Here is a 271,361-nt window from a genome sequence, read left to right on the forward strand (position 1 = left end):
AGCACTCTATTCTTGAAACATTTTGGATAGCTATTTAAACTGTCTGTACAAAGGTATATGTATTTCAAAAACTACAAATATGCCCATTACTGTTAATTTTCAAATCAGTCAGGATTTTGACTGCATGAATTAATGCCTATACAGTTCAAAGTTCCTGATCTTTGGAAATTAATACATTTTCAGCTACTTTCCAAATATGCAATTTTAAGTAAATGACTTCTAATTCTGAAGTCAGACCAGAGTAAATCATTATCTATCAACATTCTCCCCCAAAGAACATCCACATGATGAAAGCTTTTGTAGTAAGGGAATTTGCAAGCTGACAGCAAGAGATCCTGGAGACCAACATTCCACACAGAACTCTCAAAAGAGCTGGGGAATTAAACACACAGGAAGTTGCTGGACACAGTTTGTGGACCCTGGAGGAGGGAGAGGCTGCTTTTCTTCAGCAGTCAGGAGAGCTCAGAGAGAGTATCTGTCTGATATTTCTGGAGTGGACCCAGAGAGCCAGTGGATCCCTCTTCTTTGGCTTACTTGACATTTCTGCCTGTTCCTACTGCTACTACAGAGAAGTGGATTTCAGCTGTTGTTGGTGACATCTTTCTGGAATTGCTGTTTGACTCAAAGAGGACTCCTGGTATTGTGAGATTCTTTGGGCCCTTTTGTCCCTGCCCCTTACCAATCCCTCCATAACTTTAATTAATACTTAAATTAATTAGTTTAGAATAATTATAGAAAGTTTTAGGGTTTTAAATATCTGCTGTGGGTTAGAAGCAAATTATTTCCTGTTCCCCTTCCCTTCTCCCTTTAGCTAATTAAACTTTTTAATTTTATATATATATATATATATATATATATAAAAGAAGGGATTCAAACTACCTACATATATATATAAATAAAATAAAATTAATATATATATATAAAATAAAAAAAATATATATATAGGTAGTTTGAATCCCTTCTTTTAACCCATATATAACACTTTACACACTAAAATGAATGACTTTTGTTTATTCAGGCTATCCTCTCAGTCATCTGGACCACACATTTAATAGCTTCAGTGGGATTTTTTTAGACTAGTTCAAAAACACACAATTTGTATGGAGGTCTATTATAGAAACTTTAATTTATGTACATAGCTTTTATTCTTTGACTGAAATGTATTAATGTCTTTCCATAGTTAAACTGCAGAATCCTTTCCATTCAATGTCCTTGTGGGATATAATAAAGAGACAACTTATATACCAATAGTGTATTTAAGACAAGTTTTCTGTGAATTGAAAAATGCCTCCTTGTATTTAATGTTTCTCAAATGAGGTGGGTCAAAACAGATATCAATTTCGTGTAATTGTTTATTGAATGTTATGCATAGTTTGAGAGTAGGAAAATGCAGAATGTTACACTTAAAGATATTGGTGGTTTGTAATGAATGTTTTTACATTGTATAGATGTGCAAAGAAGAAGACGGAAAGGAAGAAGAGGAAGAAACTGAAGAAAGAGGAGATATAATTAGGTTTTTACCTTTCTAATGTCTCTTGATATCAGAATTTTCAAAAAGGAACATGCTTCTCAGAGTCAATAAGACATATCAAATAAAATAGGCCATGTTGGTACTCACAGTGAGTGACTAACAGTAACAAAGTTAATGGACACGTTCTTCCTTTTTGTTAAAAATATAACATTACCAAAGTGGAAGGTGACAAATACTATCTGAGTGGTTTTACTTGACTGTTTTGTGGGAATGTGCTTTGAAGGCAGATTTATTTAAAGAGGTTTTTTTGGAAGTGTTTGTTATGTCAAAACAAAATATTTCAATACATTTTTTAAAAAAGAAGGAACATGTCATTTTATTTCCTCAGGTCTAAGAGAATTGGGTTGTCACAGATTTAATAATTTCTAAGTCACTTGGTTAGTGACATCTAAAGTACATATAATTCTCGGCTAAGAGTAAGAATTTATCTACATAGCATCAAATGAAGTGTAGCTTGATCAAAAGCAACAATCAAAGAGGTAAATCAGCTTCTGAAGTAATTTTTTTTGTCCTGAATTACCTGCTTTGGCTATCTTCATCAACCACATAACAACCACATTACTTTAACTGATTTTGTGTTTTCAAAATTCCACTATTGTATGTGTGAGAGAGGGGGTGGGGAGAGAGACAGAGTCAGAGACAGGGAAAGAAAATGTATCATATAATTATTCTGGCTATACATACATTATGGGAACAGCATAGTTCCTATATTTATATAACTAATAAACTTAGTTTTCTTTAGTGCTGTTTCTTTGTCTCATTGTAAATTAAGGTCCTGTAGTGAAAATTTGTTGGTTTTCCTCCCCATTTTTATTGTCATGAAAAATACACTTTCATGTTGGGCATTGTAAGATCAAACTCACACATAACCCAAACTCTAAAATAAAACCATAAATACACTGATGTGAAAGATGACTCCAACAGTTCTTTCTCTGGAGGTGGATAGCATTCCCCATCAATAGTCTTTCAGGATTGTCCCAGATCATTGCATTGCTGAGAGTAGCCAGGTTTTGACAGATAATCATCAACCAATACTGCTGTTACTGTGTACAATGTCCTCCCAGTTCTGCGTATTTCACTTTGCATCAGTTCCTACAGATATTTCCAGCTTTTTCTGAAGTCATTTTGCTTATCATTTCTTATAGCAACATGTCCCACATTTTGTTCAGTCATTCCTCAATTGATGGACATCCCCTCAATTTTCAAATCTTTGCCACCACAAAAAGAGTAGCTATTAATATTTTTATACAAGTCCTTTCCCCTTCTTTATTACTGGAGTGAAAACTAGGAAGCAGCCTTCTATCTTCTGGGCATTAGGCGCTGGAGTACCATTTAGCAAGTGTTTGCTTCAGTGCCTGTCCCAAATGATACCCAGTCAATGTATTGCTTCCTTATGGCCAGTCTTATGAACTAGGATACTTTACATGAGATTTTTTCTATTTAGCTTAGAATTGAAATATATGTTATGGCTGAATATTGGGAACTGAACTCTCCCTATAATCACTAACTTAGGGTATATGAATTTTTAATATGTTGATAACTCTTTCAATATAATTAGTTTCCTTTGTAATATTACCTGCTTTGTTTCATGTATTTAAAAATATTCTGGGAATGGATTTATGATCTTTACCACAATTCCAAAGAGGTCCACAATGCAAAATAGATTAAGAATGCTTGCCCTGGATGAATAAGAACTGTTATAATTGCAAAGACTATTTTACTGCATTTACAGCAATGTCTTATTTTGGATAATAAATGTGTTTCAGAAAAGTTGAAGTTTTAGATATTACAAAAATAAATTTAACCTTATTTTATCTGTAGTACAAGAGTTCATTATTGAAAAGAATGTTATTAGGAATCCTTTTTATATGTGGGAAAGTTTTTTTGTAGCTCTCAAAATAATCTAATTTATCTGTAATAGAAATTTGTAATTTTATCATGTTATACATAAAAAAAACCCCTTATCTTCTGCTTTAGAATTGATGCTGGGTATTGGTTCCAAGGCAGAAAAGCAGCAAGGGCTAGGCAATTGGGGTTAAGTGACTTGCCCAGGGTCACACGGCTAGAAAGTGTCCATCCTGTTGCTTTGATACTATATATTTTTAAAGCAGACATACTTTCCTCATATGTCCTGCTACAGGTCACTTGGTATAATGAATTCTGAAATTTTTCTTTTGGTTGTTAAAATCAAATCTTCCTATATTCAATGGCATCAACATTCTCTTAGTCAAAGATGTTTGAATTTTGGAGTCTGTTTTGATTCCTCCTCCTACCTTATCCCACAATTCAATAATTTGTGGCATCCTATCCATCTTTTCCTTACTCTTCCCATTTCCATTATCCTGGTTAAGGCTTTATTAATTCTTAGTTGGTTTATTGCAATGGCTTCCTGACTCATCTCCCCTCTCAGTGTTAAATGGTCCTGGGCCTCTGACACTTATTAACTAGGCAACCATGGACAAAGTAGTTAACTTCTCTGAATCTCAGTTTCCTTATCTATAAATCAAAAGGGAGGCAGGTCAAATAGATGACCTCTAAGGTCTCTTCCAACTCAAATTCCTATAATCTTTTGATCTATTCTAGGCATCACTCGAAATGAATTTTCCTGGTGTAAAGTATAAAAAGCATTGTCTGGATTGAATCCCACCTTTGACACTAGTTATATGACTGTGGTTATGCCACCTATCGCAAAGGGCTGCAGTGAGGATAAACACTAGAAACCTTACTAATAGTATTATTGTTAAATATAATGTTAAATATTATTGTTAAATTCAAACTAAAGTTCTCCCTTACCTAAGCTTGACATAGAGGTGACCCCTGGACTTTCTTAAAGTGCATGTCAGTGGAATATAAACTGTAGTAGGTTTTATCATGCCGAAAAGGCATCAAGTATAGATGTAATGTGTAATAAATGGTAAAATTGGAGAAGATTTGTAATAAGGGGAAAAGGGTGATAAAGGGAATGGTGTCTCTGCCCCCCCCTCCCCCCAAGGTTGCCTTCAGCTTTTACTGTTGTGTTCTATGAAGGATCCTATTGAAGAAGTTTACAGTGGTAGGTTCTCTTCTTTTGGGGGAGAGATAGTCACTTCTCCCCTTTCCTCTCAAGTTTCCCTCTAGTAATATTGGACTCAGTTCTTGAGTCTTTCTTTAACTAAATTTTATTGGAGGGAAACAGGAAGGTACAGGGCAGATAGAGGGTAAAGATCTAGTGTTCAGGAAGGAAGGAGGGAGAAGGGGTCCCTAACTAGCTAATATCCTTCCCCTAAAATCAAGGTAGATCAGGTTTGGTTCACCTGACCCTTTGGAGTCAGAATAAGGAGGACTCTGGTTCTTGGCTGCACTGTAAGTGTTCCAAGTTCAGATTCAAAGAAGGTAGATGGAAAATCTTCTTTATTGGACAGCTTATTTTTCAAAGTCCTGTCCAGTAGGTTTATCTTCTGGTGGGATCAGGGTCAGGAAATTACAGAGAGAAGATCAGTGGATCAAGGAGTCAGGTGGAGCTACCTATCTGGTCTATGGTGCCAGACAGAAGTCAGGTTTCCAACTGTAGCTGAATCAGCTCAGCTCTCCTCCTCCAAAGTTCTGGATTCCTTTTTTTCTGCCCATCCCCTACTGCTGTAGCATTCTGTAGCTCTTGCCTTGTTCATTTCTCTCCAAGATGTCAAACCTTCTCTTACAAATTATACACTGCATTCCTGTTTGTTGAAGATTAGTTTATCTAAATTTATTCATCACTAGCTTGGTCAAGAGGATGATGACTTTTTTTTTTTTGGTGGTGGGTGGGGAGTGGAGTGGGTGGAGCAAAACAACTCTCAAGGCTTATCTATTAGATTGTAGAAGTATTATGATCTTCTTTGGTGAGGGCTTTCAGACATTAACAAAATCATCTATCTTTCCAGTATTGATTGCTACAGCAACACATATCTTGTATTATTCCCCACTGCTAAAATGAAGACTCCCCATTTTTCTTCAAATAAAACCCCTACTCTTTTGCTTGTCATTCAAAGTCTTCTATAATTTGCATCCAATTTATCCTGTCTAGCTTCATATTATAATATTCTCATGTACTTACTCTAAGGTCCAACTAAGTGTGTTTTCCTCCTGAATGACTTCTAACATACATCTTAAATGTAGTTAGTTGTATCAGTGGTTAATCATCCCAATGTTTTTTGAATCATACACATATATTTGAATAATATAAGTTAATTGCTTAAGAAGGAGAAACTACCAGTTTAATTACTGGTAGATATAAAAAAATTAAGCCTTATATAATGCAATTTGTATATAGTGTTGGCATTTAAAGACACAACTAACACCTACTTCATAGACTACAATATATCTCTTAATTATTGACAGTTCATTAAAAGACACACTAAAAATTGGTACATTGGTTAACTGAAAAATTAATTAAACAATTACTTGATTTCTTTCTGTAATTCACTGTAAAGTGTAAGGGGAGGGAGTACAAAGAATCAGTATAGTCCTGTGGGATTGGGAGCCCAGGGGCATCTCTAGGAATTTCATACTGTGTGTGATCTCAATAGGCCAACACTTATATTAGTGAAATTAGGTTAAAAGAAATGTAAAAGAAAGAAATTGGATGAGTAAGACTGTGGGAAGCAGAATAGTACTAAACTCTTGTTGTTTTTATAATAAAGGGAAAGGGATTTACAAATTGATTGCATGTGTAAGATCCTCAGATTTCATTAGGGTCATTTGGAAATCAGTCTGTCTTCATTTTTCCTCACACTGCATTCTTGAATGTTTTCTTAGTACCACCAGCTGAGTGTGAAGGATAGAGTTAGGAGGTATAAATGAGAACAGGGAACAACCCAGAGGAATCAGTTTGATTGGCTGGACCCCAGGTACAGTGATTCAGAGGAATATAAAATAAGTCCATTCTCTGAGGGCATATATAGTCTAGGAAAATAGATTAAAGCTGGAAGGATCTTTAAAGATTACTAAATATAATCTAATTATTGTATAGATGAGGAAACTAAGGTACAAAAGGTCACGTGATTTTTATCAGTCACAAGTCTAGCAATATCTAAGGAGAGATTTTAATTCATCTTCTTGAATGCAAGTCCAATGTCCCATCTTTTACTCAGAGGTTCTTAATCTGGGATCAATGATTAAAAATTTTTCTTTTTATTGAAGGTGTCTCAATAGAATTTGCTTTCTTCATAATCATATAGATTTTGTTTTCTGCATTTGTGAACATTATTTTGAAAAAGGCTTTATGGACCTCACTAGACTGACAGTTGGACCCCAGATACCAAAAAGGGTCAAAAAAATCTCTGATCTAGAAGATGTGTTATTGCTTTTCAGGACATGTGATTTAACTCAGATTAAAAACCAATGAAATAACAGACCATACTGGAAAGGAATTTAATGATAAGTCTTCTGACATTATCCTGAAAGATAGGTATAAATTTTTCCACTTTGATCTCTACTACATTTTATTTACTTTAGATTTACTAACAAGATTCTTTAGTTCCTGATGCTTAAATTTATTCTTGACAATGAGAAGTCTTTGAATACATTTGTCTTAGAGCTAAGAGTTAGCTCCCAAACCTTCCAATCTTGGATTTTAACATGATATTCTCCCCTTCCTTTTCACTAAAACATTTTCCTGTAAAGGAGCAGGTAGAGTAGATAATGATTATTAAAATTATTATTATTTAATGTGGATTCATTTCAAAGTACATTTTATTTGAAGGAAGGTCATCTATATCCAAATATAACTTTGGGTTATGTTTTACTTTTTGGAGGGTTGTTTATTATTCCTAAGTTGTGAAACTGTATCTGAGGACTTGGGATATATAACTTGTTATATGATATGAGCTGAAAAACAGTGAATCAATTGTAATGGTTCTGGCACCAAAGGAAACAGAGGGGCCTTAAAAAATATTTCCAGAAGACAAAAAGCTAAATTTGGGTATAGTTTACAATACATGTTTCCACAGTTTGGAATATTGAAAAATACTTTAAAACCCCTCCCATTTCTCCAAGTCAATGATACTCATGAAAAATTCACCTATCCTACCCCTAGTTCTCATACACATAAATAAGACCACAAACAATAGCACAAAACATGAAACCTCAACCCATGTATTACTTGTCAGATGTGATGGATATAATTCAGGTTTTTAAAATATTACCTTTTTGTTCCCTTTCCTAAGGGATATCTTTTGTTTCTACATACCTTTAGCAAAACTATTGATATATACCCCACTCCGAATGATTATGCCAAGGGTTTTTTGTGCAGAAATTCAGATTTCATTCACTACACAGCTCTGGGAGTAAAATCTGGCTTCCTCCCCTAAGAAGTTGAGCCTTTGATGAAAAGGGAGGCAACATCTAGTGACCCCATCCCAGCAATTACATAGAAAGGTTGGAGAGCTCAGCCATTATAAGGAGCTCTAATAAAATTTATTGAACCTGGATCTTCTAACTCATATGTGCTATCCTTCCTCAGGAGGGCTTGGGGTAGGAAACTTCCCTTCTTTTTTTTTTCTTCTTTTGCTGAACAAACCAAGTTCCTCAAAGCTCTCCAACTTTTCTGCAGGGCAGATATTTACTACTGACACCTAGTAGTGAATATTCATTGCCTTTCCAGAGTTCCTCTCTTTTTACAATTTGGTTCTTGAAGGGATCTGGGGCAGCTTGGAGAGACCTGCCAGGTTCAGAGAGTTCTACCTCTGGTCTTTGGGTTTTCCTAGGTTCCAGTCAGAGCTTGGGAAGAATAAAAGAAAAAAGGAATGTAAAGAAGAGAGAAGATATTGGGCAGTTCAAGCTTTCCAGGTTACACTCCCATATGCCAGTGATTTTTAAGATCAGGAAGCCAATATTATATATATATATATATATATATATATAGTAAAACATGCAAATGAGACATTATAAAATGCAGAATGAACTTAGCTTTGACAGGCAAAACAGAAATTTTTATTGAGAGCCTACTCATATCCACACAAAACACATTTTATCTTTCAAGTATCCAAAAAAAGTGTAATTTAAAGCTCCACCAGTCATAATGAAAAATGCTTCACAAAGACAATTTTGACTAATGGAACAATGGACACCCCCATACTGTATTGTATCAGGTAATTATGAACTTCCACGGAATTGGAAAGTGCGTGGCCCAGGAATAATCCTTGGAAGCTTTTAGTGTGCATCATAATTTAGCACCTCCAATGTGTTAGGTAACTTCTATGGAACCATTCATTCCTTTTAACAGAGTGAGAGGGGAAAGAGAGACAGAGACAGTCAGAGAAAGAGACAGAGGAGAGAGACAGAGAGACAGAGATGGAGAAACAGAGGCGGAGGTAGGGAGGTAGGGAGGGAGAGAGACAGAGAGTTGGAGAGAGAGAGGAATCTAGGAGAAGGCAGGGAGGGCGGGGCAGGGTAGAGTGTGGCGGGGTGGGACTCTGGCGGGTGTGGCTGTGAGCTCTGGCTACTCCGGAGTTCTGAGAAAGCCGTTTTCTCCTGGGCATCCTAGGGAGCTTTGGACATCATCCGGTGGCCTCTACTCTGAGAAGGCACAAGTGCAAACTAGTTGGCTCGGAACCTGGGAAACCCGGGAGACACTCAGGGGGTGGAGTGAGTGAGCGGTGGAATTAACTTTTTGTTAGGCACTGAGGGGACGGAAGCTGTTGCCCTTTAAAATAAAAGAAAAAGGGGCGGGGGCTAAGGGGAAGAGATGCTCCATTTCCTAATGGGGTCGACAGAGACTGCGACCTAGAAATGCAAGCTTTCTTTGGAGGCAAGCTGAAAGCCTAGTGCTAGGAGGCGGGGAGAGAAGGCGTCTCCAGCGGGATACGGGAAGAAAAGGGATCGAGGACTTTTTTGAGGGGCGTCATGATGAGGGTTCCCGCTGAGGATCACAAAAGCACTGCCACAGGCCGCCGGCGGCGGACACTGATTGCCCTCCAGGACCTCAAGTCTTTCGAACCCCAGGACCATCAGCTCTAGCGAGTTGCTAGTTGAACCTTCCCGAAGCAGCTGCCAGAGCTCTGGTGGAATCGGCGGACGGGGATTCCTCTCTTAACTAGCCCATTTCCCCTACCTCTCTTCGCCCCCTCCTCGGTCACCCCCGCCCAATTTCCAACAGCAGCCTCTAGGACTGAAGCCTCCAGTGAGATCTTGGGGGATTCTAATCCCTACCCTAATAAATATAAAATACATATTTAGTTACACACATTGCAAACGCGCAGCTATGGGGAAGAAAGGCACTGAGCATGGTGAGGAGGGGGAAGGATGGGGTGCAGAAGGGAAACAAGGAGAAGGAGGAGGAAGAGGAGGAGGAGGAGGCGGGAGCGAGGTGAGCCGCCTCCTGCCAGTCCCTGCAGAGGATGAATAGCCAAGTCTAAGAAGCCCCCGCAGCCGGAGCCAGAGCGGAGCGGAGCAGCATCCGCGTCTTCGGTGACGGCGGAAGCCCCGCCCGCTCCCTGAGCCGGGGGGCTGTCCTAGCGCCCCCACCTTTTTTTTTCTTCTTCCGAATCCCCCCACACCCCCCACACCCCATTCCCTTTCCCTTCTCTCCCTCCCTCCTTCCCTACCCCGCCCCCCTTCACTGAAGGCACTGGGCTCTCTGGCTGGCGCGCTCTTCTGCCAGGCACACACTAGAGACACACTCACATACGCACACGCACACGCGCGCACACACACACACACACACACACACACATCTACACGCGCGCGCGCGCACGGGCGCGCGCGCACACACGCGAAGAACCCACATCCACGCACATAGAGCAGCTCGCTCTCGCTCTCAGTCTCCCTCTCTGCCCCCTGTCCTCCTTCTCCCATGCAGACAGACAGAGAGACGGAACATGGCTGACGACTCCACAGGGCATCGAGGATGCAGCCCGGTGGTGGCGGCTGCAGCGGCGGCAGCAGCAGCAACAGTGGCGGCCAGGGCGGCAGCAGCAGCAGCAGCAGCAGCAACAGCAGCAGCAGCAACAGCGGTGGCGGTGGCAGCAGCAGCAGCGGCAACAGCAGCAGCGCCAGCAGCAGCAGCAGCAGCAGCAGCAGCTACAGCAACAGCAGCAGCAGCAGCAGAGGCGGCGGCGGCTCCGGCGGCTGCATCATCGGCATCCCCCAGACTACCAGAGCTCCCTTTCCCTCTGACAGTCACTGACGTCTATTGCCGCTAGAAGAGTTCTCGCTCCCCTAGCTCCAGATCCCCCTTCCCTACCTCCGGCACCTCTCTGCCTTTTCCTTCTCCTCCTTCCCTTCCTCCTCCTCCTCTTCTTCCTTCTCCGCCACCGGCAGCACCGGCGGCCGCCGCGGCCGAGGCACCCAGTCAGGCGGCGGCGGCGGGAGCAGCCATTTCATCACCCCAGAAACCAGACACAAAAACATGGCAGAAATGGAGAAAGAAGGGAGACCTCCCGAAAATAAAAGGAGCAGGAAACCGGCTCACCCTGTGAAAAGGGAGATCAATGAGGAAATGAAGGTATTTATAAACCCCACTGTCTGGGTAAAGCTTTCTTTTTTCTTTTGCCCCCCCCTCCCGCCCCCCTTTTTGCAGTTGCATGGATTTTTTTTTTTTTAAGGGATCGCTTGTCAATTTCTGTAGGATGCACTGAATGTCTCAGCTCCGCCTCCCGGGTGGAAAATAGGGGCTAACTCCTAGCCTTCAATCCTGCAAATCAACTCCTTTGACTGACATAGAGAGGGAGAGGAAGAGAGAGAAAGAGAGAGGGAAAAAGAGAGAGAGTGAGAGCGAGAGGAAAGAGAAGAGCTCTCACACAATACTTAGTCTAATAAAACCCGGGGAGTTACGGACACATCCAGGAAAGGAGGAGGGGAATAAGGAACGGGTGGGGCATAAAGAAAGCTTGACTAATCGCTTGTGCAGTTCCTTCTGATAAAACCTTTCTCCTTGTGAACCCTCCAAAGTTAGGGAGCTGCCTTGATGGGACAGGCACCTCTGGAAAAGCGCTGTCTTTCACCTTCCTCTTTTGCTCCCTTCCTCTCCCACCCCCCTTTTAAAATAGCCAGCTGCAATGGTATAATTAAATTGTCAAAGTGAAATGTTATGGATTGAACCGCACATAATTTTTGCGCTACACGAAGGGAGTCCCCCTTTCCCTGTTCTCTAACCTCCCCCCCGCCCCTTTTCTTTCACTCCTTTTCTACCCCACCTCCTTTTTTTGCTTCTTCTCCGTTACATGCTTCACTTCACAGTTAATCAAACCGGAGTAAGTTCTGTTGAAAGAAAGCTGTCTGAAGGGGCCGTTTTTTGACAGCAGCGTATTTATTGTTCAGAGGGGGCTAGCCCGGGTGTCCTATCTGATATAAAGACCTGCCAGTCCAGCTGTGTTCCAGAGGTTATGCAGGAGGTTGGCACTCCAGATGTTCAGATTTTAGCGGTTGCACAAGAACACAGCTCAGGACCCTTTTTTTTCTTTCTTTCTTTCTTTTTTCTTTTTTCCATGAGGTTGCAGCTTTTGGCTAGATGAGAGTTTTTTTTTTTTTCTGTGTTGACTTTACACGTCTGTTCTGGTGTTGCTTCCTCCCCCTTTCCTTTGGTCTGTTTTTTTTTTTTTTTAAACTTCTTCTTCTTCTGAGACACAAACAGGTAATAGGTATTAGGGAATTTAGTTTCCATCCTTTTGAATATGCTAGGAAACTGCTTGCATGGAATACATTAAAATGACCCATTTGGTCACTTTTTGAAATCCTTTAATTCACTTTGTTGAACGAAAGGTTTATATTTGAAAGACCCAGTTCAAAGAAACTAGTACTCTATTATGACAAGCTTAGCATATTTAATTTTTTTATCAGAAAATATTTTATCACATTTTCCTTGATGCTCAAGCATAGGAAACACCTGGTTGCTCGTAGGTGTATAATAAATATTACATATACCTGTGCTCATTGTTTGTATGATGTCTTCCTCCCCTTTCTTTCTTGTCTGAAATGTCAGTGCCCATCTGGATTTTGATGCTAGGATTTTCTTCATCTGTAAGTGAGGGACTTAGTGTCTAGAAAGGTGAGGAATGGATGTATAAATGGAATAAGGATGTGGTTCAATCTTAATAAGGGGGAAATGCCTTGGAAATTGATAGCTTTTTATGGAAATCACAAATGATTCTAAGAATGGACAGTTGTTTCTTTGAAAGAACTGAAGTTGGTGCTTTTCGATGGGGCTTTCAGGAGCCAGATATCCCATAGTAACTAAGACTGCCATTCTAATTCCTTCTCCATTTCCTCTCACCCTAATATCCAGATTTCTTTTTCCATTTCATATTATATTGAGAGGAACCGAGAGAGATGTGAAGAGCCCTGCCGAAATAGATCACATCATGCCCTGCCCCTTTAAAACATTTCTCAATGTGATCTATATGGATTGCAGCTTTTAAGTTTCATAGGTTCTAGAATTACAAATTAGCTAATTTTAATCAAAACATGTGAAATGTTATCCTGGCTGGATATAAAGGCTGACTGTGCTGGATCCTCTGGGTTTGTTTTGTTTACTTTGGCTGCAGGCACACTCAGCGGTTTGGGAGATAGTTGTTCTTCTACAGTATAACAGATGTTTGTCTGAACTAGTGAGGAAGAAACAAAAACAACATTGTGTGAAGGGGGAAAATTACACAATTTTAAACTAATGCTTTAGGACTAAGCATTGGACTTAACCTTGGTGCACAGAATTTCCTTTTCATTATTTATTTATTTTATAATTGCTGGCTGAATCTATAAACCTCAAGATTTCAATTTGGAGTAGTAAGAGGATAGAAAGTCATCAGTTGTAATAACCTGATTGCCTGCAAGATTTGTATTTTTCTCTTTGATCTGGAATAATCTGTGTGCCCTAGGTGAATCTTTTATGCCCTCTCTGTGTCAATTATTTCAGTTAGCCTTGAAATCTCATTTCTAATGAGATTGTTGAATACTTACCCCTCCAATATAGTAAGTTAACCTTACAGAGGGTAGAAGTATTATTTGTCCTCTCTGATATTATACTGCTCTTAATAAAAACCCATGGGGAGGCTTTTTTTTAGAACCCGCATAAACCTAAAGAAGACTGGAGTAACATAACAAATTGGTTATACTGTATAAATATGTGCAACAAAATGTCACAGAGAACACAATGTGCCCTTGTGGAGTTTCATATCTGTAATGCTCAAGCTGCCTGACTGTGTTTGCCTTCATCTGAACTGCTTTCATCTGGACCAGTGTAAAATAAGCTCTGGTAAGTAATCACGGCAGAGCAGAAAGAAAGGAATGTATACAGCAGTAGACAGCCTAAGCTGTAAAAACTGTAACCCGAGCACCCACAGTGGATCAGATATCAAGGCTTTAAGGTAGGGGAAATGAAAGAGGGAAAGACGAGAGAGGGAATGGAAAAGTCAGCTTGGAAAGTGAAGGATCAGGAGGAGGGCCCCCTTAGGGAAATTTGGCTCAGGGATTAGGGAATTTTATCGTGGTATACAGTGACCTACTCAGGTTTCAGCCCTTGCTGGATTGAGTTGCTTCCCTTTGCGGGCAGAAAGAAAAAGGACTGGTGTGTATGTGATTTTTTTTCCCTCCCTTCGGGTAATAAAAAGGCCATTGGTACAAGTGTCTATTTTAAGTACAGCAAATGCAAGGCACTGTGAATGAGCAATGAAATTACCTCATCACAGAGACTTCCTTCAAGATCTTCTGTTTGATATAGTCATATTTTTGCTTGAGGATGGCTAGAGAAGACAAACAGAATCTGAGGTTTTCACATGACACCAGCAATGTCACTAACAGACCGGTTTTGAATATGGCTGGAAGCTAATGGTGGTCGCTGTTTCATTAGATTGGATATTGTTACATTTTCCTTATCACTACACTAATGTACATGACAGTTGTAACAAATTTAAATTTGATACAATACAATTTTGTGTTCAAAAAGCACATGACTAAGGCTTCTTTCTACTTGTACTTGGATGGAAATATCTTCAAACAGAAATTTTTATTTCACTGTGACCTTTGCAATGTTTCTTTCTTTATCTTTGGTTTATTTTCTTTCTTCTTCTTTTCATCCTACTTTTCTTATATTTGTATGCTCATTATTTAAAAAAAATGAATTCAAGTTCCTTTTTTGCCTGTGATTGGTATGCTTTATTTAAAAGACAAGAGGAAAATTTATTAAAAGGGTGACAATGTGATTATACCTCATATTTACTTATATAGTAAGTTTGTCAAGTGCATCTTCTGATTTGAATTTCACAATGGCTTGGAAGGTAGGTGTTCATTAAAAAAATGAAGAAACTGAGGCTCAGAACTGGCCTATGGTCACCTAGCTAGAAAATGGAAAGGTAGGTATTCCAACCTACCTGGGGTTTTCTGATTCCAGGTCTGGTGCTCTGAGTCCACTGAGTCCATATTGCCTTTTGCTGCATCCCAATTGGCTACTTCTTCTGGTTCCTAAATATTGGAATCACATCAAACATTGCTTCTTGTTAACATGTTTATAAACTATCTCATGTGATGCAAAATTGGGATATTATTTGTAGGGAAATTGGACACATTTAAAGACTAATTAGATTTTAGTAGCTTACTCATTATAGTATATGTAGTAAAAACTAATTTCTTAAAGAGATCTGTCCATGCACATACATATTTATTATATATGTACATATATACATATGCATATGGATGTATATATGTCTGTATATACACAGGGTGTCCCAAAAGTCTTAGCAAACTACACTAAGGCTTTTGGGACACCCCAAATGTGCATATCACAGGTAAAGAATTCCATTGGCTGTGCATAGAATTCACCAAACACTGAACTGTGAATCACAACTGTTACACACTGATATTCCTCAAACTATCCAAAAGATGATTAGATTGATTGGATCAGATTTTCATCCAGTGTAACTATTTGGAAAAAAAGAAACTTTAAATGATTAGATCAAACATCTTGCCCTGGAAACTCTCCTAATCAAAATCCAATTAATGCATTTGCAATGTTTGACTTCTTTTATCAATTGCAAAACTCCAGATTAATCTGTATTAAAATTTCTGAGGGCTGCCTCTTGTGCCCAAAGAGTTTGCTGCCTATAAATATTCTCAGTAAGTAATTTGTATCTAAAATTGGGCTTCGTTCCTGTTGCCTACAGCTTAAGACAGGTCCATCTGTTAGGGTTTAGTTGTAAACTCATCAGAAGGTCCTCCAGTTTGGGTTCTAACATTCCCAATTTGGTATTTAAAGAAGGATCTGTGTCAAGATGTAAAAGCCCTGATATAGACACCATAATTTGTGTCTAGAGCTGAGCGCCTTTGGTTGCTTTGTGTCTTTTAAAAGGGGAAAAGGGGATAGAGTGCAGGAAGTTAGAATGGTTATATGGTTAAAAGCTACTTATTCATAAAAATAAAATGAGCCATGGAAACCATGTCCTGGTAGCAGACCCAGTTGGTCAGTGATGCCTGGGAAATGTAATGAATTCTGAGATGGCTTAGTCTAAATTTCAACTGTGGCAGACATCATTTGTCAGTCTTTTTCAAAAGAGCGGTAACCATGAATTTTTTTTTTATCATATGATATATATATATGAAGTCAAAGTGAAGTAATCTTTCAGGCCTTGTGACCTGGTTGTGGTACATGGCTGTCAAATCATGGATTGTCATTTATAAGTCTCCATAAAATCATTGATAAATTGTAGCCATCCCACATGAAGATTTGGTTCAGTCCTATTCACAAGCATTTATCTAGCATTGACTCTGAGCTAGACATTGTGCTTCTGAAGGTAGGGGAAGTGGGGTGGGGGGAGGGAGGTGTACAGAGACAAAAATGAAATAGTTCTTGCATCCAAGGTGCTTGAATTCTACTGGATGTGGATGAGTTAAAGGTGGCAATACTGGAAAGATACAGGATGCTAGAATTTTAGAGTTGGAAGTGATGTGGTGAGGCGTATAGATATATTTGGCTTCATTCATATTGGGGATCCTCAGAGAAGTTTCCATTTCTGTCTAAGGGTGTTGGTGGGCACATTCTGAGGTGTGGTGTGGATGTCTAAGCCTCATCCAACTCATGGGTCCCAGAGACAAGGAAATGGAAAGGAACCACTCTACTTCCTCCAGAATCTGAAATAAACATTTGAACTAGAAGAAAATGAGTCTGACAGACTCGTTCCTTTCTGCATTTCCTGCCTTGGAGTTTGCCAAGCATTGCTCTGAGGAGCCAAGGCCTGTTCCCCTTGTGTGAAAGGCTCATAGAAAAGAGGAGGTAACATAGATTTTTTTCCCTCTTCTGCAAAAAGGAGGGAGAGAGAGAAAAACAAGCCTTGGAAAAGGACACACATGTCAGTGAGCACCAGAGAGTTTTTAAATGGAAGGGGGCACAGGGGAAAATCCTACTCAATTAGAAAGGTCATACTTCTCCTTTGCTCTAATGAAATGTATCCTTTACTGAGAGCTTTTGTCATTTGATGGAAATATTTTTCTTTAACTGTCTAATATCAGCAGTTGTATTAATACATGAAGGTAGATTATAAAAATACAAAGTCTAAACATTTCCACTGCAGAACGTCACACTAGTTACACATGCAGTTTCAATCTAGGGAGTCCTGAAGTTCATTTGCTGAAAGAAATGAGATATTGTAAGGCAAAATGGGAAAAAATAAATCTTGCTCATTTGAAATGCTAAATAAACAACATTTAGGAAAACAGAGATAAAGAAGAAGGAAGCTGGCCCAAAGGAGGTCAGAAAGATATCCTGAACATATATTTCAGGATCTTAAGACTGATGGGTATTAATATCTCTTACATAACCAGAGGTCTGTGGAATTCGGCACCACTTTAAGTCCAAGGGTTTTGGCAAGGACAAGAGAATAATGTAGCAAATCTTTGTGAATTTGAGTACAGTCCAGCAGCTGTGTGTGATATAGCTCACAGCTGCACACAGCTGCACACCTGCCATGCTGGCTACAGAATTACCAAGAGGCCCTGCTTTCAGTTCCACAGAATTATTTGACCCTTTCAGGGCACTTGGATGCACAGACAGCAGATCAAAGCTTAGGAAAGATGACTGTCTGCTCCATGCCACAACACAATTTTTGGAGATGTAGTAAACCACTGATTCATTCATTCATCGGGCATTTATTAAGCACCCAGTTTGTATTGCATCTTTGAGTAAAGAATTTCATCTTTCTGGATATTAGTTTCCTCATCTGTAAAGTGAGGATGTTGTGCTAGATGGCCTTGAAGTTGGAAAATCCTTTCCAAATTCTTACCAATGAACCGAAGACCAAAGATAAAGGAGACCTTATTCTCGGTAAGCATGGATTTTATATGCATGACTGCATAATTAGGGTTTCAGAGTACCAATATCAAAGTCACTCAAACCAGGTACCAGAGGGAGCAAGAGAACATGCCCTCCTTTTCACTCTCAGTTCAGACTGTGGCTGTGTAGGGCACGATGCTTTATCAGCATGACAATGTATGGACTTTTATCACCAGCAACCCAGTTCCATTTTTTTTCCACTGTTAAATTATTAGTTATATCAATGATCTCAATAAAGACAAACAAGCTACTATGGTCGTATTAGGAAAGATTCTGACCGTCAAAGGGCTTCTCACTGAAAAGCCACACTCAAGATAAAAGCAACAAGGTTTGTGTCCAAAGTTAACATCTCTATGGAGAAAGTACCCCTTTCTGGATTTGTTTTTTCCATGGCACAGGCTCTGGTCAAGTTTATTAGAAATTTCACTGTCCAGTAAGTGAAAACTGAAAACATAAAACAAAATGAAGACCCAACTGATTTATTTTTTACTGTTTAAGTGTTTCCAATGCCATATTCTCATCTTGGGCAATGGTATTATCAAATATAAGTAAACCACTGAGCCAGATTTTAGAGGGGTAGCATAGATTCAGGACCAGGCCTATGTCTGGGAATGGAGTCAGAAACTCTATTCTAATCTAGTTCAATTACTAATTCACTCTGAAACTTTAGACAAGCTTCTTAATCCCTTCTGCATATTCAGTTACTTCACCTCTAATGGTAGGTCAAATGGTACCTGACAGAAAACTGTCATCAATGTCAGTCCTTAGAAATAGAGGTTGAGGAGGAGATATAAAATTTTCAAAAAGGATTTTAAAATGGATAATAGACTCTGGATTTGAAAATGAAGAGGCATGGATTTGGAACCCACTTTAGATATTTACTAGTAGACACACAATCTCTGTGTTTACTAGCTGTATGATGATGGATGTGGCATAAACTCTCAGGTCTTCCCTCAGTTTTTTCATCTTTAACATAGGAATAATTATACTTTCTTTAGATATTCTGCAGGGTTGTTATAGACGAAGCACTTCACAAACATTAAAGTATTATATAATTGGATTAACATTATTTAAAAAAACCATTTCATTCATTTTCTGCTAAGATTTCTTAATTGTACTCAGTTCTGTCTTTATTAAGACATGATATTTTTGCTAATTTTATTTCTTTAATTCCTTCAATGTGATCCATTTTGTTGTATCTTGAGAAAACTGTAGTTTTGATTCTGGTGCTTCTGTTGGCATAGTTTGAGTTTTCTTTTGGCATTCTTGTCTCTGCTTTTTATAATTCATCATATTGCTTCATTTCTTAATTTATAATTTTTCTTTTGCTTGCTCATTTCCTTCAATTTTCCCCTAAAACAATTGTTTTTAGAGTTTTTTCTGGCTTTTTTTTTTACTTCTTCTTGATATTCCATTTGTGGTTCTTGAAAACAATATTAAAAAGCTAGGCTCTCTTGTGATGTCAAATTTGATCAACTTCCAGGAAGTTGTCCATTATCATATTATAGATACAACTTTAATTAGAAAGCACAGCTGCATTCTCCCTGCCCCTTAAATTGTACAGGACTGTGAGTTTCTTTTCTTTTTAAAACAATTACAATTTGTGCTCTATATGCTTATATGACTCGTCCCAGTAGATGTTTTGAAATTATATTTAATAATCAATAGCTCTTTATCCATATTGATACTGTGTATATTTCTGATCTTCATATGATTGCGTTTACCCCTAATCTAAATTCCAAAGGATCTTGCTTTTCTGAATTTTGTTAGAAATTACGTTTCATTGTTCCTTGAGAAATCATTTAAATTTTTTGCCAAGTTTTATTTGTCCCAATAGAATGCAAGCTCCTTGATAATAGTGACTATCTCTCTATCTCCAGCACCTCTCACATTCTAGACTCTTAATAAACACTCACTGATTGACTGGAAGTACTATGTTGGACATTATGGGGAATAAAAAGAATTTCAATGTATCCGTCATCAAGTAGTCTGGCTGCTGGGAAGACTGAAATTACACTTGAACTGAGTTGAATAGGGAAGAGGAGATAATTTTAAAATTCATTATGCTTCTGTTCCTCATTAGGATGAATATCAGAGACATGACTTTATAAAAGTTTGAAATTTCTCTGTTCTATTTTATAGGTTATAATATTGAAAAATATTAATGCCAAGGAACAGATACATTAGACATGATTGGAAAAGACAACTTACTTTTTATTGTTTCAGTGCTGTCTGCCATTATGTTCTTACAACAATTCAATGCTTACAAAATGAATAATTAAATCGAACAGCCATTCATTAGTTATGATGCAGAAGTACAAGCACTGGGATTTATTTCGATTCAAAGTATCTGAGTTTGAATTCTGGCTCTGCGAGATTTTGTATGATTTTGGACAATTTCTCCCATTTCTGGGCCTAAAATGAAATTACCAAAAGACCATTTCAAGCTCTAAGTCTGTGATTATTTCATGCTAAGCTCCTATAAAATGTGTCTGTTTGGGGCACTCTGCTAGCTTCTGGGGAAGGTATAGGCAGCTAGGTAGAAATGGACCAGGTGAAAGAGCTGGTGTCAGGAAGACATGTGTTCAGATGCGGGTTCAAATGTGACTTCAGACACCATCTGGGTAACCCTGGATGAGGCACTTAATCTCTATCTGCCTCAGTTTCCTCATCTGTATAATTGGAGTGATAGTGGCACCTGCCTCCTAGGTTGGTGTGAGGATCAAATGAGGTAATGTTCCTAAAGCACACTGTAAACTTTACTTAAAGCCCTACATACATGCTGTCTGTTATTATTATCCAAAAATTAGATCAGACATCTCAGAGATTCTTCACATTATTTGCAAACTTCACAAATGAGATATTTCACGTCACTCCTATTGCTAAAATAGGAATTTTCCCATTTCATGCTATTTCTTGTTATGCACTCTACATTGGAGCCATGCTAGAATTTTAACTATTCATCAGACATCTACAATTTGTTGCCTACGTATCATTGTGTAGACTGTTTCTCATGACTTATGTCCAGCGTGTACTTCCCCTCTCCCCTCTTTTCTAAACCCTTACCTTCTGACTTAGAATGGATATTAAGTACCCATTCCAAGGCAGAAGAGCAGCAAGGAGTAGGCAATTAGGGTTAAGTGACTTTTCCAGGGTCACACAGCTAGGAAGTGACAGGTCAGGTTTGAATCCAGGACCTCCTGTCTCCAAGCCTGGCTTTCTATCTCATTGAGTCATCTAGCTGGCACTCCCCTCACTATTATTTGTTGAAATACTTTTCTTCCTTTAAGGGTCAGCTCAGATGCTACATGGTCCATGAATTCTTACTTGATTCCTCCAGCTGAAACTTCCCCTTTCCTTCACATGCATACCTAGAGCACATTGTATATGCCTCTCTGCCCCTTAATAATCTACCTTGAGCCATTTTTTACTTTTTTTTTTTGCATAATGTTGTGCATCATCTCTGACCTCCCTCCTGATTAGATTGTAAACTCCTTGAGGACAGAAAGCATCATGTTATATCTTCAAATCTCCAATGCCCAGCACAGTACCTTGTACATATTAGGCGCTTAACAAATGTATGTTGTTGAATTACAGGGGTATATGCCATCTATAACTCATGCATATGTATATGAGAAATGTGGGAAGTGCTATGCAAGTCCCCTGTGGGGTGCCAGAAAACTAGATGGAGATGACAAAGGAAGACATCCTGGAGGGGGTGTTGGCAAGAAATGATCTGTGAATTAAATTTGACCAATTATGTATCAGGTACTTTGCTACATAACAGGGATATAAAGACAAAAATAGGGGAAATTGGGTGGCTCGGTGGATAAGTGTCATGCCTCGAGATGGGAGATCCTCAGTTCAAATCTAGTCTCAGATACTACCTATGTGACCCTGGGCAAGTCACTTAACCCCATTTGCCGGTCCCTTTCTATATTTCTGCTTTGGAACTGATATTTCGAATTGATTCTAAGACAAAAGGTAAGGATTTAAAAAAAAAAGACAAAAATAAAATGTGTGGGGAACTTCCTGTATATTTATTCAAATACATGAAAATAGAAACTAGAATGTTGAATTCAGGAAATAATTAATGGTTTGGTTGGGTTGAAACATGGAATTCTCAAGGGAGGTAGTATTAAGGTTGGAAAGTTAAGTAGGAGCCAGGTTATGGAAGGCCTTAAATGCTGAACTCAGGATTTGTATTTTATCTCAGAGGCAATGAGGAGTCTCTGAAGGTTTTGAGCATGGGAATGATTTGGCCAGATACATGCCTTAAGAAAAGATGATTTGGCAGTTAAGTAGATGATATATTGGTGAGTACAGAGATCGAAAGTGAGGACCTCAATTAGGAGGCAATCTTAAAGATTTTGTATGGGTGTTGCAAAAGTGTTTTGAGATTAATAATAACTATTTTCAATGTGCTCTAAATTCTCAACTATCACTATAGAAAGAAATGGCAGGATGGATAATATAAAAATAATTTATGCTGTGCTTTTGAAAATATTTAGTATGGGGATAGGTAGGTGGCTTAGAGGATAGAACATCAGGCCCAGAGACTAGAGGTCCTGGGTTCAAATCTAATCTCAGACATGTCTTAGATGGGTGACCTTAGGCAAGTTATTTAAACTTGTCCAGCCCTTCCTGTTCTTCTGCCTTTGAACCAATACATAGTATTGATTCTAAGATGGAAGGAAGGTTTTTTTTTAAAGTATATAGTATGTGCATTTGTTCATGTGATATTCAACATCCTGGGAATTAACTTAAAAAAAAAAGAAACAAAAAAGTTGTGAAAACCCAGTAAAGGAAGAGCTGGAAAGCTGTACTTTTAGGTTGTTTCTGTTAGTTTTTTCCCCTTTCCTATAGCAGCAGTGTACTAGTATATATTTAACAACCAGATCTTTAACAACAAAAAAGACACTTAAAGTTGAACCAGCATCATTAACATTTTGTCCTTTACTTCATTAAGTCTAGGCAATGAACAAAACACTAAATTGAGCCCAAATTTGAAGCATTTGCCAATTTCTGAAGTTTAAGCACTCATATGAAAAATTTAACCAGACTTATGCTTGGTTTCTCCTGTCTTAGAGGTTACCTGGAGCTGGGGGGAGGAGATAGGAGTCTGAATATAGTGTGCTGACTATGTATATTGACTTTCAAAGTAAACAGACTGAATATTGATATCAACAAAGTCACAATTAAGAAGATGAGGTACCGTATATAAGAAGAATCCAATATCATCATTAAAGCAAGTACTTAATAGAATGGGTACTAACTGTGAATTAAGCTGAAAATAAAATAATTCCAGTGATGGATATTCCCTAATTTAAGAGTTAACTTCATGTTAATAATAAGAACTTTCTAGTGATATCCATCCTTTGTAACACCTAAGCTTTTTTATCTTTTGGCTATTGATCAATGAGATAGCATATCTAATAAAATAATATGAGCAAAGTATTTTGCATATCTTAAAGCTCAATATAAATGTGGATGACTATATAAACTATTGTTAGACTTACATATGTTAAACATACATTTGAACCATGTTGGTATGTTATTGATGTTCAATCATGCCTGACTCTTGGACCAGAGCCATCTAGCCATGGGGTTTTCTCGGCAAGGATATTGGAGTGCTTTGCCATTTCCTTCTCCAGTAGTACTGGTAGATCCTTCGTGTTAGGCAATGAGAGCTTAATTGACTTGCCCAGAGTCACATAGTTAGGAGGTGACTGAGGCTGGATTTGAGCTCAGGTCTTCCTGAGTCCAACTTTTTATTCACTGAGTCACTTAGCTACCTTCTTTGCCACAGTAGGATGCAATAGTGGCAATTGTGATAGAAGTTAAGAGACTTGGATTTTAGGCATGCTTTTGCCACTAACTTGTTATGTAACCTTTCATGCAAATTGTCCAAGTTTTCTGAACCGGAGGTTTTTTTTTTGTTGTTGTTGTTGTTTTTTAACCTGAGGAAGCAGATAATTCTATTTGCTCTGCCTACCCCAGTGAGTAGCTATGTGGCATGATGAATAGAGTGCCAAGCCTGGAGTCAAGAAAATTCATCTTCCTCTGTCCAAATATGTCCTCAGACACATACTAGTTGTGTGACCCTAGGCAAGTCATTTAACCCTGTTTGCCTCAGATTCCTTTTCTATTATATGGGCTAAAGAAGGAAATGGTAAACCACTTTAATATCTTAGACAAAAAAACCCAAATGTAATCATGAAATGTTAGACATGACTAAATAGCAATAAAGATAGCAATCTCCTACCTCAAAAGTTATTGTTAGGATCAAATGTGATCATACATAAGAATATACATTTTTAATAGTTAAAAGGAAAGCAGGAAGGAAGGAAGACAGAAGAACAGGAAGGAAAGAAGGAAAGAAAGAAACAAGTCTTTATTTACTATGGGTCAGGTTGGTGCTAAGAGCATTAGAGGAGGGAAGGAACAAACATTTAGATGATACCCACTATGTGCCAGGCACTGCATTAATCTCATTTGCTATACAGATATAAAGTAGGAGTATAATAACTATGTATTATATATAATAACTATATATGTGTTATAAAAATAAGTATTTCATTTTTCACACTGATACTTCAAAAAGTCTGCGCTCTCACCAATGTGGATGGATCCTTCCACTAATGCTGCTAATTGTAATACATTTGAATCTTTTCATCCAGTGTGACTCTTGGTTTCCTCCTATAAATCCCCATGCAATATGCTGACAGCCTTCCAGTGGATTACTTGACACTACTAAAGCACTTGTAGCCTGTCTAGTTATCCTGCCCTTGAGCTTTGTGGTAGGTACTCCTTCCTTCTGTTTATGTATTTCTTTGGCAAGGTCCTTTTATACCATTTTCCTAGGAAGTTCTTTGGTGGTTGTATGTTGCAACCAACCCATAACTCCTATGTTCCTCTTCTTCACTCTTTTGATGTCCTGCAACTTTGATTGTTGTTGTTATTGTTTTTTTTTACTGTAATATTCCATTGCTTATAGCTATAGAACATCATTGGTAGGATACCGACGTTAAAAAGGTGGGACTTTATTTCAGGAAGATGCTCAGGGGTCATTAAAAGCAGTGTATAATTTCCCAAAGGTAATCTCACCTGGTCACCTACTTCTATTAAATTCTGCATCCAGTTCATTGTCTGCCTTCAGTGCCAGGTGTGTGTGTGTGTGTGTGTGTGTGTGTGTGTGTGTGTGTGTGTGCATCTGATTCTGTCACAGCATCATCATGGATCATGGGTATATATTGCTAGATAAACTCTATAGGCTGTCTATCTGTCCATTACATTCTGAACAGTAGCTATTCTTCACCCCTGTGTGTCACTTTCCCTGCATACATAGTTAGGTCAAACACTTTGAAGTGATTTAGATTGCAATATGCTGGGGCTTGATGGAATGTGAACAATGCCATCCACAAACAGGAGCATAGGGTGGATGTTACACTCTTTAGGGAATCCCATTTTAATTTGGATTCCATGCTTTAGTTTAAAAATATTTTTATTGATTTCTTTTGTTTTTGCATTACCCATCTCTTCCCACTATATCTCTCTTGCCACTGCCTCTCCCAGAGACCTATCCTTTAAGATAGAGTTATGTGTAATGTTCCATGACCATGGTCCCTCACTTCTATAAAGAAGTGAGATGAGCTATATTGCTTATATTTTCATTGAGACCAAGCTTGGTCATTATAATTTTTCAGGATTTAATTTCAATTTTTTATTATTCTTTTGATTTATTTTGGTGTCTTGATTATATATGCTGTTCTCCTGATTCTGTTTGTTTCACTTTGTTCATATAAGTGTTTCCATATGTCTCTGTATTCTTCAAAGTAATTATTTCTTGAATGACAGTGATATTCCATTCCTACCAGTCAGTGGCTATCTACCCTATTAACAATTCTTCACTACCACAAAAAATGGCTGCTATAAATATTTTGGTGTGCATAGGATTTATCCGTTTGCATTAGCCTCCTTCTTGATAGTAGCAAACAGTTGTGGATAGTATCTTTATCTGTTTTTATTCTTTATATGATATTAAGAATCAGTTTGTCAGACAAAGTTATTTTTATTGTTATATTCTTCCAGGAATCTTGCATGATTTTAACATATACTTGTAAGAGGAGACCTTCAAGGCAACATTTAGTTCTAATGAATCTAATGCTTTTATGTAGTCAACAAAAAAATAAATACAGTGGGATCTTGTATTTTCTGGACCTTTTAGTCAATTATGTAACTGTGAAGGTTTGATTTCCTATAGAATATTGTCGAGAGATGACTGTTCTCTTTCTATTACTTCATCACAAATTCTCATCTTTCCATATTATCCCAATCTGTTTTGGGGATTTAGAGCCATTTGGAAAAGAGTCGAAAACTCTAAAAATTCTAAAACCAATAGGTCTTTCTTTTGTTTGATTTTGATCTCACAGAAGGGCAACATTGTGGATTGAGGGGACATCTAGAGATGGGAACATAAAGGAGAAGTCAGAAGCAACAAGGGAAGGCTGAAACCATAGTGGCCATTGGACATTTATGAGCCATAGTAAGAGAAGGAAGGGAGTTCTATCTACAATAGTCCTTGGAGAGGCTACTTCTTTGTCCAAGTGCTCTCAGTTTCAGTTCTCTGATCCTTTCCCTTCTCTCTTGTTCTGAGAGATGGCTAGGGTCTCATCTCTTCCTTCAGGGCAGCAACATCTCAAACATTAGGACTACAAGCTGAGGCAACATAATGTAGTGGATAAAGGAAGGGACTTGAAATCAGGAAGACATGGACTCGCATATTATCCAAGAGGCTAGTTAATGCGATCCTATACCAATCATTTAGGATCTCGCTACCTCAGTATCCTCTTCTGAAAATGAGGGGGTTGGATTCGATGGCTTCTAATTCTCTAAAGCTATGTTTTGATGAGCCTTGTGAAAGGGGTGATCTTTCCTGGGGCATTCTAGGTGAACTCACTTCCTAAAACAGTAATCAAAGAGGTCAGGGCTAGGCATTTTAGAGGGAGGGCTAAGATACAACAATGGTTTACCCCTTCTCATGTTACATGGAGGGAGGTATCAATTAATGAGATTCAACAGGGCACAGAATTTTCTAATGTGAAAGATTTTCAGGTATAGAACATTACAGAGAAGTGAAAGAACCCAGGCAGGGGAAGGGGCCATGTCTAGATAAGAGTTAGTCAATGGCAAGAAAGGCACCATTCTTCAAATGAGAAAATTTTAAGAGACTACTGGGAGATTTTTATAGAGACAGAAAAGTAGATGTATGAATCAACAATTACCAATATTTTCTGAATCCTTTTTTTTTCAGTGAAAATAAAGATTTTTCTCCTAAGCATGTGTTACCCATCTATATTTCTGATATTCTGAGAAATAATATATTGGTGCCTTTAGAATCGTGGTTTCTTTGGTCTAATTTAGATGACCTTCTCATTTTAATTTTTCTTACTGCCATTTCCAAATCCCCATTCTGTATACTGGGGACTACAATATGGTTAAATTTCTAAGTATAAGTAGACATTTCTTAATGAGTTTATTAGCAAAGCTTCTGATCCTAAGGAGCTATGACATCTTTTAATTTTATAGAATTTTAGAGCTGGAAAGGACTCCTAGAAGTCATTTAATCCTGCCCTAGATCATGTCAGTGCCCCACTAAAAGAAAATTAAAATGCGACAACCTGCCACTCAAAGACCTGCACAGCCTAGCACTATCTTCCCTTTACACACATATTTCTCTCCACTTTCTTTCTTGTGGGGATACTCCAGCTGAATTAGATTATTCTGTTTCAGTGATATTTTTGTCACTGAATTTTACCCCCTTGTCCTAGAGGCCCTTCCCCCAATTTTTACCTGTTGAAACCTACCCATCATTTGGGGTCAAACCAAAAAGCCATCTTCTCTGTAAAGCCTTTGTTCATTCACTGCAAGTGGGGTTGAACATTCCTGTGAACCTTTATTGTGTTTTCTGCCTTTCATAACATCACATTCTGCCTTATATTATAGTCATTTATATGCTTGTTTTCCCCCTACTACTCATTGAAGGAAGACACTATCTCTTATTCATCCATGTATCTTTCATAGTACTCAGCACAGACTTCTGTACTTAGTTTGCCCTCAGACATTATTTGTTGAGTTAAAATGAGCTGAATGTAAGCCATATAAAGTAGAAAGTTGAATGGGTTGTAAGGAAGCAAATTCTACAATGTCTTTTGGCATAACTTTTGTTTTTATTATTATTTGTGGTGATTCCTTCTGTTGGGGATTTAGATTATTCCAAATGAGATGATTTTTTAAAGGCTACTAGGAGATGTAGAGATAAAAAGCAGGTATATGGATCAATAATTATCAATATTAATTGGGTAATTTTTTTTCAGTGACAATAAAATCCAATGAAATCATGTTAGAGAATCAATTCATCTGTGCCTTTGGAATTGTGTTTTCTTTGGTCTAATCCAAGTGATTTTCCCATTTTAATTTTTCTTAACTGATCTTTCTACTTCTTCATGTAACATAATGGGGACTGTGGGGTCTGTAATCTAAGCCCAGGTTTTTCCACATAGAAACCCTAGAATATATCTTATACCCAGTGATAGATAATTCCTAAAATTACCTCACAGCATTGTAAGAAAAATACTTTGGACCATATAAAATGGTATATAAATGTGAGCTATTATTATTATTATTATTTTGCTTGCTGAGTTTCAACATTGAGAACTAACAAATTACAAATATGTGCTTTATTGCTTTGGTTCATCTTTGTATCAGGTCATTCAGAATCAAGAATAAAATTCTACTAGGAAAATGTAGAAGATATGGGCTTGTGTCTTCCAGAATTGTTACTTTCTTTCTTCATTATGTGCAGTAAATCAGAATATGATTATAACCTAGTTTCTATGCCATGTACCTACTTCACACTGTTTTTATCAAGCCTACTTTTTTACTTTCAAATTTATAGTTTCCCTGTGAAATATTTAGAGATTCGTATTTGTGTTTTATGATATGAAGGAATGTTCAATCATAAATACATAAATACAAAGCTTTAAACATTGTTAGAATTCCATCATCATGGACTGCAGTGGTCCCATTACCTGTGACATAGCTTTGCCCAAGAGAATAGGAAAGGGCTCAAAAGGTGTTGGTCAAGGATGAACTTATCACTGATCCTGTGATAGGTTATCACTGGCTTGCCATTTGATATAAGAGAATATGGGGTGTGTGTAGGAAGGCCTAGAACCTCTGGTGTGAGGGTTAACAGTCTTTTCCAGGGCTGTTCATCTACCTTTGGTATCTACCTGGTACCCAACTCTCACCTGTGGCTCCAAGAAACTGTAGCATGCACAGTGGTCACAACCCAGCAAAACTGTTCCAGCAGATGGGCTAGACCAAGTTGAGGGTAACTCACAAGCTTCAAACCTGTCAGTGACTTAGGGAGATGTCTACCCTGAGCATGTGAAGACTTCCTTGGCACAATTTGTTCCAGTGACTATAAAAGTAACTGAAGCAGGTAGTGTGGGGTGCTTAGAGCCCTGTCAAACATTGAAGATGCCAAGATGATTCACTGCATCCCAGACCATCACTAGTCATTGACTTTTGACTTGATATTTGACAATGATTTTTGTCTTGCTATCAATCTTTGATGATTTTGAAAGAAAGAGTGGGGTTGATGACTTTGTGCAAGTCATAGACAAATCAAGATATTGATATTATTGGTTCTCTTTGAATATGAAGGACAAACAACATAAAACATATTATTCCCTCATCAGCTCTGCCTTCTAGAATTCCTCTTCTCCTTCAAGTCATCGTGAGCACCACCTTCTATGTGAAATCTTTCCCCCTCCAACCAAACTGTTTTGTAATGAACAACTTTTTATTTATGCTTGTTTTGTTTGTTAAATATATTTCTATATCCCCTTTCTTTACAATGTAAAATCTCTTCCATTATAACATAAGCTCCCTGTAATAGATTGGATAATTCATTGTATTTGTATCCTTAGTGCCTAGTTCAGTGTGCTTAACACTTGTTGATAACTCAAGTAGTTGGCAGTTCAACCCAAATCCAAGAATTGCTTTTTAAAAAATTAGTTTTTTGGTTACATTAAAATTCCCAGCTTATCTTCCTACCTTTCTCCCATTCCCACACTATTAGAGAAGGCATCATTTGACAAAAAAAAAACCAACTATATGTATATATAAACTATGTCTCTTGTGTTTCTGTTTATCAGTTCTTTTTCTGTACCTGGACATTTACAAGTTATTCTTCAAACATTAATTTGTAGCAAAATATAATGTTTTCTTGGTTCTGATAATTTTATTCTTCATAATTTCATGTAGGTCTTTTCAATTTTGTTTTTGCTTTTTGAAACCAACCTGCTCATCAGTTCTTATGGTGAAGTAGTATTCTATCATAATCATATGTTATTGCTTGTTTAGCCATACCCCAATTTATGGGCATCCCTTCAATGTCCAGTTCTTTATCACAAAAGAGAACTGCTATAAATATTTTAGAACATACAGGTTCATTTCCTTTTTCTTGATCATCTTGGGAAATAGACCCAGCACTGGTATTTTTGGGTCTATGGGTATATAGTTTTATAACTCTGGGCATAATTTGAGATTGCTCTCCAAAATGGCTGGATCAATTCACATTTCCTCCAACAAATCCTAGAATTTCTTCAGTAACAAAGGGTGTAAGAAGACACAAAGATAGAGATAGGCGCTAAGAAAAATCACCCACATATCTAGGGTCCCTACAGTGGTGCTGTTTTGCTAGGAGATCTCTCTTGCTTGTCATCCTTGCAATGTATGGTTCTATTACAGAAGTGCAATGGGCCAACTGAATTCTAAATCAGGGTTATCCTTTTATCTATTTTCTAAAGGCAGTCTCAGAACAGAAGAGAGACTAATATACCTTTGTTTTGGTTAATGGTTGCAGCTGCTGCCCTACTGCTTCACAGATCAATTATCTTGCTTTTCTTATTATAGTAACAATGTTCTTCCTGCAAGATCTGTATTTCTTCTTTCTTCTTTCTGGAGGAAGAAGGGTACCCCTATGTCATCATATATCCCTTCTAGAGGATCATCTAAAGGCTACAAAGGTCTTGACAATTATGTTGGTGTTAGTCCACTGCCTTCTCCTGAATTAGGGGGGTTTACCTATGTGATTGGTCACAGTGCATTCTAACTTAGAATTATCTTTTTCTTTGTTTGTTTGTTTCTTCCTTCTTTCCCTCCTGCCCTCCCTTGTCTCTCTCTTTCCTTCCTTCCTTCCTTCCTTCCTTCCTTCCTTCCTTCCTTCCTTCCTTCCTTCCTTCCTTCCTTCCTTCCTTCCTTCCTTCCTTCCTTCCTTCCTTCCTTCCTTCCTTCCTTCCTTCCTTCCTTCTCTCCCTCCCTCCCTTCCCTTTCCCTCCCTCTCTCTCTTTCTTAAATATTATTAATGTTTTTTGTTTGTACATTACAAACATTTATAGATTGCTTCCATTTAGAAGAGGCCTCTTGCAACAAAGTAAAACAGTTAAGTAAAAGTAATAATACAATGACCTCATTGAATGCATGTAACATTTCACATCTGTAACAACTTGCTACCTCTTTATTTAAAAAGAAAGAAAAGAAACTGTTCTTCCTGTTACCATTTTACTGGGGAAATTTTTTTTTGGTAAAAAATATGGATAGTCAAGCAAAACAAATTTCCACAGTAGCTATAATCAGAAATATGAGTATTTTTCATTCTACATTCTAATTGGTTAACAAATATTTATTAAGCTTCTCTTAGTCCTGTGCTAAGTTCTTAGGATACAAAGAAAGGCAAAAACCAGACCCTGCTCCTGAGGAGCTTACATTCTAGTAGGGAAGATAACAGGAAAACTACTTGGAAAACATACTATATACAGGATAATTTGGAGATAATCAACTGAGGGAAGACACTGGAATTAAAGGATATGTGCATCTTCTTGTAGATGATAGAAATTTAGCTGAAACAGAAAAGGAAGCCAAGAGACAGATGAGAAAGGGGAGCATTCTAGGTGTGAAAGATGGTCAGTGAAAATGCTCCGATTCAGGAGGTGGGGTATTGTATGAAGAATAGCAAGGAGGCCAGTGTCACTGGATTGCAGAATATATGGTAGGGTGAAAGGTATAAGAATACTGGAAAGATGTATGGAGCAGATTATAAAGGACTTTGAATGCCAGCCAGAGGATTTTATAGCTGATCCTAGGAGAGATAAAGTGCTTTTGGAATGTATTGAGAATGGGGATGACATGGTTGGACTTCACTTTTGACAGCTCAGTTTGGTCTCATGGATGCTACCAAAGAATAGATTGGAATGGGAAGAGATTTGAAGCAGGTAGACCAATCAATAGGCTTTTCAAGTAATTTACATGTGAAGTAAAGAGGGCCTGTATCAAGGTGGTGACAGTTTCAGAGGAGAGAACAGGTCATATATTAGAGATGTTACTAAGGAAAAATTAACTGGACTGCCATATTTGTGGTATGGTGATGGACCTGCTGTACCAATTAAGTCCACAAGATTATAAGGTACAAGAAGACTTTCTGAGCAAGTCCTTGTTTAGGCCCTTTCTAAATATCCTCACCAATACTGCCTCCTCCCAGCCCCAAATATTTTCAGTTTGTTGAATTTACTTTTATAAGCTATCAAAGAGTATCTATCCCGTCTGAATTGGTGGTAGCCCAAATGACCAAAAAATTCTCTCTCAGAGTGTTGATAACCTTCTACTGAGGGCTTCTTTCTACCCTCAGAGTGACTGTTTAATCTAGATTATTCCTTTCTCTTTTTTCTGCCCTCTTGCCACTTCTGGTCCAATCAATCTACACTTGATAGGCCTGTTCAGAAGGTCCATGTCTGGGTCTTAAGGACCAGACCACACTAATGTAAGAAGGCCAGTGTTTTTTCTTGTTGCTTTTGGAGTATTTTTTTTAATGGCAGACTTAGAAGTAGTAATGCTGTTGAACTGAAAACTTTAGAGGAAACATTTAATAAATCAATAAGCATTTTAAAAGTGTTTGATAAGTGCCAGGTACTATGCTAAGCACTTGAGATACAAATATTAAAAATGAAACAATCTCTTTAAAAGAACAATTCTGTGAGGTTGAACTGCAATGCATTCCAGACATAGAAGGAATCAGGTACAAAGTCACAGAGATGGGAAATGGAGTGTCGTGTGAAGAACTGAAAGAAGGTCCATATGTATCAGTAAGCTGGAAAGATAAGTTGGGATCAAGTTGGGAAGGTCTTTGAAAGCTAACTAGAGGGGGAATCTGGGTGGTTTGCTGGTTAGAGATCCAGGCCTAGAGATGGAAGGTCCAGGGTTCAAATTGGGCCTCAGACACTTCCTAGCTGTGTGACCACGGGCAAATCACTTAACTCTAATTGCCTCACCCTTGCCATTCTTTTGCCATAGAACTAATACACTGTATTGATTCCAAGAAGAAAGTAAGGGTTTTTTTTTTCTTTAAAAAGCTAATCAGAAGGGTTTATTCCCCTCTTCCCCTCTCCCCCCCACCCCCAGGCAACTGGCTGCCACTGGAGTTTATTGGGTAGGAGAGTGACATTATCAGGGCTTTACTTAAGGAAAATCACATTGAGAGCAATGTGAGGATGGTTGGGGTGGGGAGAGAGTTGAGAATGAGAGACCAATTAGCAGGCTGTTACAAATAATCTAGGTAAGAGGTGAGGAGGGCCTGAACTTAAGTGGTGATTATATGAGTAGAGAGATAAGGTAGAATGGAAGAGATGCTGTACAGCTAGAAACAATATAGTCTAGCAAGAGATTAGATATGTGGAGTGAAGGTCACAAACTTGGGAGCCTGAAATAATGGTATTACCTTCCACAGAAATAGAGAAATTTGAAAGAGGGGAAAGGTAATAAGGCCACCTTTGTATATATTGAGTTTAAGGTGTCACCAGGACATCTAATTTGAAATGTCCAATAGGCAATTGGTAATGGGGGACTGAAACGTCCATGAGATCATGGGGTTGAAAATATGGATCTGAGAGAATACTGCATAGAGTTAACACTTATATCCATGAAAGCTAAAAAAGTCACCAATAGATTATGTGTCTTGAGAGGAGAAGAGAGGGCCCAGGACAGAACCTTAGAGAATATCTGTACTTAGCAGGCATAATATATATGATGAACCAGTGAAGGAAATTGAGAAGGAACTGTTAGATAAATAGGAAGAGAACCAGGAAAGAGGAACAAGCATAGTTATCATTCTCATCTACCTATTACTTCCATCTTGCCATTGAGGTTTTGAAGCAGTAGAGTTAAGAAGAGAGGGGAGGTACAGATAAGCAGCACAGTGGATAGAGCACAAGTCCTGGAATCAGGAAGTCTTGGGTTCAAATTTAACCTCAGACCCTTCCTAACTGTCATCTTGGGCAATTCACTTAACCCCAACTGCCCTTGTCTCTTCTGCTGTAGAATCAAAACTAAGACAGAAGGTTAAAAACAAAATAGGTCACTATTAAGAGTGAAGGAGAGGGGGGCATCTGGGTAGCTCAGTGGATTGAGAGCCGGGCCTAGAGAAGGGAGGTCCTAGGTTCAAATCTGGCCTCAGACACTTCCCAGCTGTGTGACCCTGGGCAAGTCACTTGACCCCCATTACCTAGCCCTTACCACTCTTCTGCCTTGGCACCAATACAGTATTGATGCCAAGACAGAAGGTAAGGGTTTAAAAAAAAAAGAGTGAAGGAGAGTAAGGACGTGCCTTGTCTTGGTACTATGATCTCTGTCTGCCAGGACTTATAAATCCCCAACTCAAACAGGCCCAGGAAAACCAAGGAAGGGTTCAGAAGATGGTATCAAGGATTTAATAGTCACTAACCTTGTGACAAAGAGTCATCACTACATAGCCCTCTAGCATGTCTGTAGCCTAAAGCAGTTGGTAGTGCACTCGATGAACAAGGCTATTCCCTAGGGACACACAGAACATAAAGGAATACAAATGCCAATATACAGGGAAACTACAAAGATAACTGGAGTCCCAGAAATGAGGTATTGTGCCATGGAAACAGCTCACCTGGTTCCCTTGCAGACTTCCCTTCCAAAAAGCCCAGCTCAGTTATTACAGAATATCAGGCCAGCTTGCCATTAACGCAGAAACCCAGATTTTCTTGTGTTCTTCTGTTGCCCACATGCAGCTTCAGTGAGAGAGAAGCTGGCATAACTTCATTAACATTATTGGCAATTATTGGCAACAGCTGCAGACTTTCTGCCCCAGAGATCCATTTCATTTTCTTCCTGATTAGGGTAAAATTTTTTTATAGTTAATTGAAAATTATGAAAAAAATATAAATTCACATTAAGTACTATATGAAGAAGTTTGGTTTGCTAACTGTAGTATTTAAGGACTATAATTAAACTAACTGAATGATATAAATTTGGGATAAAAAATACAGATTAGGTCCCATGCATCACAAAAATCCTGAATTATATTTTGCAAAATATGGATCTAGAAAAACTTAGTGGATTTGCATGTTGTTCTACTCAAAGAAATGGATATAGATAGATCTATAAATTATATCACTATATCTGCTACAGAAGTTAGATAGAGCTATGGCCTGGTAAAGTTCATTTGTTCATTCATTCAACCATTAGGAAGAACCCATAATTCAAAGTGCACCTTAATTGAATTGGATTCAACTATCAATCATTAAATGTGAGCTACATTCAAGGCATCGTACTTGGCATAGGAGAATACACAAAGGTAGAGATTACAGTCTAGCTGGAGTGATAAGATGTGTAGAAAAATTAATAAAATGCAAAGCAGAATATGAGAAATGCTTGAGAAAAATATAATTAAGAGGTGCTATTGGGTAGAGATGAAGAGAAAATGACCACTGACTGGTTGGGTTGGGTCTGAGGAGGGAGGAAGCTCAGCTCAGGCATCCAGATATAATGACAGAAATGAAAAGTCTCAGAGTTAGAAGGAAACTCAGAGGCCATTTAGTCCAATCCATATCTGAAACAGAATTCCTTCTACCACATGATTGACAAATGGTCATTGAGTCTTTGTCTGAAGACTGTGAGGAGAAAATGACTAAAACCTCCTAAGGCAGCCTCATTCCTTTTTCAGTTCACCATACTGGACATTTTCCAAAAAAGTCTGGACCTAATGTTTTCACCTTACTTTATTAGAGTAGACAAAGAGCAACTTGATGACTTCATTTACTTAAAAAAACCCAAAACACCTTACCTTTTGTCTTAGAATCAACACAGAGTATTGGTTTTAAGGCAAAAGAGCAGAAAAGGGTAGGTAATTAAGCTCAAGTGGCTTGCTCAGGATCATAGAGGTAGGAAGTATCTGAGGCTAGATTCGAACCTAGGACCTCCCATCTCCAGGCTTGGTTCTCTATCCACTGAACCATCCAGCTGCTCCTATGAGAATCATTAAAAACCATAGGAAGGCAAGATTCCAATTTCATGTTATGTCTTAGCTATGTAGGTTTTGGCACCCTGGCTGATGGGGGAGGTTCTTGAACAATGTAAGCTTAGGGCAGTAACATTACTTATTATTCTTGAGTCAGATGCTATGTTAAGTGAAAGAAGTGAGATAATAAGGAAGAATAGCATCTCATTAAAGAATGATTTAATAGAGCAACATTTAGCACAAGTTTCCTCAGTAGTGATATTCTTGAAGTTACTAGGCTCATTCTTCTTACTGTTCATAACTTATTTATGTATTCATTAATAGAGTGTAGAAATGAACAGCCATCAAAGAAAGTAAACTTACAGGAGCAATGAAGGCTGGCTGGCGTGTGTGTGTGTGTGTGTGTGTGTGTGTGTGTGTGTGTGTGTGTGTGTGTGTTTTAAATTGCTGGCATACCATTGTATCATAGTTTGACTCAGTTAGAGCTCTGTGCTAAAGAAAGGGTTTAACATCCTGTGGGTGGTTTGAAATGCCAGGTTTGTTTTTTGCAGAATCAGTATTGAAGTAGCTTTTCATTTATATGCAATCCCAGTTGAAATCTAAAGACTTATAATTTGAGAAAACTTGAGATACTCATGTTGTCTTAGCACCTTAGAGGTAGAATCAGTGATGTGCTGGAGCCAGGCAGTACTGGCTGGTAGAAATCAACTGTTAAAGTTTTTGTGTAAGCATTTATATCAGAAATCAGTAAATTCTACAAATCGAGACTTGACTTAGTGTTCATTGTTGTTGTTTGTCTGGACTTAAGAAAGTGATGGGAAAAATGTTAATAATGCAGATTAAACTTAAAAGTGTGTCAAGCACATATCTGCCCTCTTCCTCAACCTGGTTGTTAAACATTTACTAGCACTTCCTTGGTTATAACCCTGGTACATTTTTTCAGGGGTTTAAATTGCAAGTTAAAATGCAATTCTGAAATTCAAATTTTCACCTTGCTTAATTCAAAAGCATTTAAACTAAAATGAAAGTTTAAAATAATAGTTTGTGGCAATTGAGCCAGGTATCTTATTTATGGCAGTACACAGTTATCCATCATATCACAAAAGAATATTGAAACGTACAGTTTTACATCTTCTTTTGAAATTTACAGTTGGTAAAACTGTAAAATTTTAGATTTGCTGGACTGATGGCATAAGTTTGAAAAATCAATTCCATAATGGTTATAAAATCTGTTGGCAGTTAACTTTAAGGATATCTACGTTTTATAAGGGCTCCTAGCACAATGTTGGGTATACGGGAAGAGCTTTATAAGTGTTTGTTGAATTGAACTGAATCTGGGGGAAATAGGAGATAATCAGACTGACCTTAGGTTTCACACAGTAAGGAAATATAGTCAGTGAAGTGAAATTAATATTTTTAAATATTTTAATTTACATGTAAACCAAAAAGGAGTATGGGGTTTAAAAAACTATTCCCTGCTTAATGAAAAACAAAGAAGAAAGCCTGTATTATGGCTTGTTCTATTTTACATATTGACAATGAAGAAATTATTTCTTTATTGAGATTCAAGTTGATCCAAGGCATTCATGTTCAGAATCCACATCTGAGTTAGATAGCTATTCCAATTTAAATTAAGCTGTAGCACTGAAAAGGTTGATTAATTGTTTTCATAAGGAAGTCTTTTGTACTCATCTAGTTTTGTGTTTTACTTTTCAATATTTTTATAGAAGCATGTTACATAAATTTTGCTGATGAATATAGGTTAAAAATATGACCTCTCTATAAGCAAAAATGATAAATTCCTCCTTTTCTTGAAATTAGAAATGTCTGAAGGTATACATAATTGCACATGGCATCTTGGGATTTAAATGTATTGTATATTTTATACATGACTTGAAAAAAGAACATGAGTCTGGAGGGGTGGGACAATGCCAGCAGTTCTTGGTATGGTGCAAATAGATTTCGATTTATGTATTCTTTCCAAAATGATTATTGATTACCTAAATAAGCAGGCAATTCTTCTCTTTCAGAACTTTGCTGAAAACACCATGAATGAACTTCTTGGCTGGTATGGTTATGATAAGGTTGAATTGAAAGATGGCGAGGATATTGAATTCAGGAACTACCCTACAGATGGGGAGAGCCGGCAGCACATTTCTGTTCTCAAAGGTAATGACATTTAATGTTCCTTTGTTCACGCAAAGAAGGATGAACTATCTCAACCTGCCAGAACAGAGTTGCAATGGGACTTATGCTTTGTAGCCTATTCCAATGGCTGATTTAAATGTACATCTCCATGAGGGCTTTTCCATAAGCAGGGTCCAATAGAATATGAACGTGCAATCTAAAACAAATAGGAACTTACTATTATCTCACCACCAACAGTAATATTGTGGCAGAACCAGACAAAGCTTATATAATCAAGGTTTCAGGGTCCTGCCAAAAAAAAAGGAGAAAAGGAGAAAATATTGCTTACTACTTTTGGACTCGTGAGCTCTTTTACTATTTAAAAAAAAATCCGGTTACTAAGACTTTCTGCTAAGCAAAATGTCAGAGTCAGATCATCAGAATCCAAGTAGGAATCCAGATTACTATGAAATGATGTTATTTTTTTCCTTCTCCCTCCCTCCCTTCTCCCTTTGGGAATACTAGTAAGGAGAAACATTAGAAGTATGGGTTGTTGGGCTGGATTCCAGTCGTGAACAACATTCCTAGATTTTGTATTGTGCATTAAAATGATTCCTGATCCTAAACAATGGGGATTTAGTGCTTTCCAGATTGCTGTCTTTGGATTCTCCAGCTAGACTCGCTAGATAGGGAATTTTTAGCCAGGGTTTGAAGAAGAGGAATGCTACAGGTTCAGAGTGTAACAAATGTCTGGAACTTAACTTGTCCAACAAGCATACTCTCAGAGCTGAGGTAAAGACGAAAAATCACGGCAACTTTGCACAGAACAATGGCCTGTCGTGTGGTTTATATGAATGGTCAGCTGTGCTTGCAGCCTTATTAAAGAAGCCTTCAACTGTACAGTACCGGGTATTGTTATGGGGACTCACAAACCCCAGATTCAGGAAGATTCTAGGTAGAGAAGAAAAAGATATATATGAAAAAATCCCCCCTCAAAACAAACGACCAATAATAATCCAGTTTAGTCTTTAGAGACATTCACAAAACATTTATGAAACTAATTGTATGTTGTTATTGATAATTTGATCAGTATTTGTTTTCCATTGAAAATCCTGTCAGTATAAACTACCTTTTCAAATATTTTATTCCCAGTCTCCAAGGTAATACATTTCCTTCTTATATGACAACAAATAGGATGTAAATGAGGTGTCCTGCAGGCATGTGGAATGGAACGGACGTGACAAATTTTATATTCAGCTTGCTATGAAATTGTGTACATCATGTTATCTAGACGGCATCATCAATTTCTCTGTGAATAGAAAGATGCAAGTCATGGGTTTATATTCTCTAAACTAATAGTTCATGTAATACCTGGCCTTGGTATTAATCATTTCCTCTGAGAGAAGCAAGGGCTGAGTACCTGGATTTGCTATTGCAAATTTTTTTTTTTAATGGATGAGGAGCTTACTTCCTTTATTTGGTGTTTTGGGGGATTTCCTTATTTCAGAACTCAGGTTCTGGCTTAGGTAAAGGTTACTAAATTTATATCCCTAAAATGCCATTAAACTAATAAAATAAATATTCTCTATGACTTTTTTCATAATCTTGCCTCGTAGCTATGAACACATTTCTGTGAATATGTGCAAGGTAGAACAGAAAGATGGGGTAGCTAGGTGCCACAGTAGAGTGCCTGGCCTGAAGTCAGGAAGTCTCATATTTATGAGTTTAAATCTGGCCTCAGACACTAACTGTGTGACCTTGGGCAAGTCACTTAACCTTGTTTATCTCAGTTCCTCATTGATAAAATGAGCTGGAGAAAAAAATGTCAAACCACTCTAGTATCTCTGCTAAGAAAACTCCAAATGGGGTTACAAAGAGTTAGATATAAGTGATAATAAAAGATCTAAGAATGAAAAGAGGACCAGATTTGGAGTTGGAGGATTTGGATTTGAATTCTGGCTTTGTCACTTACAATTTTCTGTGTGACTTTGAGCAAGTCACTTGACTGTTCTGGCTCTAGTTTTTTTATTTATAAAATAAAAGGGCTATAGTAGATGACTTCTGAATCTATGATCCTATGCACCACCCCCCAGACATCTACTTCTTCCTCAGTTAGGAAAAAAATCAGAGAAACACAGAAGAAAAATATATGATCCATTACATGGCTTGTTGAGGATATGATTAGGGTTTTGATGCTAAAAGGTCACTATGAATAACATGGAAATAGGTTTTGAACAATGATACACGTATAACCCAGTGGAACTGCTTGTCAGCTCCGGCAGGGGTAGGGAAGAGGGGTGGGAAAAATCATGAATCATGGAACCATGGAAAAATATTCTAAATAAAAAAATGTCAGGCCATTAACACAGTGATGCTTTTTAAAACTAACATAATGAGTATTCTCTATTTATAATTTTTATTTTATTCTTTTCAGTTAACAAAATTTGATTTATTTTCCACTTATTGGGATTTTAACAAATGTAGAGTCAAGAAGACAAATTTTTACCTTGGCCATAGTCCAAAAAGTGTATGTTTCATCAGCACCTGGAGTCCATCATCCCTCTGTCAAGAGATTTGGTAGTATATCCATCCACCATTTATCATTGAGCTTCTGGAATTGTGATAACCCAGTATTTGAAAAAAGTAAAACCTTGCTTAAATAGACTAGTATCATGTGAGAGATGTGCTACAAACACCATTCAGAGAGAATGATTCGACCTTCAATAAATCCAAATTTGGGGTGTTCCAAGGAGATTTTTGCAATATTAAATTCATCACTTTTGATGTCAGAATAAAATGGCCAGCATGAAACCAATTATAAAGGAGCCAGATGGAAATTTGTAGTGATGTGAGTAAAATTGTTCCCTAGAGTTTTGATAACGTTTTATTTTTCAAAGTCTGGTAGAAAATACTAATTTTCATCATATACTCTGCTGAATTAAGAAAAACAATCAGAGAAAATTTTTAATCTAATTAATAGGTGCTTTTTTTTGCCATATTGTATATATGTAAAGTTGCATACATATTTTTTTTTCTCTTACAGAAAATTCTTTGCCAAAGCCAAAATTATCCGAGGACAGTGTTATATCACCATACAATATGAACACAGGCTATCCAGGGCTTGCCACGGGAAATGGACTTACTGACTCACCAGCAGGGTCAAAGGATCATGGGAATGTACCCATTATTGTACCATTAATTCCACCACCTTTCATAAAGCCACCAGCAGGTAAATCCTTACAAGTGTTTAAAAATGACAGCAATTCCTAGAAAGCTCTCCTAACTGCCATCTTATGAGTACATTTTAAAATAGTCTAATAAGTTATGGGAAGGGCTGTAGTATTAATTGTGATGAATGTTGCACAAGGAAGGTCTGTGCAAAGCTTTTTTTTAAGCAGTAGAGTTACATTGGGCCAAATTTGGCATAGACTACAACATGCATTGCATGGGCTTTCAACTCACAGAGCATTTCTAAAATTATTGGCTGCAAATAATGGGTTTCCTTTTGTTAATGTGATGCTTAACAAAAGAAATGAAATTATTTTGAAACAAGATGCACAAAATATTCAGTTATGAGAAAGAACCAAATAGAGTTGAACTGGCCACAGGGTAAGGAAATAATTACCCACTGAGGGTCATTTGGGAATGCTCTGAGTTTTTCTCTGTATAAAGGAACATATAGAATCTGTTGATCTTGGACCAGGACGACTCTTTCCTTTACATCTACCCAAGGCCAGATCATTACACCGAGATCCTTAATAGTGATCTACTTAATTCTTACAAAGCACTTTCTGGACAAGTTACTCTCTGGGTTGTTTTCATTGTTTTTTCATAAAGTCCTGAATCCTAGCTCCTCTCATATTCTCAAATCTCTTCCATTTCCAGAAAATCCTCACACTAAAAGTAAGCATTGGCATAAGAGACTTAGCAGAATTATGCAGTCCTGCAAATTAGGTAATAGACATGTTTTATGAAGAGAAATACTGTGTAGAGGGTTCTTTACCTTTTTTGTTTTACAGCCTTTGGCAGCCTGGAGAAATCTATGGATTCCTTCTCAGAATAATGTTTTTTAAATAAAATACATAAATCCCATATGAAACCAATTATATTTAAGTAAAGAAGTATTTCCCTCCCATCAAGGTTCATAGACCCTCTGAAATCTATAAACAGACCCCCCCTCCAGGTCCATGGACTATCGGTTAACGACCCCCACTTTATGTGATAATGGACGGGGCATATTCCAAGTGTTAGGATTAAGTTGAACTGTATTATTGCTATCCTGGCTAGATTAGTTTCTATCAAACACCAATAAATATTGAGTTCATGTGATAGGAGTTCTTTTCCTATATCCCTAACAGTGATTATTATACTTTTGCTAGAGAATTAGAGAATGCAGTGAATTGTTTGAATGAATTTCCCTAAACTACCGACAGATTTTTACAGCCAAAATTTCAAGTATAGGCTACCGGTATATTCCAATGTGTATTTTCTTTTCATTGCTGACACCACTGCCTCTGATAGATGCAGACAATAGATATTTCAGCTGTTTGAATACTATTTCGTGCTAGGATTAAGAGGGCTTTAGTTATTGAGGGCCTTTTAAAATATGTACAATTGAACTTCATTTACCTGTCAAACTTTTAAAAAAGCATGCTTGTGTGATCATGAATAAGTGGCAAAACCTTTCAGTGGTCTGAACAACTCTTTAAGGCTACAAGTTTCATGGCTTTAGACACTTCCTAGCTGTGTGACCCTGGACAACCTCATTTGCCTAGCACTTGCCCTTCTGTCTTAAAGTTATTAATAAGAGAGAAAGTAAGAGTTTTTCTTAAGACTATAAGTTACAGATGAGTTGCTAATTTGCCTGAATGGGGAGAGTATACACATCAGGAGTTCATATTACTGATGAAATTATAATAATACAATTTGATATTTTATGTAGTACAAAAACACTTTCCATACATATGCCCCGATGAGGCAGGTACTCTTAGTATGTCCATTTTACAGATGAAGAAACTTACCCAGGATCACACAGCAAGGCAGTGTTGGAGGCAGATTTAGACCCCCGGTCTTTCTGATGCCAAAGGCTACCTCTCTATTTGTTATGCCACATAGTCCCTTTATCAAATCAGAAGTCTGAATTTATTAGGAGTATTCATTAATATTATATAGGAATAATAATAAGGAGTTCAATAATTAATAATAATAAAGCTAATAATACTAATGAGAAAATCTGCTAATAAAGAGATTTGCACTTAAGATAATGTTTAATCTTCTGTCCCCATTTTCTCTTTTGGCTTCTTGTGCAGGGATAAAGTGGGACCTAAATTTCCTACCTAAGAAACCAAAAATCTTCTGTGAATAGACCAACGTGGGGTAAGGGAGGGAGGAGGAAGAAATGGTTAATTTTCTAAAATTGCAACTTGTTTTTGCACATGTGTACAGTGACTTAGGTGAATTGCTTCAATAATAACAATTAAAAAAATCTTTTCCCTGTCTTTGCTTATTCCTAACCCTCTCCTCATCTTTAACAACAGATATCCCATACATAGGCTGTGCATAAAGAAAGTTGTACAACAAAATGCAAATTGATTGGTTTGCAGTGTCTCATGGGAGCAAAAGAGAACTTAAAAATGAACCATATTGAGGCTACCTTGGGTGCAGTATGCCAGAAAATTTGCTCTGGTGTTTCTTGCCTCCTGGAATGCAGGCACACAGCACATTGAAAATGCAAAGGAATTGAGGCCAGTAATGGAGTCCAGGGGTTCTGAGTGTCTGGGAGGAAATAGAATATCCCAATACAAGTTGTTTGTTTTTTTAAAGCACTATTCTATGGAGCTCTACATTTCCAATTTTTATAGTTCCTTAAAAGAAAAAGTCTGGTCATTATGACTCTCTTTAAATATTCCCTTGCACCATCACTATTAGACCCTAACCTGGCTGGAATGCTAAGGTATGAAAAATGATGAAGATATTTTCCTTGATCTTGAAGAGTTTGAGAACCAGTTAGTTGATCCTTCAGCAGAAAACTTACCAGACCTGAAATGATGGGATTTGTATTTTAATTTGACTCAATCAGGGCCCTAGTAGGAAAATTCTCATGATACCAGCCAATGAATTGAATTCCCAGGAGAAAAATTCCTAGGGTTTGATGGGTATATTCTGTCAGGATCCTTTGACAGAGTCCTATTTTGAGTCATGGATGCATCTAGCAGTCTAGTGAAGCCTATGGATCTCTTCTTGAATAACATTTTTAAATGCATAAAATATAATACTTAGAATTACAAAGGAGACCAATTATATTGAAATATAGTTAGCAAAAATACTTTTTAAAACCCACAAGTTTAAGGAGTCCATGTTGAGAATCTCTTTTTGATGTGATGTTAGAGTGTAGATTATAGCATTGGGCTAAGTAGGAAGTGAAATTTGGTGATTAATTATAAGAAGAATTATAAGAATTTGATAATAAGATTAATTATGACAAGTGTCATGTATAGGTTATTCTGGGTCTCTATGAACAAATGTGAAGAGATCTTCTTGGCCAGTTCTGCCTTGCTTGGATTTGTCACTAGTTTCCTTATATACGAAGTCTATTCTTTGATACATAAAATCCATAAATTATCAGAAACCCTTTTCTAGTCCATTCTTAGAGGGCCATGGTATAATAAGATGTTTTAACTGATTAGGGATGAGATGACCAAAAATGACTTATCATTGACATTTTTCTTTAAAGAACAGCACTATGTTTGGAGCCAAGAGACTTGAGTTTATAGTCTTTCTAATCCATTGTGTGACCTTGGTCAAGTTATTTCATCTCTTTGAGTCTCAACCTACCTATCAGTAAAATGGGGATAATACTTGGCTTACCTATTTTGCAGGGTTATTTTAAGAGAAGCACTTAGCAGAACTTAAAATACTTTAGAAATATGGTCTCTGCTTGTCATTTTAATATAGTTATAGTTAATATAATTATATCATAAAAGATAATTATATTATATATAACAAAAAGTGACATTACAATAATATGATAATTATTACATTTATTAGAGTTAGTGAAGTCTAGTGAATAGAAAGCCAGCCTAGGAGTCAAAGAGCCCTGGATTCAAATCCTATCTCTGATATGTTGGTTATGTAATCCTGGGCAAATCACTTACCTTCTCAGTGCTCTAGACAACAACTCTCTAATGCTCTAAGTTGCAGAGAAGTTGCCCTCATGCATTGTGATTTCCTTATCTGGGAGCTTCCTGTACCAATGAGATTACAGGTATAATCTCTCTCCCTCTCTCTATCACTATTGTTCTCTTTCAAGGTGAGGAAAATCATATAGGGTGAATGTTTTGTCTGCTAGGAATATAATTATTGCTCTGGAGTTTAATTCTTTTCTTTTCTCCACCAAAATTAGACCATGTGATGAAATTAAAAGTTCATAACGTCTTTATGTGAAATTTCCACATAAAGTATGGGTATAACAATTCCTGTTGCAATATTTCTATTTATACACTCCGATGACTATGTCTAGGTTTACACACACACAAACACACACACACATACATATACATATGTCCACATATATGTACATCTGAAAGGTCTTTTTAAATTTTTTATTTAATTTTAAGTTTTTGGTTACAATACTCACTTTAGTTCCCTCCCTCCCCTCCTCTCACCCTTCCCCCATGAAAGGTCTTTTTAAAAAAGCTCTGATGAACCAACAGGGAGGCAAATGTATTATAAGGGGTGTGCTGCTCTCGTGAGATACAGGGGTGCCAGTGGGATTTATATGGACAAGAACTCGGTCCCTAGAATGTACTTTTTTGTTCTGGATCAAATCCACTGCCTTTGGCAGACCATTGGCCCAGTGGAGTAGTCATGATTGGGAACACACAGATATTATGTTCTCTCTGATTTCTACTCTCCTTCATGCACAGCTGCATGCAGAAGGGTTGGAGAGCTGTCATTTTTGTGGCTGCAGAAAAGATCCTCAGGCTAAATCCCTCCCTTCCCCCCCCCCCACAACTGCCTGGGCCATGTGGGGGAACTCCCTGCCCTTTTGTGGTTCTCACAAGTATTGACCCTATTTTAACCACATATGTTTATATCTTTCTTATGCTAACCTTTTTTTCCTCTGCTCAGAGCCAGAATTTGGCCACTGGTGCTGAATTTGTGACATCACAGTTATTACTATGGTAACAGACTTGTTATAAACACCAGATAATAGCCCTAATTTTGCAACCTTTCTTGAATTAGTTGATGTCAGTAGCAGTTTTGCTGAAATAAAGATCACAAGCCTTTTCATCAGGATTTAGTAAATGGGTAAATGGAATCATCCCAAACAAATTTTTTGAATCAGACTAATGTTCAAGACACAAATAGCAAAGCCCTGGCCAAATATTTATTTTTATGCCAAATGTGTCATCCCCTTCCACCTCACCTCAAGTTTGAAGTCACTGAACATACTGTTGTCTGATAGAGTCAAAGATAAAAGAATGGCACTAGAAAAGAACAAAAGTTTCTGAGGGCAACTCCAGTTTGAATAACCAAACTTCACGGACTGCCTTAGAATTTCACTAGAACATTCTTTCCCAGGAAGTAGAATTTACTGGATAATTGGTCCTTTTGGACCTCATACAAATTGGTTGCTTTAAATTAGCCTCTGAAGCTTTGGGGAAGTAGTGTAAAATAGTGGGAAGAGCACAGGATTTGGTGTCAGAGAATCTGAGTTCAAATCTTGCCTCTGTTACCTATTATCTCTCTGACCTTGGATAAGATGCTTGACCTCTCTCAGCTTCAGTTTCCTCATTTATAAAATGAGGGGGGGGGGGTAGACTAACTGGTCTCTGAGGTCCCTTATAACTCTAAATTTATGATCCTGGAAGCAATTGTATGGATCTCAAGTTTTACATGAGAGCCTAAAAATTATTTCTGGAAAACAAAATTCTGAGTTAAGAAAAGTTGCAGATATGTTGAAAGTATAGTTGTAAAAAAAAAAAAAACCCCAAACCCATTTGTATCATACTTTATAGCTTTTCAAAGAAATTTCACTTATATTTTTATTCTGTGTGTGATGGAATATTTTAAAGACATTAAATCTTAAATCTGAGCTTAAACTTTTGGGAGACCCTGTATATAGATTCTTTTCACAATTGTATGGTAAATTTGGGTATTTTGTGGAGGAGGAGGAATTAGCTATTATCCCCATTTTTCAGAAAAGAAAACTGAAGATCAGAAAGCCCACACAGTTAGTGAGTGGCAGGGGGAAAACCAGAACCCACTTCATCTGACCAAGTCTAGCATTCCTGACCCCCACCCCCCAATCTACCACATCGTCTCTTTGTAAAATTAAAAAGCAACACAAAAGATAAAGAAAGCAATTATTGTTTTTGTTTTTCTGTGTGAGAAAGGGATTATAAAAATGATTTTCCCCACTGAAAGTTTCACTGAACCCTGTTGAGGGAGAACTTTGTGTTTAGAAAAATGTATTTTCAAATATCTAAGTCTTTTGACAGGTTTCACCAGAATACCCAGAGGCTTACAGCCTGACTATTCTGAATTGAGCTTCACTATAAATCTTTGACTGCCTTATAACAAAATGAAATAGGAGAGTGAAAGAGAACATTGCTGAGGTCCTGGAAAGTCATGAATAAACTGCCTCCATCCCCTTGGAATGATAGCTGACTCAATTTCCGTTCCCAGTCTTGCAACCATGTGTCACTTGAGAAGGAGAGCCCATTCACCTAGAGCACAGCTCTAGGTTCCTATTAGAGGGGTGGAGAATATTGTCCACCTAGTTCAGCTTAGTTACCTGCAATCTTGGCACTTCTTTTGAAAAACAATGGACATTTTCCATCACCAGTGGTGGTTTGGTTTCATTGAGCTGTGCAAATTAGTTTCTTAGCTCATAGGCATGGAAACCTGATACATTTTTTTTTTCAGGCAAATCTTAGAATTCTATGTGTGTGTAAGAGTGGCCTCACGGGGCTCTGAGGAACCATTAGCTTAACAGAGAAGATGGAAACAGTCACGTGACCTACAAGGTTATGTGTACGTAGTTGAGCAACCCACAGCTAATATGCATGTTGCTTTTTTGGCTTCTATAATTCTTATATGGAATTGCATAAGCAGGAAAGCAGGAATCAAAATGTGGTTTTCATTAGGATCATCATTTATTTCTTCTGTTATTCAATATTCTCATGGCTTGCCCACGAATGATGGGTTCCAAAGAGCCATTGAGAAAATATGGGATTTACTTAGATCCATAGTTTGTCATTTATTTAAAGGTTCAAACTTTAAAGTATAATTATTAAATAAAATTATATAAATGTAAGAGGATTTGGATGACTTAATTTCAATGTACCAGATATATATATATATATATATATATATATATATATATATTTAAAAGTATAGTACGTTATTCCTTCACTGCATAAGCAGGAGAGGACAGGGAGGCAATGGTAGATAGCAGGACTGGTGGTGGTTTGGAGTAACCAAAATGGTATATCAATTAGCCATTTAATAAATAAATCACCAAATATTTATTCACCACCTACTTTCTTCCTAGCACTGTTTTAAATGATGAATAGAATTAGAGTGTGAGAAGGAGCCAAAGAGTAAAACATGGTCCTACAGTTTAAAATTTAGCAGGCGTATAATCCAAAAGTTATTCCAATTTAGCTTTACATACCAACATCTGATTTTTAGCTAATCTCAAGATCCTTAAGGCACTTTAGGAAAGTCAGGATGTCTGGAGGTCAGCCTATTCTTGAATATTTGATGTTAGTAAAGCCATTCCTCCAAAGATGAATGAGAACTGTGTATACTTAGAGGAAAGCAGGATGCATGGTGCTGGGGAAAGAGAGCTCTATTAGGTATCAGAAGATTTTGTATTGAATCTGGAACTTGATACTTTCTGATGGTTTGACTAACTTTAGGGAAGTTATTTGAGCATTCTGGAGCCATAGTTCCTCATTCTGTAACATGAAGTGGGAATGTGGTGGGTAGACTGAATGAAGGCTTCCAACTAGAACATCCTGCAATTTTATGAATTATTAATACTGAAACATATAAGGGGAAAAAGGTGGTTGAAATTCAGAATTACAAAAGTGACTCAAACTAGGAAAGAATACAAACCTTTAGTTGCTATAACAGTGGTTTCAGCTGTACTCCAGTTAATGGTATAGATGTGTTCCTGAAAAGTTGTTGTAAATTATAACTGAACTTGAAGTTTAGAAGAGACTTAGATCCCAGACACCAAAGGAATACCCAATGTAACATGTGGTCTTCTAGTCTTGGTCTGAAGGAAGAGGAATCCACCACTTATCAAGGCAGTTCTTTTGAGCTCCATTGAGCGGTTCTAAGTTTTAGAAAAAAAACAAACGTTCTTATCTCTAGCTCAGATTGGTTCCTTTTCAGCTCCAACCCTAGGGCTACTAGGTGGCAGCGCAATGGATAGAGTGCCAGCCCTGGAGTCAAGAAGACCTTAGTTCAAATCAGTCTCAGACACTTAGTAGCTGTGTCTAAGCAAGTCATTTAACCCTGTTTGCCCCAGGTTCCTCATCTGTAAAATGAACTAGAAAAGGAAATGGCAAACCACTCCAGTATCTTTGCTAAGAAACCTCCAAATAAGATCATGAAGAGTCAAACACGACGAAAATGACTGAATAACAACTTCTTTAAATTCTGTTCCTTGGAGTCAAATAGAATGATCCTAACCCCCGCCCCCCTTCATGGTAGCTTTTCAAATCTTAGAAGATGACTTTAAGTATATTAAATCTTTTTAAATCCACCAGAAGTATTTTCTCTCTAAAGGGCAAGGTGATCTACTAAAAGAAGCCTTGCACTGATTATCAGGAGACTTTGATTCTAATCTCAACTCTGCCATTAACTGACTGAGCATTTGTGAGTAAATTACTTAACCTCTTGAGACTTCCATCTCCTCATCTGTAAAATTTTGGGATTGGTTGGCTGGGTCTGCTGCTCTTCTGAGTAAAATATTCTAATTTTATCAATGAAGCTTGATTTTAACAAATGAAAAAAAATGAACAAACAAAAATTGGGGAGTTGGACAAGATGGCCTCTGAAATGTCTTCCAGCTCTACCTCTATGGTACTATGAAAAAAATCTTCTAATTTTTGCTTTTTGTAAATTCTAGATTTTTCCCACTTAGCTTTGAGAGCAATGATCCTTATAAACTGTCATTCATTCATTAAACAAAAACTTACTAAGGATCCACTAGGTACTCTGAGGGGTTCAGAAGGAATCATTGTGCAAAACAAGTAATCATTCAGTATTTGTTGATTGATTCACTGAATATCTCAGATAGAAGGGAAATTTATATCCAAGTGTATGGTTATATCTGCATAGTTAATACTTCTTCTTTGCTTTATTATTATCAGCACAAATATTTATGGATTTTTTTTTTCCCTGACACTGAATCTAAATTTGCTCTCTTTGCAACTTATGTTGTCCCTAGTTTTGTCCTCTGGAGTAAGCCTCCAGATGATAATCCTCCAAAGACTTGAAGACAATTTCAATTCTTTCTGAAACTTTTTTTCTATTTTGCAAACATTTATCAGGCACGAGTTTCTTAAATCTAATTCTCCTATGACCTGAAGTTCTGATTGTTTTCCTCTAAATATTCTCAACATCCTTTGTGATGACCAGGGCTGAGGATGATATTCCATATGATCAGGAGAAAATTCAGATTCACCAGCAATTTTCTAGTTTTGAAATATTAAGCCTCTTTATGTAGTATAAGATAGCATTAACTTTCTTGGCTGCCATATCATCTTGTCCCAGGTGAGGTTTGAACCAGGACAATCCTAATTTCTAGCCCAATATTCTAAAGTACACTACTTGTCTAATGAGATTTTAAACATGCTTACTCACTGTTAAATCCCAGTAACTTTCAATAATTGACATCAGACTAGAATTAGTGTGTGACAAGTATAGAGAGCTTAAGTAGAGAAAAAAAAAAACCCCTATATAAAGCATATGCTGTTGGGTCCAGACATGCTGACCTAATAAAGTTGTTAAAAATATTCCTTAACTTCAAAATCAGAAGCTATGGTAGACAGCAAGCAAGACAGTAATGAAAAAATCACTAGACTTAGAATCAGAAGATCTGAGTTCAAATCTTGCCTCAGTCAGTTATTGACTAACACTTGGTAAGTCGTTTCTCCTCTCTGTGACTCAATTTCTTTATCTGCTAAATGCAGAGATTGGGTTTGATGGCCTCTAAAATTCTGTTTGCTCTAAATCTCTCATCCTGTGGTCTTGCCACACACATGACCTTTGGCAAATCATTTAAATTCTTGGAGCCTCAGTTTCTTCCTCTGAAACTTCAATTCATAACAACTACATAGTCATAGGATTTGGAACAGAAGAGACCTTTGATATCATTTTGTGCAGTCCCCTCATTTTATAATGTCTCATGGATTAAGTGAGAACACACATATGAAAGTAATTTATAAACTAAGAGGTACTATACCGCATGAAGCATTATTTAAGCCACCAGGCTTAGGAACTTGATGAAGATTAACATTTCCTCTCACAACTAGTTTATTCATAGTCTCTTCAAGTAGTGGAAAAAAGGTAAAGGTTTGTTGATCCCTCTTCCAGTGCCTTTTCCCCAACTAAAAAAAAAAGGTACTTTATATTATGAGCTGTTCATGAAATTTAACTTTTATGATGAGGAACTATAAAAACTGGACTTGCTTTCTAAAACTAACTTGAGTGGTCGGTCCCTGGGGAGAGGAGAGGTACAGCTCAGGAAAGTTTATAAAAACCTCATAGCAGTAGCATTGTTTTTGCAATTAGTTCAGAGCAGAGAAAGATTGAAGGAGAAAATATCATTTCAACTTGTGTATTCTTTGAACAAAAGTGGTTTTATGAGTAAAGAAAGGTTTTATGAGTTTTGTGAGTAATTTTCTGGTTAGTTCATCTGTCTTTCCTCTTTGGAATTGTGTGGATAGAATTTTGCTCCCCAGGGACTCTCTCTCCCAGCATCCTCAGTTACATATCTACGTAACATACTAACATAGGGAAGATATAAGTTTTGTGTAGCTCTTCCCTTGTTCTTTTTTTTTCCTGGGAACATGGCTGTGGAGTTTGGGTGAGAGCCAGGCAGGAGAATTTTATCCATGTGGGTAACTCATATATTCCCTATGTTAGAATATTACGTAGATACATAACTGGGGATGCTGGGAAAGAGAGTCCTTGGGGAGCAAAATTCTATCCACACTGAATACTCGTTAAATCTCAAATAGACTTCTCTTCCAAATACAATTCCACTTTACCTAAAGTTCTTTACCCAAAGGCACTCAGGTAAATGACACAAAAGTTGGGCTGGCCTTCTGAGATAGAGTTGGCAGTTATTTATTCTTCCCTCTCTTTTTCCACCTCCCCAAATTTCTAACTGATCTAGTATCTGTGAGGCAGTGTACCATAATGAATACATTTATATGTAATACAATATGTATAATAAGGAAGTTTTTCAATTTGATGAACATTAATTGCTTACTAAAGAGATAAAGACAATAACAAAACAGACTTACTCTCAAGGATCTTATGTTCTATAGGGAGATATAATAGGTTCACAGCTAAGTAAATACAAAGGAAATATATATAAAATTAGTTATACAAATAATTTCAAGAGGGAGAGGGCCCTAAAACTTGGTGGTAATTGTGGAGGATTAGGATAAGCCTAGGTAGAATTTAGTAGCTAAATTGTGTTTTGAAGGAAGCTAGGCAGCTAGGTGACACAGGATATATAGGATGTTGGGGTTGAAGTTAGTAAGAACCACCTTCCTTAGTTCAAATCTAGCCTCAGACACATACTAGCTATGTGAGCCAAAGCAAATCATTTAGTTTTTGCTTTAGTTTTCTCATATGTAAAATGAGCTGGAAGAGGAAATGGCAAACCATCCCAGTATCTTTGCAAGAAAACCCCAAATGGGGTAGAGTCAGACACAACCGAAAATGAACAGGAAAGGAGATGCTAAGAGGTTGAGGTAAGGTGAGAGTGCGTTCCATAACCAATGGACCACCTAGACCAAGGCATGGAGGCAGTTGATGGAATGGTTATATATAAGGAACAACTAGCTGGGTAATTTGACTGGAACAGAAGGCATTGAAAAGGGAATAATATGAAACATGACTGGAAAGGTAAGTGGGGAGGCCATGTTTTTGAATGTTAGACTGAGTAGTTTATATATTTTTCCTAGATCAATAGGGAGATATTGAGGACATTGTAATATGGGTATGCTATAATCAAATCTTTGTTTTAGAAATATTATTTTGGTAGTTGTGTGGAAATTGTTGGAGAGGGAAGAGCTTAGAGGAAGGCAGGCAGGCAGGAGACTTGGATAAGGTCCACAAAAAGAGAATAAAGACTTCAACTAAAATGTTAGCTATGTAAGTAGAGGCAAGAGGATGATGGTGAGAAGTATGGTGGTAGAATCAATGAGATTTGGAAACTAACTGGATATGATGGTTAAGGGAGACAAAAGAATCAAAGATGTCTTCAAGGTTATAAACTTAGATGATTAGAAGGATGGTGGTGCCCTCAACAGAAATAGTGATATTTGAGGAAAGATGATTTTATGGGAAACTATAATGAATTCTGTTTCATTTTGAGGTCATTGGAGCAAAGATTTAGATCTTGCAAGCCATCTAGCCCAGCCTCCTCATTTTATAGGAAAATGAGGTTCAGAGAGCTTAAATTTTTGTCAATAGCTAGTTGATATCAGAGACAGAATTTGAACCTCAAACTTTCTGACTATAAATCTGGTGCTCTACCCACTGAGCAAAACTACCACTATAGAGGGGACATCAAGATGATCATACCCCCAAAGTTATTAAAGTGGTACAGGAGTATAGAAGAGAAATAGGGCTGAATATATAGGTTTATTAATCATCTGTACAGATATGATAATTTAACACTCTTTGGTTGGCGAAATCACCTAGAAAAGAGTATAGTAAAAGAACAGAGCAAAATAAAAAATGTATGTTAGGTGTTTGGGGATTCTTAAAACTCTATAAACAATATTATTATTATTATTGCTCAGTGGTTGCCTCCAAACTTAAAACAAAAATAGTCCGTTCTCCAACTTATGAAAAGATTATAACTTAAAATTTCATTTGTATATAAATCGGTTGTTTGGAATTTGGAATGAATTTCTCCATAGAAATAATGTTATAACTGGTGCTTAGTTTCCCAGGCCAGTTCTATGACATTCATTTTATGATATAGCTGAAATTTAGTTCTAATAATCTTAGACTAAATTATTAGTCCTGGGAACAGGAGGTTGCATATTGAAAGAGGAAGGAAGAGAAAATAAAAATTAAATATTCTCTTTTTCTGGGTATATTATTAACTCCAGGCAAAAATTTTATATAGGTGAAATTTATTTTTAGAACTGCATTTTTATGTTCTTTATCTACCACAAAATTTTCATTCTTTAAGACTCTAGGTCTCTTAGCAGTATTAACCCTGCAGCATTTCATCCTGGTTTATTTTGCTACCCTAAAGTGCCCTCCCACTAGATTGTGAGCTCCTGGAGGGCAGGAACTGTTTGCCTTTCTTTGTTTCTCTGGAGATTAGTATGGTGTCTGTCATATGGAATGGCCTTAATAAATGCTTATCGACTGACTGACTCCTCCACAAAAATCACTGACATTTCTGTATTTCTTTTCTTTTATCTCTCCATGGAGCTTTACCACAACCCTCTGAGGGAGCTGATAAAGTTATCTCCTTTTTGCAAAAGAAGAACTAGAAGTTCAGAAAAATTAAGTGAATTATCTCTGATTACATAGGTCCATAAGCATCAGGGGCTGGATTCAAACACAGAACTTTCTGACCACATGTCCAACATTTTTCCTCCCATCATTTCCTTCCCTCAAAGTGTTCTGTGCTCCTATCTCACTTTCTTGCAATTAAATTCCTATTCCCTGGGTGTGGATTATCTCAGCTAGGAGGAATAGAATCTGATTGCACTAATTTACAGTAAAGTGTGAATGACATAGTTTTTGACATTTCTAAAGTCATTTGCATTTTAAAAAGAGTACTCTTAAATACTCAAATGAATTTTTAACTAGTGGAATTTCAGGCAATGTAAGTTATTCCTGTTTTTCATAACTTTCCTTTTCTCTAAGTGAACCTGGAAATGGTTTGAAAGCTCTAATTTTTTATTTTATCTTTCTCAAAACAAATCTCAAAGAGATAGCTTGGTATCTCAGTAGTTTAAGAGCCAGGTCTAGAGATAGGAGGTCCTGGATTCAAATGTGACCTCAGATTCTTCCTAGTGATGTGATCCTGGACAAATCACTTAATCCCAATTGTCTAGCCCTTACTGCTTTTCTGCTTTGAAACCAATACACAGTATTGATTCTAAGATAGAAGGTAAGTGTTAAAAAAAAAGTCTCAAAAGCAATGCCTCCAGATTTGGAAAGAGAAAGGAGGGCAGGAATAGTAGTTTCTGTTTGCAGGTTTGGGCCATTTGTATAGACAGGTGTTTTAGAGTTATGGACTGTCTGGATTGAAGGAAGGAAAAGGAAGTAATACTTCCTAGCCACATTTTCTTTTTCTTTTTTAAATTACATTTTCTTTTCATTGTGATGCAAAATTCACTTTCATATATTGGTCCTTGTAAGAGCACATTCCTTATAACCAAACCCTCAAAATAAAACCAAAGATACACTGATGTGAAAGAGGACTCCAAGAGTTCTTTCTGTGGAGGTGGATCGCATTCCCTGTCATAAGTCTTTCAGGATTGTCCCAGATCATTGCATTGCTGGGAGTAGCCAAGCTTTCCCATATAATCATCGTCCAGTGTTGCTGTTATGGTGTACAGTGTTCTCCCAGTTCTGCTTATTTCACTCTGCATCAGTTACTGCAATTTTTTTCAGCTTTTTCTGAAATAATTTTGCTTATCATTTCTTATTGCACAATAGTATTCCATCACCAACATATACTGCAATTTGTTTAGCCATTCCCCAATTGATGGACATTGACTCAATTTCCATTTCTTTGCCACTATAAAAAGAGTTTCCTAGCCGCATTTTCATATTCCATTTACTTTGGTTATGGATTTAAAAGTCATAGAAATTTAAAGTTCAAAACAACTCCAATGCCAATCTGATTATTTCATTTTGCAAACAAAAAAGTGAGACACAAGAAGTTTTAGTGACACTGAAAATTATGTAGATGATAAATTATAAAATGGAGATTAGAACTCCAGTTTTAATTCTTGCTATTTTGTCTACCAGCCACATGATTCTAAATACACACACACACACACACACACACACACATATATTTTTTGCGGCTGGTATCCTAATCTGACTATCACCTGCCCATCCCATTCCATGTAGTGACCAAAATGACCTTGAACTTGTTCTATGCTGCTTATTGGCAGAACACAGAAAAGATAGGCTCTTCAGGACATTCTGAAAGATTACCAAGGGGTTAAGGTGGCAATGCACAAAACATTACACAAAGTTATTAGTCAGCAAATGTTGATTGAATAAATATTTAAATGGATGCAGGGGAATAGAAAGGACAGGAGTGTTCCTTGCTTTTGTGAGAATTTCCGTCCCTGGAATTAATCCAGACTCTCCAGAAATTAAATGCCGCATTAAGAAATTAATAAATCATTGGTCCAAAGCAGATGGGAATAGGTAAATTGGGAACTACTATTGATTCTGAATGTAGTCCTTGTCTCTTCTACCTAATTGCTGACTTTATTAGAAATTTGGAGAAGTAGAATACAGGCATGTAGAGGGTGAGTAAAGAGGAAGAAACCAGGGTTTCCCTTTTCTTCCTTCTGGGCTTCCCAGCATAATGCTCGTTAGGGCATTATAATAAAATATATAGGACTGCAAAGGAAATCAATTGTATTAAAACAGAATTATCAACATTAAAAAAAAAGTTCATAGACCCCAAATTAAAGACCCTGACATTAGAGAAAGGTCCTCAATGTGAAATCTTGTGAGGGTCCTGCCAGTGCAGGTGCTGAAGGCAATTGATTGTTTATCAAAGGTTATATTATTTATTTATTTACATTTTATTTAAACATTTTTCCCATGGTTACATGATTCTTGTTATCTCCCCTCTTTCCTTCGACTCCTGGAATAAAGGTTATTGAATTTAAAGAGAGAAGTTATGCCATAACTTCCTTCTTATGATGACAATTCACCTGGATTTGGTGCCAAGAGCTTAGTTATCAAAGTTCCCTAAAAGAAGAAGTAATGGAACTGCATTTGATATTGAGTAAATTGTTCTCTTACCTCTGAGACCTTGTAGACAATTAAGCTGGAGTACAAGCAGTGGATAGAGAGGGCCTTGCCTAGAATCAGAAGACTCCTTTCCCTGAGTTCAATCTGGCCTCAGATACTTGCTAGCTCTGTGACCCTGAGCAAGTCACTTAAGTCTGTTTGTCTCAGTTTCCTGATCTGTAAAATGAATTAACAAAAGAACTGGCAAACCATTCTAGTGTCTTTACCAAGAGAACCCCAAATAGGGTTACAAAGAGTGAAATGATTGAAATGACTAAGCAAGAAGTCTAACTTCATAAGGCATTCATTCATTCAGTAACATTAAATACTTATTCTGCATAAAGCAATGTTCTAGAGGAAATACAAAGTTTAGATTAGACATAGTCTGTACTTTCCCTGGTTTCTCCATTTCCTTTTGTTTATAGCTGTAATTTTTTTCAGAAAGAAATGTATAAATACATCCTCTTCTGTTCCCTTATCATGGACTCTGGGGGTATGTTTTTACATTTCTTTAATTTCTTCTATCTTTTATATAAGTCAGAGAAAAATATTTCTGAACAAGGCGTAGAACTTGGTAGGACTGGTAGGACTTGGAAACTGGCTGATGGAGCAAACTCAAAAGAGGATAACAGTTGGGTGGTCAGAGTTAAATAGGGGAGGTTCTTCAACCAAAAAGACATAGAATTAAGGCATACTGGGGCAGTGCATATTAGTAACAGACATGAAGTTTTCATCCTTTATCTCCAGGAAGACAATGACCACAAGGAAGGGATGGAGGTGAACAGAGATGGACTTTGATTATTCCTTCAGAAACTCCCTTGGATCTGAACTAAGATCCTAAATAATTAACCCCAAACCCTAAGGACCATGAACTAGAATGGATTTTCTTTCAATTCCTGATTGAGAACAATGAATAATATCTGTTCTTATATTTTATCTTAGTTGTTATCTTGCCTTTTAGGTTTCTAGATAATTCTAGATAATCTGTTCTTTCCATGACTAGAAATAATTTTGGGCACTCAATGTAATTGATGGGTTCCAGGGAGGGAGAAATGGTTCATCCTGTTAAAGTAGAATGAGTAGAATGAGCCTTGGACATAAAAATTTTAAATTTGAAGTCTGCATATGACACTTACTGGGTTTCTGATTCTTGGCAATTGAGGTCCAGAGATGTGTAACAATTTACTGAAGGTCATACAGATAGAAATGAGCAGATTTGGGAGTCTAGCCCAGGTCACCTGACTCCTAATTCAGTGTATTTGTCTTAATATCAATGCTACCTAGCCATGAGAGGCTCTGCTTGAACCATTACTTAAAAAAAAATTCTTGGGCATATTCAGGGTAAGGGTGTTGCTGCTGGTGGTGGTAAAGTACAGTTTTGTATTAACAACTTTCACATTGACTCTTTCCAAACTATATTCCCACAGACTTCATTTAGCTACTTCCCATTTTTCATGCAGCTTTTTCTGTATCTTTGGGTGTGAACTGATTGTACAAATCAGGTTGAAAGTAGGAGGAATGAAAAGAGCCATCCTGGGAAAAAGGGTTCCCCAGGGTTTCATCCTATCTGGTGCCACCCTGGAAATGATCAAAGCAGATAGCAAGTGGTTCTTTTATGATTATCTTATATGATGATTCACTGAAAATCTTTAATATAGGGCTCCTTAAATTATGTTGTTCTGCCAAGTTTCCTAGAAGGTTTAAAAGCTGATTCTTTTTCTGTTTCTGTTTCTTCATCTTTAAAATGAGTGGGGTGGACTAGATCAGGAGTTCTTGTCTCTAGGCCTGGCTCTTAATCTATTAAGCCATCTAGCTGCCCCATCTCAGAATAATGTTTTTAAAGGCAATAGAACAAAATGAAGAGATTACAAAGGAAACTGATTAAATTGTGATGCAGTTATTAACAATTTTTAAATAAAAAAGTTTACAGTCCTAGATTAAAAACTCCTGGCCTAAAGCTCTAAGATTCTTTTGAGTTCTAAGTTCTATAATAAAATGAACTAGTTTGCTACGTTCCTTGCCTTTGACTTAAAAACATATACCCCAAATTTATTATTTAGTTATTTTTAACATTTGAAAAAATTGAATTCCAATTCTCTCTCTCCTATTCCTCATCTACTAAGAAGGCAAGCAATAGAGTTATCAATTATATATATATGAAATTATGCAAACTATAATTCCATATAAGCAATATATGAAAAAAGAAACCCCCAGAAAAATAAAGTGAGAAAATTATACTTCCAGAGTTTATCACTGCTCTCTGGAGGTGGATAACATTTTTCATCATGAGTCTTTTGGAATTGTGTTGGATCATTGTATTGATCAAAGTAGCCAAGTCTTTCATAGTTTATCATCATTACAATATTGCCATTATTGTGTACAATGATCTCCTGGTTCTACTCACTTCACTTTGCATCAGTTCATATAGGTTTTTCTACTTTATGAACTTAAAAAAAAAGTTAATTCATTAAAAAAAGGCCCAACTGTTTTTATATCACTTTCATTTCTCTAACATTTCCCCAGTTAATTGTTACTGAAGGTGATCACATATTTAAAATAATATATTTTTGCTACTTACATGCATAAAATATATTTATATTTATGCTTTATATTAACTTCCTGATTATATCTCTTCTTCCTTATCCAGAAAAATGATCCCCTGTAACAAAATGTAAAAAAGAAAGAGAAGGAAAAAGAGACAACGCAACTAAACTAACCAATATATATTCAAATTGAGTTTGAAAGTGTAATACAGTGTTTTATAGCTGTAGCTTCTCACTTCTGTCAGCAAAGAAGCACCTTCCTATGGACTTCCAAGAGTCCTTGATTCCCATAAATTCTGTAGAGTAATTGAGCCATGAGAACAATTCCTATTTTTTTCCTTGTGACCTAGATTTTGTATTTCAGTATCTCTTAGAAACTCTTCGAAAGAGAAGGGTGAGACTTGGCCAGTCATGGATTTCTGGGGTCACTATTACTCTTGGCAGACCAAGCAAATTCAGAGGATGAAATGAGTATTCCAGGTAAAGAGCAGGATACATGAATGTAACCTATGTTGTCTCAAATTTATATAGCATCTTGCTGTCACTGTGATTATTAGTAATTTAATTCATGAAAAAACTTATTAAGCCTCCACTATGTACCAAGTGTACAATGTCCAGAGAATATAATGATCAAACCAACTATAAAGCCCAGAGAACATAATGATCTCAAGGAGCCTATGTGATTCTATGGAAAACAACATATATAGAGATAAATAAAAATGGAACATATACAAAAGAAATACAAAGTCATTTTGGGGTTGGGAGAATATAAACAACTGGGAGTTTCAGGAAAGACTTCTTGTAGAATTTGGAACTCAAAAAAAAAAAAGATGTTAAAAATAAATAAATAATAAGTTTGGGGTTTTTTAAAGTCCCTAAAGGGAACATAACAAACTGGACTTAAAATTCAAGAGAATCTTAATGCTAAACTTTGAAGGGAATTAAGGTTTTTAATAGATAGAGATGATGAGGGAAAGCATTCCAGACATGGGGGACATCCAGTGCAAGGACAAAGGGATGGAAGATAAAATGTTTGGATGAGGAATAACAGACAATCCAGGTTGTCTGTAATGTGGAAGGTGTGAAAAGGGGTAATGTGAAATATTTTTGGAATAGTAGATTGGAGCTAGATTGTAAAGGGCTTAACATGCCAAATAGAGGAGTTTGCATTTTATCCTTGAGGCAATAAAGAGTCACAGAAACTTCTTGAACAGAGGAATAATGTGCTCAGTGATTTCAGATGCTCAGTTTGGTAGTTCTGCGAAGGATGGATGGGAGAGGTGAGATAGTGGATGTAGGGAGATCAGCCAGGAGGCTATAATCCTAGTTTTTTAAGGGGAGAGGAGGAAGTGATAAGGTCCTGACCTAGGATTGTAGGTAGGTGAGTATAAAGAAAGGGACATGTGAAAGATATTATAAATTATTTCTATTATAGATTTCTCCATTTTTTAATAAATTATTTTCTTTCTGATAGTAGGGATGGGTTTGGATTCATGCATTTACATTCTTTTGCCTGATTCTTGTTATGACATTGCCCACGTTAACAAGACATAGAGAAATGGAGCTCTGCCTTTGATAGTGGAATGGAAATAAGCTAATTGACCTATTCTGAGGTCAAAGCCATAATTAATTTAGAGACAATATGGTATAATGGAAAGTATATTAATCTTGGCATCAGAACAGCCTAAGTCTGAATTCTGGCTTTACCACTCACTTTTGGACAACTCTCTTCATTTTTTCAGATCCTGTCTTTCCTCATCATTGAAATGGGAATGAATTATAATACTTGCACAGCCTACCTTACAGGATAATTATGAAGAAGGCACTTTGTACACTTTAAAGGTCTTGGCTGCTGATAGAAAAGCTTGCCTCTTTGTTTCATGGAGGTGCTCATCAATTCGACTTAAAACAAAACAAAACAAAACAAAACAAAGCACCCTTTGTGTGATTGCTTTGTCTTGAGCTAGTCACTATGCGATTCTCATTTCCCAGAGTTCCACAGTTGTATTAGAACACCTAACATGCAGCTTTGTACAGGGTAGTTGCTAAGCAAATATTTGCCGGTCAAGTGGATTTAACTGGCACTTTTGCTGCTGTAGGCCCTTGTCCCATGGTTTCTTCCTATTTAGCTTGCATTTGACCTCAGCTCACTAAAACTATTCACCAGAGACAGAATTGTGAGGTGGAAGATATTCAGTCTTTCCCCCTATCTGACATTTTACTCTTTGTAACCTCTTTCTGTCATCCAGGCATTTGATTTCTTGACATTCTGACCACCTTTCTAGCTCTGAAAAGACTCTGTGGAGAAAACAAATCTGATAAACTAATTTATATTAAAAGATAAACGATCATCCATGAACATTTATTAGATCCTTTTTATGGCTCAAAAGTCCATTTTATGATCATTCATTCTTTGGATAGTGGGAAGAGAGCCTTTTTCTTTTAACAAGAGATAAGAAACTTTAACATAAAAGAAGTAATTTTGAATTGTGGAATTGGACCAGAGGATACAAGTTCAAAGCTTGGACATACCCTAAGTGACGTTGGAAAAAGTCACTTTCAATACTGACCTCAGTTTCCTCATCTGTAAAATGAGAGCAGTTGATATCCAAGGGTCATTCTAGCTTTAAAATCTATATTTCATGGAGATATTGATAGAGATATTTTTTTATATCCATGAGATGCAACCCTACAGGTGAAAGGCTAACTCCCTATTCATCTGTGTTCTGTTGTCTTCCATCTTCCACACAGTGGAGTAGAGCCATAGCTATCATTCTGACGGTGCTGGTGTGAAGGGCCATCATTTGGTTTCCATAGCTAAGCTACTGAACCTTATACAGTAGTATATAAATAATACTAGTAGTAAACTTAATGACAGTAGCTAACAATTATATGCAGCTTATAGTTGCAAAGCATTTTACATACTTTGTCGCATTTGAGCTCAAGTGTTTGATGTTTTATAAATGGATGACCAAATGAACTAGTGTTTGGATGGTGATTCTGATTTGTTACTTCATGTCAACTATGGCTCATAGATTATGCTAATGCAAGCCAGATATGGTTAATTCAGCAGGTCCCATTTCCTTAGACTTAGAGCCATTAAAGGCACACTTTGTAGGTTCTACATATATTTTTTTCCTCCTAATCAATAATTTAGGAAATATTTTTTAAAAAATCTCATATTATCATATATTCAAAGGCATGTTGACATTTAAAATTTGAACTTCTTCTTGATTCATTCCCTTATTCATTTATTTCTTATTTGAGGTAGCATTTATTAAGCTCACCTTGCTTCTGCAGGAGCCATAAAATCTACAAAAGTCAGTCTTGGCCACAGTAGTCAGAATCTTGGTCTTCATTCGTATTCTAAATTTTAAATTAAAATTAAAAATTAAAAAAATACAAACAGATAAAAGGAATATATAGTAATATATGATACATTTTATAAGTTTCTAAAGGAAAAAAGTATGCCAATTATCTGCCTTATGGATGAAGTCATCATTCTTCTGATTCATCAGACAAAATGCCCCTTCCATGGCTATTACTGCCTTGTATGTATTGGCAGTCTCTGGTTCTTTGGAGTCCTGAATCCCTATTTCATAGCATTGTGCCTGGTGCAAAGTAAGGACTTAATAAATGCTTTTTTTACTCATTCATTAGTTCATTCATTCATTCATTCAACAAATCACTGTGTGTGTCTTCAAGGGGAAGAATGTTACTTGGGGAAAGCAGAGGTGAAGGAATCCAGGAAAGCTTTATAGAAGTGGTGGTCTTTGAATTGGGCTTTAATGTTTGTGTAGGAATTTAACTGGTGAAAAGATGGAGGTAGGGATATTGTATGCACAGCACAAAAGAGGCCACTATTTGAAGCATGGAAATACAAGAGTGCAGAGTATATTAGCGAGAGAAAATTGTTAAGTTTGGCTGGAGTATAGAGTGCTGGAAGGGGTATATTATGAAATCGAACTGGAAAGGTAAGGGGGTCCTAGTTTGTAAGGTGACTTGAATGCTAGGAGAGGAACAGAGTAGGTACCAAGAGACCACTGAAGTATGTTTTGTTTTGTTTTTTTAACTGAAGAGCGAGAGGACTAGAATTCTATGTTATCTTTATTCTAGTTGTGGAGAAAAATGGCAGCTAGGTGGCACAGTGGATAGAACACTGAGCCCAGAGTCAGGGAGACCTGAGTTCAAATATGACCTCAGGCACTTCTTAGCTATATGACCCTGAGTAAGTCACTTAATTCTATTTGACTCAGTTTTCTCATCTGTAAAATGAGCAGAAGAAGGAAATGACAAAACACTCTAGTATCTTTGCCAAAAAAAAAATCATGAAGAGTCAGACACAACTGAAAAACAACAAGAAAAATATATAAAAGGTTCAGGAGGTGAGGCCAAGAAGAGATGTTAGGAGGCTATTTTAATGGTTCCGGAGAGTGGTCAAGCTTTTCTGTCAGAGTGCCATTTGATGATATGCTACACAGATCATGAAATCTGTAACCATCTTGAGTTTTTTGCAGATGAAAAAAGTTCTTATCTTGTTAGCAGCTTTGTTTTCCTTGGTGCAGATTACATGGGATCTCAGTCTTCTCTTGCCTTACTATTCCTAATTAGAATTGAAGAAATGGGATTTGAAAAAAGTGATGCACTGGATGGATATCTGGGCCTGAAGTCAGGAAGTCCTGAGTTCAAATGTGGCCTCAAACACTATCCAGTGTGAATCTGAGCAAATCACTTAACTGCTATCTGCCTCAGTTTTTTTGACTGAAAAAATCAGGGATAATAGCTCCTAGTACCCAGAGTTTTTATAAAGATCAAATAAGATAATATTTGTAGGATGCTTAGCACAGTGCCTGGTACATACTAGGCAATTATCAATGCTAGTTATTATTATTATTATTATAAATTGCTATGCTAAATATAGAAAAATTGGTTCAGGATCCCTATCAAGTATTCCTAGGTTATATTTCTAGACCATTGTAAATCATGCAGAAGCTCCTAGAAGGCCACCACAAGGGCTTCTTTCAGGAATTTGTTGTCTTTTGAATTAAATAATTTCCAGACGGACTCAAAAGAAAATTTAACATCAAATCCTAAGCTACATCTGTGTGTGCCTCCAAGCATGGCTACAGAAATCTAGATTGAATACAACCTTATTTCACTACACTGGGAATGATCAGGAATACAACCCATAGCCGGCTTGTAAATTGTTTTAAAAGATCATTTGGTTTTCAAAAATGTTATTCAAATTAATTTATCCTACATGTCACTTGAGAAGATAAGCATCTGCCTATATCATGCTTTTTTTGAGTATTCCCACTGACACAGATTCCCATGGAAATTCAAAAGGAAGAGGAAAGAGAAGCAGGGTATTTTCATTTTCCTTTTCATAGTAAAAATCTCACTGCCTGCTTTCTACTATGACCAATGGTCACTTTTAGTATCTGTTGAGACATAGACCAGAGTTTCTATTTTTATGCCTTCCCCCATTCTAAAAAGATATCTCCTTGTCCATGTTCTTCTTTAGAAAACCTAGTTAAGGAGATTTCATAAGCAATGTTAATGTTTTAGACACAGTTGAGATAATTTTATCAGGCCTTTATGAAAATGAAATTTCTTGTAACACCATAAAATCTTAGTGCCAGAAGAGATGAAAAAACAAAAACAAAAACAAAAAACAACCTTACCTTCCATCTTAGAATCAATTCTGTGTATTGGTTCCAAAGCAGAAGAGCAATCAGAGTTAGGCAATGAGAGTTAAGTAACTTGCCCAAGGTCACAGAGCTAGGAAGAATCTAAGACGAGATTTAAGTTGTTTCAGAAGCAGAAGCCCTTCCTCCTGGAAGGAAGCAACAATACTGACAAGTGGCTACCCAGCCTTCACCACTTACCAACGCAAATTCAGATAGCTCTAGTTGTTAGGAAATGACTTCTTACAGTTCAGAAGTCTACCTAGAGCTATGTAAACTGATATTTGAAGATGGCAATCATTCTCTGCCTAGATCTCCTCTTTTCTAGAACCGATCCAGAATAAAATATTGGTCAGAAATGTCGGTCATAACTTAGCTAATATCTCCTTTTTGAGACTTAAACTGGGAAAAAATTCCTTAATACTTTAAACATGAGACTGAAAAAAAAAGGAGAAACAACCTTAAGCATTCTGCCTAATTAAGACCTAGAGAGGTGGTGCAAATTTTGGATGATTACTTGAAGCATCCTTTAGACTAATGCATATTTAGTTATTATAATGTGATAATTTTTTCTTGTTACACAAACTGTTCCCTTTGGGAACATGACTTAATGTTGTAAACATTCTACATTTGTTGCTTTTTTTTATTATGAGAAATATACACCCTAAAGACCATAAGGGATGGAAGATCATAAGTCCAGTTCCTGAAGTAGTCTTTGGAAACCGTCCTCCCAACCTGTAATGACATAACCTTTAAATACAAGCATAGTTAAGAGATGCTCAATTTCCCTTTACCAGAATAAAAATATAAATTAAAGGAAGATTAATGAAAACTGGCCCCTGAGCTGAAAGCTACAAAATTTAAGATGATCAAGGAGTTTACTTATCTGAGTATCTGTGTTCATTCCATGTTTGAGCTAATAGTTTAATGGGGGCCTCTTGGAAAACTGTTGGCTTTACAGTAGTTATGATTTATGTGCATGGGGTGGAGGTGGATTATAGCTTATTTAAGACAGGAGAAATAGCTCAGGGATTGATTGCTAAAATTAATCTGGAAATAAGTCACAGCGACTTTCTTTGTTTACTAACTGTAATGTTAATTTAAGGAACTTTGCAGAAGACCAAAAAAAAAAATGAGACTTCTGAAAAATGTTTGCTTGAATTTTGGAGATAAACCTTTTATGGAATTTTTTTTGGGCATTGATAATGATTGGCAACAATTTTATGACTGAAAAGAAACAAGCTGATGACTATTTTCCAAGGTGGTGCCTCTCTAAAATTGAATTCAATGGGAAACTTAGGGGAATGCCAACTTATTTAATGAGACAAATGCTAACCACCATTCTTAGAGTTTTCCAACTGCTGAATAAAGAAATAGAAATCACACAATTTCTTTGGCTGCATTTTACCATATTGTTGGCCTGCAATGGGACTCGTTTGCAAAACAGTCTTTTTATGACACCTTCCTTGTTCAGTCACTAGGCTTATTGTCAGAAAGTGTCCCCTTAAGTAGAATGACAGTTTGAACAAGCAATTATTATATTTGATGGTGATGGGACAAGGGACATGGGGAAAGAAACCAAACTAAATTCTTGGATTGGAGCAATCCTTCATATGTTCTTGTTTCTGTAAGCCCTAGTACTTAGTCTTCCTGCCGTTTTACCCACTATACTTCTTCTCAGTTCAATTTTGTACTGCTAAGTAAATAACAGTGATCCAGGATGCTGTGCTTGGCTTCAGAATATAGACTCCTCAAAGAGGGAAGCAAAGAATGGAACCTAATTAATGGAGATATTCTCAAAGAGTGCTTTCCTCACTGAACTGTGATGCCAACTGATTTCCCCAGTTCGATTTTTCCTTTTAGGTTTCATCAGCAATGAGATTATTGCCACTTGATCATTTATGAAACATTTTTCTGGGCCATCTTCTTTTTTCAGGAATCCAAGATTTGAAATGTATTTAATTAATGGGAAAAATTAAAAAATAAAGCAACGGATTGATGTTAGTCAGTTATGTTCTTTTGGGAACGAAGACTGGCTATTTAAAAATATAATTACTAAAACTAATTAAAAAAATTCCACCTACTCTATGGCAAATCAGTGTATTTTGGGAATTTTTATGCCATGGATATTGTATTTAATATGTATATGTGTGATATATCAAAATATACATATATATATATATATATAACTTTGAACGAGTAGATTATAAAATGCAATAAGTATGGAGCATTAAATTTAAGATTATATTTGGTTCCAATTAAAGAAAGATATAAGTTATAAAGGAAGTCTGATTAAAAAGGAAAGGTCAGCTTTTTGTCTGTGTGCATTTGATTTGTAACTATAAATTGCACCATATAATTTGTGGAATAAAAACCCATTAAACTGACAATATTTATTCCATTAAGGTGAATAAAATGTAGCATGTAATTCTGAGTTATGATACTCAAGGCAAAAAAAAAGCCATATCGCTGCACTACAAATTAGTTTGCTTCTAATTTTGCTGGCTGCTGACAGCAATGCCTCAAAACAAATCTCTCAGAAGGAAATGAGATGATTGTATGACAGACTCCCTGAACCATGAATGTGTCAACAACTCATGGACCAAGGACTGCTTTAGCAATTAGTCTTTGGGGGATTTTGCTCAGAAATCAGACAACAGAGAATGCCAGAGATAGCTGGGGATCCTGTGATTGCAGTTCAAACCCATATTCAGGCTCTGATTTAGCCCTTAAAAATGATTCTATACAAGAAGGCGAGAGTTAGCTAATAATAACAACATACCATCTTGTTTACCATCCATTGGGAATCAGAGAAGAAACTCAAAATGGAGTAGAACTTTTCTTGATATAGAAGTGCCTCATTTAGCAAAGGCAGAAAAGCTTTAACTGGACTCAGCATTCAAGTTTTCTTTTTAACTTGATTTCTATAGATAAAGAAACATATACATCAAAAAGACAGCCAGGAAATGAAGTTAGAGAAGGATTCTGTAAGGCCAAGTGACCTCAGTCCTTTTGAACTATCTGATCACTCCCCCTCTACTAATAGAAAGAAAAATGATCAAATTAATAGGTGATTATTAAATGAAATCTAACTTGCATATGTAGAGATCAATGCCAAAAAATGTATACTTTTCATAGCCTATTCAGAGAGCCATGTCCATATCATCTTAATTATTAGGGAATTTTTGGACATCCAGGTAAGGACCACTCAGATTGCCCCATCCATTACTAAATGTAGAGATTTGTCAAAACTCTTCCATAGTAATTGGGAATATTGCATGTTTGGGAATGAATATCCCAGATTGGAAAGAGAATGTCCCCTTGGTTCCTAACAGCTCAAAGATGCACATGAAGTTAATATTACGCAAAGGTTATGTTGTGTTGTGCCTTTTGCATTTGGTGAGATTTAGGCAATGCCCTATTAGGAATGAGATTACTTTGGAAGCTTCATTAATTCTGAGGTTAGTTTTGAGGAACAGAGGGAGGTATCTTAAACCAGGATAAGCACCCCCTCCCCCAGGACCTTCCCCAGCATTTTTGTCATGCTCTGTTTTGTATGCAAGCCATTTCTTCCAGCAACCTAGGAACGTGAAAATTTCCTCAGCCTATCCAGCCAGGAGCTGTCCTGCACCATTAGAAAGTAGTGAGCCCAGTGAAACCGAAGCATCATATCCCCCATTCACTTCTCTTAGGTTCAGGTTGTATATGTGTAAGTCTCATGGGTTGTTTGCTTCTGATGTCAACATTTTTCTTATACTTTTGTTATAGAAGATGATGTGTCAAATGTACAAATAATGTGTGCCTGGTGCCAGAAAGTGGGAATCAAGCGATATTCCCTGAGTATGGGAAGTGAGGTGAAAAGCTTCTGCAGTGAGAAGTGCTTTGCAGCTTGCCGAAGAGCATACTTCAAGAGGAACAAGGTAAGAGAACCATAGAGAGAACCATAGCTTTGTCAAAGACCAGGTCTAAATCACGAACCAGTTAGTGTGCTAGGCTCTGTTAGTTTCTGAAAATATTGTGCACTTTTTTTGGGTGTCTGCTCTTGCTCTCTCTCTCTCTCTCTCTCTCTCTCTCTCTCTCTCTCTCTCTCTCTCTCTCTCTCTCTCTCTCTCTCTCTCTCCTGCTTCCCCTTTTTGCTCTCACTTTCCCTCTTGTTCTTGCTCTCTCTCATTTTTAACTTTATTGGGTAAGCAATCTTTACTAACCTGCTCCTCACTTACTGCCTTGTTGTTTGAGTCATGTGAGGGTGGATGAACTTAATGAGGACACAATAAATAGGCAGCATAAACTAAACCATAATATTAGTTTGACTGTAGTAGGTACAGGCAAGGTATCCTGTACACAAAAAGATAGTCTATGAAGAGTTCTCATGCAGAATAAGGCATTAGATTCCTAACCTGTGCAATGATGCCTTTGTCTATTTACTATAATGCATCCCTCTTTGGGAAAATTTTGCTTCTTCTGACCAAATTCTGACTTGCTAATTTCATACCTGAGGTTTGATGGACATGCCTCATGCTTCCCATCATAGTAGGAGCCATTCTAATCATTGCTAAACATTATGAATATTGTTACAGCACAAAATATTCACATGATATATGCATTTGGATTTCAAAAGCAAAGTAGCCATAAATTAAAAAAAAGAAAGCTATCCTAGGATGGAAAAATGCACTGTTTGACTATTTCAAACTACTGTCTATATGAAACTGAATGCATGGTATTTCTGTTAACACACACATATTCACACATACACAAATACACATACACATGCAAACAACTTAATCTGTGAATCTTTGAAGAGTCATGGCATTTTGCCATTAATTACTGAAAGATATTGCGAGCTCTTGACTATTTTCTATTGATCTATAAAGCCTTCTTAATTTATAAAATCTTCCACATTTTGCTAAGCATTGTCATTTCCATAATTCAGGATCAAATTCTGGCCTTTAAAAAATTTAAAGAAACCTCCTATTTGCAATTTTGAATTTCTAATTATGGGATCACTCCCACTTCAGGAATTTCACTGCAGTAAAATATCACTCTCCTCAGCCAATTTGGGTCACATCATTCTGCCCCAAAACCAAATACCTAAAGAATTAGATTGTTACATCCATGGAGTAGAATTTTAGAAGGCATATTTGAGAATCAAGTTCAGGATCTTCACTGGATTAGGGAGGTCAGGAAGGAAATCCATTGGAATCCCCTTTCAAAACTCAACAGATTGAACTTTTCTGTTCTCTTTGGCAGAAGTCAGTGAGGTGGAGAGGGATGAAGGGAGAGAAATGCTCCTTGACATTCAATTTTAGCATGGAGAAAAGTGTTGTCCTGTATATAGATAACAAACCAGTAAGTAATTATTAAGTGCATACCATGTGCCAGGCATTGGGCCAAGTGCTGGGGATATGAAGAAAAAGACATACAGTCTGGGCCCTCAAGGAGCTCACAATTTAATGGGGAGACAAGATGCTAATACCCATGTATATACAAGATAAAGAGGGCACACTGGAGGCAATGTAGACTAAAATAAATACTCTGGAGAAATCAAGGTTCTTATTAGTCATTGTCAAGAACATTATGGTGAAAATAGCAGGAATCACTCCATTTCTTTTTCTCTGTGTGGCCCAACTCACCACAGGGAAACACTATTTGTGCCATTCAAAGAGATCACCGCAGAACTTTGTTTTCCCTTTTCTGTAAATCCAAGGGATCCTGGGCAGTATTCTGAATCTTGGTGTGATGCTTGAGATATATTGCATGGATGAGGAGAGGCAGGTAAAATGAGATTAGGAAAATGCTAGAAACTCATAGGGAAGTCTTCACCAACAGTTTTCCCTCAGCTTTTTGAGTTCTTTGGAAGAAAAGCATTACCTATTATTTGGTAGAAAGCCACAAGGCATTATCATTTGCAATGATAACATTTAGATTAAGATTTGGCGTAGACCTTAATTCCTAGTTCCTATCTTGCATGCTTGATTTATGGTGAACTGTGAACAAACATAAGTAATGCTATTTAGCATATTTGTAGAAATGTTGAGGAATTAGGGCAAATACTAATCGGGATAGGCAGGCCCTGATATCTCATTTCTGGCAAGAAGTGATTAGTGTAGGTCTTCAAAATCATAGCAAAAGCTAGGAGCTGCCTTCTTTTTATTCTAACCCAGTGACCTCCAAATGGATTCTCCAAGTTCAGCAGCATATAATACCTGTCTTCTCTATGATCCTAATGCTTATTTATGTATTTCAAAAGTATTACCACTCTACAGCTTCTCATTTTGCAAACTGGGGAGTAAGCTGGTCACGTGCCATATGCAGGATTCATTTTTTTTAAAACAGCGTTATCTCTGCAACAATATAGCATTGTGTTACAGTAAATATGTACAGCTGCTGCATTTCTGTTAAATGAGAGGGCTCTGTGGTCATTTGATTTAAGGCTTGGGTTTCCTAATGGATTGTATTAGACACTGTTCCCTGTTCTGTCATTTCTAAGAAGTGCTGTAATAAGCTCTAGGGCTTCCCTCTATTGAAACAGTAACAGAGCACTTAGATCTTGTAACATTTTCAATAGTTGAAGAGAAGTCCCCATTATGATTACAGATTTTCTCAATTTTAAAACTAGAGGGGGAGAGGCAAAATTCTCCCCCCCTCCCCATTGCTAGAAAGGAATATTTTTCTCCACTGATAGATTACCAAAGTTATACATGGAAGGAGAAACAGGGGGGGGAAAAAACCTTGCACATAGAACAAGATTTTGCCTTAGGTGTGATCTAGATAAAAAACATGTGAAATTAAACATGTTATAAATTATGATTCACAAAGATGGACAGTTTCCTGCTTGGTAGCATGGTAGGATAAAAAAAGGTCTCCAATTTGAACCTAAATTATATACAGAACTCCACTTAGAAAAAAAGCACTAGAAAAGGTAGCTAATTAAGAGCCAGATTTTTCAGCTGACCTCTGTTTTGTGTATGAACAACACCTGCATGGGTGAATGTAAATTGGACAGCTGTTCCTGCAGCTACCCACCATGCTTTTCATAAATGCTTAGTTGTATGGGCAAAAGCTGATTTTCTGAGCTCATAAATTCATTTAAAACAAAGGACAGCTGAACGTTTTTAATAATTTTAAATATTTTTCACTTGTGTCTGAAACTTTCTTACTTCCTTGGGTTTTTGTTTCTGATCAGGTAACTTAGAGAATATTTATATGTATACAAATTTAATATCATATTGCATATATATGGTATATATGCATATTTGGGTGTATACACACATAAAGACTACTCTCTCACAAGCCAAAGCAGCGTGGTAACAAAGTTAATTCTTTATTGCAATGGCGTTTGAAGGTTATAGTGTTACCCAACTCCACACCTTCCTTTTGTTGCCATATTATTGAGTTGAATTAAGCTTTGGAGTTGTTTGGCTTATCACAAATGTTCAGGCTGGTATTTTAAATACTTTGCTAATATGGACCCAAGAATCACAGCTGCATAGTTAGGAGTTTAATTACTAGCTCACATGTTTCAGTATATTATAGGATCTAAAAAAAAGATTGTATTGATTCATAATTTCATTATATAGAATCTGAATCCCTAAACGGTTCAGTTGATGACTTAGTTTTGGAGAGTATGATTCAACAAAATAATTAAACCTTTGTGAATGCTACATTTGTTGGGTGAGGAAGAGTCAGCATTAAGTAAACATGGGTGTCAATTTCAATATGCCTGTATTTTGGATGTATACTGGAGATAGAATTGCTTAAAAAATTAACTACATGTAGAAAAGAACCTTAGAGAAACTTCAAAAGCCTAAATGTTCTTGTTGGAATTTATTTCAATTTGTCAAAATTTAAATGTGAAATATTGAAGCTATTGTTCAGTGCTATTTGGTAGGTGCATCACACCACCTGCTTCCTTCCCAGCCCCATTCTTAAGTTGTACATCACTAAACACTAAGTAGTTTTATCTTTGAGAGTTATCTGTCAGAAGGCCTTGTCCCCGTTGAGAAGAAAAGAGGCATAAAAGACTTGGAGGGACAGAGGTTGTGGCAATTTTCAAACATCTTGTACTCAATCCTCTTACTGGTTTGTATGACTACATAATTAGGAAAATTGATGAGAGAGAACAATTTATATTTTCCTTGTTGATCTAAACCAGTTTTCACAAACACAAACCCCAAGTCATAAACTCAAAGCAAATAGTTGTTTGAGTCATGAAGGATGATTGTTTTCTCTTTTTTTCTAAAGTGACTGGTGTAATAGTCTTTCTGAATTAATAATTTGATAGCTTCCCTATCCATTTTAGAAATCACTACATGGTTTCTGTCCCTTTCTAAGTTTCTCTTACCTTCTGGAGGCAGATTAGATTGCTACCTCTTCAATAAGTGGACCATCATGTCTGTGAAGCTGAATCTTATCTTTTAGTTTTTAAGAAGTCAATTCAATTCAATTCAGTTCAGTTCACTGTTGGTAAAAGTGAATTCAACTCATTCATTTTTAGCTTTCTTTTCCCAGCAGGCCATCATGGTAGGAAAAACAGGTGGCTATTAAAAAGCTGGATTGAAGCAAGTTTGCATATTAAAAAATTTTTCTTTTGTATGTTTCCAGAGAGCCAACAGCATTTGCATGCCATAAGATGTCATAAAAATATGGCTACAATTGTATTAGTTATATTAGCATAAGTTAACTAACTACATACCAATATGTTAAATAACTCCTTTCACTTTCAAGTGGCATGTAAAAAAGAAATAAAAACCAGTTCCTGAATATGAAGTAGAATAATGAATCTCAAGGAGTCATCTCTGGAAGAACACATTTCTAACTAATATATGTCATCATATTGCTTATTTGGAGATACATTGTGGCTAGATGTAGAATATTGCTCTTTGGTATTAAAACTGAAAACTCAATGGGCAAAGTTTTCTTCATTTCAGGCTTAATTATACAACCTAGCAGTGCAGAAGAAATGTTTAACAATCTCCCGATTAAGCCAATGAGTAATGACAAAAATCTGTCTGCTGCCTTTTTTACTCCAACACCTGCAAAATTTAATTTGCAAAGTGACTATCATTCATATAAGTTTGGAAAACGACTTCAAAAGATTAGACACAATGTCCCCTGACATTCAAAAGCTCAAGTTACCAGCCCCATTTCGGCCTCTTGCTTTATAGGAAGCTTTGCCACATTTGTAAATGCTTCTAGGGAGTCAATATTTTCCCTTTTGATATACCTTGTTTTAATTAGATGCCTGTTGAGGATGCAAGGAATGCTGGTGGTCAGCCTCACTGTCCTGTTAGAATAGGATTACTTTGGCTTTGTAGATGCTTTGAGGACTTTCATTAACGCCAGTGGGTTGCCTTGCTTTTTGGTAGGGTGGTTGCTGTATGGGGCCTTAGTCCTATAAAGTAAGCCAGTATCTCAACTCCCTGTTGGTTGTAGCAAACAAAGGATGCTCCAGTGGGGGGGAAATAACAAAACCCACCTGCTCTTTCATTCTCTGGTATGTTGAAATATTTAATGGAATATTGATGAGTTCCTGCAAATGGGCAACTAGAATAAGCAATAGCAGAAGTGTGAGATGGAACTATGACTTTGTAAGCACATTGCTGATGGGAAGATAAAGATTTCCATCCAGTTTTGAGGCTCAGGAGGCCCTAAGGATACCTGGAAGTTCTGGAGGAAAGATATGCAGAATGTTGAGAAGTGTTCCCACCTGTATCAGAGGTGAGATAAAGATAGAGGAAGTGCTAAGGTTGTGCAAAAAGATAGATAATGACTTTTTCATGAGGTTCATCTTTTCTTTTTCTTTCAATATATAGCATATCCTTTTTAAAATTACTTTTTAAATGGTCAAGCTCTAATATTTTCTCTGTTTCATTTCCCCTACCTACTCTCATGGAGGGATGAAGGCAGAGAACCGCACTTTTAATAAATAAGCAATCAAAGAAAACATTCTCATATTGGCCATATCCAAAAATGTGCATCTCATTCTGGATATTAGTACATCGCCTCTCTGTTAGGAGGTGAGTAGCATTCTTTATCACTATTCCTCTGGAATCATGATTATACCAATGAATTGATCAGTCCTTAAATATTTCAAAATTTTTTAAAATGTTGATGTTCTAATATGAATGGATATATCTTTTATTAAAAAAGGAAATAAGACCAGATATTATACAGATCCTATTGCTCCCTAGAATAGATTTAAATACCAAATGTGATTTTGAAGGTTTAAGTTAAAGAAGAGAGAATGATTGAAAAGCCAAATCAACTCTAGTACCAATCTGTGTTAAAGATTCATTTATGGTTGGTTATGTTGGAGTAGGAATATGGTAATGGCAGTAGGCTCTGAAACCTGAATGGGGTCACCATGGGATGCCTAGTGGCTGTTGGCACATGTACAGGCTCATTAGTTTTTAGGCACAGTAGGTATCTTACCAACCATCTGTGGCTATTTAGTGCCATAAATTGAAATTGTTTTTTTTCCCCTTTCTTCCAATTGGCCAGTGATTATCCAGTCCATCTAAAAGGCAGGCTTCCCTTTGCCCTTAACTGCAGTGTCAGGTTACATTAGCCACATTGTACACTGGTTAGTATTGTATAGGTTGATAAATGTGCTTGTTTAGGGTTTATGGCCTGACTAACTACCAAACTGACTGTTTGGGTAGTGGGAATTTCAGTCAAAGAAATTACCAGGAAGAAATCTAATTATCTGATGTGCCTGCCTTCTTCTTCCAGACACCTGCACTGCCACATCTCTCACCTTGCCAGTAACAGGGTTTTCATTTGCATACCAACTGTGCAACAAAGGAATTATATAATCATTCCTTTCAATATTCTTTTCACATCAGAAGATGGGTTGAGTTAATCCAAAAGAGACCTGTTCCATCTGATTTAAAAAGGAAGGTGTGATCACACCTTGGTAATGAACACTAGAGAAAGGAGAAGGCACAGTTTATATGTATGGGGTGAGCTTTGCAGAGTGACCAAAGAAGAAATAACATCCTGTTTTATTGGGAATATCTTCCCTTGGTTATTCTCTATTTGCTCAGACAGGTCTATAAAAAATGTTGAATGCTTAGTGTACACTTGGGAGGGGCAGGTGGTGTACATTTAGTTTTATAAGGGATTTTGGTGTAATAAACTTGGAGATTTGCATCCAAGATGTGTGTTCCATCAGTTTCTGAGATTCAGAATCACAATGACCATAAGTCTCAAAAAATCCTTTCAAAAAATTAATCTATAACTCACATCCATGTCCTCTGTATAATTTGTCTTATCATATTGCCTCTGGACTGACAGTGTAGACAAACAAGCAGTATATAAATTGTTCCTTGGTCCTGTGCCCCTTTGTTCTCAGTTCATATAATTTTGGATTAATATCCAATAAATAATAGGATGCTACAGTTTTTTACCGTGTCCATTTTATCAGTGGAAACTCATGAGGGGAAAATTACCCTTTCTTGTAATCCACACCCAGGCTGAACCTGCAAACAGTGCAATCAAATATCTACCAATTGCCTTTGAGGGTTATGTGTCAGTTTTTTGTATCTTCAGTAAATGTAAGTGAGAGACTTGTAGTCCTATAAGCATTAGAAGAGAGATCAATTGTTCAGTGAATCCAGAAAAGATGTTTGCAACCCTTGCTGCATCACACCAAGAGCTCTTGTTAAATGGCCCTCTTAAACAAAGACAATACCAGAGGATGGAGAAAGTCAGTGTTCGAAAATTATAGCCTGTCTGAATTGGGGTTCTGTCTTTATCACTAAGGAATAGTTGGCCACATTTGTCCTTTAGAGGCTTGGGAGCTTTGTCATCCCAACAGGTATTTGAGAGAATTTGCCTTATGGAAGATAAAATTCTGAAAGTGTTGCTTTAGTGGGAGTTATTGAAAAACAATTAAAAAAGGAGAACATTTGTTTAAAGTAATAAGACTTTTCTCAAAAAATTAAGATGCTTAAGCTGACAAGTAGTATCATTGTGAGTCTATCTGCAAATGAAAAATTAAAAGGGAAAAAAAAAGATGTTTGTGGTTAAATCCTCAAAATGTTGAATCTCTTAGTACTAGAGAGCCCTTATTAATCTTTCCATGGTAGAATGTAGCTCATTAGGCCACTCTAGTTAAGGGTTCACAACAGGGCAGTTCCCATAATAAATTCAGACACTAATGAATTTTCTGTTTAATTCATTTTTTGACTAGAACAAAACATAAGGTTAGTGAATATGCGATCTTCACCATATCCCCATGTGCTTTATTAGACTGCTTTAAAAGAAAAAATTTGATAGGCATATTGGACATTTGCTGCTATAAATACATTAAATTTTATTTTTTTAACTACATGGTTGCATTTGATTGGAGAAAAGGGACATTTTAAACTAAAAATGATGGATTTTTAAAAATAGAAGCATCTGAAATGATGATACTAGCTGAGGATTGGCTTTCTTTTTCATTAGTGCATTGTTCTTTCAGGCTTTAACAAATCCCTGGTGCTAGTTAACCTTTCTAGATAGCTTACTTTTTTCCTTGCAAAATTGGATTAGGACTGCTGAATCTTTCCTTTGTAAGAATAATAAGTTTAAGTCAATATAATAATAATAATAATGATAATTACTAACACAGCTTTAGAGTTTGCAAAACATTATATATATGCATGTATGTATATATATTACCCTAATTGAGCCTGTTATGGAGTCATTGTTACTAGATTCCTTTCATGTAAGATGAGACAGAGAATTTATGTGACTTGCCCTTCATCAAGCAGGTAGTGAATGTTGGAGGTAGGATTCAAACACGTCATTCAAACTCCAGCCCATTGCTCTCACCATTTTACCACACTGCCTTTCTTAGAACCCTGAGCTCTGTAGATAAAATGATTCTTGTCAATATTTAAATTTAATATTACAAGGTAATCTAATAGGCATTTATTGTGTCTTCTATGTGAAAGAAACTATAGTTTCTTATGGTGCTTATATGGTGCTGGAGATATAAAGACAAAATATTAAGTAATCCATTGTCACAAATCGCTTACACACATTAAATGGGGAGATATAACATGCTCACCTGTGAGTACATGCATACATGTATACATAAACATATATACATACGGAATGGTTTGAGCATGGAGAAAGCATTAAGAAAAGGCAGAGAAAAGTTTTCCCATTGAATTACAGAATTTTAAAATTCGAAGTGACTTTAGGGGGTATCTTGAACAATCCATGGAGGTAATGGGAGGGAAGGAGAAGGAAATAATTTATATAGCACCTCCTATATGTCAGCCACCACAAGGAAAGAGAACAAGCACTTATTAAATGCCAGCAATGAGTCAGGCATTGTGCTAAAAGCTTTTGCAAATATTTCATGTAATCTTTACAACTCTGAGAAGCAGGTGCTATTGTTATCCCCATTTTACATTCGAGGAAACTGAAGCATACAGAGGTTAAATGCTCACCCAGGGTTACACAGTAAGTATTTGAGGTCAGATTTGAACTCAGGTTTTCCTGATTCCAGGCCCAGGTTTCTATCCATTGAGCTGCCTGGCTGCCTGGCTGCCATGGTATTTCACATATTAATTTACTCTGCTGTCAGTTTACTTACTATTTTGTGATAAGTGCAACATTTGTTCAGTTCTATAGAACTCCTATGGTAGCCATAAATCAACTTGCCACCTTCTTCTAAACTATTGTGATGGAATTATTTACTATTATTTAAAGTAATGAGCAAATTTATTGAAAAGTCTAGGACAGGACTCCAAAAACTGTTTTCCAAGATGACCAATTTTTAGCTGTAATCACTTCTTAAGATATTTGTGGGAAAATGAAGATGCTAATGCCAATACTTTTTGGGTGCAGAAATTAATTGAATGATCAGAGTAAGGGGATTTTCTTACTTGAAAGCAGGTGTTTATATTATATAATCCTTAATTCTCATTTTCTTGGTATTTAGAAACTAAAAATTTTGTAGGTATGTATTCAAATAACATAAAAATACCTATCATTAGTTCTAGCCAAGATAAAGTTAGAGAGTTAGAATTTCAAAGGGCATTACATTAACTCATCTGAACAGGAATACCTTCTAGAATCTATCCAATAAGTGGTTCTGCATTTTTTTTTCTTGAAGACCTAGGTGGGGGAAAGGGATAGAACCATTGTCTCCAGAGTCCAGCCATTCCATTTTTAGTTAACTCAACTGTTGGGAAGCATTTCCTTTTATAGTAGTAATTAAAATTCACACAATTTTAGATTTGCAAAGTACTTTACAGATATTATTTCATTTGATCCTTATGACAATTCTGGGAGGTAGGTGCTATTATTATCCTCATTTAAAAGTTGAAGAAACTGAAGCAGACAAGTTAAATGACTTACTCAAGGTCACCTCATTAGTCAGTATTTTTGGCCAGTGTGCCACCTAGCTCCTTCATTATCAGCTCCTTCAACTATTCTCATATGGCATGATCTCTGGGCCCTTTGCCATCCTACATACCCTACTGTGAAGGCTCTCTAGCTTAACATGGCCTAATTAAAATGAGATCCTCATTTATATAGGATTCCAAATGTAGCTAAGATTAATGAGTTAGAAAAGACAGCAGCAGCAGCAGCTAGGTCAAAGTGGAATCAGCCCCATCATAGAAAACTGGAGATTGTTTATTTGTTGTGCATCTTACTCAATACACACTTATTGTCAATTATGAAAAATTGCCCAATACCAGAACCAGTTTGTGTATATGGTGTTAGAGAGGAGGAAATGAGGATAAAATGTTGTCACTTGTTTTATTTCCAGCATAGACCTAGACTTAAGTTTGACAACACTAACAACTTTGATCTGAGCCTACCAATGATATTAGTATCTGAGACTACAAGCCACTGGCAGATCCTAAATTGGGCACTGGAGACTCATGAGTTCATTGGGAGATTTACAATGTACATAAGGTTTGATGAAGACCTAAGGGACAGATGTTAAACGCTTTGCAAAACCCCAAACCTGGCATGAACATAAGTTACTAATTCTGTATGTGGCAAGATGAGAGAAAGCAGCTCCATTTAGATGGGATGCCTACTCAGGAATCCTAAGATCATATCTGTAGGGCTGCAAGGGGTTCCAGAGGTCATCCAACCCTACTCACTCCTTTTATAGATGAAGAATCTTAAGCTGAGGGGAGCTAAGTGACTTTCCTAATGTCTCCTAGGAAGTAAGATTTGGAGGAGGGATAGAAATGCAGGTCCTCTAATTCCACAGCTAGTGGATTTTGATTTGACTTAATTGCAAGATTTCATTTGCTAGGAGTTGTGATAGTTTGATGATGAAAATTAGTGATTTATACTGATTAGAAGAGAGGTAAGAGTCACAAGATAATAGATTTAGAGCTGGGAAGGACTTCAAATATCACCCTGCCCAACACCCTTATTTGACAAATGGAGAAACTGAGGCCAAGAAAGGGTAAGTGACTTTCTTAAAAATTTACATGAAGTAGCTCAGTAATGCCCCAGAATTCACCAAAGGGTAAACCTGGCTATTCCCATCTTCCTCATGGGTAAGTGACTTTGGCGACTGAGTAGGGACTTTAAGATAGAAGATAAGCTTGTTATTCTGTCACAGGCTTTCCCCAAGAGCTATATTTCCCATATGAAGTAACAACTATCCCTAATGCTTATTATTAAGAAGATGGTGTAGTGTGTATTATTTAGACTGCAGGACCACTTAGGAAGAAGGGCAACCCTAGGGCAAAGGTGTGCGTTTCAGTCCATTCTTTTTCCATTCTGGTCAGATCCTATCAAACATGCAAAGCTGGGTAGGGCCAAGAGAAAGTAATTACAGTTAGCTCAATTATTCTCCTTCATGAAGAGGAGCAATGGTACATTTAATTAAAAATAGAAAATAATACGCAATATAACTTCATTAAGCTTCAGTGGCAGCTTTGGCACTGGTCCAAGACTGTCCTATCTGTGGGGAGGCAGATGATTCTGGGACAGTCTGGGTAATCATTTGAAGTGGTAGTATTATTCAGAAAAGGTGCTTCTGAAGTTGTCCTGCTTACAAAGAATCTGTTATGAAGCTAATCCTTTTGTGGATATTTGGGAATTTGATCTATTGGGCTGTATACAGCAAGCTTTCTGCAGAAAAACTCCAGCAAGGAAAAGGAATCTTTTGAAGAGAATTGAGATTTTGATGAGCTGGAAATCTAAAGTGTAGGTCCTCATGAACAGGACTGCAAAGCCTTGCAAGTAGGAACTGGAAAATCTAGTCCTGGTTCTGTCATTGCCCTGGGCTAGAAACCTCATTGATTCCATCCTTCAGTCATTAAATGAGTTTATGAATTTAAAACTGTTAGCAGGGAGCAAACAATGCCCTGTAGTCATCTCAAATTCAGCATGTTCCAAACAGAATTTATTACCGATCCCATTTCCTATCTTCTTTATTTCTTTGAAGGGTGTCATTATCCTAGGGCAATGGTGCAAGGGATAGAGTGCTGGACCTGGAGTCAGGAAGACCCAAGTTCATATCTGGTCTCAGATACTTACTAGCTGTGTGACGACTCATGGCAAGTCACTTAATCCTGTTTGCTTCAGTTCCCTCATCTGTAAAATGAGTTGGAGAAGGAAATGACAAATGACTCAAGTACCTTTGCCAGAAAACCCCAAATGGGGTCATAAAGAGTCAGAGGTGATTGAAAGGACTCAACAAAAACAATAACAAAATCCTTCTGGTCACCCTGATTGCCAGTCTCAGTTATACTCAATTCTTCACTTTCCCTCACGAACTTATCCAATCAGTTGCCAAATCTGATACATGCTACCTCAACAGCTTCCCTTGGGTCTGTCCCCTTCTTTCCACTCATCTGGCCCCTGATGGGGGTTCAGGATCTGAGTGCTTCTCACCTTGACTACTTTAATACCTTCTAGTTAGTGTCCCTGACTTCTTTGCCTTTACTGCCTCCCCTCTCCAATCCATCCTTTACATTGGGGCTAAATTAATATTCTTTAAGCACAGGTCTAACCACTATCATTGCCTTTCTTGAGAAATTCCCAGTAGCTTCCAATTGACTTTAGGATACTTGACAAATTATGTCATTTATCATTGAAAGTCCATTATGATCTCTTTCTGCCCTACTACACATTACTCCCTTTTAAAGAGATTCTTTTTATGGATTTTTAGTGTCTTTATTTTATTTTAGTAACAAATTTCCATGTACATTTTCCAAAGTTATACGATTCATGTTGTCTCCCTCCTTTTTTCCCTCCCCTCTCTCAGAGGTGACAAACAGTTCAATCTGGGTTATACATGTATTATCATGCAAAACATATTTCCCTAGTATTCATTTTTGTAAGTGAATAATCTTAAAGAACACAATACTTCTAATCACACATTCTGCTTTCTAGCTAAATGTGTCTATACTTCATACTCTGTCTCTCATCTCTGAGTCTTGGCATAGGTCCCTGATGGCAAACCTATGGTGTATGTGCAGAGACCTCTCTGTGGGTATGGGTGCCTATGCCTGCCAGAGTTAGTTACTAGAAAGGCAGAGGGTTTGGGCTGGAGCTGTCCCCTTCTCCTACACTGTGCCTCCCCACCCGTCTGCCCAGCAGCCCAATGGAAGCTGTTACTCCCTCCCCTGAGGGGCGGGTCTGGGCCACTCCCTCCCTTTCTCCCACCCCTGTCTGGGATAAGGGGGCAGGGGCCGGGCACTCAGTCTGGGAGGGGAGTGGGGCACAGCACACAGAATCTAAAAGGTTCTAAAAAGTTCACCAACACTGGCAAAGGTCTTTGCCCATAGTTGGCATGTAAATTCTCCTCTAACCTACTTTGTGCTTCCTTTGTTCTCGATTTTGAAGTTCCTTAATATGTGTTTGTATTGTTCTCCCCCAGTAAAAGTGGAGCTCCTTGAGGGAAGACACTGTCTCTCTGTCTGACCAACTCCTGGCTGGCACACCGGAGACATTTAGTAAACGCTTGTTGAATGAGGGAATTAATTCAAGGCATCGCCATAAAGTTGTAAGGGAGAAGGTATATACGAAATAGTTTTTGCCCTCTAGGAGTTTACATTTGGTATCATTGACTCTACAGTTGCAACAGTAAAACTGACTCACTTCATGGAGTGTTTTGACAATTCATTAACTCATGAAGGTAATGAATGCATTTTGTAAATAAATTTTAAAATGCTGTTTTTAATGATCAAATGCCTGCATAAAATAAGCTGCAATGACAACAAAGAAAAGGGGAAAGCTAAAAGCTTTGCTTTGGAAAAGGAGAGTGGTATAATTAGTGTCTGATAAATGTGGCTGGGTGATTGAAAATAAATGGGATAAGTGGCTTCTTGGTGAAGAGAGCCACAGAAAGGGTAGATTAACACCCTGGGTGAGGGAGGAAGAGACAGCTGCAGTATACATGTAGGGGACCATAAAGCTATATCAAAATTTAATTCAAGGGTGGAGCTGAACATTGGATGATCACAAATTCTAGAACAGAGAAACACAACATAATTATCACTCAGGTGCCCAGAACAGAATAAAGAGGTAAAATTGATAGCAAAATCTACTGGCAAAATAGGACCGGCTGATAACGTGATACAATGGTATGTAGAGGGGGAAGAGTTCTCCTCCCTTTCTTTGGATTCTTTGTTCTAGCCTGGTGTCTCATTTTAGTGCATGATATTATGTAGACAAGCTTCTTAGATATAGGGGGATCGACAATTGGGCAGGTAAATAACTGCAGATTTTAGGCTTCCCCTGTGTTAACTGGTTGATGGACATGGTTTTGCTAAATGAGATTTTTCCCCAAAAGATGTTCAGGATGTCATATCCCCACAGGAGAGGAATGATGATCCCCTATTATGTTCAGCCTGAGCACACTCTGAGCAAAGGACTGTGGTATCTTGGTGTATAGTGGCCATAGTGCAATTAAGTTGGAAATCATGATAGGTTTGCTTTCTTCTCAATAGCCCTGAGAACCACACATGGTGACAATCACCTCCAAAAGAGGCTGATTTTAAAACTGTGATGAAAATGGCTAACAGCAGGCTGAAGGTTAAAGTAAAAAACTTTAAAACCATAAAATCTGCCTGGAGGCTATTTAAGAAAACTGTTTTAGAGGCACAGATGGTTTATATACCTCTGAGCCAAAAACAAAAAGGAAAAAGGGGACAGTAAAGCTGGCATGATTAAACAGACAAGTATGGAAGTTTATTAGGATTAAAAAGGCATCTTTTAGAAACATGAAAATCTGTCTCAAGAAACTAGCAAGATGGGTTAAAAGCAAATTGGAAAATTGAGGGGGCAAAGAGATGAAATAAAAAAAAAAATTCCACCAGGTATGATAGTGACCTTGGAGTCAGAAATACCTTGGTTAGAATCCTGCCTTAGCTGTGTGACCCTGGGCAAGTCACTTACTCTCTTTGTACATTGGAAATAAAATTAGCATCTACATTAGCACTTGGCTATGGGAAGGATCAAATAAGATAATTTATTGAAAGTGCTTCATAGAAGCAAAAGCATTCTACCCATATGAGTTGTTATTTGCAGGTTCCTTTTAATTGTAAAATTCACTATATGTGTATATATAATTATTGACTAGCCATGGGATTTCTTTGGTGTGGGGAACTCCGGTTACAGAAGCTACCTCTCTCAATATAGAGCTACCACAGTTCTGCAATTTATGGATTAGTGGGTTACCTGCTTACTATGACCACCATGCAGTTAAATGTAGCAACTACACCTGAGAAGAGAGAAGCTATTGGTGTAAGATTATATCTAGCTTTCTACAATTAAACAATCTTCAGAATTTTAGAAAGGGAAGCATCAATTCAATGGTATGAAATCTGTATATAAGGAATAGTAGAATAATATAGAGTTGATATAAGACTAATCTGAGAGGGTTAGACCTTCCAATCTCCTTAAAGGAGAAAAAAATCATGCTTCTGTCATTAGTTAACATTCAATATAAAAATAAATAAAAAATTCAAACTATAGACCTGCAAAATGTGTGGTAATTTATTTAGAGCTTTATAAATCCAAGTAATTCACTTAGTATTTGGCCAGCTCTTTCAGAAAGCACCCTTGAGGAAAATAAATAAGGAGAGGCAAGGCGAAAAGTCTTGCTGAAGATGAAGAACCTGGATTAGTAGTGAATGGGTGTTCCTTAGAGGGTAAGTCTTTAATGTTAACTCTCTAGGATTATTAGGATTGGTCACTTAATTTGTTGATTGCTTGTTGCAAAGAAAATGATATAACCTGGGGGAAGATTTTAACCAACTTAGGTTGGTTAAAAACCAGAGGGCTATGATCATAATGTTATTATTATATTTGTCATACAAATATAATAATACCAATATGATTTAGCATATTAATATAATAATAATATGTTAATAAACCACCTAAGAAACTTAGATATGAGGTAACCTGATTTCGGCTATCATTCCATCTAGTCAGCTTTCAGACAGTACACACAAACAAAAAATATTCATATTTCTTAGGCAGTCAGTGGACAAGTATTAAGCTCTTATGATGTGTCAGGCACTATGCTCAGCTGTGAGGATGCAAGAAGAGAGAATGAAATTATTCCTCTTTAGAATTTATTTTCTAATGAGAACAAGACTCAAAAATAGTGTGGCTATGTGGAGTGAGTGGGAGTGAAGAGTCGAAGATCATATTCTTATATGCCCCATATACATTGAATTTGCAGATTCTTTAGAGAGAGAAAAACAGAGCTTGTAAGGTGAATCCATGGCATTGACTGTTTAGGGCACAGAAACTGTGACTGAATGACTGACAGGATCAAAAAATAGACCCAAATTGCCTCAAATGATTATGATATTATCCAAACAGTGGCACATCCTCATTGGAAGCACTGACTCTATTTTATGTTACTTGGATTTTTTTGGCTAAATTGATTTTTAAAAATTTAAATTAAAAATTTAGATTGAAATTTAAAAAAATTTAAAGATTGAAATTAAAAATAAAATTGAGAGGTGGCACAGAAGTTGGTTAGGAATTAGGAGTGACTTATACAAATATGGATTAAATGAACTTAGAAAGATAGCCTGCCTAGGAAGTGAATCAGTCTTAACTTTTTACTGTCACTGAAAGGGAATGAAGGAGGAGGAAAGATAAACAGGCTTTCTGAATGCTTTCAATTCAAGTGACATATAAGGGACCTCTGGAATTGCCTATTGCTGAGAGTGCCTGGATGAAATGTAGTGACAGAGAATTTTAGAAATCATAGATAACTTAGCCTAGTTTTTAATGGTTTCCCTCTGCCTCCATGTTCTCTCATTCTCTAGTTCATCCTTCGTATAACTGTCAGAAAGATCATTCTAAAACTTTTAGCTCTTTGTACTTCTAGACCCATATCACCAGTTGCCTATTGGCTATTTCTAATTGACTGTCACATAGGCATCTCAAACCATAATGCCCAAAATGGAAGCCATTATTCCCTCTCACCCTCAATCCACCCTGTTTCTTAACATCCCTATTTCTCTTGAAGACACCACCATCTTGTGTTGGACTAGTTGGACTAGATGGTGCCAAATGCTGGAATTTATTCTGACCAATGAACACAGCTAACTCAAGGGAGTATAATCTCTTGCAAAGTAATAGAACAAATCCAAAATACTTAAAACAAACTGCAGTCACTAGGCTTTAGGTAAAAGAACCAACTTCTTGTGTAATAACAAAGCAAAGTGGCAGGAACTATTTTTCATGTAGTTGTATAGATTGTATATTACATCTGAACTTTAATGTAGTTTACTGGTATTGCTTTTTTTAACCAAAATTGGATCTTTTTTTTTAAATTAGTAAATTGGGAGAGATACTGGTTTGGATAACATTCTGAACAATACAAAGATGAAATTATATTGTTTGATCTAAATAAATTATTTTTGTTTGAAATATGAAAAAACAGGGGTTCTTTATAATTTCTGTGTCATAGACCCCTTTGGTACTTTGGTGAAGCCAAATATATAAGTCTATATACCTTCTCAGAATAATGTGCTGTGTGATGAAGAATGAACGGTTGTTACCCACATTCATAATTAAAGAATAAAAATTGCCCAATAATTTATTGATAGGTACTGCTGTGAAAAATACTTTTCAACATGCAGAAACATTTTAGTCACTGGTTTATTATGTGCTCAGCATATTCCCACATTACATGAAAACTGAGACCCAGCAGCCTTTTCAGCAACTCTATGTAGGTCTTAGTTATATCAAGCATAATGAACAAAGTGGAATATCACAAAGGACAGAAAGGGAAGGTAAAGATTTATGCATCAGGAGCAGCTAGGTGGCTCAGTGGATAGAGAGCCAGGCCTGGAGACAAGAGGACCTGGGTTCAAATATGACCTCAGAAACTTCCTAGCTATGTGACCCTGGGCAAGTCACTTAACCCTGATAACCTGCTTTTCTACCTTGGAACTAATACTTAGTATAAATCCTAAGACAGAAGGTAAAAAGTTTAAAAGGAAAGATGTATACATCTAAGAATAGATAGTAGAAAGGGAAAATCTGCACTAAGTAAAATTATAAATTAGTCAGTAAACACTAGGTATAGCTAGAATTTACAGATTAACGAGAACCATCAATCTTTAGTTATTTGACATCATCATCTGAAGTGAAGAGAGGTAAAAAAGCTGAGTGCAAAATTTTTTTGTAACCAGCTAATTACCTGAACTAAAGCCTGGCATCTCAGCTAAATACTATAAGCTCTAACTAGGAACAAGAAATGAAAGCAATACAGCCAAAGTAAAAATTCTCCTATAACACAAGAAATACTAAATTTCAATTAATGGTCAATGAAAAAAAGGATATTAACTCCCACCCTCCCCCCATCCATGCTCAAAGATTGCTTGAAATCTGCCCACAGACCCCTTGAGGGTAAGGACTCCAGGACTAGATGGCTAATTAAATTCTTTGATTCTGTGATTTCTTCCAATCATTCTGGTTTGAAATCTCAGCATCATCATCAATTCTTCCTTTGCCATGTCAAACAGATACAAGCCTTGGCAATTCTATCTCTTTAACATCCCACCCATGTTTATCCCTTTCTCCTTACTCAGTCAAAATCCAAGTTCAGATGCTCATCACCTCTTATGTGGACTATTACACTGACTTCTTAATGAGTCAATCTATACTTACTCCACTTTCCAATCCATTCTCCACATAACTCCAAAATGAATATACTTAAAACACAGTTTTGACCATGTCATCCCCCTTTCTAAAATATAAACTCTGCTTCGGATTTGAAGCCCTTCAGAATCTGGGTCTGACCTCCTCTTATAAGTTGATCATATATTACTTCCCTTTATGTATTCTCCTTCACTTTATTGTTGAGTTGTTTTCAGTCATGTCCAACTCTTTCTGACCCTATTTGGGGTTTTATTGACAAAGATCCTGAAATGGTTTATTATTTTTTTCTCCAGCCCATTTTACAGATGAGGAAACAGAGGCAAAAAGGGTTAAATTGCTTGTCTAGGCTCATATAGCTAATAAGTATCTGAGGCCAGAATTGGACCTTTGAACTTGGGCAGATGAATCTTGACTATCGGCCTGGCATTTTATCGTCTGTGTCACCTAGCTGCCTCAATTCTCCTTCATACAAATGGGCGTATTTGCTATTTCTTGCACAGAAAATTTCATCATTTCCCACCTCTTTGTCTTTATTTAGACTGTCTGCCGTTCTTAGAATACACCTTCCTTTTCATTTTTTTCAAAGTTCAGGTTAAGTGTAACTTTTTTTCTGAAGCCTTTTCTTATCCATTGTCCGACTACTTATGACGTTCCAAGTTCTAGTACCTTGTATATCTTTTATATTTACTGAAAAATGTATGTGTTATTTCCCTCAATATAATATGATCCCCTTACTGACAAAGGCTGCTTTGGTTTTTGTCCTCATGTCTCCAATCCTCATAGCACAGAGACAGACACACTTAGTGGTGTGGTGGATAGATCCTGGGGCTTGGAGTCAGAATGACCTGAGTTCAGATCAGGCTTCAGAGACTAGCTGTGTAAATCTAAGCAAGACGCTTAACTCTGTTTGCCTCTGTTCCTCAGCTTTGGAGAAGTAACCGTAAAACCATTGTAATATTTTTGCCAAGAAAACCCCTAGTGGTGTCCTGGAGAGTCAGACATGACTGAAATGACTGAACTTTTTTGAAGGTGCTTAGTAAATGCTAATTGAATGAATAAATGAATACATTAGGTTTAGGTCTTGTTAAAAATAATTACAATGGCTTCAATTGCTTATATTAGAAAATGCAGACTGTTTCCCTGGCATTTAGCACTCTCTACAATATAGTGCAAAGAAGCACTTACCATCCTGATTCACATTGCTTCACTGAGAATACAGCCAGGTGGTACACTGGCTAGAAGAAGGCTGGGCATGGAGTCAGGAAGAAGTTCAAATCCAACTGCAGGGTTCCTCAACTGTAAAGTGATGAAAATAATAGCCCCTACCTCCCAGGGCTATTGTGAGGACCAAATAGATATCTGTAAAGTGCTTAGGACAGTGCCTGGCATACAGCGGGCATTGAATAAACACATGTTTCCTTCTTCCTTTACAAACTCTATATTCTAGTCAACTTGTGCTACTTCCTTGATCTTTTCTTAGGATCTCTTGAGTATTCTTATAGGCTGTCCCCTATGCTGGTAATGTACCCCTTCCACATCTCCACCTATTAGAATCCTTCAAAGCCTAGCTCACAGGATATTTCTTCCATGAAATATCCCTGAAATGGAAGTAATCTCTTCTGCCTTGATTTTTTTACAGCTTTTTGAATCTCTCCTTTGTCTCCATCACGTTTTCCTTTGCATCATACTTATTTTTGTCTATGCCTTATCTTCATCCTCATCTCTTTCTCTTACCCTTTCCACATACCTTTATTAGATTCTAAGTTCCTAGAGGCTAGAGACTTTGTAATTCTTTGCTATGTTGTTACTGTTTTTGCTTGGTCATTCAGTTGTGTTGGACAACATCATTTGGGATTTATTTTTTTTTTGTGTGTGTGTGTGTGGCAAAAATACTGGAGTGTTTTGCCATTTCCTTCTCCAAATAATTTTACAGATGAGGAAACTGAGGCAAACAGGGCTAAGAGACTTGCCCACTCATGCTAGAAAGTATCTGAGGTTGGATTTGAATTCTTTAGGCTCAGGACTCTATGCTAGCTGTCCCATCGTTATATCATTAGTACCTTTCCATTTAAGAATCATTTAACAAATGCTTGTTGAATTGATTTGACTGGTGAATAATATCATCTGTTGCTCTTCTATTAATAAGGTAATCAGATCTCATTCTTCAGCTCTGAAATTGATGAGTTCCTGTGCTGGAGAAACAATATTGCTCTCTTTTTAAAAAAATACTAAATACTGGTCAGGCATACTTCAAGAAAGTAAAAAAAAAATAGTTTACTTTCAAGTGACAGGAAAACAATTAAAGTATTTGAATATCTGTTAAACACCCAGTAGGCACTGGGGACACTCAGATGGGGAAAAAATAGCACAGTTTATACCCTTAAGGAGTTTATAATCTAGCTAACAGAGAAGCTATAAAATATACCAATCACCAGAAGTGTGATTTAGTTTCTCTTTAATGGCAATGATCACATAGGAATTAGAGAATTTATGAATGAAATGCATTATCATTGGAAATGACCTGCAGGATTCCATTGACTTGGATCCAGTGGAACAACAGATTGCCACAATGGGATTTAACAAAATCAAGAATTACATATTTTATAGCCTGAATGGCTCCAGAGACATCCTTGTACCAGTCATGCCACTATCTCCCTCCCTCACCCCTTTTATTTCTTCATGTGTGTGTAATAGACAGCAAAGGATAATGATCCCTCAAATCCCGTAACACTCAAAACTGTATTTAAGGAAAAAATGAAAATAGGCAGAACTCAGGGAATTCATTGTAAAAGAGGACAGACCCCATCATATCATGGAAGGAATGAGGGGAAATTGTTTGTGTTTTTGAAGCTTAAACCAAGACACACTGGAATTTATTGTCATTTCAGAAAGTTGGAACAAAGCCTCAGGCTCCTGATGGGATAGGATTTGAAGGCTTTATTTCCAAATGTATTGAATTTAAAAAGCCATGATACAACAGTGTGGAGGGAGTGTTTGCGTTTAACTGTTTCCTGCTGTTTAGGTAGGGTTCACCTCCATCTGTTTCACCCAAGTTGCCCATTCAGATCCCATTCCAGTTTTACTTTAGTCAAATTACATTGAGTTTTCTTAGTGATATATGGCCTTGGAAACAAGTAGGCTTTCCAACTCTGGTTATCTCAAAAAATTTCATTGTTAAATGTTTAGTCAGCAGCCTGGTAAAGGTGATATTAGTTTTATTTTCCCTTTTTTGGGGTGAGGGGGAGGTGAATGTAATATGTTTATATATTTTACTGATAATTGGCACAAAGGGAGAGTTAGTCCATGGTATAGTGGAGAGTGAGAGAGTTGTCCTCCACGCTAGGTAAATTTGGGTTCAAGTACTACCTCTGATCTACTGACAAGTCACTTAATTTCTCAGTGATCTAAGTCAAAGAGTTCAGCAAGACTCTTGCATGTGATATGGACCAGACTGACATTTAATTGGAAAATGTTTAACAAAATAAATAAAAGCATAATACAACCATGATAATGTTTATATTGGTTTTCCAAATCAATATGTGAGCAACTGGATGGCACAGTGGATAGAACTCTAAGCCTGGAGTTGGGAAGACCTGAATTCAAATCTGAGTTCAGACACTTATAAGCTTTGTGACCCTAGGCAAGTCACTTAACCCTGTATGCTGCAATTTCTTTATGTGTAAAATGAGGTGGAGAAGAAAATGGCAAATCATTCCAATATCTTTGCCTAGAAATCCCCAAATGGGGTAAAAAAGAGTTGGACACAACTTCAATGATTCATCAACAACAACATTTGAAGAAGTGATGAGCTCTAGGACAGGAGTAAGAAGGAATATTGTATTATTGCTTTATTTACATAGCTATTTAATTTCTTTGTTCTGAACTGAGTATGCTATTGGATTGGTAAAAGCAAAATACTTAGGTGCAAGATTGGATAAGATTCTAACTTGTAAAATTCCCACAACATGGAGATGCTGTCTGCTAGACAGCTCAGAGGACTGCCACCAGATCCTTAAATTGGAAAGATACTACCCTCAGTGTATAAGAAGAAAGTTTACTTTGAATAAAAGGAAAATCAGGGTACCTAGAGGCTCAGTGGATTGAGAGTCAAGCCTAGAAGCTGGAGGTTCTGGGTTCAAATATGACATCAGATGCTTCCTAGCTGTGTGACTCTGGGCAAATCACTTAACACCCATTGCCTAGCCCTTACTGCTGTCTTGCCTTGGAACCAATATACAGTATTGATTCTAAGATGGAAGATAAGATTAAAAAATTAAAAAGAATAAAAGAAAAATAAGCAAATAGTATATATTCAGCAATGGGCAAATCAGAGTGCCCTAAAATCCCTTAGAAGCCCACTGCATCTCAATGTCTGCGTGAGGGCTCTTTTCCCATCTGATTCCATGCACTGCCATCAGTTTGCTGTATCATCCTCTGTTGGCAAAGACCGACTCTGCATGTGATTCTAGAGGGGATTGATGGCTTCTCCATCATGGCTCAATACATTGTCTGTTGTGACTTTACTTAGAACAACAATGAATGAGCATTTACTTGGCACCTACCATGTGCCAGGTACTGTGCTAAGAACTGGGATTACAAAGAAAGAGAAAAATACAGTTCATATATGTGGGGATAATACTTAAGAACTGTACTTAATGGGGTGACGGCATGCAAACAACTATGTACAAAGAAGATTCATGCAGGATAAACTGGAGATAATCCATAGAAGGAAGGCATTAGCATTTAGGGGGAAGCCAGGAGGTGGAGATGAGTGGGCACACACACTGTCAGGAGATGGAGTGTCTTCTGCAAGTATTTCTCCCTCTCCTTTCTTCAGATATCCATGGGGATGCTCCCAAGGAATACAGCACAAGGAACTCTTATTAGTAAATGTACAATCTTTACTCCCCAACAGATCATTTCCCCTCCCTCCTTTCCTCTTCTGGTTCATAAATCTCTCTCACTTTGGGCCTCCTAGTTAGTTCCCCCAGATTGTAGGTGTTTTGTGGATTTGAATCCTCTCCAAATCCACACTGATAGGTTTTACTTTTATCAATCAGCTCAATGACCTATTCAGTTCCTAACAAAGGCACTTAATTAAATAGCAATATAAATGAAGCAGCAATATAGTATCTCCTCCCAGCCCTTCACCCCTTTCCTTGAGCTTATCACTCTCCCTCAAATACATAAGTAGTAGAAAGAGCCGAACTTTTTTGTTTTTCCAACCCATACCCTCTGTCTTAGAATCAATACGTCTATGGCAGAAAAGCAGTAAGGGCTAGGCAATGGGAGTTAAGTGACTTGCCCAGGGTCACACAGCTAGGAAGTATCTGAGGCCACATTTGAATCTAGGACTTCCTGCCTCTAGGCCTGGCTCTCAATCCACTGAGCCACCCTGCTTTATTTTATTTTTATTTTTTATTTTATTTTACATGTCAAAACAATTTTTAATGATCATTTTCTGATATTTTGTGATCCATGTATTCCCCCTCCCTTCCAGGCAATATGATATATGATGTACACATGTTATCACACAACATATATTTCCATGCTCATTATGTTGTGAAAGAAGACATCCCTTACTCGTGGAGGAAATAAAGTAAAGGATGATATGGTTCAGTTTGTATTCAGACTCTCTCTGCTCTTTTTATGGCAGTGGATGGCCTTTTTCTGTCATAAATCTCTTGAAGCTGTCTTGGATCCTTGCATTACTGATAATAGTTAAGTCAGTTACAGTGGATCATCATTCTTTATTGCTATTGCTGTGTACAGTGTTCTCTTGATTCTGATATAATCACAGGAGTCAAATAAAGAAATTAATTCATGAGGATTTATTGTTGTTCAGTTGTTTTAGTTGTATCTGATAGGTTATAACCCCCATTTGGAATGTTCTTGGCAAAGACACTGGAGTGGTTTTCCATTTCCTTCTCCAGCTCATTTAACAGATGAGGAAACTGAGGCAGTCAGGGTTCAGTAACTTGCCCAGGGTCATGCAGCTAACAAGTGTCTGAGGCCAAATTTGAACTCAGGTCTTCCCGACTCCAGGAAGGTGCTCTATTGACTGAACCTAGCTGTCCCATCCATAATTTACATTCATCTAGTTATACAATCATAAAAGTGTGGTTAAGTGACTTGTACAAACACAGTTTCAGCTCGGAAGTAGCAATGCGACAATTTGAACTAAGGTCTCCTCACTCTAAGTGCACCATTCTTTCTGGGGCAGTAAACTACTGCCTCTCCAACCCTAGTGGCCTTCCTTGCTGTGCTTCCACAAAAGGACTGGTCATCTCTCACCCTCCACCCTCTTTGTCTGAGGGTTGCTAAAGCACCTGGATTGTCTCCCAAATGACTCTCATTAGGCACTGTGCCCAGAATAGTCACCATCACCTAGGGCTCTTGGTGACAAGTACTGAGAGCTGTGGCTTCTCGTCCCAGGGGAAGCTCAATAGCTCCTAAATGTTTCAGCTCCGAATCCTTGTTCGGTAGCAAAAGGCAGCTATACCTCAGGGATGTGGAATACTAAGGGAATCTTATGCTCTAGATTAAAAAAAGAATAAGAAAGGAAGACTGTGATTATTTAGTTTAACATTTACATGACAACTGAGGAAATTGAGACCCAGAGGGATAAAATGATTTGATCAAGTTCATACAGCTAATTAATAGAAGAGTTCAGCCTAGGAGTCAGGTTTCATGACTTCTGCTTTAGTGATCTTGCCACTCATTTCAATTAAAATCAGCAATTATTTCTAAAGCTCCTGCCATGTGCCAGCTAGCTGGTGCAGTGGCTGGAACTCTGGATCTAGAATCAGGAAGATGTTGTTCAGTCATTTCAGTTCTGTCTAACTGTGACTCCATTTGGGGTTGTCTTGGCAAAGATACTGGAGTGGTTTTCCATTTCCTTCTCCAGCTCATTTTACAGATGAGAAACTGAGGCAAACAGAGTGACTAGCAACTTGAGTTTAATTATAGCCTCAGATTCTTCCTGGCTATGTGATCCTGGGAAAATCACTGAACCCTGTTTGCCTTAGTTTCCCCATCTATAAAATGACCTGGAGAAGGAATGGCAGACCACTTCAATATCTTTGCCAAAAACCCCAAATGGGGTAACAAAAAGCATCAGACATGACTTCAATGACTTAACAATACATAACCCTGGGCAAGTCACTTAACCTCTGTCTGTCTCAGTTTCCTCAACTGTAAATTGGGATAATAATAGCATCCAACTCCCACCAGGGTAGTTGTGAAGATCAAAGAAATAGGTTGTAAAGCACTTTGCACAGTGCCTGGCACACAGCAGGTACTTAATAAATGTTTGTTCCCTTTCCCCATGGGAATTCCAAGTTAAAACAATCCCAGCCCTCAAAGACCTTATATTCGAATAGGGTTAACAACCTATACACATGTAAGTAAAAGTCGCAGATAAATAAACTCATTCAAGTTAATTGTTGTGAATGTGTGGGGAGGCATCCCTTTAATATCTCTCAAGTGGAGAGATGGTCTCCTGAGGGAGGTGGCATGTGAACTGAGTCTTGAATGGAAGTGAGGATTCTGAGAGCCAGAGAGAATTCCAGGGATGAAGGATAGGCTGAGGAAGGGCATGAAGATGGAGGAGAGGATGTCATGTGTGAGGGACAGCAGGTAGGTGAATTTGACTAGAATATGGAGGACTTGAAGGAAATTAGTGTGAATCATCTGAAAAGATAGTTTAGGGCCAGATAGTGAAAGGCTTTACATGAGAAACCAGAGTTTGTATCTTGTCTTAGAGGCAGGTCACAGGAAGTCTGGGAAGCTTCTTGACTGAGCTGGACAGTGAAATGATCAGAACTGTGCTTAGGGTATAACAATTTGACACCTGTGTGAAGGATACATTGAAGGATGGAAGCAGGGAAACCAATTAGGAGTGTCTGTATATACCTGTGTGTACACACATACATGGGCAGCTAAGTGGCACAATGGATAGAGTACCTGACCTGGAGTCAGCAACACCTGAGTTCAAATCTGGCTTTAGCTACTTACTAGCTGTGTGACCCTGGGCAAACTGTTTGCCATGGTTTCCTCATCTATAAAATGAGCTAGAGGAAGAAAAGGCAAACCACTCCATTATCTTTGCCAAGAAAACCCCGAGTGGGGCCATAAAGAGTCAGACACAAATGAAAATGATTAAACAGCACCACAAAAATTTAGGTGGCTATTTTCCAGGGGAAAGGGACAGGAATGTCAGAAAGTGCTTCCTCTCCCAAAGTATTACTGTCCGTTGAAGACTTTGGGCTTTTAATGTAATACATGCATTGGACTTACAGCAGAACAAAGCACCTCATGAAAAATATCTCCCTTACATTTAGCTAGTTTGTATTTATTTTTTATATTGAAGTTGTTTATCTTCACAAATAAAACTTTAGCAAGTAGGAATTGATTCATTCATTGTATTTGTATCCCCAGTGCCTAGCACAAGTGCCTGGCACATCTTAAGTGCTTAAAAATGTTTATTGATTGACAGACAGAGAACAGAATTTCCTGGCACAAAAAAAAAGCTCACTTAGAAAAAGCAGCATTAAAGGCATTCCTCAGGGGGGCAGGTAGGTGACTCAGTGCATAAGAGAGCCAGGCCTGGAGCTAGGAGGTTCTGGGTTTAAATTTGGTTTCCTATGGGAAAAAAATCACTTAACCTCAATTGCCTAGCCCTTGCCACTCTTCTGCCTTGCATCCCCAATACTTGTTTCGATTCTAAGACAGAAGGTATGGGTTAAAAAAAAAGACATCCCTTATTTCTTGCTGTGTCTCTTGCCTCAGGCAGCTGCTTCCCTTTCCTACCTCTAGCCCTGGCTCTGTCACCAAGTAGTTTTGTGTCCCTATGCAGACTTTTAAAAGAACTTTGTTCAAAACTGAACTTTGCAAAATTAGTGAGGGAATAATTCTACCTCCCTGTTGGAGACAGCATCCTCCTCCGCCAGGCTTCTGGGACTTGTAGATTTAGTGACAGTTTCAAAGCTGTATGGTAAAACACCTGGAACAGGCAGACACCTCTGGAAATGGGTGTCATTAGACTCACAAAACTTGCAGTATTATGGACTCAAATTCTTCTATTTGCATTACAGGCACATAATGGATGTGGGCAAGGTCTCAGTCTTTCTTTTATAGTGAGGTGTTGTATTAAATAACATGTGGCTGCCTGGACTTGCTGTCAGATACCATTTTGAGATTTAGGAGAATCCCCTGTCTGCTCTTAAAGAAACGGAACTGGTCAGTCCATTAAATGTTCATTTCTAATGTGAATTTTTAGATGAAACCAATTTAGTTTGATTCACGGAAGCACTTCTTCATTCTGAAAAACAAGCCTGAATTTTTTTGTTTTTAGCTGGGACCCTACAGTCAGCTTTAGGACTCCACTTTTTTTTTTAAGTAAAAAGCAAAAAGTCCCCCTGACCACCACCACTGCTAACCTTTACCTTCTGTCTTAGAAATAATGCTTGGTTTATTTTTATTTTTATTTTAAAATATTTTTCCATGTTTCCATGATTCATTTTCTTCCCCTCCTCGCTCCCCCCCGCCCCCAGTTGACAAGCAATTCCACTGAGTTGTACAAATGTGTAGTTTCCAAGACAGAAGATCATTTAGGGTGAGGCAATTGGGGTTAAGTGACTTGTTCAGGGTCATGCAGCTAGGAAGTATCTGAGGCCAGATTTAAACCCACAACCTCCAGTCTGCAGTTGTGACTATCTATCCACTGAGCCACCTACCTGCCCCTAAACTTCTCTTTACTAATAAAATGCAGGATTCCAGGGCTGACTTGGTACAAAAGGTTCATTTCTATGGGTCACTTTTTTGTTTGCCAAGGAAGAACAATGTGACACATTCATTTGAACAACCCCCTACCATATATGGAAGAAATATTATTCTGGATACTCTTACACAAGGCATGGAATCAGTCCGGAGAAAGCAATTTCTCTTGTTATTTCTATAAAGATTTAGGCATCAGTTGGCCATTACCAAGGGTGTTGGGGAGACATTTGTTCCTAAAGACATTACCTGAGAAATACAAGTAGAAAAGCTCACTAATGTATAGCAGTATCTCTGATTGGAAGTTAATGGTTTTGCCTTTTTTTTTTTTTTAAATACACCCCTTGTGTAGGGAAATCTGTGATTACATTTTATTTTTCTCTGCACAGGTGCTAGAATGTATTGCACAAACACAAACATATCCCACTTCATGAGAGAATTTGGAAGTCATTTGCCTTCCATCTGTTTGCAGTAGACTGTGCTCTAAAACTGGCCAACCACCCACTCATTCTCCCACGCACCCACTCAGTGACAGGGAGAAATGAGACTGCAAGAGAATGGGGGGGGGGGAATCATAAACCCCGAAGGCATTTAAAGGAATGACTTGTTAGTATCATTTGGACAGCAATGAATAACACACGACAACTTCTGGGGGTTCGTATTTTTCACAGAAGAGTCCCCACCATTCCATTCCTCACTTTCATAGAGCTATGCCTTTCTGGTAGTCTCCTCTCTAAGTCTGACACAGAAATGTGTGTACATGTGTATACATGTATGCATCTTCCTATGTCCACTGGGGATACACGCCTGGAGTCTGTAGGTAAACAGCACATCTTTTCAGAAAATCAGATGGAAAAGTCTATTTCAAGAGAGACAGAGAGGACAGTACAGCTGTAAAGATTCTGCAGTGAGATAATCAAAGCCCCAGCAGGACCACCTTCCAAGCACAGCTGTACAATTCCCTTCGCTCTCTAGAAGGCACTGCACCCTACGTGCGGTTTCCAAGCTACATTTAACACAATTGCCCATCAGCACTTAGGAAGCAGTTACCACAGAAACCCAGCAGAGACCAATTAGTCACATGATTAAATTAATTAAAATAACCCAGGGCATCTGCCATCTTGCTTCTTTCTGCTACAGATAGCACATGACCCAGACAGAACTGTAATTGGTTAGCAATATTGTTGTGTTGTCCAGTTCTAGAATTATGTTCATCCCGTGATGAAAGAGGTGCTCTTCATTTTCTTTTCCCCTTCACTAAAGCCTCCTTTCAGTTGTTTCAGAAAAGAGAATGTGGCATTTCCCCTCCCCCTACCAATAGACCCCATAAGCCATGGACTATCAAATTTCCAAAACACTGGATTTAAGAAACAGTGGGATTTGTTATGTTGAGGGTAAGAGGATTGGGAAACACTTTCAGTCGCAGAGTTAAAGACTTTTGGAGGTCTTTTAATGACAGCTTTAACAATACTTGCCAGAAGGGGCTTTGTTATATGTATTAACACAAGACCTGAGGATTCTGAGGCGAGGTGGAAAGACCTCTTCTGAGACTCTCCTGGTGGAAGCAATAGGAATGCTGCAACCGGGCATGTTGAAGTGTTCCAAACTGCCTGCATTATAATATGTTACCAGAGTAAATTGTGTCAGTGTAACGATGTAGCTCCGCAATCTGTCATTTTTAAAAGGAAGAACTGTACAATCGCAAGTTAAATCAGTAAATCAACTCTTTGTCCTTGATTCACTGAATGGTCTATTAATGGCCTTTCCAAAGATTTCCATGTAGTCAGAAGTTTTCCATTAAACTGGTGTCATAATTCTTCCGTGTACACACAAATCAGCTTACCTGCCACACCATGAAACAGAGAAGAGTGTGATTTCCATCACCTCAGATGTTGGCAGGAGAACACGCTGACCCATTGCACCACATGTGAGCTGCAGAACATGATTTCTTGGAGGGAGGACAAGGGAGCATTGGGGTTTTCTCAGGCTATTTCTATGAGAACAGGCTTGACAAAATGGCATGGATAAATTATATGGTTCTGGTGCATTAATTTGTGCCTAACAAAGCAAATGGCAGCAACACTGTTGATAAGCCATGGCAGCCCAGACAGGAGAAATACAGTTATGCATGAATAAAGGTTTACATGTAAGTAATCACTGTTTTAGACCTTGTGGCTACTCAAGGAGTAGGGTGAGTCTGAGTCTAATTTCAAAAATATTACAACAGCCTCGATTAGTATGGAACTGAATCTGGTCAGCTGTTGGAACAGATGTACACACCTGGCAATGCCCATATTCAGTGGAGTGAGGGAAGAACAAAAGTTCACAGTTAATAATGTCATATTATAATATAACATATTATATAATATGTTATATAATATATTATGTTTATTTAATTATATATTTAATTTATTTAATTATATAATATAATATAATATAACATATAATAATAACATAACAAAATTGTAGACTCTAGCACAATGTAAGTCACAGAAAAGAAGACCAGACTCTCTATTCAAACATCTAACATAGGGCCAGGGCAAAAGGAGGAATCAGACAAAGAGACCACACAATTCTGTGAGAATTGAGAATCTAGCACTACAAAAATTTACCGGCGATCTGTTTAGAGCCCAACTGTGGAAGCAATATGAATTTTTAGTGAATTAAAGAGATGTACAATTAATTATGTGAAAAGCAGAGTAATGGAATATGGATTATACATACATCTTCCAGTTTTTTAACTCTTTTTTTGAAACTTAAAATTGGTAGGAAGAGACAACAGAAGAAATTAAAACATGAGGTGCTGTCTCAGATAAATGATTCATAAATATTTCAGCTGAAGAAAGGAGAAAAAAGCCAGTTTTGTTACACAGAACCATGTAGACCTTGCCCAGCACCATTACATATTGCTGCGATCTCTAAAAAATTCATTGGGAGCTATTTGAAATTACAGGGCACGTGCCTTGTATTTACTGACATTTTCTTTAGAGGAGATGAATGAGCCACAATTTTAAACTTGAAGTGCTGTGTTGATATCTTTTAGCCATGTACTGAATTTGCACAAAATCAGTCAAGTACTTTTTTTTAATGATCACAGAATCATCAGGCAGACAAATACAAAATGCCAAGCACTTGAGGTGAAACAAAACCTTTATTTGGCCAAGAAAACCCAATGACATTATGAGTAAACCGACAACTCCTGATTATCTGTGACTGGAGCAGTCACAGCGGCAGCTCGAGGCTGTCTGTCTTTTTTTATTTTGTTAAGTTTGAAGCCATTGAAAATAACCCTAAAGCAGAAAGGGACAGGATTAATTATGGAACTGGATATGTGTATTTGCATGTGTGTGTGTGTGATTATATTTGACTACATTTATTTGTTCAAGAGTAAATAATTATTTTTCTATTGTTATGCTTTAATGCTTCTGAATTCACCTTGTATATATTTTTTTGTATTTGTGTATATTTTTTGTACCTTTTCCCATGTGATATTTACATCAGTATGTATGTAGAATAGGAAATAAAATTACAGAAATGTTTGGCCATAGTTTATTTGCTACACATACTATAATCATTATAGTTCACTTCTTTGTACGTTATATACTATAATTAGAAAATGAATTATGAAATTTAAGAGCTAAGAGGCTGATTCAATGAGTTGAATGGTATTGACATGCTGTGTGTTCCCAAAGGGGGGAAAATTTAAGGTAGACTGAACCAGTTATGTAATTGGTATAGGGAACGCCCAGTGAGGAAGCTCTCCACCAAAACAGATATGTATCTCCTTTATGACATAACTAAATTTGACTAGGAGTACTGAGAGGTTAAATACCAAGGTGAAACTTGAATATAGCTCATCCTGACTTCTAGGCTTGCTCTCTAGTCACATGTTTTCCCTAAGAAAAATACTATAAACAATTCCACATTTCATCTGATGATATAAAGACTATTCCTTATGTTTCCTATTTAATACTTATTTAAAAAATTTTCATCATCAGATTCTCAGTTGGTGAGATTTTGGGGTATAGCAATTCTTTTTTTTTCTTTTTTAAGTTCATGCCTTCTGTCTTAGAATTAATACTGTTGGTTCCAAGGTAGAAGAACAGTGAGGGCTAGGCAATGGGGGTTAAGTGACTTGCCCAGGGTCACACAGTTAGGAAGTGTGTGAAGTCAGATTGAACCAGGAGCTCTTGTCTCCAGGCCTGGCTCTCAATCCACTGAGCTACCTATCTGTACCCCCTGCCCATGCCAATTCTTGAAGACCATTTATTAAGTTGTAGATAGATTAATAAAGTTACAGATTGATATTTAAGAGAGAGTATGTTGTTGTGGCTTTTGATCACTAGTTTCAGTGATCAGATTAACAGAGGATTTCTTTTTTTTTTTTTTAAACCCTTACCTTCCGTCTTGCAGTCAATACTGTGTATTAGCTCCAAGGCAGAAGAGTGGTAAGGGCTAGGCAATGGGGGTTAAGTGACTTGCCCAGGGTCACACAGCTGGGAAGTGTCTGAGGCTAGGTTTGAACCTAGGACCTCCCATCTCTAGGCCTGGCTCTCAATCCAGTGAGCCACCCAGCTGCCCCCTAACAGAGGATTTCTAATGTGACTTCTCTTATGCTAATCTTGATACTATTGTATGTACCACTGAAATAATGTCGAAAGTATTGAAATCTTTTAGGTTGCTTTCTTGCAAGCTGTAGTTCTGAAATTTCCTTAGGCACCTAAATTGGCCAAGAAATGAGTTACAAACAAAATTAAGCAAGATATTTTGGATACTAATTTATGTTACATTTATTCTCATAAAAATCTTATCATGTAATATGAAAGAGGCAGAGCCACAAGCCTAAAATTATATGGAATTTAACATGTATTTAAGAAAACATTTGCTCATTCATAGGCTATTGTTTTTTGTTGTTTATGAGAATTTTAAGGGAATAGTTCTTTAAAAAGAATATTTCTAGTGATATGAAAAATTGACCCTTTGTTATTTTGAAAGTCTTGGTTATTTTAACTAAGGAGACTTGAAAGGTGATTCCATACTGAATGAATGAATGAAAGAGAATTTATTAAGAAACTCTAATTTGAAAATTAGAAAGAGCTGGTGTGTGAGCTCATAGTTTTGATGCTGGGCTTTGATGAGCCATTCTTTCCCAGCTCCACTACTTACTGACTTTGTGCTTCAATATCTCACTGTAAGATACAGAGAATCTTGCTTTGCCACTCATCTTCCTAACTAATGCATGGTAAAGATTTAGAAGTTGATTTTTATAGGGATTGGGTAGATTCTTTTGAAGCTGGCACAGGCTGTGTGCAAAGAAGAGACAGGGTTACTGCACAAAATGAAGGACAATCTAGTTGATTATTACTATTATTCTCATCTCAGCATGCAAATAATATAGCATAAACAGGGCTGGAGATGAATTGAATTAAGGTGGAATTATTTTAACCAGCTGCAACACTGGAAACCAACATTTAAAAAGGGGAGAATTAAAAAAAAACACCTTTCCTTTCATCTTAGAATCAATACTAGGATTAGTTCCAAAGCAGAAGAGTGGTAAGGACTGGGTAATGGGGGTTGTGACTTGCCCAGGGTCACCCAGATAGGAAGTGTCTGAGGTCAAATTTGAACCCAGGACCTCCTGGCTCCAGGTCTGGCTCTCAATCCACTGATCCATCTAGCTGGCCCTGGGGGGGGGAATATTAAAATTTTGTTAACCCTTACCTTCTATCTTAAAATTGATACTAGGTATGGGTTCCAAAAGCAGAAGAACAGTAAACAGTTGGGGTTAAATGACTTGCCCAGAGTCATAGAGGTAGGAAGTGTCTGAGGCCAGATTTGCACCTTGGTCCTCCTAACACCAAGCCCAGTATTCTGCCCACTGGGCCACCTAGCTGCCCCTAAAAAAGGAAGGAATATTGAGAGTTAAAATAAAAACTGCAATTTGTGAAAAGCATTGTGGAGAAGTGGATGGATCTCTGTTGTAAGCAGCTTGAACTTAATGCCTTATTAGGAGCCTGTGAAAGCATCTGATGTCATTTACACCTTAAGGCAGCTAATTCCTCCTCTGTTTTGGGGCAATCTTGCTTATTTGGTAGCCTTCATCTTTCTGAGGGAGCAGTGTTTTGACAAAAAGAGGTACCCGACTGACAATCTCCACTTCTATCAAAGGCAACACTGGTCTCTAGAAAATACACACGGACATTTTCCCTACCTGCTGGGCATGTATTCCAACTCTGCTCATGGATTCCTTCTTGTGCAGTCTCTAAAAGCTCTTTTCTTTCTTTTCTTCCTTCCCAACTGATAGCATCCTTAAAAAACCAAAACCAAAACATTGTATTATACTTCTGCTTTTTAAAAACTTTACTATTTGCAATAACCTGCCCCTTCCCAATGAAACCCTCACTTATAATAGAAAAGCATGGAATACAATTAAGCAAAACAAACCAGGATGATGGTCATGCCTGATGAAACATGATTCATTTTGCACTTGTAGTCTATCACCTCTACAGAGAAGAGGGAAGTAGGTTTCATCATTGGTTCTCTGGTGTTAAGACTAATCATAACACTATATAAATTATGACAATCTTAATATGTCTTTCTTTATATGACTATCAGCATTGCATATATTTTTCTCTTGGTTCTGCTTACTTCACTCTGCCTATGTTCAGACAGGTCTTCCCACATTTCTCTGAATTCTTCATTTTCACTTCACAATAATGTACTGTTTGTTTAGCTACTTGCCGATCATATAGTTAGATGCTACTAACCTAAAATGTATTCAAAACAAAGCTAGCCTAGACCACTCAATAGAAAGGAACCTAGCTATCAGCAGGATCCAAGTTGGGAAGAGGGTGATTTTTAAGACTTTTATTGAGCACGGAATGTCCTGATAAATAACACACAAATGAAACTAGATGAATTATTCATTCTCTTCTTGGGAACATTCCAGCTCTATTGGATGAGATGATGGAGGGCAAAGACAGGGGTGTACATTTTAGGGTACTAATACTTTTATTGCTGTAAAAAACACAAACCTAAATCTAGCAACTACAAATGAGATATTTAAGTTCAGTTTCATTTCAACAAATATTTAGCACCTGTTATGGTGGCGGGTTGTTCTGGTAGCAAAACAACAACAATTAAAAAGAAAAGAACTTAAACAGTTCCTGATCTCAGGAAGCATACATTCTACTTCACATTCTTAACAATTTCCTGACCAGGAAATAATAAAGTATTTGCCAGATTGAAGATGAATGAGAAAAGGAGAGTTTGGGGGTAGAGATGTTTTTAATGAGGTCACCAATTCCGATGACCAACCCATTTTCTGGAAATTTCCTTTCTCCATCACTTTTCTTCACTCTGGCTGTTCAAAGGTTGCATAGTCATCATTTAGAACATACACCATGTAGACAATCAACCCATCAACACCACAAATTTTTGTTGAGTTCCAACTCTGTACCAAATATCATGTTAGCACAAATCTAAAGACTGAAACAATTCCTACTCTCATGGAGCCTATATTCTAGATAAGTTAGTGCTAACATCTTGAGCAGTAAGACTTTTCTTTAATACATTCCTGCGAAGCTGCCTAGCAGCATCCATAAACCTTAGAATATTAACATCATTGGGATTGACTAAATGCAAGAAAGGAGCTTGACTGGTCAAATTACTTGTCAGGTTAAGAAGCCCTTTGTTTCTGTTTAGCTTTCTGAAACAAGACAGATTATGATATTTTCTGTTAATTTCTTTCCTTAATGAGTTTCATTAAAATCAAAGCTTCCGGAAGACTGAATCTTGACAGCTGTCTAAGGGCTGTTTCATTTACTTGGGGCTGTTTAGACTGAATAATTATTACGGCTTGGGTATTTTTTTTAAGTATCAGAAAGAAATGAATCCCTTGAAAAGTGTAGCATACATTTTTAGCCCTTCCTAGCTGTGATTCTATGGCCTTCAAAAGAGACCATTAAAATCATATATTCTTTGAAGCAAAACCATACTAAATCATCACATGGTTGTCTCTTAATGACCCCCTGGTTCTTAAATGCTGAAACTCACCTAATGAGGGTGGATTAAAAGAAAGGCTTTTAGAGGTTAATAAAAAACAAATTATCTTTTTTGAAAGATTATCTTACTTGGACCTGGCAGGTCATCTAGCATATGGTATAAAACCACTGTTAAGTTATTTTGATAAGAAAGGAAACATTTTATAACTTCCTGGTAAGTATAAGTACAAATGTATACTTATCAGTAAGTATACAGTAAGTATATATACACATATAGCTAAGTCCTTCTTCATATACATTATGTCTGTTGTATAGTTATTTTCTTTTGTCTCCCATCCCCTTTACATTTCTTAGGACCAAAAGGGTCATTTGATACTTTTTAAATGAAAATCAATGCTGACATTTAAGCTTTGGGAGCTGGTGGGAGAAGGTGAAAGGTAAGGGGGACCCGAGGAGGGAGAAATTAAATTTCAGAGCCATTGGCCACAGGTTAAAGATTTATTCTGGACATTTGCCACCTGTTTTCATAGGCTGCTGGAGCTGATAACAATTTGGAACTGGAGAAGGCAGTTTAGGCTAAGAGAGCTTCAATTTATAGCCAGAGTTTAAGATTTCAAGATATGAATGGAAGATTTCTTGCTATGGGAGAAAACCCTTCTCCTCCCCCACAATGACTCAGAGAGCAGTTATTATATTGCTTTTGAAACTAGTTTTTGTTTTTGTAGGGCCGTATAAAATATTTGAAGGTGATTTAAATGAGAGCAAAACCTTTAAAAGCTCAAAAGCAAAAGAAAACAGTATATAGAGGATGGCAAATGGCAATATAAGGCCACAATGAGATTGAGTGGATAGCTGGGAATCTGCTAGTTGAAAATCATTTTAGATAGAAAACTGTCTAGGAAAAGCTGATCTTTTCTGGATTAAGAAGAATGATGGAGGGGAGATAGGGAGGAGATGGGGAGACTGAGAATCTAGGAAGGTAGGTGTTGCAGTTGATAGAATGCTGGACTTAGAATCAGGAAGACCTGAATTCAAATCCAGCCTCAGGTACTTACTAACTCTGGGCAAAAATTTAACCCTTATTTGCCCCAGTTTCCTCACTTATAAAATAGGGATAACAATAGCACCTACCTCTCAAAATTGTTGTAAGAATCAGATGAGATAATATTTGTAAAGTGCTTAGCACAGTGCCTGGCACATAACCACTCTACAAATGTTCGCTGTCTTTTTCTACCTTTATTCCACAGACATTCAAACTCTGGGTTTTATAATAGAGAATATATTTAAATTTTATGAAATCAAAGTGAGAGAAAGATGCTAAATCTCTAGATAGATAATTAGGAGCACAGTGAAATCCCAAGTTGGAGAAGCCATCTATTAAAATGAATATCATGGCACTTATATGAAGGAGAGGAAATTAAAATGTTAATAGTAAGTAATCCACCTCCTGGTGTTCTCTGCAATTGTAAAACCATATTGGAGTATCCAATTCAAATCAATTCAACAAATACTTATTAAGCAAAATATTTCCTTGTACTCTGTTCTGGATATCACATTCTAGGAGGACATTGGCACACTCAACCTTGTTCAGAATTATGTGATCAGGATGTTGAGGAGAATAGAGACCATAGTATATGGAGACCAGTTAGAGGAAAAAAGAAACAATGTCTGAAAAACATATAAACTGATTAAAAAACATGAAGTGGCTGTCTTCACTGTCTTTGAAGACCTTTTGGATGGAAAAGGCTAGGTCTTGGTCCACTTGGCCCCACAAGGCAGACCAACGAGTAGAAGTGACAGAAAGACCAAGTTCAATTCAGGAAATACTAACGATTTCAAGCTCTCCAAACAGAGTGGGCTGACTCAGAGACTGCTAGTTTCCTCTCACTGCAGGATGAATGAATCCAAGTCAGGGATGTTGTACAAAGTATTCCTGCTCATGTCTGGGATGGACTGAATAACTCTGTTGGTCTCTTACAACTTGGAAATTCCCTGATTCTATGATCAGAAAAAGAAAAAGCCAATATTTTAATTACTGTGATTTAACTATGCCCTTTCAAGTAAAATTTGTGATAAGTAACCCTTCCACATAACTTTTCTCATATATTCTTGCTTCTTGCTAACATTTTTATAGCATTTTAATGTTCCAAAGCATATTGCAAATGTTATATCATTTAGTTCCTGCAACAACTCTGGGAGGTAGGTACTATTATCATTTCCATTTCACAGATGAGGAAACTGAGGCAGATAGACATTAAGTGATTTCCTAAGATCACATACCTATTAAGTGCTGAGATTGTATTGGAACTCCAGTCTTCCTGACTCCACTACCCATTGTTTTATCTAATTTCCTAGAAAAGAGAAGGGCATTCCTGTGAAGTATTGTTTAGGAGACAAAGTTTTTAAGACAAAATTCTTTGGCATAAAAACAGAATTAGGGAGGAAAGAGATTCTGGATAACTAATGATGGATAGTAATTAACTTATTCTAGCCATCACGTTAGCCCTTGATAATATGAATACCTCAGTGGAGTCCTTTAGCTTTTCTTTGAGTACTTGGGACTACTGTGAGTTTACTATCATATGAGGAAGCTTGATTTATTTTTGGAGGCTGGAGAAGATGAAGTCTATGATCTTTCTCTTAAAAAAAATTTATCTTGAAAAAAGAGGGGGCAAATGGGCGGTTCAGTGGATTGAGAGCCAGGTCTAGATATGGGAGGTACTGGGTTCAAATCTGGTCTCAGACACTTCCTAGCTGTGTGACCCTAGACAAGTCACTTAACCCCCATTGCCTAGCCCTTACCACTCTTCTGCCTTAGAACCAATAAACACTATTGATTCCAAAGAAGAAGGTTAGGGTTTTTAAAAAATTACTTTATTTTATTCTGTTACTTTTTAAGTTCCAAGCTGTTTCCTTCACTCCCTAACTTGCATTATAGATCATCATTTCATATATACACACACACACACATATATGTACATAAAAACATATAATATATAGTTCCATTTATCGGTTCTTTCTCTGGGGGTAGCTATCACCTTCCTTTGTAGTTGATTTGATTATTCATATTACTCATAATTACTTATAACTTAGTCATTCATAGTTCTTCAAACAATATTGTTACTGTATACAACATTCTCTTGATTCTGCTTATTTCGCTCTTCATTATTTCATGCAAGTTTTTCTTTGTTTTTTCTAAAATCAACCTGTTTATCATTTTTATAGCACATGATTTCTTGCAACTCTACAATTTTGTAATTCTGTGAAATGATTATAAAATAAGAATTCAAGCATGTAGAATTTAGATAGGAAAAAAGTATGTAAACAGATACAAATAGATGAGGGATCTGTGGTTTCATGCATGTGGGGAACTCCTGGTATGGGAACTACTCACCCCAACTTTAATTAGTGCAGTTTGTAATCCTTCCAAGACTTGGTGAGTCCTAAGGGGTTGCTTGAGGCATATAGGGGTTCAGTGACTTAACCAGGGTCACACAGCTAATAAGTGATAAAGGGAAGTTTTGAACTCTAGTCTTTCTGATGTCAAGTCCAGCCTTCTTCCCACTGTTTCACTGTATCATATGTATATATGAACACAACTGTACACAGGTGGATAAATCCTTCCAGAAAGGAGCACATAGTTAGAACTGCAGGCTGGCTGCCCACCAAGTAGCAAATGGAGTGTAATCTGGTCCTGCTTATTTTTTTAAGCTCTTAATATGAAGGAACCTGGTCTCTCTCAGGATCTCCTCATTAAACTTTAAAAGGCACTCCTGTAGAGTAGATGCTAGAAAAGAGCTCCCCCTCCACAAAGTATTTTGCTATCTTGTGGAAATCTCTCCCTCAGGAGGTAGCTGAACCCAGAGCTACAGCTGGTTTTTAATAAGGGCTGGATAATTTTATGACCAGCAACATTTGTAGTTACACATGCTACAAGGAGGTTAATCATATTTCAGTCTTCAGGGCATAATCTGGATTCCCGTAGGACTTTTCCTCAGGAATTTTATATTTTCCTAGTGGTAGTGGCTTTCCTTCTCACACATCAGAGGTGGACCATTGCTCCAGCATCCTAGACTTGGGACACGTCATCTTCCTCACACCTGTGTCTGTGTTGGAGCTATTGGCTCAGCACTGTCATGTGGCCTTGTTTCTGGAGACCAATTCTCAACACCTTATGCTGTCATTACCAGGATTTATCTTCCAATTTGAAGTTTTTGGTGGGACTTAAGTATTCAACCCAAATAGGCAATTGACCTTGAGAAGGCATTTTTTAATTTCATCTTATTTTTATTCTGATCTTCTAAATGTTCAGTTAATTTTTATTCTGACCACTAAGTATAATGAACACTGATATTTATTTAATATTTTATATTGAACTGAATCCCCATTATACAGAACTTACTTTTCTTTTGAAATATATGAATAAGTTCAACATGTAACTTTCAAAACTGTCTTGCTTATCTATTCCTTTTGTCTTCTTCTTCTTCTTCTTCTTCTTCCTCTTCTCCTTCTTCTTCTTCTTCTTCTTCTCCTTCTTCTTCTTCAGATGGAATGCTATCCCTGCCCTTCTCTTTCTCCTACCTACAAATAAATAAAAAGAAAACCTTATAACAAATATTTCTGATCAAACAAAACAATTTCTCACATTATCTGTGTCCGATAATGTATATCTTATTCTGTCTTGCCTCTATTGCTTTTCTGTTAAGTGATATGGGTAGTATGTTTCTTTATTGGTCCTTTAGGGGTCATAGTTGGTCATTTCACTGAACACAATTCTAAAGTCTTTCAAAATTTATTTTCTTGACAATTCTGTTGTTTTATATAATCTGTTGAGAAGCCAACAGTTAGTAATAGTTAATTGAGATAGGGATAGGGACTTGAGATACTAAGTATTTTCCACTGTTTCTCAGTTTCTTAGGAAACACATTGATTCTTCCAAACCTCTGACTTGGTAGAATGTTGAAGTGTTTCTTTAATCAGAAACAACCTCATCTCCTATCTGTAAAAAAAACAACATTGCTGCCTGAAGGACACTGGCGCAGGCCTAGGGCCAGATCCATAACTGAAAGTTTAGACCAAGGCAGGCTCGGGGGACCCATATTTGTCTGCAGGATTCCTGGAAGACATTAGGAAAAGGTACTTGAATCTGTATATTAGCCCTAGCATGTAATAAACTAGACTTTCTATAGTTCTAGCTATGGAATGACTTGAATATAACTCAACTCACTCTAATTTCTGGCTAGATTCAGACCAACTTCTGATGATAAATTGATGATGGTAAAGGAAGTAGCATTTGTGGGATTTGCCCCTGTGATATTTGCCTAGATTCTTTATTTCTTTCTGGAAGAGAAGGTGATTTCAAATCAATTCACACAGGATACAAAGACAAAACCAAATAGTCCCTGTCTTCAAGGTGCTTATTTTGTCTTGGGGAGAAAAAATGTGGAAACAGATGAGTATAAAAAATATACTGTGATTTTTCTCATCTGAGGAAAATATCTATTCAGATGCAGATTGGCAACTCGTATGTGATTTATAATTTAAAAGAGTTGACTGGGACACTGAGACATCAAGTGACTTTCTTTGAGTCACATAGCTGGTATGTGTCAGAAGCAGGATTCAAATCCAGGTCTTCCTTATTATAGGGCTAATTCTATTCATTATACCTAGCTGAGTTTCTATATGCTTCTAACCTGTCAGATTAAAAAAAAAACTGAATCCATAAATTGTTTTAGTGCCCACATTCAGTAACCAGATTCAATTAAACAAGGAATATAATCCAGGACTTTGGGCAAGATGGAAATTAAAGATGGAAAAGGCAATTACTGTATTTGGTTGGTTCATCCCACTTTCCCAGGTATAGGAGAAATAATCAAAACCTTGTTTCCATTGGCTTCAAGGATAATTTTGAACTTTCCCCTCACGCCCACTTGTTTTTAGTTTATTTAAGTATACAAAATTCCCCCCCAATTGTCCCTTGCTAAAGAATCTTTGATTATAAATGATAGGTTCCCTGAAGGGTAAAGGACTCACCAACTGAGTTCTCATTAACATTAGAATATGGCAGATTTCACCATTAGACAGACAGACAACAAAGTCTAACCCACAGACTTAGTGGGAGTCTAGCTAAAAGAACAAAACAATCCATCTCATTTTGGTCAGTCGATACACGATATGACTTCTTCATGAAAAAAAGCACTGCTTTTTGCATCATGAACCCCTTTCTCTGGCTTTAATGCAATGATCAATGTCTGTCATGGCAAGGGGAAAACTAAACATTGTTTTCATAATGTTTCTGATGTTTTTACAAAAAACATCGCAACAACTGGTTCTTAATTTCTCCCTACATCTTCCTGAGGAATCTGAATATTAGTTCATCAGTGAAATGAATGGTTTACATCATGCCACACCCTTTGCTCAAACATCTTTAATATGTGGGAAAATGGAGACACTAACATGCTGTTGGTGGAACTGTGTGCTGCTCCAACCATTTTGGAGAATAATCTGAATTATGTTCAAAGTCACAAAACTGTAGATAACTTTGGACCCAACAATTACCACTATTAGGTTTATTTCCTAGGGTGATCAGGGGAAAAGGAAAAGGACCTAGGTTGTCTAAAATATTTATAGCAGCTCCCTTTGCGGTGGCAAAAAACTGGAAAATGAGGGGATGCTCATCCACTGGGGAATGGCTAAACAAGTTGCAGCATATGATTGTGATAAAATACTATTGTGTCTTAAGAAACGACAAGGAGGTTAGTTTAAAAAAACATGGAAAGATCTACATAAAATTATGAAGAGTGAAATAAGCACAACCAAGAGAACATTATATAGAGCAAAAGAAATATTGTTTGAAGAATGACTTGTATACATTCACCTCCAGAAAAAGAACTGATAAATAGAAACAACCCATGGATGCATATATAGTAGGTTCTTGAAAAGAGGAGAGGGAGTTGGTATCATCTCTTTTCTTTAAAAAGTCAGGAAAGACAACATCCCCAATAATTCTATTGTTTACTCAACAGTGGGACTAGGTATTGAGGAGGGAGAACAATGAACAGGAGAATAGGTACTGAGCCAGGCTGGATAGTAGAGAATTAGATCAATGATGGTGGCAAAGGAGGGAAAGGAAAGTCATGATTACACTCTGTTAAAGAGGAGCTTTTGTTAGCAAAACCAATGGGGGCAACTGGTGGATAGAGCACTGAACCCGTGAAGTCAGGAAGCCCTGAGTTCAAATCCAGCCTCAGATACTACTGTGCAACTACTGTGAAGAAAATCACTTAGCTTCTGTCTCTCTCAGTTTCTTTATCTTTAAAATGGGATAATAATAGCACTGCTTCCCAGGGTTGGTGTGAGGATCAAATGAGATATTTGTAAAGTAGTTTGTAAACCTTAAAAACATTATATAAGTACTACATATTATTATTGTTGTTATTATTAATAAATCACTTCCAGCTCTGAAGCTCCCATCTGGAATCTAATGTTAACAATTTTACATTTTTCATCCACCTCGTTAAATGTTAGATTAGAACAAATTCCACAAGAAAGGGCAAGGTCCTTGAGTATTAAATAAGATTTGATAACTATAGCCTTCTTTCTGAAGCAAACTATTATGGCTCCAAACCTAATGATTGGTAGAAAAGCTAAATAGAAAAATGAAGTCCATATGTTAGAAATGTTATGCACTAGTTGTGCATAAACAGCTAGTTGTTAGGATTTGGGGTTCTCAGGAAGGGTAGTTTCCCTTTCCTTACTCATTTTCTAGCAATGTAACCGAACCAAGGTATATAGAATTGGTCTAACCAGAAAGTGATCTCTCTTCCCTCTGAATTGCTATAGAATTTATTGTCTCTATTCCTCATTTATCATTCATGCACTACTTTGTAATGTGATGTTTTGAAGTTAAATTTTTCAATGAATAAATATTTATTTTCTTTCATTATCTTCCCCGTATTGAAAAGAAGAAAAACAAAGCTCTTATGACAAATATGAATAGTCAAATAAAATAAATTCCTGCATTGACTATATCCAAAAATATCTAATTTTGCACCCTGGGTACATCACCTCTCAGTGAGTAGGTTTGCCATCAGTCTTCTGGAATTATGGCTAGTCATTGCTTTGATCAAAGTCCTTACATCTTGAAGATGTTTGCCTTTACAGTGCTGTTATTATTGTATAAATAGTTCTCTGGGTTTCACTTACTTCACTTTGCACCGGTTTATACAAGTCATTCTCTAAAATGATTCCTTTAATCATTTCTCACAGCACAATAGCAATCTATGGCATTCATATATCAAAATCTGTTTAGCCACACCCTAGTTGATGGGCACCCCCTTAGTTTCCAGGTCTTTGCTACTACAAAAAGAATTGCTATAAATATTATTGTACATATGACTCTCTAGAGTAGAGACCCTAATGGAGGCAGCTAGGTGGTACTGGGGTTAGAATCAGGAAGTCAGACTTGTTTTCCTTAGTTCAAATCTGGCCTCAGGGATTATCTATGTGACCCATGACAAGTCACTTAACCCTCTTTGCCTCAGTTTCCTCATCTATAAAATGAACAGGAAAAGGAAAACTATTCCAGTATCTTTGCCAAAAAAACACCAAATGGAGTCAGAGAGAGTTGGACATGACTGAAAAATGCCTGCACTACCATATAGACCTAATAATGATATCACTGTGTCAGAGGGTACGCACAGTTTAATAACTTTTTGGTTACAGTTCCAAATTGCCTTCTAGAATCTCTCATACTTCTTGGCATAGAAGTTATGCCTCAACTTTCAGCTGCAATTTGCACATGATGCAGAGTTGGTTGGATGAATCTAAACTGTGATGGCTGGTGGTGGGCAGCCCTCCATAGTCCATCTAAGCATAAAAAAAGGAAAGAAAAAAAGAGTGGAGAAGAGAATGGAAGCGTCCATATGAGAATATTAAGAGAAAGAAAAGTGGAGTCATTTTCTCATTTGATCTTTTAAGGCTCCTTAGAGCATGTGTGGAAAGAAATGCTTGAGATTAAATCCAGCTTGCCACTTTACCTTATTAAAGGATGAGTCCTAGATAATTTGGCCATCCCCAGAAGATAACTGCTGTCTGTCATTTAAATCATATGCTGCCCAAAGCTCTCAGTTGAGAATTACAGATAACATAGCAATAATTTTCAAAAATCAGAGCTTCTGCTAACAAAAGAAATTAGAGACTGAGTTTCATCCCCACCTACCTACGTATCAGAGACCAAGAGAGGCAGGAACCTCAGAGCTCAGCTAGTCTAACTCCCTCATTTTCTAGGTGAAGAAACTGATGAGCAGGGAAGCTAATGACCTGCCTAAGATCATACTAGTATATGTATCAAAGGCAAGATTCAAATCCAGGTCCTCTGACTTTAAAGCCACACTCTTTCCACTCTCACAAGTGACTCTCTATTTCATTCCTTGGATTGTATGAGAGGACATTATATACAGCCATTAGAAATATTGTTTGAGGGGGCAGCTGGGTAGCTCAGTGGATTGAGAGCCAGGCCTAGAGACGGGAGGTCCTAGGTTCAAATCTGGCCTCAGACACTTCCTAGCTGTGTGACCCTGGGCAAGTCACTTGACCCCCATTGCCTAGCCCTTACCACTCTTCTGCCTTGGAGCCAATACACAGTATTGACTCCAAGACGGAAGGTAAGGGTTTAAAAAAAAAAAGAAAGAAATATTGTTTGAAGAATGACTTGTGTATATCTGCCTCCAGAGAGAGTGGATAAATAGAAATAAACTATATATACATATACATATGTATTTATGTATATATTTAGCCAGATGATGCCTTCTTTAATGGGGGAGGGAATTGAGTGAGAGAGTTATGTGGGTATTTAAAAAAAATCCTTACCTTCCATCTTAGAATCAATACCATATATTGGTTTTAAGGCAGAAAAGCAGTAAAGGCTAGGTAGTGGTGGGTAAGTGACTTGCCCAGGCTCACACAGCTAAGAATCATCAGCCACTGAGCCACTTAACTGCCCCCTACATGGATATTTTAATGTAACAAACATATAACAAAATAAATTACTTTTTAAAAATAATTAAATTAAATTAAATTTAAAAACAGTCATAATGCATGAACACATACAAAATCCATATTCTTTTATTCATGTATGAACCTACATCTAAATGAATACATATGTATAAATGTGCACACAAGATTATCTCCAGTTTATCCTGCACATAGCATGTCTGTTCAGTGTTTGCATTTTGTCTCCCTGTACTTGACATCAGGGGACCACCCTTTCTCAAAAGACAGAACTCAGGGGCAGCTAGGTGACTCAGTGGATTGAGAGCCAGGCCTAGAGATGGGAGGTCCTGTGTTCAAATCTGTCCTCAGACCTGTCCAAGCTGTGTGACCCTGGGCAAGTCACTTAACCCTCATTTCCTTCAAAAGAAAAAAAAAAGAACTCATTGGAAAAGACCCCAATGTTGGGAAGGGTTGAAGGGAAAAGGAGAAGACAACAGCAAAGGATGTGATGAGTAGATAGGGTCATGGAAATAGCAAATATGAACTGGGAAGGACTTTGGGAGGCAGCAGAGGATAGAAGAGCTTGGCATGCTATGGTCCATGGGGTCATGAAGAGTCAGAAACCATTGAACAACACCATGATGGATCCCCAGCACTTAATACAATGAAAGGCACGTAGTAGGTGCTTATTAAATATATGTTGACATAACTTGACATAATCCCCAGAAACTATACAGCTACCAGATCCTTTGAAATATGTATTTTATTGTTCCTAGCAAATCAACAAACTGAAACCATATTGAAAATGAACAGCTGACTCAAATGAGCCAAAGCATGCCTGAGGCAACACAAAGCTTTCTACAAGTTTGGGGTTAACTTCCATCACTCCGTCACATTTGTGAAAGGCTAGGTTTCTAAATAATCTCCTAACTCAATTCTGAATTCGGAGAGTGGAATAAATTAGGTTAGTGGCAGCACATGCTTCCTACTTATTTAAGAATGCTACTGTACCTTTACGGCTCTGCCAGACAAAAGAGGTGAGCTGATAAGAGATGGTATCCTTATCACCTAACAGAAGGGGTTGCCTGGCTGATAGGTGAGATGCTATTGTGAAAATTCATAATGACCTCACCCTTGCTCTCTTTGCCTTTTGCACTCTGCTGCAAAATAGGCTCATTGTCAAGAATTCCAAACTCTATTTTGTACAAAGTGACTTCTGTCAAATCGCTAACTGCATCTGTTTCTTTACCCGGGAAGTCAAAAGATTAATCCTTGCTATACTCAGGTTAATAAAGCACTCTGTTAATGAGGCAAAGTGGTGCAGTAGAAAGATTGTTCGTTTAGGAGTCTGAGGAACTGGGTACACATCCTGGCTCCACCGCTTATTATCTTGGGCAAGTCCCTTCACCTGTTTGGGCTTCAGTTACCTCATTTGCAAAATGAGGAGATTGGACAAGATGGCTTATAAAGTCCTTTTTGGGTCTATCCCTTTCTGTGATCCATTAATTGCCCTTAAAAAATTTAACTTTCCTAAAAATCAGTCAATTTTCAAACTTTTTGATCCCTTCAATTTTGTCCTACCTACTTGGATACAGGGGCTGCCAAGTGGCACAGTGAGTGAATAGAGTGCTCACCCTGGAGTCAAGAAGATTCAACTTCAGGAGTTCAACTCTGACTTTGGACTGCATGACCCTGAACTAGTCACTTAACCCCCTTTGCCTCAATTTCTTCATCTGTAAAATGAGCTGGAAAAGGAAATGGCAAATCATTTCAGTATTTTTGCTGAGAAAACACCAAATGGGGCCACAAAGAGTCAGATATGATTGAACACAACTTGCAAGCAACCATAGTAGAAAGGGGGGAAAGGTGTGGTTTTCACAGAAGAAAAAGGCAACTATCACCTATCTATATGAAATTATGGAGTGTTTTCCCCATTTTTTCCCCTCTTATGTACTATTGGATGAGGGAGGTCAGGAGATTGAGAAAAAAGGAGGAAGAGAATTGGGTCCTGTGACTTCTGTAATGTTTCATACTTAACAAAGAGTTCTGAATCCTGCTTTAGACTCAGATTTTACTTTCAGAAACTCCTAGTTAATTATCAGTGATTCTGTGGGTGCCCAAAAAGCAGGTGGTGAGGGTCAGCTCAATAGCACATGAAAAACGTCAGTGTTCTTTATTGGTCTTTAACAAAGAAAATCCATAAAATTACCTTCAAATTTTATTGTATCTGTTCTTTGTTGTTGTTTGGTCATATGAGTCAGGTCTGAATCTTCATGACCCTAGTCTGGGGTTTTCTTGGCAGAGATACGGGAATGCTTTGCCATTTTCTTCTCCAGCTCCTTTTACAGATGAGGAAACTGAAACAGCCCTCAGGGCTCAGTGACTTACCCAGGATTACATGTCTAGCAAGTTCCTGAAACCAGATTTGAACTCAGGAAGAAGAGTCTTTTTGACTCCAGGGCTACACCACTTCAGTGCCCCTGTATTTGTTTACTTGCTCATCAAATGGACAGAGAAGCAAACCTCCTTGCTTTGTGATGAGCCTTATACTCAATTTTAGCAGTAAACAAAGGTATGGGGGCGGTAGGGTCTTCCAAAGGGTACTGTTGGTAAAAGGAGGACCTCCGAAGTTATGACAGCCACCACAGAGTGAGGCCAGCCCGAGTTAAAGATCATTCCTAGTTCCCAACTCATCTTTGTCACAGCAAGTGTGTTCCACTTGAGCCTTAAGTCTGAAACCTTGTGGCTGTTTCTGGCTTGTGTTACATCTTCCAAGTCATAGTCTAGCTTCTCCCATCCATGTTTTTTACTGCACAGAAGGTTTCACGTCTTGTCAGCTTTTGCAGAACAGCTGTGCCCAGAGAGAAAACAGAATGTGTGTGTGGTACAGGATGCATTCAACTGATGCACAAGATTCTTCCTACCATATGTGGAAAGCTGTGTGCTTTTCACTCAGAAAGTTCACTGCCAAAGCTTCCAGAAGCAAATAAAGAAGGGGTGTAAGGCAGAGATACAGCATGTGAGGTCTGAAGCTGGACCTTGAGAGGAAGGGGGAGGGAATAAGCATTTCCATGCACCTATTATGAGCTGGGCATGTGCTAAGTGCCTTTAAAAAATATCTCATTGATCCTCATACAATGAGAAGTGTGTTATTATGATCCCCATGACAGCCTTTAGAGGGAAGTGCTATTATTATTCCCATTTTATAGTTGAGGAAACTGAGGCAGATTTGTGATTTGTCCAACAGGGTCACCCAGCTACTAAGTGTAGATTTGAACATCCTACTGGAATGGTTTGCCATTTTCTTCTCCAACTCATTCTGTGGATGAAAAACTAAAGTAAACAGGGTTAAGGGACCTGCCCAAAGTCACCCAGCTAGTAAGTGCCTGAGGTCTGATTTGAACTCTGGTCTCCTCGATCCAGGCTACCTAGCAATATGGAAAGCAATATTTGAAGGAAGGTACTAGCTGTGCTCGAATGAACGGTCTAAGGAAATGGGAAAGGGACCAGAAAAGGCCTCTTACAATACAAGGTTGGGATTTGAGCCGAGGCTTGAAGAAATCTAAGGAAACCAAGAGGAAGAGGAAGTAAAGAGGAAGAATATTCCAGGAATGAGAGATAGTCGAAAACACAGTTTTAGGAGGTGAAATGTTATGTGAGACAAAGAGCAAGATGATTGGTGTAGCCATGTTATAAAGCATGTGGAGGGGAGTCAAGTGTAAGACCAGAAGGATAGGAAGGGGCCAGGTTGTGAAGTGCTTCAAAAACCAGAGAAGGTTTTATACCTGATCCTGGCAGCAGTGAGGAGCCCCAGAGAGTATTGATTAGGGAGATGACATTTTTAGATCTGAGCTTTAGGAAAACCACTTTGGGAAGCTGAGTGGAAGATGGATTGGAGTGGGGAGAGATTTGAGTGATTGGACCAGAATGGAAGGTTGTTATAATATTCTAGGCATTAGGTAATGAAAGCCTGGATCAGAGTGGTAGCTATGTGAGTAGAGAGAAGATGGAATATCAGAGAGATGCTGAGAAAGTAGAAAGGATGAGACATGGCACCATTTTGGATATGTGGAGGAAATGGAAGTAAGAAGTTGATGATGACAAGACTTAGGGAAAGAGAGAATGGTGGGACCATCAGTAGTAATCAGCAGGGGTGTGTTAGGAAATGTTTGACAAACAGCTTTGCAGAAAAAGAAAAAGCATGACACACTTTTAAGTGTTATCTGTTTAATTTTTAAACAGCTGGGTAGAGAGTAAAATATGGAGGTGGTGGTCACCATTAGTGGAGGGAGACAGGAGGATGGGGCACACCTGTGTGAGGATGTGAATGAATAGTTGCCTTGATCATCAGATAGCTAGATATAAAAGGCAATCCATGGTGTTCTGGACAATCCATAGGCATGTCACAGGCTGAAAAGAATTAGAAATATTTAAAAAATAAAGCACATAGAGATAATGCCTTTCTCTTACAACTTCATTGAAAAATCATTGTGGGCTCAGCAGAGTATCCTCACAGCTAAGACTTTTACTTAGAGTATATTCTTTGCTTGACATGACTTCATTTTTGACTGGTGACATCCACCCAGAGCTCAATTCCCATTCATTTTGTAATAGGGGATTTTAACACAAACTGTGACTAAGGAAAATGATTACACACCTGTCAGTTCTATAAAGGGAAAGAGAGCTGTTGGCACAGAGGAACAGGCCACATCTCTACCCAGGTCTCTATGGAGTCTTCTCCGTCAGAGATGTCATTTCTCATTTTTGCTCTGAAACAAGGGAGACCTTATAGTTTCTGTCTTGCCAACAGCATCTATAGGAATTGCTGCCACAAATGCTAATCTAAGCCAATAAAATTCCATTTTTGATTGTATCTTTGTACACATTATATCCTAAGGCCCAGGAGGGTAGGATGGGGCATAAATTAGGGAACGAATAAGCATAAATGTGACATGATGACTGAAATGCAGTTTCCTGTCATGAGGCCAGAGGCAGAGAGGGGGAGGAATGAAAATGATTCATGCAAGGGAGAAACATGTATCTTAAGGTGAAATAAAGTGGAATGAAATATTAGAAATGAAAGGAAAGCTATGCTAGATGGCCTTGGTGACCAAGGCAAGGGGACTTTTACTGATGGAGAAGACATTCTGAGATAAGGAGGAATACTCTCTATGAAGTGAAAGAAAGAAAAAGCTATCTTAGAGACAAATATGAATATATGTTAAAAAGCCTATTGACAACAATTTTGATTTGAATTTTGAAATAATTAAGGACCAAGTCAGTGCTACTTCAAAAAAAAGATCAGTCTGACTTGAAAAAGAAAAAAAAATTACCCATTTTTCTATATCAACTGAATTTTAAGTCAAATATAAAATTGAACCAGATTTTCTCTTTCTCTGTAGTTCCTTCCCTTTCCCCCCTGAGCCCTGATTTACATCAGGTTGGGTAACTCAATTTGGAAAGCCTGTTCTGCAGTTACATTTGGCTCTACCCTGGCCTCAGTGGACAACTTAGGACAAAGATAAAAGGATCATCTGTTCTAGCCAGAAACATGCTGTATGTTACATAAAGTAGAGGGCTTAAAAAATTCATTATTTAGAACTAAAAATTAGTAGAAAGAGAAATGAGAAGATGGACAGGAGGTTTCAGTAGAGGTGAAATAAGGTGCATGGTAGCAATGCAGTAGTGACAGATGTCTCCCTAAGATGAGCAGGGTGACAAGAGCTGTTGTTAAGATGTGGAAGAGGAAAGAGTTAAATTGGGGAGTTGGATGCTAAAAGAGAGAAACAGGAGATAGAGTTGTGTTTGAGTATATATTTTTATCTTGTTTTTTTTATGTAGGTATTTTTAGAACATCTATAATTCTAGACAATTCTACAAAGTGCTTCTATGTACAATGTGCTGTGCTAGGTGTCAAGGAGATACCAACTTAAAATAAGGCATTGTCCCTGCCTTCAAGGAGCTTATAGTCAGTTTATAGCCTCTCTCTTTCTCCTTTTCCTCTTTTTCTTCTTCCGCCTCCTCTTTCTCCCCCTCCTCCTGCTGTCTAGTAGAGTTATTCTCTACTGGCATCGAGGTTAAGAATGTGAAACATTTTTCTCCTTACTACATCATTTTAATTTAGGCAAGACCTTTAAAATAAGAAAATGTACTCTTACCTCTTACACTAGCTGGATAAATTCTCTTCTAAGAAGGCATCAGGTCTTCTAAAAATGTCAAGTAGTCATCAGCTCAGATATCTTTTGAAATACCCTTAACCTTGTATTTTGTCTATTTCCTTTTTTTTTTTACTAACTACATGTGTTTTCCTCTTCCCAAGAGGATATTTATAGGATTTTACTTCTTTTTCAGCTTGGAATAAAATTTATTCAGCTTCTTGGAGGATAGGGTGAGGGTAGGAATAATATATATTTAAAATCTAGTCTGACACTGAAATAAATACATGTAATATCCATGAAAATTAGCACCTCAAAGTAACATAGTCCTTGACAAGGGCCTATTTTCAAGGAAACCTTCCTGATGATAAATTTAAAATTTACAGTTACACATGGTTAGTATGAAATTCTTATTAATTGTGCAATTGCTTACCACATTACAGGGCTGAGGTGCAGATTGTACACATGCTTTTGCTGTGATGGTATGTTAATTTGAGCCAGCAAAACACTCATGCCACATATAGCAATTTAGGGATCTAAAATTTATGGAGATAGATGAAGCCATCTCACAGTCCGAAGTCATAGGTTTGTAACTCTCCAAAACAAGCACAAAGAACAAAACCTCTGCTACTCATGGAACTAGCAAAGTGTGGATAGTCAGTGCACATGCTTATTAATAATGAGAAACCCATATTGATACACAATACACAAGAAAAGGCTTATCCAGATTCCCTTTAAACAATGATGTATGCCAGGACATGATAGTTGTTTATTCTTTGATTGGATAAATGGTGCAAGAAATAACCTCAGCACCCAGGGCTTAACTCCATGGAAAGCTTGGTCTCCAAAAATATGCTTTAATTACTCATACAAAATATTTTGGGAAAGATCCTTTTATACATTTTACCAGCCATAGGTTGTTACTTTTGGAACTGAACCTATGAAGACTCCAAGTAAAATAGAGAGGGAAAAAGAGGGCTTTAATAATGTCTGTTCTGCTTCAATGAACTCTTAACCAACAGAAGGATAGAAGACAGGCACCTTTACACCTTTACAGTGAATGCTCCTTTCTCCAAGGAGGTGTACATTTCCATGATCTAACATTTGTATTCCCCACAACACTGTACCACTTTCTTTTTGTATTTTCTATTTTTTTTCTTTTCCCATCCACCATCCATTTCTATCCTTGCCCCTACCCACTCTTACTTCAAGAGCAGAGTATCTAGAGATCGTACCTCATTACATCTCCATGTGTTTAGGTTTTAGCCTCCTCTTCACTGTCCTTTGGAATTTCTTCTTCTTCAGCGATAGATTTAATTGATAAGATCAGAGTATAATGCTGGATTGTTTTCTCTCCTACTCTCTCCATTTAAAGTATGTTGATGATAAGGTCTCTACCATCAAGATTTTCCCCCTTGAGAAAGTAGACTCCTTCTTCTGTTAAAGAGAAACAGGAACACCCACCCACCCGTGTGTGTGTGTGTGTGTGTGTGTGTGTGTGTGTGTGTGTGTGTGTGTGTGTGTGTGTGTGTCTGGGGTGGGGGTCATTGTCTCTTGAAGTGGCTGCTTTGCCACTGTGGACCTAGATATGTTGGTATCATTATGAATCCAGTTTAATTTTGTTGAGTAGGCTATGAATCAAAGTAATCTCTAATCTCATGCCCTTAATTTCTTTCTAAGGAGCTCTTTGGATGAAGAGAAGGGGGGGGGGTCGGGGGAGAGGACACTTTTTAGAGGTGATCTCCCATCTTTATGCCTTTGCACAGGCTTTGTGTTATGCCTGGGGTGCAGTCCTTATTCATTCATACTCCTTTAGATTCCTGACTTCCTTAAGCATCTCAAGAGCCACCTCTTAACACAAGGCCTTTCTTGACCCAGTCAGTAAGTACCTGGTGTACCTCCAGAAGTTGCTTTGTATTTACTTTGTTCTATTATGACATGTTCATTTCATTCTCTCTGAAAGAATATAAGATCCCTGAGGGCAAAGATAGCTTTGTTCTTATCTTGGTATACCAGCATCCTAACATAGCACCTGGAATTCAGCTTGGTGATTAATTGATTGGTATTCATAGCAATGAATTCTTGGCAACTTACCCTTCTCTGGAAAGCTCTTGTGTACTCAATAATTTCAAGTGCATTTAGGTTCTTGTGATTTTTAGTCGTGTTTGACTCTTTGTGATCTAATTTGGGGTTTTCTTGGCAAAGATCATAGTCACTTTCTAAATTTGACTAAATATTAAATGTGCTTTTAATAGTACAGCGAATAGCAACAATACCAAAGATCCCATTGTATTGTGAATGATTTGGAATTTTGGTAACCTAATCAGGTAGGGACAGTGAGAAGATATAGACCAAACAAAGATAAGGAATCATAGCTGAGTTACTAGAGGGAGTATAGCAGATGATTTAAAAAAAATAGTTTATTATTTTTCTTTTACAAGTAACAAGTTTATAAAACCAATCTGTCCCTCCCACTCTTCTTCCATTGAGCAAAATTTTCTTTTAAAATGAGCAAACCTGAAAAAAAAATCCTTCAATGTATTTATCTAAAGTTTGGCAAAACAAATTCCCACATTAATAATGTTCAAAGAATGTATATTTCTGCATCTTAAGCTTCTCACCTGGCTTTCAGGAGATGAGAGGTATGTTTAATCTTCATTCTTTTGGGTTCATAGTTTATCATTGTTTTGATCAGAATTTTAAAGGCTTTCAGAGTTGTTCTTCCTCTATGATGCTGTCATCATTATATAAATTGTTCTAGTCCTGCTCACTTCTCTCTACACGAGGTCACAAAGGTCCTCTTAATTTGCTCTGAAACAATCCATTTCATCATTTCTCATGGTATAATAACATTCTATTACTTTCATATATCATAATTGGCTTAGCCATTCCCCAATAGGAAGACATCTTAGTTTCCAATTTTCAACTACAACAAAAAGAGCTCATAGAAGTATTTTTGTACATAGAGCCTTTTTTTCTTTCTTTGATTTCTTTGGGGAATAGGCCAAGTAGTGGGATAGCTGGGTCAAAGAGTATACATAGTTTCTAGATAACTTCATAGATAACTTTCTGGGCATAGTTCCAAATTGCCTTTAAGAATGACTAGACCAATTCACAGCCCCACCAACAGTGCACTAACGTGATTCTTTTCTAGTGGTGATTCTTAAACATAAATAATATACACAGGAGTTTTTCAGTGAAGGGAATTATAGGAATAAGAACTCTTTCCATTAATGCTGATCACATCTTTGTCCCTGATTTAATAAATAAGTTTTAGGGAATTGTCAAGGCCATGTAAAGGTTAATTGACTTGTCCAAGGTTACATAATTAGAGTCAGAGGAGGATTTCATTCTTAGTTTTCCTAACTCCATTATAACAATTTCTCTACCATACTTTTGACCTCTTACCTATAACTAACCAGAAAATGAAAAGAAAGTGGGAAACATAGGACATTTTGTACTTTTGTTCAGAAAAATATTATTAATATAAAATATAGTATTACTCGTTATTATATAAAATTACTATATAATGTATCTTATTCAATAAATAATGATAATTCAATAGCTATTGTTTAGCATCTACTGTGTACAAGGCACTATACCTGGTACTTGCACAGAAAAAGAAAAAAGAGAAAATAAGAAAGAAAAAAATAAAATGGTCAATGAAGCATTTTAAAAAAGTGCACAGAAGAGAACAGAAGAAAGGACAGAAAGAATCATGGCAACCAGGGCAGTTTTGAAAGTTACGTGTTGAACTTATTACATATTTTACCACAAATATGAATTGTTAGGATCAAATCAGATGATGTAAAATGCTTTACATACTTTAAAATATCATGCAAATCCTAGTTATCATTATTTCATAAAAGATATTTGTGTTTTAAGTATAATCTTTTTCTATCCTACTATGGATGTAGAAGCAGTAGTTTTATTTATGAAGATCAGAATTGTAAAAAGAATTAAAACACAAGGGGCAGCTGGGTGGCTCAGTGGATTGAGAGCCAGGTCCACAGATGGGAGGTCCTGGGTTCAGATTTGACCTCAGACACTGCCTACCTATGTGATCTTGGGCAAGTCACTTAACCCCCATTGCCTAGCCCTTACCACTCTTCTGCCTTAGAACCAATACACAGTATTGATTCCAAGACAGAAGGTAAGGGTTTAAAAAAAAATTAAAAAACAACACCATACCTCTTGGGTTCAAAAGAAAAAGGAAAAAAAATGCAGGGTAACACTGTTAACTATGCCACCAAAAAATTAATGTGGTTAGTGAGTGTACTCTTGACCTTATCCTGACATTAATTTGTCAACTCAGCATGAGTTCCCCGCAACTCCAACCAGTTTCCATTTAAAAACTAATCACAAACTACTTCTGGGCAGCAAAGAAGTACAATGGATAGGGCCTCCAAGTCTGCAGTCATGAGAACTGGGGTTCAAATCTGACCTCAGACAGTTCCTTCCTATGTGACCCCGAGCAGGTCACTTAACCCCCATTTGCCCAACCCTTGCTCTTTTGCTTTGGATTGATCCTAGGATAGAAGGGGAGGGCTTAAAAACAAGAACAAACAAAAAATCTATGCCATTGTTCTCCATGTTATCATTACCAGACAGCATCTTTAGCTAATCTGGGTCTAGAAATCAACATGAAAGATGATGCCATGTATATGGAGGAGGTTCTCTATCTGCCTCCTTGTCTTTTCTTTTGCATCTTAACGAAGCTGGTTGTCCCTCTTTGGTGATGGAGTGATGCCTCTCCCTTCTTAAAAACACTGCAGTGCCTCCATTAGTAGGTCAAGTGGTACATCACCCATAACTGAAGTCTCATCAGGAAAGCTATCCTGTTCAGGGTAAAATTATGTTTTAATACTTGGGAAGACACATGGAAAAAACACACAGAGATTGACACACAGTGCTGCTTTGCCTTTTTCCCTGGCTCATGTTCATGCAGCATTAATCATAGCTTCACTGAATATTATTAAGGACTTGACTATAGAAATAGGTGACTATAGGAATACTTCCACTAACCAGGTCTATATCTTTTTTTCTCTTCTTGCTCAGTTTTATTTTAGGTCTACCTAAGTTATATAGACTTATTCTTCCAGCATTCCCCATGGAAACCCAACGCTCAAGACAAATCATGATCTCCAATAAGGCACTTGATCTACCTTAATTGGATATTGACTTTTGTGAAACTTAATACCATAGACTAAATGGAATCAAGAGAAAATAAAATTTATTGTAATAGTGCCTTGATCATGTCACATCTATAACAGTTGGAATAAAATTTCATTAGATCATCCAGAGTCACTTAAAAAATTATTTATTCTAAACTTCACAAAAACCCTGTACAAAAAAAGGGGAACATTTCTAAATCCAAAGCAATATAGAAAAAAGGGTTCTATGAATACACTATTATGTGCAATTAAAAAAAAGTTGGGGAGAGGGGTGGCTTACTGGATTGAGAGTCAGTCCTAGAAACAGGAGGTACTGAATTCAAATTTGGCCTCAAGATACTTCCTAGCCATGTGACCCTAGGGAAGTCACTTAACCTCCAGTGCCTAGCCCTTACCATTCTTCTTTCTTAGAACCAATATACTGTATTGATTTTAAGATAGAAGGTAAGGTTTAAAAAAACACAAAAAGCATATCATAAATTCAACGTGCTACTTTAAATATTTTATTATCTTTTATTTCAATGTCAACAGAATTTCTCCGACTATCCCTCCCTTTTCTTTCTCCCAGAGAGCTTTCTCATATGACAAATAATATTTTTAAAGGAAAAAAGAGAGGAAGAAGAGAAAAAAACCAGCAAAATCAACCAGTACATCAAAAAAAAAATCTAAGAATATATGCAATGTTTCACACCCATAGACCTCCCACCTCATCAAAGGACTTGGGGTGAAGATTCCTTCTCCTATCTTTTTTTTTGGGGCCATGCTTGTTCTTTGTAATTTTCCAACATTCACTTGACTATTTTGTGAATTATCCTTTCCATTTCAGTTGTCATAGGAACACGAAAAAATTTCCATGCTTTTCTTTACTCATCATATTATTCTTTCTTACAGCATAGTAATATCACTTTACAGTCATGTGCCATGATTTATTTACTCATTCCCCTAGTTCATGGGCATTTACTTTGTTTCCAATTCTTTTTTACTACAAAAAGTACTACTATAAGTATTTTGGTGTATATGGGGAGTCTTTTCTTATCAATAATCTCCTTGGAATATGTTAATTTTCAAATTGTCTTGCTTGTCTTTGACTCTTTAGAACTTCTTTCTCTTCTTTTATGGTCATTTAAAAAAAAGCTGCAGTAACTGAGTGACTCTAAACAAAAAAGTCAATGATTTTGAGTGATCTTAACTGTGATCTGACCATCATCATCAATATTCATAATTAGGCTTAACCCTTTTTTCTTTAGTTCCGCAATCAGTTTGAAAGCACTTTCAAGGGCAATATTTAGTTTAGTTCATGATTTATACTACCCATACATTCAATAATCAATATTTATTAAGCACTTAATATCATAGGATCTTAGATATTGAACTGGAAGAGAACTTATAGATCATCTAATCTAGACCCCTCATTTTATGAATAGAGAAATTTGGAACTAGAGAGATAGAATGACTTGCCTAGAGTCACATGCAGGTAGGAAGTGGAAGAACCAGCATTTGTGAAAGCCAGAGCCATCAACTCCCAAGATAGTACTTATTCTGCTACCAGTCAGATGCCCCTGTGATATGGAAGTGATGGAGTTTCTCTGGGCGAGGCTAATGAAGCATAAACTTTGGTTGGTCCCTCAGAACTAGAAAGACTTTGCGTATAGATCTAACAATAGACTTTGTGTATCTGTTGTCTGAGGAGTAACCTAGATAAATGTGGAGAGGCTCATCACTAGGAGGCTGGTTACCAACTCTTTGGCCACAGCAACTCATGGAGAATTCATGTTAGGGGCTGATGGAGAGAACATTCATACCAGAGAGATCTTGGTTCTTTTCAAGCATTGTAGTCATGTGTTAAGCACTGTGCTAGAGGAGAAACAAATGATATCCAGCCCTTCCTCTTGGGGAGCTTATAGTCTAGTAGTAATGGATAGATTTGTGCTGGTTGATTGATGCCCTTTTACATGGCTTCTCTTGGGGGAAACACTTTTGTCAGATGTCAGACCAGAAATAAAGGTGCCCTTTGTGCCTTGGCTTTGAGATGGCATGAGGCTTATGTTCATAACTATTACCTAGACCTCATTTGTAGCAGTTTGTAAGTAAAAGACCTAGCTTATTATTAGCACATTATTTTGGTTAATGCTCAATGATTCATGACAATTCAGGGTATATTAATACTGAATGAGAGAGTAAAGTGAAAACACAAAGGGTAAATAGGATCATGGTTTTAGAACTAGAAAGGATCTTCATTTATTTCCTTCTTTTTGTAAATGAAAAAAACTTAGGCTTTAGAGTTCAAGGAATTGTTCAACATCATAAAGCTTGTAAGGATCCAAGAGGGGATTTGAACCCAGGTCCTCTGATTCTAGATCCAGTAAGATTTCTACTATGATTTAGGTTCCAGGCTTATTTCTTAGCATTGCAGGCCCATAAACTCAGCTTCATTAACTCACATAGCATGACCAGACTTTGATGAACACTAACCAAAATAGCACAAGACATTTATAAATCAGATAAATGCAAATTAATTTACGTTGGGGAACAGAATTGCCAGAGTTGCCAGATATATCAGTTGATCAGAACACTCTCTACTCAGTATTGAATAATCTGGGAAACCCAATCACTAAATCACAGGATTTCTTAGTTAACAGAGAATTAGGGTAAAGGAAGTTGAATGATCATAAGAGACCTTTTCATCAGGGCTTGGTAATGACTCACCCTTTTCCATTATTTGGATAAACTTGCCAAGTCTACTGAATATTTATATTTGCTGGCCAGGCATCATTCTTGGTCGGGGCTAAAGACACTCTGGCAAACTCTTACTCACTGCCTCTCTTGTTACTAGGCTGTAGGCAGACCACCCCTCTTCTGTTTGCATTTGCTGTCACAATACCCCCTTTCCCTTAATTCAATAAATTTCTCCAACATTTATAATTTTGAAGTTTACAGTTAATTTTTATATTGATTACATTTTAGGTTGGCTGCTCCCTGATGATATCTTAAGATGTGCTTTAATCATATTAGTAATGGCTTTCCAAATCACATTTTAGATTGGATTATTTTGGAAAGATTTTTAGTAGTTAGTTAATCTAATCTTTAGTATCAGGAGTCTTATGAGCCTTGCTGTTGGATTGTCCCAAAATTCTCTTTGCCTGTTTCACATTTTCCCTGATTTCTAATGGTCTCAGGTCCTCCTGACTTTTGGGTCTTTATAGCTCTTCCCACTGACAGCTGAGGATGATAATAATAAGAGCTGGCATTTATATAACAATTCAAAGCTTGCAAAGTGCTTTATACACATTAATTCATTTGAACCTCACCACAATTGTTGTGAGGCTGTTACTAGAGTTGTGATAAATTATCCTGATTTTATAGGTTCATAAGGGTGAAGTACACAGGTGTACAAGGACCATAAAGACTGTACATATACATAACCTCAGACACTAGCTATGTAATCCTGGGCATTTCACTTAATCTCTTTTTGCCTTAGTTTACTCTAATGTTATTATTATTATCTATTATTACTCAGTTTAAAGTGAGATATAATAATAGCATCTGACTCCCAGTATTGTTGTGGAACTCAAATGAGATTATATTTGTAAATTGCTTGTAGTATCTGGCACATGGTAGGTACTTAGTACATGATTATTCCCTTCACACATCCCTTTCTTTTCTCCTACCCTTTTATCTACCTCAATGCCACCGACTGGATCTCTATATTTTTCTGTCCCAGAAACTCCTAGAAGGTAGGCTTTGTCCAGCCAATAATAGCCATAGCCCAGATATATTAATGGCCATGTGGTTTCAGAGACAAAATTCAAACCTTTTTTTTCTGATTCCAGTACCACTACTCTGTTCACCAAACTAACACAACTGACTGAAATCCTCATCTGAATCAAATGCCTAAAGGTAGTCAGCTATTTAAACTGTTTATTGAGACTCACCAATCTTCCAGATTGGTGGCATATTCCTACTGGTGGATTGCTTGAGGTTTGGGATTCTGAATGGCAAGGAATAAAACTGAGTGGATGCCTGAAATAAGTTTGGTAATAAATATGGTAAACTGCTCAGACTTGTCTGGGAATGGGGGGACTGAATGGGAGGCCTCCAGGCCACTTAAATAGGGCAAAAGAGCCCAGGTCAGAAGTGAGAATAATTTAAAACTTCTGTTCTGAACAGCAGTAGGATCAAATTTGTGATTAGCCACAACATTTTCAGGCTGGGCCAGATAGAGACTCCCCGCCTTCCCCCCGCCCCCCCCCAGACACCAATCTGTACTCATGAAATTCCAGATCAAAAACAAGGAATTGAAATGGCTAGGACTCATCAAGTAACAACATTTGTTACACCTCATTTTCTTTTCCTTACCCTTTCACCAAAAGAAGAGTAGTGTGTCTGAAAAGGCAATCATTAGGAAAAATTAAGGCATATTTTTAAATACTAAACTTCTATCAAAAGTTAAAGAGCTTAAATAACAGCTTCCATTTTTATAGTTCTTAAATTTTCTACCTCTTCCAAATCACCTACATACATTGTTTTTTTTTTGAGATTCCCCCAAAATCTGTGGGGTGGGTACTGAGGAAAACTAAGGCTTAGAGACATTTAGTTACTTCCCAGAGTTACACAACCAGCAAGTATATCAGGAAGAATTTGAATTCAGGTGTTCCCAATAGTAGCTACAGGGCTCAATCCATTGCCCTTATATTGCCACATATCTGATAGTCATGAATTTCAGTACATGGGCTATGGAAATTTGTGATATTATGTTCTTGTAGATAAAAGGAAATTTACAGATAATTTTTAAAATATAAATTTTGCTTATGCATGTCAGATAATTTTAGGGTTGTGACTTTAAATCTAGATTTAAATGGTTGCCAAATAAAATTCCCAAGACAGTCTGGAAATTTATGGTAATTTAATTAATATAGAGGGAAGGAATTTAAGGAGAAGGAGGAAAGAGGATATAGGATTTCTCCTACCTGGCCTATGCCAGGGGGAGTTTTAAACTCCCTGCCTCTATGCCTCTGAAGAAAATTAGAGGCTTCTGGGAGGAAAGGGTTGGAAAGTAAAGGAGGAAGATTCAATCAGAAAGTCACCACTGAACCAGACAATAGCTTGTAGCCATGCTAAGATGTCAAAAGGCTCAGCATGCAGCTCCCAGCTAACTCTTCACTGCCAATCAGGGAAAGAGTGAGAGAGTGTTTGAGGGATGAAAAATCTCAAATATATAGACCTTTCATCCTTATGTCTCCTCCTCTAAATTTCATATCTACCAATCACATTAAAGGCTTTTCCCCCAGGACTGCCCATACTTTTAGTTCTCACCTTCTTTGATTTGATTATATCTTTAGAGTTACTTAACACTTCTTTGTTAAGTTCACTTTTTGTGAGTCATTTGACCTTTTTGTGATTAATTTAACCTTTATAGTTACTTAACACCTTTTTGTATTTGATCTAAAAATAGACTTGGCTTAAAGTTCTAGCTTCACTATCAGTTGAGAACTAAGTACCTTCATTGTACAATCAGGAGATTATAACTTTATCTTCCCCTAAAGTATGGTCTAAGTAGGGTGGAGTAGTTTTTTAAAGTTCACATTCAGTGTATATAGCGTATTTAATATATTTGTAAGCTAAACAAAACTTGCCTCTTACATGTTTATGCTAATTTCAGAAGACATCAAATCTTGAATTCACAAAGAACTCTCTAAAATAATTTTATTTAAGGAAAATCTTGCATGCTTGAGGCACCAACTCTCCCTTGGTGTTGCCAACTTAAATGTTTAGTGTGCTACTCACTGTTCTTTATGGCAAAGAATACAGATCTATGAGAGGGAAAAAAAAAGTTTGAGACCAATACTCCATTGTCGTATCATCTCTCATTAAATGGATCCACAAAGGGGATCATCAGCAACTGAGAGTCAGGCTTTAGGATTGACTTGTGATGGCTGTCTGGCCTCATTGTAGAGTGAATGGGAAGCATTCATCTCTCCCTTCAGCTTTTGCCAGCTTTCCAGCCCCTATCTGTCCCATAGAGCCCTCTCTCTTAATATATTTGACTGAACAAAAGCACTCAAGTTACCTAACAAAGAATAGCACAAAATAAATAAAAAAGGGTCATCTGTCTCATTAAAGAAAATAGATAAATATTTTTTAAAAAGCCAAACAGAGAGATTTTCAGGACCACAAACAAGGATGGGTTAGTTGAGACACAGCTGGAAATTGCAGGAAAGAACTTAGTATGTTTTCATGTATGGAGTAGCTGTATTTCAGGCTAATATTGAATCTTTTCCCATAACTGTCATGCAAGCCATTTCCGTCCCTGAGTAAGGACAGTCATTATTCAGACAAGAGATCTGCCCCATTGACTCATTTCTTTGCAAGCTTTATGTGGCTATGATTTGACACCTCAATGAAGGAGGTATTCACAGATATGATAAACTGCATTCATTTCACATTATCTTCATATTGCATATTTGTTACCATTATTCTTTTAAGATTCAAAATTGAATATTAAAATTTTATTCTAGCTGTAAAGGTTTACACCAAGTGAGAAAGAGGGAGAGAGAGACAGAGAGAAAGGTAATAAAAAGAGACAGAGGTATAGAGAGAAGAAACAGAGAGAAGAGAGAGATGGAGAGGACAAAGAGACAGAGAAAGAGAGGAAGTACAGGAGAGAGACAGAGACAGAGAGATGCTACAAATTAAGTCCTTTTCATCTATCAGTGTTGTATGACCTATCACAGAAGGAAGTATAGAAGCAATCTGTCTGGTCACCAGCTAAGCAAGGGCACAGCATTAACAGGAAAATTTGCTGGGAAAATAGCTTTTTCCTCTGTTTATTGTGTCAAGTGGGAACAGATTAATTTTGTTAATAAGCACAACATCAGGACTTCCCCATATCAATTTCCTAATCCTTTGCTTTCTCTAAACCTCTTCAGTTCTATTGAACATGCTCACCTACTCTTAGCTTTGTAGCCTCAGAACCATGTTAGACCAGAGAGTCTTAGCCTTTTTTGTGCCGTTGGTCCTCTGGGCAGTCTGGTGAAGCTGGCACAATTTTACCAAGAATAATGTTCTTAAATGCATAAAATGAAATTCACAGGATGGCAGGCATTAAGCAAAATATAAAAAGAAAATAAGTTCCCTAAATTAAGGACTCCTGTCTCTTTCACCTCCTCCACCAAATCAAAGTGTAGTCAAGTCTTGTTGATTAATCTCTTGTCTTCCATTCCCATAGCTACTCCCCTAGTTTGGGCCCTTACACTTTTCATTTGGATTATAACCATTTAATTGAGGTCCCTCTCCCTAGCCTTCCTCCTCACCAATCCATTCTCCATGTAGCTACTAAAAATAATCTTTCAAAGTCATCTGGCTATACTATTCTATTCTTCAAAAACCTCAGCGGTTCGCCATGCCATAGGGAATAAAACACAGGCTCCTTGCCCTGGCTTTTAAATCCCTCCAAATCAAGCCCCCAACTACCTTTCCCACTTTATTTCATCCTACCCCACCTCTATGAACTTCATGCTCCAGTAAAACTGGACTGCATCTCTTCTAACCAACATTCCACTCTTCTGCCTTCATGCATATGAATTCACCATTATGGAGGGATTCTTTCCTCTGTTCTGTTTCTAGAAATCCTTGTCAACCTTCAAGACTGAGATCAGGGGCCTTCTTCTCTATGAATCCTTCCCTGGTTGTCCCCCTCCACTTTTTAGGTGTCTCTTCCTTTTCAGTGCTTAACTAGTGTACATGTGTCCCATTAGCATGCAAGCTTTTCCATGTCAAGTACTATTGGATTTTTGTCTTCTAATATAGTATTTTGTACAAAGAAGCTAGGTGGCCAAGTAGATGGAGGGTTTGGCTTGGAGTCAGGAAGATCTGAGTTCAAATTTGGCTTCAGATACTAGCTGTGTGAACATGAGAAGTTGCTTAACCTCTATCTGCCTCAGTTACCCTTCTATAAAATGGGGTTAGTAATAGCACCTACCTTTGAGAATAACATATGCAAAATACTTTGTTTTTAAAAAAAACCTTGAAAGTGCTATTACCCTTATTATATGTATAGGAAGTGTTTAATAAATGTTTGTTGAATTGGATTGAATTGAATTCTGGGAACAGCAAGTATAGTAGGAGACCAGTAGCCACTCTTAGCTGATCAGCAGTAAAAGGAAAGGTGTGAATTTATGAGCCCCTGCTCATAATGACTGCTTCTGAATGGTGGAGGGTTTAACAGGTATTCAACTGATAGCAGAGTGATAGGGGTGATTTTATTGTCCTCAAGAGACTTAGATTTCTCCTTCCCTTGAGTGAGATAGAGAAACCATTCTTTATTATAGTGAGATGCACCTTCCTATCTGCTGGAGAGAAGCCTGACAACTTAAATGCCTTCAAAACTACAACTGATCTTTAGGGACTGGTAATTCTGGTACTTACTTCAGTTTACCAGAGTGCAGAGTTCATTCATTATGTTGCTATGGAGAAGACAGTGGGAAAACACCAAAATGAATTAAGACCTGGCCCTACTTTGTAAGAATTTATAAGTTAGGGTAGAATATTCCATGGATTTGCAAAAGTGAGAAAGGTTAGTAAAGAGAATCCAAGAAAAATGAGTAAGGTTGGTTTAGATCAAGGAGCTGAATGTGGGAGCAAATCTGGGGTGAGTTCTTCTAAGGATAGCCCTGTGAGGATGAATCTGACAGTAAATCTGAAATTGTAAATTGGACTATGGGAAAACAGCAAATGGGAGATAAGCATCAGTGGCCAAAGACTCTAATCAAGCCTCATATGAGTGAGATGTGTAAACTGTTGCTTTATAGTAGGCAAGTAATTTAACCCTTCCAAGCCCCAGTTTCTTCATCTTTAAAATCAAAGTAGATTCAGCTCAATAAAATTTCATTTGTGAAAATGAGGATAGCAGTATTTTCTGCTTATACCTCCCTACTTCGCAGGAATCAAGTGAGATAGCATCTGAAAGTTGCTTAGCCAATACTTGTAAAGTTCTGTGATTTTGCCAGTGGGTTCCCTATTTCCATCAGCAGAGATGGAGAATGGTCTAGGACTTAATATCTGTGTCTGAAAAATTCAGCATCCTTCTGCCTTCTGGTGATGAGGATTTTTAAACTTAGCCAATCTGGTCATAGGAAAGCAGGTATACAATCTATCATGAGACCTGTGCTGGAAGTCTTTCTAAACGGAATGGGATCTGCTAGGATTTACCCACTGATAGTATGTATAGACCTTGAGAATTCAGATTCACCTCCATGCCTTCTGATGAGGCATCCGAAGAGATATTGAAAGTGCTTCTTTAATGGAAGTATTCTAAAACATAAATCTATATGTCAATTATTGTGATTATTACTCAAATATCTGATTCTCCAGCATGTGCCCATTGACACATTTTTCACCTAGAGTCAGTGGAGGCTCATTAGTCACCCACCTGGGAGAAAACCCGAGTATAAACTCAGGAGGGGTTCTGGAAGTCACTGACACTCGGGTTGTCATGATGTAGCCAGAAGAGTCAAGGAACCAGAGAGGAAGTCCTGGTGCTGATGCTTACTAGCTGTGTGTGACCATTACCCAGTCCCTTGAATTCGTTAAACCTCAGTTTCCTCATCTATGAAATAGGACTAATAATAGTACATAAAATACCTGCCTCAGGATTGTACAACAAAGAAGTAATCTATGTACTGTTATGCTTAAGGAGCAAACCTGTGATTTTATTGGAATAAATATATCAATTTATACCAATAAAGGCCAGCACCTTTGCAATTCACAGTCCTAGTTGCCTTGAGTACTATGATGATAGCCAATACATCAGAGGTAGGACTTGAATGCAGCTCTGTCCTTATTTGGAGGCCAGTTCTATCCACCACTACCTTTCATATAAACTGCTATCTTTTTCATAAAGGGAATTTAATAATTGTTGCCCTCCCTACATCATATATTAGCTTAGTTGCCTAGTTAAAGTAAACGTAACAATGTTACTTTTTCCATTTAATCTTTTATTGATGATCAGGGGTGAGAAGTATCCAGCTGAGAATAGTTGTTATTCCTTTGACCAAGTCACTTAATGTCTCTGGACCTCAGAGATAACATGAAGAGGAAGGACTGGAGGTTCTCTAAGACCCTGTCAAGTTCTTACATTGATTCTGTGATTCTAGGCTTTGAAAGGGGTTGGCCTAATGGATAGAGGTCTGGTTTGGAATGCCTGGGTTCATGTTTTGCTTCTGACACATATTTTCTATGGGAGCCTGGGCCAATCCCTTAATGGCTCAGTACTTTAGACAGCTCACTAAAATGATAAGATAGTCAGAAGGTACAGATTTGCATTGGTAGAGGGGAATTTCTTCACCCAAGAATGTCTTATAGCAATGAAACCACAGGCCCAGAAGAAAAAATGCAGATTTTGAACATCAAATAGATAATAAAATCTCTGCTCTAAGGTATGAGACAGAGCTTTTACTGTACGATACAAAATAAAAGCCTAGATTTAGTGGTGATATTTGCAGAAACATAAAAAATGAGATATTATATTTGTGTAGGCTAGAGGGGTAAAGGTATAAGGCAGCTAGGTGACCCAGTGGATAAATCACTAGTCAGAGTCAGAGACCCTAGCCGTGTGACCGCCTGGGTTTCCTTATCTATAAAATGGGGAAAATAATAGCACTTTCCTCCCAGGGTTGTTGTGAGCTTAAACTGAGATGGGAATTTGGAATTCCAAAATTGGAAATCACTTTGCAAAACTCAAAGTGATATTTAAATGCTAGCTTTTGTTCCATGGGGCGATACTTTAAGCTTTCTTCTCCTCTACTATTTATTGAATATTCCTTCATCTATTTTAATGCCCCAAACACCTGTTATTTCCATTAAAAACTGTATATATGACAGGCAGCTAAATGGCAAAGCCCTTTCCTACTATAATGCAACTCAGGGATTTTTATTTGATTTCTTTTTTATGTCCAGAAATGAAAGCAACTCATAATAATAATAATAGGTAAAAAACATTCCTTTGATCTGACAGTAACATTTCTTATGAAAACACTAGGATCACCTCCTCCTTTTGCTATATTTAAAGCAAGTACACAATGCCTTAGCAAGGGTAGAGTTTCTTATGAAGAAGTACAGAAGGAAAACAATTCTCAAGTGCCTCGTGATTTCAGTTATATTTTGGTCCCAAATAGGTTTCATATCTCACCCTGCCAGCAATAAGTACCATAAGTGTTTTCCTTGTCCCTGGACTTCAACATTGATATGGGGTTCTGCTATATCCAGGTGTAGGTATGGCAGCAAATAGTGACCACAACCAGAGGTTCAGGAATCTCCCTGAAGGAGTTCTGTAGTTTGGGAGAGGAAGTTCCCAGGGCTTTTTGTCTACCACTCTAGTGAAGTGGCACGATCCATTCAAAGGGAATTGAGCTCCATCTGTACCACCAGTAAAGAACAGAGAACTTCTCTTTTATTCCCTACAGAGGCCCTTAGGATTATGCTACCAGAGCTAGTCCTGCCTCTCCTTCTATCCTGAATCAAGCATCTACCCTTAGTTCCACCTCTCCGTCAGAAAGATTTCTTTAGCTTTCTTGGGCCAAAGATGAGCCACCATGCATGACTGCTCTCGTTTGGGATTCTTTGCTGTGGTTGCTGCTATGACGAGAGAGGGATGTTTAGTCAAGTCCAAGAGTGGTCTGAGTAATATTGTAGGCCTGCTGACTAGAGCCATGAAAGTCTAATGTTTAAGTGAAAAAGTCAGCAGGGGCAATTCATTGCTGATACAGTTATTGGAGTTTTGAAAACAACTTGCAGAAAAGGAGAACAGACTTTGCCATAGTATTAATATCTACCTTCAAGATTCATTCTGCCATCTAACCAGAGTCTAGAGTAGAACCTGGTTTTAAAGGTCTATACCAGTGAGCTATGGGCAGATTTTAACCATAGGCATGGTGCTGAATTACATATGAAGCCTGGTCTTCCTAAGTTTGGGGGAGTTCAGCAGCAGAAGTTTGGCTATCAGGTGACAACATTTCTTAGCAGTGCATTAAGAGCATCTGCTAAGGAGGAAAGGGGTCAGAGAGAGGCAGCACAGTACACTTGGTGAGATCACTGGCTCTGGATACAGAGGACCTGGGTTCAAATCCCACTTCTTATTCTTGCTACCTGAGTGACCTTGAACAGAGTCACTGAACATACCTACGCCTTTCTTTCCTCTTTAAAGCAGTGGGATTGGACTTTTCTGAGTCCAATTTCTGAGCTTCCTTCTAGCTCCATATCTTTGATTTATATAAAACTGTAGTTTGATGAAGTTATGAATCAAATATAGTAGCAATGATGTAGACATCAATTTAGCTCTTAGGAAGGAGCAGGGTACTATGAAAAGAAAAGTGACACTAGAATAATTCTTATAAAAGAAAGACCTAAATATTTTTTGTAGGAAAGAACGAATATGCATTTGTATGTATGTTGTCTTGGATAAGTCATTTAATTTCCATGGGTCCATCCTCATCTATAAAAGGAGGAAACTGGACGATTTGGTCTGTGAGGTCCCTTCAAACTCTAGAACTATGTCCTATGATTCTTAGGTATTCTCAGACATGATTATTCATAAATGACCTATGGGAAGCAAATATGAACGGAATCCCCCAAACTTTTTTGAAGGCTACCTCTCTATAATCAGCAGTTAAACTAGAAAAATAGTGCATCATGTAATACTCCAAGTCAAGTCAAGTCAAGTCAACAAGCGCCTACTCTAGCCAGGCACTGTGCTAAGCTGTTCCTAGAATAACATCTCTCAAGAGAGACACATCCCTCCCTTATCCTGGTACACAGCAAACCACTCAAAAGATTTTACTGTATCTTTCTAGATCAAACAGCTTTCAAGAGAACTGTACCTGTTTCCAGGAGAGAAGGAACAGGGCATTTTTTGATGACTTTTCTAAGTCCTTAGTGAAGTTTAAAACTTTAGATCATTTAGAAATCCAGAATGCTGTGAGGATTATTTTTGGTGGTGGTGGTGGTGATGGGGTGTGTATGTGTGTGTGACGGTGTGCATGTGGGTGGTGGTGTTGGGTTTCCTTTCACTATGTGTGCTTTCCATTTCCGTGGTTGTGTGATGGATACCAAGCAAATGGTTGTAGGGTGGAATTTCTTTAACTATGTAGTCAGATTAATTGTCAGAAGTTCAGGAACTTTTCAGTGACAGGGGAGTGTGATACAGAGGGGAAAAAATGGAAGATCTAGTAAGAAAAGCTGTAAAAACAAGATAGTTTAAGTTGGAAGAGGCTCTATGATAGTATGTGGGTGGGTGTATAGCACTGTGAGTCTAGAGACCATAACCGTTTGATCCCAGGGCCCTCATCTCACCTGACTGAGTCTCAGTTTTCTCATCTTTAATGTGAGGGTATTAGATTAGATGATCTCTAAAGTCCCTTTGGGGATGTGGCATTTTGTAAAGTTCTTTATTTTTTGTACCCCAATCCACACACTTGCCTCCTAGGAAAGTTTCTAGAACACTGAACATTAGTGGGTGATACTCCAGTATTTTATTTAACCTCATGAATTATGAACTATAAAGACTTAGCTAGTTATTGTGGATAGACAAATTTAAGATCTCTGTAAAAAACCAATTTTGGGGTTCTTTAGAAAAATAACTCATAAGAAACTTACATGTAAAGGGAATAAATTTATTTTTATTTTTAATCAGCAATGTTGACAATATCACCAGGCATCTGGTGTGTATATATGTGTATGCATAGTACATGTATAATAAACACATTCCAGCTTATGAATATTTATGCATAAGATACATATATACCGTGAACATAGACATACAAATGAAAATACACTGGCCCCTGTGTAACTATATGCAAAGTGTGTTTTCAGGCATATGTAACACAACACACTTAAAATGTAAAAGAATTTGCCGAAGTCCTTGAGCCTAATCTAACGTCATTTTTGAGAGGATTGCCCACATAGTAGGTTTGAGGTTCAACACACTTCAGAGTTCATTCATTTAGCAGCAAAGATTCATTGAGCTGTGCCTGTTATGTATTAGGCATTGTGGGGAAACAAAGATAAATGAGACATGGTTCCTACCTTCTAGGAAGCTATAATGTAGAGAGGTGTTTACAGTCTATTTATATGAGCCAAGCATTGCAACAGTTTCATGTATCACTATCCATTGCTTGCTCTAGACAGGCATCAAAAATCCTTCTTTTGTTGCATCCTTTCATTTTTATTTCTAAGCAATTGGATGACCCCAATTGAATCCAATTCAGTTTACGATGCATTTACTAAGTACCTACTATGTGCAACACACTGTGCTAGGTCCTGGGAATACAAAGACAAAAATGAAAAATAGTCTCTACTCTCAAGAAGCTTATATTAGACGTGGAGTCAGGACAGGTTTGCCAATCAGCATATACTTGATATTTTGGGGAGGACGGAGTGAGCACTAACAGCTAAGGGAATCTGGAAAGATTTCCCATAGGAGAGGCAAGTCATGACGGATTTGTAAGCGGCCCAACTTAAGGACACATTTCCTTAAATAGGTCATCCTGATATAGTACATAGTATGTGTAACCCTGTATCATGTGTTATCAGGTCACCCTGACATAGAGTAGGATGAATACTCTGAGTATCAGTTTTACTTGGAACAAAACTTTGGCCAGTTTAAGTTGGTATCTATTGAATCCAGATTTTTAAACACTGAGGAAGAGAGAGTTTTTACACAGCTTGGCCCCTCACACTGTATTTTATTTTATTTCTTTATTTTGTTCTCCTCTACAGTCAACTGTATTGGGCATCAGTAAAGGGCTCAATAAAAGAGGCATCAAATCCAAAATGGGTGGGGGGCACTCATAATTCTTAAAACAAACCAATCTTAAAATAACACCCGAATCCTTCTGTGACCCAAATACTAAGTGGCCTTGTCATTCCCTCTTTCCAATGATTCCATCCTAACTTCCATACATCCCTACAGTGGGAAGCAAAAGCCTTTTTGAGGATGAGCTACGCATAGCAGGGCTTGCAAAATGTGGATTTGTTTCTGAAATGGCAACACAAAAAAACAATGCTCCCAGAGTTCCCAGCGACACCCACCAACATCAGACTAATTTCACTCCATCCAGGAGAAACAATGCATAAAGGTTGTCAGGGCTTGCTAGATGTCTCCTCATCTTCTTTCTCCCCCTTCGTCCATATATCACAACAGGTAGTTCTCAGCTCTCTTTGTGTCAGACATACATTTTATCTGAAAAGACAAGCAGACAGAGCTACCTGCTGCTTACTGTATGGCTTTCCTGTGTTTCTCTTCTTTTTCTTAGTTCACTGGGGCTTATTTAAATAAGCTGGCTTGGGGCCAAGAGCTCATCATTTTAATGCAGTGTAAAATGGAATATGCATAATTATATGCAAGCCATATGTGAGGGAGACAGCTCAGCTGTGAATTTCAGGAGGCTGGGAGAGTGAACAGCTAGGGATTAGATGAGATGAGAGCGGAACAGAGTGCAAGTGTCGCCTAAATGAATGGCTTAATGAGTGTGCTGCTGACACTCCTCCTTTCACCTACTTCTCCCTTTGCTTTAACTCCAAACCCGAAAATGATGTAGATTAGAAGGAAAATACTGTATGCAAACGGTATTGCTAATGGGTTCTGTTAATGTCTCCATTTAAACTTCAGCTTTCTTAATTAACAGCGTAGATCAAAATAACCAGTAACTTTTAATGCAGCTTCTTAATTAAATATTTTTTACTGCATTTGATTGAATACTTCATTGTTCTTGCTAGACCGTCGCTCCTTTCGGATCTTTATTTAAAAATAGAGGGGAAATCAGTTTATCGCTAACCGTGTTATGATGCCAATTATAAGTATGCAAATCTCTTTTCTTATGGCCTTGCTATTAAAACAACAAAAAAGTACATTATCTAGAGAATGCTTGAGCATGTCAAAAAGTTTACACAAGTATGTATGTAATGGAATCCTGAAAATGCTTAATAAAGTCATATGAAACTCCTAAAGTGGCTATGACTTTCAGCTTAATAATTGGATTTTGGTTTGTTTCTGATTGTTTTAAGTTAATTAGAACACAATGAATTTGCATGTTCAGTCTAAGCTATTTAAAGGAAAAAAATCCCAAATTTTGATATCTAAAAGGCGTACTGCGTATTTAAAGAAACTTCTTAATAATGTTGTTATTTCTGGATTCCCGTTTGTTTAATGATCTGAGCTGTTATGCTTTTAGCTTTTTTTTTCTTCCATTATTTGTAAGTCCCTAAATAGGCCATTATATTTCCCTTCAGGCTAGAGATGAAGATGGACATGCTGAAAATTTCCCCCAGCAGCACTATGCTAAGGAAACTCCAAGGCTTGCCTTCAAGAATAACTGCGAACTACTTGTAAGAATAACATACTTACAACAAGTCTAGAATGTTACTTTAGCACAGTGAAAAAAGTTTTTGATAGGATTTGTACATTATTACATGAGTTATGAAATATTAGAGTTTTATCTGTATAGAAGTTCTAAATGCTGATATCGCTTAATAATTATAATATCTCAAATTGTTTGCAAATCTTTTATATCTGATTATAGAGCTTGAATGGCCCAGTTTCATTAGTCTGTTTTGTATGGTAGCTTACAGGCAATCCTTCCCTGAGTAGAAAAGTTAGAAAAATATAGAGACAATAAGTATACAAATATAGATATATATATAGATATATACACACTATATATATATGTGTGTGTGTGTGTGTGTGTGTGTATGTGTGTATGTGTGTGTAGCTTAAAAAAGATCCAGCCCCACTCTCACCTGATAGCGGTATACTATTTTTAGACAAAAGTGTAAAATTTTATTCTGCTAGAGAAAAAAAAAAAGGGTAGCAGAGTTGACACGCAGTACTCCCTTTAGAATTCAACTATTTCTCTACTTTCTTGCCAAATGCAATCAGGCTCTTTCCGTCCTGTTTTTCTGCATAGAAGGAGTCAAAACGAGTAAGCAAAAGCACTGACGAGAAGAATTGAGGATGTTTACAAGTCGTAAGAGAGAGGATATCAGCGGTGAAAAGGACTGTATTCCAAAGGAGGGTTAATTTGCTGTTCATTTGAGCATTTACAGCTAGACAAGATGAAAAGCAAGCAAGAAGGCCTATTATATTTCTATTAAATGAATCTGTTGGGACCTAATGTTCTTGATTAGCTTTTCAAAATGAGTACTCCACAATGAATTTTCTGTTTACCTAAAGTAAACAGGGAATGAATTGTCATTTATTTAAAGAGATTTCAAACACTGCTTTTGAAAATGAAGCTGTTTGATGAATTCAGTTATGTCTTCCCCTAAATTTTCCTTTCTTTTCAACTGCATTTTAAGCACAACATTTGCTCCCAGTGAATGAGAGGGAGAATGCTTAGTTATTATATCCCGAGGTAGTCTAATTTCTGTTTCATTTTTGGCCTAATCCAGTAAAAGCCTGTCTGCCAAATCTCTGCATTAAGAAATCCCACATGCAACGGTCTTTGGACTTCTCTCTGACACCAACTGTTCCATAAAAACAAAGTATCCAAAGAGCAGGAGAAGCACCAAAAAAATACAGTTCTTGCCCATTCTAGCCACAGTGACTATGTTGAAAGAGAGAAACACTTTTTTTTTCTTTTTGGCTCTATGGTCCTATTCAGTTACAACAGCACTACTCATCTGCTGTGTGCTATACTTTGGCTGGTCTGAGGGAAGATTTAATGCTTATAAATGAAATTCTTCTAAAGCCTTATATTTCCTTGAATTTTATCAATGGGACACCGAGTCCTTCCATTCTGCTCTTGTTAATGTATACTCTTTCAAGGAGCAGCTTTTCCCATTCAGCCAAGGTATTTAAAAAGTTTCCCCCATACTTTCTTCTGTACTTGGAGCCATTTGTGCTGGTACTCAAGCGTCAGGGTGATTTTTGGCCAGTTTGGCTCTGATTTAAGGAGGCAACAAAAGCATTTTGACAACTCCCTTTTCTCCCCTACCCCTTTGCTATTGGGAAGATGAGTTGGCCAAGGCCCAGTCTGTGGTCAGTTTGTGTTGGAAGAGGGGGAAAATGAACAGCTTTTTCAGGTATCATTAGCAAAAAGATATGTATAGTGAGGATCATGCTTAAACACTACATCATGTTGTAGTTTATAAAGATTTGGGACTAGTACAATCCTTGACTTTCTGGTTGTTGTTTGATATGCTTTATTTTTGATAGCATATTCCAAGCCTCCTTTTACCCCCATCCCCATAAAAAGGAGGGAAGGCCAAAGAGAAAAACCAGAGAGAGTATTTCTCCAAGGAGTTTTAACTTGTTTTTCATCTGTCACAGGTATGGTGATTCGAGGGCTAGTTATGAAGCCCAGAAAGGTTAATATCTGAAACAAAAAAGACTCATTAGTTCTTAGGATAAATGGGGAGTCCTCAGAGCTTGTTGAATAGGTCTTAGAAGCAAGTCTAATAAGGACTTGGTTGGAGAAGGTTGAGCTCATGGACTCCAGAAGGCTTTCTTTCTAGCACAGTAAGTGTAACTTCTGGTTTAGACAATGCATGAAGGGTTGTCAGGATGGGTCTAGCAGAGAGAGGACTCCATGATTTTTAATTCATCTTGGGCTCCCAGAAGATTCAGAACAGGGGCTTAAGTGGTCAGTATATTGAGCCACAGGCCTTTATTTGAAGTCCTTGGCCCTTAGGTAGATACTACTATATACTACCTTGAAAGGTTGTAGAGTGCTTGGATTTCCCTCATCTAGCTCAATGAAATAATCTATTTTTTTTACCTCTGAGTTTCTTGAAAAAGTAAGAGATTTTAAGTAAGCAGAATGAAAGCAGAAAGAAATCAATGCCCGGATTATACAAGTGTGTATAATCAGAAGGCTCTGACAGCAAAAGCATTGGCTGATATGAAGTCTGCTCTACAGCTGTAGATTTCTTGTAGGGTATTGATTTTTCCATCTAAATCCTAAACTGTGATATGTGCCATCACACTTAATGTACAACACAGATGACTAGATATTTAACTTGGTGGCCAAGATTCTTTAGTCAAGGAGGGTGCAACAGTTTCCTTATGCTTTTAATAATTTTGAATATGAAAGGCTGTCAAGATGAGTGACATTCAATAAAACTTGTGTACTACATCATAGACCACAACCTGATTTGATCCCATTGTCTCCTTTCCCTCACCATCACTGCTGTTAAGTTGTTTTTCAGTTGTGGCCAACTTTTTGTGACCCCACTTGGGGTTTTCTTGGCAAAGATGCTGGAGTGTCATTTCCTTCTCCAGTTCATTTTAAGATAAGGAAACTGAGGCAAACAAGGTTATGTGATTTGCTCGAAGTCAAACAGCTAATAAGTATCCAAGGCTAGATTTGAACTTAGGTCTTCCTGACTTTAGTCCCAACACTGGGTCACTGTCCACTGGGTCATTTAGCTGCCCCTCACTATCATTTGGTGGTATACAAAGATTTATAGAACTAAATCCCCCCAAAACATTAGAGGACAGAAAAAATGTAGATAACTAGAATGGTGACCAGGACTTAGGGTCCTAACATCTCTCAAAGGGACAGTGCTCCCCATTTTCTCAATATTGAAATCTTGTACTATCATCACCAATAGGAGAGTACATGCATATGGCCAGGTAAAAAAGCCTTGATAAAAAGGTATTTTCAGTGTCAGCATCTAGAGGAAGTTCAGAAGGAAGAACATTCAGGGTCAGCCTTATGCGGAGGAAGGGTGATTTGAAAGGGTCCCTATCCCTAAGGATTATTAAATCAAAGAATGTTAGAGCTGGTAGAGACCCTAGATATCCTTGAATCCAATTCCATCACTTCTGTCTGCCACTTAACCATTATAACCTCCTTCCTTTTGGCCTTGAAGACTTTTTAACTTTGTGAGTTCCCTAAAAAAAAAAATGCCCACAATTCTGAGAGGGTTTGTACCTTAAACTTGTTATCACTTAATAGCTTAAGTTGATTAATACATTAGTTGTCAGTGAAAGTAAGACCCTATATAGGTATTTATTTATATACAAGACCTAATTTAGGTATTTATTTATATATAGAGTACACAGAGGATATGGAGAAATATTAGAAAGGAATGTAGGAGGGTACCAAGGTCAATTATGATGACTTCCAAATCTTGGATTTTGAGGACGGGATCATATTGAGGAAAGAGGTGCAAATATGGCAATAATAAATTACCACCTGATATTATGATATTTGAAGTAGAAAAGGAAACAGATCTGAAAAATCTAAATAGGTATTTGTTGAATGAATGTAGGAAGAAAAGCAAGGTAACTCATATAAAAAAAAAAAAGAGCTTTTTTGTTTTCCTTAGTCCTAGATTTCTGAGTCATCATCATCTTAACAAATTAAGAGCCTCATTGATTTCTTTCCAGATTAGCTTGGGTGAGAGGAAGCCTATGGTTGAGTAGAAAATATATAATATATATATGGATATATATTCTATATATGTGTGTGCATATGTGTGACAGGATAGCATAATGGATTCAGAATTGGTCGCAAAGCCAAGTAATACCAGAGTTCAAATTTCTCCTCTGACACATGTTAACTTTTTCACCCTGGGCAAGTCATTTAATTTCTCTCTAAGCAACCCTCTAAGGCTACAAATTGCAGAGAAGGTCTTGATTACCTGCACTGGCAGAGATGCCTCACTTGAGAATTCTTCATACCAAAGAAATCATAGGTTCAGTTTTTATCTATCAATTGATTTGTCCTTCTATCTTCTTATGTACTTCTTCAGGATGTGGAGGCAAAGAGAGAGATGAATCAAAATCTGTTTGGAGGAAGGATGGTTATACAAGTATTGAGGTTTACTATAGCATCTCCCTATTTCTCCTCAAACTGCTTCCTAGTTTCCTCTTTGCCTCAATACCAACATGAGGTACACAAGCATTTATATAAATGAGTTCCAAAAATGCTTGGACAGAAAAAAGTCTCTTCTCTCTCTCTGTCTCTCTCTCGCTGTCTTTCTCTCTCTCTCTCTCTCTCTCTCTCTCTCTCTCTCTCTCTCTCTCTCTCTCTCTCTCTCTCTCTGTCTCTGTCTCTGTCTCTCTGTCTCTCTCTCTCTCTCTGTCTCTCTCTCTCCCTCCCTCCCTCTTTCATTCTCTCTCTCTTCTCTCTCTCTTCCTTCCTCCCTCCCTCTCATTCTCTCTCTCTTCTTCTTCTATTCTCTCTCTCTCCCTCCCTCCCCTTCCCCACCCCCATGTAACAATTGTACTAGACAAAATATTCTTTAGATTCATTCATAACATCAAGGCAATAATTTTAAGTATGTGGCCTTGTGTATCATGGGAAAAAGCAGAAGTGCTAGGCAGTTGATTCATGGAACACTTTTTCTACTCCATTTATTTGTGGAGATAAACAGGAGAATTATTATAGCTAGATTTGGTCAGGAGAATTATTATAAATACAAGATTCTTGACTAGCAGAACAAAAAGCTGAATTCCTAGGAAATTCCTAGAGCTTCTATAGGCTAGCTTAAAAGTCTGCACATCCCATTTCTTCATAAAGGAAATTGATGTTGATTAAATAAGGGAATAATAACTTTGAGATAGTGTATAAGGAGGAGTTATTTGTAAAAAAATTAAATGTCTGTCTATACAATCCTTCTACCATTAGCTCAGCTTTTATAAGTCATGGCAGTTGAGATAACTTAAAAAGAAACCCTGACTTTCAATGGAAATTAATTTACTATTCTAGTGAAGTCTTACCTCTTCCACACTCTCAAGACCCCCAGATCAAGAGATAATTGTCAGGGCAGCTAGGTGGCTCAGTGGATTGAGAGCCAGGTCTAGAGATGGGAGGTGCTAGATTCAAATTTCGCCTCAACCTCTTCCTGGCTCTAGGACCTTAGGCAAGTCACTTAACCCCCATTGCCTAGCCCTTGCTGCTTTCTGACTTGGAGCTAATGCACAGTATTGATTCTAAGATGGAAGGTAAGGGTTAAAAAAAGAGAGAGTGAATTGTAAGACACTTTCTAGTTGTGTAACCTTGGCAAGTCACTTAACTCCAGTAGCTTAGCCCTTACCACTCTTCTGCCTTAGAATCGATATCAATTTTAAGGAAGAAGGTAAGGCTTTTTTTTTTTAATGAAAATGTGCATTGTACTTATTTTTAAAAATAAGATCCAACTGTTTGTTCCCTTTCTACCCCATCGTCTTTGTCCTCTTGTAGCCCAGCAACAGGTCATATCACAATGCTTCCAGGGAAAATTGAAAGTTATAACAATAGACATTGACATCTAGATATTGCTATCAGATTTTCAAAGCTGATGCATTTTCACATGCATCATCTTACTTGATCCTCACAGAAATCTTATTAAGATTGTGCTCTTGACCTATGCCAAGAAAAAGAAATTGTTTTCATCAGTAGGACAGTTACAGTGAGGAAAATCCTTCTACTGATACAGACTAATCTTAGAGTTGTCTAGGCCACTGAGGTTAAGTGGTTTATCCCCCTGGACAGTGACTGTTTGTCTGACAGACACTATATGTTGGAAGCAGGACTTGAACTCTGGGACCTTCCAGGTTGCGAGGCTGACTCTATATCCTCTAGCTGCACTGCTCTTCATAATATTATTATCTCCCTATTTCAGATGAGTAACCTGATACTGTGGTAGATTGAATGACTTGCCTGTTTTTACATAGCTATTAAGTACAGGAGGCAGCATTTGAACCCAGTTTTTTTTCTAACAGTAAAGCCAGTACTCTATTCATGGCAAGGCTTTCTCTTCCTTGCTATGGCACACATGTAAAGAATCATTACAATTTCACTACTGAATTGGGAATTATTGGAAACCAAGTAATTATCTGAAATGCTGAGTGTAGGACCAAAGAATTTCATCTTTAGGTTTGATATATTCTTGAAAGTAAATGTTGCTGGGGCAGCTAGGGAGCACAACAAATAGAGCACCAGGCCTTTAATTGGTAGAACCTGGGTCCAAATTTGGCCTTAGACACTTCCTAGCTGAGTGACCCTGGCCAAGTCACTCAACCCCAATTGCTTAGCCCTTGATGTTCTTCTGTCTTAGAATTGATGATGACAGAATGTAAGTATTAAAAAAAGTAAATGTTGTCATATCTCTTTAATACCGTGATTCTTTAATACTATTGGGCCAATTGGATGACTACTCAACTTTACTTCAAACTATATTAATTTGGTTTTATAGTTCATACTCACCCATCACCCTCCCTCTACTACCCCAAAATGTATCATTCAGCTATAAGTGGAGGTTTTACTAAATTGTATATTGCTCATCAGCTTTCTAAAATAATAATCTTAAGGCCTAGAAGAGGTATACTTGACACAGAAAACCTCAGGGCCCTGTTGCCCTATAAGGACATAAAATATTATATATTTCTTAGCCCGTTGGGGGTTGTCTGAGTACTTTAGCTCTAGACGTCTTTCACTATCATAACTGATTGAGACTTATTTTAGCCCATCACATTAAAACTGTCCCCATGCTCCCACTGTTTGCAGAAATGGATTATTCTGACAAATGGAATCTTTAAGCAAAGACATATGAAACAAAATGATTCCTCATTTTTAACCAAGCCAAAAAAAAAAAAAAAGAATGAATAACTGGTTCCTTGCCAAAAAAAAAAAAATCACTGAGAGTGGCACATTGTCATATTGTAGTGTGCCATGATTTTCATTCATCTATCAATCAAACATTTATTAAGTGCCTGTTGTATGCTAGATGCCATGGTTGGCACTAGAGAAATAAAGACAAAAATAAAATAGTATCTGCCCCCAAGAAAGTTACATCTGATTGGGGAAAACAACTTGTAATTAGCTAATTCCAAATAAATTTTCAATGTAAAAAAGAATAATGTGAGGGTGGGGGCAGAGGGATCAAAATAATGCTTGTATAGCATTGGTACCTGAACTGAGCTTTGAAGAAAGATAAGGGCAATCTCAAAGGAAGAAGACTTTTGCTGAAGGCAGAGGACAGATCTTTTTAGCCACAGTTTCATTCTTACATTTCTCCTTTTGTCTCTCTTGGAATCATTTCAAATTATTACATACCTGCATCTTTTCCCTTTTTCTTTTCTTCACAATCTATTCATCCTTTTGCTCTTTCTCTATTCCCACTCTGCCCACATTTCTTTGATCAGGTTCTCCTTCTCCAGCATCTATTAGTCACCTATGAGAATCATCTCCCTCCACCCCATTTCTGACTTAAATTTTTTTCTTCCCTCTTTTGGATGTAGGCTGGAAGGTGGGAACAAGAGTTTCTCTTTAGCTCAGCCTTCTTGTGTCTTTCCTTGGTTCCTGCCATGGGTCAAAGTCATTTACTCTCAGTGGTTATCTGGGCTAAAACATGGCTTTGCAAGAAGGAGACCTTTTCTGTTTCTCTAGCATCCTATGCCATGTGATAATTGATGTCAATCAGAAAAGGTATATACCAAGAGCTGTGATTGGAACACTTGAGCCCTATCCCTTGAATCCCAGCAGTTATATTAGCCACAAATTGGAATTTGAGATCACATGTATCCAAGCTGAAGATGAGGGCTATATGGCATATGTCTAACAAAACTCCAGAAGAAAAACTCAGGCACAGAAGTTTAGGATATTTGGGCATCTTCCCCAGTTAGATAGCCTTGTCCATTTGAGTGAATTATCACATTTTAGTTTAGGGTAAATCTCTCAGGAACAGTTTTTCAAATAGCCAATTGCCTGGATGTCCAGGGAGAGTAAAGGTGTTTGTTGGCTTTGTGGCTAATGGGAATGTGGACTTGGCTATTTTAACTGGTGCTTTGGGATCAGTCTGTTTCCTGGAAAAAGAATAGATGAGTTAAACAAAACAAAAACACAAGCTGGAAAATGGAGTATATCAATTTTTAAGGCTGTTCTAGAGCATAGTAGGGAGGATGACTTTTCCCAGGTTATAGACGTCCCACTACTAAAAATAATTGAAGGTAATGCCTTCAAGGTTGCAAATGTATTATATGTAGCATTGCATTTGAGTCTTATGACAACCCTGCAAGGTTGGTAGGTGATAGTTATTGTGGTCCCCATTTACAGATGAAGAAACAGGCCACAAGAGGGGAAGTAACTAGACCAACATCCCTTTACCGAGGTAGTAAGTAGTAGCACTCGACCCCAAAGTCATTCTTCTCTAGAATTTTCAGTGCTAGGGATGAGTAATCTTAGAAGCCAACCACGAAGATACTAAATGTACAAAATGAAAATGTAATTCACACAGAAGAGTTCTTTCCACTGCAAACTGATGGATACAATTAGTTCAAGAAGCATTGTTTGAGGCTTCTTTGTCCCTATCATTCTATCCAAGGATTCTAAATTAAGCCAGAAAGAGCAGCTGTAAGGGAGCGTGAGGAAATTCAAGTTCTTCTGAAAGGGGTTGCTGTTTGTTTCTGCAAAGGACTACCAAGGCAGAAGGGATTGTAGGAAAAGCATCCAAATGATGGTTTCCTTTTAATATTAGACGATGAAATGGCAGATGTAGCACTTCAGAAAAATAGGGCTGTGGTGTGCTTGTAAAATATTCTTTCATTGGAATTTAAGCTTTGGTGGGAGTGCGGGTGAGGAGTAGGAGAACATGATTTTCTATCTGAGAGAACCAGAGCATACGTGTGGTAGCTGGCAGTGCTCTCCTCAAGACTTTGATCTGATCAAAGAGACTGAACTTTTCTTTATTTTAAAACCCTTATCGTCCATCTTTGAATCAATACAGTGCCTTGGTTCCAAGGCAGAAGAGGTATAAGGGCTAGGCAATGGGTGTTAAGGGACTTGCCCAGTGCACACACTCAGGAAGTGTTTGAGGTAACATTTGAACCCAGGACATCCTAACTCCAGGCCTGACTCTATCCACTGAGACACCTTGCTGCCCCTGAGACCTAACTTTTCAAACAAAGGCTTTCTTATTGAGGATCACTCAGAGTGAATTGGATTTCTTCTTTCCCTTAATTGTTATTCAGGGAAGCTAGACTAAAGAAATCTTGTCAAGTCATCAATAAGAATTTATTAAGCACTAAATTTGTGTCTTTCTGTGGGCTAGATTCTGGTAGATAGGGTTCCCCACCTACCTTATACCTTCCAGTCTCTAGACAATTTTTTTTTGTTCACATTCAGTCTTTTCAGTAGTATACAACTCGTTGTGACCCCTATTTGGAGTTTTCTTGGCAAAGGTACTAGAATGCTTTGCCATTTCCTTCTCTGGATAAAGAAACTGAGGCAAACAGGGATAAGTGACTTGTCCAAGGTTACAGAGCTAGTGTTTGAAGCCAGAGTTGAACTCAAGAGGATGAGTCTTCCTCTGTCTACTGTGTCACCTAGTTATCCCCCTCCAGAGACAAAAAATATATATATATATATATATAAAATAACAAGGAGAATATGCTTCCTAGAGTTTCCAAGAGAATCATGGAATTTTAGGAGTTGGAAGGAATCTTGGCATCCATCTAGCTTAACCTATACCTGAAAAAAAGTTTTCATTAGTGCATACCAGATACTCATTCAGCTTCTGCTTGAAGATTTCTAAGAAAGGAAGAAAGGAGGGAAGGAATCATTTATATAATGTCTACTACATGCCAGGCATACTGTGCTAAACTCTTTACACATATTACCTCATTTGATCCTTACCTGGGAGGTGAGTGCTGTTATTATTGCCTTTTTACAGTTTAGGAAACTGAGGTAGTCAGGGGTTAATTGGCTTGCTTAGGTTCAGACAGCCAGTAAAGGTCTGAGGCCAAATTTGAACTCAGGACTTCCTGACTCAAGCCCCAACCTTCTACCTACCAGGGGAGAGAAGTATAAAAGGGAATCCATTATTCATTCCCAAAGTGCTATTCCACTTTTGAATAGCTCTGATTGGAAGGAAGGTCTATCTTCCTTGTACTGGACCTAAATGTACATCATTGTTATGTTCATCTTTGCTCCTACTTCTACTCTGTGGAACCCAATAGAACAAGTCAAATTCTTCTTCCACTTGATAGTTCTTTCAAATATTTGAATAACTATTATATTCCCCAAAAGTCTTCTCTTCTTCAGGCTAACCATCCCCAGTACCTTCAACTCAAGGGGTCATATGCCAATTAAAAAAGAAAATCTAGAAGAGCTATGAATTTTCAGCATAAATATGTATGAGTAACCAGCCAGAACTAAACACTATATGCTGTCACACATTTCATTTATAGCTAGAAAAAGAAGTTAAGGAAAATATGTTGACAGGAAAAGGGTAAGAAAAGGGAAAAAACCCCACATTTTGAAGGGAGTGGAATGACATTGGTAAATCAAAAGAAGGGCAAAAGAAAATGGGAGGTGGGAGGAAGAGAGAATTTAAAAAAAGAAGCCCACAAGGGGCAGCTAGGTGGCTCAGGGATAAAAGAGGCATTCTGAAGATGGGAAGTCATAGGTTCAAATCTGGCCTCAGATATTTCCTAGCTATGTGATGCTGAGCAAGTCACTTAACCATTTAACCCACACAACTGTTATCATTCTTCTTCCTTGGAGCCAATATTTGATATTGATTCTAAGACAGAAGGTAAAGGTTTTTAAAAAAATGAAGCCAACAATATAGAGAATCAAGGTTATACTATATGGAAATATCCTTGATGGGTCTAGTAAATCAATTTCATGAATTTCAAGGATCTTAAAACTGCATTTTTAATCTGTTTCTTTAGCTTGAAGCTTCTTTGATAGTTCAGAAATTGAGATCTTTCCATTGGAGCTGCTTCCTTTATCTGTGTATTAGAATTCCCCTCTAGGGTTGGCTTCCCAGTTCTTTCATTTCCTCCTCTTCCTCCTCCTATCTCCCTCTATTGTTCTAGGTACAGCAATCAGGCCTTGTTAGAAGAAAATCACAGGTAAAAAATACTCAGCTATGTTTATGTTTTTGGATTACTCTTCTACCTTAGTGAACCCTGATCATCTCAGTAGATTTAGCACATTTTATCAATAGTTCATTTCTCTCTGGTATTTGTGACAGTCTATGCCTCCAGAGCAAAGTGGAGAATTTGAAGCAACTATCTAGATAGTCTAGTTCTAAAAACCTAGAACCACCTTTGCTAGAACTATCTGGAAATTATCTATAACTTAGGGTCAGCTAGGTGGCTCAGTGGATTGAGAGTCAGGTCTAGAGACTAGAGGTCCTGGGTTCAAATCTTTTTTCAGACATTTCCTAGTTACGTGATCCTGGGCAAGTCATTTAACCCCTATTACCTAGCCCTTACCACTCTTATACCTTGGATTTCAATACACAGTATAAATTCTAAGACAGAATGTAAGGGTTAAAAAAATTTCCTATATCTCTCTAATTCATATCAAATTTCCATGATCATTTTTCTTCAAATCACAAAATCAAAATGGTAGAACATTATTGATATTCTTCTTACTAAAGTGGTAGCTAGATGTCTCAGTGGATAGAATGCTAGACCTTGAGTCAGGAAGACCTGGGTTCAAAGAAAGCCTAAAACACTTATTAGCTGTATGATCTTGAGCAAGTCACTTAATCTCTGTTTGCCTTTATGCACTAGAGAAGGAAATGGCAAACTACTCCAGATTCTTTGCCAAGAAAATTCCACGGGCAGTGTTGGTGTGCTATAGTCTATAGCATAATGAAGAGTCAGGCATGACTGAAGAACAATTTACTAAAGTAGCGACACTGTGGTGGAGTAGACCTAAAGTCAGAGGACTTGTGTTCAAATCCTGATCCTGCTACTTAATCCTTAATCTTCACTATGTCATCTGTAAAATGGGAGGGCTAGGCAACAAGGCAAATCAATGTAATTTCTAGCATGAAATCTATGATTTTGAAATTATGAATCTTTATGAGCATTATGGGAAACCATTATTATCAACTCATACAGGACTGCAATGTATGCTAAGGAACATAAACAATAAATATAATAAGTCCCTCTACTTATGGGACTTCAAAGCCATGTTTGGAGTACTAATTAGTATATAGTACAAGTTATGAAGTGCCCCTTTGAGTGTGGAACTAAATATTCTGTTGTACAGTCTTAATGTACAATCTAATCATACAATCTTAATGTGTTTCCTTTTAAATGGGAAATTTGGATAAAATTCTGTAGGAGTGCACTGAAGTCTTGTGGAGCTCATGCTCCATTGTATAAGACCTCATTTCTCTGAGTCTAAGATTTTGGAAGGTTAAGGAAGTTACAGACAGATTTTCATTTGAAAATTATCCCAATAACTCAGGGCCTACCTAATATACATTCACCTCAGTTTTTTTTGGGTAATTTGATGGATGTGGGTTGCTTGGCTTTTTTTGTGTCTGTTTGTTTGATTCTGTGAGCTCTTAAGAAGATCACAATTTAAACTTTTCTGATCTGATTTATCCAGATGATCCAGATTAATGGGCCCTGCCATGAAGAATTGAAAAAAAAAATCTTGTACCTAAGTTATCAGGAAAAAAAACAAAACCCTCTCATAATGTTTATTGGAGATGGGATTTTGTCTTTGCAATTTTATAAATGTAGCATATTCCTATTTGATTATTTTCATTGTTTATTCTTTGTGAGACTAGATGGCCATTTATTAGTTTCTCCCTTTTTTTGTTTCTTTTTGTGTATATATATCATCCACATATATGTATGTGAAGGCACAAGTCACAAGTATGTAAGTTTATAAAATACATATGAGAACACAATATATATCACATGCATTTATGGACACGGTTACCTTAGTTTCCTCATCTGTAAACTAAGCTAGAGATGGCAATGGCAAACTACTCCGGTATCTTTGCTGAGAAACCTTAAATGGGTTCTTGAAGTTGGACATGACTGAAACAACTGAACAATATTAGATATATAGAGAAAAATTAATTTTAAGATAATATATTGTTACATTTTGGGGATTACCCCCCCTCCTGGCTAAAATTAAGCCATATTGAAGATTTTTATGGTGTTTTAAAAATACTAGTCTCACATGTATAAAAATAAATGAGAACATTAAAATTACCTTAAGAATTTAAGTTCCAATTTTTCTAACTTTGCACTTAGAAACTTTACATTCTGGATGTCACCCAATAAATAAAGTAAAAACTGAGTTGTATCAATGTAGACAGCTTGGGTAAATAATTCAGGCCCAAAAGGTCTCTTTCTTCTCAATTAAAGCCCATTTCCCTTTTCCCTCCCACTTCATCTTTTCTGGGTAGTTACTTCAACCTTTCCTCTCACATCTATTTATTTATATTGCATGTGTAGACACTGACAATGACTTCAATTTGGGGGTTGAGGAGATGTTGAAATATTCTGATGGAAAGTAAAAAATTCAGTCACACATTTTGAAGTTTGTACTGCCAGCCATCTGGATGCTTGGAAGCATCTGGGTGTTTTGGCATTCAGTTAAATTCACATGCAAGTAATAAGTACCTACTATGAGCAAGGTCCTGAGCTCAGTGCCAGTGACACACAGATGAAAACAGATAGTCACAGACATGGCTCCTCCAGGAGTGGATAGTCTAAGGGGGGGGGGGAGAATTAGAACTCTATACAAATAATTGTAAAATAAAATAGAGTTACAAGTAGAAAAGACAGAGTAAAACCCAAGGGCTATGACAATGGTAAGGAGGAGAGCCTTCATTTCAGAGGTCAAGGAAGGCTTCCTGGAAATGGTGTTACTTTATTTAGACCTTGAAGGAGGGGAGGGATAGCATCTAGTGGAAATGGAGAGAGAGAGAGTCCATTCTAGGCATGGGAAATGGTGTGAGCAGAGCTACAAATATGAAGAAAGGCAAAAAGAGAATGGGGGCCTAGAGAGTACTCAGTTTGGTTTTTACATAGATTATGTGAGTTGGAAGAGTATGAGATATGGCTAGAAGATTATTATGGAGGGCCTTGAATGACAAACTTCTTTTAGAAGGAAATGAGATTTTGAGTTAAGAAGTAATTTGTTTTGAAAAGTACTGTAGAAAGGCTACATGAACAGTGTCATGAAGGACAATAATAATAATAGCTAATATTTATATGACATTTTAAGATTTGTAAAACTTCCTATGCATGTTATCTCATTCAATTTGAACAGCAATTCTATGTGGTGGGTGGTATCATTCCTTTTTTTACAGATGAGGAAACTGAGGCTTACAGGGATTAGTTAAGTAACTTGTCCAAGTTCACAGAGCTAGTAAATTTCTGAGGCAGGATTCTAACTCAGGTCTTCTTGATTCCAAGTCCAACACTTTATCTACAGTTATTTGTCTTTCATTTTCAAAGGAGACCAATGACATCATGGGGTAATGCCTTGACTTGTTGGATTTAAGTTGGATTTTTTTTAATCCCTTACCTTCTATCTTAGAATCAATATTCTGTATTGGTTCTAAGGCAGAAGAGCAGTAAGGGTTAGGCAATGGGGGTTGTGTGACTTGCCCAGAGTCACAGAGCTAGGACGTGCCTGAGGTCAGATCTGAACCCAGGACCTCCCATCTCTAGGCCTGGATCTCAATCCACTGAGCCACCCAGCTGCTCCCCCTTTTCATTTTGAATAAAGTGTTCATAGAATTCTAATGAAATAATTTTAAGCAAAAGAGGCAGAGTTACACAAAGTCATCAGCCTCATTTTTTCTTCCAGAGTCATAGAAGTTCAATGGCAAGACAGAAGTTAGGATAAATGGTGATGATAAGGGATAGCCTTATCTACAATAGTAAAGTTGTAAAGATAATTAATTTGTAGAGTCTAGAAGCAATTGTTATAACTTTCCATTTTCCCTGGGAGCATTGTGATACGAGCTGTTGCTGGGCTACAAGAGGACAAAGATGATGGGGCAGAAAGTGAACAGTTGGATCTTATTTTAAAAAAAAAAATACAATGCACACGGCATTACAGCGTAGTCAAAAAATATTAAGAGTGTAAAGTAAGTCATTGGCTGGATAGAACTTCTGTCTGTGAACATGAGAGTTTATGGTTATGATACAGTAAACTTATGCATGAAGTGCTGTAGCTATTGAATCAATCAGTTGCTACTTATCAAACATTTACTGTATCCAGAACCCAAAGAACATGGTTGTCAAAGCAAAATACAACAATAAAAGATTATAAAACATAGTCCCTGCCCTCAGGGAACATAAGGGTCTACATGGCCAGGTGAGATGTACACTTTCAAAATAACTAATGAGGGAGTCTAAAATACAAAGTACTATAGTACAAATTGAGGAGAGAACAGTATGAAGTAACTTGCTAATTATACAATCTAGGCAATATGTAGCAGGTGATTCAATTCAATGTGTATTTTCATTCAATTCCTACCATGTACAAGGCATTATTGGGGATGTTGCTAAGTCATTTTTCAGTCACATGTGAGCTTTTGTTTTCTTGACAAAGCCATTGGAATGGTTTGCCATTTCCTTCTCCAGCACATTTTATAGATAAGGAAACCGAGGGGGGAAAGGTTAAGTGTCATACCCAGGATCCCACAACTAGGAAGTATGGGAGTGAGATTTGAACTGAGGAAGAGGAGTTTTCCTGACACCAGGCCTGGCACTCTACCTCTTCTGCCACCTTCCTGCCCTCAAAGTATTAGGGATACAATGAAGAAAACAAATTTAGATAATAGGGATTTATGATGTCAGTGAAGGTGGGCTGTGTACATACTGGGACTTCAGTCATTAGCAGAAATTTTCCATGGAAGAGATAGGACATAAGCAAGACCCTGATGAACAGAAATGAATAGATGGAAAGGAGTGGGAGGTAGGGTGGGAAGGAGTTTTTCAAGGAGGGGAGATAGCATTCAAAAAGCCATTGAGGGGAGAGAATATAAGGAGGGAAGGGGAAGAGTGCTCTAAGGAGACTGGCTTGACTGAAGCAGAGGATGCCCCATTTTATGGTAAACTGTGGCAAAGAAATTTGTATTCATGTACCAAATGGGGTCAGATTATGGAGGGTATTGAAATGGAAGCTAGTCTCAGACTCAATCTGATAGGCAATAACAATTCCCTTTAGGTTTTGGAGCAAGGAAATGACATGTGAAAGATTAATTTCATATTAATGTTTGGGTTAGACTGGAGCATGGAGTAGAAAGATTAAAGAGAGAAGGACCAGTTCAGCTAGGTTGTTATTATTTGTTGTTTAGTGGTTTTTAGTCATGTCCTTGCCTTCATGACTCCATTTGAAATTTTCTTAAAGATACTGGAGGAGTTTGCCATTTCCTTCTCTAGCTTATTTTAAAGATGAGGAAACAGGGCTCAGTGTCTTGTCCAGGGTCACACAACTAGTAAGTGTCTGAGGCCAGATTTAAATTCAGGAAGATGAATCTTCCTGATTCCAGGCCTGGTATTCTATCCACTGTGTCACCTACCTAGGAGGTAAATGCAGGTAGCCAGGTATGAGGTAATGAAAGTATGGACTTACTGTAAGGGCAGTAGTAGAAATGGAAAGGAAGAAATTCCTCAGCTTTGTGGGCTCATGGTATCATAGGATTTATTCCTAAGAATCAATCTAGTTTGGCCTTCTCATTTTACAAATGAATTTGGATCCCAGAGTTTTGTCTACCAAGAGAAAATCAAAAGATAATGGGCACCAGGATCTGACGAATATGTTAATACAAATATCTGACAAGGATATTAATTCTCAGGTCAAATTAATATGAAAATCCACACTTTGGTTAATTAATAAAATGAAAAGTAATTCAGAATGTATATTACAGAAATAAAGGATCAAAATAATTTTGGTGTAATGTGACTTAGGCATAAACATGACATTTTTAAAATTTATTTAATAAAATATGTTACTTGTAAAAAATTTTTATTGATCATTAAAAAAAAATTTCAGTTCCAAAATCTCTCCCTCTTTCTTACTCTTATCTCTTCAGGAAGGCAAGCAATTTGATATTGATTATACATGCAAAGTCATGGAAAATGTATTTCCATATTAACTATTAAACATGACTTTAAGTGTAAGAGTAGGGACAAGTCCAATAGGATGTGAGCTTGTTGATAAAAGGAGCTACCTTTTGTCTTTCTTTGTATCCCCAGGTTTAGCATAGTGCCTACCGCATAAATGATAACACATAATAAATACTGTATTCTACATGTCAGTATATAATATAATATTATGTTAACCTGAAAAAGCACAGAACCACCAAAGCAGTTACAAAAGATCACATCTTTAATCAGGACAAGGGAAACAATACTTTTATGACCACCACATAAACACATATACACACACACTGCACTGTCAGACTCTGGGACTCTGGGAACACCGTTTCTGGGAAAAACACCAAGAATAGGAATTTCTTTTGAGCTAAGGAACTTGGGGTTTTATATGTACTTTAGGAAGTATAGGAAAGGAAGGACAACTGATAGGCTTACATTAGGCTAGGGAAAGAGGAATCTTACCAGAGGTTAGAATACCTGGGAGTGGGCTGAGATACAATAAGAAAAACTAAGAAGACAAAAAAGTACTAAAGATTTGATTATATCTCCTAATTTATTTAGGGTGGTCAATGGGTACTTAAAGGTTTATTATTCAGTCTAGGTCAAACCTATTAATCCTATCCAGGGTACTTGAGGGTTTCATAAAACAAGGTGGCCAATTAATAATACTTGATAAATTGTAATATATGATATTATATATAATAAATAATAAATGTTTATTGACTGACTTAGTATAAATGTTCCTAGATCCACCTCTTAAAAGAAGATACAGCAAAGTCTCCATCAAATGGAATCTCCAAGCCCCTAACACTCAATTAAATATTTCTTCCTTCAAATTTTTTGAAGGAGGCAAATAATAAAATGAATGAGTGAAAAAGCATTTACCTCTCTGTGCCAATCATTGTTCTAAATGCCTAGGATATAAATACAAAAGCAAAGATAGTTTTTGCTCTTAAGGGGTGTACATAGTAATAGAGGGAAATGACATATAAAGGCAAGTGAGGAGGTCATAGGGGAGCAGATGGACAGACACCTTCCTGGAAAAACTATAAAGGAAGGTGAGAGTATTCATGATGGCAAGAATGCTGGTAGTTGTGTTAAGGGGTTACAGAGTGAAAGGGAACATTCGAAGACTTCCCTAGGGTGAAGCAGCCCCAAATCAAGATGTTGGAAAGAGGAAGGGAATGAGAACCAGACTTGAAGCTCTTGAGATAAAAGAGTTAAAACTTCCAGGTCATGGTAGACTTCTAGCAAGGTTATGCATGAAGTGATAAGAGACTAGACCTCAAGTAGCTACAGCAACAGTACTTCTAGTCAGTCTCTGCTCTGAAGGGAATATTGAATTAAGTGGAAGGAGGAGGAGAAGTAAAAAGAGGAGGAGGAAGAAGATAGGATGTATGCCTTTTAGTATTTTAAAATACAGTTGAGAAGTAATAACTGCCGCAGTCAGGGCCCAGCCTCACTCATGACTGCAGGGTTCCCAACTGGTGGCGAATGATCAGTCAAAATAAATAACAAACGGAAGATAGCTTAATCATTATGGCCATGGGACTGCTTTGCATCTTGACAGCTGCTCCACCATTCCCAGGCTTGATTTTTATTTTTATACCCATTTTCTTGGCATGCAGATTGCATTACCTAACACACATGTTTAAAGAGAGATAATTGGAAAAGTGATCCATTAACTTTTAACAAATCACTTGATTAACATTCTATATTCTGTATTGTGATTACAGACAGTATAGAAGATAAATGATTTTGTCACAGGTGGCTTAATTTCCTCATTACCCTGTGAGAAGTTTTGAGCTTACAAACAATCAAGGAAAATTACTTATTGCTTTTAATAAAATGGAATTATTAATCAACAGTTCTTAAGACAATTCAACAATCATATCATTGAGATTGAGGGGTACAGGGAACACAATTCAAATTTAGTATTAGACTGGTCATTTCTCAGGGTTCTTACTAGGGAGTTTCCCACTGGCAAGTTACTGATTTGTGAAATAGAGACGCTGAGGCATATTGAAGCTTGATGTACTTGTACTTATTGTATGAGCCTCTATGATTGATTTGTGTGCTGGCTTAATGAGAATAGGCTTCTGTGAGTGGGAAAGTCTGGGGCTTGACCTGTAGCTGAGGTTTCATTGGGAATTATGTACCTAAATAAAAGTTAACCCATGATAGTATTTTGGGATTGGGTTTAAGGGTCTGATCTTTTGGTGATGTTTTGGAGAATTAGGGCACAGGTGTTTTGCTCTTGTATTATTTCTTTTGAGACTAGGGGGAATAATTATGTCAGTTCATATGTAAGGGGCATTGATGAAAAGAGGTCATGTAAAGGGGGATTGTGTGGGCAATCACATCTCACCAAGGATCACTCTGTGGTCTCCTCAGCTACCACGCGTGACTCTGTCAAGGCATCATGGTCTGATGGCTCCCAGCAAATAACTTGCAAAACACTTCTATATGAGTGATTTCATTTAAAAATGAAAACAAAAACACTTTTGAGGGTTATCTTTGTAGCAATATAGAAATCAACAGATCTGTACAGTAGGAATAAGTGTTCAGAGTGATACCACTGAAGAAGGGAGGCAGAAAAAATAAATTCATAGTCTCTTAAGATTTTCAGCAATAAGGGTTAAAATAAGAAGGACTTTCTGGCTAATAATCAATTATCTAGTCAATGAAATTAGCCAGAATTTCTCATCCCATAACTATTTCAGTTATGTGAGAATTTTAAAAATTATGTTTCGGTCTCAATACATGTTTGATTTTTGGATGGGCTTTCTTCTTTGTTCTTAAACTGATTATCTTAGGAATATAATCTGATTCTGTAGATTCTGTATTTTAATTTGTTTTGTCTTAGCTTTTAGAAAATTCAAAATAATTCAATTTGACAAACCTTTATGGAATATCTACCTGTTTCATTTAAACCAATATGCTGGGAACATAGGTTGAGATAGTTTTTCTCCTTAAGAAACTTACTATTTAGTAAAAGTATAATCATTGGTGCTATGTAATCATCAGTTATTATAATCATTAGTAAAATAGGACCCCCCCTCCCCCCGCTAGAATTAGATACCATTTTCCCTGATTCTAATTCCCTTTGAACTGGGTGGCTCTTCCCCTATACAAATTAAAAAAGTGATTTTGAAGAAAATTATCTAGGAAAGGAAGATGATGACTGCCAAGAAATATTTAAGTAAGAAATTCCATCCAGTTGAATGTCCTCAAGTCTTTGCTTTCTTAGTTCCTCATTTTTTTATCTACCTGGTCAAATGTAATTTTAGCACTTAAGTATGATTTCCAAAATGATAATATGTTCATCTTTGTGTATATGAATTACAATGTATTTTGAATGGCATTTCTCTCTTTCAGTAAGATTGTTGTAGTAAAATCATCATTTAGTATTTTAATTACTCACAGTAGCCTGAATCTCACTTAGCAGAAGTTTTAGCTCTAGGAAACAATAAAATCACAATTATTTTTAGATTGTGAAATTAACCATGTAGTTATTTTAAGATTATGTAATATAACTTAAAAACATGTGCTGATATCAGCCTTTGGTGAAAAAAGGTGACCAGAATTAGTGGGTTTACATTTTAGGTTTTCTATGAAAAGAAAGAAATTATGGGATCATTGAAGATCATAAAAATTAGAACACAATCCTGGAATTGAGGACTCCTAGTTCCAGTTGTTGGTTTATCTTGCTACTGATTTTCTGAGCAATTATGACCAAGTGACTTACTTTCCTTGATGGTCAGATCCCATAGACTTAAAGAGAAATCATAATATATTAGAGTCTTACACTATCTACAGGGTTATCATTCTTAAATTCATTCATTCGTTCATTCAACAAATTGGAGACAGCTCTGAGGCATAGTAGACTTGGTACTGGGCACTGGTGACACTTCTTTATGACAAAGTACTTTTGGTAAGTCAATAACTATACCTTTTGGTACTTGGTCCAAAACAGAGTCAGTAATGGCTCTCACTTAGGAGATATATAACCTTATTTTGAGATTTATAAAATGCTTTCCTTATAAAAATGTGAGGTAGGCAATATTATCCCTGTTTTACAGATGAAGAAACTAAGGTTGAAAGAAATTAAATGAGTTGCCCAGGGTCACAAAGTTATCAAAGCTTGGACTTGGATTGAGATCATCTGGGTGCTCTAAGACAAGTGTTCATTCCACTATATCTCTATAGCAAAAGTCTTACAGTAAGGTTTTTGTTTATTCACTACCAATGTTAAACTCTGTATATTTGAGATGACTGCCTGACTTCCATTTTCCCCATACTATGTTTATCTGTTGTTCTTGTATAAAATGGCTTAAGATGTAAAGTATTGCTGAAAAAAAAGTAAGTATCTTCAAAAATACTAATGGACTACTTTGATGTCTTACCTATATGTCAAAAGTTGTCCATTTATCCTCTTCTAAGATAACAGGCAAGGCTTCCAGGAAATGCCAGATCAGTTGGGCTGGTGATTTTCCCAGAAGAAAACTAATAGGTCAGAGAAATAGAGGATACTGCCATATGGAACCCAATTTTCCCTAAATTGAACCTATGGAATTAGCGTACATCTTTTGGAAATGGAAATATGTGAAGCCCTGAATTTTATTATAGAAGTTAATACCAATAATTACTTAAAATTTAATGAATTTCACTACTGGCTTAATTGCTTTTGAGTAGTTCACTTAACTTATTAAAGAGAAGCAAGGACATATTCATTTAATGAGCAGCAGAAGCCTTGGCCTTGCATCTGCCTACATTCTCTTTTCAATTAATCAATTATAGTCCGATGGTATGTAATTACACATTAAGAAAGTTATTGGATATCTCAGCAGGCCTATCCCAGGGGGCTCATGAATACACTAATATAACACACCTGTAATGACCTGCTCTCAGATCAGCAAATTACACTCATTTCTCTCTCTGTCTCTAGCTCTCTCCCTCTTTGCTAAATGAAAATGAGAGCAATTACCATTAACTTTTGGAGTCATATCTTATCAATGTGAGAGAAAGAGAGAGAGGAAGAAAAAAAAGGAAAAGGGAGGGAAAGAAGAAAGGAAGGAAAGAAGGGTGGAAGGGAAAGAAGAAGGAAGAAAAGAAGGAAAAAAGCTAAGAAAGGAAGAAAGAAGTTTGTTGTTCGGTCATTTCGGTTATGTCTGACTCCTGGTGGCTCCATTTCTTTGTGGTTCAGAAAAACTGTGAAATTACATCTGAGCGGTGTCTACCAAGTCATATGAATTGCTGGAGGAAATCCTGGTGTCTCCATTTGGGATTTTCTTGGCAGAGATTCTGGGGTGGTTTGCCATTTCCTTTTTGAGCTCATTTTACAGATGAGGAAATTGAGGCAAACAGGGTTAAGTGACTTGGCCAGTTAGTGTCATCTGAGGCCAGATTTGAACTCTGGAAGATGAGTCTTCCTGACTTCAGTCCCAGTACTTGATATCCATTGTACCAAAATAGTAGAGAGGAAAAACACATTGGATTTTGAGATGAAGGACCAGGATTCAAATACCACTCCCTACCTGTGGGGCAAGTTCTTTAATTTCTGTGGGTCTCAGTTTCCACATCTGTAAAATGAAGGGAAGGCACTATTTTTGTCTTGGTATCCTTAGCACTTAGCTTAGTCTCTGGTACATAGTATGCACTTAATAAATGTTTGTTAAATGAATACATATCAATAAATGAATGAATGAATGAATGACTAATTCGTTTCTCAGGCCCTTTCTAGCTTTAAATATAAGATCTGAAGGAAGGAAAAGGATGTATTCAGTCTTCCCAAATCTGCCTTTTGATATTAGCCCTTGTAACTGTATTGGGTCTCCAGTAGACATTTTTGTGGTTCAGCAAAACCGTGAACTCATATCTGAGCAGTGTCTACTGAGTTATATGAATTGCTAAAGGAAATCAGACCAGTGTCATTTGAACTCACAAATTGATGTGCTTCTCTCCTTTCCTCAGTCTCCAGATGAGAGAAACAGGCAAACAGGAAAACCCTGTCAAATCACATACAGGCTTCATTTACTTGGCTTGGTTCACATCAAACCAAACTCTGGAACTGATCCCCTTGGAGTCGCTCTTAGCTTCTGCATAGCAACTAAGCTATGTCTGAGGAGGGGTAGGGGTGGGGGGCAGAGAGAAGGGAGGGAGAAGGAGAGGGAGAGAAAGGGAGAGGGATAGGAAAGGAGGGAGAGAAGGAGGGAGAGGAGGAAGGACAGGGGTAGGGGGAGAGAGATAAAGAGAAACACCAAGACAGAGAGACAGAGACAGATAGAGGGAGACACAGAGAAAGAAAAACAGAGGCATAGACAAAGACAGAGAGAGAGACACAGAGTCAGACAGAGACTAAGAGAGAAAGAGACAGAGAGGCAGAGACAGAATGACAGAGGCCGAGGCAGAAAGACAGAGAAAGAAAGACAGAGATAGAAATAGAGGAAGAGACTGACAGAAGAAAAAAGAAATAAAGAAAAAGAAAGAAAAAAGGAATCAGAGAGGGGAAGAAGGGAAAGGGGAAAGAAAAATGAGAGAAAAAGAAAAGGAAGAAAAAAGGAAAGGAAGAAAAAAGAAAGAAAAGGAAAGAAAGGAAAGGAAAGAAAAAGAAGAAAAGCGATAGAGGAAAGCCACCAAAACTATAACATGAACATATATGGAAGAAAGGGCAAATTTTGCTCTGTTCATGGTACAGAGGATATGGTTGTCTAAAGGGAGGGCCATATTCAAGCATGCCCTTCTGATTTATGCAAAATCAGTCAAATGAAAAAGAACCGCTTAACCCAAATTATGTAGTCAGCCTACGATTCTGTGACAGATTCTAAATTCCTGAACCAACTGAGGGAGCTTAAGAAAAATGTTCTGTTAAAAATAAGCGTTTGATGTCTGTACAAGTCAAAGGCAAGAAGCAATCTGTTGACATTTTTTGGTAAATGCTGTCTTAGTGTGAGACTGAGGTGTCAATGAGTTCTTCAGAGCCCAGTAATCCTTGTTTTCCCAAATAAACTCCCTCTGTTATCAATTCAGCAAGGTGCTGAAAAGATAAAATCCATTGAGATTAATAGATGTCCATCAATAAAGAATACATGGTGAAATTTATATGAGCCACTCACAGAACAACTTGCCCTGCATTTTCAGAGGGGTAGGCTTTGCTTTGTTGTTTTGAAATTCAGAATTGATTTTTCTGTGTTTTTTTTTTTAATGCGGCTTCCTCTCCCCTTCCCCCTCCTCTCAAGCAAAACCTTCCTCTCAATGTGCCTTCTGTGCCCCACCTGGCATCTGCCGTCAATGAAATGTGTGTGCCTGTGGAGGTACTGCAGAGTATAGCATTGGACTACTGCATCCATGGGCATCTTGACCTATCATGACTAATGTCTTTGCCTGAGGGATCGTGTTCCTGTGTGGGCTGTGCTGGTGGCATTTGATGAGCCTCCGGAGACGGAAATGTAAACAAGGGCTACCACATAAAACCCTCCATCTGTGCCCATGTGGGTAGCGCAATGGGGAAAAAAATATTTTTCCAGGAAAATGAATTGATATTTACAGACACGGCACAATGGAGTCCATTCTCATACACATGGGATCAGATAATCCCAAAGGGCCAATGGGCATTTGGCCCATGGAATAAGCAGTACTTCAAAAAAATACTGCTATGACGGGATAGAGGGGAGAAAAGGAGTGTAGCTGTAGGTTCTGTCCATATGAGGTCTGGCTTTCAGATGGGCATTGTGGGATGCTCTGGGAACTCCATAAGGTTGTAGACTTTATGTACTTGGTGCAGGGTAGTGGACCTCAGATGGACTACTATATCACATTTCAGTGTCCTAAAGATCTCCAAGGGAGGCTAGGGAGTTTTCTTTTTCATACTAAGAATAATACAACTTGTAGATACATTGAAGAAGGTTCCTTATATTTCCTGGTGTGTCTGCACTCTGGCTGGGAAAGCCCAGTGTCTATGATGAGGATTTGGTTGTGCTACTTCCAAGTCAGTTCAATCAGACTTCACTTTCTAGGAGAAAAGTGAGCAGTGTGGTAGAGTGGAAACTCTGGGTTCTACTCCCCTTTCTTCCACTAACTTACTTTGAGCAAATCACTTCATCTCTCTAGGCTGCAGATTTTTCACCTTTAAAATAAGGGAAGGAGGAGAGATGAAGTTGGACAAGATAACCTCCAACATCTTGTCTTGTTCTAATATCTGATAAGCAAGCAATTTTGAGCCTTTTTGGACTTAGGGAAACCCAGCCTGAGTGTGAACCAATTTGAAAGTTTACCCTCCAAGAAAAGACATCTGTCAGCCAAACAACAAATATTTGATGAATTTTCAAAGATGATAAAAGGGAAAAAGATAAATATGAGACATGATCTAGATACTTAGACTCCCATTCACCAGTACATATGACAGGAACTGACATATAGTCATATAGACATCATCTGAATAACAGCTCACTTTATCCTAGCACTTCATAGTTTGTGGTATGCGTTTCTCATCATATCTTTGGGAGGTATTTTTTTTTATCCCATCTTCACAGATGGGTTAGCTGAGCAGCTTCAGAAAGGTTAAATAACTTGGGAAATAGGGAATGTAAGCATTGATATCCCAGTTTTATAGATGGAGTAACTGAGCTTCTTTAGGTGGTGCAGTGGATAGGGAATACAGGGCTTGGAATCAGGAAGACACCTTAATGAGTTCAAATCTGATCTGGGCATGACCTTTAAATCTGTTTGCCACCATTTATCATCTATAAAATGAGCTGGAGAAGGAAATGGCAAACTACAACTGGATCTTTGCCATGAAAATCCCAAATAGGGTCACAAAGAATTGGACACAATTGAAACAACTGAACAAAAACTGAGCTTCAGAGAGACTGTGACTTAGGAAACAAGGAATATAAGTAATGATATTCCAGTTTTACAATTAGGTTAAAAGCTTCATAGAGGTTAAATTATGACTTGGGAACTAGGGAATACAAATATTGCTAGCTAGCCCAGTTTTACAGATGGAGAAACTGAGTTTTAGAGAAATTAAGTGACAAAAAAAATAAGAACAACCATGCCTTCTGTCAATACTAATTCTAAGACAGAAGAATGGCAAGGGCAAGGACGTTGGGGTTCAGTGATTTGCCCAGGGTCCCATGACTAGGAAGTATCTGAGGCCAGATTTGGACCCAAGTTTCCCTACTCTAGAACTGGTGCTCTATCCACTTTGCTAACTAACAGTCCTGGTTAAGTCATTTATTGGAGGTCATACAGCTGGTAAAAATTGACAACTGTTTCCCCTTGCCTGTGAAAACACAGGTCCAGTCCTAATCTTATAAGAGGTAATAGCTCAGTGAGAAATAATGGGCTGATTGAGTGTATGGATGGACAGAAGAGATGATGAATGGGCAAAACAGAGACTAGAAAATATGTAAATTGAGAGGATACAATTCTTTGGAAAACCTTAGACACAGGATTTGCTATCTACATACCTGAGATCAGTCTCCTACTTAGAACAGAATGTCAGGTCCTCTCCAAATCCCCACCTCAATTAATTACTGAACTGTTCCACTTGGATTCAGAAATGTTGGTTCCATTGTTTGGTCATTGGAAGAAAAAGAACAGTGGTGCATCCCTAAATTGCAGAGCATCTCAGCATTCAGCTAGCCTTAGGGGAAATAGACCAGGTCCAGGGCAGGGGCAGGACCAAAAGGACAGCAGGTCCTCAGGGCTGTCCTCATCCTTTGGGCTCTACAGAGTGAAGGCTATGGAGCAGGGAGGCAGAAATGTCATATCCCTACCCTGGTGTCTACTCCACTTATGCCAGATGGGAATGGGTGGTGGGAGATGAGAAGGAAGAGGAGGACGAACTGGGTTGGTATGGGGAGAGGAGGTTGTCAGCTGCTATATTGTCCATTTTAACCTGGCTGGCCACTGGTGCTGCTGTTGCTGCTTTCTGTTGGCTGGAGACAGAGAAACCTGTCCCTTCTGTCTCCTCAGCCTAGCTCCCATCCTTCCTGGCTACAGGCAGATTAAAGGTTTGCTCTGGAAAGGACAGCTTGAGGCAATCCAGGACTTACACCTCTTGAAGTCTTTGAAGAGCTGCACTTTTATGTGTGTGAGCTGTGATCTTGGAAGCTATGTATCCTACCCTGTATGGTGCTCTTTATCTACAATCTTTTGCATACCTGCTTGTGTATAAGTGTGTAGACACATACATTCACACGCCACTGATGGGCCAACTGAACACAAGAGACAAGGCACACACAAAGAACACATGAAGGCAAAAATGTGTATTTCTCTATGTTAGTCTACACAGGGTTGTGCTTGTACTAAGCAAGGAGACTGGTTAGCAAGAGTTTTTGTGCTGTTCGCTTGTTTGACTTTTGGTGACTCCATGTTGAATTTTCTTGGCAAAGTTACTGGAGTGGTTTGTCATTTTCTTCACCAACTCATTTTTAGATGAAGAAACGGGAGGCAAACAGGGTGAAGTGACTTGCCTAGGGTCATACAGCTAGAAAGTGTCAAAAGTCAGAATTGATGGAAGATGAGTGTTTCTGACTCCAGGCCCAGGTACTTTACCCACTCTGCCACCTAGCTGTGTAGGGATCAGTTAAGTTCAGCTCTGATCTCGATCTCTCTCTCTCTCTCTTTTTTTAGATTTAAAGCTTTCTTTTTCTTTTTCTTTTCTTTTTTTCTTTGTAGAGTATAATTTTATTGCATTATGTTCTTTTTTTTAACATTATTTTATTTGGTCATTTCCAAACATTATTCATTGGAAACAAAGATCATTTTCTTTTCCTCTCCCACCCCTCTACCTCTCCCGTAGCCAAAGTGCGATTCCACTGGGTATCACTAGATATCTCTAAGGTAAGGATGTTTATGATTTTTGAGTCATGGATCTTTTTGGCAATTTTCTGAAGCCTCTGAATCTTAGGGAGGCAAGCAAACAGTATTTATTTAAGTTCCTACTATGTTGTAGGCCCTGGGGGAAATAAATCTAACCCACTCCCTCAAAAAAAGGTGATACTTACCTACAAAGAACTTACATTTGAATGAAAGAAGAATAACACACAAAAGGGAACTTCTGGAGTTTGGATAGGAAAGAAGGTCCTGAAGAACAAATGTGTAAGGGATATAATTAAAATTACTTCAGTCTGGAAAGCTCACTTCTAGATGAAAGAATCAAGACTTTCTGGAGGAGGTGGCATTGCCCTGGAATGATGGGAAAAATTCAGCAGGTAGAAAAAACAGGGGAGAGAGGAAGGACAATTCTTTCCTTGAGGTAACCCCAAGGAAAGGAAATGAATGTTATGAATGAGAGGGTAGAGGGGAAGGAGAATTCACAGCAATAATGAAGTAGGTAATGTTTTAAGAAAATTTGTTTTTCAGAATTTTGAATTTAGCAGGCATGCACTAATTCATTTTATAGTCCCTTTCATCTCCAAACCCAGGGTTTTATATAGACTTAGAGTCTTGCATTTTGAGGCATTTTCAGTTTGGGTTCTATAGTCCTGAGGTGTAGACTAAATATTCAGAAGAAAGGAATTATGGGACCTGTTATGTGGAGTTAGGATGTCTCTAGGAGAAACCACTGTATTTTGGCAAAGGATGAATGTGGGAAATGCTGTGTTATAGCAAGAAAATAGCCTTGATTCAAGAAAATTTCTGAAAGGGTTATAGAAGAACTGGCATTATTAAAACAGTCAGCATGCCCCTGGACTTTCAACTTTCTTAACTGATTCCTGGTCCAAAATTTCCAACTTAGTCTATTGGAGATTATTTCCATGGAAACATCTCTCCAATTTTACAGTGTAAGTTAATGTCTAAATGGGATTCTCTTAGCAAAAATCACTTAGAAATTTGCTAGAGCCTTTCCTATAAAACGGGAAATGTCTGTTCAGGAGCTGTTCAATCGTTTTTAAGTCACATCTGACTCTTTGTTACTCCATTTGGAGTTTTCTTGGCAAAGATACTGGAGTGGATTGCTATTTCCTTCTCCATCTCCATCATTTTATAGATGAAAAAAAGAGGCAAGCAGGTCGAAATGACTTGCCCAAGGTCATGTAGCTAGTAATGCCTGGGGTCAGACTTGAACTCAGGAAGATGAGTCTTACTGACTTCTGGCTCAGGCACCCTATCCACTCTGCCACCTAGATACCCTGGGAATTTCTATACTATACATATATTATGGGGGGTGGGGTGGAATAGAGCCTCTTGGGCCATATTCAGGGCTAGTTAGAATAACTAGGGTGTCAGACTATTTGATATTTTCATCTGAGCCAGAAAAAAGCCTCCTAAGATAATAGTTTAGCAGAAAATCTGATGCTTTACCCTGAGACATCAGACACATTATAGCCACCTTCCTGGAATGGTATCCAGAGAGGGGAAAGTGGGTAAGGGATTGTTTGTGTAGGGAAGAAACAAACAGTAGCCAGAAGAAAGTCTCTCTATGTGTCCAGGCACCAAGTACAGGATGTGGAATTTGGCAGGAGTGGGAACTGGGTTACCTTTATAGCTGTCATTAGACCCTTAAGGATGGACAACGCAGCTGTGGATTTTGCAATTAAGCCTTTATAGAGTCTCTTTCCTTCTGTATTTGGTGCAACATCAGACAAATTGGTCTGCAGAGGAGCTGCTAAAGGTTTTTGCAGCAAAGAGCAAAATGCAATTAGAATGACCCCGACAGGAGAGAAAGTGTATTAGAATTTTCGCCTATTAGTCACAAGCCTCATTAAACACAACTACTGAGATGTGGCCAGATATATGGTACCATTTGGCTAGAGGCTGGGTTTGGAGTGCATTCAGATTCTCCTTCCCAAGGTAGTGTGGCACACTGGAAAGAACCATGGGCTTGAATCAGAGGAGCGGGCTTCTACCTCTGATATTTATTCTCTGTGTGACCTTGGGCAATTGCCCAAGTGCTCTGGGCCTCAGTTCCTCAACAATAAAATAAAGGGGTTAAACTAGGTGGCCTATGAAATCTCTTCCAGCTCTAAATCTGTAATCCTTTGATTCAATGACTTGACTGCCTTGGGAAAGATATATTACCTTTCTGGGTCTCAGTTTCCTCCCTTCCAACAATAAATCTGTGATTCCATGATTCAGTGAACAATAATGTGACTGGCTTGGGGAAAAGGTATTGCCCCATTGGATCCTAGTTTAATTAGTACTGACCTCTGTTAAGAGATATCTTGTTTGGGTCTCTTGCCCCTTGCCCTGTATTTGACTCTTCAACAGCATGTGGCATCTAGTAGATATTATAGAATTATGATTTATATAATTATGTGACATGCATCATATGATTATGTATAATAATATGTTAGAGAATTCTAAAACTGAATAAAATATAAACTTCTACCTGGCATTCAATATCCTCCCAAAATTTTATTCCAACTTGGCTATTTGACTTTATCTGTAGAGATCATCAAGCTTATCCAGCCCCACTTCCTAATTTTATATACAAAGAGACTTGTAACTTGCCTAAGTTGCCAGTGACAGTCAGGACCTAAAGCCATATCTTTGGGCTTCCAGTCTAGGATTCTTTCCACTACTCCCATATCTTATCTCATAGCCTAAAGAGTATTGTAAGCTTTAGAATCAGAAAAGATCTCAGAGACCATTTAGTTGAAAACTCTCAATCTTCTTAGGAAATTAAGGTCTAGAGAACTGAAGTGACCTATGATCCCAGCCCCAAGTTCTAAAATTCCAGGGTCTAGCACAGTGTTTGGAGCATTTGTTGTCATTGTTCAGTTATGTCCAACTCTTGGTGACCCCATTTGAGATTTTCTTGGGAAAGATACTGAAACAGTTTGCCATTTCCTTCTCCAGCTCATTTTATAGATAAGGAAACTGAGGCCAACAGAGTTAAGTGACTGACCCAGGAAGTGGCTGAGGTCAGATTTCAACTTATGAAGATGAGTCTTTCTGATTCAAAGCCACCGTGCTACCTAGCTGCCTAGTTTGGAACATAATAGGGACTTAATAAATGCTTTTTGATTGACAACCCAAATCCTCTCATTCCAGCTCCACTATCCTTTCCCATTGTACCATGACATTTCCCTTGAGGGCCATCTCTGAAAATATTTAGAGCAAAGCATCAATGTCCTTTGGTTACTATATGTAGGGAGGAAAAAAAGGAACTGGACATTTGCATAGTAATTCTGAAGGAAACTGTATTGTCATCTGTAGTTATCATTTGTATGTTACCAATTAATGCATAGAAAATTAAATGTTTCCCTTCTTTGAAAGAATGTTGTTTGGTCAGTCCATTTGGAAGAGTGTTGCTTCTTGGTTCAAAAGACAGAAATATGAATTTAATCAATTTGGGGGTTTAGAGAGTCGACAAAATTATCTTTTAAGCTCTTAATGATCTCTTAAGATTAACCTCTTTAAACCCCGGTTTTCTTCTTGTCTCCTGAACCTTCTCTGACTGTGACACTCACTTCCCACCCTTGTTAGCTGACATGAGTAGTTGACCCAATTAACTATGGTCACTTTAATTCCGAAATCCAAATGAGAAGCCTTTTGAAGTGAACCTTGTGATCCCTTCTCTGAAAACTTCCCAAAGACTCAAGTCTCTGATAATAACTGAGAACTTACAGTGGGTCTTTGTGGGACTGTCTGAGCTAGCTCTATTTGTCATCATCATTCTGAACACAGTTTAATCTAGGGGAAGAGGGCTCCTGGTGGGTAAGGGAGAGGGAGAACATTAATGTGTAGAGAAGAAAGAAAAAGGAAAAAAAAGTCCAGCCATCACCACCAATAAGCACACTAAGAAAAACTTCCTGCTGATGTGGACACTGAAGGAATTCAGAGATAGTGAGCCTATTTTTAGCAGGAGTAAAAGTGCAAACAGTGATAGACGCCACAGGCTGCTGTCACTAAAATTTGGCTATAAGCAACATATTCATATTTAAACGTGGCAGCCCTGGAAATGGAAAAGAATAAACACTCTGACTGCTTATTGGGTTAAAATTATTGCCTCCCCTCCTTCTCCCTTGGGCTCAGTGGGGGCCCTGACGCCTCATGATGGATCAGGCAGCCATTGAGTTTATTTGTATGACCATGAGTGTTTACATTTCAGGCATTGTGATTATGTTAATGTTGTACAACAGTGGGAACCCAACTGTATTCTTCCCAGGTGAGAAATACCATGCAATATGACCTCTGGAGGGAAAAGACCTGGGCACTTTGCTCACTTAAGCATGGCCATGTGGAAATCGAACACTCAGAGACTCAGGGATAAAACTGTGTTTAAAAAAGGAAGATAAGGAATCTCATCAAATAACCCCACTGAATTTGGGGCAAACCTTGAAATGTCAAAAGAGAGAATCGTAGTCACTCTAAGTTTAGAGGATTGCTTATCAGATTCTCTTCCTCCTCAAAGACAAGATAGGCACAAGCTTCTGGATGTGTAGGAAAATATATGCATTGGGCACCATTCTGAGTTCCCTTAGAAATAATTGACTATGGACTGAGTTGGTTTTAGCACTTTGTGCTTGGCTTCTGAAGATGGAGACTAGAATAATTGCTCACAATTATATAGAGTTACATTATCTTATGCAATTCTTTAAAAATTATTTATTTGTTTGTAACATTAAAAATGTTAAGATACTCAGAGTAAAAAATATTAAGTATAAAGTGAATATCGTGTGTATATATATATGCTATATAGATATATACTCTATAAATATAGAGTAAAAATATTAAGGTACTCAGTAAAAATATTAGGTATTGAGTAAATATAGAGTATTTATAGATATATACTCTATAAATATAGTGTAAAATATTAAATATAGGGTTCATATAGAGTACATATCTATATATGCTGTATAGATATATGCTCAATAAATACAAAAATATAAAAGGGAAATAAGACCTACCCTCAAGGAGCTTTTCTCTTCCCCTCCCAACTCTTCTTCCATCTTCCCTCACTCCACAATAGCAAAGGGTCTAATATATTTTAGGTGAATAGATTAGTGCAATAGAAAAAGGTGGTACAGTCAGAAGACTTGGCTTTGAGTTTCAGTTGTGGTTCCATCACTATCTTAGTGATGTTTTGGAAAAGGATACCAGACTTGCTGGTTTGTCAAACAAAGAAGAAGATTGTTTTCTAGTCATTTTTTGGTTGTGTATGATTCTTTGTGACTCCTTTTGGGGAATTTCTTGGCACAGATACTTGGAGTGGTTTGCCATTTCCTTCTCCAGCACATTTTACAGAGTTGGAAACTAATGCAAAGAGGTTTAGGTGACTGGGACAAGGTCACACAACAATTAAGTGTCTGAGGCCAGATAGAATTCAGGGAGATGAGTCTTCCACAAGGGAAAATGAATAACCCCCTTCCTATCTGTTTTTTTCCCCTTTGGCTAAATGAAATTGGATTTTCTAGAGAGGATTAAACGTTTCAGTATGTGAACCAAAGGACATCTGATTTCAGAGCTTCACATTTGTATTAGCTCTGTGACCATGGATTAATTCTGAACCTCAATTCCCTCTCCTACAGATGGGATAGACTGGACCTGGGATTTTATATAGGGAACTCCCTCTGCCAATGCAGAGGGGCACTTCCTTCTCTGCAACACAAAGTCTTAGGGATGAGTCCTAGGCACTGAGAGTTGAAGTGACATACACAGAATCAGAGGTGGGACCTGAACACAGATGCTTCCTGACATTGAGACCTGCGTTTTATTCTCTCTGCTACATTGCATCTCATCACTTACTACACAGAGTTGATTTGGGGAAACCTCAATGTGCCAAAGAAAATCCCATTAATAGGTATTGCTAGTTATTATTAGGTTTGGGGCTTTTGTGAGCCTATGATAGACCCAAATCCAGGAGGATTAAAAAGAAAAACAAAGCCACTAGGCAACACTCACTGCCTGAAGTTAGCCTGGATACCAAGTGACAGATTCAGAGCTGTCATTCCTGTTTTCAGCTCTTGTTGACACTGAGACACAGACAGAAAAGTTTTAACCTACCTAGAAAATCCAATTTCTTTTAACCAAAAGGAGAAAAAAGATAAGAAGGAATTTATTCACCTTCCCCTATCTTTCTCTATGATGCAGCACTGCTCAGCTGGAAGGCCTTAAAAACTCAGAAGAAGTCTCTGTAACCTGTTCTAGCCTTGGCTCTAGATCCTAGGCCATGCTTGTTTAGAGTTTATTTTTGCAACAAAGACCAAGCTTCCTGGTTCTGCACCTATGTCCTTTGGAAGCCTGATGCCTTCTGGATCCAAGGATTTCAGAGGGGGAGGGAATGTGTTTTCTACAAAATGCAGTCATTTGACTTTCCTGTATGACCCAGTCTTGGGCTCTACTCTTATTGCAAACATCCCAAATACCTGTGGTAGCTAGGTGGCACAGTAGATAGCATGCTTGGAGTGAGGAGGATTCCTCCTCATCTTCCTGATGTTCAAATCTGGTCTCAGACGCTTACTTGCTATGTAATCCTGGACAAGTGATTTAACCCTAATTGCTTCCAAATGGGCTCAACCAAAAGTTGGACACAACTGAACAAGTACCTATGAGAAATGACTTTATCTTAGCCAATAGAAACTGATTTCTAGAACTGTAGTGGTAGAAATGGTGAACACAAAGGAAGGGAAGAGTAATAGGATGGAGGTCCATGTACTCTATCAATTCTAAATTAGTCATACTGAATCCACTGAAAAGCTAGGGAGATATTTGAAGCACCACCTCTCAAGGAAGTGCAGATTTAGCCAGCTTTTCTTGTATACAGTCATTTTTCCTGTATGGGCAGTATCTTCTTCAGAGTGGTCCATAAAACCCCCAGAGTAGTCTAGAACTTCTCTGAGATCTGACTGGGCATAGGCAAGTTATATTCCAAGACATGTTTAGTTTGTCTTAAGAATCATAAGTTCATAGAATCATAGTTACATAATTCATAGTGGCAACTGAGCCCAGAGGCTACTAGAGCACACTGACCAGCACACAGTAGGTGCTTAATAAATGTTTGTGATTTTTTAAAAAAAACCTTGCCTTTTGTCTTGGAATCAATATTAAATATTGGTTCCAAGGCAGAAGAGCAGTAAAGGCCAGGCATTTGGGGTTAATTGACTTGCCTAGGGTCTCAGAGCTGGGAAGTATCTGAGTCTAGATTTGAACCCAGGATCTCCCATCTCTGGACCTGCTTCACTACCCACTGAACCACCTGGCTGCCACAGGAAATGTTTATTGAATTGAAATGAACTGATTGCTGAACCTCCATTAATTTTTTGGTTGATGGTTAATCATTTCAGTCATGTTCAGCTCTTCATGACCCATTTGAGTTTTCCATGGCAAAGATTCCAAAGTGGTTCATCATTTTCTTCTCCAGCTCATTTTACAGATGAGGAAACTGAAGCAAACAGGGTATATAGTAACTTGCCCAGGGTCACACAGCTAGTAAGTGCCTGAGTCCAGATTCAAACTCAGAAAGATGAGTCTTTCAGACTTCAGGTCTGGCACTCTATCTACTCTATCATCTAGCTGCCCTATAATTTTACCGATAAGGAAAGTGGGTCCCAGGGAATTTACGTGACTTGCCTGGGTCATAAATCTTATAGCAAGCATTGGAGATTGTGTTTGACCTAAGGTTTGATTATATCTTGTAATTTCTTGAAGTGATGGAGACAGACAAACCAGATGCCATAATGGCCATGAAGTAATATTTCTTCTGAAAGAAACATTTCCTAATGTTGGCTGCTTCTGTAGAAATAACTTTCTCTTTTAGTCCCAGGGCTAATGCTAGGCAAAATTGTGATGGATGCTAAGAGTTGTCCAATTGCCCTTCCACCTACCTTTTCTGAATTTGGCTCCAATCACTTGTTATTCAGGTATTTTCCAATCATGTCTGATTCTCTAGCTCATTTTTACAGTTGAAGAAACTGAAGCAAACAAGATTAAGTGACTTGCCTAAGGTCATACAAATTAATAAGTGTCTGAGATTGGATTTGAACTCATGAAGATGAGTCTTCTTGATTCCAAGCCAAGTACTATAGCTACTGCATCATCTTGCTGCCCAAAGTCAATTATAGATCTGTAATTCTTTTTTTTTAATTATTTATTTATTTAGAATATTTTTCCATGGTTACATGATTCATGATTTTTCCCTCCCCTCTTCTCTTTCTTCTCCCTGAGCTGATGAGAAATTCCACTGGGTTATACATGTATACACACACATATATATGTGTGTGTATACATGTATCATTGTTCAAAACCCATTTTCATATTATTCATATTTTCAATAGAGTGATTAAAAATTTTTTTAACCCTTTCTTTCCATCTTAGAATCAATACAGTATATTGGATACAAGGCAGAAGAGTGATAAGGGCTAGTCAATGGGGGTTAAGTGACTTGCCCAGGAAGTGTCTGAGGCCAGATTTGAACCCAGGACCTCCCATCTCTAGGCCTGACTCTCACTCTGATGAGCCACTGAGCCCCCCCACCCCCCAATAGAATGATCTTTTAACACCCAAACCCCAATCATATCTCAGTTGAACCATGTGATCAATAATATGTTTTTCCTCTGTGTTTCTGCTCCCACAGTTCTTTCTCTGGATAGCGTTCTTTCTCATAAGTTCATCTGGATTGCACTAAGTCATTACATTGCTGTTGGAGAAAAGTCTATCATATTCAATTGCACCACAGTGTATCAGTCTCTGTGTTTAATGTTCTTCTGGTTCTGCCCCTTTCACTCTGCATCAATTCCTGGAGGTCTTTCCAGTTCACATAAAAATTGTCCAGTTCATTATTCCCTTCAGTACAATAATATTTCAGCACCATCAGTTACCACAATTTGTTCAGCCATTCCCTAATCGATGGACACTCCCTCATTTTCCAATTTTTTGCTACTATAAAGAGCATGGCTATAAACATTTTTCCTTATTATCTCTTTGGGTTACAAATCCAGCAGTGGCATGGCTGGATCAAAGGACAGGCATTCTTTTAAAGCCCTTTGCACATAGTTCCAAATTGCCCTCAAGAATGGTTGGATTAATTCTCAACTCCATCAGCAATGTATTTAGTGTCCCAATTTTGCCAAATTCCCTCCAACATTTATCACTTTTCTTTGCTGTCATATTGGCCAATCTACTAGGTGTAAGGTGGTACCTCAGAGTTATTTTTATTTGCTTTTCTCTAATCAGAAGTGTAATATTTATTGGGAAAGGAAATAGGATTGGAAAAATGGGGGATAATGGGAGGTTTGTATGGGGTATGGAGGAGTTGAGGGAAGAGAGGGAACACTGCTCGGTGAAGCAAAGGAGGGAGATGCCCCCTGCTGAGAGGAAACAGCAGGGGTCCGATAAGGATTGTTTGTTGTAGAATGACTGATCAGAAGTTCTGCTCCCTCTATGACCAGAAAAGATAGTCCACTTATCTGACTGCGAATTCAAATAATATAAAGTTTAATAACCAGTTGGGATTGAAGTTTTTTCTCAGCTTCAGACCTGAGGCCAGGCCCTAGAGGCTGGCAGAGGGTTCTCCCACTCCTGTCTACTCTATATCAGTCCAGTTTTGTCTTTTTAGAATCTTAGCAATAGACAGAAATCAAACAAGAACAGTTCTAACCTTTAGAAGTGATTAGGCCTGAATCTTCGGACTAAACCAAGAAGAGGCACACCACACCAGACTGGGCTGACAAGCTCCTTCCTCCTCCAACACCAGGAAGCCAGTCCCACCCTGGCAGGAAGGAAGTGATAGTCACAAGACCCAACTGCCACTCCCAGTTGGACCCTTCCCCCACAAACTGTCAGTCTTGTTTCCTTTCCACAGAAGAGATCTAGAACAATTTTTTCATGTGATTATTAATAGTTTTGATTTCTTCATCTGAGAACTGCCTATTCATGTCCCTTGACCATTTGTTGATTTTTTGGTAAATTTGACTTAGTTCCTTATATATTTGGGAAATTAAACCTTTGTCAGAGAGTTTTGTTATAAAATTTTCCTCCAGTTTGTTGCTTTCCTTTTAATTTTGGTTGCATTGGTTTTGTTTGTACAAAACATTTTTAATTTTATGCAATCAAAATCATTCATTTTATAAATCTGTAATTCTATTGATTATGATTGCTGATGTAGCATATTCCTCCCCAGTGACCTCTCCACTCCTTACCCTGCAGTTCATGGCCCCTGGCTGTCTACCTCAGTAGCATTCTCTTCTAACCTAGAATTCCATTTCCTGTCTAGTCAAACACACCTATCGTTTTTCTAATTATTTCAACATTCTCCTCTTTACTTTTCCAGGTAACAGTTAATTAATTGAATAAACTAATCCATCTAAAACCATTAGAGCTGATGACAGCTTAATATAGTACCACACCAAGGAATATTTAGAGTCCTAGAAGCATAGTTTCTTAACTTAAAGTGTGTGTGTGGGGAAGTCTAGTACCAGAATCTCAGGTACTAAAAGGGAAATATTTGGTAAGGTAGATTTTTTAAAAGAATTTTTTAATGAACAATCATTTATTTTTAATTCCTATAATTCTTTTCTCCTGGGAGAAGAAAAATAAAAATTTAATAAAAATTTGCAGATTATCCCAACAGCTATGTCCAAAAATATGTTTTTATTATTTATATTTAATTTATTACTATCAGGAAGTAAGTAGAGTTCTTTAAAATTTTTTTCTAATAAAAAATAATCCCCCCTACTTTTGTCTTAAAATTGATATTAGTTCCAAGGCAGAAGAATGATAAGGGGTAGGCAGTTGGGGTCAAGTGACTTGTGCAAGGTTACAGCTAGGAAGTGTCTAAGGACACATTTGAACCCCGGGCCTCTCATCTCCAGACCTGATTCTCTATCCACTTAGCCATCTAGCTGTCCCTGAGCAGCATTCTTTATCATCAGTGTAAGGGAGATATTTGGGGAGCAATGGTAGATATCCAGGAATTGCTAAATCATAGCATACAGCCTATCTCAAGGCAAGTCTTACTTCAGAGATTTTTAGGATCTAAGTAAAATACTCTACATTTAGAGTGTTGTGTCATACTCAGAGAGATGCTATTATCCAGAGAAGAGAATGGCCACATGCCATATAAGACAGGATTGCTTGAAGGAACTGGATGCTTTTTCCCCCCTTAGAGGGACTTAGAAGGAATATAATGACGATTTCAAGTATTGGGAATTATGTCATTTGGAAGAGGGGTTTCACCTTTGTTCACCTTGGTCCTGAAGTAAACTAGATGGTCCAGTGAATAAGGCATGGGACCCGTGGTCAGGAAGACCTGAGTTCAAATCTGACCTCAGATACTTCCTAGCTGTGTGACCTTGGGAAAATCACTTAAATGCTGTCTTCCTTAGGTTCCTCAACTGTAAAATGGGAACAATCTACTTTTCAGAGTTGTTGTGAGGATTAAATTAGTTGATATTTGTAAAGTGATTAGCATAGGGTCTTAGCATAGGTACTATATTGATACTACATCTTATTAATAATAATACTATTTTTCTGGTAGAACTCAGATGGATGGCTGTCCATGGTAGTAAACTTCAGGTCAACATAAAGAAAAACTTTCTAACAATTAAGCCTATTTGAAAAACAAAACAAAACAAAATGGGCTGCCTTATGAAGCCAGGAACTCCCCAGAGAAGTGTTTAAACAGAGCTGGTAGATGTCATGGAAGATTCTTACATTGGGTGGGAGTTTGGACTAGATAATAATAACTCATATTTATAGAGATGACCTTTAAGGTCCACTCCCACTCTAAGAGTCTATGATTTTATGATTTAATTGGTGTCTAAGTACTGTGTGCCAAAATATAAACCCAACAGCATAAAGCAGATTTGTATTTAATAATCACTTTAGCAATTTAAAAACCTGTTATGTACCCTGATTAAATGTTCACATCATTGACAAAATCAAATTTGGAAATATTTGCATGCTTTGGGACTTAGACTCCTTAAGTTTATCAGTTTGGAGAAAATAGGAATTCACACATGTTCTAAATATTAGTGAATTTCTCTTTTAAAAAGTTTGTAGTAATTGGAAAGCTTAGAGTAGAGCCATAGAATGAGGGAAAGGAATAAGCATTTATGTGTCACCTACTATGTGCTTTAGCCCAAAGGCACCTTTAGAAATATCATTTCATTGTGATCTTCACTACAATCATACTAGGAAGGGTCTGCCATTAGCTTCATTTCACAGTTGGGAAAACTAAGGCAAATGGAGGCTACATGACATGTCCGGGGTAATATAACTGGCACATGTCTGAGGCTGGATTTGAACTCAGATCTCCCTGTCTCCAGGCTCAATGCTACTTAGCTACTTTACTAAATGAGTAAGGATCTTGATGGGCTAACACATTAGAAAAGAAAGCACTGGAGGATATATACCTGAATAGCTTATATTATCCTATAGCCATGATGGCATGCAGAGTACTCTCTGTGAGCATCTGGCTGCCATTCTACACCCCCACCCCCACCCCTGCCTCGAGTTTATTGCTAGAAAGGCAGAGGGAATCTGGACAGAGCTGTTTTCTTCCCCCTCACTACCATGCCTGATGACATTTTTTACATCACCTTCTCCTCTGACCAGCAACCCAATGGGACCGTACAGCTGGTAAGGTGGGCAGCTCATAGGCAGCAGAGCTAGAGGGGAGCAGAGCTCTCAGGCTACTTCCCTCCCTCTCTTCACCTACACTGAGGACATTCCTCACTTAGCCCATGCCTCTACCCAGCAGCCCAAAGGGAGTACTTTCTCCCTCCTCCATGTGGTAAGGGGGGAGCAGGGTGTGCCCGGCACTTGGTGGTGGGGCAGGGCATGGCATACAGTCTCTGAAATGTTTGCCATCACTGTCCTAGAGGGATCCACATATAAAGCCATATTTTAGATGCTATACATAGTTCATATTAATTAAGACCAAGAAATTTGGGTGGATAACATGATCACTGTCTTCAGCTATCTGAAGGATGTAAATACTAAGGGAGGAGAAGAATTATGGAGTACAAGATGAGGGCTATAATTAGGGTAGGAGTAGCAGGATGAAATTAAGGAAAGAAAAATTTAGTCTAAATAGCAGGAGGAAATTTCCCAGCAGAAAGATTTATTGAACTCTAGGATACTTTTCTAGCAGCAGTGATGGAAATTCGAAGTCACTTCAATACCCACTGGACAAATATATATATATATATATATATATATCATATTAATTGCATATATTTATATAATATTTTAAATCCTTTCATATATATCATCTCATTTAAGCTTCACAACAACCTATTCCCACACCCCTATTTTTCAGAAGAGATAATTGAACATCAGAGAGGCTAAGTGACCCTGGACAACCCCAAGTTGCAGAGTGAGTATTTGAAACAAGATTCAAAGTCAGATCTCCTTGGCTCCAAGGCCAGAATTCCAGCTGTGATGCCAGTCTCCTATAGGAACCAATAGCCTACCTTGGGTTTGGGCAAAGTAGCTTAACTTTCTATAATTTTGTTTACAATTTCTATAATTTATAAACATTACAGGTTCCCCTGGGAATCACCTCCTGAATCAGTTACCCACCCTTTGTAAATGTATATTTTACTTAGGACAACAACAAAGAAGGATGAAGTATCTCAAATAAGGCATTTACCATAAAGGAAGCAATTCCATATGAAAACAAGGACTGATGACCACATTTATAATTGTAGGGTTAAAGTATTTATGAACTTTAAGGAACTTTAGAAGTCATTTGTTGTTGTTTAGTTATATCTGCCTTTTCACAACTTCATTTGGGGTTTTCTTGGCAAAGCTACTGGAATGGTTTGCCATTTCCTTCTATAACTCCTTTTACAGATGAGGAAACTGAGGTAAATTGTCTTTGTTTTTGTTTTTTTTTGAGAGAAACAATCTCTTTAATTCACTTTTAGAGACATGAGCGATACGGAAGACATTTATAAAACATAATGGGATGCCCTTGGGGTTAGTGTCCAGAGCTAGATTTGAATTCTGGAAGGTGAATCTTCCTGACTCCATGCTTGGCACTCTATTCACTGCACCACCTAGCTGCCTCATGCTAAAGAACAGCAACTTGGAAATTAAGTGGTGTTTAAATTAGAGAGGGGAGATCTTGGAAGGAGGGAGATCAATTAGGAGTCTCTTCCAGTGGTATAGGCAAGATGTAATGAGGACATGTACGAGAGTGGTGGCCATGCAAACAGAGAGAAAGGTATGGATTCAAGTGATGTTGGAAGTGTCTGGGGTCGAATTTGAACTTAAGATGAGTCTTTCTGACTGTAAGCCCAACTCTCTATCCACTGAACCACCTACCTATCCCAGAAGTCATCTAGTCTTTACTTTACCAAAGGAGAAGCTAAAGCTAAGAGAGTTTAATAGACTTGCCGAAAGTCCAAATGCCTCATCTAATGTGTTTCTTATTAATATCTCTGGTGAAATATTTTGATAAAGGTTTAATTCAATTTGACAGCTGTGTCCTGAGAGTTTAGGATAGTTCAAAGCATGGTCCCCAACACTGAAAGAGACATAGAAATGAGCAAGGCATGGTCCTGACCCTCAAAGATAAGACATAAGACATGGTAGAACATGAGAATTCTACAATATGTGATATAATGACTAAAGCCCTTGGTTCTGGAGTTAGAAGACCTGAGTTCAGATTATGGCTCTGATTTATGACCTTAAGCAAGACATTTAACCTGGTGGGCCTTAGTTTCCTCATCTGTAAAATGAGGAGGATGTTAAACTAGATGGCTTCTGGAGTCTTGTTTAGCTCTCATTCTATCATGACATGATTCTACCATGTTTGATTCAAGGAAGCCACTTCAGGGAAACCTTTACAAAAAGGATGACATTTGACTTGGGCCTTGAAGAATGGGTAGGATTTCAGTAGAGAGAGATGGGAGAAGGAGGAAGAAGAGAAAGTAATGCCAGAAGAGCAAGGTATAGAACTGGAATTTAAAGGTTAATATTCATGAAAGGGTAGTTTGACTAGTTTGACTGAAGCACTTATCTTTGTGAAGGACAGGAAAGGGAAATTGGTCTGAAAAGGTAGGTGGCAGCCAAGGAGTGGAGGACCTGGACTTTATTTATTAGGCAAGAGATTTGACAGGTTATTGATGGATTTTATTGGTGTTTGTCTCAAGGATTTCAAAGTTGACTGTAGAGGATAGAAGTCCTAAATAAACAAATCATTGAGAATTTATTAAGTTCTAGCATTTATTAAGCAAGAACCTGAGTATAGGTAGTGGGGTAAGATCTGAGGATGTGAAAAAAGGCAAATGACTTTTATTATTATTCATTTTTCATTCAGTAAACCTTTATTGTGCATATGCTATATTCAGAAAACTTTACTAGGTAAGTTTTGATGAGACAAGATTCCTCCCTTTGTAGGACTTGCAAGCTAGTTTGGGGGGGAGATTAGAAGACATCATTGTCTCATCACAGAGTCAGAATACATTCCTAGATTGTTAAAGCAGCATGATATTTTAAAAATAAATGAGTCAGTGGGGCAGCTAGGCAGTGCAGTGAATTGAACACCAGGCCTGGAGCCAAGAGGACCTGCGTTCAAATCTGGACTCAGACACTTATAGCTGTGTAATCCATGGCAAGCCACTTAACCCTGTTTGCCTAAAAAATAAAATAAAAGGAAAGAAATTAGTCCAATTCTATCACTATACTCATAAGGAACAAAGAGAGGTGGATTATTTGTCTGGCGGGGCAAGGATTTGAACAAAGAATTAAAGCTAGAAATTAAAATACAAGCTTCTTGAGGACAGGGAAAGAAGAAAGAAAATAGTCATTTATTATGTGCTTACTTGGGAAGCAATTGGCAAAAAAAAATGCAGTTTCGATTCTTAAGGAGTTTACATTATATATATCTCTATATGTGTAGATATATAGATATAAGGGGAGACAACTCACAAAAGAAAGCTAAAAAAAGATAGGGGGAAATGAAGATATCCAAGTGGAGACATGGTTTTTAAACCCAGAAATCAAGAGCAAAACTGGGAAGGGAATAAGGCTGACTGGCTTGGGTCAGTTCACAACATGGAGGCCCCAGAAAGAAGTCACCAGTGGGTGGCTTGGCAGAGGGAGACACCCTAAGCATGGAGGGATATTCCGGTTTTGGAATGAGACCACAGCTGAGGAGTAGTCTTGAATGTCTGGAGCAGAGCCCATTGGGATTGACTTGCTTCTGGATTTGTACCCCCCCCCCCCGAAGTAGTGTTTGGTACATGATATGTACTTAATGAATGATTTTTATTCCATTTATTCCTTCCAATCTAGAGCTCTTTGCTTGGCTCTTGGTGGCTTCTCCAGGAGATCTCAATTTTCTACTGCCCACCATCCTGAGAATGGAACCATTTTCTACCCACAGACAAATAAACATGCACTTTTGTCCTTGCTTTGGTGGGTCTGGGCTTCTCCTCACTTTATGGGAATCCATGTGTCCTCCTTAAAATCCTAGCACAGCCGGCTCTGTCCCTGAGCACGTGATGTCTTGTATGTCAGGGGAGTTGCCAATCTGGTTGTGCTGCTTTTGAACGTGCAACCTTCCTTCTTCTCCACCTTGCTGAAACGGGGCCAAGACCCTCACCACTCCAGCACTGGGCTGCCAGCCACTTTGAGACTAATTATGAGGACATTTGCATAATTTGCACGCGCCATTCCCTACATACCAAAAGGTATGACAATAAGGGATATAAGTGACATATGGAGGAATTTTTTCTTCTCGTCCAAACCTCTTCAAAGATGTCAGCAGGCTTTGCTTCCTCCTAGGATATAGGCAATATCAAGTTATGGCTTTCTGATTCTTCCCAGTGTAACTCTAGCTCCCACATCATTTTCTACTTTGAATCCCACCTCTTTTTTTTTCTTTATTAAGTAAAATAGCTTTTTGCTCCTCAAAACAGCCTTGTCATGTGGCTAGTCTGCACCGTTAGCTTTGTCTTAAAAGGAAATAAAATTCTTAGGTTGAAACCCTATAGGAGCCCGTGCTTTTGGAGATCTCTGCAAGGAGTCTAACATATACACCAGTCTGATTATCGCTTCAACTCCAGAAACAGCAGGACCCAGAGTCCTTGAAACGGCTGACATTTGAAGCGTTGGTTCTTCCTGGGCTTTGAGTTACTCAGACCTTGATCTCCTCGCCTGGCATAGAATCCCAAACTCCATTGAAACCTGACCTCCTGCACTTTCCTTGGGCAGCAGCGGCATTTGCATTCAGGCAGCCCGTTGGAAATGTCTTGTTCCTAGCCTCAGGACAGTCTGAATCCAGACTGCACTGGGCCAAACAGGCAGGACAGCAGCCGCCACAGAAGCCAAAAAAGAGAGGGAGAAGGATGCACATGAAGAGCTATCGGCCCTTTGAAGTTGAGAGACATTATGAGATACACAGGGGGAGCGGAGTAGGAAAAGACATCAGAGGAAGCAGCAAGGTCTGCCTGGTAGAATTCTTTTAAGAGGGTGGGTAAAACAATGGGGGGCGGGTCGATAATTCGGCCTCAGAAGGAACGGTGCCATTCGAAATGATGTGAAATAATAATAACGTTTATATAGTACTTCACGGTTTGCAAACCATGGCGCACGGATCTTCTCCTCTGATGCTCACAGCAATCTGGTGCCACAGGTGAGATTGCTATCATTATCCTCATTTTATAATGAAGGAAATCAAGGCTCAGGCTCATAGAATATATATCTGAGGCAGGATTTTTACTTTAAGGCCAGAGCTTTAGTTACTCTGCCACCTAATAGAATGAAAAGAAGTCATAAATTAGATCTAGGACAAGAGTCAGAATTTCTAGGAGTTTCACTTATTCTCATTTTATTTGTGATTAAACTTGTTGAGTCCCATCAAATCCAGCAACTATTTGTGTTAAGAAGTGAGGACAGAAAGACAAAAACAAAGAAGTCCCTGCCCTCAAGGAGATATTTCATATTATTGGGGAAGAGGGTATACAAAATGTTTCAAAATAATTTAAAAAAGGAGAAAATGATAAAAAAACAAACAAACCCCAAACCCTGTGTGTTGTAGGGTTAGGGAAGTATTCTAGGGAAAAGGGTTAGGTAGCAAACTGTACCTCACCTGGATCTTTTTTAAAAATTTAATTACATTTTTTTCCATGGTTACATGATTCTTGTCTCCTGCTCCCCTTCCATCCCCTGCTCTTGGAGATGACAAGCAATTTCACTGGATTATACATATATTATCACTCAAATCCTATTTCCATATTATTCATTTTTGTAATGGAGTAACCTTTTAAAACCAAAACCCCAAATCATACACCCATATAAACAAGTGATAAATCATATGTTTTCCTCTGGATTTCTACTCCCACATTTTTTCCCTCACCTGGATCTTAAAGGAAGTTAGAAGAAGCAGAGGTGGGGGGGGGCAGGTACAGTCTAGATATGAAACTCTATCCCAAGGTACAGAGATAGAAGATGAAATTGTCACATGTGAGTAAACAGCTAGAAAGTCCATTTGATTATCCAGGTAGTTCCTGATTAGTATGAACAAAGAACCCTATGAAGCGGTCATATTGTTCAAATTTTCATTGCATATTTCTACTAGGCTGGAATGACCATATTTTACATATAATTATAACTTTGAGTAGTTCAAATTCAAATAATATAACTACTTCATGGGTTTTGTTATTCACACTAATTGAGACCTGGCTGTAATAGAGAGGGCATGAAAGAGGGGAATAAAAAATAGAATTGGAAAAGGAGCTTGGGTCCATTATCTAATGGAGGGCTTTAAATGCCAGGCTGGAGCTTTTATGTTTTATCTAAACAGTGTAATATATTGTGTGTGTGTGTGTGTGTGTGTGTGTGTGTGTGTGTGTGTGTGTGTGTGTGTGTAAGGATTGGTTAAATTTGCTTTAGAAATATCAGTTTGTCAGCTCCGAGAACTAGAGGGAGAGGGATGGGAAGCAGAGAGATGGATCTGGAGGTTGGTGCAATAGTCTAGGTGAGAGCTGATAAGGACTTAACTAGGGTAGTGATCATGTATGTGGAGACATGGAGCTGTACATAAGAAATGCAAAGGGACAGAACTGAAACGTCTTGGCAGCCAATTGGATGTGAGAGGTGAATGAAGGGGAGAGAAAAGTCAAGGATGACTTGTCCAAACTTGAAGAACAGGGATGCCTGGCAGGAATAGGGAAGAGATGTGTTTCGATTGTTGGATTTGGGGAGCCATCTTTTTTTTTTCTTTTTGCTTAGGAAATCATCATACAGAGTTAATTTCAGGGGAAACAATTACATGTGCTCCTTTCTCTAGCCCTGATTTTACAATGTGCCAGAGTATCTCCATTTAACTCAAGGGATTGTGAAATTTTCAAAAACAAAATCGCCTTTTCGATTCACACTAGTTGTAAGAGCCAATATCTGCCCATGCAGCATTCTCTTGGCAGGGACCAGGCAGGAGGATGTGTGTGAATTGCAAAATCAAACAAAAGGGCAGCACAGGTTTCTAAAGGCTGAGAATTGCTGCTTTATCTGATTTGGCTGAACTGAGGGTTAGGAGCCTTTTTCAGTTACCATATATCACAAATGTTTTAATACCTTTCTATAGTAATACAGTTGTGACTCTCTCAGCATGGCTGCTACTTGCTATGTGTAAAGCTCCAGGAAGTCCAGCTGATGTAAATACAGATGAATTATTTAAAAAGTAATAGGGAAGAATGAGGTTCCAAACATGTAATGTTTAATAATTCAGAATGCATAATGGAATATGAGTCCAAACTGATCCCTCAGGTCTCCCTGGTGCTTGGATAAAAATTTGCTCAATGAATTAGTTTGCTTAGCTTGCTCATTCATTGCCTCACTTTCACTAAAGGCAAAAATCAGCTTGTGATAGATGCCTGGTATCACAGATGGGGGGATCACTTAAACGTTCTTTCTCCTTTTCATGAAGTCACTGCAAGGCTCTTTTGGTAACACAACTTATTGATAAACTGCTTGCTATCTACACATTGTTATAAAGAATCAATAGCATTGATCCAACAAGGAAGCAACTATAGGCTAAATTGAGAACATGAGCTTTCTTCCAACTTCTTGAGAATATGGAAGGAGTAATGTTACCTGTTACAAATCACACACTGAGAATATGCCAGCCAACTCTGGACTATCAGGGATTTTATTACAAAATAAACTTAAATTGGGATCTTGGGATCAGAGCAGCAGAGAGCTAGAGATGGAAGGGATTTCAGGGGTCTGGTGGTTGTAAGAACTGAAATTCTTAAGAGGCAATACTTCTTCATTTTAAATTAATTTATTAATCAGTCACTCAAGACAATCTAAACTGGTTCATAGACTCCCTCCACAATCCAAAAGGGCACCAATGAGAGGGAGTGAAGCCAAAGAAAGTGGGGCCAAAAACATCTAATTCCCTACCTCTTTTGAGGTCATGACTCAGTTCCTTCCCTGAACATCCCAAGACATCTCTGATTGGTAAAGAGCTACTGAGGAAGTGGACTTAGAGACCTCAATTCTTCCCTAATTACTTCATCACAGGAAGCGGTGATTCTTATGGATAACAACACACCCTTTCTTCCCTAACAAGAAGCTGGGTCCAATAGGGAGACTAGAGCTTGCTGACTTTTCTTAATTAAGAGAATTCTGGTGAACAGATAAATAAGGAGTAGGCAGGTCTCCACCCTGCTTCTAACAAAAGCCAATCTAGTGCTAGCTGTTCAAAAAGAGGTTTTAGGTAAAAAATGTTACAATTCAATATTAATTTTCTACTACACTTAGACCTGTTTGTGTGCCATACCATCTGGCATGCCAAAGGGATGCCTAGATTCTTTTTTAACTTCAACAAGTTTTTGTTGAACATTTATTATAAGAAGAGTTCTTTGCGATAGAAGACAAATTTAAGATCTGGTCCCCATTCTCAAAGAGCTTAAAATTTCATAGGAAGACAAGACAAACACATGTAAACCTAAATAATAGTATAATATAATATATGAGGGTGGTGGTATATGGAAATAATGTCACAGCTGGAGTTACTGGACTTGGGTTCAAACTCCAGCTGTGCTACTATATATCTCTGTGACTTTGGACAAATCACTTAATCTCTCTGGGTCTCAGTTTCCTCACCTGAAAAATGAAGGATGGTGAACTAAATAACCTTTTTGAGCTTTAATGTCTCTTTCTTTATAAGTTTAGGAAACTCTGATTTAATGCCAAAATAAATGATAATGTCTGACACCACTACTTGAATTCAGATAATCACAGTACAAAAGGTCATACTGAAGGTGAGCTAGTATGGTGTACTGAAGAGTACTGGGTCTGTAGTAGCATCAGAGTCTGAATTTTGTCTATATCTGTTCTCCTGTTTGCTATCAGTATGCCCTGGAGTATGACATCTGACCTTTTGGAAAGACCAAAAAAACCCAGAGGCAAAGGATCCCTTTTTCTTTATTTGTGAGATATAGGAATTAGACTAGATTCACCTCCATTCATGAGCTCAAGGGGAACTAGGACTCCATAGAGAAGAGCCATAGCTCTAAATGTCATCAGAAATGAAAAGATGTTCTTTGTACTAGTTCAGATCCATTGAGATCTTTACTTGGATTATTGCCTCTTCATAGACCACATTCCCTTCTTGCATTGTGCCCTGTGGATTCTGAAATTCCCAGGTTATGGACTCATTTATTGTGCCATTTGGATTCTTAGACTCCCACATTATTAATTAGTCATACCTCTGGTTCCCTGCCTAGTGATAATTGGCTCTGGGTCTCTTCCTTCCCACAACTTCTTTGTTTCAGAACTTCTCTGTGGTGAGATCTTGGCTGAAGTTCCTAGATCGTTATTCCCTCTTCTTCTACTTACCGTGAGATCTTGGATAAATCACAACTTCTCTGGGCTTCAATTTTCTTGTCCATGAAATGAAGAGGTGACTTCTGATGACTTCTGAGATCCTATCCAATTTCAGGTCTAAGATTCTCTGATAATTATAAACTGAAGTAATCAGGAAAGGATCTGTAGAGCATCTTGTACTTGAGATAAGCTATGAGGGATAGAAGGAAATTCCCAGAATAAGTCCCTCTATTGGACAGTTAGGTGTCACAGTGGAAAGAATGCTAGGCCTGGAGTTAGGAATTCTCATCTTCATGAACTCAGACACTTACTAGCTATGTGACCTTGGACAAATTAGTTAACCCTATTTGCCTCATTTTCCTCATTTGTAAAATGAACTGGATTAGGAAATGGCAAACGATTTCAGTAACTTTGCTAAGAAAACCCAAATGGGGGTCATGAAAAATTGAACACGACTTGAAACAACTGAACAACAACTTCTGGATTTGTTCTTTGTCAGAACCTATCTGGATTACTTTGTTTATTAAGAACATTGATAAATTGAAGACTGTCAAGAGAAGGATAAGGACAATAGTGAAGAGTCTTGAGTCTATGTCAGGAGGATTGCTTGAAGGATTTGGGGATGATTAGTCTGGCGAAGAAAAGATTTGGGGGACAGGGATCAATATTTCTATCTTTAAGTATTTGAAAAGCTGAATTGCAGGGACATGCTGGTAAATAGCAACAAGCAGTCTAAAAATGTGCCCAGGGCATATTTTTTCATTTTAATTTGTATTACTAACATTTTCTCCAACATTTTAAAAGCTTAGACAATTAAAAAACTAAGTCAAGTTCTAATTTTTAGCTTTTATTGATTTCTGAAGTATAAGTGCTTAGCCTGAAGTTTAATAACTGGCCCCCAAGAACTGGTTCCAGCACAATCCTTTTGATGTGAAAGAAGGAATAGATTTGTTATATTTGGCCTCAGCATGAAGAATCGGGAGCAATGAATTGAAGATGCAAAGAGGGAAATTTAAGATTATATCAAGAAAAAACTTCTTAACAATTAGGGCTTTTGGATAAAAGGGGGATGGGCTGCCTAAAGAAGAGATGAAAGGGACCTAAATAGCTCAGTGGATTGAGAGCCAGGCCTAAAGATGGGAGGTTCTGGGTTCAGATCTGGCCTCACACACTTCTTAGCTATGTGACCTTGAGCAAGTCACTTAATCCCCATTGCCTAACTCTTCCCACCTTCTGTCTTGTAACCAATACTTAGAATTGATTCCAAGATAGAAGGTAAGAATTAAAAAAAAAGAAGAAGACCACATATCAAATATATTAGAGTAGGGAATCCTTTCAAGTATGTGCTAGTCTACATGACTGCAGAGAATTCTTTCAACTGGATAAGTCTGTAATGCTCAAATAGTTAGCGAGGACATTCAAGACAGAGGTGGGCACAGAAATACAAATAAATACGGCATATTTGTAATGTGGGGTCCAATGGAAGATCAGGTTGGTTCACTAAAAAGAGACCGGATGATGGAGAATCTTGGTATCTTGGCCAACAAGTTCTTGACTCAGTCTGCTGAGGATGCCTCCCTGTGTGATTTCTAGTGGGAAAACAGTAGCAGGTTATCAGATATGAATTTCCAAAACTAATCTATTCTCTAGAGGGAGGGCTGTTGTTATTGATGGTGGTGTTATTTTACTTCTGATTCTTTGAGATCCCATTTGGGATTTTCTTGGCAAAGATACTAAAGTGATTTGCCATTACTTTCTCCAGCTTATTTTTACAGATGAGGAAACTGAGGCAAACAAGGTTAAGTGACTTGCCCAGAGACACACAGCTAGAAAATATCCGAGACCAGATTTGAACTCAAGAAGAGCTGTCTTTCTGATTTCAGGACTGGTACTCTATCCACTGTACCACCTAGCTCCCCCAAAGCACATTATCTCCCTACTTACCTATTTCAACTTCACAGATTACAACAGTGAGTTCCAGCTTGGTTAGACTGCCTAGATAAAAGAGCTGGCAGGGGACCTTAGGAAACATCTAAGACAGTAGGAAAAAACCACATTTTTATAGATAAGTAAACTAAAGAGAAGTTAAAATCCCTTTCCCTTTCCAGTGGAATATAAGCCCCTCTTGTCTTCATATATGTAGAAGCTAATATGGTGTCTGGCACCTAGCCAATAAGTCAGAACAAAGGCTCAGGTTTACACTTAAAGCCAATGGGCAAATACCTGATAATCTAAAAACTGTGTGTCTAACACAGCATACGAGAACAAATATTGTTTAATGAATGAGCGAATGGATAGTGGCAGTCCAAACACTGATCTCCAGTCCCAAGGCCAATAATAACATCTTAAAAGCTGTTTGCAGTAAGACAAATGGAAGAGGGAGGTCAGACAGTGTGACATAACGTTTCATCATCAGGTCTTGAGACTTGGGCCATGAACATTTATTTTCAAGTTTATCTCTGAAATCTAGTTTCTCCCACTCAGGTTCTGTTCATGTTGTACTTGGGTGTTTTGTGTGCCCCTATTAAAATAGTCATATTGGTTTTACAAGTGAAGGCAAGATATCTTTATGGTAGAATTTTATATATTTACTGATTTGGTCCAGACTTGTCATTTCATTGATATAGGGAGCTCTCAATTAGTAAACTCCCTCCACAAAAGTGATCATTAACCGCCCTGCAGCCTGTCTAGTTTTTCAGGGCAAAGAGGTTATGACTGGTCCAGGAACAATCAGTCCATATGTATCAGAGGTGGGACTCGAACCTGGGAAAGCTAATGCTTTGACCATTATGCCAAGGCATTGTAGAAGAAGAAACAAAGATCACTTAAAGTCTTTAATCTACCAATGTATTCTGAGCCAGAGGGATCCTCACAGCATAAGGTTATATAGAAAGATTAATAAACTTGAAGTCCAAAGAACTGAGTTTGAATACTAATGCTTCCATTTTTTTCTTATATGATATACCAAGCAAAACATTTAACCTCTCATCTCAGTAAAGGCCTCAGTTTCCTCATCGATGAAATATGGGCATTAACCAAAATTCAATTCAACTGTTAACCAAAATTCAATTCAACTCTCTTCCAGTTATAATTTCTAGGCATAAAATAGGAAAACACTGAAGATTTTCTAGCTCGGGAATAGCATGGTCAGACCTATGTCTTAGGAGTATTGATTTGGTAGCTGTGAAGAGGATGGAGCAGAGAAAGGAGAGTTTAGAATCAGGGACACCAATAGAGAGAATTATTCCAATAGTCTAGGAGAGAGATTTTGAGCGTCTGAATTAGTGTATTGACTATGTGATTAAAACTGAGGAGGAAATGCAAGAGAAACTGTGGAAATCAAATCAATACCATTCCTAACAGATTGGATAAAGGAGAAAAGAAGAATCAAGAACTCCAAGATTGTATCCCTGTGTGAGGATAAGGATAGTGGTTTCCTCCAAAGAAATATAGAAGTTTGAATAAAAGGAGGACTTGAAGGGATAGATAATACTTTTCTTTTGGGATATGTTAAATTTGAGAGTCATGGAAAACTAGCAGATAAATGATAACACCCAACAGAATAAAAGAGAGAGATTAGGACCATCCGGATTTGGGAGTCATCTGTATAAAGATAATAATTGAACTCATGGGAAGTGATGAGATGACTCCAAAACAGATGAAGGCCCAAGACAGAGAATTAGGAGAGCTATATCAGATAGGCGGGAGGAGTATGAAGAGATCAGGGACATGGAAGCAAAAAGAGAAAAAGGTACACAAGAAAATCTGGTGTTCAATAGCTACAAGAACTGCAGAGGTCAAGTAAGGTGAGGACCCAGAGAAGGCTCCTGCTCTAAGCAGTTAACATATATAATAACTCTGAAGAGAACAATTTCACTAAAGTCTTGAGGTCAAGAGCCAGATTGCAAAGGATTGAGAAATGAGTGGGAGATGAGGAAATAGAGGCATCCAGTGTAGGTGACTTTTTCTATTTCTAGGTATTTGTGAACAGGAGGAGAGATATTGTATGATTGATAGCTTAAGACAGCAGTGTCAAATGAGGGCTGTTTGTTTTTTTTAAAAGGATGAGATAGACTTGAACATGTTTATAGGCAGCTGGGAAAGGTGTCAGTGGATAAAGAGAGATTAAAGATGAGAGACAAAGTGATTAATGGGGAAAGCTTCTAAAAGAATTTGTAGGGGTTGGAATTAAGGGAATAAGTAGAAGAGGTTGATCTTGGCAAAGAGAAAGACCACCTCTTGTTCAGAAAGTGAAGCCAGAGAGGAGAAAATGGAGGACGAAGTAAAAGGATTTTGAGATATGGCATAGGAGAGAAGAAAAGAATTTTCTCAATCTGGAGGAAAAGAGGGAGAATAGAAGGAGCTCCCTTTGAAAAGAGAAGAAAAGATTTGGAACATCACTGTAGAAAGCATAAGAGAGAACTAATCAGAAAGAATAAGAGGATTCCTCTAAGTTAAGAGATTCTAAACTTTATGTCATGAATCCCTTTAGACCCCTCCTTAGAATAATGCTTTTAATTGCATAACATAACATGCACAGAATTACCAAGAAAACCAATTAGATTAAAATAAAAAAAATTTTTTTCCCTATCTAAGCCTATACTGACTCCTCTTTGGGGTTTGGGGACCTTAGGTTAGAAGCATTTGATTTGGGGCGATAAGGACTGACTTAAGATTAGATAGCATTATCATATACCTGTTTATTGACTTGAATAGATAAGATAACTTTGTGTTAGATATTTGATGGCATCCTTGCATTACTTCCTTCCATAATGGTCAATGCCGCGGTTGAGTAGAAGTGGAGAAAATAAGACAGTGAGGATAACTCAAAGCTGGAGTTCAACAAGGTCTAAGTGTCAGGAGGTCAAGGATGCATAGAATTTGAGGGTAGAAGATAGTAGATGGTTGAACTGTACACAGATAGGGTCAAGACTATGAAGGGAAGAAAGTGAGTCAACAGCAGTGGAGACAGTCCTGAAGGCACTGTTGAGGACAAAGGGCATGTTAAAGAGTGAGGAGGGGAGCAAGATAAAAGTTTATGATTTGAGAGAGAAGTTTTGGAGTTCGGGATCATGGGAATAACAAAATTCTGTTCCTCATCTGTAAAATGAACCAGAGGAAAAATGACAAACCACTCCAGTGCCTGTGCTAAGAAAACCACAAAATGGCATCCCAAAGAGTCACACACAAATTGGACAACTCAACAACAACTGAGTGAGGCCTGGAAGGTAAAGACTTCCTTCCTGAAGCAGCCAGGAAGGTGACTGTTGGAAATATGTTTCATATTCTCTCAAAAGACAAATTCTCTATCCAATTTTAACCAATCTAATTTTGATTTTAAATAAGGGGCCATCACTATGAATAACTGATATTAAGATCAAGAAATTGAGGGTGATGTACTAGCCAATCAGCGTATTTGTGGGAACATTAATATATAGTATTCAAATATTTGAATATTGAGGGAGAGAAGAGAGATTGCAAGTTGAGCCCTGAAATCCTTAAAACAAGAGAGAGAAAAGGGTTGTATGATGTCGTGGAAGGTGCTGGATGGAGAATTTGTCTGTTAAGAGAATATGAAACATACCTCCATTAATTACTTTCCTAAATGCTCCAGGAAAGAAATCTTTACTTTCTGACCCTCATTAAGTTGTTGAATCATTTTGGTCCCATGTAACTCTTTGTGATGCTATTTTGGGGTTTTCTTGGCACAGACACTGGAGTGATTTGCCATTTTTTTATTTGGTTCATTGTAAAAATGAGGAACTAAAACAAACACAGTTAAGTGACTTTCCCAGGGTCACATGTCTAGTAAATGTCTGAGGCCAGATTTGAATTCATGAAGGTGAATTTCCCCTATTCCAAGTGCAATGTTCTATCCACCATACCACCTAGCTGCCTCAACTCTCACTCACTATTTCCCCTCATTCCATAAAAATACTTGAAAGTACCTACTCTTCCTCCGGGACTTATGGATCAAGAAGCATGAGAGAAGAATTATTCAGATACTGGGAGGGTGGTTAAGGATGCAATGTCCTCAGGAGGAAGCCTAAAGGCTTCCATAAGGATAAGAAGATAGAAAGAATGTAAGAGAAGGCAGCTGGCTAGCTCAGTGGATTGAGAGCCAGGCCTAGAGACAGGAGGTCCTAGGTTCAAATCTGGCCTCAGACACTTCCCAGCTGGGTGGGAAACAATACACAGTATTGTTTCCAAGACAGAAGGTAAGGGTTTAAAAAAAAAAAAGAATGTGAGAGATGAGAAATTTGTTACCACTGAAATGGGGTTTCCAGAGGGCATGATAGAGATAGAGCACAACAAAAGATAAAAAGGGGTAGTTCAGATATCATGAAAGTTAGATCAATGTCTAGGGGTTTCATCTTAGTATATAGCAACTATGACTCACAGGTATAAAGAGAACAGGTGAGATTTTGCTATCCTTTTGACTTAAAGGAAATTATAGACTTAAGTCATTTGGCTTAAAGGATAATCATATCAGGAATTCTTATTGTGGGATCCTAGAACTTGTGATAATTTTGTTTCAATAAAATTGGTTTCCTAGATAACCATGTACAGATTATATTATGAAATTAAAAACATTATTCTGAGGAGTCCATAGGTTTCACCATACTACAAAACACAATAAAGGTTTAAGAACCCTTTTCTTAGAGAGGTTTTAGAACTGGACGGGCCCTTTGAGGTCATCTATAGCAATCACTCTCTTTTTACAGATAAGGAAACTGAGGCCAAGAGAAAAAAAGACATATCATAGTCACACAGGTATTAAATAGCAGAATTAATATTAGAGCAGAGGTGATTGGATTCCACATGTTGATCTTGTTCTGCTATATCTTGATTGCTTTTTGACTTTGCACAGAGTTAGTCACAAAAGAGATGCTTAATAAGTATTTGTTGAATGAATGACTCTCCCTGTTTCCTCTAGTTCCATGCCCCTACCAAATCTGGCATCCATGGGGTGTTATGGGTTCTGCTTCCAATCTGGGTTAGCAATGGCATGAAACACCACCATCATATAGAATTATCTTGATTACATGGCAGAAAAAGTCCAATTAGAGAAGTAGACACAAATGAAAATGTGTTGGTGGATTTCTTTCCTGTCTCCCAGAGACTGTAGTTGTCAAGGAGACATGAGTTTGGGGTTACAATCATGGCACTTTCATTAGGCTATGGCTATGAGACCATTTGACCATCTAACCAATGCTCGCCTCCATTTACTTTCCCCTGAAATTAGGTTATTCCCTGGTTCCCCATTCCTTCACACACTGTGGTTCCAACTAATGAGAGAGTATCTATCTGCAGCCATTTAAACTAGTTAGAGGGAAGTTGCTGTATAAATAGCAGTTATGTGTGTGTTATTGTATATAGATATATATATTATGTATGTCTACTATACTCTTTATATTATACACACACACACACACACATATATTTTTTCCTTTTACTGTCACAGCTGTCCTCACCCACACTGTTTGGCAATCCAAGCCCAAGCTCTGAAGACAGTGTAGATTGAGATAACAAGGGGACTGCTGATAAGGACTGAATTGCTAGAGGGAAGCTGAGGGGAAAAAAGGAACACTAGCTGAATGCTGGTTTTCCACCAGGTTGTTAACACTTCCTGATCACTAAATTTATGGGCTATCTACCAAAAAAAAAAAAAGAAAAGATGGAAGCAAATCAGCCTCACAAAAGCATAGGATCCAATCTATTATAGGCTGGAATCCAAGGGAAAGGTTTCTCAAGGGATATAGAGGGGGAAGCTAGGTGACTTGGAGTCACAAGGGCTTGGAGGAACCCTTACTGGGTTCAAATCTGACCTTAGACACTTTGTAGCTGGGGGATCCTGGGCGAGTCACTTCACTCCCATTGCCTTGCCCTTATAGCATTTCTGCCTTGGAACAGATACTTAGTATTGATTCTAAGACGGAAGGGGAAGGATTAAAAAAAAAAAAAGATGGAGCGGGGATAGAGAGCATCTCTTGCAGGGACTGAAGGAACTGGCCTAATCCTAGACAGTCTCTCAGGTCTTAATTAAATCATAAAGATTTACTGACATCTCAAATTACCCTTCCTCACCATGTTTGATATGTGAGTACTTTTGGCTACTCGGAGAAAGGCATTATGCAGGAACCCAGTAAATGTCACATTTGTGTGTTACCCAGCAACAGGGATTCCATTGGTAGCTTTGGCCTGGTTGAAGTGGTCCTGGCCTGAAGCTAAGCCTAGGGCTAGAAACATCCTGTGTGAGTTTAAAACCACCACCTGGCCCTCCAACCACCTCATTACTGCAATTACATTGCTGTCAAACATTTCATGAACCACTGGAAATACTGTAGAGTTTGGCAGGGGGGTGATTTTTCTTTAGTGTTCTATTTTTTCCCCCTTTTTGATTTGATTACACACACACACACACACACACACACACACACACACACACACACACACTCCCTGGAATGTGCCAAAAGAAAGATAAGTTAAAGCTGAAGAAAAGAAAATATATAAATGATTTTACATTTTAAAACACTGGGTAAGCAGAATAATCTATAAGTAGATCAGTTGGCCTCTTCAAACATTGATTTTACACATTGATAAAGATTAATGACTGCAAATAATTGAACTGGGAAAGCAGGTACATTTTCAATTTAGCTACCAGCAAAAATGGTCCAGAGTCCATAACTCTGTAACAGAACTTTGAGCCAACCATTGAAGCCTAGGAACAAATTTTGGCAGGTATTAGCTCATCAGATCAAGAATCCTTTCAGCTGATTTAAGGTCAAGGGGGAAGGGAGAAGGGTAGCACAAACAATTGCTAAATAAATGTGGAAAACTGCATAATATGAAAGACCACAGGTGTGGTCTAGAAAGGAAACATACAGAGCTAGCTAGGTTGCACAATACATAGAGTACAAGGACCAGAGTCAGGAGAACCTGGATTCAAATCTGATCTCAGATATTCCAAGTTATGTGACCCTGGGCAAGCCACTTAACCCTAATTGCCTAGTCCTTACAGTTCTTTGGCTATGGAATTTAGATAGATTCTTTTTCTTTCTTTTTTCTTTTTAAATTTTTAAAATTTATTTAGAATATTTTTCCATGGTGACATTGATATTGATTCCAAGACAGAAGGTAAGGGAAGGAAGGAAAGAAGGAAGGAAGAAAGGAAGGAAGGAAGAAAGGAAGGAAAAAAGGAAGGAAGGGAGGGAGGGAGGGAGGGAGGAAATTATACTTTACTCTCAGCATTCATCAGTTCTTTTTTCTGGAAATGAGTCATTTGGAATTGTCTTGGATCACTATTGATCAGTATACTTAAGCCTTTTTTTATGGCGGATCATCATAACATTGCTATTGCTATGCACAATGATCCAGCAATAATACTTGTCACTTCATTTTGCAACAATTCTTATAGATTTTCCTTATAGGAGGAAGGAAAAGAGGGAGAGAAGAATGGAAGGGGAAGGAAGAGAGAAAAGAAGGGAGAGAGGAAGAATAGAAGGAAAGAAGAGAAGGGAAATGGAAGGAAGGAATGAACAGAAAAAGAACATGTACACTGCAAGAGTCCAGTAATTCTGATGTGACAATAAAAGGGAAGTAGGTTGAGTACAAAACTCTGGTCTCAGATATTTATATACCAATACATCATGAATATAGGGGAAACAAACAGTGAAATCTTAACATTTTAGTTTAAAAGGATAAATACAAATACATAGGTATTCCTAAAACTTTGTGGGATGGACTTTATGACTCAATACAGTAATGGGAAGATATACTTCATCTAAAAGAAATGAATCTGAGAAAGCAATCAACAACAACTCAATGAACATTAAGCATCTACCATGTACCAAGCAGATGAGGTATGAGAGTGCCACATGATAAAAATGATAGTGCATGCCAAAATAAAATATATAGGAATGCACATTTGAAGAATGTTGTTTGAGCATGCTATAGACTTCATTACCAGAAGCATGATATAGATGATGTTTTCAATAATATAGAATAAAAAACTGGCACTGAGGGAGGGTATAGTTGTGATAGCAGGCTTCAGCTTTCAAATGTATGTTAAAGATCTTATTCTATTAAGAACCAGACATCTGATAGATTCAGATTCATTCTTGACTTGCCTTGGAAGCAATTATGGAATAAACACAAAGAAAGAAAAGGGACATTAAAAATATGTGTGTAGGGAACTTCTGAAGAGTTCAGATCTTTAGAGGATATGTAAAAAAAGATGGAAAGATGGTCAAAGATGATCACAAACTTAGGACACAAGGGAATAGCTACTTGGATCAGAGGATTGAAAGCCAGACCTAGAGAGGCAAGAGGTCCTGGGGGTCAAATCTGGTCCCAAACACATTCTAACTCTGTGGCCCTGGGCAAGTCACTTAATCTTCACTGCCAACCACTTATCACTTAGATACCAATATACTGTTTTGAGTCTAAGACAGAAGGTAAGAATTTTTAAAAATTAAAAAAAATGTTATTGCACAAACCTTATAGCAAAGCAGGTAGGTGATATAGTGGATAGAGCACTGGCTCTAGAGTCAGAAAGACTTGTCTTCATGAATTCAAATCCTACTATCCTATTCATTAGCTGTCTGATTCTGGATAAGTCACTTAATCTTTTTTTTTCAGTCTTAGTTTCCTCATCTGTAAGATGGGGATAAATATTAGCTCAGAGTTGTTGTAAGGATTAAACAGGATTAAACATGAAAAGTGCTTTGCAAATCTTAAAGTCTTATATAAGTGATTTATTAATTATCATTATTAATAGAGCATACAGATCATAGAAAATATTCCCATCATGTTCTAAACAGATGGGATAAAACCTAGATTATTATGTTCAGTAGTCTAAATCTTAAATTTTAAAACACATATGGCCCAAGTAGGATATATCCAGAGAAATTATACCAAAGAATCTGGAAATAAAAAATAAGAAGAAGAGTTAATATTAAAAAAGATGTTTACCATTTACAAAGTGTTTTCCTCCCAAGAGAAGAGAATAACATGAATGCTATCATCTCTGTTTTATATAACCTCCTAAGTGGTCAATCCTGGAACTCCCACTAGGGTCTTTTGATTCTGAATCAGGCCTTTATATCTTGTGACCTCTCCTGATTAGATTATGTGATAGAATAATCATCCCCTTATTTTTGACAGTAGTAGAGTTAGTAAAAACAGAACAAAAAGATATAGAAGTAATGATGGTTAGAAGAAGGTACAGAAATAATAACTTCATGCTTTTTTGTGGTATATATTTTAGGTCAGTGATCATTAACTGAGAGGCACGTTAGTGTAGTGAATAGAAAACTAATTTCAATGTCAGAAAGATCCGAGTTTGAATCTTACCTGTAATTCTGGCTCTATGGCCTTGGGCAATCATTTAATCTCTCAGCACTGCTGCGGAAGCAGTAATGTGCTAGCTAATATTTAACAAGTACATTTTGGGAAGGGTGTGACAGGAAATGTGTACTCATGACAGGCTTTTAAGTTTAATTTGCATTACTAACATTTTCTCCATCTACTTTTTATTAATAGAATTTATTAAAAGTTTCTCATCTCCTCCCTCTCTTCCTGGCATGATAGAAAGCATCATCCAGGAGACAGATATATATCATCTCCATCACTTTCTTAAATCTGGACAATCAACAAATCAAGCCTCGATTTGTAGCATTTGCCAATTTCTCAGTGGTAAATGCTCACTCTGAAAATTTAACCATCTATTCTTAGAGGTTGGTTGGAGCTAACTGCAACACAATCCTAACTCTAGGCAACTCTCTGAGTCTGGAGATGACTGAGTAATTGTTAATCTCTCTTCATAAGGGAAGTTTCCTTGTTCTTCACACCAATGAAATCACAGGTCTGATTTTTTTTTAAAATCATTTTTTCTCTCTCTCCCTGCCACCCCCACCCCCCCCCCCCCACAAGATTTTTTTCTATGACCAATAAACCAGAACCATGATTTGGTTTCACCAAGACAGTGGCAGAGTCACCATAAAACTCCAGACAAAGCTGTTGGATTTAATAATCTTTAAAGTCCTTTCCAACTATAGCATTCTGTAATCTATTATCTCTGTGATCTTTTAGGCTGTGGCACCATTAGGTACCAGACATTGTGAAAACTGAGTGAGCCAAATATCCCAGATGTTTGGCTCTGTGTAGACTCAAAAAAATGGATACTTGACTCAATTTTTCCATTTCCCTCTTGGTGACCAGCATCCTGTGAATATAACCTGCATCTCTACAAACTAAATGAAATTGATTTTTCTGTAGTTATAAGACTACTCAAGGACCTAGTCAGTGAACTTTGAAAAAAAAAGTCAGACCAAAGGGGGGGAAATCACATTAGTCATAATCACCTGATTTGGGGTTGTTCCTAAAATTATTGTTTACGGCAACATCTTATCCCTTTGCTTTGACTTTGTAGCAAAATCTTAGCTTAGTTTCTAAGACTGAGCTTTCCTCAAGCTGCTTGCAAACTTGATTTAAATATGGGTCTGCACCTGCTTGGTCACTGTTTTGGCCATGGCATTCAGTAAAAGGGATGGGCTTGTCCCTATTGAACTTAGCCAATGGTTCTGGGATCCAACTTAAAACTGTAAGAAAACTGGATTTTTGAGACATGTTACAAAGACTTGATTTGGTAGTTAATTTTCTGCTGAATGGTTTTCTGTTAGATTTTTAGTCATGACAGACTTCTCCAATAGGTCATTGAAGTCCAAAGTCTATTTTAACTTGCTTAACAATAGAAGCTCCCCCCAAAACCCCCACAAACTTCCACTCAAACACGCACACACACATATATCTTTAAACACAGTGAACTTGATTGTAAACATCAAGTGGAAATTAAAATCTTACAATTTGAGAATGCATTTAGCCTAAATATTTTAGGGTGACTCATATGCTTACCCCCTCTACCCCCCAGTTTTTTTTGGTCCAGACCTGCAATTTCATGGATTTAGGGAACTCCCAATGCAAGTTGGCAATATATCCACAACTTTATAGTTTTATAGAGTTGTCTGGGACACTGAGAGATTAAGTGACTTGCCTATGGTCATGCAAGTCAGCTGTGTAAGAGGAAGAATTTTAGAGGTGGAGCCAAGATGGTGGAGTAAGGAAAGAATGCTCTGATCTCTCCCAAATTCACCTCCAAAGAACTATTTTTTAAAATACCTTAAAATGAATCTTAGAGGTAGGATTTTAACCAAAATTTTACTGACTCATTTCTCATTTCAGATTCTAGGCATATTAAAAAAAAAACTTAATCTAATTATTTTTCCTCATAGTTACAAGGAACTTAATGATTTTTGAATGCTTTTTCTTGGCTTTTGTATTCATTTACATGTCTGTGGCCAAATCATCCTTTGAAGGAACTTATTTTCCATCTTAGCTTTGCAAAACTGAGCAGGCTAGGATGTTGTGCTACTCCATAGCATTTTATAGAGAGATTGGTGACCTTCTTTACATATAGAGACGGCAGAAACATATAGTTCATCTATGCCTTGTTCCAGCTCGTGAGTCTGACTTCTTTTAAATGTCCCTGATAATAGGGTATCTATTTCTTCCTTTGGAAGATGATTCTGCGGCCTAATGAGTCTAGCAGATCATTCATCCACTCTGTTTTTTAATAAAACATGAATAGTACAGCTTAGGGCTCCTACTATTCAAACAGCAGTTGAGACCATGAGAAATTATTCATTTTAATGGGTTTAACACTCATTTTCAAGCAGCCTTGCAGTTTTATCAAGTTTTTGCTTGAATCAGAGACAGGTTACATTTAGAGAAGGAGAAAAAAGGGTCAATGGAGTAGAGAAGGGCTCCCTATATTAAAGAAGCAATCCCTATCCTAACAGAATTGGTGCTCCCCACTCCCCCTCAGAAGTTGGCTAAGCTGTTCCTTTCCAATTTAGTTGCCACTAACTACCTGTGTAACTTCTGGGTCTCACCAGATGGAATGAAAAGATGGAGTGAATTGAGTGAAGTCTAAAGTCTCTCTTCCAGTTTTAAATCTACTTGAGTTGATTCATAGAGGGAGAGCTTGCCCCTGAGGGAATGAGGAATGAGATAGGAGGGAACCGAGAAGAAAGAAAGCATGGCGTCAGATAGCCCTTGGTGTTGAGATATGGAGTTCTTAATGGGAGTACTATCTCATGAAAGGAACTCCAAGTTGGGTCCCCCCAGTGTGGGATTCTATATTTTAAAGAGGTTTCAGGTAAGGATTGTTGTTCAATCATGTCTGACTCTTTGTGACACCATTTGGGGTTCTTTTGGCAAAGATACTGGAATGGTTTGCCTTTTTTTTCTTTAGCTCATTTGGCAGATAAGAAACTGAGGCAAACAGAATTAAGTGACTTGCCCAAGGTTATACAGCTAGTTAGTATCCAAGTCTGGATTTGAATTCAGGTCTTCCTAACTCTAAGTCAGGCACTCTTTACACTGTGCCCCCTAACTGCCTCCTTAGGGGTAGGAGAGATCAAAGGAGTGCTAGTTCTGGATTCTTCCAGTTGTCAACTTCACAATAGTCCATACTGTGTATTAGTAAAGATGAGTTAACATTATAGTGAATTACTGGTAAAATCTAGATCAGATTGCTTACTATTTCAGGAAAGTGCAGGGAAGGAAGGGAGAGAATTCAAAATTAAAAAAGAAAAAAGAATGTTCATTGTTTTCACGTGTAATTGAGGGAAAAATAAGATATTACAAAAACATAATGAATTTTAAGAAATATTTATTAAGTCTTATTGGGCACAGAGCATTGAATTTGAATGGTTTAGTTAATTGAAAATTTTAAAAATTGATTAAAAAATGATAAGGTCCCTGTGCTCAAGGAGCTTGTTTATAATCTAGCAGACACACAGATATAGGCACATCCATTTGTTTTGACTAAAATAGCATTATTATACTGTCTTATATTAGTAGTTGACCTCTACTTTGGGCAAGCAATAGCAGGGGAGGTGACTAGGGTGGACATTTGAGGGGAGAGAGAAAAGATGTTGGTTTCAAATCTTGCCTCTGACTTTCTACCTTCAATAAGTGTCAATATACCTGGCTCTTGGTTTCTTCATTTATAATGACAGCAATAAACTAACTGCTCTCTGCAGTCCCTCTCCTGTTCTAGATTCCTGATCTTATTGGGACATATGGTCTGACAAAGGATACTCCTTTCATAAAACTTAATATGCCTGAAATTTTTTATTCAATGATTTTTAGATTATTTAAAAATCTGGATCTGTCCCAGAAAATCTAGAATGGATAGTTGAAGGATTTAAAGACATTTCCGAGATCAAGTTTTAAGTTAACAAAGACTTGCTCCACCACAACATTTTAAAAAAGTCACCAAAAACTTGGCCAAGCATGATTTAATTCATCTTGCTGAATCATTTAAACATAAATTTTAGTATTTTAGGGTCACCACTTATTCTAACCATATGTTGTAATTCTCAATACTTGACTGGCTCACCACTTTCTTTTTTCGTTGTACTCTAAAAAATGCCTATCTTTTGTCTATGAGTTTTTGTCAATGGCATCTTGGGTGGGGCAGTGGATAGAACATGGGACCTAGAGTCAGGAAGCTGATTTTTGTTTCAGTTGATTCAGTTTTGTCTGACTCTGTGACCCCCATTTGGGGTTTTCTTAGTAAAGATACCAAAGTGGTTTGCCATTTCCTTATCTAGCTCACTTTACAGTTGAGGAAATGAGGCAGACAGGGTTAGGTGACTTGCCCAAGGTCACAAAGCTAATAAGTGTCTGAGGTCAGATTTGAACTTAGAAAGATGAGTTTTCCTGACTCCAGCCTCTGCACTCTATCCACTGGATCACCTAGCTGTCTCTTCTTCCTAATTACCAGCCCACTTGGTCTAACAAAACTTATTAGTGTTGTGCCCAGTTCCCCTTAGGACCCCATTATTCTCTCTTAGCTCCTTAGCTAGCTAATCTGATAAACCAATCCATGTTAATGTGTTAATAGACACTAATATATGATGCCTCTTAGAAAACATACATTTTCATAGAGATCTCCTAGAGACAATCCATTAATGCAAAGGGCAAATTATAAGAATAGTGGAGATTTGTGTGAAGGCCAGTGAGGGAGATTATGTTGTTGAGAGGTGCTTTCTGGATCCCTTAAATCAAGCTGTAGGTAATTAATTCCTTTATAGATAGGGGTGACTCAGGTGCATACATGGTACTGATATTTCATCTCCCTTCATTTCAACCTTCTGTTAACAAGTCCTCATGACTGTCTAGACCTGGCCTGCACTAGAAGGTCCCTGTTACCTTTTATAATTTGTTGGTTTGTTCATTTAAGCATGATTTTTATTAGTAGGAGGAATTTCTGGTTGGAAACCCTCCCTGCTAATTTAGAGTTAGTTATGTAAGTTATTCATTGAGATACCTGTGGCACTGAGAGCCTTATACTTTGTCCACTGTCACAAAGCTAGTGCTCATCAGAGATAGAATTTGAATCCAGGTTTCCTGATGCCAAGGCCAGCTGTCCACCTTCTATGTCCTACAGCCCATTACCACCTTAGTCCCAAAGAGAAAAGCTTTTATTCTTAAATAATATTTAAGAGCCATAACCTTCCAGATACCACATGGGGTAATGGAGAGAGAACTGTGTTGGGAGTTGGAAGACAGACTCAATGTCTACCATGGCCTAATTATGTAACCCTAGGTGAATTACTTAACTTTAGTATCCCTGGAGATTCTCTCAAAGGCTTGGTAGGTGCATAATAAATGCTTATTGATGGGGAGTTCAGTGCTAGATAGTTCAATGGATTGAGAGCCAGGTCTCAGACACTTCCTAGCTGTGTGACACGGGGCTAATCACTTAATCTCTATTACCTAGCCCTTATCTCTTTTTTGCCTTATACCTAATCGGTAATATTGATTCTAGGAAGATAAGGATTTTTTTTAAAAAAATGCTTATTGGTCGACTGAACAATTGTTTATATGCACTTGAAGTGGGAGTTCCCTTTCAGTGGGTTCCCTAAAGCAATGAAATCATGTAGATAGATCTAATACATCCAGATAAAGCACCTCCCAGAGGTGACCTGTGTTGCAAATTCTGGGAAAGCCAGAGAATCCATAAGGTTTTTTTTGGGGGGGGGAGAATTTGGTAGGTGCCATTCAAGAGACTGTTAACATCCAATTCCTCTTAGGCTGGTACATATATCTTTACTCAGAATAAGAAAAATTTCAACTAAAGACTTTCTTAATTAAATCTTGCCTGATGCTAGATTACCATTCAGAGGGCAGTGGTGGGCTCCTCTAATGAATGAATTCCACTCCTGCCTTTGACAGCTGATTAATGCATTAATTATACTGCTCCCAAAGTTACTTCTTTTAAGTCTCATAGAATGTATATGTTATACCCATGTGGCCTTGAACTTGCCTCTGGACATTTATTGAAAAATAAAAGCTCAGTTGCCAACGTGAATAGCTTGCTTTCTTTTCTGGGGCAACATAAGATGGAAAAAGTTATAGGAACCAGAAGCCCTGGCCTTTTGGTTTTCCCATATCGAGCAAGAGCAAGTGATATTTTTGCTGATGCAATGTCTTCGGAGAAGTCTAGTGGTGTATGTTGCCATACATATTTTTTTTTTCACAGGAAAAGGGGTGAATGATATCAAGCCACTGAGCTCATAAGTACTACCCTGGCAGTCAGCCACTAAAGTATAAATACTTTAAATGTATGAAAGGAAATGTTCGTTCTGTTGTTTAGAATTGGACACATACCAAGGAGGTAAATTTAATCTTCCTAAGGGCTGCTGCTATAAGCTACAATGGTATATACATACATTTGTTTATCTCATTCCTGATCTTTTTGTCCTTCCAGTTCTACATTATGTATTAGTATGATGAAGCATTTCAGCTGGGTCTTATATAAGAGCATCATGTCAGCCAATTGCTTGTGTCCCCAGAATGCCATTGTTAGAAAACCTCAGTGTGATATAATCTGTGGACCTATTTAAGACTCTTCCTAGAGATGCAACGAGAAAGGCCAGATTCCAAAAGAAATAAAGCTATAATAGAATTAAGTTGAGAAAAATACGCCAGAGCCATGTTTCATGTTGTACTTGTTACTTTTTAGCTTTTAAAAGTGTTTGCAAGATTTTTGTTACTTTCCTTGAATAATTACAGTAGAGGGTGGGGAGGGGGGGGAGGTGGAAGAAAAGCAATACAATTTTACAGATTTAAAGCAGTTTGTGAAAACTCCACAATATAATGATTGAGAAAATGCAGGTTTATACGATCCATGCTGTGTATATCACAGATATGCAAATGTTATTTTATTAAAGTGAAAGATATACAGTCTCTGCTTTTACTTCACTCCTACATCTTAAGTAATCAGGACAGGCTCTTAGAAGAAATCTTTAATTACTATGAGTATGTCATTAGTTTGATGGGGAATGAGTGATGTTGCTCTATTTTACTGCCTTGTGTAATATAGCCAGTTGCATCATAAATTCATTGACCTCATCTTAAATGATGAATTCTGGACTAGATTCATTAATTCTTAAGTGACAGTTTTTTCCTCCAAAAATTTTTTTCCTATGAAACTGAAAGATTGCTTTTCTGTCTTAGGTCAGTATCCTGGAATGTAATACAGTAAAAAAGGGGAAGTGTGCTCTCTTCTCTATCTTTTTTTTTCTCTTTTATCATTCTTTTTCTCCTTTCTTTCTCTCCCTCTCCTCTCTCACATTCTTTCACTCCTCCCTTATTCCCTCATTCCTTTCTCTTATTCTCTTTATTCCTCTCTCCTCTGTCTCTCATTCTTTCTCTCCTCTTTCATTTGCTCTCTCTTTTTCTTTCACTTTATCTCTCCCCTCCATCTCTCCCTCACACTCACACACATTTTCCTGCACGCAAAGCACAACACAGAAATTAGAGTGCAGGGCAATTTGGTAGACAGTCATTTTCACCAATACATTTTGGGATAGAGCAGAAACTCAGTGTGATAACTGCTACCCTTTTCTTCTAGTCAGGTGTTTTATTTTAAACTTGTGCTCTTTCATCATTTGTACCCAGTGATTGATATGAATAAGGGACTACAGGGTCAGGAGATAGCATGGAGTAGTAGATGGAAAAGTGGGCTGGAGTAGGAGTTTTATGACCCCAAGTAACAGAAGACCAGGGTTTAAGTCTCAGCTCTGATACTTACTAGTGTTATATTCATAGACAAATTCCTTACCCTATATAGGTTTGAGTTTCTTTTTCTGTAAAGGGGTGATAATACTGTCTTCACATGGCTGTTGTGAGGAAAACATTTTGTAAACCTTAAAGTGCTATAAAAATGTGAATTGCCATTACCAACAAAGCATGGCAGATGAGCTACATTTTATATGAATTGGTTATGCTACTGATAACCCTTCTGGTTTTTCATATGAATTATTAAAAAATAAGATAGATTGAGGAAGAATTTTCAAGCAAGCTTTTTCTGTGTTTTCCTGGAAAAGAAAAATATTTCTTTATATGGATGTGACTTTGGAGACCCCTAGAGACCCACAAATCAATCTAGGAATAAAATGTCCAAGTATTTCTGTAGGCTCTTCAAATGATGACTAACCCCCTAAAATAATATAAAAGGAACTCAGGAAGGCTATGGGATATTTGACTTTTAATGACTGTATCATCATCCATTAATGATATTCTTCATTATAGCTGCCCCTCATATTTTTTCAATAATCTTTCCCTTTATCATCTTGTTAATTTCAATCTTAGGTTTTTGTTGAATGCCTAATTTTGGAACATAATAGCACATGACCAAGCTCCAGAGTTGAGATTAAATGCCATGTCATGTGTATGTTGGTTAACTCTATGGCAAAAATGATCAGGTTTCTAAAATACATATAGCTACATCAGGAGAATTCAGTGCTTGTTTATAGCATAATCATTCTTAGAGGGCCCACTTCAGTCTGAATACGGATCTTCACCTTCAAAGCATTTATGAATATATTTGTCAAGCAAACTCATTCTTTCTCACCCCATTAGTATGTCAAAAGTTTTTTCAGCCCCTTAACTTTGGAGGGGCTTAAAACCTTTAATGTAGCAGTGATGACATTATTTTCCCTAGCACTGGGCCAAAAGCAGTTTAGAAAATGCAATTCAGAAGCCTCCTTTGTCATTCCCTAAGGAAACTTGGGAGGTATCCTTTCTTTTCGAGGGACTATTTAATTTTTAGACCAAATAGAAAAGGTACAAAAGGAAAGCCTTTGAAAAGAAAGTGGTGATGGGTGCTTACATTGTTGTTTCATGCTTATTATTGCTGAGGAAAATTCATGCAAAAGAAGGAGTAGAAAGGAAGTGGGCGGGTTTATACAGATAGACACATGGACGCCAAACACATACACGGCACATACAAAAACACTCACTAGAATGCCACCACTGTTTATAATCAAGGAAAGCTGAGAGTTAAATGAGATGAGTAATCAAATGCCCAGCATATGTTGTTTTTGCATTGTTTATGTGGCCAATCGTTATTAAAATTAATCATCTTTTTAATGCTGTCCATTTACAATAGTTGTTTGTTTAAAATAAATAAATAAACCCTTTAGCAGCAACAGGCAACTTAATGCTGGCATAGTACTTCCGGGAACAACAGACATCAGTACACGGTACTTTATTGTGACATGGTCAGAAATGCAGTCAACAAACTCTTTGCTAACAGTCTTGGAACTCTATGGGCTGTAGAGTTTGAGCACTGAGCTTAAAAAAAAAGAAAGAAAGAAAAAGATTAAATGTGTGTAAAATTCTGTCAAAAAAGAAGTAAGCCACTGAAAGAAACTATTGAAAAATTTGACATCTGTTTATCTGTTTATAGCTATGGCAAGATTACTCATTAATTCTTGTTTAAAATGCCATATGAAGGAAAGTCATTTGTGCAAACAAGGCTCATATTTGAATTGTAGATCATGTCTTCACCATCTGCGAGAACTGATGGTGTTGCAAAATTAATGTGTTAATGAAATCACAATAATTTCTCCGAAGTAATGGGTTCTGAAGCCTAGAATGACTATTTTTTGAACTTTGGTGTCTAGTGATTTCCAATTGGGAAAAGCTTTCATCCCTTAATTAGTTCTGCAGCCTTACTTTAAAATGAATTTGGCGAAGCCTTCCTCACACTAGGAGTAGAGGAGGTTCGGAGGGTGGCGGGTGGGGGTAGGGGAAGCCATAACAACTTTTGGAAAATGTTCTCTCATGTTTGAAAAGTTGTTAAATAAGCCTGCCTGCCAAGAAATATCACCAAAAAATCTGACTACTGAGTGAGAGTGGGCAAACAGCTCAAAAAATACTTCTAGCTTGCTGCAACATCACAAGTTGGGGAGAACTAAACCTTACACAGACTTCACGACGAGTTCCAAGTTTCTACTTGGAAGGAGAGAGAAGGATTGTTGGTGCTTTGTGGTATCTCTTAACGTAGTGCACTCTGTCCAACATTATTGAGAATGCAGTCAGAAGGGGGAAAATGCCTCCCCAGGAAGAGAGTTGTAAAGGGACATATTGCAAGCCCACTGAACTTTCTGGAGAAGGCCTTTTCTCCAAACATATTTAGATTTGCATTTACTATGGGCCTTTTTTGACAAGTGAAAAAATGTGTGGGCAGGTGTATTTATTCTTCTCTCTCCAATTAAACACCCAGTCACACACACACACACACACACACACACACACACACACATATACACATTCCACGTATGTGATGTTTAAAGTGGAAGGTGTAACTCATTTTTTTAGAGAAAGAATAGAAAAGGATGACATTAACTTATGTGTGGGGTTAATATCAGCAGCTCTTACCCGTCATTTTTACAAATACTTTAGACTTTTTATGTCTCAGAAGAAAGACTCAGGATGTCTGAAAAGCCCTGAGAGAGTATGAAAGAAAGAGCCTTTATGTACAATATGAAACACACTTTACCCAAGGAAATTGCTTATCTCACCTGTTGTGATTTTGTTACTGTGTTGTAGGTATGTGACTGGTGTAAGCACATAAGGCACACAAAAGAATACCTGGATTTTGGGGACGGGGAGCGAAGGCTTCAGTTCTGCAGTGCAAAATGTCTCAATCAGTACAAAATGGACATTTTCTACAAAGAAACACAGGCCAATCTTCCAGCTGGACTGTGCAGCACATTACATCCTCCGATCGAAAATAAAGCAGAAGGTGCTGGGGTACAGCTGCTGACTCCAGACTCTTGGAATATACCGCTAACAGATGCTCGGAGGAAGGCCCCCTCCCCGGTGTCTGCAGCTGGCCAAAATCAAGGGCCTGGACCATCCTCGTCAACCACCGTCTCTCCATCTGACACTGCCAACTGCTCTGTCACAAAAATCCCCACACCAGTTCCCAAACCCATTGCCATCAACGAGACTCCAAATGTCCCTCCAGTTTCTGTTCAGCCACCTGCTAGTATTGTGCCTCCAATCGGTGTCCCACCTCGGAGTCCTCCCATGGTGATGACAAACCGAGGGCCTGTCCCCCTGCCCATCTTCATGGAACAGCAAATCATGCAGCAGATCCGCCCTCCCTTTATCCGGGGGCCACCTCACCATGCCTCTAACCCTAACAGCCCTTTGTCTAACCCAATGATTCCTGGGATTGGTCCACCACCGGGTGGTCCCAGAAACATGGGCCCCACCTCCAGCCCTATGCACAGGCCAATGCTATCACCTCACATCCATCCCCCCACGACGCCAACCATGCCTGGGAACCCTGCGGGATTGCTGCCCCCGCCCCCTCCTGGAGCTCCTTTGCCTAGTCTTCCCTTCCCGCCTGTCAGCATGATGCCAAATGGCCCTATGCCTATGCCACAGATGATGAACTTTGGGTTGCCATCCCTTGCCCCACTGGTGCCACCCCCAACCCTGTTAGTGCCATACCCTGTCATCGTCCCACTGCCTGTGCCCATCCCCATCCCCATCCCCATCCCTCATGTCAATGATTCCAAGCCCCCTAATGGCTTCTCTAGCAATGGGGAAAACTTCATTCCAAACACACCCAGCGATTCAGCTGGGGGCAAGTCAAGTGGACACTCCTTGTCCCCTAGAGACTCCAAGCAAGGGTCTTCTAAGTCCTCTGACTCATCACCCGGCTGCTCCGGCCAGTCGTTGAGTCACGCAGCAGCTCAACAGGAGCATGGTAAGAATGAGGTGGTGGATTTGACTGTGCGGTCCAGCAGCCCCGTGAACAATAAGTTTAGTTTTTCCAGTGTGGTCCAGGGCCCTCAGGATGGTGTGATAGATCTGACCGTGGGTCATCGGTCCCGGCTACACAATGTCATTCACAGGGCCCTGCATGCTCAAGTTAAGGTGGAACGTGAATCTAACAGTGTTGTAAGCATGGCTTTTGGTAGCTCTGACAAAAGGAACTGCAGTACTTGCAGGGACAATAATTGCAATGCCGTTGACACAAAAACTCTGCCTGGTGGTGCCGGTGACTCGACCCACTGTGGGCCCGTCTCTCTGGCCGCCTCAGGCCCTTCAGGACTCGAAGCTACCAGTGCTGCGGTTTGCAATGTCATCGTGAACGGGACAAAGAGCACTGAGGGGTCTAAGGGCTCAGAACAGCCTCCCGAACCTTTGGCTCTGGCGCCTCCTCCTCCTCTCCTTCCGCCACTGCCACTGCCTCCTCCTCCTCCTCCTCCTCCTCCTCCACCTCCTCCTCCACCTCTACCTCCTCCCGCCCCAGCCTCCCAGAAGAAGTCCCAGCAACCTGAGGAGCCAGCAGTGAGTGAATTAGAATCCGTCAAGGAGAACAACTGTGCTTCCAACCTCCACATGGATGGAGAGGCCGGCAAAAAGCTGATGGGGGAAGAGGTCCTTGTGGTGGGTGATAAGACAGACCCAAACCTTAATAACCCCGCGGATGAGGACCATGCCTACGCTCTGCGGATGCTCCCCAAGACAGGCTGCGTGATCCAGCCTGTGCCAAAACCTGCAGAAAAGACTGCCATTGCACCATGTATCATTTCAACGCCAATGCTCAGCACCGGGCCAGAGGACCTGGAGCCGCCATTGAAAAGGAGGTGCCTCCGAATTCGTAATCAAAATAAGTAAAAGGTTTGTAGGTCCACGTGGCCTGTCTCAGTCATGAGCTAAGGGCCTCTCCTCTCTGTCTGTAGATTGGCATGGACATGACTATGTGGTGAGACCAAAGGAGAGGCAGAGATCTAGGGGTTATCAGCTATCATCCAACAAAGAAAAAAAAACCGAGGAAAGAATAGAGATTGGGGTGGGGAGGGAGGTGGGGTGTTACTGTCATAACGATATATTTTGTTTTTGCCTTGTATAATCTGTGTTCTCCAGTCATTGTAGGGTGGGACGATTTTGGAGAGAAGGATGAAGGTTTAGTGGGAGGGACCTCTGTAATCTTTAGTCATGGGGCGGGAAGCTATAAAGAGTCATCTAACTAGCCAATGACCCACCCATCTCCGCCATATTCTACTGCCAGTCACACCACTGGCTAGAACTTTCCCAAGCCATCAAGTTTCCATTATAGTCTTTGTATTCTGTTTGCAAAGATCATCAGTAGCGTCCAAGAGATGAGCTAAGAACAAGCTCTGTTGCCCAGAGCTCCGGACAGTTGCCAGCCAGGCAGCTGGGGAAAATGCTTGCTCTGAGTCTCAGAGGGAGCAGGGGTAAAAGGTCTCACTCTCTACTTGGTTTTATTGGGAGAAGCCTGGGGAAGACAGGGTGGTCCTTTAGGACTGTGCTGCTTTCTTCTCCTGCTCCCTGCTATTGAAATGAGTAGAAGAGGAGGGAGAGAAGGAAGCGGTGCATATAGCAGGGTGGCAGTTGGTGTCTTGGTTCATCTCTATAATTGGTAGTACACTTGAAGGGAGAAAAGAGTACCTTCCTAAAATTGTCAAACTTATCCTTGCTGGGAATCCTGCCTAGTTCTGTTGCACAGAAGGGATCGACATGATGTAGTGGAAAGTGAAGTCACAAAAGAGAATTCCTTTGGGTTCAAATCCTACCTCTGACACTTATTAAGCATATGACTTTGGGTATGTCATTTAACTTTTAGAGACCTCATTTCCTTCTCTGTAAAATTAGGGGATTAGGCTTGATGGCCTTTGAAATTAAGCTCCAAATATCTGATCCTATGCTAATGAGCCATAAGTATTATCTAAAAAGTGAGTGGCTGACCTTTAAGTAAAAGTCAAGAAAGGAAATAAGTCCCAGGAAAGGAGAGCTCCAGAATTATGAAGAAAATATAGCAAATTCCCACTAGGTAAAATCATTTTTATTCTCTCCTGTTGTTTTGGGGGGAAAGTCCTCAGGCTAATGAAGACTACTTCTCCAAAGTTTGGGATAGTGACTTTGTCTTAGGTATTTCATAAACAGATTGCCAACATTTTGAAGTGAAGTCACTAGAGTTTTCTGTTGGTCACCTCAATTGAAAGAGTTTTCTAGGCAAGTCATCTAATCTCATTTCTGTTGCTTACTAACTGGGCAACTTTAGGCAAATCCCTTTGTCTTCCTGGGCTTCAGTCTCCTCAACTATAAAACCAGGGGCTCTGATTAGATGCCCTCTGGATTTCTTTCAGCTACAGTGATCTCATGATTTGGTGAGCATGAATAGCAGGCGGTGAGAATCTGTGATCAAAACCAAAAAAATAACATAAACAAGCATTTTAGGAAAGCTGAGAAAAAGCATGGGGGCATATAACTTTTTACCACATTTTTTTAAAATGTAGAAAACTTCCACTCTCTCAAATGGGCAGCAGGGCAGTTATACTCCCCAAACTGAGAACAGAGGTGGCCAAACCACAAATGGCATCACCAGGTCACTTACTTAGGGATCACTGATGCAGAGGAAAAAGGGATGTCACATTGTGAATAGTCTGGTTTCTTAGTCAAGAATGGGTCCAGGGCCTGGCAAATGGACACTTACAATCATTGGAGAAAATAAAAAGCCTCCTTCAATCAATTTCCAAAGAAATTATAACTCAATTTCCTATGGCTTTTAAGTATGCATGGGGAGTGGTGGTAGGGGTCCTTTATGGTGTTTCTCACATACTGCAACCCCCCTCTTCCTTCCCTTCATCTACTGCCCTGACCCAGAGGGTCAGGAACACTGATGATTTGCTGGCTGTAGCTTAGCAGCTTAGCAACAAAGCTAGTGATTTGCAATTGATAGAGAATGAGATCAACATCAGTAAATCATGTTTCTGTTGTCCGTTGTAGTTTCATGTCACCACACATGGTATAATCTCAGCTTGTTATAAATCATTTGTAGAATCCCACCTCTTCTTGTGACTACCCTCCTGTATATATCTACACGTACACATAAGCACACACATGCCCACACACATACACATGCACATACACAAACTGTGTCTTTCCTTTTTGCCTTTAAACACTTAGTCATATTCATTGTTATTCCATATTATTAGGAGGCAGTGTCATAACAGTGGAAAGAACAATGGCTTTGGAGTCAAGAATTCTGGATTCATTTCTACCTCCCTACTTTCTTTCCTTTTTTTTTTAACCCTTACTTTCTGTCTTAGAATTGATACAAAGTATTGGTTTCAAGGCAGAAGAGAGGTAAGGGCTAGGCATCTGAAATTATGTGACTTGCCCAGGATCATACAGCTAGGAGGTATCTTTGGTCAGATTTGAACCCAGGACCTCCACCTGGTTCTCTATCCACTGAGCCACCAACCTGCCCCTTTAACTCTGTACTTTGTGTTACCCTGAACAAGTCACTTAATCCTGGGTTTCAGCCATAAAATGAAAGGGTTGAACTAGATAGCCTCTGATAGCCCTTTAAGCTCTCAATTTGGGATCCCATGATTTCCAAAGTAGGAACAGTTAAGTCCTAAATAATGGACTTCAAGACTTTTGTAACCAGCTGGCTGACATTGGACTGGTGAAAGATACAGGCCAAATAGAGGTATAGCTGAAGGGATGTCCTGGTCTTGTTGATAGACTTCTCTTATTGGCACTCTTAGAATCATACTGAGACATCTGCTACTAGTACCAGAACTGTTTCCTCCATGTCTTTCCCTTTCTGGTCAACCATTTACCATAATGCATTAGTATTTATTTCTCATTATCTTAAACAGAATCAAAGGGCCGTAGTTGGAAATCAATAATATAATCACCTAGCAAAATGACTGTATCATACTGTTAGATTATTGGTCTTACACAGAAGACTTTCTGGGGATTCCAGTCAGAAGAAATTCTGTCCCTTTGTACATGACTTTATATATTCTTTTGGATAGTATCAGTTGATAGGATTATAAGTGACATGTGTGTGCATATATGATTCCCTGTAGCTACAGGAGAAATTAAACTCAGATGTAGATAAAAACACAATTTAGGGGCCATCCCTAATCCTTAAACCTTTGACAATTTAAGGACCAGTTTTACATCTTCTATAGGATAAGAGGAAAAACCTTCCCTCCAAGTGAAGAGACAAAATGCATGTGCATTTTTCCAAGTGTACTGTCCACAAAGAATTCTATTTATAAAGGGAATATTCTTTTATTTGTCTTTGCCCAAGGGTGGTTTAGAGGAACCATTTGCATTTGTACATTTTCTGAATCCCCAAAGTTTATATTTACTTCTCTTATAACTAGGAGTTCAGAGTAGCCATATGCAAACATTTGCAGATATGCAAAGGCCTACTACCACCACTACCACCCATTTTCCAAAGAAATACAACATTCTGATTTCATTTTTTAAAAATCAGTGGAAAAAACTTAGAGCTTGAGTAATCCTATCACTCTCGTATTTTCCACTCCTAAAGAGAGAACAGTGGGCTCAGAACTGATTCAGCAAAAACAATGCATGAAACTTTTCATTTTGGAGAATAGCTGTTCAGGTTGTTCTTGTACAATTTAAAAATCAAATGAAAATATTGGCCCTTTCTCTCCCTGGTTGTTTTTTCTAGACTCAAGCTGTGTAGTCCTGACTCTTTAGAACTCCTGGAGACTCCTGTCCCAAGAGTTTGGCCTCTTTAGTTTTCTCTGGGAAGGCTGGAGGCAGTGACTGCAGGTTTGGTCCCTTGGAGTTTAATTATTAGTCAGGTCATGGCACCTCACTAACTGAGATGACTGTTTCGTGACAGGGATTTCTCCTCATTAGGGAAACCAAACATGTGGTTGTAGCATGTAACTTCTTGTCAGTTTAAACTCTTCCACAGAATAGTTTGACAGAAAAGTGCTGGCTTTGCCTGTGGTGAAGTTTCTGAAGTCAAACTCTATATTCAGAAAGCTACTCTGAATGCTTCCTTGCCAAAACAACGGAAGAAAAGGCAGAGCAAGAAAAGGAAACCAGTTGAAGTATGAGCTGTTGGGGCACCAGGCCAGATGAGATTATTTAAGGTCCCAATTAATTTGTTATTGGAAATGCTAATTAGCAGCCCAAGTCCCTGATTTTCAAGTTTTGCTTCTGGCCAGGGTATATGTAGTTAGTCAAATCTAAGTTGATGTAACTCAAAGATTCAGTGGAAAAAGCCACTGTGTGAGCGTTATCCATAGACACTACAGTGATTAACCAGGAGATTTTGTTTGCTGCCATTGTCTCAGGTTTGTCAACAGAGGCTGTCTAAAATTAGCTTGCCTCATCTGGGCTGTACTCTCATGCTATATGTTGGCAGGATTATGAGAAGAGGTTTAAGGTAAACCAATTTCGAGTCTCTGAAACATCTGGCTTTCACGTAGTATTTCAGTCCGGTTCCAGTGGAAAGTGAAGGGCTACATGCAACCAGATTACATAAAATAGAGAGACAAAGTATTGGCATATTTTTCTTTCCATTTCTCCAAAAGGTGAACAGGGCATTCCAATTTTATACATTTCCTACAAGGGACAGATGAGCTAAAGAATGACTTCTTATTTAGCTGCATCAAACTTGGGAATTTGCCATTTGCCCTGGGGAGAGAGAAAATTATTTCAGTTGTAAAGACTCCAGGATGTTTCCTAGGGTACCACGAGTTCTATCCTGAAAAGTGCAGCGACACATCTAATCCATTTCTCTAAATCTTACATGATATATATAATATATTACAGAGCTAGGTTGTTCTCCAGTGGAACTTTGACAAAATGATAGAAAACAAAGAGACAAATTCAGATCTTTCTTCAAGTTCCCAGGAATGAAGGAAAGAAAGGGCAAAAATACATTATACTTTTCTAAAATGTATAATCTTCTTCAGATTACAAGCAAGTGCTAGCTAGCGTCCTGGGGTGGTGGTGGTGAAATAAGGGCAGGCAATTTTTTCAAATTTGGTCTCCAAGTAGGCAATCTAATGGTTTCTGTCAAAGAAGTGAGAACTAGGATATCTATATGACAGCAAACCAATATTTTGGGGGCAAAATGAACTGATGTAACACTTTCATGTCTCTCCCTGCCCCACCCCCCCAAAGCAACAACTTGTATATATTTTTGTTACAGAACATCTTTCCTTACACTGAGGAGGCCAAAAGGAAGGAAAGAAAGAAAAGAGGAAGGAGGGATGGAGGGAAGAATGGAGGGAGGGAGGTATGAAAGAAAGGGGAAGGAAGGAAGGAAGAATGGAAGGATGGAAGGAAGAAAGGAAGGAAGGAAATGAATAAGTCTTTGATTGTAGAATTCTTAGAAATTAATCTCTTGATTCACTGCCAATAAATTGCTCCTAGAGGTACTCAGGCAGCAGAAGCTTCCTGATTGGTCAAGATCCAGTCATTCAATATCAGGGACGGACCATACCATGGGGCACAGAAGTTTGGAAATAAACAATACTGTACAGTGTGGAATATTTACTTCATGGAGACCCAGCCCAAACACAGCCTTTTCCAGAACATCATGTCAAAGAGGGTGTGCCAAAAGGAATGAAGAGAATCATGTATTTTTTTCTTTTAATATTCCCAGCATGGAGTTTGTGCTACTCAGTTGCCATTTTAAACACAATATATGTAATTTTCAGAAGACCACTTAAGTCACACCTATATGTCACATATATGAACTATTTAATATTGAAGGTTTTGGGAGGTGGGACAAGGAAAGACTGACTCAAAAAGTAATTATATTTCAGGGGAATTGAAAGGAAATATTTTAAAAGGATAAATGCTCCCACCACTCCTTAACATCAACCTGAGCTAATTCTAAAGAGAAATCTAGAGGGGATACCATCTCAGAGTCAAATTGCTAAGTACCAACTAAGTATAAATTCTCTGAAAATGTGTAAAGTCCCACCAAATTCTGAAAAACACCCAGTTGCAGGGCAGGGCAGAAATTGATTTTATGATGGCAAATTAGAGGCAATCAGGAAGAAGAGTAAACACACTCAAATGATTTCAAGGGTCAGTTGCAAGATCTTAGCTGAGATAAATCAGAGCCAGGAAAGCTCATGATACTTGTAGGAATGACTTTCCACATTTTAAAATGGTTCCTAAGTGCCATAAGCTTTCATTGGTGGAAAACGAGAAAAGCTTTCTCTGATTATCTTTAGGCTTGGCTGTCCTGGAAGTAGTAGAGTGGTTCATCACAGCAGTAGGGATTAAAGATGTGCTTCCAGCAAGTTAGTTGTGTGGCTCCTATGCACATCATCAGGAGATGGCCAAGAAAGATAGAAATGGCTCTCTGGGCAGTCATGAGATCAGGGACCAGGCCAGTGAAAACTGCTGTATTTCCCAAGATGCTTTCCTATCCAGTTAGTTCAGGAATCTCCCTCCTCCTTTCTGCCAGGTCTGGCCCTCTCCTCACTTCTCCTTCCCAACCTCTGGTTTGTTGGCCTCTTTTAATAGCAAGCTGTCCTTTGTCTTGAGTGAAAGGAAGATAGAAACATCTGGCCAAAAATGTTGAAGGAGCAGGTAGAAAGGAGAAATACAGCAACTCTATAGACACAGATGATGTAAAACATTGACCTGAACTCTGAAAATGTAGTGTAAAAAAAAATGTATCTCTAGCTCATTTGCATGACTCTATTTCCTCCAGACATGTTTTTGGTATTTAAAATGAATGGTATTCCTGTACAACATGTGTCTCAATTTGTAATGATATCCTCCTTGCAGCTGGCTTAGTTCTCCAAGTGTTTCTAAAATGTTACTGTCTTAAATTTGAGCCAACCTACAATAACAAATTATCGAGAAGCCAAGTGGCTGAAATACATTTGTTGAAAGAAAGTTGGGGAGGGGGGTGGAGCTATATTTCAGTCTTTGACTCTTGTGTTGGAAATTTGGGCCGCGTAATTTAATCTTCCTCTGTGGAAACCTACACACACACATTTTAAAAATTGTGCAGATTGGATGTTGTGAGGGCAAGAACTATCAGGTTTAAGTTTCTCTACAAAGATCTGTGTCCCATCAACATATTCTTTTTATATTTTAAACCTATATTTAGAGCGATTGCAAGATATTTAGTGCATATGCAGTTAAATGTTAGAACTTTGTCATTATGAATTGTTCGATACTTATATTTTAAATATTTATAAGCTCCAATGAACCACTGAAGCTGCTATTTTAAAGAACCTTATCCAAAAAAGCCTCCCTCCAGAATACTGTAATCTAGTTGTATCTGAACAGTATTACAGATGATATGCAATGAGATCACCATGTATCCATGCATGGATTCCATGTGCTTTTGGTTTAAACTCACGTGCCCTTTTTGGCATATCCAATTCATTAATAATTTTTGTTGAAATTGTCATACCGCAGAGTTGTCTCTGATGAAATTTTTTTTTCTGCTGGCTCCTCAAAAGGCAAAACCATGAAAATGTAAAAATCATAAACTCTTATGGAAAATCCCACTTCCTTCTCATCCTAATACACACTTAGGACTTCTCTTTGCAACCTAAGTGAAGAAGTTATCCCAACCTGATTGACCAATGGCCCCTTCTTGGCAGGTTTTTATAGTTTATTTGGTTCTATAGACTAGATCTTCTATCATATACAGTCAGCTGGAGAGCTAGTCTTTCTCATACTGTTATCATAGGAAACCTGACTGTTATTTGTGGTCTTCATAGGAAGAGAAGGGGCGAAATTAAGTGCCAAGCTCAGTATCCACTTAAACTTAGGAGGTTATAAATTTCAAACTGACCTCAGGCCTCTGGGGTTCGAGCTATTTTATGACTGGCAAAATACAACTTTCTGGTCAGAATAAGGAATAAAGCAGCTTAGGAAAAGGGCTCATAAAGTTTCTTGGACATCTAATAGCTCTTACCAAACAGCATTTTGATGAGTTAAGTGTAAATGAGTCAGAAACATATAGATTAAATTTCCCTTAAAATACACATGGGTTTAAAAATTAAGGCCAAAGTGCTTGGCAAATGCATTTTGGTTTTTGCCAAACCCAAAATGTTTGAAAAATAGTCCGAGCCATTTGCCAAACCAAAAATACATCCAGGTTCCACTGTCCCTCCCATTTAATACTATGGAATTCTAAACATGAGACTTAATGGCTATTTTCCTATGCTTTGAGGTTTGATCAGCATTGAATATCAAATAATGATAGAAAAACTATACTTGACCGTTTGGGGTAGGGGAAGGGTGAGGGTGGGTGGAGAGGGAGACACTTTGTCCAGGAAATGAAGATTAAGAGCCAAGGTTTGGAATTCTAATTCTGATTCTGTTACTTCCTCACTGCCCCAGTCACAGTCATTCTATCTCAGTTCTTTACCTACACAAAAAGGATTAACAAGAACCCCCCAAAAGTTTATATTTGGAATGCTCCAAGATTACTTTTAGATCTCAACTCTTTATAATCTGGAAAGCATTTACAAGATACAGTGGAAAGAGCCCTGAACTTAGGATCATAAGAACTGAGTTCAAATCTCATATCTGCCACTTACTATGTCTATGACCTTGAACAAATGACTTGGCCTCTCTGGGCCTCAGTTTCCCCATCTCTAAAATTGGGCAGGGGACCTCTAAGGTCCTTTATAGCCCAAGATCTGTGATTCTCAGTATGTAGCCAATTTCTAGTACATAATAGACAATTAATAGATGCTTGTTGTTGGTTGATTAGTTGGGTGAATTAATTGAAAGTGAAATTCAGATTTGACTAATCACAATTAAGAGTAAAAGTCCAATTTTTATGGATTTTTAATTTTAGGAGTCTATAAAAAAATATATATATATAAATACATACATACATAAATATATATACTAGGTAGGGAAGGGAGATAACCTTGACAGCTGAGTCTTCATGGCCTTTACTTGATCCTCTGTGAAAATCAATATCCATTTAACAAATTAACTATGTTTATTTAGAATCCCTGGCTTCCTTTTCAGATGCTTAAGATGGTGCCTGGCACATATTAGGTGCTCAATAGATGTTTATTGATTATTTGATTTTAATACTTAACTTTAGAATCACCTACTTTAAAAAAGATCTTTCCTCATTTTCCTAATTGTTAATGCTTCCCACCCCAATGACTTTATATTTATTATCTGTGTACATGGCCCCTTCCCCTCATGGGCATGCCAGTTCCTTAAAAGTGGAAATGATTTTTTAAAAAATTTGTGGCTCTAACGCCTAGTGTGGTGCCTGGCATCTGGAAGATATTTGATAAACTCTTTGGGGATTGAATTGAATCTCAGACAAATCATGTATGCATTGTCAGAAAATACATGAGGAGGGGAAAAAGACAGCTTGTACTTTAGATAAAACAATAGAATATACATTAAGCAACTCAAAGATACATTTACAAAGCAATAGCAATATATTAATAAACATAAATGAATCTAGCTGGGTCCCTTCCAAGTTTCAATCTATGCACAAATAGTATCTAAGTGCTAAGGAGTATCTAGTGTGGTTAATTCAGGAAGACTTTTTGAGGAAGATTTGAGTTAGATTTTAAAAATGATGGAGGACATGGATTAGAGGAAAGAAAGGGAAAGAGGGTAAAGTGTCTTCAGGCATTAACAGAAGATGTTAGTATGATTGATTTAGAATTGTAAGAGACATTGGAAGACAGCAAGTCTAACCTTCCTCATCTTACAAATTAGGTAAAATTACTTGTCCAAGGTCACACTATTAATAAGCAAAGGAAAGAATATTTGAATCCAGGTATTCCTGACTCCAGGTACAGACACTCTTATCTACTATGGTACCTTTGTTGTTGTTGAGTTGTTTCAGTCGTATCTGACTCTTTGTGACCCCATTTGGGGTTTTCTTCCCAAGGATACTGGAGAGGTTTGCTGTTCACTTCTCCAGATAATTTTACAGATATGGAACCGAGGCAAACAAGGTTGAGTGACTAGGACAGGGTCACATAGCTAGTGAGTGTCTGAGGGCACATTTAAATTCATGACAATAAGGCTTCCTGATTTCAAGCCTAGTACTCTACCCAATGTACCACCTGACTGGCTTTAAAACCTGAGAGAGCTAATATTGTGGATTGGGTCTCAGATTTGCCTGATGGGAGCAGAATCTGGTCTTGGTCAACTCAGTGATGAAAAAAGATGTTGGTGTAGAGTAGGAGATCAGAGTTTATGTTTTATACATAAGATAATACAGAATAAATGCAGATATTTGAGAATTTGAGCTTTTTAAGGGCAGGGACTAATTTCCTTTTTGACTCCGTATCCAAATAGCCCAGCTCAGTGCCCATCAGGTGGCCACTGAATATGTGTCTCTTGCTTGATAGGGCAAAGCGGCACCATGTTGAAATCTGTAGTGGAGGACCATTATTCTGTCAGCCATGTGTAGAACAAGTAGGATTAGAGTGAGGTTGGCACCACTGATGCTTATTTAGGCATTTGAAAGAAAGGCTAATTGTCAATGGTCAACACAAAACATTTTGGAATTTTATCACCAGGATACAGGGGAAGAAAGTTGCTACATGCTATGTTTTAAGTAAGTTGTATAATCACAGTCACAACGTGGGAGAAAGTTCTTTTCCTTTATGCCTGTGAGTGGGCCTGGGGGCACTCAATGACACAGCATGGAACCTGAAGGGCTGTGCAGAACTTTCTAACCACTCATTAGAGGCCAAGCCCTGGCCCAGTACCAGGCTGCCACAGAAACAGGTGCAACATTTGTCTGAAAAGCAGTTTTAAACCTTCTCCCACACTCACGTCAGCTTTAAGTTCCCCCAGCTCCCCCAAGCTTTCTCCTGCTGGGAGAAGGCCGAGCCAGGCTGGGCTTGCTGGCACAGAGATCCTCCTGATGGAGGCCAAATATGGATATCACTACAGTCATTTCTAATAAGAGAGGACCCAGTGCAGAAATGAGAAGATTGATGCACAACGCCCAGGGGATCAGACCACCTTAAATGGTCCATCCTTAAAACAGACACCTGGAGACAAAGCCTAGGTTGGCATGACTTTATTGGAGGCACTCAAGAATCATGGAGGCACTGATCCAGTTTCTCTCAGGACTTAAAGTTGTTCTTGAGTGAACAAGGTAATTTTGAAAGCTGCATTAACTTTTTAGAGCCTACTTTTCATTTCATTCAACCCTAGAGGATCCTTCGTTTCTGAAGCTTTCACATGTGCCTAAATTACATCTGAAAGTGGCAAGAAGGATGCCTGTGTGCCCAGGAATTTTAAAATTGTTTTACTGGGCTAGATACATGCTTCATCCATTTCATTATTATGCCTTTGGCCCATGTGGAAGAATGGTTGAAGGTTAGGAATATATCTTAAAGTATTTCACTGACTCTCCTAACATACCTAGGAAACAGGTAAAGGGTAGAGATGACTATTTAATAGGTGAAAGTCATTGAGTCCACTGTATGAGTAAAAAAAGATGAATTGGAGGTCATTCTGTGGTACAGGTTGGATTAGATTCATAGATTCTCAGGGATCACCTAGACCAGAGGCATCAGACACAGTACACACACTCCAGAGTGCTGCCCTAACCAGATTAAAGTATACTTAGGAAATATTGGACAAAATACATAAAAATACTGCGAAGTATAGATAATATGAATATGTGGTTTTTTAGGTCAATATGCAAACCTCAGGGATCCTTCTGTATGGTTTAGTGGATCCGATTTCTATTGGATTTTGATGCTACTAATCCAGATCAGTCTAGAAGAAAATTCACTTTTCAGCAGCTCTAACTTTTAGGAAATGGTCAGGTCTTAGAGTGCCCACCTGCCTTTCTTAGGAGAATAGAATATGGAACCAAAATACTTTTTTGCTAACTTGGCCCTGGCAAAGACCAGAGCTATGTTTTCATTGTTCATTACACCAGCTGACTTCAAACAGGATACCAGTTTCACTTGAGCTGATTGGACAAAAAAAATTAAATCAAATGCTACATGTCTCATTTCTGTTACAGATTTAGGGTCAAAAATCTTTTGTCTTCCTAGAGTTTTGGTGTCCAAATGACAGAACAAAAACCCAATGACTCAAACTTAATACAAAATTATTTCTGGCTTGATCTAATTAATGGTCTGGTTAGGGCTGCCCAAGTCAATGACTTCACTGAACTGAAGCTTTTTCAATCTCTTCTCACCATACACCCAAGGTATTTGAATTAAGACCTCAGTTATCTGAGGTGACAGTTGGAGAGGCAGCTGTTTGGGTAGAAAAAGCAGGGGGGAACCAGAAGTGAGTTTTGATTCTAGCTTTCTTATTCTTCTACTTTGTGGTAGTTAATAAGTCACATACGCTGACCTAGATCTTCTTATCTTTCTAGATAAAGGGAAATATTCATATCTGCTCCTATCTGCCTCATAGGGATATTGGAAAAGAAATAATTTAGGTAATTCCTTTCAAGAAAATTCTATTAAGCTCCTACTACATGCAAGGCACTGTGCTAGATGCTGGGGACTTGAAGACAAAAACAGTCCTTTCCTTCAAAGATCAAGGGGTAGGAAACAGTATGTACTCAAAGAAGTAAATAAAAAGTACATTCAAAGTAATATGAAAATATGAAGTAATGCCACGAGAGAGACACCTGGGGTATGAGAACCAGTCTGGCATAGGAAGTAACACTTAAATTACACTTTGATAGAATCTAGATATTAGATAATTCATAGAGGTAGAAGCTAGAAAAGTAATGTTCTAGTCTTATCTTCAAATTATAATAATAAAATCACATTTATAAATTAACGTTTTTAAAAGTCCTTTTTACATAACAATCCTATGAAATTCCTTGGTGAAGGAAGAATAATCATGTAACTGATTAGTACCTTATTTCCCCCATTTATGAATCGGCCTTGCTACCAGCCTTTAGCAATTGGCAATGTCAGAAAAGCATCAGTTGTTTATTCTGAGATCACTACATATGGGGAGAAGACAGAAGCAGGTCATCCAGATCAGAGCTTATTTGGTCTAAATAGTGGACAATGTGATGTATGGGGGTGGGTGGGACTAGATTTGGAACCAGAAAACTTGGGTTCAAATCCCACTTTTATGAATGACTTTGGGCAGGTCTCATTAATCACATAATCTCTGTTTTTCAGTTTTGACATCTGTAAAATGAAAAAGTTAGCGTAGGTGATCTTTCATATCCTTTCTAGTTCTAAGTCCTGTGATTCTGTAGGTGTAGAAGAAGAGTAGTTGAGGGAAAGAAAGAATTCAGAGTTCCCCATTAATGGCAATAATAAACTGCAGCCCATCCTTAGAAGAATTAATTTGGTGCCATGCACATTGTAGGGACTCAATAAATGTCTGTGGAAAGAGCAAATAAATGAAATGTTTTTCTCCAATTAGTTTTCAATGCCAACTAAACCAATAGTAGCAGAAGATTAAAGATACAATTTGTTCAGTAGAGGCTTTTGTGTGGTTGAGGTTTTATTGAACAAAGAGTTGGATCAGAAAGCTTTCTAAAGGGGGAAAATATCAGAAAGGGAATGAAGGAAGCATGCAAGCAGACAGGGAAGGAAAGGAGAGAGAGAAGGAAGAAAGAGATACTATTAGTTTAGTCACAATAAAATATTATTAATAGAGATAATCTTGAGACTTTTCTTACCTACCTTTTTGGATAGGCTACTGCTGATCATGTCGAACTCAAATCAAAATGCGGTCTGAGAACCAGAATGAAGCTGACCTTTGCCCTTCCATCTCCCTTGCCTCTTGCTCTGCTTTTGTGTTCTGTTTCCAGCCAAAGACTAATTCAGAAGCAAGAGTGATGTTTTTCATTTACTTTCATTAACCAGTAACCCATTTGGAAGAAAATTTTATTTCTTTCTCTTTATTTCACACTCTCCCAAACCCCCCAGGTTTTTCCCATAATGATATGGACTACTTAAAAATCATTTATTAATCAGCAAGAAAAGAAAAAAAAATTATGGCAAGCCTTTCTAAAGCTCAGCTCTTTCCAAGAAGAGCTTAGTACTAAAACTATTATCAGGGATCACACTGGGAGTTTTATCAGACTGCACAGACGACCTCTATTCACTGACTGCTTTAGCTGTATCCTTGTGATCTGGGAAATCAAATGTAGCTACCTAAGAGGAGTTTAGTCCCCCATGAGACTCCTGATTGTCCCAGATAAACAACATTGGTACGGCCAAAACTTAATGACTTGATTTAAACATGTTAAATGATGGTTGGGACTGCCCAAGTCATTGATATCACTGGTCTGAAGGTTTTTCATTCCCTTCTCACCATAAACTCGAGGTATTTGAATAAGGACCTCAGCTTGCCAGTTAACAAGTATTTATGGAGTACCATGGAAGTACACTGGAGTGTAGACTTTGCTGGAGGGGCAGTTCATATTAAAGACTAAAGGGTAGATGATCTCTGCTCTAAAGAATCTTACAGTCTAATTAGGTGAGATAACCCAGGTGTAGTGTAATAGATAGAAAGTCAACCTTAGGAAGACTCGGGATTCAAGGTGGGTTTCTGACAAATGTGTGCTCCTGGGCAAGATGCTTAACCTCTCAGTGCCTCTCAGGCAGCTCTCTAAATTTGAGAATAATTGCTGATCTCCATTGAAAGAGGGAGTTACTTACCTAGAGTTCCCTACCCTCATGAAATCATGTCAGGACCAAACAAGGAAATAATCCCAACTCTCCCCCCATCCATCCATAACAACAAGGAAAAAACCCTACAGATTTTATTATTCTGGTGTCAGTGTCAATCAAGATTCTTAAGTTTTATGTGGGTAGTGTTTTTGAAAAGCATGGGGCTCCCAGCATCCTTAGGGAAACAAATATCATCTTGTTGCTACTTCATGAAATACCTTATGACTTTTCTATTTTTTTTTGAAAATTTTTTAAATTAGATGATTTAGAATATTTTTCCATGGTTACAAGACTCATGTTCTTTCCCTCCCCTTCCTCATCCCCTCCCATATCTGACGCACAATTCCACTGGGTTTAACATGTGACTTTTGTATTTCTTGAGGTTACTTGACTATAACCTGATAAATTGGTGAACAGTCGTGGACTGACCCTCATTATAGATCATGCTCGTGTTCCTTCTCTTTTGCTTAAGTGGAAGAAGAAAAAAAAACCCTGCAAAAGACCAAGAGATGATCATAATTCTGCTTCTTCATTGACTTTCTCATTGTTCTCTCCCCTTACTAAAACTTTGTGAGAAAGCTTCCCGATCTTTCCTTTGCTTTTCAAGGCCACTTATCCAGGTATTACTATAGAACTCTAGCCAGGAGTGACACTGTCATAATAAAATATTAGCCTTTGTAGCTCAGTCTCCACTTTTGCTAGAGACTGGAGATGGAGACAGAATAACTTCCTGCTTCACTTCTCTAACCTTGGTCCCAAGCAGAAGTGGGGCTGGACCATGAAAAAAAAGTCACCAAAGTTCTTTGAGAGGAAAGGTGATCAAGCACTTAGAACAATCTCAAAATTGTTCTAGCAGGTAGAAGGGAGAAATTTATCAGAAGTAAATTTCCTGAAGGAGATGGATCTTCTCCAGTGATTTAAAGCACATCAAGGAAATTTTTCAGGGATTAAGATACATTTTTCTTTTTCTAATCCTATTTCATTGGTTAAGATTTAGCTGTAACTCCAGAGTACTTTGGGAGACAACTAGTGCAGGCAAGTACAGGGACAGTAATGGGTTCATCTTAACCTTTTTTTAAAAGTAGTAACAATTGGTCATATTTTTCTCCTCTATAAAACATCACAAAAAGAAAGAATGAAAACCCCCTGACATCTCAAAACCACTACATATAGCAACATGTGATCTCCTTGCTAACAAGAACCAAGGGCAAAATAGATTTAGAACACAAATTTGTTTGTAAAATTGTATGGAGGCATGGTGGAAGATTATAATCAACATCATTTCATAAAGCAGTGAGAAATGATGGAGGGGAAAATGAAAGACCAAATTAAGACAGATCATCTGAAAAACTTTTAACGATGAAAATGAAAATAGGACAACAAACAGATAAAAAAAATAGAACAGATCTGTCAAGATTTCTCTAAAAAAACAACTTCTATGTCATTGAAAGTGAAACCATCACATTTTGTCATCACAGCTCCTAGGATTTTAGATGGGGAAATGGAAATGATGCTAAAGAAACCAGAAATGGGAGGATAGATAAGCTGGATCAGACCAAATATGTATAAATATGTGTTGAGGAGAATTGTGCTATAAATAACACAACTTTGAAGATATTGAGGGATCAATTCTCAAAATGTCTGAAAGAAGGGAGGTCATCAAATAATAAAGAAAAAAAATTCACTATAATCCTACTCTCAAAACAAGGGATCAGGAAGATATCAGTAACTTCTAACACAGCTGTCCAGCTCTACGAAGGCTTTGTGAAAATAGGTTCCTCACATCTCATGGGCATCCTTAATGAAAATATGAAAAGGAAACAGGTAGGCTTTTGTAAATAATATTATACAACAAAACACATATTTACAGTCACTCAAATCAGCCAGGCAATAAACATTGATTAAGCATGTACTGTGGGTCAGGCACTATGCTAAGTTCTGGGGATATTAAAAAAAAAAAAAGACAAAACAGTCCCTACCCTCAAGGAGCTTATATTTTAAGTGATTAAAAAGTTTGAAGGACATAAGATTTCCCTCTATGCTGACTCTAGAAAATGAAATGCAACCTTCAACAAAGGGCCTCCCATAAACAGGATAACATCATGTGCGATTATTTGATAGATTTTCAAAATATGTTTGCTACTCTATGCTAGATTTCCAGTGTGGTGTTCAAATGGAAGATTCCCTAGAGATGGTGAGGTCTTAGGAATTTTCCCATTTATGATTGATAATTTCATCAAACCCCAGAACATTACATTTAATTCAATTTGACAAGCATTTAATATGCTCCTATGTGTCAGGCAGTGTGCTAGGTGTTTAGGATACAAAGATAATAATACAGTCAGAGCTTATATTCTACAGAATAAGTTGGGGTGGATAATAAAAAGGACACAGATGAATACAAAATATATGTGTAGTAAAATGAAATAATTTTGTTGGGAACAGAGGGCAATAATAACTAGAGGTTTCAGGAAAGTCTTAATGCAGAAAAGGGTTCTTGAGATGAGCCTTAAAATCAGATAGGGGCCACAAGAGACAAAACTGAGGACCAAGAACATTCTAAGGGTGGAAGATAGATTATACAGACACATAGATTCAAGAGTTGGAATGTTGTGCATAGGGAACAGAAAATAAGCCAGTGCAGATCTAATATAAAATGTGTGAATGGGAATAATGTGAAATCTGTCTTGAAAGACAGGTTGGATCCAGATTGAGAAGGTCTTTGAATGCCACAGTGGTTTGTATCTTATCCTAGAATCAATTGGGAGCCACTGAAGTTTCTGGAGCGTGGGAGTAACATCATCTCCAAAATGAGATCATAATCACTGAAAAGAGTTCATTCTTGCTATCCACACTGGAAAAACAAAGTGGATGAAGAATGTCTGTTTTACTGACGCTGATATGCAGTTGGCTGGACAGCTCATAGAGCTCTTCCATCAGTACCTAAATCTTGGACAAATACTTCAGATGCACAATGAGGTGGACCTAGAATTGGATAGGAGGAGGAGAGCAGGCTGGATTGCATTTGGGAAACTGTGCAGTGCTTTCAGAGATCCCAAACTTCTTCCTAAAAGAAAGTTCCATCATTTCAACACCTATAATCTTCTGGTGAGGTCATATGGCTGCAAATCATGGGATATCAGAATCTCTGAGGAATCAAAAATGGGGGTCACCCAGTGGGTAATGGAGAGATGCATGGTGGGTGAAAATAGATCACAGCATCTTAACAATGACAGAATGCATTCATGATGTAGTATAAAAAGATATCACCAAAGAGATGTATTAACATCAAAAGAAATTGGCTGGTCATATAAAGAGTGTGGAAAAAATGACAGAAGGTGGCCATTATGTTGCTCTGTACCCACATAGTACCAGGAAAGCTAAAAGAAGGCCTTTGTACATTGTGGGCACCTTCGTCCTGTGGAGGATTTATAGGAGGGCACAGACAGGAGTCACAGAGGACAAGAAGCCATAGACAAGGCATGATCAGTACTGTCAAAGGTAGTATTCATTGAAGAGATCCTAGCTTCATTGCAGTTCATAACCCATTTCTATTTCTTATGAACAGCAAAGATAAGGAGTCAAATCACTCCTTCACAGTAATTTCTTGCAAGTAATAAAGGGACATAAATGAAGAGGAGACTCTGAAAACAACCTCCATTTCTCTATCGAAGTATACTTGCCCTGCAATTGTTTCACCTGAAAAGGAATTTTTGATTCCACAGTTCAGAAAAAGTGGTTAAGGTTTGTGGCAAGTTATACATCATCATTCTGAAATCAGGTTTGTCTGGACATACTTATTAGGAATGTTGCATGAAAATATCAGAAGTGATCTTGATAGGAGATATTTGGTCCTGACCTATGAATTCAGTGGTGTAGGAAATTCTCAGTAAGGAAACTCCATTTGCCAATGCAGATTAGCTACTGATCTCAATTTATAGTCCTAGAGATATGCCTTGGGCATTGAGAGGTATAGTGATTTGCCCAGGGTCCCCAAGACAGTATATGTCAAAGACTAGCCTTCCCTACTGGATCTTTACCTATTGTGCTCTGCTTCCTCTTACTATAAGATCAAACAGTTGAAATGTTCATCATTATAATAATAATTGACATTTAGAGAGTGTTTTCTGTATTTGAAGAGAATTTTATAAATGATATATACAATATATACATGAGCTAGGGAGCCAGGCATCCCAACATTTAAATGGTGCCCAGAATTGGTGTCTAGAAGGCTTTAGATTTAACTATGCCCCTAAGGGTCCAAAGGAAAGGGGAATCCCCCTATGAGAGGTACACTCAACTAGCAGTCAACTAAATGGTAAGGGACTCTGGAAATTTTTGCTTAGGAACTTCGGTATTAGACCTCTAATGCTAATAACACAGCTGCCTATGTTTGTAGTCATATTGTACGCAATATATATCACTTTTATCCAAAGATCTCCAAGACATTGCTTTTTTCCCCTGGAGCGATTTCCCATTGGTACAGATGAGGAAACTGAGGTATATCAGTCAGCCTTTCTTATAAGGTCATGTTACAAGCCAGATACAAAATAAGCAATAGACTACAGGTCAGAAATGTCTGACCTTCAATACTTTATTAAAAACAACATGATAAAAAAAAAGAGTGAACTCAGAATCAGGAGACCCAGGTCCAAGTGTTAGCCCTCCTACTAACTGGCTGGACAGGGTACAAATCCCCTCTGGTCTTCTGTTTCTAAATCTGGAAAGCGAGGGGTAAGGGATTATTTGATTGCTGGGGTCCTTTCCAGCTCAGACATTCTACAATCTTTTCCCTCTCTTCCATGCTAGACCTCGCTTTCCAAATAGGTACACTTCCAGATACCATGGGGATGTGGTCTTTCTTCATTTACACCGCACAGACAATCTGTTCAGTAACAACACTCCTGCTTATCATCAAGGAGGGATCTGACCTCAACCAAGCAGAGCCTCAGAAGGCTGAAGTGAGCTTGGCTTCCGTCCCATCCTCAGAAATGGCAGCCACAGAAAGGGAGTTCTGCTGCCACCATCTGGCCCCTGGGGTTGTCCCTAACATAGGAAACGGGTAGCCAGGATGAAGGAAACACAGCCCAAATTGTCTGCTCTGCTATTCACTTAAAATAAGCTGTGTGTGAGGAGGCTTTTAGAGCAGCAGGAGTTGGGGCTGCAAAAATAGATGTACGGTGCAGCTGCACCCTTTGCAACTTTCGGGGAAAACACATATTATTTACCAGACAATAATAGATACCAGAGAATAATCAGGATTATTATAGCGTTTGTGACGGCGAATGCTATAGTTAGGGTTCCAAAATGGCTTTCATTATTTTGCAGTCATTTATAAATGCCTTGAATTTTTTTTTTCTTCTAGGAGGCTGATGCTTTCCATGTTTAATGTCTGTCCAAAAGGTGAATTTGACCATTCAGAAACTTACTTGACATATTCTTTCTTTGGAAGGGGGGAGGAAGGAGGGAGGGAGGGAGGGAGAGAGAGAGAGAGAGAGAGAGAGAGAGAGAGGGAGAGAGAGGGAGAGAGAGGGAGAGAGAGAGAGAGAGAGAGAGAGAGAGAGAGAGAGAGAGAGAGAGAGAGAGAGAGAGATTTTAAGCATGAATCTCAGAATACTGAAAAACAAACTGTAGCATCATTAAGAAAATAACCCAAAAGGTAGCAGTTAGCAAACACTTAGAAACTTCTAAATCATTCCACAAGTAATTAGTTCTAAGGTTTTGAATAAATATGATTTACAAACAAGATAAGTTTGAATATCTTACCTCTCAGTTCTCTTTCACTGCCTCCTCCTTTCTTCCTCATCCTCTTGTTTCTTTGACTTCTTGTTGTGGTTTTCATGCTCATCATAATCATAAAAATTTATATAATTATGGCAAATCCTACCTCTGACACTAGTTGAGGGACCTGGGTATATTACTTAATACCCATGAACTTCAGGTAACTCTCCAGAATTTATTTACTAAATTTCCTCACTGATGAAATCACAGATCATTTTTGAATGCTGCTACAAAGCTCTGTCACATGTATTATCTTATGTGGTTATCACAACAGTTCTTTCACGAATGGAGGAAATGTATTACCATCCCTATCTTGCAGATAGGGAAACTGAGGTCTAGAAATGTTTTGGCTCTAGAGCTATAAGGCTCTTGATCAATATGTTCCAGAAAAGAGATGTGTTTAAAGATACTTTTTATCCCTAATTAGATTCAGCTAAGTTCAATTTAATTCAGGAAACATTAAGGTCACACAAAGTGCAATTACTCTATTAGACTCTGGAGTAATATTACAAAATCCAGTCCCTACCCTCAAGAAGCTTACATTCTACTTAGAAGTGGGGAGTAGGAGTGGGGGTACAACTGAAACAGGAATAAGTCCAAAGTATTTCAGTTTCTATTCTGCCAGATGCCAACATTGGTTCCCTTGGAGAGTGATTTAATGCTACATTTTCCTTATTATTACAAACTCAATCAAGAAACACAAAAATTGAAATATACAGAGAAACAAAAAGAGGATCATATATAAATCCAGAAACTTCTGTAATGTAGATGTTAAAGTGTTTAACAAGGTTGTAAAAAGATTGTCCTATTTCTATAACCTTTTCCAAATTGCTTGTGTTTTTTTGAAAAAAAATTGATGTTCTTTTTTAAAATTTAACTCTGTCACATTTCACTAACTCATGCTCTTCTCCCATCGCCACCAGCAGAACCCTCCTTTGTAAGAAATGAGTGTAATTAAGTGAATAGATCAATACACTGGCCAAGTCAGAAAATGCGTTTTGCATTCAATACCTCTCCACCAGAAGTGGGAAGCATTCTTCATCATGAGTATTCGGAAGTCATGATTGGTTACTGCATTGATCAGAGTTTTGAAGGCTTTAACTCTTGTCTCTCTAATTGATCTCCTGATTAGACTCTTTTTCCTTTTCGCTCTCTATGCAAATACCCTCAAGTTTCTCCAAATTCTTATACTCATCATTTCTTACTAAACAACTGTATTTTATTACCTTCACATACCCAATGAAGAGTAACCTTATAAGCAAAATTTGGAAAGGGATACACATTGTCTATCACTGACATAGAAGTTTCTGCACAGACTCAAAATTCTGCCTAGGGAAATGATCCAATCTTATAGCTTGATTCCTCTTGCTTTTCTGATTCTCTTTTCCTTTGGATCCTCTTCCCTCCCTCCCCTGCCTCCGTCTCTTTCTATAAAAACTTCAGAAGTCAAATGGAAAGTCATATAGTCAAATAATGTGTCAGGGTATCCACATTTTTAGAGCTAACTATGCCAGATAAAAAGTTTTCATGGCTGGGTAACTTCAGTCTTGTTGCAAATTTGCAGTGTTTTACATTTTTAATTTGGCAATTAGATGTACATCTTAAATGCACACAGTGCTGGCAATTTAATATTACTTTGGGATCTCTGGCATTTCCTATCATGTACATATTTAAATGTCCAAACTTGCTGTTAGCAAGTACCAAGAGCCATATTCATACCATTCTCATTAACATCAGTCATTGAGTAGGCATTGTACAAAGGATGCACTTAAATCTGGTCCCTCCCCAGTAGACCTTTAAAAAAAATTTCTCTTAAATTCATTCTAATTTCTTGTTACAACCACAATGGAGTTTTTGTTAGTTCTAACAACATTCTCCACAGCTATAAAGATTTTTATGAGCCTTCTGCCTCCACCTCATATTAGCAAAATTTTAACTGAGCACATTTTTGACATCCTCATTTACAGACAGGAAAAAAAAAAGTTCACTACTGTATGGAGAACTAGAAGTAAATCAGCTTCTTCCCTCCCACCCCCTCTTCTCTCCTTCCTTCTTTTTTCGATCTTTCTTTCTGAAATGAATATACTTTGTTTTAACACTGCCTACAAATGAAACAATGTGAAATACTCAAAGAAGATTGCACCTGGGTTCAGTTATACCACTGAATCTGTGTTAGCTTTGGCAAGTCACTTAATCTCTATAGCCTCAGTCTCCTCATTTGTAAAATGATGGGGTTAAATAGATGACCTCTGAAGTAATATTCAGCACTAATCTATGAAACCGATGAAATCGCATCTAATGCATTCTTATAATCCCCACTTCAACGGTCAAGCAAAATTAGTCCTAAACCATTTGCCAGCTGAGTGTGTCTAAATGACATGGAAATAAGCTAATAAGACCAAAGATCCAGGGATCAATCTCTATGCTGGCGTAGAAATTCCTAAGGAAGTCAGATTTCAATCCACAGTTGGGGATGGGGGAGTCTTGTGAAGGCATGCCATAGTTGTTTCAGAGGGCTTCAGTTAGGTTCTTTTCTTTCACCTCTAGCCTGAAGTTTGGTTTTTTAATGTAAAAAATGTGATTGGCTCATCTTCTCAAGGGAAGAGCTGGAACTGCTTGAGTGAATTTGGCATCTGAAATTTGATTCATTCATTCCTACCACCTCACTCCATCTCTTTGGGAAGCCTCTCAAGAGGTGTGTCTCCATGTAGGTTATTACTTCATTGGCTTTAATGATGATCTCTTGGCCCTGTTACCTTGCAACAAACACCCCAGAGAGAAGTCATTTGCTTAGTAAAAGGAATTGAATTTTGGAGCTGCAGAGTTATAATGAAGCTGAAGAGCTCAGCTTCCAGAAATGAAATATGGTGGAGAACGGCAAGCTATTGGCTTGAAACGAGGCTCATGGCCATTGGATGAAAACTCTGAATTGTAGCTGTATTAGAGTATTCCAAAAAAGAGGCAGGTTAATAGAATTAGCTCGGTTCATCATGTAAAGCTGGTAGACTGACTTCCAGCAGTTTCTGGGGCAGTCCTGGGAAAGAGGTTCATGAAGCCAGACATGCTTTACCTTAGCTCAGAGATCTTTTGCCTGACTCATACCTAGACTCCCATTTGCTGGAGGTAGTTTAGTTTCAGCATATTCTGACTGGCTCCTTCTCTTTTGTTTTTCAGGAATACTCACTCACAGGGTACCTTGCATGGAGAAAGGGAGCAGAGCAAACCATGTCACTCCACCAAATGACACCAGCTGGTCAGCTCACCACCCCTCTGGCTAAAACTCAAGCAAATAAAGTAGCTTCCTGTCATTAAGCATCTCAGAGGAAGCTGCCCTCCCACGGTGGCCTCTGGCCCAGAAGAGCCAGCACATCTTGGACCCACCAAGCCCGCTCAGCATTCCTGCTGCTGCCACCTCTTCTCATCCCCAAAAGAACTTAGGGATTTTGCCCATGGTTTAAAACAAAACAAAACAAAAACAAAAAAGCACCAATAAACCACAAGGACCAATGTAGGTACTTTCCCCTCTCTGTCTTCAAGGCTCAGAAATGTGAGACTGAAAGATGATATGGATTTTTAAAGAAAAAATTTTTTGTCTTTTCAAAAACTGCTGTGGTTTTGCTGCTACACTAAGAATTGTGATTTGCATTGTACGGTTTTGGACCTATACTATTCACGTTTTGGTGGGGGAAAGGGATTCAACTGGAGTCACAACGCTTCAGAGTCATCTCTAGCCTACCCAGGATGCACTTTTAAATGAAGAGTTAGAATATTTTATTGGCTAATATACTTTTTCTTGTTATTTTTACAAAGGCCACCTTTATCCTTTTTAATGCCATATTTTCAGTGTTACACTTTTATGGGTTTTAATTTTTGATTTGACAGATGTAAGAAGCAGCATGAATAGTTTATACTGTGGTTTTTCAGAGACGGAATGCCAAGAGAACTCAGTAAATGTTTATTCTTCTCAGCTTTCTCTTTAAATTCCCCTAAATAGCGCCCCATTTGGGAACAGAGCAAGAGTGTTGAACTAAAGACCAAAATTCCCTCAAGGTGTAAAATAATATGAGAGGAATATTTGCTGGGCGTCACGAAAGACTTGGATGAAATTTCAGCCCTGATGGTTTTCAGTGATCCAGGAAGCCAGTGAGACAATCTCTCCATACGCAGCGCCCTTTCATGATAATTAGAATGGTATGGACAAACCGCCGCAAACAAGGAGTAAAGTGAGAAAGGTCCCCCATGATTCTGTTTCACTGTTTGCTTTCTCCTGTCATGGTTAAGAGAAATGTGCAATTCGATCCTCAATCGGTGGGTGGAGGATAACAGGGTAGATTTACTTGTGTGCACTTGTACAGTTGTAGCCGAAAGTCCAAAAGTCCACTAGAGCATGTATACTGGCACTGAATTGGTGAGACAGTTGTGGAGTATCCCATTCTGACAAATAAAAAAAATACAAAAAAATATAAAAAAATACAAAAAACCCCCAAAAAGAAAACCAACAAAAAAAAATCCGATCACCTTGTGATTCAGTGTATCTGTTTACTAACTCAAATAAAGCAATTGTTCATGCTGAAGGTTTCCAAGTGCACCCTGACCTACAAGGCTGTAAGAGCAGAACCAACAAGCAGTTGGCAGAAGAGGAAGGGAAGGTTGGTTGGTTGGTTGGTCGGTCGCAGGGTCAACAGAGCTGGGACAGGGGTACCTATGCCCAGAGCCAGAGCCTTGTAGACATGGGGCACGACGGGCACTATGTACATACTGTATTTCTATATTTTCCTTTGTACAGATTCACTTAACGAGTCAAGCTACTGTTTTACAGGTGCTCCTTATTTATTAGAGCTGTGAGAGCTTGGGAAACACACCTGGCGAGCTCGCTCACTCGCTTTTTAAAAATAAAATCGTGGGGCAAGGGAAGGGAGGTGGGAGGGATGATGGGAAGCTCGCAAGCCAGGGGAGAGATTTATAAAAGTGAACAAAAGAAAAACCTCCAGCAACAAATTAAAAATAAATCCCACCCCCATCCCCAACACATGCCAACCTTCTTCTCCCTCTCCCAACACATGTACGTACACACAGACACACACACACACACACAGACACAGAAAGAAGTGGCACTGATTTTGTGCTCATTTTCCTTCTGGGCTCACAACATTTTTTTCTCTCTCCCTGACTGGTGTCAGATTTATTAAAACAACAATAAATCTCTAAGAAAAAAAAATGCACTAACTTGTGCTGCTGTTGGGTTTTTTTTCCCCCATTACAATGACTATTGTCACTGGTGTTTTCTTTTTTCTTTTTGAAAATGTCCTTTTCTTGCCATATGGATTATAGCTTTCTGAGGAACAGTTTTGAAGAAAAAAAAGGAGACCCCAGTACTGTCTGGCCTCTTTCTTATTATTTTCTTTTGTAAAATAAAAGCATGTAGAGATATTATTGGAAGGTCCAAGTCCCTTACCTCAGCAGTTGTGCCATTCTCTCCTATCATATTCCACATACATAACTCTGTCTGTACTTAGGGCTTCGGCATCTTTGTTAAGGAATTGTTATGTCACAGAATAAACCAAATCCCTGGACCAGGAGTCAGAGGATGTGAATTTGAAACTCCATTCTGCTACATACTCCCTTTGGGACATTGAGCAAGTAATTTACTTTTTAAAATTATCAAGTAAATAGTATTTATTAAGCATTTACTGTGTGCTAAGGAGGGCCTACCAAGGGAATACAAAGAAAGGCAAAAACAATCTTTTCCCTGATGAAACTTACTTTCCAATGTGGGAAACAATATAAATAAATAGGGGTGTGCAAAATACATTGGGCAGTCAGGTGGCACAGGGCATAGAGCTCTGGGCTTGGAGTCAAAAAGATCTGAATTCAAATTTGGCCTCAGACACTAGCTTCGTGAGCGTGGGCAAGTCACTTAACCCAGTTTTACTCAGTTTTCTCATCTGTAAAATGAGATGGAGAAGGAAATGGCAAACCACTCCAGTATTTTTGCCTAGAAATTTCCAAAAAGGGTCATGAAGAGTTGGAAATGTCTAAACACCAATAAGGCAATTGATAATTGCTTGTTGATTGACTCTCCTTTCTAGCTCTAAATTTTGTGTTCATTTTTCTTCCATTATCCCGAAATCCTTCAGTTTTTTCAACTCTTCTTTCCTAACTAGAATTATTTATAAGGGTTTGCCCAGATAGTAATACAAATCAAGAAAAAAGACATTAATGGATTCTATGTGTTATTCACATAGATTTCTCTCCTCATGAAATACATGAACCATGTATTTCACTTTGGTATTTTTGTGAATTTGTGAATTCATCATGGTGGAGGTAACTCCCAGTGTAGAAACCTCCTCATTCATTGATAGAGATGAGCAATTCTTTTTGTAATTTACCATTTCAGAGAATTTCCCTAACTACTGAGAGAGTTTCAGTGATTTGTCCAGGGACATGTGGTCAGTATGTATCAGAAGCACAATTTGAATTCAAGTTCTCTTAACTCCAAGCCTCTATGATGTCATGCTGTCTCTCATTTGCATCGCCTAGTATTTATAAAGGGCATGTGGCAACCACCAGTTCACCTTGGGGGTGGCCTCCTTTCTCTATGGTACATTCACAAATCAGAAGCAGGTGCTCATTAAAAATGTGCCATCCAAGGGAAAACTTCTTCGAATGATTATCCTATGGTTTCTGATGCACTGCCTTCTGGGGCATTGTCAGTGGAGGCCTCTGGGTACAATCCTGTGCCAATGACATAGCCTCCAAATTAGCTGAACAGGCCTAGCAGAGGACATGCCAGATTGGAGAGAATTGGCCATCAGTTTTCCTGCCTGGTAAACCATCTCTGATAGCACTATTCATCTGGACTTGGCCTCAGAGACAATCGCACAGGATATTAATTTTGCTTTTGTCTGCTGTCCAAGGTTGTCGGCAAACATTTTGACCCTTCTGGAAACAAAAGTTTCCTTTGTTCTCAACACTAGAGAATATCATTAGACATCAGTATATTGTTTTCTTCTTTTCCTCCTCCTTTTAAACTCAGCATTTCCAGAGTGCAATATCTCTTAGACCATGAAAATCATCTATAGAAAAGAAATACAAACCAACCCAGAAATCTAATCCGTAGAATGACCATGGAAACCTAAACTGATCCAGAATTTTTTTTAACCTCCTGAGAATTTGTGTGGATGATTCAGTTTCATTCTAACTTGGCCCTAATTTTAAACATTGAACAAAAACATTGGACAATAATGATTTACATCTCACTTCACCTTTTGGCTTTTGAGAAGATACTGAGCCACTCAACTTCCTGGAAAATGAGTCAGGGAGTGAATCAGGCAACAGTTTTTGAGTGTCCCCTGTGTATTTGTAGCAATCAAGGTGTGATGGCAAAATATGAAAGGAGAGAGGGGAGAGAGAGAGAGAGAGAGAGAGAGAGAGAGAGAGAGAGAGAGAGAGAGAGAGAGAGAGAGAGAGAGAGAGAGAGAGAGAGAGAGAGAGAGAGAGAGAGAGAGAGAGAGAGAGAGAGAGAGAGAGAGAGAGAGAGAGAGAGAGAGAGAGAGAGAGAGAGAGAGAGAGAAGAGAGAGAGAGAGAGAGAGAGAGAGAGAGAGAGTGCAGACAAAATAAAAATCTTTTCAGGACCTAAAATTGGGTTGAGAAAGATAGGGCAAAGGCATGAAAGGAAAAAAAAACATTAAAAATATCAACAGTGTCAATATATCAGATGAGGTCAATGAAGGGCATTAAGTTCTAGTTCTGTACTCCTACTTAAAACTTTGAGCAGAGGATCTCTTCCTCCCAAAAAATTTCCAGAAAAAAAAGGTGATCGTGCCTCCATTTGAGAGACCCATGAAAACACTAGAGGGATAGTTGGTCAGAGGCCAACTCAGGGAGCCTAATTGGAACAGCTGGGTGATCTGGCATTGAGGTGATTTAACACTAACTAGGTCTTGGGTTGAATGGCATCTATGCAAAAGGTGCCTTTCTGGACCTCTGAATATCATGCAGATTTGACTTAAACACTATCTGAAGGAATGAAGAAACCAATTAGGCATTCCATCCCAGGGCCATATTTCTCCCATTCACCTAACACCATGCATGTATTGAGGTCCATAAAATGGACATTTTATGCCACAATCATAAATTGCAAGGGAAAAGAACTTAACAGCTGACACTTCTTACTGTAAGCAATTCCTTTTAAAATGAGGAAATGCATCCTCTTTTTATTCACCTGTTTTTTAGGAAATGACTTTGTTTGGTAACATGAAAAACTTTGTTACAGGATACAGGAAGCCTAGAGTTCTTGATGTGTACTCTCTAGTGCTCAGGGAAAACCATCAAAATCCTTATCTCATTCATTCATTCATTCATCCATTTTATTTACTTAATATTATTAAGTGCCTACTCTAACAACCCTTTGCTAAGTATGATGGGGATGCATGCAATCAGTGGCATACTCTTGCCTGCAACTTTAGGGAAAGCATCATAGCTTCTAGAACGAACAAATCTAGAAGTCATTGAGATTTCTGAGACAAAGATATTTCTAGATAAGAAGTCATATTTCATCCTAAACACCAAGAAAGGAGCTATTGTTATAGAATCAGGGACTTCCTGTAACCATAGAGCTAGAAAGTATATCAGAGAGCATCTAATTCATTTTTCTCATGTGTATACAGAATAAGGTGGTTAAGGGACTTGCCAGAAGTCATGCTGCTAGCAAGTGCTAGAGCCAGAACTTGAACCTTCAAGGCTCATGATCTTTCTACTACATCCTAATCATGAGAAAGTTGCAAAGGAAAGAAAGGAGAACATGAGCATTCCTCTCTGGAAGCATGTGTTGAATGACAGTAAGAAGTGGATCAGAAATGTAAGATTGAAAGGACTTGGCTATTCTGTCCCCAGTGGCAAAGTAATTTATAATTTTGGTGCCTGAATTTATGTGATTTATGCATTCTTCACCCCACTCCCCTTTTGTATGGATGATTAAGAAAAATCTAGCTGCCACACTGAGACACAGTGTTGATGGAGGATAACGAGTGGACCTGAGAGTCTGGAAGGCTTGAGTTTGGCTCTTTCCTCCTACTAGCTCTAGTCAATTTAACTTCTTAATGTCCCCAAAACAACTCTCTAAAGTCTAAAAGTTCCATAGCAGGTGCTGATTGGTATCTATAGATGTTTTCTTGGGGTGGAGGGGGTCCTTATACCATTGAACTTAGATTTGAACCACAAACAAATTTCTTTAGCATAATAGCATCCTTTACCCCTCATCCTTTTCAAGACCAAATAAGCAAATATATCTATTTGTGGACAGATTTGGGTGAAGGGGCAGGAGGAAAGCTATTCAAGAAACAAGCAAAGGTACATTTAATAACACCAATCAGTCTCAGGCTTGAGTTTGTACATCCCTATGGCAAATAAACAGAGGATGCTATATTATGCATATGGGTGCTGTGTACATTTTCCTATTTCAATGGAGTTTGATTTTGGGTTGCTAGACCTTCTCTCCTCTTGGCTACCACTAAGATTTATGTAAACATGTAGCAGAAGCCAGCAGGAGCAAATGAAAATATAACATTTTCCAAAGCTCACTGAGGCTGAGATGGGCTACAGGTGTTGCATACACATTGCGACTGAATCTCCAGTTGACAGTGGGTTACTAGTGTTTTGCAGATGAACCTGTGATTTCATCATTGGGGGAGTCCTTAGTATGGAAACTTCCCTCCACCCAGATGAACAAGTCATCTTATTTTAGTCTTAGGGAATTGCGTGGGGGCACTGAGAGATAAATGTGATTTTCTTGAGGTCACACTTCCAATAAGTGTCTGAGGATTTGATCCTTGGTCTTCCTGACTCCCAAACCAACCTTTTATCAGCTATGCCAGGTTGCTTCTCCATTGAAGTCCATTCCCTTATCTAAATATCATCTTCAATTCAGGCAGCCACTTAATTTGAATTTTAAGGATTTCATGCAAATGTATTACTCTCACTTTCAACTAGGTGTTTAGTTGATAGGCTAGATGATGTTAGCTCCAGTAGAAGAATTCTTAAAGTGCATTCATTTTCAGTCTTTTACCTCCCCCATGTTCCTTCAAAACCCAAATATGCAAATGACATTAGCCATTACCTCAAAATAGTAAATCTTTATGTATCTGGGGGATGAACCTTAAAAATTACATAGATTAATTATTGAATGTTAAGGAGGACAAACAAAAATATGAGAAATATAATAAATCCCAGCTTTAGAAATAGAATGGACCACATAGATCATCTTGTCAAACTCCCCCATTGTACAGATGAGGAAAATGAAAGCCATAAACATGAAATGGTCACACAAGTAAGTAGCAGTCAGAATTTGAACGCAGATCCAGAAACCCATCCATTGCTCGTCCCTCAATACTAGGCTGCTTCCCATACCCAAGACTGTTTCTTGAGCTGTAGAGGAGCAAAAACCAGTGGATTACATGTTATTCTTCTAATTAGTCTCTAATTGCTTTTTATCCTGAAGAGAAAACCTGATTGTCTACATACCTCATAGAGGCGTTGTGGAGGAGGCACTTTCAAACCTTAAAGCAGTATTGAATTTTGCATCATCATCTTCACTGCCATTGTTACTATTGTTATTAGTCACTGCATCAGAGATTTTTCTTTCCATTAGCAATTCTAGATACCTGGTATTTGGAATTGCTGGAGAGCTTACTTTACTATGATCTCCAGAGTCCACGATCCTCCACTGTCTCTCTGTAAGGAGGCCTAACGTGACTTCATTGTTAGGGAAGGAAGTACTTTGAATCATAGATTTAGAGCTGGAAGGGATGGAATCCAACCTCCTCATTTTAAAGTCCAGGAAACTGAGACCCAGAGATTAAATGGCTTACTCAAGATCTATCACACAACTTCTTCAATCCCTCTTTGTTCTGATGCTACAGAATAAGTAGCTAATTCTTGCATTGGGACTCAATATATCAACTCAATTCCATAAACATTTATGAAGCACCTTCTAGGTAGGGAGAAGTGAAGAGGGAGGACATTCCAGGAACGAGGGATGGGAGATGAAATGTTACCTGCAGTGAAAAACAAGCAGGCCAGTTTGACTGTTGTGCAGAGTGAAAAAAGGAGAATAATGTTGTAAGATGGCAGTCCAGGGACTGTGCTAAACTCTGGGAATACAAAACAGGGCAAAAGATAGTCCCTGCCCTAAAGCAGCTTACAGTCTAACAGGGGAGACAACATTCAAAGAGATACAGAGCAAGTTGTATACAGGATAAAAAGGAAATCATTAGTGGAGGGAAGGTTCTAAAATTAAGAGAAGTTGGAGAAGGCTTCCTGTAGAAGGTGGTATTTTAGCTGGGACATAAGGAAAACCATAACCACAAATATGGCAGCCCATTCGTAATTTAATTATTAAATCTTAGAGAGTTATCTGAGGCTCAGGGAGGTGACCAAATTGTTCAGGGTTTAGTTTTCCCTCTTCCTGACTCTGCATCTACCTCTCCATTCAATCGATACTAGTCTGTTTGGTTTTGAAAGCCTGTAACAGTCTGGATCCATTCTACCACATCATTCTCCTTTATTCACTCTCTGCTGAAACCAGACTGGCCTGCTTGTTTTTCCCTGCTGGTAACATTTCATTTCCCATCCCCCATTCTTGGAATGTCCCCCCTTTCCACCTCTCTCTCAAAGAATCCGGAGCTTCCTTCAAAGGCCAGCTTGAGTGTCATCTCCTATGGGAAACCTATCCTGGTTCTTTCTCCCCACTTGTGGTATACATTTTGTATATACTTTTCTATATGAGTTTCTCCTAGAAAGCTCCTTAAGGACAAGGAATGCTTACCTTTTGACTGTGTATCTAGAACCTAGAACAAAGTAGGCACTTGATTAATGTACGCTGAAATGGTTAAAACTGAAATACTTGCTGTGTCACCCTGGGCAAATCAATGAGCAGCTAGCTCAATGCCCTGGACAGCTCTTAGCGACCACAGCTCCACTTGGCTTCCACTCCACTCCATGGAACACCACACCATGCCCTAGGATAAGCTGATCATCTGAATCTCATCACCTTACAGATTGACTCAGGTTTTTGATACTCAACACCTTCTCAATTCACCCTCAGTTGCCTTTCCTTCCTGATTGGAGGGCTGGAGGGTGGAGCATTAAACTCCTACCAAAGCCTTCTTTTATAGAGGGCTCCCAACCTTCCTGGTAACTCCATTTTCCATTAATAGCTTTGCTTGGCTTCCATTTCAAGGGACACCAAGCTAGGTTCTATCTGGTGGCCATTTCCTACCCCTCCTTTTCAACTTTCTTTTTTTTTTGTGCTGTCTTCACCCATTAGATGGTAAGCTCCTTGAGGGCAAGGACTGTCTCTTGTTCCTATTTGTATTCCCAGTTCCTAGCACAGTGCCTAATACATAGCAAGCATTTAATAAATGTTGATTGAATTGAATTGAGTTGAAAATCACAGACATGTCCATCTACATTAGGGAGGGAGTGGCCATACTAATGAAATCACAGGGTGGCCCCTTCCACAATTAAAAACAACACTATATTCTATGTATATCATATATCAAATATTATATACAGTGTATACTCTATGTATATAATATATAGTATAAAATATACTATGGATATATGTATATATATATATACACACACATAGATACATACATATATCCATATATATATATCTCTAGTCTGGCTCCATTCTACCACATTATTTTCCTTTATTAACTTTACACTAAAACCAAACTAGTCTATTTTTCCCTGCAGGCAACATTTCATTTCCCATCCATGGAGATATAAATGTATATATGTGTACATATGTACACACACATATATAAATATATCTCCATAGTATGTACTTACCCTATAAGTTCAAATGAGATAATGTGAGTAAAAACAAACAAACAAACCTCTTTGTAAATCTTAAAGTATTTTCAAAACAGGGGTTAAGAGATAGTACAGTGTATAGAGCCCTAAGCCTGGAGTCAGGGGGGGGACCTGGATTCAAATCTAGCCTCAGACACCTCCTAACTATGTGAGCTTGGGCAAGTCAGTTAACCTCCATTGCCTAGCCCTTATCGCTCTTCTTCCTTGGAACTGATTCCTAGTCCTATCCAACTTGATCTAGCCTTTGCCACTCTTTTTCTGTGTTAGAATCAATACCAAGGCAGAAGGAAAGGGTTAAGTGTTATTGGAGCATCCACCTTTATTTAGTCAATGTGGCTAAAGGAAAGCACATAAAGTATTCTTCAAAAATGGCATTGACCAGCTTGAGATGGCTCTACAATGTCTCTGCCATATGGCAAGGAAAACCCCAAGAATTTGTCTGCTCTGACTCTTCTCCTTACACTAAATCCCCAATTTCTTCTCACCCTCCTCGCAGCACTGATGTGCCCTTTTCCTAACTATCAAATGAAATGATTTTTGATCTTCAGAATACTTTCTGTTATTCATTGGGAAGATCAAGAGAGTGCCTAGTCTTTGGTTTCAAGACTTAGAGAAGGAAAAGGAACAGACAAGTGTGGCACATTTGTCTGGAAATCCAAAATATCAGTTTCTATTAGCATTAGCATTTCTTGTAGGATTCCTTTAAAAAATAAAACAATGACAAAAACAATGAATGAAAATAAGAGGGAATTTTTAACAACATCAGCCTCTAACATGAATACCTCCATCACTTTTCCATCCCCCAACTCACTTCTTTCACTCCCAAGAAGGCTCCCACCCAGTTTCCACAGAGTATCTCCTTCATATACAGTAGCTGGATTAGGGTATGAGACAAAAGGCCAGGAATGCAATAAGATACTTTTATGCTTATTGATTTTTTTTTATTTTTTGGAAAGAGATTGTTTTCATGAAACTTTAATTCACCTTTTTTTTTTAGCTTTTTAGCCGAACTGCTACACATTTTATCCTTGTTCTTTGTGAAATGCTAATCCAGCACGAGGTTTTCGTTTTCCTGGTGTAACTTTTCAGAAATTGTATATCTGCATAGCAACCCGCTGCCGGCTGCTTATGTCACGGTATCACATGTCAGAAAGATGAAAAGAAGTCCAAATCTGAGCTGCTCCTCTAACTTGTGCCCCTGATTCTTGGGCATAGATCTTCCCATACTTAATATAAGTGGCAGGAAAGCCATTTCGAGGCCAAAGAGGTGCAAACTTTTATCTTTCTGATGACAGAAAATGACACATGACCTCAGCTCAGCACAGGGTGGACGATCGAACCAGAAACAAAGGCTGTATTTTTCTCTCCTCTCGTCCCTGTTGTTAGCTTCCAAGTGCAACTTGAGCCCGGATTCTGAACCCAGTGTCCAGATTAGAGATTGTTGACTCAGATTTAGTGGTGAAATGTGAGCCCAGACCCTGTTGATCGCAGAGCCTTGAAGGAGAAGGTTTACTCAAGCCAAGAGAGAGATTGCATGTCAGCGGAGAGCCTGTCTTTTCTTTATCACAAACTTCCTGATCTGCCTCAGTTTTAATAGTTTCCACCAAAAGAAAAAAAAGAAGAAAGAATAGGGGGTAAAAAAAGACACCCTCTCAGTTCCTTCTCTGCTGTGTCATAAATCAGTAAATTAACAAGTGTGTAACTGGCCTTTGCCACAGTCAAAGACAAGGAGCCCTCTGTTTCTCACCCATGGGTAGCACTTAGCATAGTCCATCCAGAGCATGGGGTAAAGAGGATGAAAAATGGGGCTTAAGCTAACCATTTAAAGTATATTTCTCATCATCCAGACACATGGCTCTTATGAGACTAGGACATGACTTAGAAGCTTGCTTTCTAGTTTGAAGGGGAGACTTTAAGAGAAATCATTACGTCTCTGTCTCTCTGTGCCTGTCTTTGTTTGTCTCTCGCTTTGTGCATATCTCTGTTTCTGCTTGTCCCTGTGTCTCTGCCTCTGTCTCATTGTCTGTCTCTCTGTGTGTATCTCTCTGTTTCTGCTTGTCCCTCTGCTTCTCTGACTCTCTCTTTTTGTGGGTCTGTTTCTCTCTATTTCTGTCTGCCTGCGTCTCAGTCTCTAGTCTTTGTCTGTCTTTCTGTCTGCTCTCTGTTTCTGTCTCTCTGTCTCTCTTCTCTCCCCCTTCCTTCCTCTCTTTTAACTTTGGCAACTCCCGGTCTTTTCCTTGGCTTCTGATTTGATCCCTCTTTCAGGCTCTCCATGCTTTTGGTAATTTATGTGCAAGATTTTTTCCCAACCTCCAAATGTTTTTCCATTTGGCAAACTATGTTCTGAAGCCTCCATGCAATGGAACTGTAGAATTCACTTTTTGCCAGAAAACATGAAGTTGCTTAACAAAAAAACACACACACACATATCAGCCCTGTGTTAGTGACCCTGTGTACAAGGGCTAGTCATTCCAGACTGACCCATCAGGTCACCCTGGTGGGAGTTCCCTTTCCAGATCACTACAAATACCATGATTTTACCCTTTATCCCTAAAATGGAAAAATTCTGTCCAAGCCCCTTTCTCATATAGTTTTTGGATGCTTCCGGGCACCATATGGAGAATCATTTTATGATCCTCCTGGCGGCTTTCACATGAGCAGCTATAAATTAGATAATTTCCTGCGTGTCTGATATCCATATAGTACTCTATAGGTTTTAGGGAATAGGTAGGAAATAAGTTCCAGTTGTTTGGGCCTTGACTGGAAAGGTACCTTGCCCAAACCCAGTACTAGCAAATCTCACTCTCCAAAATGGCAGCTTTGAAGAGATGATATATGGAAGAAAATATTGAGAAACTCTTTCTCAAACCTTACTGGCTCTCCTATTACCAAGTCAAGGACTTTAGGCAAAGCCTGATGATGTCTCTTCTCCAACCTCCATCATTCCTTAGTAGGGACACTGCTCTGTGAACAAAGAAGACTTGTAATATGATACAATTGGTCTCAAATAGAATCAATGTGTTTGTATATGTCTTTTCTCTTTTTGCATAGGAACTAACTGGACACTTTTTTCAATTTTGAAATGTTAGACTCACTTCTAACTTTTTATTCTCTTCCCCCCCCCCCCAGGCAATGGGAGTTAAGTGACTTGCCCAGGGTCACATAGCTGGGAAGTGTCAGAGGCCAGATTTGAACCTCCTGTCTCCAGGCCTGCCTCTCAATCCACTGAGCTATCCAGCTGCTCCCCTTATTTTCTTTTTCAATGAAATACCTTTTGTTCTCTTTTTTAATGAAAACAATTACTGTGGTAGGAATGAGCTCCATGAAATATATTTTTAGAGAGGTGCCACATGATAAATTACCCGAACTCTTAACACTGTAATCTTCTTATTAATACCCTCCAAAACCCCCAAAACAATAAGAAGGGGAAAATGCAATAAAGATCTTTGGGGAAGAAATTCACCCCATGTATTTTGCTTCAATAACACTGCCCTACTAGCTGAATTTCTCTGACTGTACCTATGATAAGCCCTAGCACCCGATGATTAGTGTTCAGATGGGAAATAACCCAAAGAATGAATTCCCTAGTACTTAAACCATCCTATGAGCACAAAAAATAAAGTAGAACAGAAGAATGGTTGGCTTGGGAAACTTGTTCTGGTGGATGTATTTTTAGGCTTTTGTTTATCTTTCTTGATTGATAAAGTAATTATCAAAATGCGTTAGAAAATAATAGCCAACTGGTGAGAAAATGAAACATTTGGAGGAGGCAAGGCAATGGATGGGAAAACACTCACAGCCTCTGCTTTAGGGGGTTGTTTTTTTAAAAGAGATTTTGTGAAATCCCATTTTCCCAGTCCTGCTTCCACTCCTCAAATGGCTAAGCCTGGCCCCTGCTAGCTGAAACTCTTCCACAGAATCTAATTAACTCCTCCTGAATGGCTCCACTAATGCTGCAGGCTACCCCCTCCTCCCTCAAACTCTCTCCTTCCCCCAGTGACCCCCACCCCAATTCCCCCAACCTTTCTGAAGTCGGCCAACAAGCCAACCAGAACCCCAGCAGATGTTTGTGCTTTATGGGCCAAATGGGAGCCCTGGCAGACCAACCAAATACCAGTACCATTGAGAGGTGGAACTAGGCCATTTGACACCAGGAACACAAAATGCTGCCCTGTCCAGCAGGGCTGGGACTTCCAGAGGAGCAGAAGGTTTGATAGACTAATTAGCTGGCACATCCACCCCCGCTGGCCCATTGCTCCATCTTTCTGATGTGTGCACAGAGTCCTTTAATGAGAGGTTCCAGGAAGTCAGATGAGGCCCTTCTGCAAGTTCACCTCTAAGTTTGGCAGTCATCTTGGCCCACGAGGGTTTCTTCCGTGGGTCAGCGTACAATGTAGCTGTACAGTGTTGCCTGGCTCTCTATAGGAAATGAATAGGATTTTAAGAAATTCGACTTTAATAGCCTAGAAATGTCAAGTCATCTCAATTCCCCTCACCAATCCACACCCCCAAAGGACAATAGAGCATTTAGTAACTTCGCTCTGGCAGTTAGAGAACTGAGAGAACAACCAAGGCTTTCTTAGTGATCAATAAGGAAGCCTGTAGTTACGTGCTAGAGACAGGGTCGAGGGCTAAAGAGGTTAGGAGCACACCTTGTTTTGGAAATGCATTACATCCCCCCCCCCCCACCTTACGGCAGGACTCAGGTTCTATTGGGAGGTCGTTGGGTTCTTTATTGAAAGGACATTGCAGTCAGGAGGTCTGGGTTATAGTCCCAGGACTTAAATACTTGAGTGCTTCACATAGCATCCTAGGCAGCACAATCTTCTGGGATGCTGTTTCTTCATTGGCAAAATGGCGTTAGTAAAGCTTGCACCAAAAGGCAGCATGATAGAGGAGGAACAGAGGGGCAAAACCAGCTTCAACATCTGCCTCTGACAATCTTTTTTTTTTTCTGATTGAGAACTTTAATGCATTGAGTTCTAGATTATTAAGGCTTTGCTGTGACTTAAAAGAACTATGTCTACAATATATCATTCCACTTCTAATTTTCTTAAAATAAAATAAACCATAGTAGCAGCATTTCATAAAGCTATACTACCTAGTTCTAGAGTAGTACTATACTAAATTATGAATATTCAGTACTAAAAAAAAAACCAGCTTCACTTGCTTAGTTAGATCCTGCCTAGTCATACAATTTTGTTTGGGACCAACTGAATGCGAACACACACATATCTGTGTGCAAGCCTCCTCTGACCTATTCTTGATGCATGACCCTGGGCAAGCCACCTAACCCACTTTTCAATGACTCAATTAAGTTATCAATGAATTGCTGATCTGCATTGGTGGAAGCAGTGTCTATACTAGGAGTTCCCTACAATGATGAAATTATAAGTATAGACTTTGTCTCATTTCCTGCCAAAAAAATCTTCTGGCAGGGTTGGTTGTGAAAAACGCACTTTGTTAAACTGCCATGCTATAAACATGTGAGTGGTTCTAATGTGATCTTAGGGGCTTAAAAGATGTTCTTCTGAGATGATATGAATGTAACTTCCATCTTTCTTCCCCAATAAATGTAGATGTCTGTCCTGACATCTTGGATGGTGGAGGATCTCGGAACACCAAAATCTCCAAAAGTCAAAGCTGCACGTGATAAAAACAGCGATGATTAGTCATATGATAGGCATGGGGAATCTAAGAAATGGAAGGGATTTCAGAGGCCATCTAGTCCAACCTGTAGCTCATCAATAATCTCCCGTACAACATTATCACATCAAGTGCATACCTAATATTTTATTGAACCTCTAGTGAAGGAAAAACCTCTGCTTCCTTCTTAATTGTTAGGATAGCTATCCTAACAACAATAATATTTCTATATACTGAAGAGGAACTTAGAATATGTTATCTCATTTTATCCATATAACAACCCTAGGACATAGGGGCTATTATTATTTTGCAGATGAAGAAACCGAGGCAGATAGAGGTTAAGTGACTTGCATAGAGTGTCATTGAACTCAAGTCTTTTCAACTTTAATTCCAGGATGCTCCACAACTTGTATCCAATGAGATCTTAAAATCCTGAGATTCTGAATTTGATTCCATTCTCCAGGATGAAGCAGAAAAAATCTAGTCCTTCTTTCATATGATAAAATTTTAAATGCTACAAGACACCTAGATGCTATGTCATCACCATCAACAAAACAAATCTTTATTATTGTTGTTGTTATCAATGATAATGATGGTGAATTCAAGACACCTGGGTCAGGTGAATGACAGAGGGAAGGAACTGGTGGATTTGATTGCTGAACCACTGTCAGGGATATTTGAAAGATAAAAGGTAGACGGAAGAGTACATCAAGATTGAAGAAATACCTGCTATCCACAGCCAAAGAAAGAACTATTAGAATCTTGAGTATGGATCAGAGAATGGCATTTTCCACTCTACATCCTTCAGGAGGTTTCTATTGTATGAGGGATATGTGTCTTTTATCATGACATGAGCAATATGGAAATATGTATTAAATGAAAGTATGGGTATAACTTATACCAGACTATTCACTGTCTCAGGGAGAGGGGGTGGAGAGGGAGGGAGAAAATCTGAATTTTAAAATGTCAAAAAACAGTTGTCAAAAATCATTTCTAAATGTAACAGGAAAAATAAAAGATAAAAACCTTTTAAAAAAAAGACTGAAAAAATACAAATATCCAAATTTTCCAAAAAGAAGAAAGAACCAAGTGTGTCATTTCTAGACCACTGAATTTAACTTCAATTCTTAGGGAAATTCTGGAGTGGATAATTAAAGACAATTGTTGAGCATCTCATAGGAAAGTGATGATTACAAAAGCTTGAATGGCTTCCTCAAGAATACGTCATGTCAGACTAATTTCATTTTTTTTTTTTACAGAATTACTGGATTGATAGATGAAGGGAACACTGTGAATATAGATTTTGTTTTTCAGTCATTTTTCATCATGTCCTACACTTCATGACCCTATTTGGGATTTTCTTGGCAAATACTGGAGTGGTTTGCCATTTCCTTCTCCAGTTCATTTGACAGATGTAGAAACTTAGGCAATCAGGGTTAAGTGACTTGCTTAGAGCCACACTGTTAGTGCCTGGATTTGAACTCAGGAAGATGAGTCTCCCTGATGGTAGGCCTGGTGTTCTATTTACCTGCCTCTTAGACATAGTTTACCTAGATTTTATTTTAATAAGACATCTTATACAATTCTTGTGGAGGAGATGCAGAAGTGTGGACTCTATGTAAATGCTATTAGATGGATTCATAATTAGTTGGATGTCCATACTCAAAAAACCCTTGTCAATGATTTCGTGCTAATGTGTTAGGAGTTCTCCAGTAGAATGCCCAGGGATCTGTGATTGGCTGTGGGCCATTTAACATTACTTTCAATGACTTGGATAAAGGCATCGATGGCTTGCTTACCAAATTTGAAGAAAGCTAGAAAGGATAGTTAACGTACTGACTAGTCTAAAGTGAGGATCCAAAAAGATTGTTAGGCTAGTGTATTGAGTTGAATCTATTTAATAAGGTGAAATGCAGTCATGACAACAAGGTTTTAAATTTGGATATAAAAAATGAACTTCATCTATGCAAGATACGGGAGACAAGATTAGATAGCACTGGATCTAAAAAAAAAAAAAAGGTCTAGGGGCTTTAGGGCATTGTAAACCCAATAAGTCAGCCATATTATACAGTAGCCAAAATAAGGTAATGTGATCTTAGATTGCATTAAGAGAAACACACCTTCCAGAATAGGGAGATGATAGTTCCATTTCAGAGAAACTTAGAAGACCTCACATAGGGTGTATTTAATTCAGAAGCCATAATTTAATTATATAATATTTGATTTTTTTTGTTTTTGTTGTTTTTTCTATTTAAATGGTTGTATTTAGGGGCAGCTAAGTGACTCAGTAGATTGACAGCCAATCCTAGAGAAGGGAAGTCCTGGTTTTAAATGTGACCTCAGGCACTTCCTAGCTGTGTGATCCTGGACAAGTCACTTAACCCCCACTGCCTAGCCCTTACTGCTCTTCAGCCTTGGATAACCAGCTCTTGAAGATGCCATGTTGCCTTTTGGTGATCCTTTCTAAGTGCTCATATGTCATCCTTCTAATAATATGATGTCTTATTCAAAGCTCTTTGACCTATAGTTTGCAAAATCTACTCTATTTCCTTTTTTTTGTTTTTGAAAACTGGAATATTTGTCTTTCTTTTGGGAGTAGCTAGGTGGTACAGGAGATAGAGTACCATGCTAGGAGTAAAGAAGACCTGAATTAGAAGTCCACCTCAGATATTAGCTGTGTGACCTTGGCAAGTCACTTAACCTCTGCCTCATTTCCTTCAATTTTCTCATCTGTAATATGGGGATAATAATAGCATCTACCCCTCCCCAGAGTTGTTGTGAGCAATAATTGTAAAGTGCTTTCTTAGCACAGTACCTTGTTTGTAGTAAATACAAATATTAGCTATTAATAGTATTAATACTAGTATAATTATTTCTTCAGACCTGCCCTACTTTTCTCCTCCTCTGAGATCTTTCCAAGGTGAATAGCAATAGCTCAATGATCACATCTGTCACTTTTGAGGTGATGCTAGTGGTGTTGCTGCTGTTGTTGTTTTTCCAACCTACTAATTTGTCTTGGCCTGGAGGCTTGAATTCATAGAGGACAGCTAGATATGGTGTGATTATCTCCTCATTTATATTGGGTTCCCACTTCTATTTTCATTTTACATCTTCCATATCTAAGATCATTCTATTCAGAAGAGAAAATAGAAGCAAAATAAGATTTGAGTAGTTCAGTCTTCTGACCACAGTGCTTTGCTATCTTTTTGTCTACCTCAAGCAGCGGCAGTCAGTTTCCCTTTATGTTTCATTGTGTTTGTAACATTGTGGAGTACTTTTTATCCTACTTCACATTTACCACCAACTTCAACTCATACTGAGTTTTAGTGATCCTAATACAGTTGCTAAAGGAACTTGTTATTCTTTTCTATTGGCCCTCAAATAACTTGTCCTTGCTTTTTTCTTTGTGCATGCTTTGTAAAAAAAAAAAAAGATTTTAATGGATATCTTTGTTTTTATAACGCCTAGATTTCCCCAGTATTGCCTTGCTTTCCCCATTCCCAGAAAGCCACCTCTTATCAAAGGGGATTTTTAAAAGAAAAAAGAAAAGAAAAAACTGAACAAAATATCAAAATTTGCTTACATCATATGCAACATTAAACATTCATGCACCTCTGCAAAAGAGTGGAAGGAAGGAGCTTTCTTTTTTTTTTCCCATTGTAAGTTATTTATTGAGTCAATTTAGAACATTATTCCTTGGTTACAAGAATCACATTCTTTCCCTCACCTCCCCCACCCTTCCCGCAGCCAACACACAATTTCATTGGGTATTACTTGTATCCTTGATCAGAACCTATTTCCATGCTGTTGGTGTTTGCATTAGGTTGATCATTTAGAGTCTACATCCCCAGTCATATCCCCTCAACTCATGTAATCAAACAGTTGTTTTACTTCTGTGTTTCTACTCCCACAGTTTTTCCTCTGAATGTGGATAGTGTTTTTTCTCATAGATCCCTCCAGGTTGTTCAGGAACAATGCATTGCCTCTAATGGAGAAGTCCATTACATTTGATTGTACCACAGTGTATCAGTCTTTGTGTACAATGTCTCCTGGTTCTGTTCCTTTTGCCATACCCCAGTTGAAGGGCATCCCCTCATTTTCCAATTTTTGTCACCACAAAGAGCACTGCTATTAATATTCTTGTACAAGTCTTTTTCCTTATTATCTATTTGGGGTACAAACCCAGCAGTGCTATGTCTGGATCAAAGGGCAGGCAGTCTTTTGTCGCCCTTTGGGCATAGTTCCAAATTGCCCTCTAGAATGGTTGGATCAGTTCACAACTCCACCAGCAATGAATTAATGTCCCTACTTTGCCACATCCCCTCCAGCATTCATTACTTTCCATTGCTGTCATGTTTTAGACCTAATTTTAATTGTGCGGAGAGGGTTTTGTAGTTGTGTTCATAGAATTCCTCTGTCTGTCTTAGCAGATAGATTCCTAAGTTTTTATATTGTCTAGGGTGATTTTAAATGGAATTTCTCTTTCTAATTCTTGCTGCTGAGATGCGTTGGAAATATATAGAAATGCTGATGTCTTATATGGGGTTTATTTTGTATCCTGCAACTTTGCTAAAGTTGTTGATTGTTTCAACTAGCTTTTTAGTTTATTCTCTAGGATTCTTTAAGTAGATCATCATATTATCTGCAAAGAGTGATAGCCTGGTCTCCTCATTGCCTATTTTAGTACCTTCAATTTCTTTTTCTTCTCTAATTGCTACTGCTAGTGTTTCTAGTACAATGTTAAATAATAAAGGTGATAATGGGCATCCTTGTTTCATTCCTGATCTTAATGGGCAGGCTTCTAGGTTATCCCTATTGCAGATGATGTTTGCTGATTGTTTTAGATATATACTGTTTATTATTTTTAGGAAAGGCCCTTCTATTCCTATGCTTTCTAGTGTTTTCAAAAGGAATGAGTGTTGTATTTTGTCAAAGGCATCTGTTGAGATAATCATGTGATTTTTGTCAGTTTTGTGAAGATTGGATTTAACTATCTCCTGATTGTAACAACGAAAGTACTTAGCTCTTCCTTTATAGTGAAGCTAGAATTGTAAGCTACAATCTATTTTTAGATTTTAACTACAAAAGGTGTCAAGTAACTACAAAAGGTGAATTAACCACAAAAAGGTTTTAAGTAACTACAAAAGGTGAACTTACCAAAAGAGGTGTTAAGTAACTCAAAAAGATATAATCTAACCAGAGAAGGTGAGAACTAAAGAATGGGCAGTCCTGGAGAAAAGCATTTGCTGTGATTGGTAGATGTGAAAATTAGGGGAAGTGACACAAGAGGAAAAAGATCTTTAAAAAGAGGACCAAAAGGCAGAAGGAGATCATTCATTTGGGCACTGACTCAGAGGAGTGACTGGAAGGCAAACCTTTGAGGAGCAATCAGAAGGCAGACACTCAGACTTCTTTAGACTGTCACCATTGGTGAGTGAAAAGCTGATTTAGTGACTCTGCCTTTCTGGAGGCATGAAGCCTCCAGGTAAGGCCTATCTTCTTGAGACTCTCTTCCCCTGGCTGGGGTTTAGAATTTCTAACTGGTATCAGAAGAAGCCAGAGTTTTCCTTAATATCTTCCTTCTATTGTAAATATTGTAAAATGAACTACCATAACATTCCATTTACTTTAGTAATTCATTTTGGGATTTAGAAATTAAATCCCTGGCAACCACATATATAAATAATATTCAGAGTCCAACCACAATTAATTTTGAATAGTTTGCTTGTTAATATGATCAATTATGTGGATGGATTTCCTAATATTGAACCATTTTTGCATTCCTGGTATGAATCCTATCTGGTCATAGTGAATAACCCTCATGATTACTCGCTAGAGTCTTTTTGCTAGTATCCTATTTAAGATTTTTTGCATCTATATTCATTAAGTTTGGTCTATAGTTTTCTTTCTCTGGTTTTGACCTGCCTGGCTTTGGAATCAGAACCATAGTTGTGTCATAAAAGGAATTTGGTAGAACTCCTTCTTTGCTTATTCTGTCAAATAGTTTGTATACTATTGGGATTAGTTGTTCTTTGAATGTTTGATAGAATTCATTTGTGAATCCATCTGGACCTGGGGATTTTTTCTTAGGGAGTTCTTTGATGGCTTGTTCAATTTCTTTTTCTGATATGGGGTTGTTTAGGTAATCTATTTCTTCCTCTATTAGCCTAGGCAATTTATATTTTTGTAAATATTCATCCATATCACCTAGATTGCCATATTTGTTGCCATATAATTGGGCATAATAGTTTTTAATGATTGCCTTAATTTCCTCTTCATTAGAGGTAAGGTCCCCCTTTTCATCTTGGATACTATCAATTTAGTTTTCCTCTTTCCTTTTTTTAATTAGATTGACCAGAACTTTGTCTATTTTATTTTTTTCAAAGTACTAGCTTCTAGTCTTATTTATTAAATCAATAGTGCTTTGACTTTCAGTCTTATTAATTTGTCCTTTGATTTTTATGATCTCTAATTTAATGTTTATCTGAGGATTTTTAACTTGTTCACTTTCTAATTTTTTAATTTGCATGCCCACTTCATTGACCTCTGCCCTTCCTAATTTGTTAATATATGAACTCAAGGATATAAATTTCCCCCTGAGTACTGCTTTGACTATATCCCATAGAGTTTGAAATGATGTCTCACCATTGTCATTTTCTGCAATGAAATGATTAATTGCTTCTATGATTTGTTCTTTAACTAAATGGTTTTGGAGAATTGTATTGTTGAATTTCCATTTAATGTTTTATTTGTCTCTCCATTGCATTGTGATCTGAGAAGCTTGCCTTTATTATTTCTGCTCTTTTGCACTTGTTTGCAATGTTTTTATGCCCTAATACACAGTCAATCTTTGTGAATGTACCATGTGCTGCTAAAAAGAAGGTGTATTCCTTTTTGTCCCTATTTATTTTTCTCCACATATCTACTAACTCTAATTTTTTCAAGATTTCGTTCACTTCTCTTAGCTCTTTCTTATTTATTTTTTGGTTTGATTTATCTAGATCTGATAGAGGAAGGTTCAGGTCTCCCACTAGTATAGTTTTTCTATCTATTGCATCCTTCAGCTCCACCAGTTTCTCCTTTAGAAATTTGGATGCTATGCCATTTGGTGCATACATGTTGAGCACTGATATTTCCTCATTGTCTATACTGCCTTTTATCAGGATGTAATTATCTTCCCTATCTCTTTTGACTAGATCTATTTTTACTTTGACTTTGTCAGATATCATGATTGCAACTCCTGCCTTCTTTTTATCAGTTGATGTCCAATAGATTTGGCTCTATTCTCTTACTTTTACCCTATGCATATCTACATTCCTCATGTGTGTTTCTTGTAGACAGCATATGGAAGGGTTTTGGTTTCTAATCCACTCTTCTATTCATTTGTGTTTTATGGGTGAGTTCATTTCATTCACATTCAGAGTTATGATTACCAGCTGTGTACTTCCCAGCATTTCAGTTTCCACTTCTAGTCCTACCTTTTCTTCTTTCACTATTTCTTCTACACCAATGTTTTGTTTTTAATCAGTCCTCCTAATTCCCAACCTTGTTTTACTTCCCTTTCTTCCCCCCTCCATTCCTATTCCCCTCTTATTTTCTTTACAGTCTTTTTAAACTATCCCCACTCTCTCCCTCCCTTTTACTGCTTTTCTCCCCACCAGTCCATTTGTTACCCTTCTACTTCCTTATAGGGTACAAATCAATTCTTTGCCCCAATGTATTTGATTGTTCTTCCCTCCTTGAGTCAATTTCAATGCACATAAGAATTGATTACTTCCTATCTCTAACCTCTTTACCCTTCCAGTGTATTGATGTTCCCACCATGTGCTTCTTTGTGACATATAAATTTACCCTATTTTGTTTCTTTTCCCATTTCTTTTAGTATTAACCTCTTTTTTAGCTCTACTTCTATACACACACACAAATATGTATGTATTTATGCATACATATATCTATATACATATTTATGTCTTGGCATTTCATCCTATACAGTTTGTCACTGTTCCCTGATAATAACAATTTTTAAGAATTACTAATGACCTCTTTTCTTATAGGGATAGATATCATTTTAACCTATTGGCTCTCAAAAAAAGTTGTTGTTGTTGTTGTTTTTGTTTTGTTTTTCTTTTTCCCTCTTTCTTAATTACCTTTTGATGATCCCCTTGAATTTTGTGTTTGGGCATCAACTTTTCTGTTCAGGTTTGGTCTTTTCTTTACAAATGCTTGGAATTCTTCTAGTTTGTTAAATGACCATACCTTCTCCTGTAAGAATATAGTCAGTTTTGCTGGGTGCTGATTTTTGGTTGTAGACCTAGTTCCCTTGCTTTTCAGAATATCATATTCCATGACTTTCGGTCCTTCAGTGTAGATGCAATCAGATCCTGTGTTATCCTCACTGTAGTTCCATGGTATCTGAATCTCTTCTTAGCAGCTTGAAATATTTTTTCCTTGGTCTGATAGTTCTTGAATTTGGCTATAACATTCCTGGGTGTTGTCACTTGGGGATTAAGTACAGGAGGTGATCTGTGGATTCTTTCAATCTCCACTTTTCCCTCTTGTTCTAGAATATTGGGGGCAGTTTCCTTGGATAATTTCCTGTAGTATGATGTCCAGGTTTTTCCTTTTGTCATGGTTCTTCTGGTAGACCAATGATTCTTAAGTTGTCTCTCCTGGAAAGATTTTCTAAATCTTCTGTTTTATGAATGAGGTGCTTCATATTTTCCTCAATTTTTTCATTCTTTTGATTTTGTTTTACAGTGTCCTGATGCCTTGTGAAGTCACTTGCTTCTAATTGTTGTATTCTGGATTTTAAAGACTGGATTTCATCCCTGGCTTTTTGGTCATCCTTCTCCTTCTGATCTTTCATCTCCTTTGACTCATTTTCAAGCTGATTAATTTTGGCTTTCAAGACACTGTTTTCTGTTTCCAGATGACTTATCTTGCTTTTTGAGTTCTTTTCCCAGTTGTCTTCAGCCTCTCTTAATTGTATTTTGAATTGTATTTTGAGTTCTTCCAAAGTCTGTGTCCAATTCGCTGGAGTTTCTGTTTTTTTGTTTTGTTTTGTTTTGTTTTGTTTTGTTTTGTTTTGTTTTGTTTTGTTTTGTTTTGTTTTGTTTTGTTGCTTGCTGTTCCTTTATCCTTCTCTGTTCCATTTGATCTTTGTTCTTTGCCTGGATAAAAGCTATTGATTGAAATTGCTTATTTTCTTTTTCTGTTGTTTGCTCATATTTACCCCTTCTTTACTTCCTGTAGTTGCCTGAGCTTTTGCTCCTCTCATTTTGTGTTGGATCTCTGGTTTGGGGCTTTTCTGTCAGCCTTCACCCTTGGAGCTTAGTCAGTAAATCTCTCAATGCAGTTTGTGTGGGAAGGGTGTTGGAGCTTGAGCTTCCCTGCCCTCTGAAGGCTTTGATGGGATTAAGCCCAGCTGAGCTGCAGAGCTGAATGTGCCCTGATGCCAAAACCTTGGGAAGGGGGGGGGCAATATGGAGTATCTCTGCTGCTGCAATTAGGCTTCCTTCTCTGTGTTTCTTCTCCATTTGCTTACCCACTGCCTGTGGTTGATGCTCTGAGCCTGGCACAGCTTTGCCTGGAAGGTACTCCCTCCAGACCAGCACTCTTACCCACCCAGAGGTTCTGGCTACAACTGGAGGCTCAGCACTTTAGGTGGGGGAGGGGTCCTGGGACCTTCCTTCTTCCTTCCCTTTAAACACGAGTGTTCTCAAATTCAGGCTTTTGGGGAGTGTACCTTTTAAGTTGAGTCCAGCAGGAGGGTTCCTCGGCTCTGTCCTGTTGTTAGGTTTGATTTTCTGTCCCTTAGGAGCATTTCGATTGTAATCAGTAAGGAAGGGTTTTCAGAGGTCTGAACTTTCGCTGCCTCTACACCGCCATCTTGACTCTGCCTCCAGGAAGGTTCTTTCGCATCTCTATTGGCATCAAACTCTTTGCTTTTTCCTTCCTTCCTTCCTTCCTTCCTTTCTTCCTTCCTTCCTTCCTTCCTTCCTTCCTTCCTTCCTTCCTTCCTTCCTTCCTTCCTTCCTTCCTTCCTTCCTTCCTTCCTTCCTTCCTTCCTTCCTTCCTTCCTTCCTTCCTTCCTTCTTTCCTTCCTTCCCTTTTTCCCTTCCTTCATTTCATATTTGTTTTTTGACTGTTTTGTGATGGTTCTTTCCATTTACATTATGATAGTCATTATCCATGTTGTTATCCTTATTCTTCTTGCTTCACTTTGCATCAGTTTCTATAAGTCTTTCCAGGTATATCTATATTTATCAGGCTCATTGTTTCTTATAGCACAGTAATATTCCATCATATTCATGTACCAAAATTTGTTAGGGCATTGACTTTATTTCTAGTTCTTTGTTACCACAAAATAATAGCTAATATTTATATAGGTTTTTAAGGTTTGCAAAGTGCTGCACATTTTTATGTCATTTATAGCAGTCCCCAAAGTACTATTATATAATAAATATTTTAGTGAATGTAGGAACCTTTCTTTTTGTCAGTGAGTGACCTGCTTGGGGTATGTACTTGGCAGTAGAATCTCTAGATCAAATGATTTGGACTTTTTAGATACTATATAAAATTCTTAATTACTTTTCAGAATGGTTGTACTAATTCATAACTCTATTAATAATTCATTAGTTTTCCTGTCTTTCTGCAATCTCTCCAACACTGTTTCCATCTTCTGTCATTTTTGTGAATTTGTATAATGTGAAGAAAACATCAGTTTTTTCACATTAATCTTAATTTTTGATGATTTGGAACATTCTTTCATAGGGTTATCAATAATTTCTTTTGAGAACTATTTGTTTATCTTTTTATCACTCATCTTTTGGGGAATGGTTTTTTTCTTATGTATGTCTAGCAATTGTCTATGTACCATGGATACCAAACCTTTAGTAGATATTTTTTTCCATAGTTGGCTGCTTCCCTTCTTGTCCTGGCTATTTGAATTTTATTTATACAAAAGCTTTTCAATATGATATAATAAAAATGCTCTATTTTCTTAGGTGATTTACAAATGCTTTAAAAATATACATTAGTTGCTTAGTTTCCAGTTTATCCACTTTGGTCTCCTTGGTCTGTTTTCTATTTTCCTCCTCACTAGACTCAGAATTTCATTACTAAGGGATTTTCATCCTTTTGGGGTCAATCCTCCCTTCTTAAGAGTAGATCATAGGCCCTTTGAAATATGCTCTCTCCAGATTGAGAGTGTGGGTGAGATAACACATGATTTTCACTCCTCTCCATTACTATAACAAATTCTATGATGTAGAGGTCACTTGTGCCCAGGGTTCCATATGTTCCTTCTTAAAAATCTAGTACATTCTTTTTTGTTAGAATCAATCCAGGATATAGTTTCCCTTTTTGCTTCCTTCTTTATCTTCTGAAGAATAAAATCATCATTAAGAAAAATGACAGATATTATTAGCTATTCTACTTTCAAGCAGAATGAGAATACCAGAGACATCCAGATAAATAGTCTGTTACTTTATTTTTCTGTGGTAGCAGTGAGATCTGTTTCACAGTCTCTTCATCTATTTCCTACTTCTGTTCAGATGGTTTGTAGCGTACCCTTACAACAAAATCACTTCTATTTCTATTTCCACTGATCTTGATTTCTCTTCATTGTTTCTTTCCACCAGTGCTTAGATTTCTTCACACTGCATTGGGTCTTGAAGTGAGTAGACTGTGGGAGTACCCTAGGCTTCTCATCTGTAAAATGCAGAAAACACACCAGATGATATAGAGTGAAAAAGCTGTCACAATGGGAGCAAAATAACTCGGCTCAATAGACAGTCTCAGGTCTTACCCAGGGAGAAATTCTCCAGGTTTTAATGTAGCAAGCTGAAGAAGGTACATGATAGAGATAGTGAGTTCCTCTAGATTTTAGCTTCTTCCTAAAGTCCTTCTTGCTCTTTAGGTACCCAAAGAGAGATTGGAATGGCATATATTTTCTTGTGGAGCTGAAAGTTGGAAGTTTCTCCAATAATAACAACTCCAACAATAATTTCCCACAATTGTTGTAAGGAAAAAAATGAGATGAAACATAAAATGCTTTGCAAACCTGAAGTGCTATATAAATGCTCATAATAATAATAATTATTTTATATTCTTAATATACAATGTTAACTCTGCCCTCTTTTTATCTATTTGCATATATTAATACCATTTTCACACATTATTGTTTCCACAAAGTTCCTGGAAGACCCTTGAAATCAAAATCATCTGCATGTTTTAGGACCTCTGGTTCACACTTTATTATCCCTACTTTGATAGAATTTGAATACAAGTGTCTGGTTTTTATTATTGGCTCTCTTCTTGGATGTTGTGGAGAATCCAAATATAATGTAAATTTATAGCCTTTTTAAATTTGGAGGAGAGAGCCCTTTATCCCATCTCTCACTCTCATTAATGAGCTGTGTCCCAGAAGGCTCAGTATTGGCAGCACATATACTTATATTTATATGGGCTAATTGTCCTTGTACCAATAACAAAAGTCCTCAGGGTTTGGGTCTTGGTCCTGTTGTACTCTGAACTTTCTTTTTGTCATAGGACCATAAAGGTAAAGGGACTTCAGAAATCACTTGGTCCTATCCTTGCTCCCCCACCAACCTCTGACAATTTTACAGATAAGAGAACTAAGTTTCAGAAAGGTGAAATTACTTGCCCAAGGTCATACAGCTAGTTGGTGGAAGAATTAGAACTAGGGTCCTCATCTCTTATTTCCCATCCCAATGCTCTTATTAGTATATCATGATACTTTTTAATAGTAGCAAAAAAGCAACTCAAGTGCTTCATGTTGCTTATTAATTATTCACTGAATCCTGCTCTCAAATCTTCCTTTGGTGCCTTAGTTATTATTGTTGTTGTTGTGGGCAAACAGGATTAAGTGACTTGCCCAGGGTCACACAGCTAAGAAGTATCTGAAGCCAGAACTGAACTCATGAAGATGAATCTTCCTGATGCTGAGTCTGGTCCTCTATCCATGATGTCACCTTGCTATCCTGACCCCTTGTTGTGAGTGTTTGTGTGTATATGTCTCTCTGTGTGTGTACTGTTTCATTTTTACCTATGTATGCTATGTGTGCTCACATGTGTTTGACTAGTTATAACATTCAAAGAGATAATGGCCATCTGTAAGGAAGGCTTTCAATTTCTGCCAGAAAGAAAAACAGGAACTTGGGGGCAGAAGCTGGCCACTCTACTGTCCTAAGAGAGAGGAAGTCCTGGGCTAGAATCAGTTCTATCTGCTCCCTTAATATTGTTAGTCTAGAGAAAGTGATTTTTAGGTTCAGGTTACACCCCTGATCTATCCCTTAATGGGAAAGAGGCCCGTATGTTATATAGCTAAGGTCTGATTCTCTTCCCATCAAATGCCAGTTCTATGACCAACACACAATGAAAATAGTAAATAGATCCATTTATCTAACTCAATAGCAAAACAGAAACCGGGGAAAGCTTCCAGAGAATATATAGCAGACACCACAAAGTGAATGAGTTCTTCACTGGGAGCAGGAGAACTCTGCTCAACCTATCACGTCATATCTCATCCAAGGAGAAATTCTCCAAAATCTTTAT

The 271,361-nt window shown here is 38.0% G+C and overlaps 1 protein-coding gene across 3 annotated transcripts; it reads left to right on the forward strand.

Annotated features, from left to right (window-relative positions):
* The first annotated feature begins 10,858 nt into the window (after positions 1-10,858).
* SOBP (sine oculis binding protein homolog) lies at positions 10,859-227,078 on the forward strand. 3 transcript variants are annotated; one of them, NM_001104532.1, is given in 6 exon segments: positions 10,896-10,991; positions 38,220-38,358; positions 41,360-41,545; positions 69,587-69,738; positions 144,308-144,403; positions 216,597-218,684. In NM_001104532.1, coding segments are annotated over 6 exon segments (2,757 nt in total).
* The last annotated feature ends 44,283 nt before the right edge of the window (positions 227,079-271,361 follow it).

The sequence above is a fragment of the Monodelphis domestica genome, chromosome 2 (assembly GCF_027887165.1).
Source record: "Monodelphis domestica isolate mMonDom1 chromosome 2, mMonDom1.pri, whole genome shotgun sequence".
NCBI classification, from domain to species: Eukaryota; Metazoa; Chordata; class Mammalia; order Didelphimorphia; family Didelphidae; genus Monodelphis; species Monodelphis domestica.

Coding starts and splice junctions, on each gene's coding strand:
- SOBP (XM_056814065.1), top strand. CDS start 10,896: ATGGCAGAAATGGAGAAAGAAGGGAGACCTCCCGAAAATAAAAGGAGC. Junction 10,992..38,219: donor AGATCAATGAGGAAATGAAG/GTATTTATAAAC, acceptor CTTCTCTTTCAG/AACTTTGCTGAAAACACCAT. Junction 69,739..216,596: donor CATACTTCAAGAGGAACAAG/GTAAGAGAACCA, acceptor ACTGTGTTGTAG/GTATGTGACTGGTGTAAGCA.